General features: G+C 41.9%; 3 protein-coding genes and 1 long non-coding RNA gene across 11 annotated transcripts; 2 read left to right on the top strand and 2 right to left on the bottom strand.

Annotated features, from left to right (window-relative positions):
- Positions 1-13,620: 13,620 nt before the first annotated feature.
- Positions 13,621-83,116, bottom strand: LOC132391900 (E3 ubiquitin-protein ligase RMND5A). 4 transcript variants are annotated; one of them, XM_059965644.1, is made up of 11 exons: positions 82,728-83,116; positions 67,014-67,156; positions 49,973-50,068; positions 45,959-46,093; positions 36,420-36,520; positions 35,810-35,976; positions 33,662-33,827; positions 31,912-31,983; positions 25,599-25,701; positions 24,516-24,670; positions 13,624-14,765 (listed from the first exon to the last, which is right to left on the bottom strand). In XM_059965644.1, exons 1-11 carry the CDS (start codon positions 82,867-82,869, stop codon positions 14,702-14,704), a joined length of 1,344 nt encoding a protein of 447 aa, XP_059821627.1. In that variant the 5' UTR covers positions 82,870-83,116; the 3' UTR covers positions 13,624-14,701. The 4 variants fall into 4 exon arrangements, with proteins under 4 accessions (XP_059821629.1, XP_059821627.1, XP_059821631.1 ...); XM_059965646.1 differs by lacking the exon at positions 49,973-50,068 and having other exon boundaries at positions 13,621-14,765; XM_059965645.1 differs by lacking the exon at positions 31,912-31,983 and having other exon boundaries at positions 13,632-14,765; positions 82,728-83,113.
- An 18,811-nt stretch (positions 83,117-101,927) lies between these two features.
- rnf103 (ring finger protein 103) lies at positions 101,928-157,828 on the top strand. 4 transcript variants are annotated; one of them, XM_059965643.1, is made up of 7 exons: positions 101,939-102,435; positions 109,795-109,934; positions 136,436-136,496; positions 144,576-144,755; positions 155,087-155,208; positions 156,168-156,282; positions 156,750-157,828. In XM_059965643.1, the coding sequence occupies exons 1-7, from the start codon at positions 102,210-102,212 to the stop codon at positions 156,890-156,892; spliced, it is 987 nt and encodes a 328-aa protein (XP_059821626.1). In that variant the 5' UTR covers positions 101,939-102,209; the 3' UTR covers positions 156,893-157,828. The 4 variants fall into 4 exon arrangements, with proteins under 4 accessions (XP_059821623.1, XP_059821626.1, XP_059821624.1 ...); XM_059965641.1 differs by lacking the exons at positions 101,939-102,435; positions 109,795-109,934 and adding an exon at positions 125,682-125,800; XM_059965642.1 differs by lacking the exons at positions 101,939-102,435; positions 109,795-109,934 and adding an exon at positions 125,703-125,796.
- A 2,524-nt stretch (positions 157,829-160,352) lies between these two features.
- Positions 160,353-238,036, bottom strand: LOC132391897 (lysine-specific demethylase 3A-like). Of its 2 annotated transcripts, none has more exons than XM_059965639.1 (25): positions 237,809-238,036; positions 231,913-232,056; positions 230,100-230,213; positions 227,570-227,675; positions 223,383-223,507; positions 221,537-221,633; positions 219,404-219,942; positions 212,691-212,827; positions 209,895-210,610; positions 207,524-207,725; positions 200,680-200,894; positions 196,879-197,031; positions 195,161-195,256; positions 190,844-190,977; positions 187,873-188,065; positions 178,674-178,855; positions 175,960-176,226; positions 171,725-171,896; positions 168,878-168,968; positions 167,985-168,115; positions 167,277-167,396; positions 166,018-166,157; positions 165,106-165,282; positions 163,098-163,232; positions 160,353-161,769 (listed from the first exon to the last, which is right to left on the bottom strand). In XM_059965639.1, the coding sequence occupies exons 1-25, from the start codon at positions 237,953-237,955 to the stop codon at positions 161,683-161,685; spliced, it is 4,620 nt and encodes a 1,539-aa protein (XP_059821622.1). In that variant the 5' UTR covers positions 237,956-238,036; the 3' UTR covers positions 160,353-161,682. The 2 variants fall into 2 exon arrangements, with proteins under 2 accessions (XP_059821622.1, XP_059821620.1); XM_059965637.1 differs by having other exon boundaries at positions 187,873-188,068; positions 237,809-238,035.
- A 129-nt stretch (positions 238,037-238,165) lies between these two features.
- Positions 238,166-243,088, top strand: LOC132391899 (uncharacterized). The gene is made up of 2 exons (XR_009511372.1): positions 238,166-238,392; positions 240,188-243,088. It is a non-coding gene; the product is annotated as an uncharacterized LOC132391899 (long non-coding RNA).
- Positions 243,089-288,358: the final 45,270 nt, after the last annotated feature.

Genomic DNA, 288,358 nt, shown 5'->3' with positions numbered 1-288,358 from the left:
CTGTGGTGGAGAGTATATTGACTGGATGCATCACAGTCTGGTATGGAAACACCAATGCTCTTGAATGGAAAATCCTACAAAAATTGTGGATCTGGCCCCGTCCATCACAGGTAAATCCCTCCCCACCATTGAGCACATCTACATGAAACATTGTTGTAAGAAAGCTGCATCTATTATCAGTGACCCCCATCATCCAGGTTATGCTCTCTTCTCGCTGTTGCCATCAGGAAGGTGGTGCAGGACTCACACCACCGGGTTTTGGAACAATTATCACCCCTCAACCATCAGGCTCTTGAACCAAAGGAGATAACTACATTCAACTTCACTTGCCCATCATTGAAATGTTCCCACAACCTATGGACTCACTTTCAAGGACAGTTCTCTTCATCTCAGTACTCGATATTTATTATTTATTTATTATTATTCTTCCTTTCTTTTTGTATTTACACAGCTTGTTCTCATTTGCTCACTGGTTGAATGCCCAAGTTGGTGCAGTCTTTCATTGATTATAGACCATAAGGCCGTGAGGCATAGGAGCAGAATTAGGTCATTCAGCCCATCGAGTCTGCTCTGCCATTCCATCATGGCTGATCCCGGATCCCACTCAACCCCATATACCTGCCTTCCCGCAATATCCTTTGATGTCCTATTCAATCAGGAAACTATCAACTTCTATTTTAAATATACCCATGGACTTGGCCTCCACCACAGTCTGTGGAATTTACAGAGAATGGTGCAAGAAGAAAACATCCTGTGAGTGGCTGTTCTGTGAACGAAATCACCTTGTTAATGAGAAAGGTCAGAGGAAAATGGCTACTGATTTGAACTACTAATATTTTCAAAATCTGCCTTTTTTATATGTTATGGTTTATTTATTGTTTAACTTAGCCTGTCTAAGTTATTTATTTTGCTCTGAATTCTACTGTCTCAAAGCTAAAACCTAATCTTACCAATGCATTTTCTTGACACATTGCCTTCCTAAGAACTGGGTGTAGCAGTCATAAACACAAGAAATTCTGCAGATGCTGGAAATCCAGAGCAACCCACACATAATTCTGGAGGAGCTCAGCTGGTCAATAAGCATCTATTGAAATGAATAAACATATGAATATGAACACATGAATAAACGTTTTAGGCCGAGACCCTTCTTCAGGAATGTTTACTTCATTGTACTTGCCTACTGCCCGTTATGCCTCTGGCTTTTAGGGCAGCAATGAAGGTTCTCCATCTTTGATGGTGTTCAGGGTTTCCTTCATCGTGCCAGTAACTTCCTCTCAGTTTTCACTACTGTCAGCAATGTAAGTCCCGGGTGGAGACTCAGGAACACCATCGCACTCAGATGTAGAAGGATTCTTCATTGCTATTATCATAACAATTTTGATTTACCAATCAGAGTTGATCCCCCCCAACCTGGAGGACCGGTGGACCACTCTTTGTCTGGCCTCTACTCTTTAACCTGTTTGGCATGGGCAACCCTACCAAGGCATAAAGCCCTTACTCCAACAAACATTGTTCTCTGGCTCTTTGAGGCCTGTAAGCCTGCAAACCAGGACAAGGTTATGATCCTCTAGTGGGTTGTTTCAATGTACTGGGAGCACAATAACTTATAATAAGAAATAGGAGCAGGAGTAGGCCATCAGGCCTGCTGTGCTATTTAATAAGATCATGGCTGATCTGGCCATGGACTCATCTCCACCTACCTGCCATTTCTTCCCCATAACCCTTAATTCCCCTTCTATGCAAAAATCTACCCAACCTTGTCTAAAATATATTTACTGAGGTAGCCTCCACTACTTCATCAGGCAGAGAATTCCACAATTACACCCTGTTTCTCTGGGAAAGGTAGTTCCTCCTCATCTCTGTCCTAAATCTATTCCCCCAAATCTTCAGGCAATGTCCCTAGTTCTAGTTATTATTGGGGAGAGAGCTTAGCCAGTGATGGTTTAGAAGCAAAGTCACTGATAGCATTTGAGTGAGATGTGAAGAAGAGCACTTGAATCATTAAAGGCTAAGGGCCCTCTGCTGAAAGGTGGATTGGTGTAGATATAGTGGATGGACCGTGGCCAAGTGGATAAGACGTTCGTCTAGTGATCTGAAGGTCGCTAGTTCGAGCCTTGGCTGAGGCTGCGTGTGTGTCCTTGAGCAAGCACTTAACCACACATTGCTCTGTGATGTCACCAGTGCCAAGCTGTATGGGTCCTAATGCCCTTCCCTTGAACAACATCGGTGATGTGGAGTGGGGAGACTTGCAGCTTGGGCAACTGTTGGTCCTCCATTAAAAAAAACCTTGCCCAGACTTGCGCCCTGGAAACTTTCCAAGGCACAAATTCATGGTCTATCGAGACTAACAGAGGCCTACACTACAGTGGAACTAATGGCCTGTTTCCATATTGTGTGGCTTGATGACTGAGAAGTAATCTGCTTTGTTCAGTTTCTCCAAGTAACTGGAGGTGTGTAACTAAATTGATGATTATAATAAAAGTTTCATTCTGCTTCAGCTTTGGTGAAATGTTTTTTGTTTGCTTACATTTAAACATTTATTGCTGAACATGCACAGCAGGCCAGGCAAGATCTATAACAGAGAAAGATATTTAAAAACTTGCAGACGTTAGAGATTGAAAAGCAAATAATTGTGGGTTACAGGGTATGAAGAGACACTCAACAGGCCAGGCAGCACCTGTGGAAAAAGAGTCAAATTCTTGTCAAATAATGTTTCAAATCAAGGACCATTTTTCAGAACTGGAAATGAGAAAAAATAAGTTTAGTTTTAATTTGCCGAGATGTGGAAGGAATGAAAAGGGAAGGGAAGGGTCAATGAGGGCCCATATCATACGGGTCCTCATTACCATCAAGAAGATACAGGAGTCCAAGCATCACACTCAGTGTTTTAGGACCACCACCTCCCCCCACCAGCAGTTTTCTAAATAGTCCACGAACTCAAACTCTATCATCCTATTTCGCTTTTGCACTATTTGTTTTTTTTGTAACTTACTGTATTTTTTATTCATGCCCTGTATCGCTGCGACTAAACAACAAACTTCATGACCTACGTCTGTGATGATAAGTCGTGATGAGTCGGCCTGAAATGTCGCCCGTTTTCTCCCCGCTTGCCTGACCAGCTGAGATCCTCCAGCATTTTGTGTGTGTTGTTCTGATGATCTGGCATCGGCAGAGCTGCCTGTGATAATAAATTTGATTCTGGTTCTGACAAAAGGAATATCAGTGATAGGGTGAGACTCAGGTTACCATGGGGATAGAGGTCATCAACCCATGGACTAATGTGGACAGTTGGAGGGAAAATTGGAATAAAAACTATGAGATGAGGGTAGTTAGAGAGTGAACTATATAGACAAAAGAACATGAAGTGTAAGGTTATCAACATACCCAGCAGGTCTGACTGTGGAAGTGAAAGGAGATAAAAGGAGCCAACATTATAGATAACTGACTTACAGCAGGACTGAGCAACTTTGGTACACACACAGAAAGTGTGTTACCTGAAGTAGGAGAATTTGATATTGAGTCTGGAAGGCTGCAATGTGTCCATATGAGGAGCTGTCCCTCAAGATTACACAGGGCATATTATTAAAGTACAGGATGTATTAGCAGTTAATAGTCAGAAGGTAGACTGGGACTTTCCATCTTGGCCTGTTTTGTCGGCTCCCTGCAGCTGCAAGTGAATGTTGTCTGTGAAAGCTATTTGATTCCTTCTATTAAAAAAAATCTTTGAGAAGCCAATGACGGGAGCATAAATATTTCTTGCTGCTGGATTTTCTTTGCAGCCCTTCACCCCTAGGTTATGTTACAGATCGGCTTTATCAAGGCTCAGATCTGACCGCAGAAGCTGGTGTCTGGCCTTTTTTAGATGCAACATCTTTCAAGCTTGATCTCTCTGACGTGTTGGAAACCCACATACTGGCGTCCCCAACTTAGTTCATAAACAGGTTGCATTGTCCCTTATCACTCAATGTGCTGCATTGAAACAAAGAAATTGGTTCAAACGTGGTTATATAGTTCCTGTGCTCTGTGATCACACAAACAAAAGAATGTCAGCAGGAGTAGGTCACTAAATGAACAGCAAGAACATGGCAGAAGTAGTGTGAAAATGCAAAATTAATTATTTCTAAATGGTGAGAGATTAAGTCATGTTGAAGTTTAAAGGGTCCGTGGGTTTCTTGCAGACAAGGTCAGTGAAAGCTGAAAAACTACATCATGAAGACAAACAAGCACTCCAAGCAACTCTGCAGAAAGGTTATTGAAAAGCACAAATTCAAAATTGGATACAAGAAAGTTTCCAAGTCACTGAATATCCCTTGGAGTACAGCTGTCAATCATCAAGAAATAGAAAGAATATGGCACATCTGTAAATCAGCCTAGAGCAGCCAGTCCTCAAGTACTGAATGATTGCGCAAGAAGGGGATGTGTGAGGGAGGCCATCAAGAGACAGATGACAACTCTGAAGGAGTTACAAGCTTCAGTGACTGAGATGGGAAAACTGAGCATACAACAATTGTTGCCCGGGTGCTTCACCAGTTGCAGCTTTATGGGAGAGTGGCAAAGAGAAAGCCATTGTTGAAAAAAAAACTCACATGAAATCTGGGCTAGAGTTTGCCAGAAGGCATATGGGAGTCTTTGAAGTCAGCTGGAAGGTGGTTCTTGAGCTATTTGGCCATCAGTCTAAATGCTATGTTTGGCATAAACCAAACACTGCACATCATCAAAAACACACCATCACTACTGTGAAGCATGGTGTTATGGGGGTGCTTCATTCCAGTAGGCCCTGAAATGTGAAGGTAGAGGGTAAAATGAATGCAGCAAAACACAGGGAAATCCTGAAGGAAAATGATGCAGCCCTCAAGAGAACTGCAATTTGGGAGATTTATTTTCCAGCAAGACAATGACCCCAAGCATGAAGCCAAAGCTACACAGGAATGGCTTAACTACAACAAAGTTAATGTCCTGGAGTGATCAAGTCAGAGTCCAGACCTCAATCCAATTGAGAATTTGTGGCTGGACTTGAAAAGGGCTGTTTGCTCATGATCCCCATGCATTCAGACAGAGCTTGAGCAGTTTTGTAAAGAAGAATGGGGGGAAAATTGCGGTATTCAGATGTGCAAAGCTGATAGAGACCTATCCACACAGACACAAGGCTATAATTGCTGCCAAAGGTGCATCCACTTGGAAGGAGTGAGTAATTATGCAATCAATTATTGTGTGTAATAATTGTAATAAATTTAGAACAATTTGTAGAAAATTTTCACTGTGACACAATAGAGTCAGTCTATTGATTAGTGTCAAAAAGCAAATTAAATCCACTGTCAGGAAATGTTGTAAAACAATAAAACATGAAAACTTCCAAGGGGGTGAACACTCCTTTTTAAAAACAGGAATTGTACCTATTCCTGAACCTGGGGGTATAGGACCAAAGGCTTCAATATCTCTTTCCCAATGACAGCCATGCAAAGAGAACAAGGTGTGGATGGTGGGAGTCCTTGATAATGGATGCTGCTTTCCTTTAAGAGTGCTCCTTGTAGGTGGGAAGAGCTTTCCCCATGATATCTCAGGCTGTATCTACTATTTTTTGTAGCCTTTTCCATTTTTATGCATTGTTGTTTCCATACCAAAGCAATTAGTTAGGATACTCTTCATTGTGCATTTATATATGTTTCTCTAACTTTTAAATTGCTTGCTGAACCTGCATGAACTTCTAAGAAAGTAGAGGCATTGCTATGCCTTCTTTATAATGGCACTTACATGCTGGTCCCAGGAGAGATTCTCTGGAATCATAACACCAAAGAATTTAAAATAACTGACCCTCTCCACCTCAGATCCCCTGATGATCATTGATTCTGCACCTCATGTAGACTCATGGCATCAGAACTAACATGAGTAAATTCAGAACTAAATCTACTATTGGGGAATGAGACTCAGCTGGTAACAAAAAGGAACACTTTGAATCTAGTGATCATAATGCCATTAATTTCAATAAAATTATGGAGAGTAATAGGTCTGGTCCTCAGGTTGAGATTCGAGTTGAAGAAAGAGCAATTCTGATGGATCTGGCAAGTGTGAATTGGGACAGATTGGTTTCAGGAAAAGGTGTACTTGGTAAGTGAGACGTCTTCAAAATTGAAATTTTGAGAGTACAGGGTTTGTACTTTCCTAACAGAACAGAAGGCAAGGATAACAGGTTTAGGGAATTTTGGCTTTTAAGAGATTGAGGCACAGGTTACGAAGGAGGTACATATCAGGTGTAGACAGGAAGGAACAAATAGGGTATTTGTGGAGTACAAGAAATACAAGAGAACACTCAATAAGGAAATTAGGAGGGCTAAAAGAAGACATGAAGTTGCTCTAGCAGACAAAGTGAAAGAATCTTAAGGACTTCTACAGATATATTAAGAGGAAAGGACAAAATTGGTTCTCATGAAGATTAGAGTGGTCATCTATGCATGGAGTTCAAGGAGATGGGAGAGATTTTAATGGACTTCTTGCATCTGTTTTACTTGGGAGATAGACACAGAGTCCATAGAAGTGAAGCAATACAGTAGAGAGGTTATGGATCATGTAGATTACAGAGGAGGTGTTTGCTGTCTTGAAGGCAAATTAGGGTGAATAAATCTTCAGAGCCTGACAAAGTGTTCCCTTGGCCCTTGTGGGAAGCTAGTGCCGAAATTGCATGGGCCCTAGCAAGGATATTTAAAATGCCCTTAGCAATAGGTGAAGTGAAGGAAGATTGGAGGATACAGTAGCTAATGTTGATATGTTTTTTTTTAAGAAAGGCTCCAAAGATAAGCCAGAAAATTATAGATCAGTGAGCCTGACATCAGATATGGGCAAGTTATTGGAAGGTATTTTAAGGAACTGGATATGCAAGTATTTGGATAGACAGGGTCTCATTAGGAATAGTTAATATGTCCTTGTGCGTGATAGGTCATTTCTAACCAATATAGAATTTTTCAAGGAGGATACCAGGAAAGTTGATGAAAGAAGGCAATAGATGTTGACTATATGGACTTTGTCAAGGTCCCGCATGGAGCAAGGGGTAGGTTGGTCAAGAAGGTTCAATTGCTTAGTATCAGGTTGAGGTAGTAAATTGGATTAGGCATTGGCTTCACTGGAGAAGTCAAGAGAGTGGGAGTAGATAGTTATTTCTCTGACTGAAGCATTGGGCACAATGGTCTTCATAAATCAAAGGGATGTTATGTTGAAGTTCTATAAGACATTGGTGGGGCCTGATTTGGAGTAGTGTGAGCAGTTCTGGTCACCTACCTACAGGAAAGATATCAATGAGATTGTAAAAGTACAGAGAAAATTTACAAGGATAATACCTGGACTTGAGGATGAGTTATAGGGAAAAGTGAATAGATTAGGACTTTATTCCCTGAAGTATAGGAGAATGAGGGGAGATTTGATAGAAGTATACAAAATTAAGGTGAGTGTAGATAGGGTAATTACAAGCTGGCTACTACTAGAGGTCATGGGTTAATCATGAAAGATGAAAGTTTAAGGAGAACATGAGATGGAACTTCTTCACTCAGGGTGGTAAGAAGGTGGAACAAGCTGCCAGTGGAAATGGTGAATTTGGGTTTGATTTTCTTAATTTGATCTGCAAATGATATTTTATGGCCCCGCTTTAACCTCTTAATTTGCCTTCCCTCTACTACAAATGTTCCCATAGCAAGAGTAATAGTTTAAAGGTGATCCAAAGGTATTTTTCACCCACAGGGCAGATGGAATCTGGAGCACATTGCCTGAAGGGGTAATGTAGCAGGTATTCTCACAGAATTGAAGAAATATATGGACAAGTACCTTAATTGCCTTGGTATAGACTATGGACCAATGCAAGAAAAAGGGATTAACATTAGGTACTTGATAGTAAATATAGATATGGTGGTCTGATAAGACTGTTTTCATGTAATATGACAGAATAGTAAGTGAATTTAAGTACTGCATCTGTCCTGATGAAATTTGAACTCTAATATCTGAACTGTTAATTGAAGTCCTCTGCATTTGATTCTGCTAATTTAACCACATCAATCTGAAAGCAACTAGAATACTAGAATCTTTAAGAAAAATATGCAAATCTACGACATGGAAGACTTGGCTAAGAAAAAGGGAAGTATATGGGAGGCACAGAGTATTATGTTCTTCTGGCATCATGTATACCTTTATCACGGTTGCTCATTGTCCTCCACTTCAAGGAAAACAAATCCAGCCTATCAAGTCTCTCCTTATAAATTGTTTGTTCCTGGAAACACCATGGTGAATTTGCTCTGCACCCTCTCCAGTGCTATAACACCCTTACATGTGTCAATCGGAACTATACACACTACTTCAGATGTGACCTGGATCAATAATTTGTATACTTGTACCATAATCTCCTTGCTCTATGCTCCAGCTATAAAACAATGATTAACCAACTTATCTGTGCTGCCACCTTCAGGAATAATTATATTTATACACCTAAGTATCTCCTTTCCACTGTATTCCATCAAGCTGCAACATTCATTGTGTATGCCCTCCCTTTAACCTAGTCCACTCAAAGTGCATTTTATCAGGAGTAAATTACATATTGCATTGATCTACCTTCACATATTTACAATAATTTCCTTTAGTTTAAGACTAAACTATCAACACCAATTTTTATGTCATCTGCAAACTTATTCATCATGCCTTCTATATTCACATCAAAATTGTTAGCTTAAGCAAAACAAACAGCAAAGGTCCCTACCACGAATTTCCAACTCCTGGGAACCTCTGGTCTCTGAAGGCTTAGAGTGGAAATGGTTTTGGGAATCAAGGCCACCATAAAAGTCCCATGTAACAGAGGAAGGAGCACCCCATTTTGAAAACTGTTCATCACCCGACCCTTCAGTTACTTCCTGTCCCATCTGTGAGAAGAGCCTGCTATTCCAATTTGGCTTTGTTAGCTACCTCAGAAGACACAAAACCAGAATAGGAAAAAGTCATCGTCAATGGCAAAGAACTAAGTTTGTCACTATCTAGTTGAGCTCTAAGTGGAATGGTCACTCACACCTTACTAAATATAATTCTACATCTTTAATGTTAATTACCAATTCTGCACCAAGGTGATTAGTATACCACTGCTTGGATGAATGTCACATTTTCCTGTGGAGCTATCAATTTGCATATAGCTAATATAGATTGTGATCAATCTACAACTTAAAGTAGCATTAACTGTCCTTAATATTTTATAAGATCTGGCATCCCTTTGTGAATTCTTTTAGAAAAGCTGTTTGAATACAATTGGAACGTTTCCGGCCGAGACCCTTAGTCAGGACTCCTGTCGCCAATCCTGACGAAGGGTCTTGGCCCAAAACATCCACAGTGCTTCTCCCTATAGATGCTGCCTGGCCTGCTGCGTTCCACCAGCATTTTGTGTGTGTTGCTTGAATTTCCAGCATCTGCAGATTTCCTTGTGTTTGCTGAATACAACTGAAGCACTGCAGTATGCAAAAGCAAAAATTAACAAGTTACAGTTATCCTGGTGACATCATTTATTGGAGTGACAAAATGAAAGATCTGCTTCATCTATGTACATACAAGCTCTGACATTGATACCGTGCCTGTTATTCAATTCATTCAAAATGTGTAATCACATGGATAATAAATTTCCTGTTGATAAGAGAATGACACGTTTTTGACCCTGCTGTTATTGCAAATGCAACCAGTTTTGAATTTGGAAAAGAGAATGGCATATGACCAAAAAAATACTCAACTACTATAATGAACTATGACAAAAGCGTTTCCGCAAATATTGCAGCAATACTGTGAATTCAAATTTGTCATTTCTGAGAAAGTTAGGACTGGTTCAATTAAGACATTCACTGATATACTTAACTACATGCTCAGAAATTAAGAAATTGAAAAAACTGTCAATTCTGGTCGACAGGGTTGGAATGTTTCTAGTGCTGACTGTGGATGTGGATTCAGTCTTATGAATTTAATATATAAATCCAAAATAGACTAGAAGTGGAACATTTGGATGATCTAACAAGGATTAAGATCTTTCATCTGGATGCAAAATGAATATGGACACTGTTAAGACAATGGATTTGTAATAAAGACAGACGAGAAAAAGTTTACAAAAGTGAAATATTTTCTTTGTACTGTATTTCATCACACCTTTCAATTAATATAATCAGAAGTGTGATTTTTCCAGTTTTCATTCTAAATATTCATAGTATGTGCATAACAAAAAAAAACATTTGAAGTGCTACGCAGTTTTCAGGTACTGTAAGTATTTCCTGCTCAGAGAAATGGTTGGTCTGCGCAGCTGTGAAAAAAAATTAGAGAATGTTGCACACAAACCTCCTCAGCTTTATAGAAGCCAACAGAAAATGTGATCTTTTTAAGATACCTTTCTTGATAAATTGAAAAGCAAACCCTTCTGATATTTATAAGCAGGTGAGATTTGGTACTCACTCACTGGATATTATTTCAACAGAAATGCTCACTTCTGCTAAGTGAGCATTGTAAATATGGTAAATGGTAGGGCATTGAGGAATGCAGTAGAACAGGGTGATCTAGGAATAATGGTGCAATCTCATGTGGATAGGGTGGTGAAGAAAGCTTTTGGTATGCTGGCCTTTGTAAATCAGAGCATTGAATATAGGAGTTGGGATGTAATGTTAAAATTGTACAAGGCATTGGTGAGGCCAAATTTGGAGAATTGTATACAATTCTGGTCACCGAATTATAGGAAAGATGTCAACAAAATAGAGAGTACAGAGAAGATTTACTAGAATGTTACCTGGGTTTCAGCACCTAAGTTACAGAGAAAGGTTGAACAAGTTAGGCCTATTCTTTGGAGCGTAGAAGGTTGAGGGGGGACTTGATAGAGGTATTTAAAATTATGAGGGGGATAGATAGAGTTGACGTAGATAGGCTTTTTCCATTGAGAGTAGGGGAAATTCAAACTAGAGGACACGAGTTGAGAGTTAGGTGGCAAATGTTTAGGGGTAACATGAGGGGGAACTTTTTCACTCAGAGAGTGGTAGCTGTGTGGAATGAGCTTCCATTAGAAGTGGTAGAGGCAGGTTCAATTTTGTCATTTAAAAAAAAATTTGGATAGGTATATGGATAGGAAAAGAATGGAGGGTTATGGGCTGAGTGCAGGTCGGTGGGACTAGGTGAAAGTAAGCGTTCGGCACAGGCTAGAAGGACTGAGATGGCCTGTTTCCGTGCTGTAATTGTTATATGGTTACATTGCTTCTTTGCATATCTTTGTTAAATTTCCACTTTTGTTTTGCCTGGTACAGAAACTGTCTGCGAATACTCTATCAACAAGTAACATTATTTAAGCATTTCAAAGAAGTCAATGATGAACTTCAGAATACAAAACAAACTCAATAGTTTCTTCTGAGAATTTTGTCAGAGGTTTTAGTTCGGCATAGGACAGTGCTTAAACAATAAGACACTGGGAAAATTAGGTCCACCAAAATTGAAAACTTACTAGTTTCAGCTGGCTGCATTATTAACACTGCATTTACACTGTAATTGTGGAGCTGTTATGAAAACAATTTGTATTGAGGAATTGATGAACATAAGCGGAACAGTTACTCCAAGTATTCAATAGATGACAGTTGATACATAACATCAACATGTAATTGCCTTTTCCTCCAGGTCCTTTAATAGCTTTGATCAATAAAAATCTGTAATTTCACACAGAATCTGAAATAAGTGTAAATGCATTGTAAAATCAGGTAAAATTGGAGACAATACCCCCTTAGCCCATTCAATCACCTGGGCATTTAGTAAGCCTAATGAACACCAACTTACTGCCCTCAACTGTGCCTATTGTCTTGTTTTGTGCACTTTATGCAGGCCTGGGTAGGTCTGTAGTCTAGTGTAGTTTCTTTTTTTCTGTGTTGTTTTCATGTAGTTCAGTGTAGTTTTTGTACTGTTTCATGTAGCACCATGGTCCTGAAAAACATTGTCTCGTTTTTACTGTGTACTGTACCAGCAGTTATGGTCGAAATGACAATAAAAAGTGACTTGACTAAGTGTAAATGTGGTAAAGTGTCTTTTCCCCTCTTGAACCTTTAAATTATTGATCTTTTGGGGAGTGTATTACATAAATGTTTTTTTCAGCTTTGTGCAGCTATCCAAAAACAGTAAATGGAAACAGGAGCAAAGAACCACAAATTAGAACCTTTGTTACAGTCAAACAAATGGTGATCTTAACCTCTTAGTGCATCATAGTATTTACAGTATTCCATCCACAAAATAAACTGCAGTTATTCACCAAGGCTACTTCCAAATGTAAAACTACCACCAGATGCATGAAACCATCACCAGCATCTCATCACCCTTCAGATACACCATCCTGACTTGGAAACATATCATCATTCTTTCATCATGGCTGTGTCTAATACCCATAGTAGTTCAAAGGTTCATTTATCATCAAAGTATACAACTCTGAAATTCTTCTCCAGATAGCCATTAAACCACGAAAGAACAGTAACACGATCATCAGCCCCTTAATCCCTTTTCCCTTCACAAAAACCAAAAATGTAACAGGCACATATACTCCCAAATTCCCCCACCCCCACACACAAAAAAAGCTGAGAAATATCAGGCGAAAAATGCAGAATATAAAAAAAACATATAGAAAAGACTGGAAAAAAAGTCCATAGTTCAAGTCTATATCTGAAACGCAGAAAAGCTGGGTAACATTTTCCAGGCACAGCAGCAGGTCTTTCCCTCTCCACAGTGAACGATCCCACCAGCAATCAAAAAGCAGTCTCCCCCTCTCTGGCAGCAGAGCAATCACACCAGTGATCAAAAAACAGTCTCCCCCTCTCTGGCAGCAGAGTGATTTCCCTCCGTGATTAAAAAGGCAGGCACCCAGTGCTGACCTTCCACATTCGCCTCAATGTTTCAATCTCCCTTGTCGCTTTAATCGACAAAATGGAGTTGAACGTCGGTTTGCATCCCACCCTGCAGCCTTCTCGCTATAAGACTGCTGCACGCTGCCGCTGCTGCTGCCTCCTGGAATCCTCTCAGAGACTGTAGAGCGCTAAAACACCTGAACAATCTCCAAACTGCAATTCACAGGCTCCAACAGTTCTATGATCACATTCAAAATGAAAATCAAAATAAAATAAGTGAAATACATGTTTTCATGACCTATTCAAAAAATATCAACTAAAGGAGCATTATACACAGGTGCCATCTTGACCGAAAGTCACCAGTAGTTCAAGCTAGATCACCATCATCTTAAGGTCATCAAGAGAAAGGCTTGCTTTAATGAACCCATTTCCACCAAACTAAGTGCATTTTTAGCCCTTCAAAATTTATCTGGGAAGGATACAATAATCATTTCTTTTAAATCAAAGATTAGATTTGAGAATCTTGTACTGGTTATTTATCCTGAATGCTGGCAAGCTGATATTCTGGAAGCTCAAGGAACAGAAATGAAACAAAATTCTTGGAGTTAGATGAACTTTGCTCATAAGCTAATTCCTAGTTAACATGAAATTTATCCAGGAAGACTGGACAAAAGTAGTTTTAATTAAAATTACACCAGTATTATTAAGTTGTGTTCCCTTACTAATATTAAAATTATGTAAATTCTATTATTGAGAAAATTGGTGATCTAAACTCAAAATGCTATTTTTGCATCTGAGATATTTGGCATTTAATGCATAATGACAATATACAACTTGAATAACAGCAGTGATCTGCAACAAGGATGATGGATCAGGAAAAAATGTTAAATTTCACAAGTATCAGAATTATACAAGCATTTCAGAACTCCTTTCCAAAGTGCATTCTTTAGTATTACTTTATATAATGAAGCAGAATCAATATACTTAACAGGACCTGTAGTAATTAAAATTAAATTTCACTCTTCATATAATACAACACAAATTAGACAACTCTTCAACTCAGTGACAAAATAAATAAACATTTGGTATACAATTTGTGTTTAATAAGATTTTTCAATTTTATAATTATGTATTGGACATGGTACCATACATGTAACTAAATTATCTACATGAAGCAAAAATCATACACGCCTATCCTTCATGCACAGATTCTTCCCCCATGCCAATACTTTACTAATCCACATTCTATGCAAATGCTGTTTAAATTTACAAAAAAACCTTAAATAAACCCTGGGAGCTTAATATATGCTCAGTCAACATTTGAGCTGAGCTTTACGTCAAATTTTGACCAAAAAAAGTGAAAATATATCAAAGCTACCTAGTCAAACCAACATAGAAAGGTATGCAAACGTTACCAGTAGTTATTGTCTACTCATAGTCAGTTTTTCTATATTTTTAAAGAATAAAGATCACATTGATAACTTTAAAAAAAATCAAATTTAACTCATAATGACAATAATATTATGAAGAGTCATATCAAATGCATTGCTCATTTGTGATTATATTCCTTTAAGTTAAAAAAATGCTCTGCTAGTATTCTCAATATAAAATAACTGCATGAAATGGTGACTGCTGGTGTATCCACTTGATCAAATATCAAGACCAAGTTCAAAAGCCCTATTGCAACTAATATATATCCAGTAGTTTTCCTTTTTTCTCCTTCTCAAAAACACACCGGCATGTAAACACCGCTCTACAATTTAGTAAGCATTAGTCCAACAGAACAATAAACTGCTGCAGTTTGCACTGCCCGAAATTCTGAAGCCACTTCTCAAATCACAGTATCTTTAAAAGAAAATCTGCTTAGCATCTGCTGGTGCTTGCTCCATCGGACAGTACGGGCATTTTAACCTACGAAGTAAACACATTGACAGTTCATTAGTAAAATCAGTTGAAGAAAATGTCAATCAAATTAACATGCAATAACCCAAAAAGCAAAAATTTGATCTCACAACCTCATTCATATTGTAACAAATTCACTCTGAAATGAAATATTGTTTATAGAGTAATATTTCATTTTCACACTAAACATTGAAAAATTTGGGGAACTGTGCACCATGGTTTATCATACGCATTGCCTTCCATCATATCTATGGCCGAAATTCAGTCAGGATCAAGGAATAGCAGTAAGCAATGCTCTCATCTATTGACTTAGTCAATGCTCTACAAAATTTTGATCTTGCTGCAAAAGACTGATTGCTTCAATGTTATTCCATATCCAGAATAATGCTGAAAAATAGGATGCAATTTTAGCACTTAGTCTCTAGTTTAATCCAATTACATGCTTAACAAAGCATAATACTCGATCATCAGAGCACAAAGCTGTCACTTAACATGAAATGAAACAAAGATTAAAGCAATCAAAGATCCTTTTCATTATTCATTTTGAGATCTGGAATCACTAGCAAAAGAAGTGTTATTGTCCATCCCTAATTGTTGTTAAATCAGAATCAAGTTTATTATCATCGGCACGTGACGATTTGTTAACTTAGCAGCAGCAGTTCAACGCAATTCATAATATAGAAGAGGGAAAAATAATAATAAATAAGTAAATCAATTACAGTATACGTATATTGAATAGATTAAAAAAACATGCAAAAAACAGAAATACTGTATATTAAAAAAGTGAGGTAGTGTCCAAGGGTTCAATGTCCATTTAGGAATCGTATGGCAGAGGGGTAGAAGTCGAGGACCCAATTGCAGGGGGAGGTACAGAGGCCCAGGTTCTCCAACTTCTCAATCAGGATTGTGGGAATGATGGTATTAAATGCTGAGCTAAAGTCAATTAACAGCAACCTGACATAGATGTTTGTGTTGTCCAGGTGGTCTAAAGCTGTGGGAAGAGGCATTGAGATTGCGTCTGCCATTGACCTATTATGGTGATAGCCAAACTGCAGTGGGTCCAGGTCCTTGCTGAACATTTCACAACTACAGATGTGAGTGCTACCGGGCGATAATCATTAAGGCAGCTCATATTATTCGTAAGCACTGGTATAATTGTTGCCTTTTTGAAGTGGGAACTTCTGCCTGTAGCAGCGAGAGGCTGAAATTGTCCTTGAATTATCCTGCTCGTTGGTTGGCACAGGTTTTCAGAGCGTTAACAGCTACTCCCATCAGGACATTCCATCTTGCGAGGGTTCATTCTCTTTAAAGACAGCATAACATCGGCCTCTGAGAGAAACCACAGGGCAGTGAGATGCATTCTTGAACCATTGTAGCTCTTCTGAAGGTCATCTCTCAGTGCTTCTGGGTAGAGTTACAGGATTTAGACCCAATGGCATTTTCATTCCAATGTCCACATAATGGTGGAGGAACTTGCAGGTCAGACAGCCTCTAGCATTTTGTGTGTTCCCCAAAATTTTCAGCATTTGCAAAATATTATGTCTTCCTTTTGATGTCCCTTGATTTTACAAGAACACAAGAAAACAAGACAAGTAGACCAGTCCACCATTCAGAATGATCATGGTTGATTTATAAGTTGAAGTCCTGACATGCTATTCATACTGATCATTTTATTATATCAGTGCATTGGGGTAGTACAAGGGAAAACAATAACGATGCAAAATAGAGTGTTATAGTTACAGAGAAAGTACATTGCAGGAAGATAATAAGGTGCAAGGCCATGATGAGATAGATTGTGAGGTCAAGAGTCCATGTTATCGTACTAGGGACCATTTAATAGCCTTATAACTGCGGGACAGAAGCTTCCTTGGAGCCTGTCAGTATGTGTTTTTAGTTTTTGTATCTTCTGCCTGAAGGGAGGGAGGAAGAGGGAGAATGTATGGGTTGGGTTATTAGATCTTTTTTTCTGTTGGCTGCTTTACCAAGACAGCAAGAAACTCACGGAGGGGAGGACAGTTTCCATGATGCGCTGAGCTGCGTCTGCCTTTGTGGAGTCTTCTTTTGTTCATTTTCTATCTCTCTCACTAACAACTCCCATGAAACAACAGATTGTTACAATACATCATGGTGGCCTGTCCTAAGCTCAGGCACAGACTTTTTGTCTCGTCTATTCCTTCCACATGCATACTTCAATTAGTTTTGTCACTTTCTCAGATCTGATGAAGGGTCTACGATCTAAAATATTACCTCATTTTCTTTTTGCATATATCTGCAGCTTGGTTTATCCTGGTTTATTTTAAGAGTTTTTAAAGAGTTTAAAGAGTTATTTTAAGAGTTAACTCAAATTTTTATGAAAAATAATTTATCAACATGTACGGTCTACAATTTTTCCTTAATTTCTTGCTTTTCCTTCTTGACCACGCAGTCTAACACAGTTGCCTATTACATCCCCTGCAACTTCTCTGCACCATCATTCTTCTTAGATGCCTGCTGGTTCCATTTTTGTCTATACAGTCACAGCCAGAGTAATACCTACAATGACTTTTCCTCCTATTACATGCTGCCACCTATCTGACATCAATTGAAAACACAATATATATTTTCACAAAACAACATGCCATCAGACCTCAATCCCTAGACTGTGTGGTTAGGCAACAGATACAAACTCCTTTAAGAGAGTACTGGGACAAACTCCATCCCAATACCTTGATCCCTTGTATAAAAGTGAACAGTCTCTATATGACCTTGGTACCATATATCTGAATATGAGCCAAATGGTTGACCATGCAATCACTAAACTAGCCCATTTCTATCTCTGTACCATCTAAGCCCTCATTCGTGCTTTTGTTACCTCTAGCCTTTAATCATCTGAGCAAAAGAATTTACATAGAAACATAGAAAGCCTACTGCACAATACAGGCCCTTCAGCCCACAAAGTTGTGTCGAACATGTCCCTACCTTAGAAATTACTAGGCTTACCTAGTAATAGAGGGCCACTAACCTTGGCCCTCTATTTTACAAAGCTCCATGTACCTATCTAAAAGTCTCTTAAAAGACTCTGCGGTATCTTCTACACACTCACCACTCTCTGAGTAAAAAACTTACCCCTGACACCTCTTCTGTACCTAATTCCCAGCACCTTAAACCTGTGTCCTCGTGGCAATCATTTCAGCCCTGGGAAAAAGTCTGGGAAAATGTTGTGTGGGACTATCCACACGATCAATGCCTCTCAACATATTATACACCTCTATCAGATCACCTCTCATCCTCCTTCGTTTCAAGGAGAAAAGGCCAAGTTCACTCAATCTATTCTCATAAGGCATGCTCCCCAATCCAGGCAACATCCTTGTAAATCTCCTCTGCACCCTTTCTATGGCTCCCACATCCTTACTGTAGTGAGGCGACCAGAACTGAGCACAGTACTCCAAGTGGGGTCTGACCAGGGTCCTATATAACTGCAACATTACCTCTCGGCTCCTAAATTCAATTCCATGATTTATGAAGATAAAGACCTAAACCGAACACAAAGTTCATTTCTTCTAGGCAGGAGTACCTTCTATGCATTTCTAAAACGATCTACAGCAGCAAAAAATTGGAGAGTTTCCACTAACCTTGGCTCATCAAAATTCTCCAACTCCACTCCAAGGCCAACATCTGCAGCAATGAAGCCCTAATTTCACTCAGTTGGCTCCAGAGCACATACAATACAAGCTGCATTGCTTGTATCCCCATCATCAGACTTTAGAAAATACACTATTTCAAGCTCCACAATATTACAAGATAGACCTGGAAACTATTCAAGGATACACATAGAACCTCTTAGAGGCAGAAAAGTTGTTTCCACCAGTAAATGAAACTAGAACCAGGGGACATAGTATCAAGCTTCAGAGGAGTAGATATTGGCTGAAGATGAGGAGGAACATCTATTTTCAGAATGTAATGAATATATGGAATTCTTTGCCCAGGGAAGCAATAGAGTCTACCTCATTAAGTATATTTAAAGTATATGTGTAGATTTTTGCATAATAGGGATATTAAGGGTTACGGGAAAAAGGAAGGTAAAGTTGATTAGTCCCAATCTAATTGAATGGTAAAGCAGGCTTGATGGATCAGATGGCCAAATCCTGCTCCTATTTCTTATAAGGTAAACCTCTCCAAATACTGCAACTTCAGATGCAGGGTCATCACCAGAAATATAGACTGCCAGTTCGCCTTCATGGATGCTGCTCAACTAGCTGAGTTCCTCCAGCAATTTGCTTTTTGCACAACATTCTAGCATCTGCAGTCTCTTGTCACCAGTATAATAACTATGATAACATATGGAAATCCTCAGACCATAAGCATACGAAACACAGCAGTAGAATTAGAGCATTTAGCCATCAAGTCTAATCTGCCACTCGATCATACCTAATTTATTATCCATCTCAACTCCATACTCCTGCTTTCTCTCACACCCTGACTAATCATGAACTAATCAACCACCGCTCTAAATATACCCAATGTCTTGGTCTCCACAGGCGTCTGAGGCAATGAAATCCATAGATCATTACCTTCTGGCTAAAGAAATTCCTTCTCATCTCTGGTCTAAATGGACATCCCTCTATTCTGAGGCTGTGCCCTCTCGTCCAAGACTCCCTCAGAATAGGAAACACCCCCTCCACATCCACTCTAAGCCTTTCAATATTCAATAGGTTTCAATGAGATCTGCCCCATCCCGCTCAGTCTTCTAAACTCAATAATCAATATATACACAACCTCGAGATTTGTCTTTTTGCAGGCAGCCAAAACAAACAATAGAACCCATTTTTTAAAAAACTCACAACAAAGACAGTCAAACACCAAATGTGCGAAAAAAGAACAAATTGCTCAAACAATAAAGGTAAACAAATAACATTAGTCACAAGAGTCCACAAAAATTAGCTCACATCCATGGAGCCTGATAGTGGTGAGACGAGTGAAGCCAGTCCAGAAGCCCAAAGGCTGCAGGCCACATCTGCAGAGTTAGTTCAGCAATAAAGCAAGTAAACCTCATGGAGTAGTGAGCTAAACACCAGTTCATCCCTCCCTCTCGGCCTTGATGCTTTTATCAAATCGGAAAATTATTACAAATAGTACACAAAATATGAACTGCAGGGTCCCTGAAAGTGAGTCCAGAACTGTAGAGCTCTTTCAGCACTAAGGTGAGTGAAGCCTGTCCGGGAGCCCAATGGCTGCAGGGCAACAACTGTTCCCAAATCTAGTATTGTGGGATCCCAGACTCCTGTGTCTCCCATTGACGGTAGTAGTCAGCAGAGAGGGAGACCGATCAAACATAGGCAGACAGCACTGAACACCTGTTCTTTTTCCACTTTCATCCTCGATGATTTTAATCATACCTGATGCTTTAATCGACACGAAGTACTACAGCTGACCACTGGTTGTCTTCTACCAACAGGCCTCGACACAGCGTGTACCCCCAGTGTCCGTACCTACATCCTCGAAAGTCTAGTTTACCAAATTCCCCAGTTTCAATTAGATTCCCCCCACCCATTCTTCTAAATTCCAGCAAAGGCTGGCTAGGAACCATCAAGAGCAACTCACACATTAACCCTTTCATTTCCAGAATTATTCTTGTAAACCTCCATTGGATCCCCTTTAATGCCAGCACATCTCTTCTTAGATAAGAGGCCCAAAACAGCTCACAATACTCCAAGGGCAGAATGACCAATCCCTTAAAAAGCATCAGTATTACATCTTTGTGTTTAACATTCTACTCCTCTCTTGCATTTGCTTTCTTTACCACCAATTCAACCTGCAATTTACCCTTTTAGAAATCCTGCGAGAGAACTCCCAAGTCCCTTTGCACTTCTGGGTTTTTTGAATTTTTTCCCCCATTTAGAAAATAGTCTATGCCTTTATTCCTCTACCAAAGTGCATGATCATACACTCTCCTATATTCCCATCTGCTACTTCTCTGCACATTCTCCCAATCTGTACAAGTCATTCTGTTTCCTTAACACTATCTGCCCCTCCACCTATCTTCGCATCATCTGCAAACTTGGCCACAAAGCCATAAATTCCGTCACCAAAATCATTGACATACAACTTGAAAAGAAATGGTCCCAATACCGAACCCTGCGGAAAAGCGTCTTGTATTTCTACACTCTGCCTCCTGCTCGTCAGCCAATCTTCTGTCCATGCTAATATTTTTCCTGAATACAAGAAAATCTGTGGATGCTGGAAATGCAAAGCAACACACATACAAAATGCTGGAAGAACTCAGCAGGTCAGGCAGCATCCATGGAAAAGAGTAAACAGTCAATATTTCAGGCTAAGACCCTTCTTCAGAACTCCTGAAAAAGGCCTGAAGTGTCAACTGTTTACTCTTCCATCAAAGCTGCCTGATCTGCTGAGTTGTTCTAACATTTTTTCTGTGTTGCTAGTATTTTTCCTGCAATATTGTGGGCTCTTATCTTGTTAAATAGCCTCATGTGTGGCACTTCGTTAAAGGCCTTCTGCAAATGCACATAAACAATATCCACTGACTTTCCTTCGTCTATCTGCCCGCTATTTCAAAGCATTCCAACAGATCTGTCATTCAAGATTTCCCCTTAAGGAAACCATGCTGACTTTGGCCTATTTTATTATGTGTCTTCAAGGACCCTGAAATCTCATACTTGAAGTGACTTTTGCATTTTTTCACTCTTCTGGACCCATTCAAGAATCAAGTGATTCTTGAAGATCATTAGAAATGCCTCCGCGATCTCTTGAACTACTTCTTTCAAAACCCTAGGGTGTAGTCCATCTGGTCCAGGGTGACATCTACGTTTGTATCTTCAGACCTTTCAGCTTCCCAAGCACCTTCTCCTTAATAATAGCAACTACACTCACTACTGCACCCTGACACTCTTGAATTTCTGGCATACTGCTAATGTCTTCCACAGCTATGCAAAATATTAAAGTTCTTCTACCATTTCTCTGTCCCACATTACTAACACTCCTGCCATTTTCCAGCAGTCCGAAGCAACACATATAATGCACTACTTTCTAAAGGACCCGCCCTCTCAATAGCTGAGTCTGAGATCCCATATTAGTGATAAAACTCACTAAGATGAGTTCTTAGAACTCACATCATTAATCCTGTAGACATGGGTAAGAAACAGAAAACCTACAGTACAATACAGGCCCTTCAGCCCACAAAGCTGTGCCGAACATGTCCTTACCTTAGAAATTACATAGGATTACCCATAGCCCTCTGTTTTGCTGAGCTCCATATATCTGTCCTGGAGTCTCTTAAAAGGCTCTATCTTATCCGCCTCCACCACCGATGCCAGCAGCCCATTCCACACACTCACCACTCTGCGTTAAAAAAAACTTACCCCTGACATCTCCTTTGTACCTACTTCCAAACACCTTAAAACTGTGCCCTCTCATGCAGACCATTTCAGCCCTGGGAAAAAGCCTCTGACTATCCACACGATCAATGCCTCTCATCTTATACACCTCTGTCAGGTCACCTCTCATCTTCCTTCGCTCCAAGGAGAAAAGGCCAAGTTCACTCAACCTATTCTCATAAGGCATGCTCCCCAATCCAGGCAACATCCTTGTAAATCTCCTCTGCACCCATTCTATGGTTTCCACATCCTTCCTATAGTGAGGTGACCAGAACTGAGCACAGTACTCCAGTGGGGTCTGACCAGGGTCCTATATAGCTGCAACATTACCTCTCGGCTCCTCAATCCCATGGTCGATAAAGGCCAATGCACCGTATGCTCTCTTAACCACAATATTAACATTCTTCTGGCACTCTTACACGTTTTTATATATTTAGCAATTCAGTGCAAAGTAGGCCCTTCAAGCCATGCCACCCCAGCAACCACTGACAAACCAATTAATCCTAACCTAAACAGTGACAATTTACAATGACCAGTTAACCTACCCAGTACATTTTTGGACTGTGGGAGGAAACCTGATGATCCGGAGAAAGCCCACCCATTTCATGTGGAGGCTACACAGAGACTCCTTATAGAACTGTGCCTGAAATGAACTCTGGAGCGCTGAGCTAAAATAGTGTGGCACTAACTAATAAGCTACTATGGTGTACATCTAACCTCAATAAAATTCTATCTAAAATGCTTCTTCCAGTATTGATAACTGCATTTAAGTTACAGTCATTCATGAAATCTGAGCTCAATGGTCTTCCTAAGGTCCTGGTTAAATTTCAAGTTTTTAAAAACTTACAAACTTTTCTTTCAAATCATTCTATGGCCTTATCGTCTCCAGCTCTACAACCTCCAAAATTTCTGCACTCCAACTCAAGACTCAAGATCATTCCCAAATTTAGTTACTCCATTGTTGGTGGAAGAACCTTTCGATGTTAAACTTTCCTTCCAAAATGTGTTGCTATCCATGTCCTTCTTTAAGAATACCCTTAAAATCAAGTTTGCAATCAATGCACTAATATCTTCAAGTGAGGTTCAGTATTTAAAAAAACATCTTTGAAAAGCTTTACCATTTTAAATGTTGTTACAGTAAAGCAAGTTATTGCTAGAACACAATATAAGTTTCCTCACAGAATTGCTATTCTTTCTGCTGTTCTTGAGATGACTATAAACAATTACCTGTTCAACGTCAGAACCAAAAAATAGTCAACTGATAAGATGGAGGAAGCCGCAACTAACATGCAAATATTCCAAAGTGGAGAAATATAAATTGCACATAAATGTTTAAAAAAATTAATAGGTATCAATAGCATGAATACAAATATTTCTCCAGTGTGGGATTCACATCTGATCTTAACTTTGCAGCTAGGCCATTTAGTAAAATCAGGATTTTCTATTTTCCAGAAAAATCAAACTTTCAACCAAATGTCTGAGAAGGCTTGATTACAGATTTTTTAAAAACTTGTGTTTAATATAGTTTTGTTCAATAAAATTATTAAACATTATAAATTAACCAAGATAAAGAGAGACAATCAAAATAAGGGGCTTTAAATGCTTCACTCCTTTACAGCAGAGATGCCTTGATACCAATTTGTTTTGGGTGTCCAGCGAATTGTCAGGATGGAGGTCCCAGGACTGGACTCCATTCCAGCAGACACAGGAGGAAAGCAATCAGCATAACCAGAGACACCACACACCCGGCCACTCCCTGTTTGACCCGCTGCCATCCAGCAAAAGGTTCAAGACATTAAAAGCCAGAACAAATAGACTAAGGAACAGCTCCTACCCCAGAGCTGTGGCTTCCATCACACCACTCCCACAGAACAATGACTGAAACTGTGAGCATACATATGCACACAGAAGGACTTAAATACTTGCACTAACGGACTTTGTGTATTACTGTGATATTCTGGTGCTACTGCAACTTATTTTCTGCTACTTATCTATTTAGTACTGTTTTTCTATTACTGTGCAAACACGAGGAAATCTGCAGATGCTGGAAATTCAAACAACACACACAAAATGCTGGTGAAACACAGCAGGACAGGCAGCATCTATAGTCATTTGTCCAGGTCAGGACGAAGGGTCTTGGCCCAAAACGTCGACAGTGCTTCTCCTATAGATGCTGCCTGGCCTGCTGTGTTCCACCAGCATTTTGTGTGTGTTGTTTCTATTACTGTCTTGTTTTTACCCACCGCTTTATTTAATTGTCTAAGAGGAAGCCAAACAGAGTTTCATTGTATCTGTGTATAATGACAATAAAGATCATTTATTCATTCATTCATTTTACTTTAAAGGTTAAACAAAACAGTTTAATGGGATTTCTACCAGCACTCACTTGCTTCCATTGATCATTTTGTTTAGAGCATCTCGGGAGATTATGTGGCCACATACAAGTTTCATTGGTGGATTGGATTCTGTAGTCTGTTGTCGAAGAATTGGGCAGGCAAATATTGAGTGATACCAACATTTTTTACCAAGGTCGACTTCAATCTATAATCAGAAACAGAAAAATCATTAACTAATATGACACTGCACAAAAGAAAAAATGTCAGAATAATTTAGAGTGTTTGGTAGGATAAAATGTAAAGCCACACATTGGGTAAACGTTCGAAGCAACCTTCATGCTAAGCTGAGTGAAGGGCACCTGAACTCTACTGGGGCACCGTTGTAGTGGCAACCTGTGGGGAAGGAAAACTTAACTGTGCAAGGGGTAAGGTATCACTTCCTCCCACAAGAACTCACTTGTCTCCTGAACTCAAGCTGAACCCTGCTGGGGCATGATTGCAGTGGCAACCTGAGAGTAAGAACCGCCCCGAGAAGTATAACTGGGGGCAAACTCAACCACTCCACAACTTAAGAGGGGCTTCACTACCAGATCATGTTGTAAGCAGCATTAGGGACAGGAAGAGAAACTAAGGAGCTCTGTAGTAGATACAAGGCACGTGAGCGCCAGGTTAGATAAAGTATTGAATTACTTAGATTCCCTCGAGTACCGAATAAAATGACAAGTGCACCCTCTTATTTCTCTTATCGATATTTCTGAAATAGCCCAGCAAGCAACTCCATTCTAGGGAAAAAAGGGAATGGAAAATAGATCCAGACTTCCAGTGACATACGCATCCCATGAATGGATAAATATAAGAAACAATAAAAGTAAACAAGAGAAGATCACCGGAGTAATTGGGAGCATGGAGGGGCGGAGGGGATGTGAGGAGTGTGCATGATCAAAGAAAATGTTAAGATAATATTTGAAAACAGGATTAAAAGGGGTCACATTATCAGGAAACTCTCGTTTCTGGATATCATTTTGGCATTTGACACTAAAGTTAAAGACTTATGATGAAATGATTATTTGTTAAAAGCCTGTGTATACCATGGGTTTACACACAAAGTAAAAACAAATATTAGGTGTACTTACTGGCAACTCATCTTTCTGGTTCCATACTCCAGTACACTGTCTCTGCTCAATGACTGCCTTAATGTTTATGAGAGCTGGCAAAGCAATACACCCTGCTGAAAAACTAAATAAATGATTTTTAAAAGATAAGGATACAATTTAATATAAACATTTAAAATGTACAGTTTACCTTGTTCATTACCGCTGAAAAAAGCGCATATCATTGATAAATTCAATAGTGAATTCAGAAGCAACTTCTTTATATGAGAGTAGATAAAATATAATAATACTTCTCAGGACAAATTAGTTGTGAGAGAATCTGAATTAATGACACAACCCTCAAGAAAAAAAGAAGTATTTGGGGTCCAGGTTCTGAAAGTAGGTAGAAAAAGTTTGCATTTCAAACATTACAAGCTTTACTAATCATAAGACATGGAACAACAAATATTGAAAATACATTTAAAACAAGTTTTATATGGATGTTACTGAAAATTTCACACTATGAACTAATTCATTTTTTGAGTATTAACATCAATCTGCATTTAGTGGATAATCCAGTCAGACTCAATCTAGGAGTCAAAAAGCCAAAAACTGCAGGTGCTGGAAATCTGAAATGAAAACAGAAAATGGTGGAAATACTCGATAGATCAGGTAGCATACATGGAGAAACAAACAGTATTTTTCAGCGGGCTGCAATAGGCGGTGCAAGGTTTAAAAAGAGCTGGGTTGCTTTTTATCTCTTTCTTGGCAGGCTGCAAACAATACAAGGCCAATTTAAAAACAAGGAAGTGTAAGCAAAGCAGCCATTGTTGGTGTGGGGCAGTATTAGAGTATACGGCTTTGGCTCAAAAGTCTTAGGCAAGAACAGTCTTGGAAAAGCACACGTGGAGGTTCTATGTATGTTCCCACTAAGTTTTTTTTTCTGTTATTAGATACCAAGTTAGTGGAGAATGGGTTGGTGATAATGGTATGCTCTTTGTGTGGTGTGTCGGAACTCCAGGAGACAACCAATCTCCCTGAAATCCACATGGGCACAAAGTGCATCGAACTACACTTCAATGACCTTCACCTCATAAGGGAAAATAGGGAGGTGATAGATACATAGAGGTAGTCACCCCTATGTTGCAGGAGGCAGGTACCTGGATGTCTGTCAGAAAAGGGAAAGGAAATTGGCAGCCAGTGCAGAGTACCCCTGTGGCCATTCCCCTCAATAGCAAGTATAACACTTCAGATATCAAACCATAACACACAGCAGCAGGATTAGGCCATTCAACCTATTAAGTCTGTTCCGCCATTCCATCATGGCTAACCTGGATCCCACTCAATCCCATATACCTGGCTTCTCGCCAAATCGTTTGATGCCCTGTCTGATCAGGAAACGATCAACTTCCACCTTAAATATACCCACAGACTTGGCTTCCACTGCAGTCTGTGGCAGAGCATTCCATAGATTCACTACTCTGGGTAAAAAAAATTCCTGTTACTTCTGTTCTCAAACGTCACCCCTCAATTTTGAGGCTGTGCCTTCAGGTTCCATAGGAAACATCCTCTCCACATCCACCATGTCTAGTCCTATCAATATTCGGGGTAGGTTTCAATAAGATCCCCTTGCATTCTTCTAAATTCCAGTGAGTAAAGCCCCCAAAGCATTATCTCCTTGCTTTTATAATCCCCTTGAATTCAATGCCAACATTGCATTTATCTACTTTACTGCATTCTCAACCTGTAAATTAATCTTCTGGGAGTCTTACACGAGGACTCACAAGTCTCTCTGCACCTCTGTTTGTATCTTCTCCCCATTTAGAGATAATAGTCCACACTATTGTTCCTTTTACCAAAATGCATTATCATACATTTCCCAACACTCTATTCCATCTGCCACTTTTTCGCCCTTTCTTCCAATTTGTCTAAAACCTGCTGCAATTGGATTGCTTCATCAGCATCACCTATCTTTGTATCATCCACAAACTTAGCCACAAAGCCATCAATTCCATTATACAAATCATTGACAAACAACGTGAAAATTAGTAATCCCAATACTGACCTCTAGTCACTTGCAGTCAAACAGAAAGGCCCCTTTTATTCCCACTCACTGCCTCCTGCCCGTCAGCCATTCCTCTAACCATGCCAGTATTTTTCCTGTAATGCCATAGGATTTTATCTTATTAAGCAGCCTCATGTGTGGCATCTCATCAAATGCCTTCTGAAAATCCAAGTAAATGACATCCACTGCCTTTCCTTTGTCTACCCTGCTTGTTACTTCCTTGAAGAACTCTTAACAGACTTGACAGGCAAGATTTCCCTTTACAGAAACCATGCTGACTTTGCCTTAATTTTTCATTAGTCTCCAAGTACCTCAAAACCTCATCCTTAATAATAGACTCCAACACTTTCCCAACCACTGAGGTTAGGCTAGCTGCCTTATAATTTCCTTTCTTTTGCCTTCCTCCCTACTTAAAGAGTGAAGTGACATTTGCAATCTTCCAGTCTTCCAAGACCATACCAGAATCAAGACATTCTTGAAAGATCATGATCAATGCATCCATTATCTATTCTGCAATGTCTCTCAGATCTCTGGAATGTTGTTCATCTGGTTCAGGAGACTTATCCGCTTAAGACCATAAAGTTTGCCTAGCATTTTTTTCTCTGTAATAGCAATGGCACTGACTCCTGCTCCCTGACACACACGGACCTCTCTCACACTGCTAGTGTCTTCCACAGTGAAGACTGATGCAAAGTACCCATTAAGTTCATCTGCCATTTCTTTGTCCCCATTACTGCCTCACCAGCATCAGCTTCCAGGGGTCCAACATCAACCCGCACTCCCCTTTTACTCTTCATATAACTGAAAAACTTTTAGTATTCTGCTTTATGCGATTGGCTAGTTTGTCCTCATATTTCATCTTTTCCCTTCTTATAGCCTTTTGTTGGATTTTAAAAGTTTCCCAGCTTCCAACTTACTTTTGCTACCTTATGCGCCTTTTACTTGGCTTTTATGCAGTCTTTAATTTCCATTGTCAACCATGACTGCCTACTGTTGATATTGTTGGTTTCAGGTGGGGGGTGGGGAGAAGACACCTACCAGAAGGAATCTGCAGCAACTGGGCATCCAGCACTGCATCTGGCTCTGTGGTTCACAGGGGAAGGAGTGCAGTAATGATAGGGGATTCCATAATTAAAGGAAGAACCATCTCTGCTGGGCTTTCCTAGTGATGAGCATAATGTGCTTGTTCACTTCAATGGTAGTCTCCAGAAATTAGAATGACTCAACCAGACAGCCCGAACATTAATTTCCAGGGAGGAGGGGGACAGGTAAGGGGTTGGCGGCAGCAGTCAATCCTCATTTCCACTGTCTTGATAACATTAATTACACATATACATGTAATGCCCCGGATCATATTTTTTACTGTTATGCTATATGTATTTTATTTTGTGCTGTTCTATGCAAACTGCTAGTTTTCAGCTTATGTTTGGGTTATTGTTGAAGATAAGAGATGAGGAGACACGTCTGCCATCCAATTAGGATGGTCAAAGTGAAGGGGAGATTTCTCTGCTAAGAGACACCAAAGTTGGGCTTGGGTGTTTTTTTTTTGGTTCGGGAGAGATGAAGGGAGAAGATGCTGAAGAGAAGAGGTTGTAGGATTCAACCCAGAGCGGGACCGTGATTCGAAGAATCCCAGGGTGAGATCAATAAAGGATCAGTGATTTGGGGAAACCGTGAGCTCCAACTTGTGCACATTAGGTTGTTTCATTAAACTGGGCCCTTTTCTTTTTTTCATTCTTTTCTTTCCTAACCCTTTAGTCAAATTAAAAATTATAAAGTTAAATCTTTTAATTGTATGCAGTGTACTGTCTGATAGTTCATGGCACTCATTTGTAACAGGGTAATGAATTGCACAGCATCCACACAAACAGGGTTTTGGGGTGGGTTTGCCCTGCAACCACTGTTTGGTGGGGCCAAAGATTGTCTTCCCTAGACTTATGCAACCAAGGAAACCTAAGTGTTTCATATACATTAATATATACACACATACATACATATACACATATAGACACACGTGCACGCACACACACAAACACACACTTCTGAGACTGACACTAGGAACCATCTAGGTCTCTGGGGTTCAGTTCCCGGTGGTGGTGGCCTGGTAGGGGTCTTGGGCCGGACCCCTCGTGCTTACACTACATCTGCCCACAGAAACCTTCAGATGAGAATGACAAGAACAAGAAAAGTTAAGCTGGCTCAGAGGTTGCTCAAATTAACTAGGTCTGTGCCGATGGCTGGGGAATTAGAAGTATCTGCTGAGAAACTGACTACCACAACAAACCATAAGGGTATGAGACAGGACAACATGGAATTAACGGAATGCTACTTTAACAGCAACCCAAGTGAAAGAGGATACATCAAGCACATGTAGGGACACTGGCAACAATGAAGACCATCATCCACATGCACAGAAAAATAACTGGTTACCCAACAATCAAACGTTGTCAAGTCAAGTTGCTTTTTATTGTCATTACGACCATAAACTGCTGGTACAATACACAGTAAAAATGAAACAACATTCCTCCAGGATCATGGTGCTACATGAAACAACACAAAACTACACAAGACTACGTGCGACAATTCAAAGCTACACTAGACTACGTAAAACAATACAAAACTACACTAGACTACAGACCTACACAGGACTACATAAAGTGCAGAAACCAGTGCACAATAGTTGATAAACAAGACATAGGCACAACTGAGGGCAAATTTCAATATAATAATCAATGATGTAGCTGTCAGTCTGGACTCTGGATATCGAGGAATCTGAAGGCTTGGGGGAAGAAATTGTTGCATAGTTTGGTCGTGAGAGCCTGAATGCTTCGGTACCTTTTGCCAGATGGTAGGAGGGAGAAGAATTTGTATGAGGGGTACGTGGGTTCCTTCACAATGCTGTTAGCTTTGCGGGTGCAGCGTGTGGTGTAAATGTCTGTAATGGCAGGAACAGAGACCCCAATCATCTTCTCAGCTGACTTCACTATCCGCTGCAGGGTCTTGCGATCTGAGACGGTGCAATTCCCGAACCAGGCAGTGATGCAGCTGCTCAGGATGCTCTCGATACATCCTCTGTAGAATGTGGTGAGGATGGGGGGTGGGAGATGGACTTTTCTCAGCCTTCACAGAAAGCAGAGATGCTGCTGGGCTTTCTTGGCTATGGAGTTGGTGTTGAGGGACCAGGTGAGATTCTCCACCAGGTGAACACCAAGCAATTTGGTGCTCTTAACGATCTCCGCGGAGGAGCCGTTGATGTTCAGCGGAGAGTGGTCCCTCCATGCTCTCCTGAAGTCAACAATCGTCTCTCTTGTTCACATTCAGAGACAAGTTGTTGGCTCTGCACCAGTCCGTTAGCCACTGCACCTCCTCTCTGTATGCTGACTCATCGTTCTTACTGATGAGACCCACTACGGTCGTGTCATCGGCAAACTTGATGTGATTCGAGCTGTGTATTGCTGCACAGTCATGGGTCAGCAAAGTGAACAGCAGTGGACTGAGCACACAGCCTTGGGGGGGGGGGGGGGGCCCAGTGTGATGGTGTTAGAGATGCTGTTCCCAATCTGGACTGACTGAGGTCTCCCAGTCAGGAAGTCTAGGATCCAGTTGCAGAGGGAGGTGTTCAGGCCCAGCAGTTTCAGCTTTCCAATCAGGCGCCGAGGAATGACTGTGTTGAATGATGAAATGAAGTCTATGAACAGCATTTGAACGTATGTGTCTTTATTGTCCTGGTGGGTGAGGGCCAGGTGGAGGGTGGTGGCGATGGCGTCGTCTGTTGAGTGGTTGGGATGATACATGAACTGCAGGGGGTCCAGTGAAGGGGGTAGCGGGGTCTTGATGTGCCTCATGATGAGCCTCTTGAAACACTTCATGACAATGGATGTGAATGCAACGGGACAGTAGTCTTGAGGCAGGACACTGAAGACTTCTTCGGCACAGGGACGATGGTGGCGGCCTTGAAGCATGTAAGAGGATTGCTATCATATCTTGAATTGGAAGACATACAATTATAATGCACCACATCAACATCACTGTAGAACCGAGCCGATCAGAAAAAATGATTTCAAACCCACCTCCACAACTCACATATGGTGCAAAGATAATAGCACCATCTAGCACATGGGAAATGCAAGTTCAAACCTCATATCAGGACATATCGATGCTGCCTGCTGCAATCAGAGAGACAATCATAGCTAAACTGGTGACCTTCAATCAAAGAACCAGGCTCCCCAGACATAGTGATAAAATTGCATCAAACAGCATGCTCGAAGCAGCCAATGAAGCACTACTCACAATTGTAATCTCCAACATAACTGTGACCGATGATCTGATATATGCGTCAGCAGCAGTCCTAGAAATGCTGGGCTACAAAATTAAAAACAGTGGAGAGTATTATTATAACCTCTGGAGATTGGAAGCTAAGATGAAAACCTCAAGGACAGAGGTCAGCAGACTAACTGAGCTGCAGAAAAATGGGAAGACCAAAGACTCATCTCAGCTACTGAGGAAGTACAGAGCCGGAGCCTTGGAAACTGCCAAGCAATGGCTAACACCTCTAGCTACAAAACAACAGAGGTACACTAAGGACACAGAGGCCAGGCGAATAAATGTACTCTTCTCCAAAGAACCAAGAAAAGTACTCACATAGTTCCAGAGTAACAACATGTCAGTACCTGAACCAGCCAAAACAGCAAATGAGGAGTACTGGAAGAGAATTATGGGGGAAAAAAAAGCATCACATAACACCATTGTCCAATGGCTGAAAGAGCTATCAGCCTCTGCAATCACCCGGAGGAAAAACCAGTCACGATCATAGCAGTAGACGTCCAGCATTGGGTAGCAAGTATAAAGAATAGACATGATCCAAGCCTATTGGCTGAAGAAACTAACAGCATTACATAGACGGCTGGCAGTTCAAATGAGCCAGCTACTTGAAGCAGGCTCACACCCTGAATGGCTAACACAAATAAGGACAATATTCATAATGAAGGATCCTCACAAAGGAGCAACACCATCAAACTACTGGCCTGTAACCTGCCTGTCAATAACATGGAAGCTCCTATCAGGCATCATAGTCACCAAACTGAAACAGCATGTGTATAAATTCCTGAGCCCTGCTCAGAGGGGGATTGGTAATGGAACCAGAGGCTCCAAGCACCAACTACTGGAGTCCATGTGAAACTCCAAGACCAGACAAACCAACCTGAGCACAGACTGGATCAACAATCAGAAAGCACAAGACTTCATGCCCCACACATGTATGCCTGTCTCGGTACAAGGTCTGCAAGAAGCCAAGGACCTTCATCAAGAATTCAATGGGCCATTTGGAGGACAATGTTCAAAGTTAACTCAAAGCCAATAGCACGAGTGACCATCAGATGCGGAATATACCAGGGTGATGCTCTATCCCCACTGCTGTTCTGCATAGGCTTGAATTTCAAAGAGTGGATATGGGTATAGGTTCAAGAGTAGAGTGACCATCAGCCACCTCCTGCACATGGATGACATCAAGATGTATGCCAGAAATGAGAGAGACATTGACTCACTAATCCACCTGACAAGGGTGTTCAGCAGAGACATTGGGATGTCATTTGCATGGGAAAAGTGCAACCGGATGGTAGTGAAAAGAGGCAAACTCATCAAAACTGAAGGAGTCAAGTTACCTGAAGGCCACATAGGACAGCTACAAATACCTGGGGATCCTGCAGGTGCATGGAAGCCACAATGAGGACACAAGGAAGGTTGCAACATCCAAGTACCTTCAAAGATTGAGACAGGTCCTAAAAAGCCAACTGAATGTGAGGAACAACATCAGAGCAATCAACATATTCGCCCTAGCAGTCACAAGATACCCAGCCGCAAGTGTATTGGTCAAGGAATGAACTGGATGCTGCTGACATCAAGACCTGGAAACTACTAATACATGGAGGATTCCATCTAAAGTTCAACATATATAAACATATACATGTATAAATGGATAAAGGAGATTCTAAATTAGGTTGTCTTTTTAGGAATAATCAGTTTTTACAATGTTCATTCATACCTGACACTCAGAGGCGATTCTACTGAAAGACCAAGTAGAGAACAGGCATCCCTGGTGAAGATATCACAGATATCAGCCCACTGGTTAGAATCTAAGAGGTGCACATAGGGAGAGTTTGCTATTCCCTGCCTCAAGTAGACAAGGCTTCCCATTAACACTTGGATATCTGTTAAAAAAAAAGAAAAATATCAAAATATATTTCTTAAATAAAAGGGCATAGATCAAAATCAAGAATACTTTTTCAACGTTGATTCTAATTAAACTTGAAATTAAATCATCTGATTGCAATTTTGTGAAGACTCTTTCCTCATTTCTTCTCACTACTCAAATCATTTTGATTGAGGTATACACCATGACTTGAATGTACATTGGCAATTAACTATATCCTCAGATTTCTAACATTAACAAAAAAAAAATCAGGTGTCAGCTTTACTTTTGATTTTTTTAAAGATGCATTATACTCAATTGCAGTTCAATTCTAAATTCTTGCTAAATTAATAGATTTTGTCAAGAACAGTGAAACACCATTGTTTCCCTTGTTTTAAGATGGGGAAGAGAAAATTAACTAAATTTCCTACTGCTTAGAAAAAATTGCATTATGTGAAATAAAAACAGAAAATGCTGTAAGCATTGAGTAAGGGGGAGAGGGAGTGAAAGAGATGCTGTATGAAGACAAATACAAAATTGGAACTGAAAAGGTGAGAAAACACATTGATTAAGTGGAATTATGAGGGAGGGGATGGAGAAAAAGTCACGGCAGCCACTGCACAGCACTTGAGAGGATACAACAGCAAACAACTTGTGATAGAAAGTCAGAGCAATGACAGTGAACAAAGAGGGTAAAGCTTGGTAAGATTATCTGAAATTGGTGAATTGAATATTAAGTCTATTGAAATATGCACCAGCAGAATATGAAGTTCTGCTCCTTGACTTTCTATCGAGCATTGTAGTATATTGAATGTAAGAGGCATTGGAGTGGGAGTAGGATGAAGGTTTAAAATAACAGATCAAGTTCAGGATCACCCTTGTAGACTGAACATAAAGTGACTGGCACAACAATCAATAATCTGTGTTTGGCTTCACCAATGTAGATGAGTCTGAATTGAGTCCTGAATGCGACACACAAATCTGAAAGAGATCCTGCCTGCTCTGCCTGGTAAGACTGCTTGGATTGCTGGATTACCACCGGATCAGTGTATATATCTCTCTTTTTCTCTCTCTTTCTAGATATGCTTTATTCTTTCAATATGTCTTTGTCTCTAAACGTCCACTTTTATAAAGCAATTGTTCATTTGTTAACTTTGGTGTGCATCCTGTCACAAATATCCCGTTTCCTCAAAACCTCCTCTTCTACAACTTAAAACACATCAATTTTGCAGTTTTGAAGGACTCTTGAGACCCAAAATGTCAAGACTGCTTCTCCTCTGCTGATAATAGTTAACTTGCTGGCTGCTTCCAGCATTTTGCTTTTCTTTCAGGTTTCCACATCAGCAGTTTTTTTTTTTACACATTTAAACGTTTCTATCTCAACTATAATAATTCAATAGTTCCGACGTTCTTTTGTCAATCTTAAATCTTCTAGACTTCAAGCTTCAAATTAATTAAGACTATGTTACTTTTATTTTAAGAGACACTAAGCCTATCTCCAAATCCTGATTTATTTACCTTGGCTCCGGTTCAGGCAATTGGTTGGTTTTTTAAATTATTCCCATTTTGTTCAAACACCTCCATTTTCTAGCTCCTCCCCATTTCCAATCTTCCAGCCCACAAGTACCAACTTTTAATGCCTTGTTTCTTTGGCATCTGTGTTCTAATTCTGGCAATCACACCTTCTATGCCATGGTTCACTAGAATTCCCACCATACACTTTGACTCACTACCTCCCACCACCCCCCTTAAAACCATTTCTAAGTGTCTGGTATCTCTGCAAATGTACACTTAAATCATTCCTCAATGTAAATGATTATCTGTGAATACCTCAATAAAGTAATTTGGTTATAACATGTTTTAAATAAATGCAAGCTATTGTTTCCAAATATTGTTACTTCGGGCAATTCGAGGCATGAAGAAAGAGTAAAAAACTGTATTCTCAATGCCAAACAGTAAAACAGGATTCCCGCAATAATATTTTCAGTCTAACTTGCTTACCTTTCTGGTGATTTAAAGCAAATGGCTGAAAGTTCTTTGCATATTGAAGTGCTTCTCTCTGATTTTCTGTACCGCCCATTAACAGACTTATAAAAAATAGTCTGTGCAGTTTGAACTCTAGAGAACTATTCTGTGCCATCAACATCTCACGGTTTGAAACTGCCCATCTTTAAAGCAAAATAAATTTATTATGTTCATTAAAAATCCTGTAGATAACCATAAAATTTTAGTATTGTGATAAATAAATGATAAGCTAACAAGTTGTTTTTAATTCAATAGTTTAAGAAAGATGTCCATTCTAATTCTAAAAAGAATCACATAAAACAAAATCAGAAGAGCTTTCCAGAAAAAAAACACTAAAAAGATCTCAAATATCCTCCAATTTGATTAAATTTGTATTTCCATTTTGAAGAACACATTCAGCTTTTATAATCTCTCAATTTGCTGTGTTTGACTCAGTTACCAAAGACACTTGACAATTTGAAATCATGGTCACAATCAAAACCTTACTGCATTCTAGGAATGCAGCCCTCCACTAAAAGGAGACAGCCAATTCTAAAGACTTGCTTGTGTTCACCATTTAATAATTATGAAATAAAATGAAGCTTACTCTAGTGCAGGCCTTAGATCTCTTATTCTGAGTGCCTCCAGAATTCGATTTAATTCCACAAAAGGTTCCTTTTGGTTTCCTTCTATACACAAGCCAGCTTCCTAATGGGCAAATAAACAATGTTACTTAGGAGGTAGAATGACTACCCTGCCACCACTGAGGTCTTGTCACTAAGACAGAAAGCTGTTTACTGTACTGCTTACCTATGTTGCACACATCATACATTTTGAATATTTCATTCATCTACTTATGGTAATACTTCATTCTATGTGCTGTGTGTGATATATGCTTTGTGGGCATACTGTGGTCCAGAGAAATAATGTTTCATTTGATGCTATACATGCACAGTCAGATGACAATAAAGTTGAACTTGAACTTGCCAAAAAGTTCTGCACAAATTGCTTGATCAATAGTATTGAAAGCAATGAAATTGATGCTAAGTGAACAAAATCAACAAATAAAATCAAGCAATGAATTTGTTATAAAAAGATTTAAGAACACTAGAAATTCAACAAATGCTGGAAATCCAGAGTGGCACACACAGAATCAAGGAGGAACTCAGCAAGTCAGACAGTGCTAATAGAGAGGAATAAAGAGTCAACATATCAGGCGGAGAACCTCCATCCCGATCTTAAAAAAAAGATCAATTTATCCTACATTTACCAACTACTTAGTAAGAAGATACAAGTAGAAACATAAAAACATAGAAACCCTACAGCACAATACAGGCCCTTCGACCCACAAGGTTCTGCCGCACATGTCCCTACCCTAGAAATTACTAGGCTTACCTATAGTCCTCTATTTTTCTAAGCTCCATGTACCTATCCAAAAGTCTCTTAAAAGACCCTATCATATCCACCTCCACCACCTTTGCCAGCAGCCCATTCCACACACTCACCACTCTCTGAGTAAAAAATCTTATCCCTGACATTTCCTCTGTATCTACTCCCCAGCACCTTAAACCAATGTCCTCTTGTGGCAACCATTTCAGCCTGGGGAAAAGCCTCTGACTATCCACATGATCAACGCCTCTCGACATCTCATACAACTCTATCAGGTCACCTCTCATCCTCTGTCGCTCCAAGGAGAAAAGGCTGAGTTCACTCAACCTATTCTCATTAAGCATGCTCCCCAATCCAGGCAACATCCTTGTAAATCTCCTCTGCACTCTTTCTGTGGCTTCCACATCCTTCCTGTAGTGAGGCATATAAAACTGAGCACAGTACTCCAAGTGGAGTCTGACCAGGGTCCTATATAGTTGCAACATTACCTCTTGGCTCTTGAATTCAATTCCGCAATTAATGAAGGCCAATACACTGTACGCCTTCTTAACCACTGAGTCAACCTGTGCAGCTGCTTTGAGCATCCTATGGACTCAGACCCCAAGATCCTTCTGATCCTCCACACTGCCAAGAGTCTTACCATTAATACTATATTCTGCCATTATATTTGACCTAACAAGATTAACCACTTCAGACTTAACTAGGTTGAACTCCATCTGCCACTTCTCAGCCCAGCTTTGCAGCCTATCAATGTCCCGCTGTAACCTCTGACAGCCCTCCACACTATCCACAACACCTCCAATCTTAGTGTCATCAGCAAACTTACGAACCCATCTCTGAACTTCCTCATCCAGGTCATTTATAAAAATCACAAAGACCAAGGGTCCCAGAACAGATCCCTGAGGCACACCACTGGTGACTGACCTCCATCAGAGTATGACCCATCTACAACCACTCTTTGCCTTCTGTGAACAAGCCAGTTCTGGATCCACAAAACGATGTCCCCTTGAATCCCATGCCTCCTTACTTTCTCAATAAGCTTTGCATGGGGTACCTTATCAAATGCCTTGCTGAAATCTATATACGCTACATCTACTGCTCTTCCTTCATCAATATGTTTAGTCACATCCTCAAAAAATTCAATCAGGCTCGCAAGGCATGACCTGCCCTTGACAAAGTCATGCTGACTATTCCTAATCATATTATACCTCTCCAAATGTTCATAAATCCTGCTTCTCAGGATCTTCTCCATCAACTTTCTAACCACTGAAGTAAGACTCACTGGTCTATAATTTCCTGGTCTATCTCTACTCCCTTTCTTGAATAAAGGAACAACATTTGCAACCTTCCAATCCTCTGGAACCTCTCCTGTCCCTATTGATGATACAAAGCTCACCAGAGACTCAGCGATCTGTTCCCTCACCTCCCACTGTAGCCTGGGGTACATCTCATCTGGACCCAGCGACTTATCCAACTTAAAAGTAAAAGTGTTAACGATAAGTGAAAGCAACAAAATCTATTGATGCTCATTATTTTAGCATCCTAAAGTATCCTTCACAGCATCTAATTTTATTTGAACAGCTTAGCAACCTTTGTACCTTGAACTCCACACTATTATAAAAATGAATGTGCAAAAAATAAATATATAAACAATTATTAGTTAGTTTTCAGATTCTACTGCCCTATTGTACTCTGGAACAATATCTTGAAAGACAGGACTTGCATTGCTATTTTCTTAAAGACCACAAAGGTTGAGCTTTCATAATTACTTTTCATTACCACATGCTAATTCCAATACCTTCAATAGTACTGTACTTTCAAAACTGTGATTTTTTTATTCTGGCTTGATAATCAATACTGAACATAGTACTCTATTCTGAGCAGTGCACAAGATATGAACTGCATTATGAACCCAATCTTCAACATCCCATGCCAGGAACGAAAATATAGATGAAGACCATTTGGGCTATTTTAGATTTTAAAGCCAAGGTTGTCTTTCATCTCTTAGATGTATTCAAGAAAACCTGTTGGAATTTTAAGCAGCAGAATAAATATTCCCAGTTTCCTGGTTTTCATCTCACTACTGCTTCAAGGACAGAAGTGTTCAAACTGCAAGGGAATTCAAGACAGTACATTTGTAAAGCATTTAATTGGCTGCAGAGACTGATGGGATGTCCCAAAGGGGCACCACAGAAGCATAGTGGTTAGTGCGACACTATTATAGCTCAGGGTGTTCCTGAGCTCAATTCTGATGCTGTGCTGCAAGGAGTCTCTGTACATTCTCCCCGTGGAATGTGTGGGTTTTCCCCTCGGGTGCTCCAGTTTTGTCCCACATACTGAGTAGGTTAACGGGCCATTGTAAATAGTCTCCCGATTAAGACAGAGTTAATCAGGCAGGTTTGTGGGATTGCCAGGGCTGAATGGCTTGAATGGCCAGAAGGACCTACTTTGTGTTGTATCACTAAATAAAAGTTTAGGTTATTTATACTTTATTTGATCTGAGAAGGTGTTGCTTAAAACAAATGTTCTTGAGAAAGATAAGCAAATAAATTTGTTTTGCTGATATTTTTATTCCCTGAGAAAGAAATAATAAGAGAGCAATTAGTTTATTACACTGTGCTGAGTGAACAAATTGAAATTTCCATAATGACTACACAAAGTCTGTAAAACAATTTGAAACACAAGACCATAAAGCATAGGGGCAAAATTACGCCATTCAACCCAGAAACTGCCCTGCCATTCAATCGACAAATTTGCTGATGATACAACCATCGTTGGTAGAATCTCAGGTGGTGACGAGAGGGCATACAGGAGTGAGATATGCCAACTAGTGGAATGGTGCCACATGAACAACCTGGCACTCAACGTCAGTAAGATGAAAGAGCTGATTGTGGACTTCAGGAAGGGCAAGACGAAGGAACACATACCAATCCTCATAGAGGGATCAGAAGTGGAGAGGGTGAGCAGCTTTAAGTTCCTGGGTGTCAAGATTTCTGAGGATCTAACCTGGTCCCAACATATTGATGTAGTCATAAAGACGGCAAGACAGCGGCTATACTTTATTATGAGTTTGAAGCGATTTGGCATGTCAACAAATATGCTCAAAAACTTCCATAGTGATACCATGGAGAGCATTCTGATAGGGTGCATCACTGTCTGGTTTAGAGGGGCTACTGTACAGGTTCGAAAGAAGCTGCAGAAGATTGTAAATTTAATCAGCACCATCTTGGGCACTAGCCTACAGAGTACCCAGGACATCTTTAGGAAGTGGTATCTCGGAAAGACAGCATCCATTATTAAAGACCTCCAGTACCCAGGGCATGCACGTTTCTCACTGTTACTATCAGGTAGGAGATACAGAAGCCCAAAGGCGCACACTCAGCGATTCAGGAACAGCTTCTTCCTCTCTGCCATCCGATTTCCTAAATGGACTTTGAAGCTTTGAACACTACCTCACGTTTTTAATATACAGTATTTCTGTTTTTGCACATTTTTTAATAATCTATTCAATATATGTAAATGATTTACTTGTTTATTTATTATGTTTTATTTTATTTATTATTTTTTACTCTCTGCTAGATTGTATTGCACTGAACTGTTGATGCTGCTAAATTAACAAATTTCACGTCACATGCTGGTGATAATAAACTTGATATTGATTCTTCTGATGGCCGATTTATTATCCTTCTTAACCACATTCTCCTGCCTTTAATACCCTTACTAATCAAGAACCTATCAATCTACACTTTAAATATAGAATAGAGTTAAATGTGATTCCTCCTTGGTATATGCCATAATAAAATGGAAGCCTGTTAGACAAAATGGTGTTAGCTTGGAGTGGGGCTGTTTTGAGAAGATACAACTGAACCAGTCCACAGCAATGTTTTGAGAAATTTAAGGGAATATAAGCCTACAGCCATAATAGTGGAAAATGGTTAAAAAAAACATGTTTGTTTGGGGAAGGTGAGATCATTGTGCAAGTAACAAATGTATGGGAATGCATTAGTGAAAGGGGTTTGAAGGGTATAAAAAGGGACAATTCCTTTGTGTGAGAAGTGAGAGATAGTATACTGATTTGGATACTAATGAGAGTAGTTACAACCTACTGGGGGAAATGTAGCAACCAGGTCTCTGGTTCTGTGACTGAGTAGGAAAGAGAAGGAAGATGAGTACATTAATGATAGGTGATTCCACAGTTAGAGGAGCAAACAGGAGATTCTGTGGATGTGAAAGAGACAATTGGATGGTATGCTGCCTCCCCAGGGACCAGAGTCATGGATGTCTCAAATAAGTTCCACAGCATTTTAAAGTGGTGCCAGAAATCATGGTTCACGTCAGTATCAATGACATGGGTAGAAAAAGGGAGAAGGTCCTAAAGAAAGAATATAGGGAGTTGGATAGAAAGCTGAAAAGCAGGACCTCCAAGATAGTAATCGCTGGATTGCTGCCTGTGCTACGCATCAGTGAGGGTGAGAATATGATGATTTGACAGAAGAATGTGTGGCTGAGGAACTAGTGCAGATGGCAACATTTCAGATTACTGGATCATAGGAATCTATTCTGGAAAAGGTATGACCTGTACAAAAAGGACAAGTTACACAGGTTTGCTATACCTATTGGAAAGGGCTTAAACAAATTTGGCTGGGGGCATGGGGACAAGTTGACGCATTGTGTAGAGAGACTGTATGGAAGGGCAAGCAGATGATTGGGCAAAACTTCAGTCAGTGGAGTAAGTTGAAATGAGGCAAAAATCAAAAAGGGTAATGAATACAGGACTGAAGGTGTTATATATGAATGCACACAGTATACAGAATAAAGTAAGTGATCTTGCAGCGCAGGTATGACATTGTGGCATCAGTTGAGTCATGGCTGAAAGAAGATCAGTTGGAAGCTTAACATCCAAGGATATATTTTGTATTGAAAGCACAGTTAGGCATGAAAGTTAAGACACTGCAAGGGTAAAAAGTCCCTAATGGGAGTTATATACAGGCCTCCAAACAGCAGCCAGGGTGTGAGAAACAAATTACAATGGAAAAGGCATGCAAAAAAGGTAATGTTATGATAGTCATAGGGGATTTCAACATGCAGATAAATTTGGAAAAATCAATTTCATGCTGGATCCCTAGAGAGAGTATTTATAGAATGCCTATAAAATAGCTTTTTAGAGCAGCTTGTGGTTGAGCCCACTAGAGTATCAGTTATTCTGGATTGGCTGTTGTGTAATGAATCAGATTTGAATAGGGAGCTTAAGGTAAAGGAACCCTTAAGAGACAGTGATCATAATATGTTAGAATTCACCCTGCAGTTTGAGAGGGAAAAGTTAAAAGTCAGATGTATCAATATTACTATGGAGTAAAATGAATGACAGAAGCATAAGAGAGGACTTGGCCAAAGTTGATTAGAAGGGGTTACTAGCAAGGATGATGGCAAAACAGCAATGGCTGGAGATTCTGGGAACAATTCAGAGGCCGCAGTACAGATAAATCACAAAGATGAAGAAGTATTTTAAATGGAGGATGATGTAACCATGGCTGACAAGGGAAGTCAAAGACAGCATAAAAGCAAAAGAGAGGGTATATAAAGAGCAAAAATTAGTGGGAAGGTAGAGGATTGGGAAGCTTTTAAAACAGAAGACAACTAATAAAACCATAAGAAGAGAAAAGATGAAACATGAGGGCAAGTTAGCCACTAATATGAGGACACCAAAAATTTCAGATATATAAGGAGTAAAAGAGTAAATGGATATTGGACTGCTGGAAAATGATACTGGAGAAGCAGTAATGCGGGAACAAAGAAATGGTAGATGTACTTAATGAGTATTTTATGTCAGGATTTACAGTGGAAGACACCAGCAGTGTGTCAGAATTGAGTGTCAAGGGGCAGGAGTGAGTGTAATTGCTATTACTAAGGAGAAGGGCCTGGGAAGCTGAAAAGCCTGAAGGTAGACAAGTTACCTGGGCCAGATGACTACACCTCAAGGTTCTGAAAGAGGTAGCTGAAGAGATTGCACAGGCATTAGTAATGATCTTGTAAGAATTACTAGATTCTGGAATTGTTCTGGTAGACTGAAAAATTGCGAATGTCACTCGACTCTTAAAAAGGGAGGGCAGTAGAAGAAGGGAAATTAAAGGTCAGTTAGCCAGACTTCAACGGTTGGGAAGATGTTGAAGTCCATTATTTAGGATGAGATTTTGGGGTACTTGGAGGCACATGATAAAATAAGCCAAAGTCAGCATGGCTTCCTTTAAGGGGAAATCTAGCCTGACAAAGCTTTTGGAATTCTTTGAGGAAATAACAAGCAGGACAGACAAAGGACAATTGGCGGATGTTGTGTACTTAGATTTTCAAAAGGTCTTTAACAAGTCCTGCACATGAGGCCGCTTAACAAGAGCCCATGATATTACAGGGAAGATACTAGCATGGATAGAAGATTGGCAGTCAACCAAAAAAGGCCCTCTTTATTCCCACTTTGCCACCTGCCAGAGTGCAGTGGTGTTTTATACGGTTAATGTTGGAACTACTTCTTTTTACTTAATCCATCCATGATTTGGATGATGGAATTAATTGTTTTGTGGCCTAATACACAGATGATACAAAGATAGGTGAAGGAGTAGGTAGCGTTGAGGTAGCAGGGAATCTGCAGAAGGACCAAGACAGGTTGGGAGAATAGGAAAAGAAGTCGCAGGTGGGAGACAGTGTAGGAAACTACAGTTGACCTTCACTAATCCAACTACCTGTAATCCGGTTCCTTGTAATCCAATTCCCAGTGGTGCCGGATTAGTGAAGGTCGACCTGTATATGGTAATGCACTTTGCTAGAAGAAATGAACTCTTTCAAGAAGACTAGAATATAAAAACAAGGATGTAATGCTGAGGCCTTAAGCATTGGTCAAACTGCACTTGCAGTATTGTGAGTAGTTTTAGGCTCTTTATAACAAGAAGAGATTTTCTGACAATGGAGAGGGCCCAGAGGAGGTTCACAAGAATGATTCTGCAAAAGAACATTGAAAAATCTGGATAGAATGAATGTGCAGAGGATATTTCAAATAGTGGATGAGTCTAGGACCAAAGGGGGCACACCCTCAAATGAGAATGACAGAGATATGGAAGAACTTCTTTAGCCAGAGGGTAGCGAATCTGTGGAATTTATTGTCACAGATGGCTGTGGAGATCAAACCACCTGGTATATTTAAACGAGAAGTTGATAGGTTCCTGATTAGTAAGGGCAAACGCGAGGAAATCTGCAGATGCTGGAAATTCAAACAACAACACACACAAAATGCTGGTGGAACACAGCAGGCCAGGCAGCATCTATAGGGATAAGCGTTGTTGACGTTTCAGGCCGAGACCCTGACGAGGTCTCGGCCTGAAACGTCGACAGCGCTTCTCCCTATAGATGCTGCCTGGCCTGCTGTGTTCCACCTGCATTTTGTGTGTGTTGTTGTTAGTAAGGGCAAAGTTACAGGAAGAAGGCAAGGGAATGCAGGCAAGAAGGAAAATAAATCAGCCAGGATGAAATGATGGAGCAGACTCAACAGACTGAATGGCCTAATTCTGCACATACATCTTATGTTCTTATGAAAATAACCATTTAAGTTTTACCTTTTCTTTTTATGAAGAGAGAAAAAGATAGAAGATTGGATGGGCAGGATTTTAAGTAGTAATGTTTTAGGTGGGAGCTGTGCTTTGCAAAGAAGACTTCTACTAATTTTAATTCAAATTATTCTGGAGGGAACGTGGACATCACTGAATTACTGTGCACCTGATCTGTGCGCTCTACTCCACTAACACTTATTATTTATTTGGGCATCTCAGCCACCTTGCCCATCATTTAAAATCCATATATTCCACCTCCCATTTAAACACAATGAGAATTCTCACCAAAATACCCTCAATGCTTTCCACCCTCTAGACCTGGCAACTCCAGGTCTTTGAATCTGATTTCCATTCTCAAAGCATTAATCTACCCACAACCCTGAACCCCTCTTTAAGCAAAGTCCAACCATCTTGCTGTTACCACCTCACTCTTAGACCTTTCTCAATGATCCCTACCTTTATTTTGCAGTTCACAAAAATTTACTTCCACCAATCTGCTGTGTCCTACAGTATATTTCTTTCACTCAGTGATTTGGGGCTTGTGTCCAATAGAATATTATCGCCAGGAGGTCACAGAAAAAACTGGCATAACACCCCACATCTTTACACAGTGCATTTTTTATATGAGGCAGCTGAGGATCTAGAAGTGTGAACAGACTGAATTGATTGATGCAAATGTTTCTAGATTCAACATTGTATAATATCATTTCCGGCACACAAGTATAAAGGAGAAGAAATAATTGTTAATCTGGATCTGATGCAGCACATAAAAAACATATAAGAGGCATGGAACACAATATAAATATGTAATATAGCTTATATACATAAGCTATGTACATAATTCTATGTCCAGAAAGCACAGGAGCATCAGTACATAAGGTGACTGACAGGAAATGATAAAGTAGCGGTGGACAGTGGGTGGAGCAGCTGGTTAGCCTTACTGCTTGGGGGAAGCAGAGCACGATAGTATATTTAGCACGCAATGTGAAGTAACAAAGTGCATAGTTGTGCATTAGCTGATTTTCAGATGATCATGGAGAAAAAAAAATTGGCAAGCATAAAGTTCAATCCATTTTGAAATAATTGAATTCAAAACAGCCAACTTAGGAACAGACCCTAAATTACACACAAATGCAAATTACAACAGTACCAATTACCTTACCTGACAGAGTTCCTCTGCCACATCAAGCATCCCTTGTCTGAAGAAATGTTCCACCATCACTTCACTGAGAAGTCGCTGGCTATCAGTTTGCCAGCATCCATCTATTGCCACTCCACTGATATCAGCATCAAAATTCTGTTTAAAAAAGTGCAAGTGGGAAAATCAGTTTTCAAAGAGAAATTGTTACTTTACTTTAGTAATTCTGTAATTGCCAGTAAACATAAGTTCCAAAGGGCAAGTGGGCCGAAAGGCTAGTTTCTATGCTGTGTGGCTCAATGGTAGCTGAAATTACAGTAAATAAATGTAGTTGTTTCACTTTTAAGACAAAACTCCAGTATTCATTTCTACAGGACAGTGTAAGAAAGAACATTTTATGAACGTCTCCAAATCAAATTACAGTATTATTATATTACAGGCAACAGCTATTCAACTATTGTGTATCCTTGTTTCTTTTTATATAAATATATACATAGACAACCCAACTCAGTCTCTTCACTTATACAATTTCCCTTTGAAATCCTTTCAGATGGTACTCAGTGCAAAATACATTTTTCTTCACAAAAACCCTTGATCTTTTGCCAATTTTATGTCTGTGTCCTCAGGTCTTTTATTACTCCATTAATAGGAACAATTCTCTATCTATTTATCATATCTAAACCAATCAAGATTTTGCTGCTCCATTACATCTTCAATCATTTTTCTCTGCTCAAAAACAGAATTTCTAGCATATGCTTGTAAATGAAATCATGACTAGAAATATTCTAATACATGTTCTCTACACACTTTAGGATAGTCACAACACGCTGGAGGAACTCAGCGGGTCGGGCAGCATCCGTGGAAACGAGCAGTCAACATTTCCACAGATGATGCCCAACCTGCTGAGTTCCTCCAGCATGTTGTATGTGTTGCTTTGACCACAGCATCTGTAGTGTACTTTGTGTTTGGGATAGCCACATCTCCCTACAGCAGTGCAATCAAATATGAACACAATTCTCCAGTTATGGGCTAATAAAGACCTTTTGTTCTTCAATGCAATGTATTAGAGACTACTTTCTCATCATGCCTTCCACCTTTAAAGGATGATTTAATTGTGAGATATAGTGTGTTAGTCAATGAACAAACAGCTAACATGTTTGTACATGCTTCAAGCATATTACGTGTTATTTTGATTAGTGCCAAAAGCATTAAGTAATAAAGCTAAAATAAACAGCCTTGCTTTTTTTCGCAACGTCCAGCAGTCAACACTGAAGATGTCCAAAATGTAGGCTCCCCCAAAGCGATAATAAATACTACAGAGAGTAGCAGAATATCTTGAAAGTCAAAATATTCTCAAAATCGCTACAACCAGACAATGTCGGAAAATCCAGCTTTCAAAATTGAATAAAACTAGCTCAATATATTTCTCTCCTAGTTGCCATTGTTCTGGAGAGAAATATTTTGGTTAATACTACTGTTAAATTTGAGAAAGATGGAACAAAAATCCTGACTAAATAAAAACAATTCCTACAAAACAATGCAGTCATATGTTGACAATTCAAAGATTAGTGTGAAAACAAGATATGAAGAGGAAACAAAATCTGCAAAAGAATATTTAATGAATTGGGTAAATAAAGTATAATGTAGGAAGCATGAAGCAATCCACTTTCATTAAAAGTAGAGAGACTTAATAAATTATTAAACAGCAGCGTTCCGAGGCACCAATGTACCCTCACCCACGGAAAAATGAAACAAGCCATTGAGTCGTTTACAGTCAGAAAGTAGAGAAATAGTTCCTTTGACCCATCATGTCCATGCCAACTAAGGTGTCTACCTGAGCTATTCCATTTACTGGACACCATTTAGCCCATATCCTTCAAAATCTTTCCTATACACAAACATATTTAATGTCTTTTAAATGCACCTGCTTCATCATGAGCTCATTCCACATACCCACCATCTACTAAAAAACTTGCCCCCCAGGTTGTCTCTAAATTTTTGTCCTCCTACCTCCAGTTTTCACTACCCTGAGATGAAGATTATAACCATCCACCTTATGCACACCACTCATGATTTTCTATACTTATAAAGGTCACTCACTGCTCACCGTACTTTGCACAAAGGAAAATAGCCCCAGCCAATCTTGTTGCTTCCTACAACTCAATGCCTTCAGTCTTGGCAACATTCCTTTGAACCTCCTCTGCACCTTCTCCAGCCCAATCACATTGGTAATTAAAATTAATGAGGTATGTTTGAGGAGAAGCTATAATTGTATTTATTATAGACATAACCGCAAACTACTTCCCATACTTCCCAATATATAAAGTATTCTACAAGAGAAAGTAGAACTGTCTTCAAAATTCAAAGTAAATTATCAAAGTATATATATATATATATATATATATATATATATATATATATATATATATATATATATATATATATATATATATATCACCATATACAATACTAAGATAAGTTTTCTTACAGGCATACTCAATATATCCAATAACCGTAATAGAATCAATGAGAGACCGCACGCAATAGGGCAGACAACCAGTGTGCAAGACAACCAACTGTGCAAATACAAAAGAATAAAAGAGATTAATAAATAATCAATAAAGATCAAGAACATAAGGTGAAGAGTCCCTGAAAGTGAGTCTGTTGGTTGTGGGAACAATTAGTTGTGGGGCAAGTGAGTCATCCCCACTGGTTCAAAACCCCGATGGTTGAGGGGTAATAACTGTCCTTGAACCTGGCTGTGAGAGTCCTGTGGCTCCTGTACCTTCTTCCTACAGGGCCCAGTGAGAAGAGAGCATCACTTGTGGTGGTGGAGATGCCTGATGATGGATGCTGCTTTCCTCTAACAAAGCTCCATGCAGATGTGCTCAATGGTGGGGAGGGCTTTACGCACGATGGACTCAGCTGTATCTGCGACTTTTTGTTGACTTTTCCATTTGAGGGCATTGGTGTTTCCATACCAGGCTGTGATGTAGCCAGTCAATAAACTCTCTACCACACACCTCCAGTTTATCAAAGTTTTAGGTATTGTGCCAAATCTTCACAAACTTCTAAGGAAGTAGAGGCGCTGCGGTGTTTCCTTTGTAATTGCACTTGTATGCTGGGCACAGGAGAAGTCCTCTGAGCTTATAACATCGAGAAATTTAAAGTTGCCGACCTTCACCTCTGATGAGGACTGGCTCATAGCCCTCCAGTTTCCTCCAAAATAAGTCAATAATCAGCTCCGTGGTCAATAGGTCAACAACATACTTCAAACAAACACAGTGACTAAATAAATTGGAATGCTGGAGGTCAACACAAAAAAAGCCACTTAGCAAAACAAAGATCATTAAGGGCAGATTTTTCCTAGTCATTCCTAAATGCTAGGAGGAAAATCTCTTTCAAAACCAGCTTTGCTACTCCAGCATTTTTACATTTTACATGTTAATATTTATCACTTAAAAACTTGCCTGAATTGCCTTCACTTTAGCAGACAGCAATACCAGAAAGGATAAAGTTTAATTGATCAGACTATATCCAGAATATACAGTTTTGTTTGTCAATGCAACATTGACAGCTTTGGCACCAGTCAAAATTACTTGTATTTTAATTGCTGCAAAACACAAACACTGTCAAAAGTGCTATTTTTTTCCAAATGAGATGAGTTAGCTTGCGTTGCACTGGATGCAGTAAGAAATATATTTAGATCTCACACTTGTTCCGAGCATCTAACCCCCCAGAAACTTCACAGGAACATGTAAAGCAGTTCAGTACTGTAAAAAAAAAACCAACAAGATTCTGGACTGAAAAATATGTCAGCAATAAAGGATACATTATGTCTGCATCACCTACTAACCTAGTGTATTACAATCTATTAATATATAGTAATTGTACAGTTAAGCAGTTTGAACTGAAAGATAGTTAAATGAATTCATTGGGCTTTATCAAAATGCCAAACAAACCAATGACAAAATAAGATTTTACAAACACTCCTACAGAAATAAAACATTTTGGATGGGCTGTGGATAACCAATTTACCTGATTAGTAGCAAAATTCTGTCCCATTCGTGGATAAAAGGAGCAGTATTTGGCATCAACTGTAAGTATAAAGAATGGAGAAACATGCCGAAAGACCTGGAATTAGACAAAAGTAAAAGAGACCAATAAAATGATTTAAGTAGGGTTCTTTGAGTGGGCAGAGTGTGGTAGTAGCAAAAAAAAATCAAAATAAACATTCATTTTGCATTTAGTTTTTCAAATTATGTACAAATTAAATTCTTCCTTGAAGATTGTATTAGCAGAACTCTCTATAGCCTTGCACTATATAAACAACTATCCATTCTTTTTACCAAAATCCAGTTCCTCCGAGATGTTGGTAAAGAGCAAGCCTAAATGGATAACCTACACAAAATACTGTGCTAAACTGGCTGATACTAGTTGCACAAGTAACAAATATCAGACAGATATAAACGTAGATGGGATGTGGACATTACTGACAAAGCTGATGTGAACTGCCAGTCCCTAAAATTAAGACTGAATTAAGATCAAGGCCTATCAATATTTTAATATTGACTTTCCTACTGGCAAGAAAGTAAGGGGACTGTATAAAAGGACAGTCAGCCCACCTTACTAACACAATAGCTACGGGGCAAATAAAATTCCAGTTATTTAAATAATCTGGGATTTAAACAAAAAGAGTCAAAGAGACATACAACACAAAAACAGGCCTTTTGGCCCACTGAACCAATGCTGAGCGTTAAATACCAAATAACACTAATGCCAGTTATTTTATTTTCTATAACAGTGACAGACTAACAATAGATCGTAGTTAAAAGATTCATTTCAAATACAGAAAATGCTGTAAACATGCAGCAGCTCAGAGAACATTTGTGGAATGAGAAACAGATATGACTCTTCATCAGAAATGAGAAAAAGAAAGTAAGCTGTTTTATGTTGCAGAGAGGGAAATGGACATTCCCGTTAGAGCAAGGCCAGGTTGCCAAGGTGTAAGCTTTGATTACTGAACACTAGACGGAAACAGAATCCATTGAGGATGAACAAGACAAAAAAAGCAAGTCTGAAATCCCTTCAGAGGAAGGAGCAGAACTTCTTCAAAATTGGTATTCCTGACATTGAAATCAAATTCGCAGGTGCAGAAAATCTGAAATGGAAAATGATGAAAACACTTATCAGCTCAAACAGCATCTGTGGAAAGAGTAACAGAGTTAATACTTCCTGTCAAAGATTCGCCATCAGAATTGAAAGTGAGAAAATGAGTTTCAAAACCTGATGAGAAAGCTGCCAAATTTACTTGGGCATAAAATGGCAGACCCACAATAATCCAGTTGACTTTCACTTCACTTCAGCAACATGCACAATCACATGAAAATCATGGACACACCAACTGCTACTGACCTATTCACTAGATACAGCCGTAGTAAAGTTACCATCAGAGCAATCAATCAAACAACTTTCTCATTAACATCTGGACGTTTGGGTCAAGATTAGTAAAACTATCCCATGGATAGTCAAAGAAACAGCCAGTCACAAAATCATAACTTACAGTCAAAATACAGAATCAGGTACATCCTGACCCACTTGCAGGAGATCATTCAGAGGTCATAACACAAAGATAGATACAAGCAAATTACACTTATGACTCCTGAACACTGGCTCTCTAAACTCCATGTAGTAAATGGCATAAATTCAGAGCTACAAGACATGGAAATAGGCTCTTGGGCTAAGGTGCTCTTGTCGCTAATCCCATTTGCCTACATCCATCTAAACCATTCCTATCCATGTACCTGCCCAAGTGTCTTTTAAACGTTGTATATGTACCTATCTCTATCACCTCTATAGCAGCTTATTCTTTATAACGTCTCCATTTATATGGAAAACTCACCCCTCAGATCCTCTAATCTTTTCCCTATCACCTTACATTTATGCCTCATATTATTTCTAATACGGTCTCTATACTATACCTCATTTACACTCACACTAAACCTCATTTGCTCCTGAGAAAATAGTCTCAGTCTATCCAATCTCAAGCCCTCCAAGTAAGGAAAAAATACTGTGAACTTTTTTCTGCATAATAAGCCCCAGTAGTCTGCATACATCAACAATGCTGAGGTAGAGAACTTCAAGTTCCTAAAGTGAACATTAACTGCCTGCCCTAGTGCAATCCACGTAGATGTCATTGCCAGGAAAGCTCATCAGTGCCTCTACTTTCCTCGGGAAACTAAAGAAATGTACATATCTCTGTTGATCCTTACCAATTTGTATAAATGCATCATAGAAAGCATCTCATCCAGATGCTTAATGGGTTGATATGGCAAATACTCTACACAAGACCGCAAAAAAACTGCAGAGAGTTGTGCTGAGTTGTAACATGACAAAAACCAGCCTCCCCTCGATGGACTCTGTCCATACTTCTCATTGCTTCAAATTAGCCAGCATAATCAAAGACACTTCCCATCCCAGACATTCGCTCTTCTCCCATCCCCCATCAGACAGAAGATACAGAAGTCTGATACCTGGGGATAGTTTCTATCCCACTGTTATATAGTTCCCTAGTGTGACAAGTTAGATTCTCAACCTCATAATCTACACTGCTATGATCTTTTATCTTATCATTTTCCTGCACTGCATTCTCTGTTGCTGTTATACTTTATTCTGCATCGCTACTGTTTTACCTTGTTTTACGTCGAAGCACTATGCAAAGATGTATGAACAGTATGCAAAACAAGCTTTGCGCTGTAATTTGTACATGTGACAATAATAAACAGATTTCATAAGAACATAAGAAATAGCAGGAGAAGGCCATCCAGCCCATCGAGCCTGCCCCGTCATTCAATAAGATCATGGCTGATCTGTCCGTAAACTCAGCTCCATCTACCTGCCTTTTCGCCACAACTCTTAATTCCCTTACTATGTAAAAACGTATCTAACTGTTGCTTAAATATATTTAGTGAGGAAGCCTCAACTGCTTCCCTGGGGAGAGAATTCCAATGATTCACCACTCTCTGGGAAAAACAATTTCTCCTCATCTCCAACCTAAATCTTCTCCCCTGAATCTTGAGGCAATATCTCCTATTCTAGTCTCACCTACCAATGGAAACAACTTTTCTACTTTTATCTTATCTATCCCTTTCAAAATGTTGTATGTTTCTATAAGATCCCTCCTCATTCTTCTGAACTCCAGAGAGTATAGTCCCAGGCGACTCAATTTCTCCTCACAGGTTAACCCCTTCATTTCTGGAATCAACCTGGTGAACCTCCTCTGCACTGCCTCCAAAGCCAGTATGCACTTCCTCTAGTATGGAGACCAGAACTGCACACAGTACTCCAGAGGCGGCCTCACCAGTACCCTTTATAGTTGCAGCATGACTTCCCTGCTCTTGTATTCAATCCCTCTAGCAATGAAGGCCAACATTCTGTAGCCTTCCTTTTAACCTGTTGTACCTGCAAACCAATTTTCTGCTATTCATAAACAAGCAGTCCCAAGTCCCTCTGCACAACGGCATGCTGCAATCTGTCACCATTTAAATAATAATCTGCTCTTCTATTATTCCTTCCAAAGCGGATGATCTCCCATTTACCAACGTTGTATTCCATCTGCCAGATCTTAGCCCACTCACTTAACCTATCTATATCCCTCTTCAGACTCTCCACATCCTTTGTACAATTTGCTTTTCCACTCATTTTAGTGTCATCAGCAAATTTTGCTATGCTACACTCAGTCCCCTCTTCCAAATCATCAGTGTAAATGGTAAACAGCTGCGGGCTCAGCACCAACCTCTGCTGAACCCCACACCATTGACTGCCAACCAGAGGAACACCCATTTATACCAACTCCCTGCCTTCTATCAGTTAAGCAATCCACTATCCATGCCAATACACTTCCTCTGACTCCATGCATCCGTATCTTATTTATAAGACTCTCGTGTAGCACCTTATCGAACGCCTTCTGGAAATCCACATATACGACATCCACCTGTTCCCCTCCATCCACTGCACTCATTATGTTCTCAAAGAACTCCAGTAAGTTTGTCAAACAAGACCTGCCTTTTCTGAATCCATGCTGTGTCTATCTAATGGAACCACTCCTTTCTAAATTTTTTGCTATTTCTTCCTCAATGACAGCTTCAAGCATTTTCCTGACTACAAATATTAGCCTACAGTTGCCCGTCTTTTGCCTACATCCTTTTTGAAAAAGTGGCATGACATTTGCTGTCTTCCAATCCGCCGGGATCTGTCCAGAGTCTAGAGTTTAGATAAATGATTACCAAAGTGTCTACAAGAACCTCTGCCAATTCCTTCAGCACCCTTGGATGCATCCCATCAGGACCAAGGGACTTACCTACCTTTGGGCCTTCCAGTTTGCTCATCACTATCTCTTTAGTGACAGTGATTTTATCAAGGTCCTCACCTCCCATTTCGTCCATAACATCCTCCTTTGGCATATTAGACATGTCCTCCACCGTGAAGACCGACACAAAATAGTTGTTCAATGCCTCAGCCATTTCCTTATCACCCAATATCAATTTCCCCTTCTTGTCTTCCAAGGGACCTACATTGACTTTAGCCACCCTCTTCTGCTTTATATATTTATAAAATCTTTTGTTATCTGTCATTCTATTTTATGCTAATTTACTTTCATACTCTATTTTCCCTTTCCTTTATTTCTTGTTTAGTTGTTCTCTGTTGCTTTTTAAAGTTCTCCCAATCCTCCAGTCTCCCACTACTCTTTGCGACTTTGTACACATGTGCTTTTAATTTAATACTATCTTTTATTCCCTTAGTTATCCAAGGCTGGCTCTCCCCACACTTACTGTCCTTACTTTTGACTGGGACATACTTTTGTTGAGCACTGTGAAAAATCTTTTCAAAAGTATTCCACTGTTCCTCAACTGTCCTACCAAATAGCTTGTGCTCCCAATCCACATTAGCCAACTCCTCCCTCATCTTGTTGTAGTCACCCTTGTTCAAGCATAATACACTAGTTTTAGATCTATTTCATCCTCCATCAGAATGCAAAATTCAATCATACTATGATCACTCTTTCCAAGAGGATCCCTGACTACAAGATCGTTAATCTTACCTGTCTCATTGCACAGGACTAGATCTAAGATAGTATTTTCCCTTGTAGGTTCACTAACATGCTGCTCAAGAAAGCAATCACAGATGCATCCTATGAAGTCCTCCTCAAGACTTCCTTGACCAACCCAATTCACCCAATCTATGTTTAAGTTAAAATCCCCCATGACAACTGCTGTTCCGTTCTTACAAGCCTCAGTTATTTCTTGGTTAATCACCTCTGCCACTGCAACATTTTTATTAGGTGGCTTATAGACAACACCCACCAGTGATTTTTTTCCCTTTACTATTCTTAATCTCTACCAAGATAGACTCAACATCCTGCTCTGTAGATCTTATATTTTCTCTCACAATCGCCCTGATCTCATCCCTAATCAAGAGTGTCTCCCCACCTCCTCTGCCTTCCCGCCTATCTTTCCGTATTACCTGATACCCTTGGATATTTAATTCCCAGTCATCTCCACCTTGTAACCAGGTTTCTGTAATGGCCACTAAATCATATGCCTTGGTACTGATCTGTGCCATAAGTTCACTAACCTTGCTTCTAATACTATGGGCATTTAGATAAAGTGCCCTTATACTCACTGTCCTTATAGAATCTAATGACCTATGTGATTTTTGCTTTTTACTTTTATGCACTCTACTCTTTTTTCTTCACTAACTCTAACTTTGGTCTCTGCACCACTTCCCTCTCCTTTTCTGTGTGGGCTCCCATCCCCCTGCCATATTAGTTTAAAGCCTCCCAACAGCACTAGCAAACAATCTTCCTAGGACATTGATCCCGGCCCTGTCCAGATGTAGACCATCCGTACGGTACTGGTCCCACCTCCCTCAGAAGCGGTTCCAATGCTCCAAGAATCTGAGACCCTCCCTCCTGCACCACCGCTCAAGCTGTGTATTGATTCTAGCTATCCTATTACAACCCTGGCTTTCACGTGGCGCCAGTAATAACCCTGAGATGACTACCTTTGAGGTCCGACTCTTTAAGTTATCTCCTAGCTCCCTAAATTCAGCTTGTAGGACCTCATCCCGCTTTCTTCCTATATCGTTAATAACTACATGCACCATGACAGCCAGCTACTCACCCTCCTCCTTCAGATTGCCCTGCAGCCTCTCCAAGACATCTCTGACCCAGGAGGCAACACACCATACAGGAGTCCCATTTGCAGCCACAGAAACTCCTCTCTATTCCCCTTACCATGGAACCCCCTACCACAACAGCTCCGTCACTCTTTTTCTTGCCCTCATGTGCAGCACAGCCACCCATTGTGCCATGATCCTGGCTACTTCTGCCTTCACCTGATGAGCCATCTCCCCCCCAACAGACTCCAAAATGGTCTATCTGTTTTGGAGGGAGATCACAGCAGGAGACTCCTGTACTACCCTCCTGCTACTACTCTTCCTGTTGGTCACCTATTTCCTATCTTTCCTTAGATCCTTAAACTGCAGTATAACCAACTCACTAAATGAGCTATCCACAATATTCTCAGCATCTTGGATGTTCCAAAGTGAGTCCACGCGCAGCTCCAGTGCTGCCATGCGGTCTATCATGCAGTATTCCATTTCCAACTACCTCCTGACTATCATTAGCAAACTGCAGAACGCACACCCTGATGGATTGTTTATTGTTGCCGGAGATTTTAACCACGCGAACCTTAGGTCAGTGTTCACCAGATTCCATCAAAACATGGACTTTGCAACAAGAGGGAAGAATACGTTGGACCTTGTTTACACAAACATCCCCAACACGTACCAGCTGAAGCCCTGCCCCCACATTGGTTACTCAGACCACATCTCTGTTATGCCAATCTGAGCATACAGACCACTAGTCAGTCGCTCCAGACCAGTTCAGAAGCAGGTGAAAACCTGGCCAGCAGGAGCCATCTCTGCTCTTCAAGACTGCTTTGAGCACACTGACTGGTACATGTTCAGGGAGGCTGCAACTGATGGCAACTCTACCAACTTAGGCATCAGTGACTAGCTACATCAGCAAATGCATCAATGACATCACTGTGTCCAAGACCAACACTACACACGCTAACCAGAAGCCATGGATGACAGCGGAGGTGCATGCGCTGCTGAGGACCCACGACTCCACCTTCAGAGCAGGCGACAAGGCAGCCCTAACAACATCAAGACCCTGCTGCCCCCCTCACTGGACCCCCTGCAGTTCGCGTACTGTCCCAAATGTTCAACAGATGAAGCTATTAACATCACCCTCCACCTGGACAAAAAAGACACAGACGTTCGGATGCTGTTCATAGACTTCAATTCAGCATTCAACAAAATCATTCTTCAGAAACTGATTGGAAAGCTGAGCCTACTGGGCCTGAGCACCTCCCTCTGCAACTGGATACTAGACTTCCTGACTGGGAGACCTCAGTCGGTCTGGATCAGAGGCACCATCACACTGAGCACAGGAGCCCCCCAGAGCTGTGTGCTCAGTCCACTGCTGTTCACTCTGCCGACCCACGACTGTGCTGCAACTCAGCTCAAACCATTTCAAGTTCACCGATGACACGACCTTGGTGAGTCTCATCAGCAAGAACGACGAGTCAGCATACAGAGAGGAGGTGCAGCGGCTAATGGACTGGTGCAGAGCCAACAACCTGCCTCTGAATATGAGCAAAGAGATGGTTGTTGACTTCAGGAGGGCACAGAGCGACCACTCTCTGCAAAACATCGACGGCTCCCTGGTAGAGATTGTTAAGTGCACCAAATTGCTTGGTGTTCACCTGGCGGAAAATCTCACCTAGTCCCTCAACACCAGCTCCATAGCAAAGAAAGCCCAGCAGTGTCTCTACTTTCTGCAAAGGCGGTGGAAAGTCCATCTCCCACTACCCATCCTCATCACATTCTACAGGGGTTATATTGAGAGCATCCTGAGCAGCTGCATCACTGCCTGGTTCGGAAATTGCACCATCTTGTTCGCAAGACCCTGCAGCAGATAGTGAGGTCAGCTGAGAAGATCATCGGGGTCTCTCTTCCCACCATTACAGACAGTTACACTACACGCTACATCCGCAAAGCAAACAGAATTATGAAGGACCCCATGCACCCCTCATACAAACTCTTCTCCCTCCTGCCATCTGGGAAAAGGCACCGAGGCATTTGGGCTCTCACGACCAGACTATGTAACAGTTTCTTCCCCCAAGCCAACAGACTACTCAATACCCAGAATCTGGACTGACACCAACTTACTGCCCTCTACTGTGCCTATTGTCTTGTTTATTTATTGTACTGCCTGCACTGTTTTGTGCACTTTATGCAGTCCTGGGTAGGTCTGTAGTCTAGTGTTGTTTTTACGTAGTTCAGTATAGTTTTTTTTTATTGTTTCATGTAGCACCATGGTCCTGAAGAAGTGTCTCATTTTTACTGTGTACTGTACCAGCAGTTATGGTCAAAATGACAATAAAAAGTGACTTGACTTACAGATATAAAATTGTGTCAGAATATTCTCAACCCATCAGTTTGTTGCAACTACCATAATCCAATTAACAGCCCACATAATCCAGGATAAAACTGATGAACTCAGTGGCATTTCACCCAGTACCTGGAATATCGACTCCCTATACACGAGCACACAAGCTGCAGTGTGTACAATTTATAGCCACTCACCAAGACCACTTTCAAACCTGTGGATGGGAAACAATGCATGGGAATATCACTACCTGATTGTTCTAATCCAAGTTACACACAATAATGACTTGGAAGTATATTGCCATTCTTTTAACTTTTCAGTCCAATTCTCAGATCTCCCATTGACTACACTGAGAGTTCTTTCACCTGAATGCTTCCTTTACTAGTTCGGAACAGTGGCACATCCCACCTTTCTGGCAGGCATTTATAGATGGGAAATTCTTGTTGGATTTGTCAGCCACTCACACACTTCTTAAAATATTTTAAAATAAAATGAATCCAAAAAGAGAATGAAAGCTTGATGCTCATAAGACTTCAAAGCTTCCTTTTAGGGAAAGCGCCAGAAAATAATTCAGTGCCTCTGGAATTGTACCTTAATAAAGAATGCCATCAGAAAGCAACAAAAAGGTCATTCGGTGTGGCCAATTATACATTAATATGGCATTCCTTTGCTTACGTAAAACAAGAAAAGTTAGAAGCAGTTTAAAAATTGCTACAGCAGTGGGCAAAGGAATTTTGTGTTTATACATTAAAACTGTTAACATTCCTTAGATGTTCAATTTTGGAACATTTCCAAAACATATTTTGGAAAACATTTCTGACAAAAATTATACCACAATCAGCAAGTTCTTTAAAATGAGTGTAAGGTCAGTGGTGAAGAGCTGCTTGTACAAGGAAAATGAAAGTAATCCAACAATTTATTAACATTTGGAACTCATGATACATTTCTTCCAATATTAACCTAATAGTCCATTTTTACTTTAATATCAAGTCAGGTCCTGAAGGCTATTATTTATCCAGAAAGATCCTTCCTAATATTTAAAACTAATAGCCCCAGTTTAGAACCATAGAATATTACAGCACAGAAACAGGCCTTTTGGCCCTTCTTGACTGTGCTGAATCATTTTTCTGCCTAGTCCCACTGACCTGAACCTGGACCATATCCCTCCATACACCTCTCATCCATGTGCCTGTCCAACTGTTTCTTATATGTTAAAAGTGAGCACACATTTACCACTTCATCTGGCAGCTCATTCCATACTCCCACCACTCTCTGTGTGAAGAAGCCCCCCTAATGTTCCCTTTAAACTTTTCCCCCTTCACCCATTTTCTCTGTTTTTTTTCTTCCCCTAGCCTCAGTGGAAAAAGCCTGCTTGCATTCACTCTATCCATACCCATCACAATTTTATATACCTCTATCAAATCTCCCCTCATTCTCCTACGCTCCAGAGAATAAAGTCCTAACCTATTCAACCTTTCTCTGTAACTCAGTTTCTCAAGTCCCAGCAACATCCTTGTAAACCTTCTCTGCACTCTTTCAACCTTATTAATATTCTTCCTGTAATTGGGTAACCAAAACTGCACACAATACTCCAAGTTCGGCCTCACCAATACCTTATACAACCTCACCATAACACTCCAATTCTTATACTCAATACTTTGATTTATAAAGGCCTGTAGCGATGTGCTACACACAGAACTAGAAATAACGCCACACAGTCTATAAGTTGCACTCCAGACTAGTTTATTCAAACTTCGCGGCACTGGCTTTTTACGCAATTCCATTCCCACCCTCTCCGGGCGGAAATGACATCACAGGTGCATTACAAAAGTCTCTTTCAGCGCACGGGGTTTCTCCCTTTGATGGTGAAGAAGGCCCAATGCCATTTTGGGGTTGGCCTCTCTGCTGACGTGCGCGCCATTTTATGAGCCAGTTCGCCTGCGTAGAAAGTGGGTCGCCACATAACTTCCCCCCCCCCCCCCCCAGAACCTGCGATACACCCCCCCCAATGTCCACAGTCTGGATCGGTCTCTGTTTGGGGAGTCTGCCTCTGTGCCACGGTGCCTGAACCTCGACCGGCTGCACCAAGTGCACATGGGCCGGTTTGAGTCGGTCCACCGTGAAAACCTCCTCTTACCCCCCAATGTCCAGAACGTACGTGGACTCATTGTTCCTGATCACTTTGAACGGTCGCTGTAGCGGTGCCCAGTGTGCGCCCCTTTATACAAATACAAACTTACAGTTCTGCAGGTCTTTGGGTACGCAGGTTGTGATCTGTCCGTGCTGTGAAGTCGGTACGGGGGCCAGGCTGCCAATCCTTTCGCGTAGTCTGTCCAGGACTGCTGTGGGTTCTTCTTCTTGCCCCCTTGGGGCTGGCATGAACTCTCCTGGGATGATCAGGGGCCCGCCGTACACCAGCTCGGCTGACGAGGTGTGCCGATCCTTTTTTAGCACTGTGTGGATTCCAAGTAGGACTCAGGGAAGCTTGTCCACACAGTTAGGCCCTGCTGCGGCGGGGCTTTGGTGTGCCGCTGCACCTTGGTTGTTTGGCACTGCGTGCATGTTTTGGCCTATTCGCTGACCTGTTTGCAAAGTCTGTGCCACATGAACTTGCTGGAGACCATTCAGACGTTTGTCCTGATAGATGGGTGCGCCAAGCCGTGTATGGAGTTGAAAGCTCACTGCCGCCAGGCTGCCGGGACGATGGGGCGAGGTTGGCCGGTAGCCACATCACACAGGAGAGTCCTCTCACCTGGGCCTACGAGGAAGTCTTGCAGCTGCAAACCCAAGACTGTGGTCCTGTAGCTTGGCATCTCGTCGTCTGCCTGCTGCACTTCTGCCAGTGCTGAATAGTCCACCCCCAGAGACAGGACCTGGATAGCTGGACTGGAGAGTGTGTCCGCCATGACGTTGTCCTTTCCCGAGTCATGCTGGATGTCCGTCATGTAGATGGATGACAGATACTGCTGCTGCCGGGCCGACCAGGGATCAGACACCTTCGTGAATGTGAAGGTCAACAGTTTGTGGTCCGTGAACTCAGTGAACAGCCTGCCTTCTAAGAAGTACCTGAAATGCAGGTTTGCCAGATATAGTGCCAACAACTCCCGGTCAAAGTCACTGTACTTGGGTTCGGGTGGCTGTAGGTGCCTGCTGAAGAATGCCAGGGGTCGTCAGCGCCCCTCGATGAGTTGCTCCAACACCTCACCGACTGCTGTGTTGGATGCTTCCACTGTGAGGGTGGTTGGAACATTCTTTCTGGGGTGCACCAGCATCGCAGTGCCTGCCAAGGCTTCCTTGGCTTTAACGAAAGCAGCTGCGGCCTCTTCGTCACGAGTAATGTCCTTGCCTTTACCCAAAATCAGGGTGAACAAAGGGCGCACAAAACGGGCTGCTGAGAGGAGGAAACGGTGGTAGAAGTTCACTATACCAACAAACTCCTGCAGGCGTTTGACTGTGTTGGGCCGGGCAAAGTGGCAGATCATGTCTACCTTGGCGGGCAGAGGTGTTGCCCTGTCTTTGGTAATCCTGTGGCCCAGGAAGTCAATGGTGTCGAGGCTGAACTGGCATTTGGCCAGATTGATTGTGAGGCCGAAATCACTCAGGCAGGAGTAGAGCTAGCGGAGGTGGGACAGATACTCCTGATGACTACTGCTGGCTATAAGGATGTCATCCAAATAGATGAACGCAAAATCCAGGTCGCGTCTCACCGCATGCATTAGCAGAACGTCTGTGCAGCATTCTTCAAGCAGATCGACATTCGGAGGAATTTGAACAGGCCGAAAGGGGTGATAAGTGCTGTTTTGGGGATGTCTTCAAGGTGTACCGGGAGTTGATGGTATCCCTGCACAAGGTCTACCTTGGAAAAGATGCTTGCCCTGTGCAGGTTTGCTGCAAAGTCCTGTCTGTGTGGCACGGGGTAACAGTCTGGAGTTGTAGCCTTGTTCAGTTTGCGGTAGTCGCTGCATGTTCTCCAGCCCCCGGCTGCTTTGGGCACCATTTGCAGGGGGGAGGCCCATGGGCTGTCGGACTGCCGTACGATCCCCAATTCCTCCATCCTCTTGAGCTCCTCCTTCGCCAGGCGGAGCTTGTCTGGGGGAAGCCTTTGTGCATGGGCGTGGAGGGGGGGGGGGGGTTTCTGGGTCAGAATGTGGTGCTGTACTCCTTGTCTGGGCATGGCTGTCGTGAACTGCGGTGCCAGAACCGATGGGAAGTCCGCCAGGATTCTGGTGAATTCGTTGTCAGACAGCGTGATGGAGTCCATGTGTGAGGTCGGGAACTTGGCTTCACCCAGGGAGAACGCCTGGAAAGTCTTGGCATGGACCAGTCTTTTCCCTTGCAAGTCGACCAGCAGGCTGTGAGCTCGCAAGAAGTCCGCCCCCAGGAGTGGTTGGGCCACAGCGGCCAGTGTGAAGTCCCACGTGAACCGGCTGACGCCGAACTGCAGCTGCACTGTGCGGGTGCCGTAGGTCCATATTGTGCTGTCATTTGCGGCCCTCAGGGTAGGTCCTGGCTTCCTGTTGCGAGTGTCCTACCTCATCAGGGGTAAGACACTGATTTCCGCTCCGGTGTCAACCAAGAAGCAGCGTCCTGACTGTTTGTCCCAGACGTACAAGAGGCTGTCCTGGTGGCCAGCCGCCATAGTCATTAGCGACGGCTGGCCCTGGCGTTTCCTGGGAACTTGCAGGGCGGGCGACAACGGCAGGCTTCTGTGCCCCATCGCTGGTGGTAAAAACATCACTGTTCATTGGCCTCCTCACTCCTGCCTCTGGGTTGTGTGCGCTCCATTGCCGGGCCTGGTCTGGCCTGGCCTGCTGTTGGGCGCATGGCTTGGTAATCTGTCCGATGAACACTCCGCTCTCCCTCTTGGCTTTCCACAGCACATCTGCCCGGGCCACCAACTTCTGGGGTCACTGAATTCTGCATCGGCCAGTAGCAGATGTATGTTCTCGGGTAGTTGCTCTTGGAGCGCCTGCTCATACATGAGGCAGGGCTTGTGCCCTTCAGCCAGGGTCAGCATCTCGTTCATTAATGCTGACGGCGGCCTATCTCCCAAACCGTCCAGGTGCAGCAAGCGGGCACCTCACTCACGCCGTGAGAGGCCAAAAGTCCCTATGAGCAGCGCTTTGAATGCTGCATATTTGCCTTCTTCTGCGAGTGACTGTATGAAATCCTCAACCTGGGTGGCTGTCTCCTGGGCAAGGGAGCTCACCACGTAATACTAACGCATGGAAGATATTTGCCAAATCTGGAACTGGGCTTCTGCTTGGTCAAACCACACATGTGGTCGCAGCATCCAGAAAGTTGGCAGTTTTAGTGAAATTGCGTAAACAGATGAAGAGTCGATCATCTTTGGGCCAAATCCCGTTTGGACCGTCAGGGTCACCAATGTAGCGATGTACTACACAGAGAGCTAGAAATAATGACACATAGTCTGTAAATTGCACTCCAGACTAATTTATTCAAACTTTGTGGCACTGGCTTTTACGCAGTTCCGTTCCCGCCCTCTCCGGGCAGAAATGACGTCAGAGGTGCATTACAAAAGTCTCTTCCCACACGCGGGCTTTCTCCCCTTGCTGGTGAAGGCGCCATTTTGGGGCTGGCCTCTCCGCCGACGCACGCACCATTTTGTGAGCCAGTTCGCCTGCGTAGAAAGTGGGTCGCCACAGGCCAATTTACCACAAGCTCTCTTTATGACCCTATCTATCTGTGACACCACTTTTAGGGAATTTTGTATCTGTATTTCCAGATCCTTCTGTTCTACTGCACCTCTCAGTGCCCTACCATTAACCTTGTATGTTCTACTTTGGTTTTTCCTTTCAAAGTGCAATACCTCACTCACACTTGTCTATATTAAGCTCCAAGCAGGAATGCAGACAAATTTTAAAAATAATGAACAGTTCAAACTGAAGTGACCAAAGTCACCAAAGACACTCACAAATTTCCAAAGATGTGGAGAGTATTCTGATAGGCTGCATCACCATCTGGTACAGGGGTGGTGGAGGGGAAAACCACTGCACAGGATCGAAATAAGCTGCAGAAAATTGTAAACTCATTCACATCATCGTGGGCACTAGCCTCCCCAGTGTTCAGGAAATTGTAAAGGAATGATGTCTCAAAAAGGACCCCCATCACTGTTCTCATTGCTACCATCAGCAAGGAGGTACAACAGCCTGAAGGCAAACACTGAACAATTCAGAAATAGCTTCCTCCCTTCTGCGTTCAAATGACCGAATGGATATTGAAACCATGAATACTACCTCAACTTTTTTTCTTTTTGCAGTACATGTGTAACTATTTTAAATATTTATTTCTTACTGTAATTTATAGTTTTTATGTATTGCAATGCACTGCTGCCACATAATGATAGCATAGCAATTAGCATGCTTTACAATATAGGTGAGCCAGGTTCAATTCCTGCTGCTGTCTGTAAGGAGATTGCACATTCTCCCATTAACCGTGTGGGTTTTCTCTGGGTGCTATGGTTTCCTCCCACATTCCAAAGATGTATTAGTTGGTTAGTTAATTGGTCACTGTAAATTCTCCTGGGATTAGGCCAAGATTAAATTGGAGGATTGCTGGGAGGCATGCCTCAAAGGGCTAGAAGGCATAAATCAGATGTATCAGTATCGCAATGGAATTATAGAGGCATGAGAGAGGAGCTTGCCTAGGTGGATTGGAGAAGGATACTGGCAGGGATGATGGCACAACAGAGATGGCTGAAGTTTCTGGAAATAATTCACAAAGCGCATGATAGATATGCCCCACAGAGGAAAAAGTTCTCAAATGGCAGGGGTAGGCAACTGTGGTTGACAAAGGCAGTTAAGGACTGTATAATAGCCAAGGAAAGGGCATTTAAGGTAGCAAAAGTGAGTGGGATTCTGGCATGGTCCCAGAGGACCGGAAGATTGTAAATTTCACTCCACACTGTGTGGACCAGTGCACTCTGGCCCAATTAAGTGGCTGTCTCACTTAGGCAAAGTTTCATGGAAATGGTTAAAATGGTACAAAAACACAAACTACCATTTAACTGAATAAGAAATTAAATATTTAAATGAAATGCAGAACAAATTAGAACACTAGCAATACTATAAAGCTGTGTATTAATTACTAATACAGTGGTAGTTCCAACACCATATTCTTCAGTAAGATGACACACAGACACACCACAATCAAACTTCTGCAATAACTCCACTTTCTGTGTTACTGATAATGATAGATGCTTCCTTCTCTTTTTCTCATTGTTACCCATCTGCAGCTCTTTTTGACATTTTCACAGTGAAATTAAACACAATGTCAACAGTGAACACAAAATATCAGCGAACAGCAAATGCACATGTAACCAGTACAAGTGCTGAGCCACAACTGACATCTGGCGGCCTCTGCTAGTGCTGCTACGTCACACAAGAGTGATGTCAGCTGTTGGTGAAAAAAAAATGGAGCTTTTTGGATTTCAGAATTTCAGATAAGGGATTGTGGACCTGTAGGAATTCATCCAGTGTATGCTAGCTCATTCTTTTGATTTATTGTAAATGAACAAAATCATTGCATAGACCTAGTGTAAATAATGGACTGCCTTCATACAGAGTTTTGATGATTCCATCCTTCAAATCTTCATTTTTACTGCAACATTTAAGATAATTGTTGATACTTTCAAATTCTTCGTAGTTCCCAAATGAAGTAGTGAAAGTTTCATTTTCACGTGAAGCATCTCCAAGCCTGAATGCTTGAAGCCGCAGTGAACAAAGCAGTTCTGAATTGTCTTACTGCATACTTCTCACCAACTGTCAATGACAAAAAGTAATTGCTTTTTGAACAGAAGCACATGCAACTGAAGCTACTTAAAAACTTTGTTCTATATACAGTGTAGTGTTTAATGGCAACACAAGTACACATGATTGATGTTAGTTAGAAACTGTTTGGCAACAATCTCCTGTCTCAATTAAACAGCATTGTATTCCAACAAAGAAAATCCCAGCTATTTTCTCAATTAGTTTTTTGTTCTATAAGAGTTGTCCCAAATAAGCGGCTGCCCCAATTAACCAACGACGCAATTAAACAGAATCCACTATATTATGCTCAAAAATAGGGAATAGCAACCTATAATGGGGCCATGATGAGCAGCACCATGCTGGGAATCTTGAAATGCACAACAAGCAATCATTATTTGCAGTCACACACATTCCCAAGAAAGGCCCTGCTCACCCCCAGTTCCAGATGTAGAAGCTAGATGGTGATGAAAACAAATTCAGCACATTCATGTTTTATGAATACAATTTCTTCTAACTTTTTATTAAAATTATCTGCATGTAATAAAGAATTCTACATAAATATGACATCTGCTCAATAAAGCAATATAAGAGACTGAGCCAAGAAAGAAGTCTTATAGGAAAGAACATTGCCAGGAAGTAAACATTAGAATAATGATGATAATGTAAAAATCAGAACACCAACTCAGCTGTTCTTATAAACTATTCATACAGACAATTTCTGGTAGGTAAACTAAATTTTAACAGAAATTTCTATGACAAAACAGTGGACAATCTTCACAAACCATGAACTTACCCGGTCAATGGCTTTCCCAACACGTGAAACACTGCAGTGAATGTCCTTGTGGTCAGAGGCCAGTTTTTGAACTGTGTCCTTTATTCTTTTGCAACACTGTGACAAAACAAGCGACAAGGTCCCCGACAACTCAACATCTTGACCTATACCATAAGGAAAATAAAAAAGAAACAGGCATTTCATTTTTATAAACTGGTAAACTCATCCATTATTCCTATATCATTTGTAATTTAGCACTCATATACTTGCTCTACATAGAAAATAGGTGCAGGAGTAGGCCATTCGGCCCTTCAAGCCTGCACTGCCATTCAGTATGATCATGGCTGATCATCCAACTCAGAACCCTGTACCTGCTTTCTCTCCATACCCCCTGATCCCTTCAGCCGCAAGGGCCATATGCAACTTCCTCTTAAATATAGCCAATGAACTGGCCTCAACTGTTTCCTGTGGCAGAAAATTCCACAGATTCACCACTCTCTGTGTGAAGAAGTTTTTCCTCATCTGTCCTAAAAGGCTTCCCCTTTATCCTTAAAACTGTGACCCCTCATTCCGGACTTCCCCAACATCAAAAACAATCTTCCTGCATCTAGCCTGTCCAATCCCTTTAGAATTTTATACGCTTCAATAAGATCCCCCCTCAATCTTCTAAATTCCAGTCAGTATAAGCCTAGTTGATCCAGTCTTTCTTCATATGAAAGTCCTGCCATCCCAGGAATCAATCTGGTGAACCTTCCCTGTACTCCCTCTATGGCAAGAATGTCTTTCCTCAGATTAGGGGACCAAAACTGCACACGATATTCTAGGTGCAGTCTCACCAAGGCCTTGAACAACTGCAGTAGAACTTCCCTGCTCCTGTACTCAAATCCTTTTTGCTATGAATGCCAACATACCATTTGCCTTTTTCACCTGCTGTACCTGCATGCCCACCTTCAATGACTGGTGTACAATGACACCCAGGTCTCGTTGCACCTCCCCTTTTCCTAATCGACCACCGTTCAGATAATAATGTTTTTCTGTTCTTGCAACCAAAGTGAATAACCTCTCATTATCCACATTAAATTGCATCTGCCATGAATTTGCCCACTCACCTAACCTATCCAAGTCACCCTGCATCCTCTTAGCATCCTCCTCACAGCTAACACCGCCGCCCAGCTTCATGTCATCCGCAAATTTGGAGATGCTGCATTTAATTCCCTCGTCTAAATCATTAATATATATTGTAAACAACTGGGGTCCCAGCATTGAGCCTTGCGGTACCCCACTAGTCACTGCCTGCCATTCAGAAAAGGTCCCGTTTACTCCCACTCTTTGCTTCCTGTCTGCCAACCAATTCTCTATCCACAGCAATACCATACCCCCAATACTGTGTGCTTTAAGTTTGCACACTAATCTCCTGTGTGGGACCTTGTCAAAAGCCTTTTGAAAATCTAAATATACATCCACTGGCTCTCCTCATCCACTCTACTAGCTACATCTTCAAAAAATTCTATAAGATTCGTCAGACTTGATTTTCCTTTCACAAATCCATGCTGACTTTGTCCAATGATTTCACCTCTTTCCAAATGTGCTGTTATCACATCTTTGATAACCGACTCTAGCATTTTCCCCACCACCGATGTCAGACTAACCGGTCTATAATTCCCCGGTTTCTCTCTCCCTCCTTTTTTAAAAAGTGGGGTTACATTAGCCACCCTCCAATCCTCAGGAACTAATCCAGAATCTAAGGAGTTTTGAAAAATTATTACTAATGCATCCACTATTTCTTGGGCTACTTCCTTAAGCACTCTGGGATGCAGACCATCTGGCCCTGGGGATTTATCTGCCTTTAATCCCTTCAATTTACCTAACACCACTTCCCTACTAACATGAATTTCCATCAGTTCCTCCATCTGACTAGACCCTCGGTCCCTTACTATTTCCGGAAGATTATTTATGTCCTCCTTAGTGAAGACAGAACCAAAGTAGTTATTCAATTGGTCTGTCATGTCTTTGTTCCCTATGATCAATTCACCTGTTTCTAACTGTAAAGGACCTACATTTGTCTTGACCAATCTTTTTCTTTTCATGTATCGATAAAAGCTTTTACAGTAAGTTTTTATTTCCCTGCCAGCTTTCTCTCATAATCTTTTTTCCCTTTCCTAATTAAGCCTTTTGTCCTCTGCTGGTCTCTGAATTTCTCCCAGTCCTCAGGTGTGCCACTTTTTTTTTGCTAATTTATATGTTTCTTCTTTGGACTTGATACGATCCCTAATTTCCCTTGTCAGCCACAGGTGCACTACCTTCCCTGGTTTATTCTTTTGCCAAACTGGGATGAACAATTGTTGTAGTTCATCCATGCGATCTTTAAATGCTTGCCATTGCATATCCACCATCAACCCTTTAAGTATCATTTGCCAGTCTATCTTAGCTAATTCACGTCTCCTACCTTCAAAGTTACCCTTCTTTAAGTTCAGAACCTTTGTTTCTGAATTAACTATGTCACTCTCCATCTTAACGAAGAATTCCACCATATTATGGTCACTCTTACCCAATGGGCCTCATACAATAAAGATAAACATATGTTCATCTTCTGAACAACTTCTGGAAGTTAGTGATTAATTATTATATCTAGTGCAAATTATGGTTTAACAATTATGTCCAAATTAACTAACTCAATGTGCACCACATCAGTTAATTCTCAAAATGTGAATGTTGGCAACAAAGCTATTACTTACTTGTCAATTATAAACCTCTGCCTCAAAGAACCATTGAACATAAGTTTAAAGTAATAAAGTACTGATAGCAAAGACAATACAAGGATTTATTTTTAAAACATAGTTAAATAGTTATCTGGAAAACAATGTTGGAAGGGCAGATTTAAATTAAACCCTTCAAAAAGGTAACTGGAGTGAAGGCTAACTGGATGCCTCTTATACATAGCCACAACAAGCCTAATGAGTTGACTATTTCCTCCTTTGCTGTTATAACTCTATGATCCCAGTTGCTCAATGTGGCATTAAGCACAGTAGCTTTCCTGAACCACAGCAGTCTGTGAAAATGTTGAAGTAAACGTTGTTAGGTAGAGCTTATCATCAAGGCAACAGTAATTATGCAACACACACAAAATGCTGGAGGAACTGAGCAGGTCAGGCAGCATCTATGGAAAAGAAGAAACAGTCAATGTTTCTGGCCGAGACTCTTCTTCAGGACTCATGTCCAACTTGTTCAATTACTGTGCAACTTGCAGAGTGATAGTGTTCCTGTGACCAACTCTCCATATCCTCTAGTAATATAGCTGTAGCCACTGTATTGTGGCTGTACAGTACAATACATGAATACCAAACTTTGATAAACTAGATTATGATATGTTGGATGACTGGCTTGCATTTCCTTGAGCATAGATGATAGGGAAGTGATATGACTGAGGTGCTGGAAATATTTATAAAACTTAGATATTAGGGACCTGATTCCTAATTTTGTTACCAGTGTCAAGGAGAGAATGGTTAAACTCCCTCTTGCTAGAAGGCGGTTTTGCTTGATAACCTTAAATGAATATTATTTGCCACTTACCTGCTCCAAGCCTGAATGTTGTTTGTCAGTGATAATAGTAAACCTGATTCCAACCTTCTAAGCACAAGACAAACCAGAAACACATTCTGGCTCCTCTCACAACCCCTGTTCTTCTCTCTAGCCCATCACCTCCCTCTGGTGCCCCTCTCCTTCCATGATCCACTGTCCTCTCCCATCAGATTCCTTCTTTTTCAGCTCTTTTCCTCTTCCATCTTTCACTCCTAGTTTCTCACTTCATCCCCTCCCCTTCCTCCACCCATCCACCCTCCCCCCACAAGGCTTCACTTATCACTTGCCAGCTTATACTCCTTCCCCTCCCTCCACTTTCTTATTCTGGATTCTTCTCCAGTCCTGATTTAAGGGTCTTAGCCCAAAATGTCAACAGTTTATTCCCTTCCACAGATGCTGCATGATTTGCTGAGTTCCTTCAACACTTTATGTACACATGTATACTTTGAGTATTTCAAAACTTATTCCTTTATAGAACTATTTGTCTGTGCCTAAAAATACAGAGATAGCAATTAAAATGCATCCCAAGAAGGATTATTATAAAATCAATCTCTGTCTTTTCTTCTGTAGACTGGAAATGCACAGAAAAACTACCATAGTTTGTGAACAGGTATTCTTTCAAATTCTCAAGAGTTCTTTCTTCAAGGCACTGGTGAAGCTTCCTTCTAGCTGACTGCACAACTGTGATTAAGGACTTATTCTGATAAATACACTGTACCAACATACCTAACATAGATGCTGCCTGATCTGCTGAGTTCTTCCAGCATATTGTATATGCTACACTGAGTTATGGTGTTGTCGCCATTTGAAATAATGTCATTACATTCATAACCTTCCAACCTGGGGGAACTGTTTTAGAATCTAAAAAACTTTTGGTTGGTAATAGCCACTGTCTACATTGCCATCATCTTAAAAGCCCTATTATGCAAAGTTAGCAGCTCCTGGAGGTTAATCATTTTTTAGTTCCATGATTTTCTCCAATATTCTTAAATTAATATTAAATAGCACTAATTTCTAATGCTAATTTCTTATCTTTGCATTCCCTTCAGACCAGATATTCTTCACTATTTACAGCAGGTTTTCACCTGTGAAGACTAATGATTGTTTAATTTCTCTCTAACTTGTTATAATTTATCCCAGGTCAGCCAATAAGCAGCTAACATTAACTTAAAAAAACATATTAAAAAGGAAAATTTATGTAATGTTAAGGTGCCCGTGTTGAGGATATATCATGGCGGAAGTGTTGCTGCTTATCTGTATTGATCTCTTGGCCAGGAAGTCAAGGGAGATGCTGTCCAAGTCTAATTTTATGTTCTCATTGGATTACACTTGGATTCTACTTCCTCCTTCAGCTGTATTTTTTTTAAACTGAATTATAGCTTACATTGGACTTCAAAAGTTACACTTGCCTGGAGAAGATCTGCTATTCGGTCGGGAGGCAGTCTGCAAGATTTAACACCAAATGGCAACCTTTAAGTTTTGGCAAAAATATGGATGCTGAAAAAAATATTTGAATGCGTAAGGTGCTCTATCTTTATATGTACACTAGGTATCTATTTTTGACTGGTCTGGCTGGTTCTGTTTGTTCTTGGTTATTGAGGGGTGGGCGGGTTCTTTTTGTAACTGGTATAAAATGGTTGGTTGTATTGTAACATATGTTCTGTTATTTTTCTTTATAAAATACTTTGATAAAAAATGTTATACTTGCCCAATGTTATCAGACTTAAGTTCCAAAAGACATATAAAGGAAAACAATGAAGAACATCTTACTTTTAGAGCTGTCACCATATATAACAAATGAGCAGCATTTCCCAACCATTAAACATATAGTGGGAAAGAGAGATTACCCTCCATGATAAGAGTAGAAAAATAGAGTAGAAACAGATTCAGAAAAAAATAAGAAAATAGTTTTTAAAAATGGCATTACAAGGATTAAATACAGGGATGCTCCAAAAATAATAAATTTATTTATTCCTTGCTAATCAAGCCAGCTATCATTCTGTAGGATCTTACAGTAGTTAAGTCAGCAAATACAGAACCACAATATCTTGCAAGCTTAATTAAGGGTTGCACAATGGTTCATGCTCACTCTTATTGAACCCACACGAGAACAATGGCTGTGTGTAATAATTGGTTCATTATTGTCATCTGTACTGAGACAATGGAAAAACTTGATGTTGCACACCATCCATACAGGTCATTCCAAAACACAAGTACATCAAAGTAATGCAGAAGAAAATATAATGTTACCATTACAGGGAAAGTGCAGCAAGGATGAACAAATAGTGACAAGGTTGACTGACAAATGAGAGTTCATTAGGTACAAAAGGCGCCACGGTTAGCACAATACTATTACAGCTCCGGACTCTGGAGTTTGGAGTTCAATCCATGCATGCTCTGTAAGGAGTCTCTGTACATTCTCCCAGTGGAATGCGTGGGTTTCTCCTGATCCTCCGGTTTCTTCCCACGGTCCAAAGAAACACAGGTAGGTTAATTAATCAATGTAAATTGTCCCATGATTAGGTTAGGGTTAAATCGGGATTGTCGGGGGTTGCTAGAAGGGCCAGAAAGGCTTATTCTGCACTGTATTTCTAAATAAATGAATAAGCAGAATCTGCTCAAGAGTCATAACAGTGCCATTGGGGGGAGGGGGGGGTGCGAGAGAGAGAATGGTTGAGATGAGAGTGATCTTTGATTATGATGGCTGTTTTCCCTGAAGCAGTGGGGAGTGTAGATAGTCAATGGAGGGGAGACTAATTTTTGTGGTGGATTAACTAATCTGGGTCCACAACTTTCTGCACTTTCTTGTTATCTTGGGCAGAGCAGTTGCCTATCTGGATAGGATGCTTTTAATGGTACATGTATAAAACTTACTGAGGGCCAACAGATACATGCCAATTCCTTAGTCCTTCATCTTCTGAGGAAAAAGAGAGACTGGTGTGCTTTCTTGGCCATAGCATCAATGTGGTTGGACCAAGACATGCTATTGGTGATATCTACTCTAGGAACTTGAAGCTTTTGATTATCTCCACCTCAGGAGCATTGACTGAGACTGGACCTGTGCTCCAGCCTACTTCGTGCAGCCAAAAAACAGCATTTTTTTTGCTTACAGTGAGGAAAGGTTTGCTTTCTTGACACTATACCACTAGGCTATCTCCTTAGTGTACTCTATTTTGTGTCTCAGATCCAGCCCACTGATCTGGTGTAATCTACAAACTTATAGATGGAATTAAAACAGAATCTCATCGCACAGTAATGAACATATAGGGAGTTAACAAAGGGGGTGAGGGCATAGCCATGCAGGGTAACAGTGTTGAGGACAATCATGGCGAAGATATTGCTATTCTTACTAACTGTTGTCGGGAAGAGAGGGGGGAAGAGAGGGGGGAAGAGAGGGGGGAAGAGAGGGGGGAAGAGAGGGGGGAAGAGAGGGGGGAAGAGAGGGGGGAAGAGAGGGGGGAAGAGAGGGGGGAAGAGAGGGGGGAAGAGAGGGGGGAAGAGAGGGGGGAAGAGAGGGGGGAAGAGAGGGGGGAAGAGAGGGGGGAAGAGAGGGGGGAAGAGAGGGGGGAAGAGAGGGGGGAAGAGAGGGGGGAAGAGAGGGGGGAAGAGAGGGGGGAAGAGAGGGGGGAAGAGAAAGGGGGAAGAGAAAGGGGGAAGAGAAAGGGGGAGAAGAGAAAGGGGGAGAAGAGAAAGGGGGAGAAGAGAAAGGGGGAGAAGAGAAAGGGGAGAAGAGAAAGGGGAGAAGAGAAAGGGGGAGAAGAGAAAGGGGGAGAAGAGAAAGGGGGAGAAGAGAAAGGGGGAGAAGAGAAAGGGGGAGAAGAGAAAGGGGGAGAAGAGAAAGGGGGAGAAGAGAAAGGGGAGAAGAGAAAGGGGGAGAAGAGAAAGGGGGAGAAGAGAAAGGGGGAGAAGAGAAAGGGGGAGAAGAGAAAGGGGGAGAAGAGAAAGGGGGAGAAGAGAAAGGGGAGAAGAGAAAGGGGGAGAAGAGAAAGGGGGAGAAGAGAAAGGGGGAGAAGAGAAAGGGGGAGAAGAGAAAGGGGGAGAAGAGAAAGGGGGAGAAGAGAAAGGGGGAGAAGAGAAAGGGGGAGAAGAGAAAGGGGGAGAAGAGAAAGGGGGAGAAGAGAAAGGGGGAGAAGAGAAAGGGGGAGAAGAGAAAGGGGGAGAAGAGAAAGGGGGAGAAGAGAAAGGGGGAGAAGAGAAAGGGGGAGAAGAGAAAGGGGGAGAAGAGAAAGGGGGAGAAGAGAAAGGGGGAGAAGAGAAAGGGGGAGAAGAGAAAGGGGGAGAAGAGAAAGGGGGAGAAGAGAAAGGGGGAGAAGAGAAAGGGGGAGAAGAGAAAGGGGGAGAAGAGAAAGGGGGAGAAGAGAAAGGGGGAGAAGAGAAAGGGGGAGAAGAGAAAGGGGGAGAAGAGAAAGGGGGGAGAAGAGAAAGGGGGGAGAAGAGAAAGGGGGGAGAAGAGAAAGGGGGGAGAAGAGAAAGGGGGAGGTGGGTATATGGAATAGATTTTTCAAAACGTGCAAAAACAGAATTACTTTATATTTAAAAAGTGAGGTAGTGTCCAAAGATTCAATGTCCATTTAGGAATCGGATGGCAGAGGAGAAGAAACTATTCCTGAATCGCTGAGTGTGTGCCTTCAGGCTTCTGTACCTCCTTCCTGATGACAACAATGAGGAAAGGCCATGCCCTGGGTGCTGGAGGTCCTTAATAATGGACGCTGCCTTTCTGAGACACCGCTCCCTAAAGATGTCCTGGGTATTTTGTAGGCTAGTACTCAAGATGGAGCTGCCTAGATTTACAACCTTCTGCAGCTCCTTACAGTCCTGTGCAGTAGCCCCTCCATATCAGACAGTGATACAGCCTGTCAGACTGCTCTCCACGGTACAACTATGGAAGTTTTTGAGTGTATTTGCTGACATGCCAAATCTCTTCAAACTCCTAATAAATATAGCTGCTGTCTTGCCTTCTTTATAGTTACATTGATATGTTGGGACCAGGTTAGATCCTTAGAGATCTTGACACCCAGGAACTTGAAGCTGCTCACTCTCTCCACTTCTGATCCCTCTATAAGGATTGGTATGTGTTCCTTCATCTTACCCTTCCTGAAGCATAATCAGCTCTTCCATCTTACTGAGGTTGAGTGCTAGGTTGTTGCTGTGGCACCAATCCACTAGTTGGCATATCTCACTCCTGTACGCCCTCTCGTCACCACCTGATATTCTATCAACAAAGGTAGTATCATCAGCAAATTTATAGATGGTATTTGAGCTATACCTATCCACACTGTCATGCGCATACAGATAGTAGAACAGCCAGCTAAGCACACACCTCTGAGGTGCGCCAGTGTTGATCGTTAGCAAGGATACATTATCACCAATCTGCACAGATTGTGGTCTTCTGGTTAGGAAGTTGCAGAGGGAGGTAGAGGACCAGGTTCTGCAACTTCTCAATCAGGATTGTGGAAATGATGGTATTAAATGTTGAGCTACAGTTGATGCACAGCATCCTGATGTAGGTGTTTGTGTTGTCCAGGTAGTCTAAAGCCGTGTGGAGAGCCAATGAGATTGCGTCTGCCGTAGACCTATTGTGGCAATAGGCAAATTGCAATGGGTCCAGGATCCTGCTGAGGCAGATGTTCAGTCTAGTCATCACCAACCTCTCAAAGCATTTCATCACTGTTGATGTTAATGCTACAGGGCGATAGTCATTAAGACAGCCCACATTATTCTTCTTAGGCACTGGTATAATTGTTGCCTTTTTGAAGCAAGTGGGAACTTCCACCCGTAGCAGTGAGAGGTTGAAAATGTCCTTGAATACTCCCGCTAGTTAGTTGGTACAGGTTTTCAGACCCTTACCTGGTACTCCACCAGGACTTTCCACCTTGTGTTCTCCCTTTCAAAGTGTGGACAGAAGGCATTGAGTTCATCTGGTAGTGAAGCATCACTGTCAGTCATGCTATTGGGTTTCACTTTGTAGGAAGTAATGTCTTGCAGACCTTGCCAGAGTTGTTCTGCATCCAATGTTGCCTCCAATCTCATTCAAAATTGTCGCTTTGCCCTTGAAATAGCCCTCTGCAAATCATACCTGGTTTTCTGGTACAGGCCTGGGTTGCCAGACTTGGATGCACAAAAAGTTACAATGCTGATCGATCCTATTAAAAGGAGACATTTAAGTGGCTGCTTTTTAGTATTATATATCAATGTTACATCAGTTATTAAGCCCATCTAATCTCACAGATGAATACAAAGGATCACAATGAAATATTTTGTTAACCTGGAAAGTTCTGCTCCTCAGAAAAATGATTCTCCCTGAAACATTACTAAAAATGGATATTATCACAATCATATTGTGGTAAATGCAAAAATTGCCACCTGGGTTTTCCACTTTATCACAGTGACAACACTTATAAAGTGCTTCATCAGCCGTGAGAAATTCTGAAATTTCCAAAGCTAATGTGTTAAAAGACCAAGTGTTTACAGGTTTCTTTACACTTATAACATTTTCAATCAAATATACCTCAAATTTTTATGTGCTACAATGCAACTATAGTCACGTTTGGAAGGTCAAACTAGAAGGCTGAGTACAAAGTCAGAGGGAAGTGAATCTGTGGAATTTGCTGCCATAGGCAGCTGTGGAGGCCAGGTCATTTGGGTGTACTTAAGGTGGAGGTTGATAGGTTCTTTATTAGTCTGGGCATGAAAGGTTATGGGGACAAGGTAGGAGAAAGGAATTGATAGAGAAAAGGATCAACCATAATGAAGTGGCAGAGCAAACTTGAAAGACAAATTGGCCTAATTCTGCTCCTATGTCTTATGGTCCAAGGTTAACAGAATGATTCTTAACAGTGCAGAAGAACAAAAGGATCTTGAGATGCAAAATCATAGATTCTCCCAAAGTTGCCACACAAGTTCATTTGGGCGATCAAGACAGCAAATGGGGTATTGGTCTTCATTAGTCAGGAGAGTGAATACAAGAGACATGAAATAATGTCAGAATCAGATTTACCAACACTGATGTGCTTTGAAATTTGTTTTACAGCAGTAGAATGCAAAACATTAAAATATTTATTATTAAACTTGTAATAAATTATCAAAAATAAATAGTGCAAAAAAAAGATAGCAAAATTGTGGGGTAGTATTCATAGATCATTCAGAAATGTGATGAAGTTCCTAATATTTTGTGTGCATCTTCAGGCTCCTTCCTGTACCCCCTCACTGAAAGTAATAATGAGAAGCCAGGTCCTAGATGGTGAGTGTCCATAAAGATGGATGTTGCCTTTCTGAGGCATCACCTTTTGAAGATGTCCTCGATAATGAGGCGGCTACTGCCCAAGAAGGAGCTGGCAGAGTCTGTAATTCTCTGCAGATTTATAAAACTCTGGATGAACCAGATTTGGAGTATTGTGTTTAGTTCTGTTTGCCTCATTATTGGAAGGATGTGAAAGCCTTAGAGAGGGTGCAGAGGAGATTTACAAGGATAGGTTGAGTGAGCTGGGGTTTTCTCTTTGGAGCAAAGGACAATGAGAGGCATCTTAAGAGAGGATAATGAGTTAAGAGACAGAGCAGACAGCCATCATCTTTCTCCCAGAGCAAAGAATGGCTAATGTGAGCAACCATACTTTTAAGGTAATTAGAAGAAAGCATGGGGGGGGGGGGGGTGAAAGAATATCAGAGGTATTTATATTATATATGAACACAGAGAATGGAAAGGGCATGACATGCACTGCCGGGCTGGTGGTAGCAGCAGCAGATGGATTAGGGACACGGACAAAAGAAAGATAGAGGGAAGGATCTTGCAGTAGGTTAAAAGGTCAGCACAAAATTGTGGGCCAAAGGGCTTGTATTGTTTTATGTTCTATGTTGTCAGACACTTATCCATCACAATTCTACACCCATTACATTATGTGCAACTCTGCCATGGATGGTCCCAGACCCAGCTGTGAAAGGAGGAGAGTTGGGCATGAGGCTAGCAACCCCATCCCATAAAAACCTAGAGCTACAGGAACACCAACAGAAGCTCCAAAGACATGGGAGACCAAGGACAGCAAGATGATGTGATGTACCTGCGGATGACTTGAAAGACTGGCCCAGCATAGAGGACTCCTGCGAGCTGCTATCAGTGACCTATGCCCCAGAAGGGGTAGTGAGCTTAAGCACGTACACTGTGTGTACAATACAAGGGGTATGGCTATTGTAAACAATGTGACCATGTTAGTAAATAAATTAATTCTACTTCTTACTGGTAATTATGTTCTACCAAAGTGTCAAACCTACAGCTCATGAGACCCAACTAAGCCACAGAAATCTGACCGTCAAGGGCCAAGTCAGTCTCATTTAATCCATATGACCTATAATGGAACATGAAAAACATGAATTACTTTTCAAATTCTAGAAGCCATCTCTCAGGAGTGTTTTATATATTTTCAAAGATGCTGAACTACCTAATAACTTTCCTTATTTAATATTTCACACATTTTCTCCTGAAAAAAATTTATTAGCCCCCAATTTTTTTATTATTAATAAAGTCAGTTGAAAATAGAATTGTACAGCATAGACTCTTTGTCCCACTGCACTTATTCTGACCCCCATGATTGTCCATATTAATTTGACTTTTCTGCATTAATTCATAAAGAAACTTGTCAACATCCTACATCTCCACATTTAAAATTTGCGTTCAGGTCCCCAAGAGCCACTCTTGCCTTCACAATTTCCCCTCCCCACTCTATCTTTATTTACATAAAACGATCTTTGGGTTTTGAACTATTACCCAATACATTTTTCATACTCCTTTAAATTTCCAAATACCATTTAATTTTACTCATATACCTTATATATATTTTGAGATTTATCTTTTCTTTCATTTTTTTTGCCTTAGCAAAACTATCTGCAGTTGACCATCAGGTTTTGTCTGACATAGTTATGCCACTTTTCTATTACTGTGAGGACAAGACCACGCTGCATTGCTTTAAGACTCAATGACGTTAAGTCATGTTTTCAACATTATTTTCAGCTTCCCATTTCAAAACCTTTATAAGAACATAAGAAACAGGAGGAGGAGTCGGCCACCTGGCCTGTCGAACCTGCTCCGCCATTCAGTAAGATCATGGCTGATCTGGACATGGACTCATCTCCACCTACCCGCCTTTCCCCCATAAGTTAATTCTTCTACTATGCAAAAATTTATCCAACCTGGTTGTAAATATTTTTACTAAGGTAGCCTCCACTGCTTCATTGGGCAGAATATTCCACAGATTCACCACATTCTGGAGGAAGTAGTTCCTCCTCATCTTCGTCCTAATTCTACTCCCTGTATTTTGAGGCTACGTTCCCCTAGTTCTAGTCTCACCTACCAGTGGAAACAACTGCCCTGCCTATCATATCTATCCCCTTCATAATTTTATATGTTTCGACAAGATCTCCTCTCTTCTAAATTCCAGCAAGTATAGCCCCAGGTGGCTCAATCTCTCCTCAGTCTAACTCCCTCATCTCTGGAATCAACCTGGTGAACCTCCTCCACATCGCCTCCAAAGCCAGTATATCCTTCCTTAACTGATTCTATAAAGTTATATGCATTGAATTATAATCACTACCACAAAAATGCTCATTCAGTGATGCTCCTTCCATCTGCTTTATTCACGAAAATTAATACCAGAATTACCACCCCCCCCCCACCCCAGCCTCATTCCTTGGTACATATTGGCTAAAACAATTCTTCTGATTGCAACTAAGTCTTTCACACAGATTGTATGCCAATTAATAAAGAATATTTGGAATCTTCCACTTCAAGTGTCCCAGTGCTTTGGCATCTGTCATATACACTCAGTAGCCACCTTATTGGATGTAGCAGAGGAAGCCAGTATGATCGTCTGTTGCTATAACCAATCCACTTCGAGGTTTGATGTGTTGCGTGTTCAGAGACGCTCTTTTGCATACCACTGTATAATGAGTTACTGTTGCCTTCCTGTCAGTTTGAGCCAGCCTGGCCATTTTTCTCTGACCTCTCTCATTAACAAGATGTTTTCTCCCACTGGAATTTTTTTTTAAATCTTGCACCATTCTCTGTAAACTCTAGAGACAGGTGTGCATGAAAATGCCAGGAGATCAGCAGTTTCTGAAGTACTCAAATCACCCCATCTGGCATTCATTCCACAGTCAAAATCACTTGGATCATATTCTTCTACATTCTGATGCTTGGTCTGAACAACCACTATGTCTACATGCTTTATTCATTGAGATGTTGCCACATGACTGGCTGATTGAATACTTGCATTAACAAGGAGTACAGGTATACCCAATAAAGTGGCCACTGAGTGTAAATCTATCTTACAAAAAGCATTTTAGGATCAGCAAAGAATTAAATAAAGGGAAAACAGAACGCAAAGTTAAAATAACAAGGTCCACTTAAGATGCAGTAAGTCTTATTAATGCATTCTTTATCGATTATATATTTTGCTGACACTCCAGAAGTATTTTCTTTCTTGATATAAAGTACTCATTGAGAATCTCAGTCGCCATGAATAAGCTTCCCTTTCATCCTTTGATCAGTTCCATTTCTCTTCAGTATGACTTTCTTCCCGTTTATAATATTGCCCATGTAGCAGGCTTCCCATGCAGCAAATCCAAAGGAGTTTAAGAGACCAATACAGTTTGGTATCAGCAGCGTCACAGGAGTTGCCAGTCAACATTGAACTCAATGTAGGACTGCCGTAGGGACTCCAGCTCCAGATTTTTCCTCAGGTTTTACTCCCAAGGCCTTCACCACGAGAGGGTATAGCCACAAGGCAGCAGAGGCTTTCCTTCTCCTAGATGAGGTGAAAACCACAGCTGACGAGATCCATCTGCTCAAAGGTGCCAGTAACCTGCCTTTCCCCTTCTGTCAGTAGAAATGGTTCCATTAGGCTTAGTAGCTAACGCACATGTAAAGACCAAGAACTGAACGTGGTTGTCAGAGGCTACTTGAGACACATACCATTTGCAACATTTAATAGGCAGTGGGAGCTTTCTTATAAGAGTTTTGAAAACATAGTACAATATTATTGCAAAACCTTAACTCAAATCACTAGACTTTGTATCAAGAAGGTGGCAATAATTATTAAAGAACGTCATCATCTGGGGCATATCCTCTTCTCATTGCTACCATTACCAAGAAGATACAGGAGTCTGAAGGCTCAAACTTTTAGGAACAGCTTCTTTCCCTCCGCCATCAGATTTTGAAGTGGTCTATTCACACTATTTCATTATTTGATTTTTGAACTAATTTATTCTTGTAATTTACAGTAATTGTATACTTGGCACAGTACGGCTGCTGCAAATCATCAAATTTTGCAAAATATGACAGTGATAATAACCCTGATTCTGGTGTCTAAAATCAAAATGTCTAAAAAAAAATTAATATAAAGTTAACCACATACTATTAAAAAATTCACACTCAGTCTGCTATTTCAAAGTGAAAACATTTTAGCTGGTATGAAAAATTCTAATCTGTTATACTTCCTATGAAGATCTTAATGCTGTTATTGCAGAGATTAAAGTTACAACTCAAGTTTTTACAACCTGTAGACTAGTCTGCACACTGAAACAGATGACTTGCCAAGCCTATAAAAGCCATCTTGTAATAAACACACCTTTTCCAATAGGTGCGCCAACGTATAATCAGTGTGCACACATGGGACCACACACACCCTCGCACGAGTGAAATTTTAGATCAGATAATGTGCATGGTAATATCTCCAAAACTACAGTATCACCAATGGAATATGATGTAAAGCAGCTGTATAACACTCTGTGCTATTTGATCTGCGGATAGTGCCCAGTAAAAAAAAACACCGGCGCGTAAAGGTCTGATGTTTGTTTTTTATAACATCACGCAGTTATCTCTAACTGTAGTCGTTAGTCCAGCCATTAAATTTCGTACTGTATTGTACTGTACTGTACTGTATTATACATATCACGTAAAGTTCACACAGAATGAAGCTCTGATGAGAACCCAGGGCTGCCAGCGGTAACGCACTGGGGTCAAGTATACATCGTGGAGTCGAGGTGACAAACAGATCGGTCCCAGCACTATGTTCCTCAGAGTAATAGCAAAGTAAACAGACTGTATATACATGTTACATGTACAGGCCCGTGCTCAGTGAGGTTATCGCCGTGGCGACGTTGACTCACCACCGGTCTGGCTCAGTTCTTGCCTCAGACCGCTCGTGTATTCGATCAGCTCCTCCAGAGTCCGGTCGCAATGCTGCCCGTACGAGGTGAATTTCTGCAGAACTTTATCGAGCTCCCTCTCCACGTTGAGACATTGCTCCATTATAAGGCGAGCGAAAGGGAAGGGAGGAAGGAGGGAGGGAGGAGTAAGGGAGAGGAAACGAGAGGCAACCGGAGCTCGACGGCTGGCCGGTCACTGGGTCCCGGCCCTGACGACACCCCCTCCCCCGGCCCGGACCAGCCTGGCTGCGCCTGCGCCGTTACCGCGATCCGGTCCGAGCGGCGCCGCGCGCCCGACGCTCGCGACTGTTTTTGTTTTTCTCGAAGCGGCAGCGGCGACCTCGCGCAACAGGTGGAACCCAGCAACGGCACCAAACCGGAGGGGTGGGCATACATGCAAGGAGCGAAACAAACCCCTAAACTCCACTGAATATCGGACAGGTTAACAACAACCCTTGTTTTCAGTATATTTCTATGTGTGGATAACATATGAAGGAACTATGTAGACCTAATGACACGTTTTAATTTATAACCGCCCACCGAACCTCCCCCTAGTTTTCCCCTCCACTAGTGGATAGGACCGGAAATTGCGCACGACATTGGTCAGTGATTAGGTTTATTGAAGGGAAGATAAAACATTAAATTAACGGCGAACCGAGGGTCGATGAGATCGTTTTAGTCTGTTATAGATTTTGGAATATTCGTTTAAAGCAGCAGTTCCGCTTGTTTAGATGGCAGGACTCCTTTAACCTTTGACCTGGTTTCGCTGATTTATCTCTGTAGGGGCGTTACAGCTTTGGTCAGTGCTTTTGGAGTCTGGTGCTAAATTAAGTTCTGTCTCAAATGTTTTTAGTTATTCCTTCACGTTCGGATTGGCAATGCTAGGAGTGTCCCTGAACTAAAGAGTTCAGTTAGTGAACCACATTGGGAGGTCAGACAAAAATACAGATCACTGGAAGAGGTCAGCGTGTTAGTCGGCATTCGTGGAGGCAAAAGGGCTGAAAGGGTAAACGAAAGTTTGCCAGGATATAGCTGTGTGGGGGGGGGGGGGTATGTGGAATAGAGGCTGGTAGTGAATATACGAGTGATAAGCCTCTCGTTAACTAGATAAGCGTGGCAGGTGTCCCTCCGTATCATTAGTGAACTAGTAAAAGTTTTGCATCAGTGCTGGTTTCGTAGTTGCTGTTAAAAAGCGGTACTTTTAAAATCCCCAGTATATTTGCATTTTAGTTCCTCAGCTGCTACACTGGGTTTCAAGCTCGTTTGTCAAAATCAGTAGTCCAAAACTACAGGTGCTAGTTTATGTGCTTCTTTACAGCTTGTGAGAAAGAAAAATGTAAATAACAAGCATTAGAAGCAAGTCTGTCAAAGTCCTTATTTAATAAAATTTGACTAATTATTAATCGTTAACAGCTCTGTTTTCATTATGAAATGTCACTTAATTTATGATTAATTTTGCAGTGTGGTAGAAGATAGATGCAGTTTATCAATTATTGTTTTGCAATCTGTAATTCAGTTTCTTTCATAGAAAGATGTCAGCATTTTAGATATTACCAATCCTGGTCCACCAACTAGGCAACACACACACAAAATGCTGGTGGAATGCAGCAGGCCAGGCCCGAAATGTCAACGGCACTTCTCCCTGTAGATGCTACCTGGCCTGCTGCGTTCCACCAGCATTTTGTGTGTGTTGCTTGAATTTCCAGCATCTGCAGATTTCCTCGTGTTTACCTTTTAAATCCACCAACTAGGCAGATGATTTTGTGTTAGTCCTGGCATGGTCAGTGATTATCCAATTCTCCTGTTATGTCCATGTGGTTTTCTTATACACAGCTTTATTTAATGTATGGTCCTGCATTTTGGCAGAAGAAATGAAAGGGTTGACTTTGTACTAAATAGAGAGAAAATGCAAAAATCTGAACCACAAAGGGACCTGGGAATCCTTGTGCAGGATTCCCTAAAGATTAATTTACAGGTTGTGTCTGTGTTGAGGAAGGCAAATGCGATGTTAGCATTCATTTCAAAAGGACTAAAATATAAAAGCAGTGATGTAATATTGAGCCATAATAAAGCACTGGTGAAGCCTCACTTGGATTCTTGTGAGCAGTTTTGGGCCCCTAGAAAGGATGTGCTGAAACTGGAGGCTGAAGTGATGATAGATAGGACATATAGAGAGGTACTTAGACCTAAGGAGCAGGACACAGGAAAACAGGTGACAAAAGGAGCCAGTGCAGATTACCCCTGTGGCATCCCCCTCGACAACAGGTATATCACTTTGAATAAAGTCACAGTGGTCAGGTCTCTGGCATTGAGTCTCCCTCTGTGACTCAGAAGGGAAGCGGGAGAAGAGGCACGCTATGATGATAAGGGATTCATTGGTTGGGGGAAAGGACGGGGTTCTGTGGGCAAGAACGAGATTCCCGGATGGTATGTTGCCTTCTGGGTGCAAGGGTCCAGGATATCTCGGAATGAATCCTCGACATTCTTGCGTGGTAGTGTGAACAGCCAGAAGTGGACAAGACAAGGTTCTACGTAGGGAGTTAGGTGCTAAGTTAAAAGGCAGAACCTCCAGGGTTATGATCTCAGGATTGCTACCCTTGCCACATGCTAGTGAGGCCAGAACTGCAGATTGTGCAGTTTAATACGTGATTAAGGAGTTGGTGTAAGAGAGAGGGCATAAAATTTTTTGATCAGTGGGCTTTCTTCCAGGGAAGGTGGACTGGTTTACACCTGAACTGGAGGGGGACTAATATCCTAGTGGGAAGGTTTGTTAATGCTGCACAGTGGGATTTAAACTAGAGTTACAGGGGATGGAAACTGGAGTGTCAGAACAGTGAGTCGAGAGATTGTGGAGGCAGATGTTGGTAAGACTTCAGACAAAGTTAGGAATCAAAAGATTGATCGTGGTGTGACTTGTGTCCTGAGCTGCCTATGTTTAAATGCGAGAAGTATTGTAGAAAAGGTGGATAATAGTGCTGAAGATGAGGTAGCTGGTTTACAAATAGAGACAGTGTGTAATGTGGAGAGGCTGTTGATAAGGCAAAATTAAAGACAACAGGATGAGTTCCAACGTAAAAGGTGGACAAAATTAAAAAGAGTGAATACAGGATGTATCTGAATGCACACAGTATACTGAATAAGGTAGACGAACTTACAGCACAGTTGCAGATTGACAGGTATGATGTAAGCATCCCATAATCATGGCTGAAATTTTATAGCTGGGAGCTTAATGTCCAAGGATACACATTCTATCAAAAGGATAGGCAGGAAGGCAGAGGGGATGGCATTGCTCTGTTAGTAAAAAGAAATGAAATCAAATCATTAGAAAGGGGTGACATGAGGTTAGAAGTTGTGGAATCATTGTGGATAGAGATAAGCAACTGCAAGGGTAAAAAGGCCCTGATGGGAGTTGCATACAGACCCTCAAACATCCTTTGTAGGATGTGGCCTACAAATTACAATAGGAGATAGAAAATGCATGCTAAATAAGGGCAATGTTACAATAGCTATGGGGGACTTCAATATGCAGGTAGATTGGGAAAATAAGGTGCTGGATTCCAAGAGGAGAAATTTCAAGAGTGCCTCAGAGATAGATTTTTGGAGGAGCTAATGTTGAGCCCACTAGAGGATCAACTATTCTGGATTGGGTGTTTTGCAATGAACCAGCATGGATTAGAGAGCTGAAGGTAAAAGAACCCTTAGGGCCAAGTGATCATAATATGATTGGAATTCACTCTGCAATTTGAGAAGGAGAACCTAAAGTCAGGTGGCTCTAGCCCTACATTGACTGGAAGTCAGAAGAATGAGGGGTGACTTCTTGAAACCTATCGAATGGTGAAAAGCCTTGGTAGAGTGGATGTAGAGATGATGTTTCCTATTCTGGGAGAGTCTAAGACGGGGGTCGGCAACCTGCGGCTCCCGAGCCATTTGTGGCTCTTTCACCTCTGTGCTGCGGCTCCCTGTGGCTTTGGGAAATAATTGGTCAGTATTTAATTAAAATGTATTTTATGTTAGTTTGTTAGCTTTTGAAATGTAATTATGGTGATCTTGTACAACCTAAGTGTAGCGACACATTTCCTGCCACATCCGAAACGGCTCATAATTAGCCAGCATTCCGGCTAAGGGAGATAGCCTACGGGGGTTTGTGAGTACGCGTCTTTTGCAGCATCTGCGTCCATGGGGGCTGGGTTGAGGGAGGCTTAAAAGCAAGGCTGTTTAGTTCGAATAAAGCTATCTTTGACTGCAGTTTACTGACACCGCTACAACGTGTTTTTATCGCTGGCTGTCCAGACGGAAGGTGCTGAAACGCTTTGTCGCGTGTCTGGAAGAAGTGAAAACTTTCCTGGGCAGCAAAGGGCTCAACTTTCCTGAGCTGGAATAGCCAGAGTGGCTGGAAAAGCTACACTTCATGGTAGACATGACAGCGCACCTGAACACGCTGAACACAGCTCTTCAGGGGAAAGGACGTACAGCCCTGCACATGTTGGAGGATGTTTTGGCATTCGAGCGCAAGTTGACAGTGCTTGCCAGAGATTTACAGAAAGGCACTTTGTCTCACTTCCCCAATTTGAGAGAGTTCAAACAAGGTCACAACATGATAATTTCGGAGTATTTACATTCTGCAATCATCGCAATGCAAACATCGTTTGGGAAACGCTTCTGTGAGTTCAGAGAGGAAAAAAACACATTATCCTTCCCGGTCACTCCCTTAAGCATCGATCCTTCCCTACTGAATACGACTGCATTGGCAGGTGTGAGTCAACCTGATCTTGAGATGGAACTGGCCGACATAGCCGACAAAGACATATGGGTGTCCAAGTTTAGACGCTTGACAGCAGACCTTGAAGATGTTGCCCGTCAGAAGGCCGTTCTTGCTCAGAAACACAAATGGAGTGATATTGAAAACCTCACAGATGACAGCTTGCGATCCTGTGTAAAGATGAAGGTGACATCATACAGCCCTGATGTGCAGACGCTGTGCGCTGAGGTCCAGGAGCAGAAATCCCATTAACCAAGTATGATAAATATTTTAATTGCCTATTATTTTACTTATATTCATATTTTTTCATTGTTCAGTGAAATAGTCCTTTCATTTTTCAGGATGACAGCTGGCTGACGTTATTTTTGGTTTGCTGCTGGCGGAAAATTTAAGTTCGGCGTTTTTCATAAATACAAGAAGGACTCAAATAGACATTGAATATTTTACTTAAAAGTAACTTTCAACCCAACGTCTTTTTTTCGGAGTTCAAAATGTTTTTGTTGCATGCAGAAATGTAATTTCGTTTTCTCTGCAGGAGTTCATCAATTTCATAAATGCAACACATTATAGTTTGTTTATACATAGCATAAAGGCAAAAAAAACATTGTATGCAGTGTTATTTCATTTTAAATGTCAAACGGGTTTTGCGGCTCCCAGTGTTTTCTTTTCTGTGGGAAACGGGTCCAAGTGGCTCTTTCAGTGGTAAAGGTTGCTGACCCCTGGTCTAAGACCAGAGAACAGAGCCTCAGAATTGAGGGGCATCCTTTGAGAATGGAGAGCAGGAGAAATTTCTTTAGCCAGATAATGATGAATCTGGAATTCTGTGCCACAGGTAGCAGTGGGGGCCAAGTCTTTATCTATGTTTAAGGCAGAGGTCAGGGAAAGAAGCAGGACATGGGGGCTAACAGGAAAATTGGTTTAGCCATAATGAAATAGTGGTGCAAGCTCAATGAGCCAAATGCCTAATTCTGCTCCTATTATCTAACGGTCTAAATGCCAGTTTTTATATATGCCGTTTTAAAGCTGAACCCCCAAGCCTGCCCCCACCATTCAGTATAACCAGCCCCAGCCCTAAACTTAATGTGCTACTTCCTCATTAGCCCTCAATTCCCTAATCTTACAAAAGATTACCTCTTTATCTAGCCTCCAATACCACCCAGGGTAGAGAATAGTAGAGTTTCTCTGTGTGCTAGGTAAAGAAATTCCCACATATATCAACTATAAATGACTGTTTCCTTCTTTTGTAACTATGTTCTCTTATTCAAGACTCTGCCACTAGTGAGATTTGCCTGTCATACCCCCTTAAAGTCTCGTATATTTCATTAAGATCACACGCATTGTTTTAATCTCCAAACAGTAGAAATACAATTTAGCTGTTAGTAACAAGACCACCCCTCTCATTGTAAGGAAAATGGCCTGGTGAATCTCTTCTAGATTTCCTGCAATGCTGCTAATAGTTTCTCAAATAAAACTGTATCCAGTACTCCAGGTAGGTATAGCTTCAGCAACAGGCTGTCCAATTGTAACAATATTTCTCTATATTTAAACTTGTTTCCCCTTGCAATCCAAACTACTTACTCACCCACTTGCTATCGTTTTGTGATACTGTCACAAGACCGCCTAGATCCCTCTGTACTCCATTATTTAACAATCAATCTACATTTAAATAATAATAGCTTTTCCACTGACTGAAATGCATGAGCTTGAAAATTTCCCTTGTGCCAGGTTTTCACCCACCTGATCAACTTCGATCTATTCCGTGGAATCTAACTATTCTCACTGCCTTTTGGCCTATTTTACTATTGCTGGCACTCTTGGATACAGTTGGTCAGTTGTATGAACAAATAACAGACTCAAGAGCTAATGCAGATGCTGAAAATCCAGAACAGTACATAGAACGTGCTGGAGGGGTTCAGTAGGTCAGGCAGCAGTTTTGCATAGGAGTAAGCATTTGTCGTTTCGGGCTGAGACCCTTTATCAGGACTGGAAAGGGGCGGGGGTGTAGAAGTGAGAATAATAGGCTGTGGGAGGGAGGAAGAAGTGCAAAGTGGCAGGTGATAGGTGAAACTGGGGGAGGGGTGAAGTAAAGAGCTGAGAAATCGATTGGTGGAAGAGCTAATGGGCTTGAGGAGGGGTAATCTGATAGTAGAGGACAGAAGACCATGGAAGAAAGGAAAGGGGAGAAGCACCAGAGGAAGGTGATGGGCAGGTATGGCATGTCAGAATGGGAATGGGAAGTAGAACTGAAGTGGGGTGGCCACCTGGAAGTCCTGTTTCTGTGGCAGACTGAGCGAAGGTGCTTAATACTGCAGCAGTCTCCCAATTTATGTCGGGTCTCACTAATGTACAGGAGGCCACACTAGGAACACTAAATACGTAGATGACCCCAACATGCTCACTGGTGAGATGTTGCCTCACCTGGAAGGACTGTTTGGGGCACTAAATGGTAGTGAGGGAAAGGGTGTAGAGGTAGGTGTGGCACTTGTTCCACTTGCAACTCCAGGAAGAAGATCACTGGGGAAGGATAAGTGGACAAGGGAGTCATGTAGGGAGTGATCCCTGCGGAAAGCAAAAAGTTGGGGGGAAGGGAAGATGTGCTTGGTGGTGGGATCCCTTTGGAGATGGCGGAAGTGGTGGAGAATTATTTCATGTCACATGCCAGTGATAATAAACCTGATTCTCATTCTGGATGCTGTGGGGTGGTAGTTGAGGACAAGAGGAACCCTATGCCTGGTGTGGTGGGAAGATGGGATGAGGGCATATATGTGCAAAATGGAAGAGATGCGGGTGAGGGCAGTGTTGATGGTGGAGGAAGGGAAGCCCCTTTCTTTGAAGAAGGAGGACATCTCAGTTATTCTGGAATAAAAAAGACAGATGCAGTGGATGATGGCTCGGAGCTGTGGTAGAGAATGAGACAGTGTTTGCAGGTATCTTCGCATTGCAGCAAGGGTGATATGTAAATCTGGAGGGTGCAGTGACAGGAGAAAGTCAATCAAATGCAGGTACCTTGGATTCTCATTGGGTTCAAACTGGGAGGCTTGGAAACAGAGCTAGAAGCCACATGATATAAGATGGTGGTGGAGATAAGACCCCTGAAAGGGTATGTGGCTGTGATAGCAAGTCTGAGTGAGCAAACGGTTGAGGAGTCCGAGAGCAGCAGAGATCACTGTGAGGTAGCAATGAGAAAGTGTCTTACTGAACTCCCATTAAAGAGAAGATTTAAACTTCTTTAAGGGTAGATATACCTCGAAGAGACCACAGTGGAACAATGAATCGTAAACACAAGGTACTGTGGTTGCTGGAAATCTAGAGCAATACACACAATGTGCTGGAGGAGCTCAGCAGGTCAGGCAGCATCTATGAATGGGAATAAGCAGTTGACATTTTGGGCTGAGACCCTTCATCAGGACTGGAAAGGAAAGAGGAAGAAGTCAATAAGAAGGTGGGGGGGGAGCAGAGGAATAAGAACATGGTGGTAGGAGATTGGTGAAATGGGGAGGGGTGAACTACAGAGCTGGAAAGTTGATTGGTGGAAGAGATGAAGGACTGGAGATAGGGAAATCTGATAAGAGAGGACGGAAGACCATGGAAGAAAGGGAAGGGGTGGAGCAACAGAGGGAGGTGATGGGCAGGTAAAAAGAGAAGGTGTGAGAAGGAAGCAAAAATGGGGAATGATAGAGAGGAGGGGGGCAATTACCAGAAGTTTGAGAAATGAATGTTCATGCCATCAGATTGGAGGCTTCCCAGATAGAATATAAGATGTTCCTCCAGCCTGAGTATGGCCTCATCATGGCTGAAAAGGAGGCCATGGACTGACATATGGGAATGGAAAGTAGAATTAAAATGGGTGGCCTCCGGGAAATCCTGTTTTTTGTGGTGGACGGAGTGAAGGTGCTCAACTAAGTGATCTCCCAATCTACATGGAATCTCACTAATATACAGGAGGCTACACTGGATGCACCGGATACAGTAGATGATCCCAACAGACTCTCAGATGAAGTGTCGCCTCACCAAGAAAGACTGTTTGGGGCCCTATTATATTATTTGGACAACCCATTCATTACATTCTTTCAGCCTGAAAAAGACCCCTGTATTCAGACTATACCTTTATGGAAAGCAGTCCATAGAACATACAACAGTATAGCCAAACTAATCCCATCTTCCTTCACATGAACCTTATTCTATCATTTCTTGCATTTTCATGCCTAGCTAAATGCCTCTTAAATTCCACTATTGTGTCTGCTTCCATCACCACTGCTGGCAGTGTTTTTGAGGAGCCTAGGTCCCTCTGTATTAAAAACAACCTGATCTGCGGATCCTTGAACTTTCCTGATCTCACCCTTAATTTTGAACATTTTGATCTCAGCTTATGACACTTCAGAGGAAATATTTTATCTCCAGTCTCTCCTTACAGTTGAATTCGTGCATAAGGCGCAGCATCCTGGTGAACCTCTGTACCTTCTGCATCGCCTCTACATTCTTCCTGTAAATGGGTGACCAAAACTAAACACAGCACTCCAACTGCAGCCTAACTAAAGTTGCAACATAACTTCTTGACTGTTATTACCCTGACCTTTGAGACAAGCGTGTCATTTTCCTTCTTTACCTATCTACTTCTGTTTCCATACAACCACACATCCAGCCCCTTACAGTGAGCTGTTGCATACTAGCTATTTTGCTGCAGCTTGTCAAATGCCTTTTAAAAGTTTAAATGCATTTCATCTACATGTTCCCTATATCAAAGCTATGTGTTAAAACCTTGAAGAATTCCAGCCATGTTGACAGTTCAATTACATAAAGTTTCTATGAATGACTAGCTATTTCTTCCTTGATTATATGCACTTGATTCTTGCCATTAACTGACATTAGCTGGGTGCCTGCAATTTCCCACTTATTGTCTATCTTTCTCTTGAACAAGGAGTCATGATTTGCAATTTTCCAGTCTGAAGATACCCTCCGAGAGATTGATGAATTCAGAAAAACTTCAATTAATGGCTTTACTATCTTTGATCCATACTGCTTTGGGGGCTAGCCTCTGCAGGCTGGCTCTCCCATTGGTTCTGCTTTCTAGTGTTCACTCCCTGGAAGATAAACTGGATTGCCTTCATCTGTGGCTGCAGGCCAAGAGCAACTGCTACGTGCTTGTTCTTGCAGAAATGTGGCTCCAGGATGACATCCCATGCACCATTAATCTTCAGGCCATGCCACTCAGGGTCTTGTACTAATGTTATTTCTGATTATCTGTGTTATGTGTGACTGTATGTACTGTGTTTTGCAGCTTGGCCCTGGAGGAACACTTACATTTAGCTGTATACATGTGAATGGTCAAATGACAATTCAACTTGAACTTTTAACTAAGGGATTCATGTCTAGTAAAACCCTTGGGTACCAGCTGTTGGGTGGCAACTTAACTGCATTTAGTCCCACTCTTATATTTTCCAAAGCTTTGTCCCTCATATTACAAGTTCTCAGTGCTAATTAAAACAAGCCCACCTATCAGCGTCTGGATATTTTCAGTGCTCTTTCTCCATCAATCACTTTATAATTTCAAGTTAATTAAGGTTTCTGAAGTCTTCCCTACTATGAGGTATGAAATTAGCTTGGCTCTATATTTTTGTTCTTTCGTGTTGTCTTTGCATACTGATTATTTGCCCTGTTGGTGCATTCTTTCATTGATTATTAGGCTTATTGGATTTATTGATGGTACCCGCAAGAAGGTGAATCTCGGTTATAAATGGTGTGGCTTATATGTACTTTGATAGTAAATTTACTTTGAACTGTCCTACATTTTACTCCATAGCCATCCTCACTTAAACCTTAAAAAGGATTAATATATAAAACTTCGTGATTTTCTTGCATTTATTCTGTAATCATCTGATGTGCTTCATTTCATTGCATTTTTCCCTTCTATAGTAACTTCTCAAACATTACATTTACGACATAACCAACATAAATTATGGCACTTCTTAGAAATCTTAACATGTCAACTCTTAGTTGCACCTTGCAATCTTTATTCACCCTTTATCTTTTCCCTCATTTTGTTATTCTTCCAGTCCTGTATTCATCACCCTTTCAATTTTGGCCCACTGTTACACTTTAACTCATCCTACTAACTCCATTTGGCACATTGAGTCTGCTCTGCCATTTCATCATTGCCGAATCCCTTTCCCCTTTCAGCCCCAATCCCCTGCCTTCTCGCCCATATCCCTTCCTGTCCTGACTAATCAAGAATCTATCAACCTCTGCCTTAAATGCACCAAATGACTTGGCCTCCACAGCTGCCTGTAGCAATGAATTCCACAGATTCACCACTCTCTGGCTAATGAAATTCCTCCTCATCACCATTATAAATGGACATCCCTATATTTTGAGGCTGTATCCTCTGGTCCTAGACTCCCTCATCAAGGGAAACATCCTGTCTAAATCCACTCTATCGAGGCCTTTCAATATTCGATTGGGCAAAATGAGGGGGATTTCACTGAAACCTATCTGCCTGTCCTTCCTCAGAGTCTCACGACATACTGCATCTTGTTGTATTCCAACTCCTCATCTTTAGCTCTATCACTCTGGTTCCCATCCCCTGTCAAATTAGTTTAAACCCTCCCCAAAAGCTCTAGGAAACATATCCAAAAGGATATTGGGCCCCTTATGTTCTCAGGTGTAACCCATAATTTTTGTTTAGTTTATACCTTCCCTAGAAGAGATCCTAATGATCCAGAAATCTGAAATTTTGCCCTCTGCAACAATTCCCATCAGGCCCTGGCTTGTGACCCAGCAGCACTGCTCCACGGGTCACACCTCTTGATCCATAGCTTGCTCAGCAGCCTCTGTGACAATCCTGATAGCTCTTTTCTTTGCAGGCCCCATAATGTCCAGGAGAGAGTAGGTTCTGCACTATGAGCAGCCAGCAACAATATTGGCACATTCAAAATAAATTAATGTTATTACACAGGAGAAAGATAATTCTATACAATAATAATATAAGAACAGAAAATATTGGAAACATTCAGCAAGTTCCAACCCATTAATCTTCACCACGAATATACAATCCCACTGCCTGACCTGACGTGTTTCTAACATTTCCGGTATCTGCAGGTTTTCTGATTTTCATTTACTCCATATATTGTCTTCTCCCCCTTTAAATGTAGAAAACATTTTGATAATTTGCACACATTTAAGCACTACCAGAGAATAACAATATAATCTATTTTTTAATGATGTTAATGTGAATAAACAATGAACAGACAAGATGTCATTCTTTCAAATGGGTGTAAAAGATCTCATTATACTCTTGGAAGAAATGCATGGAAGTTTCTCTTATATCCTGAATAATATATATCTCAGAGCAAACACCACAGAATCATATTAGTTAACCATTAGCTCAGTGCTGTGGGATCTTACTAAGTTTATGTAAAGGTAGGTGAAATTCTGATAATTCTGATGTCCAAATGCTCAGAAATCGTGAAGGTTTGGCATTTGACTCACCCAATGCTGATGCCTGAATACCTGGTTCCTGCACTCTTTAAACTTATAAGTTATCATCTTTTTTTTTCCAGTCCTGATGAAGGGTCTTTGACTGAAACATCAACTGTTTTCTCTTTTCCATAGATGCTGCCTGGCCTGCTGAACTGTTAGCATTTTGTGTGTGGTGCTTGGATTTCCAGCATCTGCAGATTTTCTCCTCTAAGTTGAAACCTGCCTGATTCTATTTCTCTGTCTCCCTTTAAATTTACCAGATTTGATTTATTTTGTAAAACTTATATAACACCTTAAAATATGTTGGAGTACTAATTGGAGTAGTCCTAAGGTAGCAGGATAATTTTTACTATATCTGTCCCCCAATTTTAAAAAGCACTTCGAAAGCTGGTTTTAAATGCTATGGTGCATCCGGAAGCAGTGAAAGACACTATGTAAATGCATAAAATATTTATTACCAGCCCCTAGTTTCTCACAGTTATATGAACTATTTTTCGTTCCTCCCTGCTTCCTGTAAAGGACTACCACTTGCTAAGAGTCCTCTGTTTTGATGTTGACATTTCTCAGAACAGTACTTCTGAGATGACTTTCACTTTCTTTTACAGGTTTCTCTCTTCTATAGTTGACAGGGTTCTGAACTATCTCTGTTTCACACACCTGCTCTTGCCCATCTTCTCTCCATTCAGAGCAAATATAGGGTTCCCCTTGCCCTCAACTTCTATCCCAGTGGCCTTCACAATCCTTGTAAATTTCTGCACCCTTCAATATGATGTCACCATATTTTACCCTCCTCTCCCATTTCAGCATTCCAAAGCACCTATCTCTTCCAAGACTCCTTGACTCTTTCTCAACTATCACCCACTCCCCATTGCACAGACCTCTTCCCTTCCCACCAAACATTCAGCAGTAATTCATTTTAGTGTACTCCATTCAGTACTGCTATTGTGGCTTCTGCATTGGAGAAACCAATGCAAGTTAGGTGACTGCCTTACAGAACACTGTCATTCTGTCTGCAGAGTTATCCTGAGCATAATTCTCTGTCATTTTCATTCTGTATCCTACTCCACTCTAACCAATTTGTCTTTGGTCTTTTACATCATTTCAGCAAAGTCCAACATAAGCTCAATAAGCAGCATTTGATTTTTTTGGGCAGGCATATTAACAGCCCTCTAGGCTCAGGACAGAATTCAACAACATCTGATAGCCGTTTTGTGCCAGATGGTGCTGTGTAGCAGCAAAGCCAGACCAAAACCAAGCCAAAATATTTGCCACTGCTGGCGGATTTGTTATACGTGCAGGACACAGCCTCACTCCTGTAACGACTGCTCCAAAAGTCAAGGATATGTATTCTGATCCTTTATTAGGAATTAGCAAACGTACAATCTTGAGGTGATGAAAATTAAGCATACTCAAGTGTAAGCTAAGCATAATTGAGCATTACTGAGTGGTCAGCAAAAGATATAATATCCGCCGGTCCCCAGCTACTACAAACTGCCATGAACAAAGCATGAAGACGTAACATATTTCCTTTACTTTTACCACGTCCCCACTCATGACTAATTAATATAATAAACGTGCAACACGGAATTTAATGTAGATAGGGAACAAGTGCCTAATTATTATACTAGAATTATTACAATTACATGCTTACAGGACACAGGAGACATGAAATCTCAACAACTACACAAATGTCTTCTTTTGGTAAGTGGTCTATCCTAGATTGTGATCCTCTCCTGACAAATCACATGGTTCCTCTTCACTGCATTCATGAATGCACTGCCTTGAATTGCTGCAGCCAAAGCTCATCCAAGCACAAAACTGAAGTCCCATTAACTGTCAGCTCTGGCTGAGCATTGTCTCTTCCACCATCATGGTCTCCTATCAATGGTCCAATGACAGTCCAACCCAGCACTGTTCTGATCGCTTAGGGTCTATCATTAACACTGCAAAGCACTTGCAATGGCCCCAAGGCCTTAGACACATTCACCCCGTTCAGCAGCTCAATTTCTGGCAAATGAAGATGCTTCAGGTGAGACCATTCCTAAAAATCTCAGACAAGGAATGTTCCTTTTGTAGACAGGTTTACTCTCCTGCATATAGATGTTTGGCAGTTCACAATAGTTTTCACTATCTAAGCTAGCCACTTACAATCCTGAAGCAACATAGCTACTCACAACCTTGTCATGAACCATCATGCATGAGAGAATGTATGTTCCTTATCCTGCATGTTGAGCTTGTTCATGAGACTCACAATGCAGAACACTGCTATAAAGCCTTGATCTATGAAAGCATAAGTAACCACTGTCTTGTTACTCTTTTTAAACTTCACCTGAACTGGAATTACCAGAAGTTTACAATCATGATCACTGGTGGGCCCCATAAGGCTATTATTTACCAAAGAAGTACTCATTTGCTTCACTCATGGTGGGTTTCGAATCTGCACTCTTTTCATCAGTTCTGGTCTCAGTTTTAGCTTCTCTTTCCAGAGTAGCCACAGCAGTGGCAAAGCTGCTTCCTTTAGCTTGAAGACAAATTTGTGATCCAGTAGTGTTCATACCTTTACTTACTGTTGGTGTTGTAGCACTGTATTTTTCTTTCCAAACACTGGGTATGTAGCAATCTTTACTTGCCTTTCAATAAAATCAATGATAGTGAAAGTAACCTTACGCTTGTGCCTTTTTTTGCAGTTTATAGAACACTGATCTCCATTTTCCCGAAGTTTATCAGGCAATTTATTTACGACAATCCTCATATTAGCTGGCACACATCCTGTATGTTTTCCATGTCTTCAACAGCCTCTAAGAAAAAGACTGTAATCTCAAAGATTTAATGTGTGGCAAAGAAAAAGCCTTCACCATTTAGGCTGCAACAGTATTGTGCTCATCACCAAAATGTTCCTGTAGCAAAGCTTGGGCCTTTGCATAACCTTGCTCTTGGCTGGCCCACAGGCAACTTTTGACAAGCTCTTTAGGGTAACCTCCAGTGAACTGTTCAAGAAAATAGAGACAGTCACCATAATTATATGTCTGAGTACAGAGAGGAAATTAAGAACCTGGTGGTATGGTGCGAAGACAATAACCTATCCCTCAACGTCAGCAAGACGAAGGAATTGGTTGTTGACTTCAGAAGGAGTAGCGGTCCGCACAACCCCATCTACATTGGTGGTGCACAGGTGGAACAGGTCAAAAGCTTTAAGTTCCTCAGGGTGAATATCACAAATGACCTGACTTTGTCTAACCAAGCAGAGTCCACTGCCAAGAAGGCCCACCAGCACCTTTACTTCCTGAGAAAGCTGAAGAAGTTTGGCCTGTCTCCTAAAACTCTCACTAATTTTTATAGATGCACCGTAGAAAGCATTCTTCTAGGGTGCATCACAACCTGGTATGGAAGTTGTTCTGTCCAAGACTGGAAGAAGCTGCAGAAGATTGTGAACATTGCCCAGCACATCACACAAACCAATCTTCCATCCTTGGACTCACTTTACACTGCATGCTGTTGGAGCAGTGTTGCCAGATTAATCAAGGACACGACCCACCCAGCCAACACACTTTTTGTCCCTCTTCCTTCCGGGAGAAGGTTCAGGAGTTTGAAGATTCGTATGGCCAGATTTGGGAACAGCTTCTTTCCAACTGTGATAAGACTGCTGAACAGATCCTGACCTGGATCTGGGCCGTACCTTCCAAATATCCGGACCTGACTCGCACTACTTTACTTTCCCTTTTCTATTTTCTAATTATGATTTATAATTAAAATTTTTATTATATTTACTTTGATTTGTATTTCAGGGAGCGTGAAGCGCAGAATCAAATATCGCTGTGATGATTGTACGCTCTAGTATCAATTGTTTGGTGACAACAAAGTAAAGTAAAGCAAATTATTAGTCTGCCTTCAATGCTATTCTTGAAAGCATTCATAAATGAATGATACTGCAATGGATCGCCATTGAATATTTGAAAATCTCTTTTTGGCAGGGATGTTGGTGTTGTATCACTATGCTGGTTACTTCCTTTCATGTCCTTATGTGCCTCCAATGCTGTATTTAGATCTTATCTGAAACACAAGTGTCATCATATATACTTAGAAGCACCTTGTGCTATTGGATGAGGCATAAGTTCAGAGTACCTCCATGGTGCAGGCTGAGTGTGAACATGCTGAACTACCCCTTGGGGTTCAGACTCATAGCTCATAGACATTTGTTCCTCAAATGTATCCACGTTGACAATGAGTGCACTGTACTTTTTATGTTCCATCTCAACATAGGAACTCTCATCAAAGAACCGTTCAGCTGGAGCAAGTTTAGCAACCACTGCACTTTAACTTTGGTCATCTTGGCTGCAATTTCTTCCTCCATCTTTCTCCAAAGTTGCTCTTCCTGTTCTTCCAATGCGTGTTTCTCCCTCAATGTTTGTTGTCTTGCATATAATTCAGCTGAATCAGCCTTCATTCTAATGTATGGGTCACTCTGTAAGCAATAGAACATGCTCCACGCATGCTAAACAAGCCTGTTCTGTGGCTTAATAAATATTTTAATTTCCTCCAGCAATTTGAACAATATTGCATGATAATGAGCAGAATTAGGCCATTGGGCCCATCAAGTCTGTTCCACCATACCATCATAGCTGATCCTTTTTTCCCCCCTCCTCAGCCCCACTCCCCAGCCTTCTCCCTGTAACCTTTGATGCCATATCCAATCAAGAACCTGTCAATTTCTGCCATAAATACACCCAATGACCTGGCCTCTACAGCTGTCTATTGTAATAAATTCCACAAGTTCATCACACTCAGGCTAAAGAAATTTCTCTTCATCTTTAAATGGACGCCCCTCTATCCTGAGGCTGTGCCCTCTTGTCCTAGACTCACCCACCATGGGAAACATCATTTCCATATCTACCTGTCCAGGCCTTTCAATATTCAAAAGGTTTCAATGCGATCCCTGATGCACCATCAATAACTCTTGGAGATGTGAGTCAAGGTAGGCTTTTATTGGCTGGAAGAAAGCACTGTCAGCAGCAAGAGACCACCACACAACATCCTGGAGACTGAGGGAGGAGCAGTGCCTCCAATCACCTTTATACAGGGGTCTGTGGGAGGAGCCACAGGAGTAGTCAGTGGGGGGGGGGGGGGGGGTGGCGTGTCCAGACAGGTATATGTAGTTCACCACAATCCCCCCCTCATCCTTCTAAATTCCAGCGAGTACAGACCCAGCGCTATCAAAAGTTCCTCATAAAATAACCCTTTCATTCCCAGAATCATCCTTGTGGACCTCCTCTAAACCCTAACCAATGTCAGCAAAAACTTGAAAAAGCTTTGCTATCTACTTTGATGTTGTTTGCTAGATTATGTATTGCATTGAACTGCTACTGCTAAGTTAACAAATTTCATGTCACATACTGGTGATAATAAACCTGATTCTGATTTTGATTCAGCTTTCATATTTCATCTTTTCCCTTCTAATGATTACTTTAGTTGCTCTCTGTAAGTTTTTTTTAAAGCTTCCCAATCCTCTGTCTTCCTGCTAAATTTTGCTTTGTTGTATGCCCTCTCTTGATTTTACAATAGCTTAGACTTCCCTTGTCAGCCACGATTGTACTATTTTGCTATCTGAGTATTTCTTTGTTTTTGGACTGCAGCTATTCCGCACCTTCCACAGTTTTTCAATTCAGCATTTCAACAGAACCAAGGGTTGAATTACTTAGGCAAACACAAATACAGCTTTCAGTACCCAGTTGGACAGGCAGTGCTGGCCATTTAAAACTGAGTTTCTAACCCAAACACAGCATGAACAACAAAAAGTTGTTACTTGTCACAGCTGCTCTAGGCTACAGTACTTTTAGTTTCACAGACACTCCATTTGCTGATGTTCTTTTGGTATAACTGTTGAAAAGGTTTGCTGACGGAATTTAGTGATAAAACCATGCCAAAACAATTGCCCTACCGGCAACCCTATGGATTTGTTATACGTGCATGACGCACCCTCACTCCTGTAATGATTGCTCCAAAAGTCGTGGATGTGTATTCCGATCCTTTATTAGCAATTAGCAAATATACAATCTTGAAGCGATAACATTTAAGCATATTGAAGTGTAAGCTAAGTGGAATTGAGTGGTCAGCAAAAGATACGACCTCCGTCAGCCCCCAACTACTACAAATTGCAATGAACAAAGCATGAAGACGTAACTTATTCCTTTTGCTTTTACCATACCCCAACTTATGTGACTATTTGCCATAATAAAAGTGCAATCCAGAATACAATGCAGATAGAGAACAGATGCGTGGCTCCTACAATGTTGTTTAATTGTTTTTTTTCTCATCCCATTGAAATTGACCTTACTAAAATTAATTTTACTTTGAATTTCTCCTTTTCTATGGCTAAGATGATCACATGATGTAATTACCACTATATCCTCAGTGACCAGAAAATCTGCAGATTCTGGAAATCCAAAGCAACAGACACAGAAATTACTCTTCTGTTAATGGCATTAAAGGCCAACAGGATGACAAATTTATGAAATGTGGTTCTAGGGCACAAGGTGGGTCAAGTGCACAATGTTTCGTGTGGGGATCATTGAGGAACAACATGCTGGCGGAACTCTGCAGGCCAGGCAGCATCTATGGAAAAGAGCAAACAGTCTATGTTTCGGGCCGGGACCCTTCACCGGGTCTGGAATAAAGTCATGATGAAGGTTCTTGACCCGAAATGTCGGCTAGTTCCTCTTTTCCAAAGATACTGCCTGGCCTGCTGAGTTCATCCAGCACTTTATGTGTGTTGCAACACTTTTTATTTATTTTATTCAGATGAATATACTGCTGTGCAGTTGTTCCAGTAAATCAGCGTTGGAGCGGTTGCCCACATCTCCGGCTCTGTCAGGATTATAATTAACATTCATGCAAATGAGCTGGTCACGCTTTGTCCGATTTGAAGAGTTGTGCGCAGGCGCCAATGGTTAGAGTGCCGGCGCCGTGTCGATCGCGGCCGCGGAAAATGGTGCTGCGCCGTGGCGAAGGGCGGGCCTGAGCCCTGAGGTGATAAACATCGGCCTGACAACAATAACAAAAGCGACCGGCGCTCTCCCTTATTGATAAATTGGAGAGAGAGATACATATTAATTCGGATTTTGACGACGGAAATATTTCCGATACGGCTGCAGTCGGACTGAGATGCCGGAGTGCCCCGTTTAACAGCGCAGTCCGCTTCTCCCCGCCCCAAGATGTGGCTCAAGCTGTTCTTCTTGCTCCTCTACTTCCTGGTCCTCTTTGTGCTGGCCCGGTTTTTCGAAGCCATCGTCTGGTACGAGACCGGAGTCTTCGCCACGAAGTTGGTAGACCCAGTGGCGTTGAGCTTCAAGAAGCTGCGGACGATCCTAGAGTGTAGAGGCATCTGCTACGCTGGCCTGCCCGAGAAGAAAGATGTCAGGGAGCTGGTGCAGAAATCAGGTATGAAATATACTCGCCTCCGAAGAGTGTTGATGCAATACCACCCACACGAAAACCTGAGATGTTTTCTTCACAGATACTGACTGACCTGTTTTCAATTATTTTGTTTGTATATCAGGTGATGGGGTGGGGACAAGTACATTCTGTCTCCAAGGTATTCAACCACTAGGAATTGATATTTCAAAAACACTTATCTTTGGGTGACTTCTATATTATGTCACCTTATTCTGAATTTTTTGCTTTATTTTTTAGATTAATGTTGCGACTTGAGGAGTTGCAGGATTTCCAAATACCTTATGCAGTAGGTTATTTGCAAATTGTTAACGAGACGTTATGTTGAAAGTATTTTGCAAATTTGCCTGTTTTATAGGAGGCGTTTTGACATTTCATCCATAATGATATTGTTGGTTTTAATATATCAATATTTCCCGTATTTTTATTAAACGTCTGCTCAGTAGCCTCTTTATTAGATACACCTGTATACCTAATTAATGCAATATCTAATCAGCAAATCATGTGGCAGCAGCTCAGTGTATAAAAGCTTATAGACATGGTCAAGAGTGTCTCTTGTTCAGGCCAAACGTCAGAATTGGGAAGAAATGTTACCTAAGTGAAGTTGCGGAATGATTGTTGATGCCAGATGGGGTGGCTTGGTATCTCTGAGAACAATAGTCTTTAGAGTTTACAGAGAATGGTGCAGAAAACAAAAATCATCCAGTGAGCAGTACTTCTGTGGGCAAAAATGTCTTGTTAACGAGAGTGGTCAGAGGAGAATGGCCAGACTGGTTCAAGCTGACAGGAAGGTGACAATAACTCAAATATTCACCTGCTGCTGCAGTGGTGTGCAGAGGAGCATCTCTGAACTACCAACATGTCGAACCTTGAAGCCAATGGGCTGCAGCAGCAGAAGACCATGACCATACATTCAGTGGTCACTTTATTAGGTACAGGATTTACTGAATGAAGTGATCACTGAGTGTATATATCAATTATTAATTTGTTCAACAACTTTAGGAGAGTCAAACTTAATGTGTGAACTTGAATGTTGATTCACAGAGTAATGTAGAAAGGATATAGAAAGGCCTTTTGGTCAAACTTGTCCATACTGACCATGTTGCCCCACCAAGCCAGGACCACTTGCCTGCATTTGGCCCATATCCCTCTCAACCTTTCCTATGCATGTACTTAAGCAGTTGATGCTATTGTACCTGCCTTGACTCCTGGCAGCTCACTCCATACACACACTGTCCTCTGCATGAACAAATTATCCCTCAGGTCCCTTTCATATATTTAATCTTTTATGTTGAACATGACATGATTGCCTTGAAAAATGCACCAATGTAGTGCAATTAAGAGAAAGTGAACTTCCAATCTGTTTGTCACATTAAATCAGAAACAGTATTATGTATAATCTATTCAAGTACTAGAATGTTTGCATCTGTTACTTATTTAAAGTGCCTTTTTCAGTTTTTCTAAATTTTAAGACATTTAACAGCTAATTTGTGAGGATTCAAACTTGGTTTTCTCTTTATTAGTTCCAGGCCTCCAGATTACCTCCACACTAATGGCTGCACAATCACTATTCCCTAAAGAAAACCATATTGTCTATTTAAATAATAACCTGACAAAGCAGCTTTTATAAAAACAAATGGACAATCAGAAAGATTATGTTAAAAAATAAAAATGACAGTATCAGGATAAATATGTTCATATGATTCCAGTGTTGGAGTAGACACGTCTGCTGGATCTCTATTCTTTGGGAGAACTTTTACTATTTCTAAACAATTAAATTTATTTGAAACATGTAAAAAAAAGGCAATATCAGGTAAGTGTGAATGCGAAGGTTCTGGTCAAAATACATTTGAATTTGATAAATGGGAAAGAGTGTTGGCTGAAATCCGGTCTTCTATTGTTGTGCATATTTGGTAATAAAGCATATGGCTAACTCAGTGGGAGCGAATTTAGTTTGATTTCAGCAGGAATGTACAAGCTTTGCAGTGTTTATTTTGAGGAGAAAAAAGTACTTGCATTCACTTTGAAGTTGCTCTAGTAACAGAAGAGACTCTGCAACTAAATGTACAGAACAAAATCCATTATTAATAATATCATAATGATCGAATCTATTTGTTGATGATGAATAAATAGTAGCACACTAGAGATGAAGCTCATTGTAATGTGAACAGGTGGAAAATTGTAGCAAAATAGTTAGGACATTGATGTATTTGCTGATACTGGGATATGTCACTCTTCTAAAGGGACTTACTTCCAACTATGCAGAACTCCCGTAGAATGCAGAATGCCGAACCCTTAGACTTCAGTCGTATCTCAGAAGTTGGCCTTTAACCCATAACATTCAGAGAAAAGTGTTACACCTAATTTACTGTTGGCAACTACAAAGTAGCTGTAATGTTTCCACTATTTTTCCTGCAATCCTCTAATACCTTCTCCCTAGCACCTGTTCAAAGTCATATTCCAAATAATTGATATGTATTTTACTTTTAAGGTAATGTTTCGTCAGAAAGAAATAGTTGGGCTACCTAAACTTTTCCCTGGGGAAAATATAGTCTTGTGTCTAAAAGAAAATTTAAGACCATAAGACATGGGAACAAATTGGGCTATTCGACCCATCAAGTCTGCTCCACCATTCCATCCATTATGGATGATTTATCATCCCTGTCAGCCCCATTTTATTCATAACTTTTGATGTCTTTGCTAATCAAAAACCTATAAGCCTCTGCTTTAAATATGCTCAGGCAATTGTAACTAAAAATAATGACGAGTTTAGGTTCAGATTAGTTTATTGTTGTATACATGAGGGTACAATTAAATGACTTGCTCCATGAAGATCACAGTAAACAGTATACATGGTGATGATAAGCACAATGACCAGGGCACAGAGAATGGAATGGTGCAAAATATTGTATTGCAGACTGAGGTGGTGCAAAAAGAAATACTGTTTTCTTTTCCTTGCTTTTTGAGAACCCTGAAAATGTTTTAAAATTTCAACAATGCTTCCTCAAAATGCAATATTATTGAAACATCCCTTAATGATACTATTCTAAAATTCATTTTATTGTCATAATGACCATATTGGTGGGATTTTAGTCCCCGTGTATACTTGTTTTTTTTTCTATTTGGTATATTATTGCATTACATTCCATACAACATTAATTTAAATAATTTGCCTGCTCAAGCTCTACATACTGGAGAGTGGAAAAACTATAAACAGGTTTTCCCATGGCACTCAAGATTCCCAGATTTTGGAGGAAATGAAGCAATGAAGGAAGGCAGGAACATTTTGATTTCCATCTCCAAATCAGAATGTAGGAACTGGAAAGAGGTAAATATTAATCTTGGAAAATGCTGGAATACGCACAAAATGAGGCTATCAAGGGAAACAGTCTCTGTGCTCTTGTCTCTGACATGACTTGACCTGAAAAACTTTCAGTATATTCTCTTCAGATTTGCAGAACCTGCATTTTGAAAAATTAATGTTTGTTGAAGGTATAATCCGAGGATCGTCATCTTTTCATGGTGGAGAGGCTTGTGAGTTCCGGAGATCCTGAGAGCGATGCCTTTTGAAGTTTATCCATTTGGTGCTTAGCTCTTGGTAGGGTCAAGGGAGAGGTTCAAAACAAAGATTGTTCCAACCAAGACGTCAGCAGTGGAGCTGGTAGAAAATGATGATCCTTCACAATGGCAGAGAAGGTAAAGAAAGCCTGCATTATCGTTGTGCATTCCATGCCACTGGACTCTGCCCCTGATTTGTTAAGGACCACATGGCGGCTGCGCATGAATTAGCCTCCCGACGTTAAACAAGGTCACTTACAGGTGTTCTCCGTTAAGGGAATACACTCTAACATCCCAGTTATGTAGATCCGGATCAGCATCTATAGCCACCTGAGGATCCATTAATAGGCAAACCCTCTGAAGAGAATCATACCCAACTAAAGTGATTGTATTACCAGTGTGGTAGGGTTTAAAGGTATGGATAGGTAATTCTCTTCATAACGTAGCTTGAGGAGCAGGAGTACTTATCCCTCCCCTGTTTGTTAAACTTTGCAGCACCATCACCTTATGGTCTCCAAGTCAAAACATCATAGAACTGGAATCAGGAAATCCAAGTCAGAATATTTTACTTCCTGCCAAATCATGTTCAAGAAAGTGAAAGAAGAATTTAGACAGGGTAGAAGAGAAAAGGATTATTTACAATATCCTGAAGGGTTAAATGGTCTAAACTTGCTAAAATAATTAGGAGAGATTTGGAATTAAGATTTAAAATACTGTTCACTTGCACAGCGATATAAGCTCTAAATGGACACAAAATGAACTAATTCTCTCTAGCATGTTTAGTGTGTATCTGTAACACCAGCACTACACCTTTTGCCTTTATATTTACATGTGTTAACGTTCTTGCCAGGATACTACAGAGGTGACTTGTGAATAGACAGAACAATTCCAAGGATAACAAGTATTTAATTGGACATGTACATTCACAGATGTTACTGTTGAAATTACTATTTTAATAATTACAAAACTTGTTGGGCACTTGTCTGTGTGTATTTTTTCAGTATTTTCCTTTTCAATATTCACATTTATATTTAGAATATTACAAGAAATTTCTATACTATCAATGGTTATGTAGATACTGCAAACTACCAGTGACGAGAGGTTAATTACAGGAAAATGATTCCATATAATACATACTTAAAAATATAGAATGTGTATCCTTGTTCTTGTCTGTTGAAGTTAGGCCGAGATTCATTTTGACATAACAAGGCATCATGATTTCCAGTATTCTTTCAGTAATGGTTAAAACATCGACCATCGCTTTGCCTCCACAAATGATCTGTGACCAGTTGAGTTCTTTCAGCAGTGTTTTTCTTCCCACTCCAGATTCTAGCATTTGCAGTCTCTTGTGTCTCCAGTGGTCCTATAATCTCGTGTAAAGCAAAAATATTAATTTAAATAAAAATCCTAAGCAACCTGTGAACTAATATTGAATGAATACTACAGTTTTCCTTTTCTAAAGGTCTTTTGCATATGATGCAAAAAAAAATCAGGGATCGCGTGCTTAAATAATGGAAGTTAAATATGAATGTTTTAAATTCAAAAGTTGGAGGTCACAAGGTTTCGACTATACCGGGGGTCGGCAACCCGCGGCTCCGGAGCCACATGTGGCTCTTTTACGTCTGTGCTGCGGCTCCCTGTTGCTTTGGGAAATAATTGGTTGTGGCGACCCTTTTCCTGGCACATCCGAACCGACTCACAATTAGATAGCCTACGGTGGTTTGCGAGCACAGCTTTGGAGCCTCTGCGCCACGGGGGGCCGGTTGAGGGAGGCTTAAAAGTGAGGCTGAAGATTTCGAATGAAGTTTTTTCCTTCGACTGCAGTTACCGACTCCGTGTCGTAATTTTAGCGCTGCGTGTAGCACACCGCTACATAGTCAGTATTTAATTAAAATGTATTTTATGTTGGTTTGTTAGTTTTTGAAATGTAAATCTAAATTTGAAGATTATGGTGATCTTGTACAATCTAAATAAGAGGTTGTAGCGACCCATTTCCTGACACATCCGAACCGGCTCACAATTAGCCAGCGCTCAGGCTAAGGGAGATAGCCTACGGGGGTTTGTGAGTACGTGTCTTTTGCAGCATCTGCGCCCATGGGGGGCGGGTTGAGGGAGGCTTAAAAGCAAGGCTGTTTAGTTCGAATAAAGCTATCTTTGACTGCAGTTTACTGACTGCATGTAGCACACCGCTACAACATGTTTTTATCGCTGGCTGTCCAGAGGGGAGGTGCTGAAACGCTTTGTCGCGTGTCTGGAAGAAGTGAAAACTTTCCTGGGCAGCAAAGGGCTCACCTTTCCTGAGCTGGAACAGCCAGAGTGGCTGGAAAAGCTACACTTCATGGTAGACATGACAGCGCACCTGAACACGCTGAACACAGCTCTTCAACGGGGTAAGGACGTACAGCCCTGCACATGTTGGAGGATGTTTTGGCGTTCGAGCGCAAGTTGACGTTGCTTGCCAGAGATTTACAGAAAGGCACATTGTCTCACTTCCCCAATTTGAGAGAGTTCAAACAAGGTCACGACATGATAAATTCGGAGTATTTACATTCTGCAATCATCGCAATGCAAACATCGTTTGGGAAACGCTTCTGTGAGTTCAGAGAGGAAAAAAACACATTATCCTTCCCGGTCACTCCCCTAAGCATCGATCCATCCCTACTGAATACGACTGCATTGTCAGGTGAGAGTCAACCTGACCAAGTATGATAAATATTTTAATTGCCTATTATTTTACGTTTTCATTGTTCAGTGAAATAGTCCTTTTATTTTTCAGGTTGACAGCTGGCTGACGTTATTTTTGGTTTGCTGCTGGCGGCAAATTTAAGTTTGGCGTTTTTCATAAATACAAGAAGGACTCAAGTAGACGTTGAGTATTTTACTTAAAAGTAACCTTCAACCCAACGTCTTTTTTTCGGAGTTCAAAATGTTTTTGTTGCATGCAGAAATGTAATTTCGTTTTCTCTGCAGGAGTTCATCAATTTCATAAATGCAACACATTATAGTTTGTTTATACATAGCATAAAGGCAAAACAAAACGTTGTATGCAGTGTTATTTCATTTTAAATGTCAAACGGGTTTTGCGGCTCCCAGTGTTTTCTTTTCTGTGGGAAACTGGTCCAAGTGGCTCTTTCAGTGGTAAACGTTGCTGACCCCTGGACTATACAGTTCCTTAAAAGTAGCAGTTCATTAAACAAGAGTTTGAGGTGTTTAGTTTTCTAAAGGAAAGAGAAATTCTAAACGATTTGGCCTAATCAAATTATTTTCTAATTCTGGGTACTCTTCTTTAGGAAGACATTTTAAGCCACCAGAATAATGAAGAAATTTACCACAATAATGCCTCATTGGTAGGAGTAAAGAAGTAATCCTGCAGGTAGATAAGATGTTAATCAGAGTATTGTCTGCGGTTTTGGTTGCCCCATTTTAGGATGGATGTGGAGAGTATGCAGAGAGGTTTACCAGGATGCTGCCAGTATTAGAAGGTATAAGCTATAAAGAAAGGTTGGACAAACTGGATTGTTCTCCCGAGAGTGCCAGAGGCTGTGGGGAGACCTGATTTTTTTTTTAAGAAGTTGAGAAGTGTAGAAACCATAACCAGTCAGACTCTTTTCCTTAGGGTAGAAGACATCAGAAGACATTTTGTTCAGGTTAGAGGGAGAAGTTTAAAGATGTAACTGGAAATGATTATGACTGACCTTTCACCTTGATATCACTTTACCATGTTCTGTTATTTTCTTAAAATTTTAAATATTGGTGCTTCAGTACTATTTTCAGTGTATTTTTATTCAGGTGATTTGATGGAGGGCGAGCTTTATTCTGCACTTCGTGAAGAGGAAGCATCAGAATCTACTGCCAGCACTAACTTCAATGGCGAGATGCATTTCTATGAGCAGGTGGAAGACACTAAAGATGGAATATGGCTGGTCCAAGTAATTACTTTTGCATTTTTTTCAAAATGCTGTGTTAAGACTTCAATAATATTTTAAACTAGTTATTCTTTTAAAATGTCTAATGAAATTTGTAGGAGGGAGATATTTTAACAGCAGTAATGATTGCTATTTTAAAAATACTAGTCAGAGAACCTGTATGTTGTTCTGTTTTAGTCATAAATGACAGTCATGTTTCCTGCTGAGTTGTCATTGTTAATTGTTCAATAGCATTAAACTCACTATATTTGTTGATCTACTTACTTTTTGGAGTTCGTTGTAGTAAGTAGTAAATGCTAACAGCACTTAAGATATTTTTAGTCTATAGTCTAAAACACAAATCTAACATTGAGAAGTAGTGGTAATTGCATCCTAAGTTTAATTTGTTGCTTATCCCATTAGAATTCTATTTGGGCTTGAAAAGTGAATATTGATTTCCGTGCTGAAAAGGGGGCATGGGAGTCCAAACCCCAAGCTGTTGATAGATGCTGTAGGATGATTCCTCCTTAGCATTGAGGACATCTTCAAAAGATGATACCTCAAAAAAGCTTCATCCATCATTAAGAATCCCCTTCACCCAGGCCATGCTCTCTCTTACTACTACCATTTGAGAGGAGGTACAGGATCCTGAAGAGGCACACTCAATGTTTTAGGCACAGCTTCTTCCCCTCCACTATCAGATTTCTGAGTGGACAATGAACCAACTCACAAACACTCCCTCACTATTTTCGTTGCACCACTTTATTGATTTTAAAATATATTATTGTAATTTATATCATTTTTCATGTATTGCATTGTACTGCTGCCACAAAACAACAACATTCAAGGCATAATGTGCCCTGAAAATGTATTCAGCCCCCATTCCTTGTTCACATAAATAAGTATTACAATCTGTGATTTTATTCAGTTTAACTGAGAATTTGTATTTGTGAATCACATGCTCCTTTTTTTTTCTCCCCCACAGTACAGCCCCAAGAAACAGGGAAAAATTGTAAAGAATGAAAAACTAAATGCAAAAACTGACATGTCAGAAGTACTCACCCTCTCCACCGCCCCCCCCCCCCCCACTTTTGCTCAGTATTCTGCAGCTATTATAGCCAGTAGTCTTTTGGAGAAGTCTCCATCAGCTTTGCACAATGTGATTTGTCTATTCCTCCTTGCAAAATTGCTCAAGCTCTGCCGGGTTAGTTAGAGAGTGGCAATCTTGAGGTCTTGCTAGAGATGTTTGACCTAGTTAAGGTCAGGACTGGGCCATCAATTTTTTCATTTGAAGCCACTCCATGGTTGTTCTAGCAGTGTGCTTTAGGTTATTATCCTGCTGAAAGATGATCTTCCTCCCCAGTTTAAGCTTTCTGGCAGATATTAGCAGGTTTTTATTCAAGATCTTTGTATTTAGCAGCATTCATCTTCCTATCAATCCTAACCAGATTTCCAGTCTCTGCTGCTGAAAAGCATCCCCACAGCATGATGCAACCTCCACTATACTTTGGGAAGGGTGTTACCTGGCTGATATACACCACACGTTCCACTTAGTGTTGAGGCCAAAATGTTCCACTTTAGTCTCTTTCGACTACAAGACCTCCTTCCACATCTTTACTGTATCTTTTAAGTGACTTTGCAAAGTCTTAACAGGCAAGGATATGGTTTTTTTTTTCTTGGTGTGGCATAAATCTTAATACTGTGCATCAGCCAGGTAGCACCATCCTTGTTGTAAAATATGGTGGAAGTAGCATCATGCTATAGGATGCTTTTCAGCAACAGGGACTTGAAATCTGGTCAGGATTAATAGGAAAATGAACGCTACTAAATACAGAGAGGCCCTGGAAAAATGCAGAATTGCAGATTATACTGGAAAGTTCGGGTTAAATTGAGAAGTTTCTTTTCAGTTTACAGAAGCACATTGGGCATGCTGTTTATAAACTTAATTTAGGTCACAAATCATTTAGCTTGGTGCTTAAGATCGAGGCATGATCAGGATTAAAAATACAATACCGGAAATACTTAGCAGGTCAGGCAGCTTTTGTTGGGAGAGAAATAACCTAAAACATTTCAGGTTGATTAACTTTTGTCAAGGCTGAGAATAGTTATTATTCTGAATAATAACTTATTTGTTTTCAAGTAACCACTACCATTATTTCACAGGTTGTGGCTAAAGATAAGGATCCTTTATTAGGTAAGGATCAATGGCACAAGATGGTGAAGAAAGTGTCCCAGTTTGGTATACGTACAGGAGCTTTCAATTGTTCCAGTGACCCCAAGTAAGCTTTTTGGAGTACTTGTATTCTAAAACACTTCACAGTATGTGTAGTTAAACTGCAGAAATTGTTAATTGTTGTAAATGGCCTGACCAAACATTTTTTGCAGAATTAGACAGAAACAAATGCTTTTAGTGTATATGCATTATGATATTTACACAATGATTAAGACCTTTAATAATGAAGAAGGAAAAGTCTCGTATAGAGAGTAAATATTTAAAAGCACCTCTTTGGCTATACACTGTCAGAGGGACCATCTGTCTTGTGATTTTTTTTAATATATATATAATGCTGGACATGTCACAATACTAGCAATGCCTTTGTTTCTACCCCACAGAAAGAGTTGTAGCAGCAACTAAATCATCTTTCACTTCAATGCACACCTTGGTGTGCAAATAATAGGAACTAACGAATAAAAATTTAATTTTCAGTGCAGTTTAGATGTGTAAATTTTATATACAAGGCAGATTCAGCATTTTTTTATTATAGCTACAGTTTTACTTGTAGATCAAGAGCAAAAGAAATATTAATCAATATAAGCATTAAATCTAACTCATTTGAAAGCTAGAATATGGCTACTGGCCAGATAAAGCATTTTGCTTGGTTGTCAAAAGTAAGCAACTAACTTAATAACAAATGGACACACATCAACATAAATTGCATTCTTCAAGATTGTGACTTTGCCTTCTAGTACTCCCAAGTGTATGAAATAATCAACCAGCTTTTACTAGTCTAGATCTTTGGGTTTATCCCAAGGGGCACTGTTCCTACATAGTTGAATAAGGGCACCTCATCACCAGCAGTAGTTTCCCTTTCATGCCTTTAAAGCATTAACCTCACAGAGTCAGCTCATCTACATGCTAACTTGACAACATCATCCATAGGCACAGCTTGAAGTTTTGTCTCTCAGTTATAAACACTGTCATTGTTCTTTCAGTTTTTGGGTTCATGGTTTGAAATTTGATAAATTTAACAGTAATGTGGGAATAGCTTCACCACTAGGGCTGCAGTAATCATGTAACCATATAACAATTACAGTACAGAAACAGGCCATCTCGGCCCTTCTAGTCCGTGCCGAACGCTTACTCTCACCTAATCCCACTGACCCACACTCAGCCCATAACCCTCCATTCCTTTCCTGTGCATATACATATCCAATTTTGCTTTAAATGACAATACAGAACCTGCCTCTACCACTTCTACTGGAAGCTCATTCCACACAGCTACCACTCTCTGAGTAAAGAAGTTCCCCCTCATGTTACCCTTAAACTTTTGCCCCCTAAGTTGCAACTCATGTCCTCTACTCTACTCATGAATCTCCCCTACTCTCAATGGAAAAAGCCTATCCACGTCAACTCTATCTATCCCCCTCATAATTTTAAATACCTCTATCAAGTCCCCCCTCAACCCTCTATGCTCCAAAGAATAAAGACCTAACTTGTTCAATCTTTCCCTGTAACTTAGGTGCTGAAACCCAGGTAACATTCAAGAAAATCTTCTCTGTGCTCCCTCTATTTTGTTGACATCTTTCCTATAATTCGGTGACCAGAACTGTACACAATACTCCAAATTCGGCCTTAACAATGCCTTGTACAATTTTAACATTACATCCCAACTCCTATACTCAATGCTCTGATTTATAAAAGCCAACATACCAAAAGCTTTCTTCACCACCCTGTCCACATGGGATTCCACCTTCAGGTAACTATGCACCACTATTCCTGATCACTCTGTTCTACTGCATTCTTCAGTGCCCTACCATTTACCATGTATGTCCTATGTAGCACCTCACACTTATCAGCATTAAACTCCATCTGCCATCGCTCAGCCCACTCTTCTAACTGGCCTAAATCTCTTTGCAAACTTTGAAAACCTGCTTCATTATCCACAACGCCACCTACCTTAGTATCATCTGCATACTTACTAATCCAATTTACCACCCCATCATCCAGATCATTAATGTACATGACAAACAACATTGGACCCAGTACAGATTCCTGAAGCACACCACTAGTCACTGGCCTCCAACCTAACAAACAATTATCCACCACTACTCTCTGGCATCTCCCATCCAGCCACTGTTGAATCCATTTTACTACTTCAATATTAATACCTAATAATTGAACCTTCCTAACTAACCTTCCGTGCGGAACCTTATCAAAGGCCTTACTGAAGTCCATATAGACAACATCCACTGCTTTACCCTTGTCAACTTTTCTCGTAACCTCTTCAAAAAATTCAGTAAGATTTGTCAAACATGACCTTGCACCCACAAATCCACGTTGACTGTTCCTAATCAGACCATGTCTATCTAAGTAATTATATATACCATCTCTAAGAATACTTCCCATTAATTTACCCACCACTGACGTCAAACTGATTGGCCTTTAATTGCTAGACTTACTCTTAGAACCCTTTTTAAACAATGGAACCACATGAACAATACGCCAATCCTCCGGCACCATCCCTGTTTCTAATGACATTTGAAATATTTCTGAGAGAGCCCATGCTTTTTCTACACTAACCTCCCTCAAGGTCCTAGCGAATATCCTGTCAGAACCTGGAGATTTATCCACTTTTATATTCCTTAAAAGTTCTAGTACTTCCTCCTCTTTAATTGTCATAGTTTCCATAACTTCCCTACTTGTTTCCCTTACCTTACACAATCTAATATCCTTCTCAGTGAATACCGAAGAAAATAAATTGTTCAAAATCTCCCCCATCTCTTTCGGCTCCACACATAGCTGTCCACTCTGATTCTCTAAGGGACTAATTTTATCCCTCACTATCCTTTTTCAATTAATATAACTGTAGAAACCCTTCAGATTTATTTTCACCTTACTTGCCAAGGCAACCTCGTATCTTTTAGCTTTTCTAATTTCTTTCTTAAGATTCTTCTTACATTCTTTATATTCCTTGAGCACCTCATTTACTCCATGCTGCCTATATTTATTGTAGGTATCTCTCTTTTTCCTGACCAAGTTTCCAATATCCTTTGAAAACCATGGCTCTCTCAAACTTGTAACCTTTCCTTTCAACCTAACAGGAACATAAAGATTCTGTATCCTCAAAGTTTCACCTTTGAATGACCGCCATTTCTCTATTACGTCCTTCCCATAAAACAAATTGTCCCAATCCACTCCATCTAAATCCTTTCACATCGCCTCAAAGTTAGCCTTTCTCTAATCAAAAATCTCAACCCTGGGTCCAGTCCTTTCCTTGTCCATAATTATATTGAAACTAATGGCATTGTGATCACTGGACCAGAAGTGCTCCCCAACACATACCTCCGTCACCTGACCTATCTCATTCCCTAACAGAAGATCCAACACTGCCCCTTCTCAGGAAGTTCTCAGTAGTTCAGGAAAATGCCCAAATCACCCTGTGCAGTAGGGGTTAGATTATAAGCTTCACCTAGCCAGTGGCTTCCACCTCTTGAGCAAACACCACTGCCTGGAAGTTGCCCTGTGGGCCACACCAACCTGACTTCACTGAGTCAAGATCCTGGAACTCTGTCCCTGGAACTCTGGGTATGCCCACGTCTTAAAGACCATAGCAGTAAATGAAGGCAGCTCATCATCACCTTCTCAAGGCCATACACAATGCTGGAGGAACTCATCATCTATGGATAGGAATGTGTTTTGGGCTGAAATAATCAGGAATCCAAGCACCTGGCCCTTGAGTAAATAATAAAAGACGGTATTTTACAAAAAGTCTTGTGAATGTGATTGAATGTGAGGTCAAGAGTTAAATGTTAAAAAGAAATTTAAAGATGCATTCAGAGGGGAGACTTGGAGCGAAATCTGCTGAGGGATCACAATTGCTAAAGGTAGTGAGATTTAAAATTGGGACTGCACAAGAGGCCAGAATTGGGTGAGTGCCAAGATCTGTGAGGGTGAAAAGGAATTTGAGGTAGTGGTACTGCAGTACTTTGAATCATGTGGAGGACTCTGTCCAAGTTCAAGACCTTTGGAAGGTCTTAAATCTGAAGGAAAATATTTGAATTTGTTATCCAAGAGGGAGGCTGTTTTTAGGTTGGAATCACAAGCGTAAAGGATGCGCAAATCCTGGAATTAAATAAGTTACTAAACTAAAGTTTTAATGAGCATGAGTTTCTGCAGGTTTGTCAGTAGAGTGCCAGAATAGTCCTGTTTGATACTGATGAGAGAAATCTGGCTTTTGTCAGCGTACTAGTGGAACCTGTTGTTTCTTTAAATAATGTCATAGAAAAGTCAGCTATTTCCTCTCCGGCTGACACATCAGCATGAATTAGTTATTTTGTATTGGCTCTCCATCAGAATGTCTCTCTTTTACTTCCCAAAAGCTTCATCAGATTCTGCTTTTAGTCCAATTTATATGATAATTTCACTGCTGAAGCAACCTTCTACACTCAGTGGCCACTTTATTGGGTACCCCCTGTACCTAGTAATGTAGCTACTGAGCATATCTTCATGGTCTTCTGTTATAGCCTTTCTGCTTCAAGGTTTGACATGCTGTGCATTCACAGGTGCTGTTCTGTACACCACTGTTATAACACATGGCTATTTGAGTTACTGTTGCTTTCTTGTCAGCCTGACCCAGTCTGGCCATTTGCCTCTGATCTTTTTCATTTGCATACAAAACTGCCACTCACTTTTTAAAATTGTTCTTTGTACCATTCTCTCAAAGCTCAAGAGACTGTTAATGTGGGGAAAATCCTGGGAGAAAAGCAGTTTCTGAGATACTCGCACCAATAATTATTCCACTTAGATCACATTTCTTCCCATTCTGATGTTTGGTCTGAATAACAAATGAACCTTGAGTCTGTCTGCATGCTTTTATGCATTAAATTGTTGCCACCTGATTGAACATTTGCATTAATGAGCACATGTACAGGAGGACCTAATAAAGTGGCCACTGAGTGTAAATGTGCAGTGTGGTTCCTGGAAGGGAGTGGTATTTATAGATAACTTGATGTTTCTCTGTGTAAAGTGTACAGATAATTACAAAATGTATTTATATTTAATCTGCATTTTTTTTCCTATAGATACTGTAGCAAGCGAGATTGGTTGAAATCTACACTCATAATGTCCATTCCACAAACTAACACTTCAAAGGGGAAAGTAATGCTTAAAGAGTATCGTGGGCGAAGGATTGAAGTTGAGCACATTTTTAAATGGATAAACACCCATGTGGCATCTCGGATTAAAACAATCAGAAGTCCTGATCAGTTGATGGAAGAATGGAATAAAAGTGATCGATACCATGTAAAGATCTATTTGTTTGCAAGCCTTGACCAGCCACCTGCTTTCTACTCTGTTCTCAGTGTAAAATTTACAGGACGTGTGGAGTTCATTTTCGTTGATGTTCAGAAGTGGAACAGTGACAGACACATGAAGGAGATTGGTGTTGATCAATTCCCAGCATATATCGTGAAAACTCCTGAAGGTATCTATAAATATGGAAACACTACAGGGGAGTTTATATCACATCATGCAATGGATGTATTTCTCCGATCATTACAGCCTGAAGTAAATGATCTCTTTGTCTTGAGTCTAGTTCTTGTTAATTTAATGGCATGGATGGACTTATTTATAACACAAGGTGCCACAATAAAGCGATTTGTGGTTCTTATAAGCACACTAGGTACTTATAACTCCTTATTAATAATGTCCTGGCTACCCATAATAGGATTTTTGCAGTTACCATATTTGGAAAGCTTTTATGAATATAGTTTAAAGTTTCTGCGGTACGCCAACACAACCACTTTAGCTTCTTGGGTTCGAGCTGATTGGACTTTCTATTCATCTCATCCTGCTCTTTTTCTCAGCACGTACCTGGGCCACGGTTTGTTAATAGATTACTTTGAGAAAAAGCGAAGACGTAACAATAATGAAGATGAGGTAAATGTGAATAACCTTGAATGGCTGTCAAGCCTGTGGGACTGGTATACCAGCTACTTGTTCCACCCAATTGCTTCATTTCAGCACTATCCTCATAATTTAGATTGGGAGGAAGATCCCAATTTGTTGTTGGAGAGACTTGCATTCCCGGATCTGTGGCTGCATCCATTAATACCAACAGATTACATAAAGAACCTACCAACATGGCGATTTAAAACTATTGCAGGGCATTCTGAAGATGAAGTAAGTGAAAGCTGGCATGAGACTGACAGTGATTCTGAAAGTGAAAACCATGATGTGTGCAATAAATCAAAGGTAAATGATAGTGAAGAGGCAAGTGGGCTCCAGACACTTGCAGAAGGAAAGGTGCAAACTAGTGAAGAAACCAATACCTGTGAAGTAAATTCTGGCAATGCATGTCAGTGCACACCAAAATCACACAGAAACACAAACATCACTGAAGCTGATGAACCAGATTGGTCTACCTGGCCCAGTAACATGCTCCGTTGCTCAGAATGTGTGGTGTGCCTGGAGAATTTTCAGAATGGTTGCTTAATAATGGGACTACCCTGTGGTCATGTGTTCCATCAGCAATGTATTGTGGTCTGGTTAGCAGGAGGACGACATTGTTGCCCTGTATGCAGATGGGCTTCATACAAAAAGAAGCATTGTTTCATCAGATAAGAACAATGGTTCAGCAATGTTTTCAACCAATATTTCAGGCTCTTAAATATCTAATACTTAATATGCATTGTGATGTTTGTTGTTCATGTTTGTGCTTTTATGTGATTTAAATTTAGTTTTTATGTAGAATTTTTTTGGAGCTGATCCTCAATATAACTACACTACATTTATTAATGAGTCTACTACCAGTCTTGTTAATTTCTGGATGCTTTACAACAATAGCACAATAAATCTTGTTAATTCTGTTTGGTATGTTCAACCATTAAACTACCAGTATCACCAAACGGAGAATGTAAAAGACCTCCTGATTTGAGATTTTATTAGAAGAATATTAAATTTAAAATATTTGTCTTGTTCTAAATAATTTCTTTATCTGGTTGCAGAACATTGGGCGTAATTTCATTACCTAGATCTGGGAACAGCTCATGGCTATTTTGAAGTGCAAATCTTATTCTAAAAGGGAGTCAATAAAAAGATGTATAATCATTCATATTGAAGCATTTTTTGCAGACATTTTGAAGAGCATTCAAGACATAACTTGAAAATGGAAGAAAAACATGGTTCAATAAAAGTATTTCATGCACTCAACCATTACCAAGATGCTTAGCACTTTATTCCCAACTTTATTGGATACTTCATAAACTGAATGTACCTTAAATAGATGTAGCTTGCTGAATCATCTGTATTCTTTGCTAGGGAATCATTTTTTAATTCAGATTTTTAGAAATGAAGGCCAAAGTCTCATAATACATATAGCACTGAGGTTAAAACAATGAAGTTCATGTAGCAATTGTGTTAGCCATTGAAAAAGCCAAGATTGTCAAAGTTTATAGGTCATAAGTGAAATGAAGAAGTAAATATATTATAGTGTGTATGTATATACAGATATATAAAAGTAAAATAAGGACTCGGGGGGGGGGGGGGGGGAAATAATTGGCCCAATGTGCTGATTTGGATTTGGCAGGAACAATAATTTCCATAAATAGATCCTTTGGTCCTTGCAGTCTGGAAGTACTTCTACTGCATATTATATTAAACAATAGCAAAATCCCTGGTACTGGATTTGATGATGTTATGTGCAGTGATGTATACTTCTGTCTTTTAAATGGTGAAATCGCTGTAAGGTCAAAGGGTGAATTATAAGGCAACGAATTGGCTTTTGTATGGAATGCTAATAGCAAACCATTTTCACAATAAGCTGTATTTATTTTCTATTATTCCTTGTAACAACTGAACAATAAACATTTTCCTTTGATGAAGGTCTACCTTTTTTACAAGTTGGCAATGTTTTAAAAATATGAGACTAATAGATCTTTGTTTCAGGCTCAATCCCTTTGCAAAGAGACTAATTGACTTCCAATAGACATCATCATCATTATGTGTTGTATCATGGTCTGTGACCCCAATTATTATCAGCAAATCTTTCTACAGAAGTGGTTTACCATTGCCATCTGAGCGGTGTCTTTACAAGATGGATGATCACTTGTGACGTACTGGCTGCTCGTAGGACCATCCACAACCTGCTCCCATGGCTTCACCTGACCCTGATCAGTGGGCTAAGCAGGTGCTACACATTTAAGTAACTTAAGATCAGTGTGCACACTCCCAGAGGTGGAATAATTAAAACTGGGGATAATTGAGAGTCTAGAAATGGAGGAATACAGCTATTTCAGGATTGAAGCCATGGGTAAATTTCAATGATATCAAATAGCAAAGCCACGGAAAGAAAATTAAAATACAAAGTTTACAATTTAGACATTGTGACCACTATAGTTCTGCAATCACAAGGATAATTGAATAGGATTTAGTTCAAGTTGAAGCATGAGTTGCAAACTTAAGTTTGAGTAGGATGAGGTGGAAGTTGGACAGAAGAGTGTTGGAATGGTCACTTTGTGGTAACAGTAACAAGGATGAGGATTTCAATTGACAGGAAAAGTCTGCTATGAAAATAGAAGTAGGGTGTCTGGAGATTAGTGGTTGCAAGCTTATTCAGTTGCATATGATAGAAAAACAACAAACTGACCCTTGTTTAAATGTCTGAAAAATAGAGGGCTGTAGGTAAGCCTAATAATTTCTGAGGTAGGGACATGTTTGGCACAACTTTGTGGGCCGAAAGGCCTGTATTGTGCTGTAGGTTTTCTATGTTTCAAGGACAGGGATGTAGTTGATAATCAGAGAATAAAATTAACAATGGGGATTGAAAACAGTAGTCTTTGTTTAATGGAGCAAATTTCTGGTTAAAGGAATATTGATGACAGTAAAAATAATGGAAAAGAAATGGCAGTGAGATAGATGCAGTATGTTTACTGCATGGATGCTGATAGTATGTTTTCAGATAATGAATGTTATTGTAGATAATTATTGATGACAAATGAGGTATCAGAGGTTGGTCTGGTCAATGGTGAGAGGCTGAAGGAGTTTTTCAGTATTTGGGAAGTCAGTATAGCTTTGTCACTGTCATCTGTGATTTGGTAACAGCTGTTTTTTGTTAAATTTCAAAGTAAAAATTTGATAATCATGTAGCAGCTGAAAATAAAACTAAATGATTACCTCTGCTTTTGTGTATACTGTTTGACAGCTGAAGAATTCAGTGAGTCAAAATGCAATGGAATTTCAGGGTTGAGGTAGAATATAAAAGTGACTTTAAAGCACTGGTGAGGCCTCACGTGGAATATTGTGAGCAGTTTTGGGCTTCTTAGAAAGGATGTGCTGAAACTGGAGAGGGTTCAATGGAGGTTCACGAAAATGATTCCAGGATTGAATGGCTTGTCATATGAAGAATATTTGAAGGCACTGGGCCTGTATTTACTGGAATTCAGAAGAATAAGGGGTAATCTCATTGAAACCTATTGAATAGAGAAATGCCTTGATAGAGTAGGCGTGGAGAGGACATTTGCTGTGGTGGAAGAATCTAAGACCAGAGAACACAGTGTCACATACCCCATGACAGGTCAAAGAACCAACAGAAATGGAAAACACTTTGGAGTCTGGTACTGCTATTAACTAATAGTGTTTATTAGTAACTTTGCAATACAATAATATAAATGCAGATATATCAAACAGGTTAGCAATGATTTTATATATATATATATATATATATATATGGAAATAGAAAACCAAGCTTTTTCAAGTCTAGGGGTAAATGGATACAGTCTTGCGACGATGAAGAAAGTTCCGTTCAGTTTGTGGTATTTAGTTGAGTTGGAGAGAGAGATGTGTAGGTCTTCAGGTGAGCTGGTGTCATCGATCTTCCCATTGTCCTCCAAAATCCTTTAAAAGTCACCGACTGTGACCAGAATTAAGGTGACCATTCTTCTGTGGTCAAAGGTTGGACACACAAATAACTCCCCATCGGTCACATCTTTTTTGCACTGCGAGAGCCACTAATCGATCCTCCAAAAAATCCACCTTCCAGTGGGCACAGCAAAGCTCATCCAGTGTCCAAAACCGTGTGTGTCTGGCTCCAGCAGCTGACCTGGCATTCATCTCTGCATGCTAAACACCAGCTGTCCATCAAACTGCTCCACCCTCCTCTCTCTGTGAGAACTTAAGAGGCAGGCAGTGTCCTTGTAGAAATGTCAACAAACTGCTGAGAATCCATAACATCAATCTTCAGAGCATTCTTCTCCTCTCTTAATAATAAAGTCTCTGTGTTGGATCTCTCCCCTCTCCCCTCTTCCCCCCCCCCCCCCCCCACAGTTCATAGGGTCAACTCAGGACCTTTAGAATGGAGATAAGGAATTTCTTTAGCCAGAGAGCAGCGATTCTGTAGAGTTCTTTGCAATTGACAGTTGTAGAGGCCAAGTCTTTATGTATATTTAAGGCAGAGGTTGAGAGATTCTTGATCGGTCAGGCAGGAGATAGGGGCTGAGAAGAAATTTGGATCAGCCATGATGAATTGGCACTGAAGTCCTCAACCATTAACTTTTTGCCTCTGGTAAGACTGTTGCCATTGAGTTCTGGATGATAAGTAGCACAGCGCATGTTTTGGAGTTCTGGAATTTTGACCCAGTGAGGGTGAAGAAATAGCAATATATTTCCAAGTCAGAGTAGTTTGTGGCAACTTTCCAATTGTTGGTGTTCCCATGATTTTGCTGACATGCTCTTCCAGCCAGTAGAGATATTATGGGTTTGGAAAGTGCTGTCTAAGGAGTCTTGCTAGGTTGTTGCAATGCTTTCTGTAGGTGGTACACATAGCTGCTGCTGTGCATCAATTCTGGATAGGGTACCTATCAAGCAAGCTGCTATGTCCTGCATGTGTCAGACTTCTTGAGAGTTGAAGGTATACTCATCCAGTTTTGTCATGAAAAATGCAATATACAGTAAATGCAAGTTGTTTTTCTTACTGAAATAGGTGAAACTGGGTCCCTCAAGTAGAAGTTATTGTAAAGAACTTGAATATAAATAAACTAAAGAACAAATATCAAGTGAATTGTGAAGCTAGCAATAGGTTATGCAATGTTATGACTTAAGAAAGCCACTGGGCCCTTCTGGGGTATGGATCAAAGAATACTGAAGAATGTGAAAATGGGATGTTTACACAAAATCTCAATGCAACAATGGTAGTTTAATGGAATTATAATGATCAATATTATATAAATGAAGGTTCTATGAACTCTGCCTTTTTGAATCATATTAAATGTTAAGATGGATAAGGCTGCAACTCTGTTTTGGATGTCATTTATATGACCTCACCTTGACTTCCTATTTCTAACCAGATTCTGCGCCTGTCTTAATTATTCACTGCTGAAACTAATCCGTGCCTTTACATATATACCTTGATGATTCTAACACAGATCTGATAAGTTTATGTCTAATAAGCGTCTGAAATCTTGAGCTCATTCAAGACTTTGCTGCCTAGGTCTTGGTCTACGCAAACCCTGTTCACCTATTACCGTAACAGTTTATAATGGTGGCAGTGTTGATCTGCACTTTCTGCTAGACATCCATTTAGAATCATAGAACACTATAGCACAGAAATAGAACCTAGTTTGTGCCAAACTCTCAATCTGTCTCATCCCATCAACCTGCTCCATACCCCTCCCATCATGTACCTATGCAAATTTCTCTTAAATGTTGAAATTAAACCCAGATCTACCACTTCTGCTGGTAGGTAATTTATTTATATCCACTCTCTCATCGTCCTCTGATCGAAGAAGTTCTCTCTCAGGTTACCCTGATAAACATTTCATCTTTACTTAAACATTATACCTTTCTACCCCTCATAATTTTGTATACCTCTTTCAACTCTCCCCTCATTCTCCTATGCCCTAAGGAATTAAGTGCTAATTTATTCAACCTATCCCTATAACTCAGATCCTCAAGTCCTGGCAACATCCTTGTTAAACCTCTCTGCACTCTTTCTATCTTATTGTTATCTTTCCTGAACTGCACACAATACTCCAGCTTAGGTCTCACCAATGTCTTATGGTCAGTTTCTAAAGAGTTTGTACATTCTCCCCGAGACTGCATGGGTTTCTTCCCACAGTCCAGGTTGGTAAGTTGTAAATTGTCCCATGATTCGGCTATGGATAACTCAGTGATTGCTGGCTGGCACGGCTCTAAGGGCTGGAAGGGCCTACTCTGTTTTGTAATTTAAAAAAATAAATAAAGACTTCAATATAACATCCTAATCCAGTGACACCAGACTGTATGTAAATTGGATCTGTTGTGTACCCAGTAGTCAAGCCATCACGAAACAGACAGCACAGTGACACAACTTAAAGAGTTGCTGCTGCAAAAGCAACCGAAACCTGGCTTTGATTCTGACCTCTGATGCAGTCTGTGTAGAGTTTGCATACTTTCCTTAGATGGTCTTGTTTCCTCTCATATACCAAAGATGTATGAGGTGTAAATTGCCCCTGGTGTGTAGGTGACTTGTCAAATTGAGAACTTGATGAGATTGTGAAGAGAATGATGGGTTAACATAGACTTATAGATTTGTGTTTGAAGGTCAGCACAAACTTAGTGTGCTGAAGAGCCTATTTTCTTCTATATCTATGATTCAAAGACATAACTTGGAGACATGTTTGGAAACATGGGAGACTGCAGATGCTACAAACAGAAGCAACAGACAATTTTTAGAGGATCCCAGTGGTCGAGTAGCATCTGTGGGAGGAAAGGAACTCTTAGTGTTTTGGGGTCAAAATCCTGCATCAGGAATGGGTTGCAGATGCTGCCTGAGCTGCTGAGTTCCTCCAGCAAACAATTGTTGCTTTGGAGGTGAAGTTTGTGGGTAACCAATTTATAGAAGGATACTCCACAACCCTTTCATGCGGTCAAAACTGCCTTGGGCTGACATTGCTCCCCAAGCAGTAAGAACAATCAACACACCACCAATTCCACCACTACTCTATTATTTCCCATAGGTCAACTAATGGATATACAATCAACCTATGTATATAAGCTTTCTTACGTATTCATATTATGTGATTATTATTGTGTTTCCTATATTTTTATTTTTTGTACTCCATTGGATCTGGAGTAACAAGTATCTCGTTCTCTTTATGCATCTGCACAGGAGATGACATTAAACAATCTTGAATCTTGTATTTCTTTTGCATTGTCACATGGCCATTGTAACTTTCCACCCTGAGACTTGAGCAGAAGGAGCAACAATCTGCTTGAAGAACTCAGTGGGTGGAGCAGCATCTGTTTGGGGTGAAGGGGAGAAAAGGAACCATCAATGTTTGGGTCAAGCCTCTGCATTAGGTATTGCTGATGCTACTCGACCCGTTGAGTTCTTCCCAGCAGATGGTTTATTGTTCAGATTCCAACCGTTGAATTGCTGTCTGCAGCATCTTCACTGGGAGGAGAAGTTAAGAAGGGTCCAGGCAGAGAGCGTAATTAGAGCTGCAAACATGTTCCTCTCCAAATTGACCCGTAGCGCCTCCTGCGGCAGCGGAGCGCAGTGCCAAAGGCGCGGCGGGATGACGTCACTGCGAGCGAAGCGGCGGCACGGGGTGGGGCGACAGCGAGCACCTCGGTGACGGCAGCGTCGGCAATGGGGCTGTTCGGTAGATCCCAGGAGCGGCCGCCCAAGGAGTTGGTAACCGCGTATTTTCTTTTTGTTGTCCTTTTTAAATATCCGACTGCTGCGCGAGTAATGTACAGCCACCAGTTATAAGCAGTCTCGGTTATGCGCTGCACAGCCGCCTTCATCAGACCGGCGCCCGCCTTCCGCTGTCGCCTATTGATCCTTTGGAGCAAGGACTCCTTAGTAATTGGATCACTTGCCTGCCACACCGAGCAGGGAGGGGAGACCTGCGTGCCAGTCCTTTAATAAAGTCGGGCCTTCTTTGGGACTCGTTGTGTTGTTCCAGGGCCTTAAGAAATTGGAATTGGGTATACTGACAAAACGTCTTTATCCTGATCATTTGGTTCTACTGTACATTGAAGTAGAACAAGGTAAAATAATAGCAGAAGGTAGAATAAAGGATACCAACTACGAAGAAAGACAATAAGGTGTAAGATAGATTGTGAAGTGAAGGGTCCATTTTATCAGAAAATAAATCACTAGCTTTATAATAGCGAGGTAGAAACTGTACTTGAGTCTGTGATACGTGCTTTCAGGCTGCTGCCCGTTAAAGGGGGTCGAGGAGAAGAGAATATCTGGGTTAGTGGGTTCTTTGAATATGCTGGCTACTTTATTGAGGCAGCAAGAATTATAGACAGAGTCCATAAAGGAGAGGCAACTCTCTGTGATATGTTGAGCGGCGTCCATAGCTCTGCAGTGTCTTGTGATCACATTCAAGATTGCTTAATGTCAGTAAAATGAGAAACAATATAATAAAATAATAAAAAAAATTAAAAACCCTAGTGTGCAAAAGTCTTGGCTACATATATATAGCTAGGATGCCTAAACTTTTGCACAGGACTGTCTTTCCAGTTACCAAATAACATTTAATACTGCTCAGCAAGTACAAAGCTAAGTATTGATCAGAATCTGTTTAAATATCACCAGCATATGTCATGGAATTTGTTAACTTTACATCAGCAGTAAAATGAAATACATAATATAGAGGAAAAAACTGAGTTAAATAGTTAAGTTAAAATAAGTAGTGCAAAAAAAAAACAAAATAGTGAGGTTCAATGTCCACTTGTGTGTGTATGTGTGATGTTCCTTGCTGGTGATGAGGACCACTGACATCCTTTGGATGTTGTGACTTGCATGTGAGTTTGATTGAAGTGAGGGAAAGTTCCATAGGTCGTCAATCTCACTCTCTCATCTTAGTCTGTCTGGATCCAGTGGCAAGATGAGAGTCAAGACACTAGAGATGTCCATTTAGGAGTCGAATGGCAGAGGGGAGGTAGCTGTTCCTGAATCACTGAGTGTGTGCCTTCAGGCTTCTGTAACTTCCTGAAGTTAACAGTGTGACGACGGCATGTCCTGGGTGGTGAGGATCCTTAATGATGGGTGCTGCCTTCCCAAAGCACTGCTCCTTGAAGATGTCTTGGATACTACGGGAACTACCCATGATTAAGCTGTCCAAATTTACGACTTTCTACTTTGATCTTGTGCTGTAGAACCCCCCCACCCATAACAGATGGTGATGAGGCCTGTCCAAGTGCTTTCCATGGTACATCTGTAGAAGTTTTTTAGTGTTTTAGTTGACAAACCAAATCTCCTCAAACTTCTAATGAGATATAGCTGCTGTCTTGCCTTCTTTATACAGTAGTTGTACTGATATATGAGTCCAGGTTAGGTCCTCAGAGATATTGACACCGAGGAACTTGAAATTGCCCGCTCTCTCCACTTCTGATCCTTCTATGATGAAGGATCTCTGCCCAAAACTTTTTTCCCTAGATGCTGCCTGACCTGCTGAGTTCCTCCAGCATTTTGTGTGTGTTACTTTGCATTTCCAGCATCTGCAGATTTTCTTGTGTTAAGTACTCTTATTTCTATTTCCCAACCACCTTCCTATTTTAACCAATATATAGTACAATTCTTAGCCACCACTATATATGTGCCTAAGACTTTGAACAGCTCTGTATAAACATGTAAATTAATGTACATATATTGTCTGTTAAGTAGTGTGAGGCACAGGAGTCTCTGTACATAAGGTGACTTACAGGAAATATTTAAAGTGGTGGTGGGCAGTGGGGAGAGGTGTTGGTCAGCCTTTACTGCTTGGAGAAAGTTGCTGTTTTTGAGTCTGATGGTCTTGATGTGGATGACATGTAGCTTTTGCCCTGATAGAAATGGGACAAACAGTCCATGAGCAGGGTGGGGGGATCCTTTATGATGTTACTGGACCTTTTCTGGCACCTTTCTGTATATATGTCCTTGATGGCGGGTAGGCTGGTGCCAGTGATGCATTGGATAGTTTTGACTACCCGTTGTAGTGCCTTACTGTCCTCCACGGTGCAGTTTCCCTACCATGCAGTGATGCAGCTTGTTAGGATGCTCTCTATTGTGCCTCTGTAGAATGATGTGAGTATAGATGCGCATTGTCCAGAGCAGTTGTCACACCAAGCCATGATGCTTTCAGATAGAATGTTTTCTGTAGTGCAGCAATAAAAGTTATTAAGGTCTTTTAGAGACGTGCCAAATATTTTTAACCTTTTGAGGAAGTAGAGGCTTTGATGAACTTCCTTGGCTGTTTCATCAATGTTTTTGGATCAGGCCAGGCTGTTGGTGATATTCACTTATAGGAATGTGAAGCTCTTGACCTTGGCATTGTTGATATCGACAGAACACTGGGGCTTATTGTAAAGTGAAAACAAAACACTAGATCAAGCAGCATCTGTAGAGGGTAAAACAGAATGTTCAGTAAGTGTTTAATATACTGTATTTTCCAAGTTTGTCATGCATTGGTGCTTAACCTATTGTTGCAGATGTTTGGCATTTTAATGTATTAATTAGTTAATTCTTTTTGGTTGGGAATCAGTTGCAGGGCTTGTGTTTAACCATCAGTTTAGTAATAAATCAGACTGCTTTAGTTTCCATTTTGTTTGTTTCCAAGGGTAAGGGTGGAACAATGACACTTGGGTCCTGTATGTTGTTTGACCTCTTACAGGATTAGTACAAGTGATGGAAGACTGAGGACAGATTATCTAAAGTTGAATGCTGAGGTTTAATAGTTGATGACATCTGAGGAGAATGAATTGATTGCTTCAGGCATTCCCATCACTATAACAACCAGGAGAATTGACATGGCAGCATAGGTTCATGACGGATCAAATCAAGCTAACCTTTTTATTAGCAGATGATTCAAAGACTAAGGGATAAAATCATAAACTTTACAGCATGGAAATGAGTAATTTGGCTCAACTCATCCATACCAATCAACATCCTTCCATTTGGTCTGCCTAATTGATTCGTCTAAACCAACAACCAAGCATCAACCTTTCTCTTAGGAACTTACCGCTGTCTGGGTGAAGAAGGTGCACCATGCCTTACCTCTGAATCTCCTTCCCCCACCCCTCCACCTTGCATTAACCCATGTTCTCTCATTTTATTTACCTCTGATATAGGCAGAAATTTAGTACAGTCTACTCCAACTCCCACATCCTGAAGACCCTGGAGAGACTTGTTCTAGAGCAGCTCTGGCCTATGGTTAGGCCACACTTAGACCCCCTCCAGTTCGCCTACCAGCCCCGACTAAGAGTTGAGGATGCCATCGTCTACCTGCTGTATCATGTTTACGCCCACCTGGACAAGCTGGCGAGCACTGTGAGGGTCATGTTTTTTGACTTCTCCAGTGAATTCAACACCATCAGCCCTGCTCTACTGGGTGAGAAGCTGACAGTGATGCAGGTGGATGCTTCCCTGGTGTCATGTATTATTGATTACCTGATTGGCTGACCACAGTACGTGCGCTTGCAACACTCAGCCAGAGACTCATTCCACTGAGATGTAACACTGAGCATCATAGGAAGTCATTCCTGCCGGTGGCCATCAAACTTTACAACTCCTCCCTCGGAGTGTCAGACACCCTGAGCCAATAGGCTGGTCCTGGACTTATTTCCACTTGGAATAATTTACCTATTATTATTTAATATTTATGGTTTTATATTGCTATATTTCTACACTATTCCTGGTTGGTGGGACTGTAATGAAACCCAATTTCCCTCGGGATCAATAAAGTATGTCTGTCTGTCTATTACCCTCATAATTTTATATACCTCAGTTGTGTTCCTTCTTACTCTCCTCCACTCAGGGAGAAAAGACCGTCTTCTCCAATTTTTCCTCATAACTGAACAGCTTCATCCCAGATAATATCCTGGTGAATCACCACTCCACTGCCATCATATTCCTCCAATACCTGCTACTCCAGCTGAGGTTTTATGAAGTTGAAGCGTAGCCTTCTTCCTTGTGCATTTAATGCCCTAATTAACAGAAGCCAATATCCTGTGTGCCTTTCTAACCACTTTGTTCACCAGCATTGCTGTGTTCAAGCATTTATGGATTTGTACAGCGAGGTCCCTCTGTTTCTCGATCCATCCTACCTACCATTTATGGTATTATGTTTTAGTCTCATTAATGCTCCCAAGATACACTACTTCACATTTGTCTGTATTAACCTCCATCTATCATTTTCAGCCCATTTCCCCAAAACATTGATATCTCTCTTCAGCGTGTGCCTTCTACAATATAAACAAGTCTTTATCATTTGTGTCCTCTAACTTGCTTCCCACATCCACATTTGAGTATTACAAGCAACAAATCCCAGCATCTATTCCTGTGAGCCACTACTAGTCACAGGCATGCCATCACATAATCAGTCCCATATCATCAACGATTACCTCCTCTTGCCAAACCCATTTTGGATTCAGTATGGCAGTTTGCCCTGGATCCCATGAACCCTAACCTTTTGAAGCAGTCTGCTATGTGGACCGTGTGTGGGTAAAAGCGGTGTAAATCTCATCCACTGTTCTGCCTTTATAAAATGCATTGATACCTCTTCAGACAATTCAGTCAAATGGTCAGACAGGATTTGCCTGTGGCAAAAACCTATTGGCTATCTCTGATTTGTCCATGCCTTCACAGATCTGAATCAGGTGCATTATCACTATCTTAGATAATTTAAATTTGTTGTTGTAGCAGCAGTCAGGTGCTCATTACAGTCATCGTTAGGTATCCCCCAGAACTTTTTTCCACTGATGTTAGAGTTATAGGCGTTTTTTGGGTGCCTTTGTTGAAAAGAAGTGTGATCCTCCTGGGATCCACTTGGGTCCAGTGAAGATTTTTTAAAACTCAGCCAAATCTCCTGCAAGCTCTTCTCTACCCTCCTGCAGCACTCTGGGCAAATCTCTTCTGGCTCTTGGTTTCTCTCTCCACAGAGGCTGCTCAACTGACTGGCTGAGATTTTCCAGCATTTCTGTTTTTGTATCCAGGGCCCTGGCTGCTTTTGGGAGTTAATATAAATTACAGCTCCCCACCCCCAGCACTTCTTGAAGAAGAATGGAAGTGTTCTATTTTAGTGGTCGCCAATCCATCGATTGCGATCGACTAGTCGATCTTTGAGACTTTCCCAGTAGATCCCGAAAAGAACGAAAAATAAATACACAAATACTGTTGAGAGATTGTTTCCGGGTTGCGGGGTTTTAGTTCCATTCTTTCTGCCCAGTGAGCATATGTGTAGCTTCCCCCCCCGCACTACACAGTGTATTTCAGTAGTTCCTAACCACTGGGGACCACAAGGAAACGATAGGAGTCAGCTGCACCTTTCCTCATTCCCTGTCACGCCCACTGTTGAACTTGAACCCACGTGAGGCCATCAGCCGCCTAAACGCGGTGATGCCCTCGCGCCGGGGATCACTGGTTGGTCTCGGGTGGCTGGCAGGAAGTGCTGTCGCTACTGGCCTGGAGCGCTGCCACTAAACCTGCTCAACACACCAAATGTTTGTGGGTAACCCGGTGCTAAAATATTTGCAGACGACCTAATTCGGGTTCAGGGTTTTGTAAGTATTAGAGCAGCTACCGCGCTGCGATCTACTGAAACAAACTTTTGTTGGCCGATAGATCCTACAAGTGGGGTAGGTGTCCTGTCCCACTCTTCACTCGGTCAGTCGCTCGCTCTCTCCGGACTGCGACCGCCATGGCCCCGGCACGGGGACCTCCGGCCCTGACCTTGTCCTCTCACCCCACCCACGACCAGCCACACTTGGCCAAGGCGGTGGGTGGGCAGGAGGCTGGAGTTTGAGCCCAGAGGCTGTCTAATGAGGCAATGAAGCCCTCAAAATTGCTTTGGTTCCCTGAGTCCAAGCACCCAGCACTTAAAGACAAACCCACTGAGTTTTTTCAGCGGAAAAAATGTGAGCAGCGCGGGACAGAAGCTAAGTGCCGAGAGCCGCGAAGCCGTGGAATAGACTGGACATAAGGAACCTGCTTCGAGTATCGCTGTACTCCGGTCGTGTTTAACACCCCCCCCCCCCCCCCCACCGTCAGCCGGTCTGCAAGAATATTATCAATATTAGACCTAACAAAGGGCGGGTACCACCGGTGTTTATACTTTATTTCCGGGTTGCGGGGTTTTTTCTGCCCCCGGTACACATGCGTGTAACTAATTGATCTGGGGTTGATCTTGCCTTTTACTAGGGCTGAGGTAGGGGATCTTGGGCTTAAAAATGTTGGTGACCACTATTTTATTTCCTGGCCAATATTTATTGTCCAATTGACATCAAATTTTAAAAAAAACTGACATAATTATTTGTATGACTTTGCCATGTTTCACCTGAAAACTGGACCTATTGTTCAAAAAAACACTTTGGCTTGTAAGTGTTGAGAATTCTGAGGTTGGTAGCTGTGTGCTAGAAATGCAAATCCATACTACATGTCTTTCTTGTTGTAAGTTCACTAAATAACTTCAAGTAAAGACAAAGTGGAGTTTAAAAATAATGTGTTATTTGATGTTATTCCTTGTGATAGAAGGGCTCAACTGGGCTTCAGCTGTTCTGACCTCTGACAGTAGTGGGGCAGGATTCCTACTACCATCTGTCTAGAATCTGGGTCAGCAATTGTTTCCATTTTGATAGAGTAGCTCATTCTCTCTAGAGTTCTACTGAAAGAAATCAAGTTCTCGGATTTAAACTGCTGTGTTTGGTAACAGAGCATCTCAACGCACATGGTGTGAATTCCTTTCTGGGGCAAAGTACTGTGCAGCCTTTTTGCAGTAACACTGTTCCATAAAGGAGGCCTGAAACAGGGAAACAAAATACACTAGTTGATACGGCATCTGGCGATGGAAGGGACTGCAGAGTTAGACAGAACTCAGGCCTGACTCCTCAGTAAGGATGGCAGATTGTAGTTTATCAACCAGAGAAAGTTTGTTACCTTGATTTGAAATGAGCAGATTTATTTAAGACAAGTTTCAGTGGGTTGGGTTGGGGAATGAGAGGTGTGAAGGCAAGATGCAAGAATGCAGACAGATAGCAGAATTTTCGATGAGGTGAATGGGTAAAATATTGACTAATGCAGTATAACAGGAAAATTTAATGTTTATTTTGGAGGGAAAATATTTAAATGTAGAACCAAAGGGATTTGGAAGACCTTGTTCATTAAATGCAGGAAACTGAAACACAAGTGCAGTGTGATGGAGAAGACGAATGGGATGTCAGCTCTTGGAAAGTACAGTTAGTCCCTGAGTTACAAACGTCTGACTTACGGACAACTTGTACTTATGAACCGAGGAAGGGGAATTCCGTCCGCCATTTTAAATCAGATCACGACGCCGTCCACCATTTTAAGTCAGATCACGACGCCGTCCACCATTTTAAGTCATTGCCGTTGACACTGTGTTGAGTGTTTAACTTTGTATTTGGCTTAAAATTTTCTTAGTAAGATTCACCCTGACCCCCCCCCCCCCCCCCACGGTTCCAGTCGGCTGGTAGCGCAGTGAGATCAGTGTCGGGCTGGAGAACGGAGGTTTCCGAGTTTGGTCCAGTGACAGATCGCTCCTGTGCCAGGTTGATGTTGATCCAGTGACTCCCGTACCATCCGTGCTGGGTTGATACAAGCTTGCAACTTGACCTCGTTAAAAAAAACAATGCCACCTCCAGTTTAAATTCCCACGTGGACTATTTTGGATGATCAAGTATCCAAACCCAGCACAGCCCCCACTTGTCCCATTCAGCCTGTCTCAGTGCGGTGGTCATTAGGACCTGGTGAAGCTCAGGACCCGCTGCCCACTGTGTTTCTGTTCCGTTGACGGGAAGCGATCGCGATTGAAAATAAAGTGGAAATAATAAAGCGTTTGGAAAGAGGTGAAACACCATCGGTCATAAGAAAAGCGTTAGGCTACAGTCAGTCAACGATCGGAACAATTTTAAAGGATAGCAGATAAAATGAGAATAATGGAGCATGTGAAAAGCCCTGCCCCAATGAAAGCTACAATTATTACTAAGCAATGCAGTGGTTTAATTATTGGAATACATGCATTTCTAAAGTGTTTTATATACATAGAAAGGTAAAATATATACTATATACTAAGACAAACGTTTGACTAACTGACGCTAAATAATACCGGATGTACTTGTTCCGACTTACCTACAAATCCGACTTAAATTTGGATGCGGGAACGGAACTCCTATGTAACCCGGGGACTGCCTGTATTGAAATCTTACTCCAGTTATATAAGGTGTTAGGCCACCTAGAGCTCTGCCATTTTCATCACTCTTTTTAAGGAAAATTGTATTTCATTGGAGTTGGTTCAGAGAAGATTTACAGGTGTGGAGGGACAGTCCCTTAACATTCAGGTCCAGAACCTAATCATTGGATTCTGGAAGAATGAAAGGGGATTTTATTGAAATGTATAATGTTCTTAGGAGGGTAGTTGGGTAAACGCTGAGCTTGGAAAAGTCCAGAACAGAAACCATTGTCTCAGAGTAAGGGCTGCCTATTTTAGACTTGATGTGAAGGACTTCTTCTCTCTGAGAGTGAAAATCTGTGTGTGTGTCTGTTGGGGGGGGGGGGGGTAATGAGGACGTAAATATTCAAGGTTGTGATTGATTCTTAATCAGAAAGGGAATGGAAATATATGGAGAACAGCTAAGAAATTGAACTTGTTAGGTGAGTTGTCATCCTTTTGAATCATGCATTAGTCTGATTTCTTGTGGCCTTTGCTCTCAGTTCATCCATTGCAGACGTGTTAAGAGCAGTGACTTGAAATATGAAGGTGGCATGGGAAAAGTCATAGAAATTATCAAGTATGTTTGCTTAAGCAGGAAGAACCACTGATAGTTCAAAATGTTAATGACTGGAATTTTGAAGACTAGCCTGGTTATGCCTAACTATTGTACTGAGGGTTGTTATTAGCTTGAATAGTTTAAAATAGGCTTGTAAAAAAGCCAAAGCCTTTCATTCCTTTTCTTACACAAAGCAGATGAAATTTGGCACAGGAAGTGTAACGTTGCAGTAACAAGGATGAGAAGTCTATTGTTTTTGGGAATTTTTCTGGGTCTTCTGTGAAGCCAAACTCAAAATAGTGTTTAATTTCATTGTCATGTCCTTATTTTGCAATATATTTTCTCTTTTTGATGACCTTCAGAGTGTATTTTCACACAGTTTTATCGCTGTGTTATTGTTGCAAAATATTTACGGATTGGCTTCATCCCCATTAAAACTGTTACGAATCCCGTAACTGGAGAACTTACCAGCAAAGATAGAGAGGTCCGTTGAAGTCTGATGTCACTATTTTCAAACGTTTTTATTGATAAAGGGACACAAAAGTAGGGTTAATACAAACATTCCGATAGTGCACATCGTCAACACTCAATCTAAAGCGCGGGTATAGTAATAATCATCATTAAGAAGTGAGCTCTGCTGGTGTCTAGGGGTTAATAGATTGTCCGTTGGAAATGTAAAAGTCACTCAAAGTCTGCAGGCCTCAGCCCTTTGAAAATCACTGGGTTTTCTGTGGGGCGACCGAGAGAGAGAGATTGGGGGAGAAGAGAAAGAACTTGCCGAGTCTCGATGAATCTTCCGTGAAATCGGGGGAGCGTTGGTTTCCTCTCCCTGATGTTAGTTAAAAGCGGTTTTCTGTGATTCCAGCCACAAATTCCAATCTCGGAATCTAACGCACGTGGCTTCCTGCTGCTGCGGGATCACTCTCGTGTCTTCTTGGTGCGTCTCAGGGGCTGTCCCCCGAGTCTCTCCTTTATACTTCCTCACGGGGTCGCAGGTGTCAATCAGGTTGGGATGATGCAATCTCTCTCTCAACCAGCCCACCTTGCCCAAGGGCTTTTCACGTGGTCTCCATGAGACAATAGTCGCTGTTGTCTTTATTCTGTATCCCTGGTGGGACCTGCAATTTGGCACGTCTCTCTCTCTCTCCGACTGGGTCTACTGACCCCCCCCCCCCCCCCCTTTCGACGGGTGCTCTTGCAATTCTCACAAAGGAGGGGGCTGGGATCATAACAAAACAAAAACTATTCTGGCTGCCAATATTGCCTAAAAATAGGCTTGTTGTTTGAAGTCTTTGGAATAGCAATAAAATAAATATGGAAAACATAAGCATGGGTCATGAAGCAAATGGGAAGACACTGGGGAAAGGTACTGAAAAGTTTACACTAGTTTTTATGAATGGGAGCTTGCATGCTATTCGTAATTTTCAACGATTCTGGTGCAGAGTTCTGAAATGTATCAGTTTATTTCCATTTATGTGTTAAAAATGGAATTCTCCATCCCATTAATGCAATATCTGAAACGTGTTAAAAATGTTCCAACTTTTTTTATTATTAGGTCTCAGAATGGTCAATAAAAATAAGAAAGGAAATGAGAGTGATTGACAGACAGATTCGGGGTGAGTAAAAGATTTTTCTGTTTATGCAAAAGTGAAAATATTTGATGATATACTACAGAAACCCAGAATAACATTGTGAAAATCCAGGTTTACTTGAGCTGTTTTTCACAGCGATAAGGGTTGGGTAATTAAGAAAGCAGGCAAAATATTATTGTTTATTGTAAACACAAGAGATTCTTCAGATGCTTGAAGTCCAGAGCAACACACACAACATGCTGGAGGAACTCAGCAGGTCAGGCAGCATCCATGGAAATGAATAAACAGTTGATGTTTCAGACTTAGACCCTTCTTCAGGACTGGAAAGGAAAGGAGGTGATAGTTGGAAAAGGTGAAGGGCTGGAGAAGTAGGAATCTGATATGAGAGGACAGTGGACCGTGGAGAAAGGAAAGAAGGAGGGGCACCAGGGCAGGTGAGGAGATAAGGTAAGAGGCCAGAGTGAGGAATAGAAGAGAGAAGGGAGAGGGGAAAAAGTTACCAGAAGTTGGAGAAATCAATGTTCATGCCATCAGGTTGGAGGCTACCTAGATGGAATACGAGTTGATGCTCCTCCATCTTGAGAGTGGCCTCATTGTGGTAAAAGAGTCTGTTAACCGACATGTCATAATGGGAATGGGGATAGTAATTAAAGTGGTTGGACACTGGGTAAGTATGCTTTTTGTGGATGGAGCAGAGGTGCTTGTCACAGCAATCTCCTATTTTATGTTGGATGTCACCAATATAGCGGAGGCCACATCGGGAGCACCGGATAAATAGACAACCCCGGCAGGTTCACAGGTAAAGTGTTGTCTCACCTGAAGGCATGTTTGGGGCCTTAAATGGAGGTAAGGGAGGAGATAAATAGGCAAATGATGAATAGCTGTCACTTGCAGGGATATGTGCTGGGAGGAAGGTTGGGTGAGGAGGAACAAAGAGACAAGGGAATCCCAGAGGGAGCAAACCCTGCTGTTAGAGAGAGTTGGGGAAGAGGTAAAGATGTGTTCAGTGGTAGGGTCCCATTGAAGATAGCAGAAGTTGCAGAAAATGATGTGTTGGATGTGAAGACTAATGGGTTGGTAAGTGAGAACAAGAGAAACTCTATCCCTATTAAGGCAGTGGGAAGATTGGGTGAGTGTGAATGTCTGGGAAATGGAGCAGATGCTGGTGAGCGTAGCATCAATGGTAAATCAATGCTTTTGTCTTTTTTGCTTGTAGAAGTTAATACAAAATTAGTGAAGTTATGCTTCAGTTGTATAGGGCATTGGTGAGAGCATAGCTGGAGTGCTGTCTGTAGTACTGATCTTATTTATTGAAAGTAGTTCAGAGAAAGGTTTATTAAGTTGGTAGGTTCTCTTTTGAGAAAGAATTGGACAGGACATGTTTGTATCCAGGAGTTCAGAAAAGTGAGGGGAATGATTGACAGGATGGATGTGGAAGAGATGTCTGCTGTTGTGAGAGAACCTGGGAGATCAGTGTTTAAAAATAAGTGATCAGTCATTTAAGAGTAAAATGAGTTGGGGTTTTTGGAATTCTTTCACCATGGTGTATTCTTACGGCAGATTGCACTTTGATAAACACATGGATGATAGAAAAATGGAGGGCTATGTGGGGAGGAAGGGATAGATTGATCATAGAGTAGGTTAAAAGCTTTTGAAGGGAGAAGATTATGTTGATTGTGGAAGATTCTGACTTGAAACCGCACTGAGACTCAGGATATACCCTTTCGGCTATTTTCTGCAATCTGTTCAAGACCATGCGAGCAAAGACCTTCCCAATGATGCTCAGCAAGGAGATTCCCCTGTAGTTGTTACAGTCGCTTCTGTCCCCTTTGTTCTTATATAAGGTGACAATGTTGCAGTCTCTCCTGTCTTGCAGCACTGCTCCCTCTATCCACCAATGGCACAGTAGTTTGTGCAGATGGTTTAGCAGGACACCCTTTGCGCACTTGATGGCCTCTGGTGGAATGCCATCCAATCCTGTTGCCTTCCCAGTGGGCAGGCTGTTGATGGCTTTACTTAGCTCTTCGGCATTCGGCAAAGCATCCAGTTCCTCCATGACAGGCAGGCATTCCACGGCATCTAGCATGCTGTCCAAGATGCAGTCTTCTCTGGAGAAGAGTTCAAGGTAATGCTCCACCCATCTCTCGCATCTGCTTGCCTTTGTTTTTGATGGTCTTGCCTGTTGTGGTTTTCAGTGGAGCTGTCTTGCTCTGGGTTGGACCGATGGCTTTCTTGATCCCCTCGTACACTCCACGGATGTTGCCTGTATCAAGTGATGACTGAATGCTTTCGCATAGTTGTAGCCAGTAGTCATTTGCACAGCATCTGGCTGTTTCCTGGGCCTTGCTTCTTGCTGTCCTTAGCACTTGAAGTGTTGCCTTGGTGGGGTGGCATTTGTGCTCTAGTAGTGCAATATGCTTTACCTCAAAGACAGCAGTGAGCTTACTCGAGTTTGCTTTAAACCAGTCCTGTGTCTTGCCCCATTTCTTCCCGAAGGCCTTGAGTGCAGTGATGTGGATAGTGTCCTGGAGAGTCCCAGCTCTGCTGGTCTACTTCAGACAAAAGCAATGTCTCAACATCTTCCACCTTCGCAGCCTGAGATGCATCCTGGACATCAAGTGGACTGACCGAGTCACCAACAATGAGGTCCTGACCCACGCCCAGATACCCAGCCTCTTCATCCTGCTCCAACAACGCCGTCTCCACTGGCTGGGCCATGTGCACCGCATGTCAGACGGGAGGATCCCGAAGGACCTGCTGTATGGGAAACTGGCCTCTGGCAAGAGAGCACAAGGGTGGCCCCATCTTCATTTCAAAGATGTCTGTAAGAGAGACATGAAGTCACTGAACATGAACGTTGAAAGGTGGGAGGACATTGCAAGCGATTGCTCTCACTGGAGGCTGGAACTACGCAGAGGTCTGAAAAGAGGAGAAGAGAAGCTGAGGCTTGCTGCTGAAGAAAAGCGCACTCGCCGAGAAAACAGCACCAAGACAGCACCAGAGGACAGTGCTTTCAACTGCATTCGTTGCAGCTGAGACTGTCTCTCCCGTGTGGGCCTCTACAGCCACAACAGATGCTGCTCTACCAACACAGACTGAAGCAAGACTTTCCAGGTCCATGGTCTCGCAAGACTAACGGATGCCATCAGTCATCAGGTTAAAAGGTTGGCACAATGTTGTGGGCTGAAGGGCCCATACTATGCTGTAATCTACAAACCCCATTTCCAGAAAAGTTGGGATATTTTCCAAAATGCAATAAAAACAAAAATCTGTGATATGTTAACTCACGTGAAACTTTATTTAACTGACAAAAGTACAAAGAAAAGATTTTCAATAGTTTTACTGACCAGCTTAATTGTATTTTGTAAATATACACAAATTTAGAATTTGATGGCTGCAACACACTCAACAAAAGTTGGGACAGAGTTAAAATAAGATTGAAAATTGCACAGAATATTCAAGTAACACTGGTTTGGAAGACCACATTAAGCATGCTAATTGGTAGTGGGTGAGGTATCATGACTAGGTATATAAGTAGCATCCATCAAAGGTTCAGTCTTTGCAAGCAAGGATGGGTCATGGCTCACCCCTTTGTGCCAAAATTCAAGAGAGAATTCTTAGTTCAAAAGGAACATTTCCCAACGCAAGATTGCGGAGAATTTAGGTCTTTCAACATCTACAGTACATAATGTGAAAAGATTCAGAGAATTCAGAGACATCTCAGTGCGTAAAGGGCAAGGTCGGAAACCACTGTTGAATGCGCGTGATCTTTGAGCCCTCAGGCGGCACTGCCTAAGAAACCGTCATGCTACTGTGACAATTATAGCCACCTGGGCTCAGGAGTACTTCGGAAAACCATTGTCACTAACACAGTCCGTCGCTGCATCCAGAAATGCAACTTGAAACTGTATTACATGAGGAAGCCATACATCAACTCTATGCAGAAACACCGGCAAGTTCTCTGGGCCCGAGCTCATCTCAGATGGAACCATGTGCTGTGGTCAGATGAGTCCACATTTCAGCTCGTTTTCGGAAAAAACAGGTATCGAGTTCTCCATGCCAAAGATGAAAATGACCATCCTGATTGTTATTAGCAAAAGGTGCAAAAGCCAGCATCTGTGATGGTATAGGGGTGCATCAGTGCCCACGGCATGGGTGAGTTGCATGTATGTGAAGGTACCATTGACTCTGAGGCGTATATTAGGATTTTAGAGAGACATATGTTGCCATCAAGGCGACGTCTCTTCCCGGGATGTCCATGCTTATTTCAGCAGGACAATGCCAGACCACATTCTGCATGGGCTACAACAGCGTGGCTTTGTAGACACAGAGTGCGTGTGCTTGACTGGCCTGCTGCCAGTCCAGATCTATCTACTATTGAAAATGTATGGCGCATCATGAAGGGGAGAATCAGACAACGGAGACCACAGACTGTTGAGCAGCTGAAGTCTTATATCAAGCAAGGATGGACAAAATTTCCAATTGCAAATCTCCTACAATTAGTATCCTCAGTTCCAAAACGATTAAAAAGTGTTATTAAAAGGAAAGGTGATGTAACACAATGATAAACATGCCTCTGTCCCAACTTTTGTTGAGTGTGTTGCAGCCATCAAATTCTAAATTTGTGTATATTTACAAAGTACAATTAAGTTGGTCAGTAAAACTATTGAAAATCTTTTCTTTGTACTTTTGTCAGTTAAATAAAGGTTCACGTGAATTAACATATCACAGATTTTTGTTTTTATTGCATTTTGGAAAATATCCCAACTTTTCTGGAAATGGGGTTTGTATATTCAGAAGTACATAGATACTGAATAAGCCAGGGTGAAAGGTTACCAAGGGTACAAAGAAATGCTGATTGAGATTATCTTATTAAATGATGGAGGAGAGTTGAGAGGCTGATGAGCCTGCATTTGTCCCTAATTCATGATTATATATGTTAAGTAGAAGCTTGTGCTGTAAAGGGAATTAGCAGTTTCCTTTTCTTCAAAGTGATGCTTTGAAGAAGCCAGAAATCAGAATGTAACACAAGAACTATGAGAGACAACACGAGGAAACCTGCAGATGTTGGAAATTCAAATTCAGGACTGACGAAGGGTCTCGGCCCGAAATGTCGACAGTGGTTCTCCTATAGATGCTGCCTGGCCTGCTGTGTTCCACCAGCATTTTGTGTGAACTATGAGAGACAGTAGGTGAAACAAACACAAATTTCACTTTGCCTTGAGCATTTTTCTAATTAATCCTCGTGCTGTCTTTACGACAGTTATTTAGTTTATAATATTTTCGCTTAGTAATTCATTCAATAGTATTTTCTAGTTAGAATTAGAAGTGTTTAAAGTATATTCATTGCATGTAAAATATATCGGCATGCGATGACGTCACATCCGGTTTCGCCGCGTCTTGTGGGAAAGTACCGGTTTGAAATTAGCGTGAGGGTGGGGGCTTACCACGAGGCACACCTGAGCAGAAGTTGTTTTGCAGGCATGAGAAATCACAGTGAGAGCAACGCTGTAAGTTAATAGATAATCGATATATTGAACTAAGATGTTAATGCCGATCCTGTTAGAAGTAACGACGGTAGATAATGTTTATGCTTTCGTTAGTTAAAGAGTCGCGGATAGTTTGCATGGAAGTGTATTTAAAGTAGTCAATGGAGCAGGTAAACTCTCCCTGTATACTGCACCTTAGTGTAATGTAGTTATAGTCACCTTTGCAAGTATTTACACTTGAAATGTGATATTAAGGAAGGAACAAATACTGTATTAATCTTGTATTGTTTTATCAACAGTTTTCACCATATGTTAATGTGAAGAGTGAACAGTAAATGGTTAATCTTGCTGCGATCTGGTTCTTATTAACTGTGGTTTATCTCGACGTTAAATTCGGCGTTCGTTACACACGAAGGAGAACGTTACACCTCATATTACCTCAGTGCCAGCAATACCAGTTCTGAGTATTCTCAGCACCTGAGCATTCACAAGTTCAAGGTCAAGTTTAATTGTCATTCAAACATACATATGAAACAGGCAAACAAAACAGCATTGCTCCAGAGCCAAGGTGCAAAATACAGTACCAACAGGCACATACAGCATATAGCACATATAGTTATGATAGCAGAAAAAAACATAGCCCAGAATATACCCCAAGTTCCTGAGCGGCATGGCCTGTAGATTGATGGTGCCTGGGATATTGTCCTGGAGCTAAGTTTCTGTAAGAACAAGTAAGTACACAGCGGTTCCTCATCACGCAGTAGTGCAGCCACAGACAAACGTAATCCACAGAGTGAGCATTAGATGGCAACACCAACAGGAGAGGCCAGCCCCCAGCCTGGCACCAACTCCAGCATGCCTGCCGTGCCTCTGCTCTCTGCCACACCACCTCAGGGGTCTCTTCCCCTGGGCGGCTGCAACAGATGATACCACAGCACAAGGGTCTGGTCTGTGCAGTAACTGGGGCCACATAGCTCCCCTGATGTCAGTATCGCCAGAGAACTGGACTTGCAGAATTCTGCATTACCAATGTCCGACAGGGTCTTGTAAACACAAGAAAAATGTCCAAGGCAATAATTTGCCACCATTTGTTGCACCACACACTGCCTCAGCTGTAGCAAGCACAAGTCAGTGGTAGACATTTCTGAAGACTTGTAATTATGTCAGTCCATAAACTTTCCCTCATAAGTCCTAAATGCTTGATCCCCAGAGAGCTTAGTGCTGAGTGTAAAGGAAACACTCAACCAGGCAGCTGTTGGTTTTTACCTAGCTCAGGATAGCACACACAGCCTTCAGTTAGAAAGTGTAGCTCTTGGCAAAATAACCTAAACAAGCAACATCATGGTTGTCGTCCTATCAAGCTTCAGCCATACTTAAGTTGATATTAAGTATAACACAAAGAACAAGAACTTAAGAAGCCAGATCATTGACAGCATTTAGACAAACATTTGGTTTAGGGGCGGCACAATAGCTTAGCGGTTAGCACGATGCTTTACAGTGCCAGTGACCAGAAAATCTTGGGGTTCAATTCCTGCCACTGTCTGTAAGGAGTTCATACTTCATACGTTGTCCATAACAGTGTGCGTTTCCTCCAGGCGCTCCAGTTTCCAAAGACGTATGGTTGGGGTTAGTAAGTTGTAGCATGCTCTGTCGGTACCAGAAGTGTGGCAACACTTGTGGGCTGCACTCAGCAGGTCCTCAGACTGAGTTGGTTCTTGATGCAAATGACGCATTTCACTGTACATTTCGATCTCCGTGTGACAAGTAAAGCACATCTTTATCTTTGGTTTGCCTTGGCACAGAAGGCTATGGGCCAAGTGCTGGAGGTGGGATGAACAATGGATGGGTCCCCACTGGTCACTATAAGGTGGCGGGGCTGAGTGATCTGTTATCACACTTAAATTCTGGACAACACAACACCCTCATTAAAACTAGATGATTATCTCTATTGTTCAAGGGATCTTGTGTGTAAAAATCTAATTTTGCTTCAGTTATGTCCACAAAAGTTGCATTTCCTTCTGGTATGGGAGCAGCCGAGTATTGAACCAGAAGTCCCTACAAAGGACTGAGAACAGCTAAGAGGATCAAAGGGGCCTCCCTACCATCCTTTAGCGACATTTTCCAGGAGCACTGTCTATGCAGGGCCCTTAATTATTAAGGACCCTACCCATCCATTTAGCATCCTCTTTGACTTTAATATGAATTATTGACCCCACCCATCCATCCACTCACCCACTTATCACCACCAGGCAGGAAGTTCTGATGCATATAAGCAATAAAGTCAGGATGAGAAACAGTTTCTTCCCTCAGGCCATTAGGCTTCTGGATTTCCTGCTGCATTGCATTCAAAGTGTCACTGGTTAATCTGTTCTGTACCTGACAAAATTTATGTGCTTTACTTTGTTTATTTATGCATCATTCATCTGCAGGTTTTATCCTTGCTTCCTAAGTTATTGTGTGTTATATATTACTACTGTGCTTTACACCCTGTGTCTTGTTTGACTGTATAGGTGTAAATATTTCAATGACAATAAACTTGACTTCAGTGTGAATGAAGCCTACAGAGATATTAGGAAAGACAACAGTTGTTAATAACACTTTCTATTTCCAACAGATATTGTTAGAGAAGAGGAGAAAGTAAAGAGGTCTGTGAAAGATGCCGCAAAGAAGGGTCAGAAGGATGTTTGCATCATATTAGCAAAAGAAATCGTACGGTCAAAGAAGGCTGTAAGCAAATTGTATGCATCAAAAGCACAAATGAACTCTGTCCTAATGAGTATGAAGAACCAACTAGGTAAGGTGTTTATGCTGTCCATGAATTACAGTAATATCCCATGACTACTCCGTAAAATAGTGTTTTCTGATGCTATTCTTTGACTAGGAACCATAGCTAAAGTGAGGTGACGTTACACAATCAATGATTCCATTGCCCCTGCCACTTGGGTGGTGATCTGGATTCTGAGCATTAGGGAGTACTTTACTCTCTTTGCTCCCAACCTGCACCCTCCCTTTACTTGGAGGGTAGAAAGGGGTAATGGGATACATTCAGACACGGACTTGCGGGAATGGCAGACGAACGACCTCTGAAGTAGGCGGGTGATTAATTCATTTTCAACCGTATAGCGTAGTACAGGATTTTCGGCCCATAACGTTAGAACATAGAAAACCTACAGGCCCTTCAGCCCACAAAGCTGTGCTGAACATGTCCTTACCTTAGAACTACCTAGCCTTACCCATAGCCCTATGTTTTTCTAAGCTCCATGCCCCTAACTAAAAGCCTCTTAAAAGACTCTATTGTTTCCACCTCCACCACCACCACCACCAGCAGCAGCCCATTCCACACACCCGCCACTGCGTAAAAAAAAAACTTATCTGTGACATCTCCTCTGTATCTACTTCCAAGCAGCTTAAAACTGTGCCCCCTCATGCTAGCCATTTCAGCCCTGGGGAAAAGCCTCTGAGTATCCACATGATCAATGCCTCTCATCATCTTATATACCTGTGTCAGGTGACCTCTCATCCTCCGTTGCTCCAAGGAGAGAAAGTCGAGTTCACTCAACCTATTCTCATAAGGCATGCTCCCCAATCCAGGTAACATCCTTGTAAATCTCCTCTGCACTCTTTCTGTGGTTTCCACATCCTTCCTGTAGTGAGGTGACCAGAACTGAGCACAGTTCTCCAAGTGGGGTCTGACCAGGGTCCTATATAGCTACAACATTACCTCTCAGCTCCTAAGTTCAATTCCACGTTGATGAAGGCAAATGTACCGTATGCCATCTTAATCACAGAGTCAACCTACGCAGCAGCTTTGAGCGTCCTATAGACTTGGATCCCAAGATCCCTCTGATCCTCCACACTGCCAGCAGTCTTACCATTAATGATATATTCTGAATCATATTTGACCTACCAAAATGAACCACTTCAGACTTATCTGGGTTGAACTCCATCTGCCACTTCTCAGCCAGTTTTACATCCCATCGATGTCCCACTGTAACCTCTGATGGCCCTCCACCCTATCCACAACACCCCCAACCTCTGTGTCATCAGCAAACTTGCTAAACCATCCCTCCAATTCCTCCAGTTCATTTATAAAAATCACAAAGAGTAAGGGGCCCAGAACAGATCCCTGAGGCACCCCACTTGTCACCGACCTCCATGCAGAATATGACCTGTCTACAACCACCCTTTGCCTTCTGTGGGCAAGCCAGTTCTGGATCCACAAAGCAATGACCCCTTGGATCCCATGCCTCTTTACTTTCTCTTTTTTTTAATAAACTTTTTTTTATTGAGTTTTCAAATAATTACAGAAATAAAAGAAAATATATGAAAAAAATATATATACCCTTCCCCCCTCCCCTTAACCCCTCCCCCCCAACATCCCTATATAAGAAAAAAGAAAGAAAGGAAAAAGTGCCTGGATATCGGAAGATCCCCACATGCTCCATGGAGTTCGTAATAACTTTAGTATATATATTTCTTTCTTTCCCCAAAAAACCAATTATTTCATCTTCGGAGCACCTATATATTTAATCCTGTCTTTTGTAAATAAGGGCGCCAAATTTTCAAAAATGTTTCATATTTATCTCTTAAATTATAAGTAATTTTTTCAAGTGGAATACAGCCAAAAATTTCCTTCTTCCAATGATCTATACTTAAGTATGTATCTGATTTCCAAGTAACTGCAATAGCCTTTTTGGCTACTGCCAATGCAATTTTTATAAATTCTTTCTGATATTTAATCAATTTGGGTTTCGGTTTTATCCCTTCAATATTGCCTAGTAAAAATAATATTGGATTATGTGGAAGTTGTGTTCCATAATTTGTTCCAATAAAACTCTTAAATTTGTTCAAAAAGGTTGAATTTTAGAACAAGACCAAGTAGAATGTAAAAAGTACCGATTTCTTGGTTACATCGGAAACACTGATTGGATAAATTTGGGTTTAATTTATTTATTTTTTGTGGTGTAATATATAATTGATGTAAAAAATTATATTGCACTAATCTTAACAGGACATTTATTGTATTTGTCATACTATCAAGACATAGTCTTGACCAATTTGTTTCTTCAATTTTAATATTCAAATCACTTTCCCATTTTTGTCTTGACTTATGGACTCCTTGTTTAATTGCCTGTTTTTGAATCAAGTTATACATACAAGAGATAAATTTTTAAATCTTTCCTTTTTGAATTAAAGTTTCTATTTCATTAGCTTTCGGCAATAACATTGTTTGACCTAATTTTTCTCTTAAATAAGCTCTTAGTTGGAAGTAACAAAAAAAGAGTGTTGTTTGATACTTTATATTTATTCTTAAATTGATCAAATGACATTAATATACCCCCTTCAAAACAATCTCCTATATATCTAATCCCTTTTTGAAACCAATTATATAAAAGTTGATTATCCATTGTAAAAGGAATGTATATTTTGAATTAAAGATCTCTTTGCTAATAAAGATTTCTTTGTCTCATCATCAACATTTATCTTATTCCATAAGTCAATCAAATGTTTTAATATAGGAGATTCTTTCTTTTCCCATATCCATTTAGATTCCCATTTATATATAAAATCTTCTGGTGTATTTTCTCCTATTTTATCTAGTTCTATTCTAATCCATGCCGGTTTATCTTTCTCAAAAAAAGATGCAATAAATCTAAGTTGATTTGCTTTATAATAATTCTTAAAATTTGGAAGTTGTAACCCTCCTAGATCAAATTTCCATGTCAGTTTTTCCAACGATATTCTTGACATCTTACCTTTCCAAAGAAACTTCCTCACATATTTGTTTAACTCTTGAAAAAACTTCTGAGGTAGTTGTATTGGTAGTGATTGAAATAAGTATTGTAGTCTAGGGAATATATTCATTTTTATGGTATTTACTCTACCTACTAATGTTATTGGTAATGCCATCCATTTATCAAGATCTTCTTGAATTTTTTTCAGTAATGGTAAGTAATTTAATTTATTTAAGTTCTTTATATTATTATGAACTCTTATACCTAAATATGTTATACCATTTGTCGGCCATCTAAATTGAGTTATTAATCGACATTGACTATAATCTCCTTTAGTAAGAGGTAAAATTTCACTTTTATCCCAATTTATTTTATAACCTGATATTTTCCCATATTCTTCTAATCTATAGGATAATTTACGCAACGAGTGCAATGGGTTTGTTAAATAAAGCAGAACATCATCAGCAAATAAGTTAATCTTGTATTCTTCCTGATTAACTCTAAAACCCTTAACATCTGGGTCCATTCTAATTAATTCAGCTAATGGTTCTGTCGCCAACACGAATAAAGCAGTTGATAATGGACAGCCTTGCCTAGTTAACCTTGTTAGCTGAAATGGTGTTGAAATTTGACCATTTGTCACTACTTTAGCTTTGGGATTAGTATTTAAGGTTTTAATCCATTTTATAAAAGATACTCCTAATCCATATTTTTCCAATACTTTAAATAAAAAATTCCATTTCAATCTATCAAATGCTTTTTCTGCATCTAAAGCAACTGCCACACTCATTTCCTCCCTCTTTTGTGCCAAATGAATTATACTAAATAACCGAGTTACATTATCTGCCGATTGTCTGTTTTTAATAAATCCTGTTTGATCCATATGTACTAATTTTGTTAAGTATTTAGATAATCTGTTAGATAAGATTTTTGCTATTATTTTATAATCAGTGTTTAATAAAGAAATAGGTCTATACGATGGTGGCTTTAAAAGATCTCTGTCTTTTTTTGGCAATACTATTAAAATAGCTGTCGAAAAAGATTCTGGAAGTTTATGCGTTCTTTCCGCTTGATGTATTAACTCCATAAAAGGAGGAATTAATAAATCTTTAAACTTTTTATAAAATTCAGGTGGAAAACCATCTTCTCCTGGAGATTTATTACTTTGAAGTGATCCTAGGGCTTCTTCGACCTCTTTCAATGTGAAAGGCATATCTAATCCCTTCTGTTCTTCCATATTTAATTTTGGAAGAGTTATTTGTGATAAAAGCCTTTCTATCTTGACATTATCATTTTGTGATTCTGATTTATACAACTCAGAGTAAAAATTCTTAAAAGTTTCATTAATTTCTAAAGGTTTATAAGTAATTTTATTTACTTTTGTTTGAATTGCATTTATTGTTTTAGAAGTCTGGTCTGTTTTTAACTGCCATGCAAGGACCTTATGTGATCTTTCACCTAGTTCATAATATCTCTGTTTAGTTCTCATAATTGCTTTTTCTGTTCGATATGTCTGGAGTGTATTATATTGTAACTTCTTATTAATAAGTTGCCTTTGTTTTTCTTCTGTCATATTTCTTTGAGATTCTTTTTCTAATTTTGTAATCTCTTTTTCCAATTGATCTATTTCTATCATATTCCTTAATTTTAGAAGTATAACTTATTATCTGACCTCTCAAATATGCCTTCATTGCTTCCCACAATATGAATTTATCATCAATTGAATGTGAATTTGTATCTAAAAAGAACTGAATCTGTTTTTTCATAAAATCACAAAAATCTTGACGTTTTAGTAACATTGAATTAAATCTCCATCTATAAATTGATTCCTCTTTATGTCATTATCAAAGGAGAATGATCTGACAATATTCTGGCTTTATATTCCACATTTTTCACCCTATCTTGAATATTTGTTGATAATAGGAAAAAATCTATCCTTGAATATGTTTTATGTCTATTTGAATAAAATGAATAATCTCTTCCTTTTGGATTAATTCTTCTCCATATATCAATCAAGTTTAAGTCTTTCATCAGTGATAGAGTTAATTTTACTACTTTTGATTTTGTGACAACCTTTGTTGATCTATCTAAAACTGGATCTAGACAAAAGTTAAAATCTCCGCCTATTAATATTTTGTCATGTGCGTTCGCCAAATTCAAAAAGACCTCTTGTATAAATTTGACATCATTTTCATTTGGTGCATAAATATTCATAAGAGTCCATAGTTCTGAGAAAATTTGACAATGTATAATTACATATTTCCCCGCCGAATCAATTAATACATTTTGTATTTTAATTGGTAAATTTTTATTAACCAAAATTGCAACTCCTCTCACCTTTGAATTAAATGAAGTTGCAATAACATTTCCTACCCAGTCTCTTTTTAATTTCTGATGTTCTTTGTCTGTTAAATGTGTATCTTGTAAAAAAATATATCTGTTTTCATTTTTTTAATGCATGTTAAAATTCTTTTTCTTTTTACTGGTCCATTAAGCCCATTAACATTAAAACTTTAAAAATTCAGTAAATTAGTCACTATTTTTAATTATGTTACTCCAATCCATAATAATACCTAATCTTTCAACTTTCATGGTATCTTGGGAAATCTTTTTAAAATTCTCCATATTGCTATGTGTGTCCCCACCGATCATCCAGGCAGAAAGATAGAAGAAAAATAGAGTATAAAGAAAAAAACAAAATACCCCCTTACTAATGTTGTGAAAAAAAAAGAACACAACATTACCCCCCTCTGTTGTACGGGTCATGGCGATCGCCATGATTACACATGTAAATCCCGCAGTAACCGATCCAAAGCTCCCCAGCCCCCCCGCAACATAAAATAGTATATATAAAAGAAGAAAAAAAATACTATTCTCAATTAGTATTTCTGAAATTTTGCTTTTCTCCCCTGTATCATCTTTAAATGTCCATCACTTCCGTTCACTGTCTCTATCTTCATCCTTAATCCATTACGCTTGGAAGTCTCTATGTGTAATTAACGAATAAATGGAAGTTTTTGTGCGAACTCCTCCACTTCTCAATAATCGGTAAAAAATCTTCTTTTTCCCTCCTCCAAAAAAATTATCAGTGTTGCTGGGTGACGCATTATAAATTTATAACCCTTTTCCCATAAGGCTTTTTTCGCTGGGTTAAATTCCTTCTTTCTCTTCAAAAGGTTATAATTTATATCAGGATAAAAAAGAACTGCCTTCCCTGCTATCATCAATGGCCCGTTTCTCTTTTTGGCACATTGGGCAGCCGCCTTCAGGATCTTTTCTTTATCTTGGTATCTTAAGCATTTTATCAAAATTGATCGTGGATTTTGATCAGCTTGAGGTCTTGACAAGGCTGTATGAGCCCTTTCAATCTCAATTAGAGTTTCTCCTTCCATTTCCAATTTTTCAGGGATCCATTTTTGAAAAAAATTTATTGGATCTTCTTCTATATTTTCTTTAAGTTCAACAATTTTAATATTGTTTCATCTACTAAAATTTTCAAGCTTATCAATTTTTTCCATAAATTGTTTTCTTTCTGATGTCCAGGCAGTAGTATCATTTTCCATTTTATTCATTCTTTCAACTATGTCTTCCGTTGTAGTTTCCAAATCTATAATTCTCTTTTCCATTTTTTCCTGTCTTTTTGTCATTTTATCAAACATCATCTCCATATTTGTCATTTTTCTTTTGATTACTTTTAATGCGCCTAATTTACGCATTATTTGCATCAAAGTCTTTTCTATATTTCCAGAAAGACTTTTACCTCCATCTTCGTCTGATTTTTCCAGAGAATCTGACTCTCCCTCAGATTCACTTTCACTTTCGGTTTCAGTCATAGCTGGGATTTGTAGTTCTGGTTGCTCCCGTTTGCGCATGCTCCTTCCTTCACGTTTGCGCAGTTCTCGTTGGTCTTTTTCTTTAGAAATGGTCGATGTTGCCACAGTTTCTTGTTCTGTATTGCTGGTGGTATAATGTACCTGAGCCCGCGGTTCTTTGGCAGAAGTGGGCCTTGATTCTGTTCCAACTTGCATTGTCTTCACGGTAGTAATTTTCTTCATCTTCTGTTTGTGAGGCATAACTTGAAACAATCCGGAGTAGTTTATAAGTAACTTTTAGAAAGTATTGACTAACTTTGCTTCACTTAAACATTAATTTATTGATTTTTTACGGGAGAGCTGGGTTCCAGCGTCTCAATCCTATGTCATCAGGTGACGTCCCCGCCTCCTTACTTTCTCAATAAGCCTTGCATTAATCTTGTTGAGCTGACCCTTTAGCCCACTCCAAGATCAACGCTTCCCTCCTACCCACATATCCCTCCATTTCTTTTATCCATGTGCGTATCTAAGATCTCTTAAAATATCCCTGATATTCTCTACCACCACCCCTGGCAGCACGCTCCATACACCAGCACTGTGTAAATAAAACTACCTGACATCCCTCCAATCACCTTAAAATGATGCCCTCCCTGGGACACAGACACTGGTTGTATATTCAATCAATGCCTTTTATCATCTTGTAAACCTATCCAGTTGAATTGAATTGACTTTATTTCTTACATTCTTCACATACATGAGGAGTAAAATTCCTTACATTACGTCTCTAAATGTGCAACGTGCAATCATAGTAATTTATAATAAATTGAACAGTCAATGTAATATAAAGTACACTCAAATTAGCGTGAGTTAACCCGTCTGATGGCCTGGTGGAAGAAGCAGTCCCGGAGCCTGTTGATCCTGGCTTTCTTGCTGTGGTACCGTTCTCCACATGGTAGCAGCTGGAATAGATTGGGGTGACTCGGGTCCCCAATGATCCTCTGGGCCCTTTTCTCACACCTATCCGTGTAAGTGTCCTGAATCATGGGAATCCGCAACAACAGATGCACTGGCCTATCCGCACCACTCTCTGTAGAATCCTGTGATTAAGGGAGGTACAGTTCCCATACCAGGCAGTGATGCAGCCGGTGAGGATGCTCTCAATTGTGCCCCAGTAGAAAGTACTTAGGATTTGGGGGTCCATACCAAACTTCCTCAACTGTCTGAGGTGAAAGAGGCACTGTTGTGCCTTTTTCACCACACAGCTGGTGTGTACAGACGACGTGAGGTCCTTGGCGTTGTGGATGCCAGGGAACTTAAAAGCTGTTTCCCCTCTCAACCCCAGATCCATTGATGTCAGTAGGGGTAGCCCATCTCCATTCCTCCTGTAATCCACAACCAGCTCCTTTGTTTTTGCAACATTGAGGGAGAGGTTGTTTTCTTGATACCACTCTGTCAGAAAGATGACTTCTTCTCTGCAAGCCACCTCATTATTGTTTGTGATAAAGCCAATGAATGTAGCATCATCGGCAAATTTAATTAGCAGATTAGAACTACGGGTGGCAACAGTCATGAGGGTACACAGTGAGTAAAGGAAGGACTCAATACACAGCCCTTAGGGGCTCCTGTATTGAGAGTCTGAGGGGTGGAGGTGAGGGAGCCCACTCTTACCACTTGCTGGTGGTCTGACAGGAAGTCCAGGATCCAGCCACATAAGACAGGGTGAAGGCCAAGGTCTCTGATCTTCTTAACGAGCCAGGATGGAATTATGGTGTTGAATGCTGAACTGTAGTCCAAGAACAGCATTCTCACATGAGCATACTTCTTCTCCAAGTGGGTAAGGATGGTATGTAGAGCTGTGGTTATTGCATTGTCTGTTGAATGGCTGTGTCGGTAGGCGAATTGTTGAGGGTCCAGCTTGGGTAGTAGCAAGCTGCAGGTGTAATCCTTGACCAGCCTCTTAAAACACTTGCTTATTATTGAGGTGAGTGTGATCACCTCTTATCCCCCTTTGCTCCAAAGAGAAAAGCCCTCACTCACTCAACCTTTCCTCATATGACATGTTCTCCAATCCAGACAGCATCCTGGTATATCTAGTCTGCACCCTTTCTAAAGCTTCCATATCCTTCCTATAAAGCAACCAGAACGGAACACGGTAATCACAAGTGTGATCCAACTGGAGTTTTATAGAGCTGTACCATTACCTCAGCTTTTGAACTCAATCTCCCAACCAATGAAGGCCAAATATTGCAACATTTTATTCAATATTTATTTTATTGGAACAAAATAAAAGTATTTAACCAGAATAAATGGCAATGTAGAAATGAAATCATACTTTCCAGAGTAGCATATTACAGATACTCTCCAGAAATACAACTGCCATTGGATGAGGTTGTGATTTTGGTGAACAGTTTGTAAGATTGTGCACCATTTCAGATATGCTGCAGAAAGCACAGACTGTAAGATCTGCTGTGTAATTTGTGGCCTGTTTCTTAAGCAAAACAGCAATGTTATGATGGACTATTTGGAAATGCAGTAGTGTAATGGCTTGATTTTACTGGATAGAAAGGATTTTCTGTTCCCCTTTGACAAAACTCTATACAAAATTTCTAACTGAACCAACTGCATACACATACATACAGGAACAGGACAAAGACAGTATCTTTCCAATGTCTGCAAGACAGGGTCAGGTGTGTGACAGAATACTCCCCATGTGCTTGAATGTGTCCATCTTGAACAACATTCTGAAATGTTGGCACCACCTACTCCAAAGTGGCTCATTTAATTGTTTAATCTGGGAGCTGAGGTGCCATTTTCTCCCTTCACTAGTACACCTTGCTGTTGTGCACACATCTACAAATTGCACTTTGACTCCCTAAAGTGATTTTTGACACCACCACCATCTTTGCTCAAGGGCAAAAATGAGCTAATGGATACAACGAAACATAAGTTTCACCTTCTAAATCATTCACCATCTAATGTTGTTGGATCAAACTCCCACAGCTCTCTTGACTGTAGTGTGGAGTTTCTCATCACACAAGTGCGCAGGTCAAAGTAGTGATTCAAAATCATTTTCGAAGGGTATTCAGGATGAATGATAACTTAAAACTTGCCAACATCCACATTCACCAATATAAACAATTGTGCACAAAGGACAGTTTACATAATATTATCAGTATTGAAGTAAACAGTGTACAACTTCCTCACTTCAAGGTTTTTCTGGACTTTTTAAAGCCCTCTTGACCCAGGAGCAGGAACCACCACATTACTTCCCTTCAGTACCATAATCCAGGATTATTACCTGTATGTTTACTTCGGCCAAGTTCTCCAAACACTTTTGGAATTGTACTACATGCTCCTTTAAAGAGTAGTCCAGTCAGGTCCATTTCCTGGCTCTTTCAGATCTAGCTGATGAAATTACATTGAGCTGCCACAGATTTGTTGCTCATACTTTTAACAAAACCAATGAAGCTTTATCTACAGCTTAAGTTTTGTGCTGCAGCCTTTGCAGTGCTGTGTAAGTCAAAATGAAATGGTCATGTTTTCTGCTTTTAATTTACTATTTTTCCTTCCCTTCACAGCTGTAGCGAAAGTCACAGGTGCCTTAGAGAAGAGCACTGAAGTGATGAAAGCCATGCAGAGTTTAGTAAAAATTCCTGAAATTCAAGCCACCATGAGAGAACTGTCTAAAGAAATGATGAAGGTGTGATATTACTGTTCTTGTGGCTGGAGCCTACTTTTAAGTTGTAGGTGTCTGCTTTTATCTGTCATAAGAACAAATCTCTAACTTGTCAAATTTAACGAACTAGAGAAACCAATGTTTAGGAAAGGGCTGCTATTAGCCATGTTAGCTTGTTAAATAACGAACATCACCCACAGGATGATGTTCATCTCTCATGAATCATCTCTCCCTTAATGTTCAATGATATTGCTATTAAGTTCCTGCCACAAGTATCATCAGGATCACCACAAAACATACATGTCAGAGGCTGGAATACTGCATTGAGTGATTCACCTCTTGAACCTGCTGTTCCACTAACTAGAAGTCAAAATTGCTGAGCTATATAACCCTACAGCCTGAACATGGCAAATAGGATTAACATCGTTGGGCGTAGACATGGTGGAATGATGGGCCTATTTGTGTGTTCTTCAGCTCTGGCAGGAGTGTAATGGAGCTTTCTCAATTGCCTGGATGAGTTTGTGTCAACTCTCAAGCTTCTTGTCATTCGGACGGAGCAGGCTGCCTGACTGGCACTACATCTACCTCCCAAAGCAGACGTTCTCTCCACCACTGGCAGCATCTACAAAATACATTGCAATTACTTACCCAGGCAGCTTTATCATTAAGATCAAGGGCAGTAGGTGGATGAGAATACTACCACCTCCAAGTTCCCTTTCATCTTGAATTGGAAACATGGCCAGTCCTTAATCTGAATCCTGGAATTTCCTGCGCAACAGAATGTGCTAACTCAAGGAGGCAGTTTACCATACACCTTTCCAAGAGATTTAGGGATGGGCTATAAATGGCAGCCTTGTGAGCAAGTTAGAAATTTCATTGACCATTTCATTGAAACTGCCAGAAATTAGGGCAGACTTGGGTCTAGTAGTTACATAGTGTTGATGATTTTTAATGATTTTTTAACATGTACTTTCTGTATGCAGGCAGGGATTATCGATGAGATGCTGGAGGATACTTTTGAAAGTATGGAAGATGAAGAAGAAATGGAAGAGGCCGCAGAGCTGGAAATTGACAAAATACTATTTGAGGTTACTGCAGGTAAATTAAATTGTGTTTTTAATTATCTTTTATAGATTTTTGTAATGTCTGAAATTTTTAATAGCACAATCTCCTTTTTGAAATGAAAACCAGAAATTCATTTCATTTTGAAAGTTAATGTTCTGGGGAAATAATTTCAAATAAAGTTCTGTGCTCACATAGTCAGTATATTAGAGATTGTGATTGAGATAGCCCATAGCGCTGGCTTGCTGTGGCTAAACGCCTTTGTGATTAATAATTGCTTTATTGTTGACAAATTCATGGAAACTAATGGTAATTCTTGTAACTTGCATTCTGCATGTGCTTCTGGGAAAGGTTGCCGATAGCCTTGGACAGTTGCATTCTTAGATCTCTGCAGAAACACAATCAGATCAGTATTGGAAAAGACAAGTTTATATTTGTGCCTTCTGCTTTAGCACCAAATATTGACAAGTCACAAAAGCTATTTGGCTATTTTTATTTTTCAGGTGCTCTTGGGAAAGCTCCCAGCAAAGTCACGGATGCTCTCCCAGAGCCAGAACTTGCAGGGGCCACAGCCGCATCAGATGAAGGTGAGGCAGAGGAAGATATTGAAGAAATGCAGTCACGGCTAGCTGCACTCAGGAGTTAATCTGTGTAAATAAATTGGATATATAGTTCCCACTTGAGTTTATAAAATTATCTTGCTGTTGAGTTCCCATACCCCTTTACCCCCCTATACAAATACCAAAGTAAATACTTTCTGTGTAAGAAATGGGTACTGCTAAATTGTACAAAGTAAACTTCCCAAAACATAAGATTACACTTACAAGTTATTTGTCCCATTGTATTGAACTATTTGTCACATCTTTTAGTTTAATATAATTTTAGCACTGCTGTCATACTTACAGTAAAGTGTAATTCCTGGATCTAACAGGGATTCCAGTTCTTGTAGTTACAATTGAAATTTCTTTTATATATAACATAAAGCTATTGGAGAATGTAAAATAACTTTTTTTAAAGTGGCCTTATTATAGTGAAAGGATCTTCCAGAAAGTTTGGTAAGATCTTATGATAAACAGCCAATTCTAAGAAAATATTCAAACTATCCTTTATATTACATAACAAATGTATATTTGAGTTATAAATGAATGTTTTGGTCAGTGCAAAAAAAATTGTCTATTTAAGTGGTGAGTGCCTCTAGTTTTTAATATGGCTATTTTTGGCTTTAATGGAACTTGTATGGATGGGTAGCTATTGGTTTTGTGATTATCAGAGACCTGCTATCTCAGATAAGTTTACTTGCTCTGTTCTGTAATAACTGCAGTCCATTCAGTCTTCAGACTAAAATAATTTTGGTGTTGTCTTTGGGTTGGATTTGAAATTGGGAGATGCATCACATACTGTAGTATTACTGTCTTCATTTACAACCATCTTATTAAACATTTTTCAAATGTTTGTTCACTAGCACTTCTAAGGAGTTTTTTTTTTGTACATATGGATAACTGAGCACCTTACCATCATTCAAGTATAGCTGTGATTTTGCTTACCTTCAGTAATAAAAATGAATAAAATGTGATTTTCATGACGTGTATTGTCCTAGGATGCTTTCTAACCAGGTAAACACTATTTTGCAGCCATTTCATTGCAGAAAACAAGTCTTATGTCTCCACTAGTTTGTTAGAAAGTAGCATCTTGATACTTTTTTTAAAATGGACTGTGGCTTAGACTACATCCACACTAGACCAGATAATTTTGAAAATGCTGGTTTCGCGTAAAAACAATAGGTGTCCATACCAAGCGTGTTTGAAAATACCTCTGTCCACATTAAAATGGGTATTTGAGCGAATCTCCTCCTACTGGGCATGTGCAGGGCACATCTACAGAAAACAAGCGACATGTTAGGTGTCAAATCTCGCTGTGAAAGTGCGTGTTTGAGCAGCTACAGACCAGAAAAACTTGAAAGGAAATTGCCAAATGATGGACGGCTGTTGGCTGTCATGCAGGAGGACTTAAAACTAAAAACAAATACTGGAGCACATGGAGGCAACCAACAGGGAGCTCACTGACAGTATGACCCAGCTGACGACAAACATTGAAAAACTCTTGCATTAATAAAGCACCTTGTTAAATGTATAAAATGTCTGCATCAGTGTTATCTTGTATTTCCATACAAGAAATATTACACATCTATTGTCAGAGAAGTACTTGCATAAATAGGTAAACCACCTTCATACAAGCAAGGATAGAAAACAGGGCAAAGTGAGTATACTTATTTATTCAGTAAGTTATAGCTCAAAGTATTTGGTGAGTACAGTTCTAACTCTTATGGCTTCAATCTTGTTGCTGGTTGTTTTGAAATTGTTAGGTTGTGTGGTGGGGGGGGATTGCATTCAACAATGAAATGCTCTGCTGCCACCACCATCTGTTCCAGTACGTCATGACAGCGTTTCTAGAAATCTCGGGTTACCCCGTCCACACTACTCTGCCCAATCGGCATTTTCAAATTTACACTCTGGGGGGTGCATTTTAGAAAAGCTCTGTTTTCGGGGGAGGAAAACGCTGTTTCAGTGTGGACGGAGGGACAAAATGAAGAGAAAAAGCTTCGGTTACAGATTTATCCGGTCTAGTGTGGACGTAGCCTTAGTTGACTGCTACCTGTCAGTTCTGGATCATTTTAATTATTAGTTACCAGTGGAATAGATTTTATCAGAAGGATTCTCAGCAGAACAAACCTATAATCTATCAATTTTTTCTTAACGTAAAATTGGAATAGGATTAGTGGAGAGATTTTGACAGCTATTTAAGTGCCAGTGAGGAACATAGAAAGCCTACAGCACGATACAGGCTCTTCGGCCCAAAGTTGAGCCCACCATGTCCCTACCTCAGAAATTACTAGAGATGTCGGGGTAAGTTGTGTTTTTTTAAAAACGCAGAAAGTGGTGAATGCTTTGAATGGGCTGCCGGCGACAGTGGTGGAGGTAGATACAATAGGGTCTTAAGAGATTCTTGGATAGGTACATGGAGCTTAGAGAAATAGAGGGCTATGGGTAACCCTAGGTAATTTCTAAGGTAAGGACATGTTCTGCACAGTTTTGTGGGTCGAAGGGCCTGTAGTGTGCTGTAGGTTTTCTATGTTTCTATTAATATTTAAATAGGGATGAAAAGAAAACAAATATATCCCAATTTGATTTCTCTACCCAAATGGCTTTGCTGGATCTGTACAATCTGTTTCATGTACCTTCAGATGTACTTGTTACACTGAAACTGAAATGTTGCAATGTTTAATGAGTTGCCTAGCTTTCACTTTTATTCAACAGCTTACTGCTTCAAGAACAAGTAGGAGTGTAAATATGATCACTATATTCTGAAAGGATTAAATTGGGATCCAAAATGGATTTACAAGGATATGATTAAAGAAATTAAGGGAAAGTGCTGTGAGTGAGCTTACTTACCAAAGCTTTACCTGTAACTCTCTTGCTCAAGAACAATGCTATTACTTTCTGAACCTATGAACAGACTTTGAGAATTAAAAGATTCTGGGTATCTACAAGAACAAATCAAAGGATCAACCAACTCATTACTAAATTATTATTTAATACCTAAGCGGATGACCTCATCTTCCACACGTCACTTGCCATAGTTGTTATTCAACTTCGAAATCAATGGAAATCAAGTGCCAAAATAATGAGCACAGACAATTGATCAAATGGTCTCCTTGTATTATGGCTTGGAATAGATCAGCCAAATCATGCACTTGTTTATTGCATCTGCTTCACTTGCGATTTCAGAGGAACTTTCTAACCGGCCACTTGGAAGCACTCATCAAAACGGCATCCAGAACCAGGGACCTCGGCTGGAATGAAATGCATTTAAAGGCACAACCATTTTTTTTTTAAAACAGCATGTTGATATATTGTGTAAAAATCACATTGTTGTACAAATATTGCCCAACCATCTGAACAATTCTATTAACTTGAAATTTTCAGACTTCAACTTTGATGCTCTGCATTTAAACCACAGAACTAGTAAAATGTACAAAACAAAACCCACACAAACATTCAACATAGCAGTTATGTCCTGAGTAATCAAAGTTACTGAAATACCAACGATTGGGATTTCATCTACTTTGAAAGTTTTATAGCAGTTTTACAAAATAGATCAACTAGAATAGTCTCCAAATTTTACAGCCAAAGAAACAAGGCCATTCTCCACTGGTACACCAACCAAAAAACTTGCACTCAATTTCAGCAATGTTTTAAAACAAAAAGTGGATGAAAATTAGTCAAGCTGAACCAAACAACACAGAATGGGGATGAGTCTGAACTTGCAATCAACTGTGTAATAACATAGCAAAAAGTTTATTTCTCTAATAATGCAATTTGTTTGCATAGTGTATTGCCTACATTGTTAAGGAAACCCACACATCAGTAGAAGCTGCAGTACAGCACAGTGAATGTCAATTAGAATTCTCATCCATGCACTTGTGTATTTCCCAACAAACATTTCTTGCAGCATAAAGACAAAAAAATCAATTAGGAAGTACTTTGCTCAAAGGAGTCCCGGGTTTGTAAATGTGCCAGACAAGTTAATATCTCCACAAGACTGGCAAAATAATTTTTACCAGCTCAAGCGGAAAATATTACAGCAGAACTATGTGAAATGTGCCTCAGTCTGTAAATAATTGGTTCTGTGAATCTGATTCCTGGTGGGGTTTCGACTTATCTGTGTTTCAGATTATTAACTCCCGCTAAACATGAAACATTTCTCCAAATGTTAAGTACAAAATTAACACAATTCACATTAACAGAAAGATCAAATATCATGAACTTTTGGATGTCTTCCATTTAGAACTCTGTAGATATCCAGGTACAGACAAACATGTAAACTATATTAATGGTGAACTGCTGTAAAAGAGCTAGATCCACTATGACAATGAAGATTAAAACCTCTCATCTCAGGCCTGAGTTTACTTGTTTTAGCACTAATAATATCTGGATATTTTGTTTTCCAACTAGACATGAGACATCTAAAAAGGATGTTGCTAACTATGCCACGCTACAGCTAATGATCTTCAATAGGGAAGACTAGACTTTCTTCTATTGCTTCCCTGGTCTTCTGTGGAAAACCACAAAAGTATTCCTCACACAATTCCAAGATGACCACAGAGCCATGAGAATAAATATAGGGTGGGTAGAGCAAAACTAGTTTGGAATTGTTTAGTTGGGAGCCTAAAAAGATGTTTGCTTGTTAGCATTATTAGATATAATTTGAAACAACATCCTTGCTGCGCAGTTTTACAAATTATACCAGATAAAGTACAGGTTCACATCTCCTAATTTAGCCAGTGGAACAAAGATGCTGTATTGCCTCCTCGAATAAATCAGTTTCTGGAAGTTGGTGTCAGCAATAGAGTCCAGATTTGATGTCCAGCCCTGGACATCACCCTTGGGTCTTCAGCAGGCTGGACTCATGAGCTCTTAACATCGCAACAGCATCTTTCACTGCGTGGTAGATAATATTCTTCACCTGTGTATGAAAAAATAAATCACAGTATTGTGATTAGAAACAAGTTACACTACTCCTCAAAGCAAAAAACATTGCAAGTAATAAATGATTTGGCATCAACCCTTGCCCATCACACACCAAGCTCTCCCCACCAATGAGCATATCTACAAAGAACGCTGCCATTAGAAAGCAGCAGCCATCATCAAGGACCTTCCACCACCCAGACCATGCTCCCATCTTGCTTGTGCCATCGGGAAGAGGTACAGGAGCCTCAGGACCTGCACCACCAGGGTTCAGGAACAATTATTACCCCTCAACATCAGGTTTTTGAACCAGAGGGGATTATGTCACTCATGAGATGTACCTCTGAGATGGTTCCGCAACCTATGGACTCACTTTCACTACAACTCATGTTCTTGATATTTATTGCTTATTTTTTGTTTCTATTTGCATAGTTTGTTGTCTTTTACATATGGTTGTTTGCCTGTCTTTGTTGTGTGCATTTTTACATAGACTCTTCTGGGTTTCTGTGAGATTCATTTTCTTGTGGGTATTTACAGTAACTACTTAGTATATAGTGACGTACATGTACTCTGATCTTTGAACTAAGATTTTCATTGATTCTATTGACTTTATTCTACTTTAAATGCCTGCAATAAAATGAATCACAGAGCAGTAAATGGTGACCTATGTACTTTGATAATAAATTTACTTTGAAGTATCATTTGTTCAAATTGCTTGAAAGATGGAATCTTAAGACATTACTGACCAAAATTTTTAAGTTGAAAGGGTGTAACCACATTCATTTAAGTACGTCTTTACATTACAAAGTGTTTTTCTTAATGATTTTTGAATTTTAATTTCTTCACAACATTACTCACCAGTAATGCAATGGCTGAGGTTCATAAAATATTGTTTAATTGCCATTACTACTGACTAATATCCCCTGTAATTTCCAGTCTAGGGGAATTGTGACAATGGGTGAGAGGATAACAGAGTGAGGAGTTCCCATTGTGATGGTGAAGTATTTGGATTATCCATATTCATAACTAACACAGTTTCCTCATCTGAAGATTACATGCATGCTATTCACTTTGTCTTCCCACCCCAAATATTTTCCTTATTCATTTTATTTCTGCAAAAGACTGAACTTTATCAACAATGCCATGATGCAAGTTCACATGGCTCTCCTCTTCCCCATCTACAACAACTTGTAAGGATATTATTCAATTGCACAATTAGCTATGAATGAGCTGTATTTCATTGTAGTGCAGAAATTAACAGTGGTTTCCAGAAAGGCATTGACTTGAACAGTAAGATCACAATGTGGATAGAGTGAATTCAGATACCTGGAGTTTATCCTCATGGTTGGTGTGCGTGTTAGACAGGTGTCGAAATTCCTGCGTGAGCCGGAAACAGTGTTTGACATGCTCAGTGGAAACAAAATCCTCTGCAACTTTGATACAACTGTACAAGTTGTGAACCTGTAGCAAGCATCAGAATACTTAGTTAGCCTATTAAGAACAGAACAGTATGGGCCCTTTGGCTCATGATGTCGTGCCCACCTTTTAAAATGCTCCATGATCAAGCTAACCCTTCCCTCCCAAGCAGAGTGGATCACACTTGGAGATCTCACTATTCCTCCTCACTAACAATCACTTCACACTTGATTGAACTCTGCCACTTCTCAGCCCAGCTTTGCATCCCATCAATGTCCTGTTGACAACCTTTTCTATTATCTGCAGTACCCCAATCTTTGTGTCATCCTTAAACCTACTACTCCACCCTTGTACTTCCTCATCTAACTCAATTGTAGAAATCACAAAGAGCAGTGGTCCCAGAACAGATCCCTGCAGAAAGCCACTGGTCACAGACCTCTAGGTAGAATACACTCCACCTACTACCACCGTCTTTCTTCTGTGCACAAGCCAGTTCTGAATCCATGCAGCCAAGTTTCCCTGGATCCCATGCCTCCTGACTTTTTGAATGAGGCTACCACTGGGAACCTTATCAAACACCCTAAAAAAAATACATCTCATCCACTGCTCTACCTTTAAATTATTTTGTCACTTCCTTGAAAAAGCTAAGCAGACCTGCTGCTCACAGCACCATGCTGATTATCCCTAATCAGACTCTACTTCTCCAAATCCTGTCTCTAAGAAACCTCTCCAATAGTTTGCCCATCACTGATGTGCCCACCATGGGGAAACTTGTCGAACGCCTTACTAAAGCCCATATTACACCACATACACTGCTCGACATTCAGTGTACTTTGTCATTTCCTCAAAGAATTCAATCAGGCTTGTGAGGCTTGACCTGCCCCACACAAAGCCATGCTGACAATCCCCATTAATAGACACCGAAAAATACAAACCTCCACCTGGAAAGTCTACAGGGACAGCATGACAGATATCAAATCTTTCTTTCTCCACTCCACTGTGCTCCTCCCACCCTACTCATCCTGAAGGCAGCAATCCCAGAGGACCCATTTACAACAGAGAAGACAACTACTTTCCACATCGACAACCTCTACCACCTAGAAGAGCTCAGAGGGTCTATTTCAGCTAAAATTAGCACAACACTTTACATACAGGTGAGCCGGGTTCAATTACTGCGTTGTATGTTCTCCCCCGACCACTTCCTCCAGGTGCTCTGATTTCCTCCCACAGTCCACAGACATACTGGTTGGTAGGTTAATTGGCAATTGTAAATTGTCCCATGATTCAGCTAGGATTAAATCGGGGGGGGGGGGGAAGATTGCTGAGCAACGTGGCTCGAAAGGCCAGAAGGGAACATTCCACGCTGTATCTCAATAAATAAACTAATTCCTGCTTTTCCCCCAATGCCCACATCTTAAGATTGGACCACTCTACATGGAAAGGGCAGTAAAACAGGATTCTAAATTTTTGGCACTGCTGAGACATTCCTTCCAAATCTCAGGTACAGGGTGACGTATACAAAGGGAACCAATGCCCATGTTGTTTTATTTTCTTGCCAGGTTGGGTTTGGGGTTCTACTTTAGGGGGGACTATTGCAGCCAAACAAGGCATGCTACTTCACCTCAGGAGATAAATGATCACCCAGCAGACCGAGGTTCCTGATCACTCATTCCCAAGTTACAGCAACCTCCCAAACACACTGGAGCATCACATACGTTACAGGATCTGCCATGAGAGGCCTGAAAACAGTAACCATTTTATCTGCCAATCCCATTCACACACAAGTATGCCTCACAGATCAGGCCTCATTTCAGTTAAGAGTGTTGAGAGAAATAGAAAAGACAGCATACCAATCCAAGTAGTGACGGAGTGACGCATAAATACATTTAGCCACAGATCGGACGCACTGAACACCAACCTGGTGAGGAGCACCGGCGGGTATGAAGACCACATCGCCGAGGTACTGCACAATAGCCCAACCCTGAACTCCATATTCCTGATAGAGCCTCTTGCGCAGGGTCCTATCTAGGTACCAGCTTTGGTCATGAATGGGATCATGGTCCGGAGGATTTTCCTGACCTTGCTCTTCTCCAACCTGAAAATGTTGTGCACAGTATAAGTAACATTCAGAGCTTGGATTATTCACAACTAGGTTTATCTGCTACAAAGAGTGTGTGTAAATAATTTTATTTCCAAACATCAGATACAACTAAATCGAGTATAGTAATTTTATCTATTCAATTTTTTAAAATCTAGTTCAATACAGGGAATTCTACTAGCGAGCCAAGTCTGAAGTAATAACCATAAGTTCAAGAATGATTTTAAGCATCCTCAAGCTGTAGGGAAGGTGGGATTGGGGGAGGGAGAGAGAACTGTGAAAGACTGTTGGATCTGTGATTCCTCTGGTATTGTGCAGATCAGCACATTGAGTGGAATAGTATTATTTTGTTTTCTGTTTTTATTTCTGCATTGTAAACTTTACATAATTCTAATAAAATGATTTCTTGTGGCCTTTAACACATGTATAATGCTTCCTTTGCAAAAACCTTGTCCTGCTGAATCAGAAAAGAACACAATGAATTTTAAGATGTTTTTGGTTCAAGGAGGCTGGATAAAATGAACAGCTTTGAAACATCCTGAGGTCAGGGTTTAAATGCAATGCCTGCTAAACTGTCTAAAATGGTAAACTGTAAATGCAAAGAAACAGGTGATCAGTGTTTGGCAGGAGACTGAACAGCAAGTGAGGAGAAAGAAGAAAACAAAGCAACATCAAACCACACAGAACAGCAGGTACCGTGATTCCAGCAGTAGGTGCATGTGCTCCAGTTACCTTCTTCAGCAGATCTCGGATCTTCTCCGCATCCTTGGCAGAGTAAATGTGCCACAGAGCACCGGGTCTTTCACTGGATTCTGTGAAGCGTTTTATTGTTAACTCATCCACATCCCCCTCTTCCATGGTCTTCAGAATTTCTGTGAAGAGATAAATAATAAAAGTGGGGCAAAAGAATGACCAGAGGTAATTCACAACATTTCTATTTTAGTTTTATTCAGTTATGAAATGAAAATAGCGCTCAAACTCATCAACCAATTACACATCCTTATATATCTCACAACCATGCAAGTCTGATATGATGGGTTTGCCCTAAGAACAGGACTGCTGAAGGGTTTTGGCCCAAACCATCGACTGTACTCTTTTCCTAGATGCTGCCTGGCCTGCTGAGTTCCTCCAGCATTTTATGTGTGTTGCTCAAATTTACAGCATCTGCAGATTTTCTCGTTTGAGCTTGAACTAATATCAAATTCACTGGTTCTTCCCGAATTTTAAACTAAAGCAAAAAAAAATTGCAGAGCTCCATTTGAAAGCAAATTATTATGACAACCTGCATTTTTTTTTAAGGTGGCACCGGGCTGCAATGCTCATTAGGTTTATGGCTCAGGCTTAGCTTCTTAAGGTTTGTAAGGATGGTTTTTGGGGACAATGTGGGAAGTTAGGGGTAGGAATAGGGATGAGGGGAGTGCTAGGTCAGGGGCAGTAAATGAAGAGTACAGGAAGGAGGTTAGAGCGCTCCGAGGTCTGTGGGGTCACAAGAATGAGGGTTGGCAATCCTCAAGGTCAATGGGAACGGGGGTCCAAGGTAGGCTAGTCTTGGGATTGGAGGCCCATAATAGGCAAGACTTGGGGTTGAAGCCCAGAGATCAGCGAGTCCAGATGTCAAAGACTGGAAGTCCAAGCCCCAAGGTCGGGGAGTCCCAGGTCACAAACTGGAAGATGGAGGCGGCCTGCCCTAGGTCAGGGACCCAGTTGTGTGTGTGGGTGGGTGCTTGTTAGGCTGTTGCTGTTTGTTACATGTTGGCTGCATGTTACTTCTGCTGAACATCGTGGGCACACTATGTTGGTGCCGGAATGTGTGATGACACTTGCCTAGCTCTTCCCCAGAACACGTTGGTTGTTAATGCACTTTACTGTGTTTATTTTGGGAGTGGGGATGCTACAAGTGAGATGAATGTCAAAAACCATGCAATCTCAGATTAATACAGTACTGAACTTTAAAGCACTAGCTTAGGAGTACTGAATCACCAGGTACTCACCCTCTTCATGATTTGGCTGGCCGCTGGGGATCCCAACGTAGACCATAACGTTAGCAGCATCGGAGACATCCAGGTGCAGGTTTGTCGTCCCAACCTTCCTGTCCTCTGCTGATAACAGACCTAAACAACACACAACAGAACTACTTGCAGCAGGAACTTCCACGTCTGAAAATTCTTCTGCACTTCAGACACAAAATTTTGAGACAAAAGGTTTAGGGTAGCACAGCAGTGTGTGCCTCTGTGTCAGGGGATGTGTGTATACACATATGTATAAATACACATACATACAGATACAAGTGTATATATCTTTATAGACTTTTCCATAGTATTGTATTTGTCAACACGGAGCAGCGAGCAAGCTTTGAAAAATCAGGCAGAAGCATAGGATGTTGGGAATGGCGAGCGAGTTACGGGAAGGGTATGGGACAGGTGGCAGAGAAGGAGCGCCAGGGTTGGGCGTTGCATGGGTGCAGACACACCATACTCTTGAGACCCCAGGCAAGATCATTTGATTCCAAAACAATTGATTCATTGATCATTCTAGAATGTCTCTCTGGTGTTTACCATTCCCTCCCCTCTTCTCCAACCATGATTCACCTTTCCCTGCACCCTTCCCACTTGCACTCCACAATACAGAGCCATATCAGAATCAGGTTTATTATCACTCACACACAGAATGTCTGAATAAATAAAACACAGTCCACTTACCATAAGCATTGTACATTTTTGGTCCCAAATCAGGTCTCACAAAGAAGTCTGGCAGCCTGGAAGCCAGGTTCAACTTGCCGTCTCGCTTGGTGTATTCAGGCAGAGGTAGGTTATTCATCAGGTCCTCAAACCTGAAGGAGCAGTGCAGAGCAGAAGAGACCATTGATTGATCTTGGACCCATGCTCAAAGCTATATCAGATCTTGGAGTTCTTAGTGTGACAATTCACTGCGTCCAATATCATATTTCAACAGTAACATACCTGCAGTACAGTATAACCAATTCTTTGGCAAGCAACCCACACAAAATGCTGGAGGAACTCAGCAGTTCAGGGAGCATCTATAGATGGAAATTCATGAGCACTGGCCCAAAATATTAGGCCATGCTCTCCTCTCTCAACTACTATCAGGAAGGAGGTACAGGAGCCTTGGCTCCCACACCACCAGTTTCAGGAACAGTTATTACCCTACAACCATCAGGTTCCTGAACCAGTGTGGATAACTTCACTCACCTCAACGTTGGACTGATTTCAAAATGTACAGACGCACTTCAAAGGATGCAACTACTCATTCTCAGTAATACTTAAACTTTATTTGCACTGTCTTCTTGTGTTCATTGGATGTTTGTCAGACTTCGTTATGTATAGTTTTCATAAATCCTATTGCATTTATTTTCTTTAAATGCCTGCAATAAAATGAATCTCAAGGTAGTATATGGTGACATATACTTTGATAATAAACTTACTGTGAACTTTGGACTATTTATTCCCCTTCATAGATGCAGCCAGATGTGTGTGCTGAGTTCCTCCAGCATTTTGTGTGTGTTGCTGAAGATTTCCAGCATCTGCAGAATCTGTCTTTGGCAAGCACACCTTTAGCTGATGGAAGTGCATACCTCGAAAGCATCATATCTCTGAAGTCCTCTCCTGGAGGCCAGTCCTTCAGTTTCAAAGCCATCGGTTCCTTCTCTTTTGTCGCAAGCCGACCTTAAGAGGAGAAAAAAATGTTACGGTTAAACATCTTGAAATAAAGATCTTAAATGTGAAAGATGCAGCCAGCCTTACATTACATACACCAGCGGCCACTTTATTAGGCACACCTGCTCACTTAATGCAAATATTTAATCAATCAATCATGTGGCAGCAACTCAGTGCATAAAACACACAGACATGGTTCAGAGGTTCAGTTGTTGTTCAGACCAAACATCAGAATGGGGAAGAAAAGTGATCTAAATGATTATGACTGTAGAATGACTATTGGTGCCAGACAGGATAGTGTGAGTATCTCAGACTCCACTGATTTCCTGGCAATTATTATCATTATTAATTTATACACAGCAGTCTCTAGAATTTACAGAGAATGGTGTGAAACACAAAAATGAAACATCCAGTGAGCAGCAGTCCTGTGGATGAAAACACCTTGTTAATGAGAGAGGTCAATGGCCAGACTGATTGTAGTAGACAGGAAAGCGACAGTAACTCAAATAACCACACGTTACAACTGTGGATGCAGAAGTGCATCTCTGAATCCATAAGTCAAATCTTGAAATGGGTGGGCTACTGCAGAAGACCACCAACATGTACTCAGTGGCCACTTTATTAGATACACAAGGTACCTAGTCAAGTGTCCACTGAGTGTAGAATGCCATAATCTTCATTCCATTGTGACTAGCCACTGGGTTAGTCATTGATGACTCTCTCAAAGCTAAAAAGCATCCCAAGACAACCAGCTAACAGGTACAAGGTGATGGGAAAGTATACCAGCAGTGAGTATCCTGAACCAGCAACAGGACATTCCAGGCATCCACTTGCCTATGAAAAGCAAGGTACCGCCGATCAAGAAAACTTGAAGCAAATCAGAAAATGCTGGAAGGAAAAGTTAACATTATTTTGTTTTTCTGACCACTCTCTGCAGTAATTTTTATTCCTGTTCACTTACTTCACTCACGCAAATTACAGCATCTACACGGAAAATTATCTGATGGAACACGGGTGGGGAGCAAGGAGTCTCCAGGACCCAGCTCTCATTACCACCTCCTCATCCAGCATCTTCCACTACTTTTCTAGCCAACTACCTGGGGTTTTTAAGAGAAACAGCACAGTAACTGGTGCTTCTGGCCCTACAAACCTGCGCTGACTAACTAACCTATTAACTCGTATGTCTTTGGAATGTGGGAAGAGACTGAAGGAAACCCATGCAGTTATGGGGAGAATGTACAAACTCCTTGCAGATAGCCGCGGGATGTGGGACAGGTAGCAGAGATGTGCCAGGGCGGCAGGGTGACACAGGTGCAGACAAACCCAGCCCCAAGTCACCCAGCAAGATCATTTGATTCCAAGTAATTAGTTTTTGATCATTACATAAAGTCTCCCTGATGTTTCCTGCACCCTCCACTCTCCCTGCACCCCTCCCACGCTTAGTCTACAACAGAGACTCATATCAGAATCAGATTTATCATCACTCAAATGTGTCATGAAATTTGTTTTCTTTTTGTGGCAGCAGTAGAGCGTACATAAAATTACTACAGCACTGTGTGTGGAATGAGCTGCCAGAGGACGTGGCTCAGACAGGTACAACAGTATGATTTAAGCTGCACTGGATAGGCACGTGCAGGGGTTTTGAGGGACACAGTCTGAATGAAGAAGATTGGGACTAGTTTGGTGGCCAACACGGTCAGCGTAGACTAGTTGGGTCAAAGGGCACTGTGGCAGAGGCAGTAAATACAGGAGAATATAAAATATTCAGGGTAATTACCACTGTATCAGTGCAGGTGTAACCACATTACTGCATGAGTATGTATATACATTACCAACATGACTGGACCGCACTTTCCTCAGGCATCCAAAGACAGGTGAGAAGGATAACTTGAAAATCCAAGAAAGATGCTGGGCATGCGAGAGAGAACCGATCACAGGGAATTTATGCCAGTGACCCAGCTACACTTCCTGCTGCTGTCTGTAAGGAGTTTGGACGTTCTCCCCTTGCTATGTGGGTTTCCTCTGGGTGCTCTGCTTTCCCGAGACAAACAGGTCAATTGGTCACATGGGCGTAACTGGGCAGCACAGGCTCGTTCGGCTGGGAGTGCTGTATCTATCAATGAAAATAAATGAATGGGACGCTTTGGTTTGCATGGCGTTAGGTCAAAGGCTCTGCTTTCCCTGTTGTATAATTCCACGTGCAAAATAGATGGGATACTCGGAGAGCTATCGCAGAGCTTGAAAGGCTGAGTGGACCCCTTTTACATCATATTAAAACATTCCCAGATGATAATCCTCCCACTGCACAACCCATCATCACAGGTCGTGAACAGTTAATACACATTCTTGGAGAATCCACCTGACCTGCTGGATACCTCCAAGGTTCAATTTAATGTCAACGAATGTGTACAGTATACAACTTGAAATCCTTACTCTTCATCTTGGGTTTCCAAGTGTTTGCTCCATGACATGGTGCCGGGCCAGAATCTGCCAGCAACTCTTGGCCAAGCTCTCTTCTACATCATCATAAACAGAGCTTTCAGCTGGAGCTAAACAGACTGGCCGTCCAGATGAAGTTTGACCCAACACAACTGACTGCCCCATTTTCCTCTGCAGGATCTCTTCTGTCGAAGTCAAAGAACTGTTTACCTGTCTGTCATTTCATTGTTGTCTTTATATCGTCAGCCTGTTACAATCCAGAGACTGTATCTCAAATGCACTTGGTCAGCTGGAAAGGGCTTTTCAGAAAATACGAGAAAACTTACGCGAGAGGTCTTCAAATCCATCCCAGAAGTCTCGGATTTTTGCACCAGCGATAATAGTGTTGGTTCTACAGTCGACCAGGTCTGCATCTTGCTCTCCGAACTCTTCCCCAAAGGCCTCAGGTTTCCACAGCTCCTCTCGGAGCTTTGTGTGGACACCGGATACAATTACTGGCTAAACAAGGGCAAGAAATAAAGACAGAGGAATAAGAAGCTGTTCAAAGGAATAAAGTCGGTGGAGCAGTGAACAGAGCAAATAATTCATAGCACAGTTGGTACTCACACTGCCTACAACAAGCTTATATAACTCTTTTAACAAACTTCTAATATTGCTTCACAGGAGAATTATAAGACAGGGAGCTTTAGGGCAAGTGATGAAATGCCTGGTTAAAGAGGAGTTAATCAAGACAAAGATTAAAAGGCCCAAGCAGCTGGGTAAAACCGTGGCAACTAGATTTCAGCAGGGGTTCGCCACACAACAGGACAGATTCAAGAATTTTACCGATGACCAACTCAGATGTATAACTGGATCACTAAAATGAAGAAATAAAACAATCAAACAGGCTGACAACATTAAGAGTTTGACAGTGAGGATGGTAAAGGAATGAGCACTGAGTCAGGAAGTCATGAAGCAGCTGTACAAAATTGGAGTACATGCACAGCTCTGGTCACACCATTACAGGAGGGATTTGGAGGTGCGGAAGAGTTCGCCAGGATTGTGCCTGGAATAGAGTGTTTAGCAAGAAGCTGGACAACCTTTGGTTGCTTTCTACTTGATAAAACCACAGCAATTGGCAAGAGGTTTTACATGGCTACACATACCATTCAGATCATTTCACAGTACAGGAAATGGAGGCAGTACAATTACTGGAGTGCAGTACTGGGGGTGGGGAGGGGTAGTACAATGACTGAATACAGAATGAGGCAGAGACAGGGGTTCCCAACCTTTTTCAGGTTGGGAACCCCTGGTCAGAGCGTGAGAATCATCTCAGTGTAGAAATGTCAAATGCTAGAGGACAAGCAATTCAGGTGAGAGGGGCAAAGCTTAAAGGAGATGTACTGGGGAGGTATTTTAAAAATATAGCTACTTGGAACATGCTGGCAGGGGCTGTGGTGGAAGCGGAAACAGTGGTGGCATTTCAGTGGCATTCAGACGTCAATGTGGGGAATGGAGGGATGTGGATCACGTGTAAGCAGATGCAGGAGGTTTAGTCTATTTGGCATGACAGTCTGCACACTAGAAGACAAAGGAGAGTAAGGTTTCCAAAGTGCTGGTGAATTGGCTAGAACCCCAAGAAACACAACACATTTGCCTATAAAAGAGCACAACGCAGAATTTAGCAGAAACGCATCAGAGCGCCGATGACAGCTGTGTGTAGAGAGACTATATCAAGATAATGCTTGCTCCTAGAAATAGACTGTGCAGTTGAAAAATTTAAAGAAACCTAAGAGGTACATATTCCTCAGGTGGGTGAATCAAGAAAAACAAAAATATGAGGGAAGTGTTACTGTCTCCTTCCTGTCAGTTTGAACCAGTCTAGCCATTCCCTCTGACCTCTCATTAACAAGGCATTTACACCTACCAAACTGCTGCTGACTCGATGTTTTATCACGTCTCTGCAGCAAGATAATCAGCTCACTAAAAGCAGAGGATTGTCTAATTAAGAAAGGCTGATGGATTCCTACCAGAAAATACTGTGCTAAGGCAGGTGGGTGCTTCTGGTGATGCACAGCAAGTTAGAGTTGCATATTTAAAAACCATTTCACCTTTCTGCAAGAACTATTGGGGGTGGGGGGAAGAGGTGCTCAAATCGTGTAATGAGAGGCCTACGGGCAAAGCTAGGCAGCCTGAATGATCATTAAATGGTTCCATAGGTGACTCATAAAATTGATACAAGTGCAACTCTGCACCAGGTTCACCAAAACAGCAAACTGGAGTTGAAACCAACACACTCCCTGGCCACTGCGTGAGGGACAGCTGCTCATTAATGCAAATATCTAATCAGCCAATCATCTGGCAGCAAATCAATGCATAAAAGATTGCAGACGTGGTCAAGAGGTTCAGTTGTTGTTCAGACCAAATATCAAAACAAGGAAGAAATGTGATCTAAGTGACTTTGACTGTTGAATGATTGTTCCTGCCTCAGAAAATGCTGATCTCCTGGGATTTTCACGCACAACCACTTACAGCTTACAAAGAATTGGGCGGAAAACAAAGAAAAACATCCAATGAGCACAGGTGAAAACACCTTGTTGATGAGGGAAGTTAGAGGAGAGTGGCCAGACTGATTCTAGCTGACAGGAAGGCAGCAGTAACTCAAATAACCATGTTACAACAGTGGTGTGCAGAAGAGCAGCTCTGAATGTACATCACATCAAATCCTAAAATGGATGGGCTACAGGAGTAGAAGACCACAAACAGATACTTCGTGGCTACTTTATTAGGTACAGAAGGTACACAATAAAGTGGCCACTGAGTTGAATATTCAAGAGGTAAAGCTTATGATAGTGGCTGAAGGAAGACGATCAGGAGGAGCTTGGTTGAGGTTCTAGAGGGGCTGATTAAACACTGCCAGCCCCTCTGTACAGATTGATAAGCTAGATACACACATGCATATTCTTAACAATACAGCACAGTCAGCCCTTCTGGCCCTGTGAGCCATGCTGCCCCAGCAACCCGCAACAATCCTGATTAACCCTAACCTAATCCTGGGACAATTTACAATGACCAATTAACCTACCTAGTATGTCTCTGGACCAGGAAAAACCCAGGCATCTCACAGGAAGGATGTACAGAGACTCCTTATAGAGAATGCCAGGAATAAACTGACACCCTGAGCTGGATTAGCATGGTGCTAACTGCTATGCTACCGTGGCAACATCAGCTCATTATTCCTTTGCAAGATTGAATCACAGGAGGCCATTCGGCCCAGCTAATCAATGCTGGCTTCACACAGAAGTCCCACTCCTCTGCAAAATATTTTCCTTTGAGTGTCTGCCCAATTCTCCTTCGAAGGTCCTTGTTGACTCTATTTCCACAACCCATATAAGCAGCGAAATCCTCATCAACACGTTTCCCTTGTAGTCCTGCTCTGCCCCACTCTCCATGAACCACCTGTTAATGGGACCAGCCTCCCTCCATTACTCCATAAATCTCTCCATCTCACACAGCCCTATTATCATATCTTGCAACCTTTTACACACTGTAGCTAAATATCCTCTTCCCAGGGACCAATCTAGAACATAAAGCATTGAGCACAGTACAGTCCCTTCTGCCCACAATGTGCCGAGCTTTTAACCTAATCACCTAATCTATAATCAATCTACCCCTTCCCTCAACATCGGCACACAGACAATGGTAAAGTGCTGGGCTATCTCTGAATTTCTCAAACGTATCTGCCCTCCACCACACCCCTGGCTGGACGTTCAACGCAATCACCACTCTGTGTAAAAAAAAATTTAACTCTGATATCCCCCTACACCTTCCTCCACTCACCTTAAAATTATGCCCCTTCGTATTAACCATTTCCACTCTAGGAAAAAAGCCTTTGGCTATCTTCTTGATCTATGACTCTTTTATCTTGTAAACCTCTACCAAGTCATCCCTTGTACTTCTCTGCTCCAAGGAGAAAAGTCTGTTTGCTCAACCTGTCCTCATACAACATGCTCCCCAATCCAGACAGCATCCCAGTAATTACCTCTGCATCTCCTCTAAAGCATCAACATCCTTCCAACAATGAGGCAACCAGAATGGAACACAATTCTCAAATTGTGAGTCTAATAATTCATAGTAAATTTGAGTACATCCAATCATTCATTGCTCAGAACTCTACAGAAGCTCCAGTCAAATTCTAAGTCAATCAAAAACCAAAGTCACAGTCAACACGGCTTCCACCTCCAGGGCTTACACTGTCCTACGATTAGATTTATTTATTCATTTATCACATGAACATCAAAATGTGTCTTCTGCGTTAACAACCAACACAATCTGAGGAAGTGCTGGGGGCAGCCCGCAAGTGTTGCCACCCATTCTGCTATGCCCACATAGCATGTCCATGATTTTCAGCAGAACACACAACCAACATGCAACAAGCAACAAAAGTGAAGCAAACCCCTTTTCCACATCACACCCACACACAGAGACCAGCAACCAACTCCAGGGCAGGCCCCCTCCAGGTCTCCAACCTCCAGGCCGTAGCCATGGAACTTCCCTGTGAGGTGTTCTCCTCCACACTTACATGTCCTTGCTTCCAGCATTCTCGGAAAATATTCCAGTTGTTCTTGTTTCCAGGATCTTGCAAGCACAGAACGCGGCCACCACAGTACCAGGTGTGAGGAGTGTCCGAGCCCAAAATGGTCCCCTTCCCCGGCGAGGCCTTCAACAGCTCCCTTGAATCGCTCACCGTCCCTGGTGGCTTTGATCCATCGCTGGGCAGTTTGCTCTGCACCAGGGAGGCAAAGATGTCGTCCAGCAGGTTGGAAGTGCTTTTTGATCCCGTTTCAGACTGGGGGAGGAAATGGGGACATTTTAAAACTCAGGTCTTCCAAGTTATCTCAGAGGATCCTATATAGGCATCCATTAGTCTCATGAGACCATGGATCTGCGCCATGGAAGGTTTCCAGGGTACAGGCCTAGACAGGGTTGTATGGGAGACCGGCAGATGCCCAAGCTGCAAGCCTTCCCCTCTCCATGCCACCAATGTTGTCCAAGGGAAGGGCACTAGGACCCAAGTAGCTTGGCACCGGTGTCATCACAGAGTAATGTGTTGTTAAATGCCTTGCTCAAGGACACAATGTGCTGCCTCAGCTGAGGCTCGAACCAGTGACCTTCAGATCACTAGACCGATGCCTTATCCACTAGGCCACGTGCCATCAGAGGATCCAACACTGTCATTAAAAACATCCATAATGTAACACAGTTAGAACCATAGAGGATTTAAGCATGGCACACGGGATAAACTCAACAACGTAACAGAATTTCACTGGCACATAAACTCATCTCAGGCTTCCATCCTGGTACAGGTACTGATTATAACCGATATTTTCATTGCCTTACTGGTTTATTCTGGCGATCAGAGTATTGACTGCCCAACCCCCTCCCAGGCTTTTGCAAGTATTGGTGATAGCTTGGTTTACCAGATCCCTGTCCCCCAATGGAAATTCAAGCCTTCAAGGTAGGATTAGTTAAATGTGCAGTGAGACAGCAACAAGCTGGGGTGGCTTCCTGAATAATTTGCAAACTATGGTCAATGCCCAATTTCAGCTGACGTACAGGGAGCACTCTAACTGTTAGGAGGCTCCGATACACATACTGCAATAGGCTGTGGCCAGCCTCCCATCAGCTGATGATGCCTCAAGGCAGCGGCATCCATCATTAAGGACATGCCTTCTTCTCATTACTACCATCAGGGAGGAGGTACTGGAGCCTGAAGACCCACACTCAACATTTCAGGCACGATTTTTACCCCTTCGCCATCACATAACTGAACGATCTATGGACACTACCTAACTGCTCCTCTTTCACACTATTCACTTATTCATTGCAACTTACTGTAATTTTTATGTCTTGCATTGAACCTCTGCCACAAAGTAACAGATCTGACAACTAAGTGAACTCTGCCTTTTCTCCTTGGAGCGATGGAGGATGAGAGGTGACCAGATAGAGGTGTATAAGATGATGAGAGGCACTGATCATGTGGATAGTCAGAGGCTTTTTCCCCAGGGCAGAAATGGCTAACACAAGAGGGCACAGTTTAAAGATGCTTGGAAGTAGGTACAGAGGAGATGTCGGGTAAGTTTGTTTGTTTGTATTTTTTTTTAAAACATAGAGAGTGGTGAGTGCATGGAATGGGCTGCTGGCAACGGTGGTGGAGGGAGATACTATAGAGTCTTTTAAGAGACTCTTGGATAGGTACATGGAGCTTTGAAAAGTAGAGGGCTATGGGTAACCCTAGGTAATTTCTAAAGTAAGTACATGTTCGGCACAGCATCGTGTACGGTGCTGCAGGTTTTCTACGTTTGTACAACATACGTCAGTGATAACAAACCTGATTCTGGGAATGTGTATTGCAATATTACTCGTTAGCCGAATATTGTTGAGCTGTAGTGTGCGGATTGCGACACCGTCACTTCAGTCTGCACCATGGAAGGTGCGGCGGTTGGTGCAGGAAGAAGCGGCGGTTGGGCCTCTGAGGACACCGTCCTGAATTACTCCTACAGTGACACCGTGTGGCTGGGATGACTGACCACACTGCCAATTACACTGTGCCTGGGCATGGGTAAGGTAAGGTTGGTGAACAAACAGCGTGGTTTGGCACTGTTCTTGCCAAGTTCACCGGTTTGCTGCTTGGGAGCAGTCTGACTGGACACTAATTTGCCAGATTGGATTTATTCTGCTTTATTGCATCCTACTTGTATCAGGCACCAGGTGGAGGCTTGTGCAACCAATTACAGCCACACTTGGACAGTGAGACATTTCTTAGACATTTTAATACATGTACATGCAAACAAGACAGTCAGAATCAGGTTTAACATCAATGTCTATTGTGAAATTTTTTGTTTGCAGTAGAGTGCAATACATAAAAAACTATAAATTACAATTTGCAAAAAATATAATATAAACAATTAATTAAGTAGTGCAATAAAAAAGCCAAAAAATGGTGAGGCAGTGCTTGTGGGTCGATTCAGAAATCTGATTGTAGAGGAGAAGCTGTTCCTAAAATATTAGGTGTGTATCTTCAGGCTCCTGTACCTCCTCCCTGATGAGAAGATGAACAATGAGAAGGGGTCATGTCCTGGATCGAGAGAGCTTTTAATGATAGATGCATCGCTTTGAAACATTACCCTTTGAAGATGACCTCGACAGTGGGGAGGCTGTCCGAGTTTACAACCCTCTACAGCTTTTCCTGACCCAACCCAAGACGGACTGTACAGTGAATGAGGCAAGGCTCACCTTCCCTGAGCTGGAGGTCAGCAGGTTTCTCAGCGAGCTGGGGGCACTGGAACTGCTTGGCGTCAGAGTTAACAAACTGTTGAAGGTTTGCAGGGATGATGAAGTCTTCGACAACGTGCTCAGGGAATTAAACAACCCAGCTGGTTTAGTCTCTTTATTCAAGGCAGGCATCTGTGAGCTTCCTAGTAGAAACATTTAGTAGGGAAATAAAATATTAAGGCAGCCATTGAGCAAAAAGAAAATTCAGAATTTATTGTAGCACCAAACAATTTTGAATCTATTCTGTGAAGAGAGATTTTGATATTTAAGTACCAAACTAACAACTGCAGTCTTTGGAAAGCAGAAACAAAAACAATAAAAAAAATTCTCCCTACATTTTCACAAACTTCCCCAATTCTACCACTCCGCTACAAACCATCGGCCATTCAGCATTGTCCTTTCTCCCCACTTTCCTTTCCATCAAGCAGAAGATACAAAAACTCAAGAACATGTAACACCAGGCTCAAGAACAGAGTCTATCCCACTGCTATAGGACTTTTGAAAAGAACTCTTACGCAAGAAAGATGAACTCTCACTCCCTCAATCTATCCCATCATGGCCTCTGCACCTTAATTACCAACCCACACTTTCTCTGCAACTCTTAAGACAATGTTGCTACGGGTTTTTCCTTTTGGTACTACCTCAATGTGCTCATACTTGGAACATATAAATCTGAGTGGTGCCAACAACAACCTCTCAGGTCAATGTCAGCAAAGGCAAACAGCGGACTACTGACTTCAGGAAGGGGAAACTGGAGGTTCATCAGCCAGTGCTCATCAGGGGATCAGAGGTGGAGAGGGTCAGCAACTTTAAGTTCCTCACTGTTATCATTTTAGAGTAGTGGTTCCCAACCTGGGGTCCAGGGACCCCTTGCTTAATGGCTTTGGCTCACAGCCTAAAAAAGGTTTAGAACCCCCGATTTAGATAATCTGTCCTAGGTCCATCATACCTTCTTAGAAGTTTGTGAAGATTCAGCATGTCATGTAAAATGTTAACAAAATTCTATAGATGTGTGGTGGAGAGTGTATTGACTGGTTGCATCACAGCCCGATATGGAAACACCAATGCCCTTGTAGTGAAAAGCCCAGTCCATCACAGGTCAAGGCCTCCCATTGCTGAGCACATCTATACTGAGTGCTGTCTTGGGAAAGTAGCGCCCATCAAGGACTTCCACCATCCAGTCCATGGTTTCTTCTAGCTGCTGCCATTGGGAAGTTGGTACAGGAACCTCAGAAGCCAAACCACCAGGCTCAGGACCAGTTATTACCCCTTTAAGCCAGAGGGAATAGCTTCACTCACTTCATCACTGAAGCTATTCCACAACCAATGGACTCACTTTCAAGAACTGATGCATTATTACATTATTTTCCCTCTTTCTTTTTGTACCCTATTTGTCGATCGTAAACAGCAGGACCGGGCTTTTATTGATTCTGTTCTGTTTCCTGTATTTGCTGTGATTGCCACAAGAAAAGGGATCTCAGGGACATATATGTACTTTGAAAATAAAATTACTTTGAACTTTCCACAAATGTAATAGTGCGTGACCATAATAAACCAATTACCAAGTCACACCACCCAATCAACCTAGCAATCTATACATCTTTGGGGAATGGGAGACAATCCACAAGGTCACAGGGAGACCCTGCAAACTTCAGAGAGACAGCATGCCAGGATTGAACATGGGTCTCTGGTTCTGAGACAATGGCCCCTAATAGCTCAACTACTCCCGTCACCACAATGCATAGGAGCAGAATTCAATCATTTGGCCCACAGTCTGCTCTGTCGTTCGATAATGACTGATTTATTATCCCCCTCAACCCATTCTCCCGCCTTCTCCCCACAACCTTTGTCATTCTTACTAATTAAGAACCTACCAACCTCACTTTAAATATACCCAATGATTTGGCCTCCACAGCTGCCCACGGCAATGAATTCCTCAGATTCAACACCCTCTGGCTAAAGAAATTCCTTTTCAAGTTGCTCAAATTATGAGGAGCAATTCTTTTTACTTCTCGGTTTTTTTCATGCCCTATGATGGCATTTTGAGTTACTCCCACTTCCCCAGTTACATGTTCTCCCCATATTCTTAAACCTGCCTCCATATTCTACCACTCACCTACACATCCAGATATCCCACACATCCTGTTTGGGATGAGGTATGAAACTGGAGCACCCAGAGGAAATCCATGCGGTCACAGGGAGAACATGCAAACTCCACACGGACAGCATGTGAGGTCAGGATTGAGGACACTGTCACTGTGCTCTAGTTGACTTTATGGATAACCCCGCACACTCTGTACACAGCTGCTCCAGGTCCAATCTGATACAGTGCTCGAACTCTAGGCCAATCCTGAAGTACTTTAATTGTGTCACTGTTGTTCAAATGTCTTAAAGTGACTCCTCTCTAGGTCTTGGTTATCTCAGATCTGTAGCTGGGCTTACTCAAGTTAGATTGTCATTTAACTACATACATGTATACAGTCAAAAGAGACAATATTTCTCTGAACCAGTGTATAAAGCACAGTAGTTCTACAAAGCACTGTCCTGTGAGGGCATGCCTTATTCTGAATGTCAAAAGTTGCTTCTGTTGTGATTGGTTAGTTACCAAACTGCAGCTGCTTTTCCCATTGGATAGCTGCCTGGCGTCCAGTTTCAAATGTCCCAGGTATAGAAAGTAGCACGTGGAAAAGGATTGCTCTCTTCTTCCTTTGTTTTAGGCAAGACGATTAGGAAGGGATGTTCTATGTGCACCTTTAACTAAGTATGTTTGTTGAATATTCAGCTTTGTATTATCTGTAACTTGGGGAACATGAATGTTTGATCGAATATTTAGTCTGTAAATAAATGATTAATATACCTAATCAAAGTCAGTGCATTTCCTGTCTCACTTGCCAGACAGCAAACCTGATTTAACATTACAAACACTCTTTAGTCAATAACTTCGGAAAGCAAGGATAAAATCTACAGATGAATTACATAATTAAAGTAAAATGCATAAATTAAATATTGTAAGCTACAGAACAGATTAGCTGGTAACACTTCAAATGTGAAGCAGCAGGGAATCAAGAAGCCAAAAGGCCTGAAGGAAGAGACTGCTTCCCATCCTGACCATTCTTATTTGGTGTATTGGAGTCTCCTGCCTGATGGCATTCATGGGGAGTGGCTCCAACTAAATTTCACAGCAATACTATGGACAGACCCAGCATCTTTTAAACAAGATCCTGTTTAGATTTAGCATACAGTTGAAATTCAAAGGAACACCCAACCTTCCCGAAAGCTTTGATGTCAGACAGTATTGCTGCTGCATTGTACCTCCAGTGCCACAGGTTCCATCACGAACTTCAGTACTACCTGTGAGGAGATTGCACATTATCCCTGTGATGCTATTGTTTTCCTCCAGTTCCTCCTGTTTCCTCCCATATTCCAAAGGCTAGTTGATTAACTAACCACAGCAAACTGCTCCGAGAATGACAGAATCATGAGGAATTGATTGAAATATGAAGTTAATGGATTGGGACAGGTGTAAATGTTTGACAGGGGTCCTACTGAACCATGCAGCTTCAGAAAAAAGTTGGACTGTAGCATTGGGAAATTGGTAAAGATATAAGAACTCTGGTGGAAAATATTAACATCGAAAGAACACTGCCACACTGGAGTTAGATTAAAGAAGAATGAAAGCATTGAGGTGCAAACAGTTCCTAACCCTAAACCCTGGCAAAGTCTTCCCCACCGAGTACATTTACAAGGAGCGCTGCCACAAGAAAGCAGTGCCCGTCATCAAGGTCCCCCACCATCCAGGCCCTGCTCTCTTCTCACTGCTACCATCGGGCAGGAGGTACAGTAACCTCAAGTCACACGCCACCAGGTTCAGGAGGAGTTATCACTCTTCAACCACCAGGTTTCTGAATCAGAGTGGATAGCTTCACTCACCACAACACTGAATTGACTCCACAGCCCATAGACTCACCTTCAGAAACTATAACGCAGTACGTTTATTTTTTTTTAATTACTTGCACAATTTGTCTTCTACATTTTGTTTGTCAGTCTTTATTATTTATGGTTTTTCATAAATTCAGTTGTATCTCTTTATTGTCCTGTAAATGCCTGCAAGTTAACGAATTTCAAGGTACGATACAGTGACATACATGTACTGTTGTCAACACATTTACCTAGAATTTGGACAGAAGTTTGATTTCCTAATGAACACATACCACATCCTCACCACCAGAGGCCCCCAGTAAGCAGTGAAATCTCCCACTAAGAATTTAACCTTCCATAAGGTGCACTGTCAACAATTCTTCTACGATTGAGAGCTGAAACAATTAGGAAAAGTGCAGGCACATCACTTCTAACCCCATTACTGTTGTAGAATTTAGAATGCATCGTAAAAGTTATGGAGTGAGTTAAGAGAAATCAGCAGTGACTCCAAGTGCCAGCATTGCCGAGAGATCTAATGCAGGGCAAAGTTTATACTGAATTAATAGCTGATGGCTATTACTGCAACCTTATCAAAAAAGTAAATTCCCCATTCTTAAAAGGAATACTTAGCAATTCCATTCCATTTAGTTTTTGAAAATTCCCTTTAGTACCCTAATCAACCTCAGGTTGTGCAGCACTACATGGTGAATGAAGATGGTCAGATGCTGAAATAATCTGAAATTGTAATGCATTGCTGAAACAAATGCATCAGCGCATTAAACCAGACAATGCAGCCAGTACTGGGCTTCCAGTGGGGATTCTTTTTTACCTTCGTAACCGTTCTGTAAACACTAAACAACTTTTTATAATACTGTTTACATTGTAAATGCATGCTGGTATTTACAGTGCCTGTAAAAAGTAATCACCATTTGAAGTTTTCATGTTTTATTGCTATTACTGAATCATAGTGGACAATTTGGCTGTTTTTTTTTAAAACACTGATCAACAGAAAAAGATTCTTTTCATATTGACACAAAACAGATTTCTACAAAGTGATCTAAATTAATTACAAATATAAAACACAAAATAATTGATTGCCTAAGTATTCACTCCCTTCAATATGACACATCAAATCATCACCGGTGCAGCCAATTGGTTTCGGAAGTCACATCATTAGTTCAATGGAGATCACCTGTGTGCAGTCAAGGTGTTTCGATTGATTGTAGTAAAAATACACCCGTATCTGGAAGGTCCAACTGCTGGTGAGTCAGTATCTTGGAAAAAAACTACACCATGAAGACAGAATACTCCAAACAACTTCGCAAAAAGGTTATTGAAAAGCACAAGCCAGGAGATGGATACAAGAAAATTTCCAAGTCACTGAATATCCCTTGGAGTACAGTTAAGTCAATCATCAAGAAATGGAAAGAAGATGGCACAGCTGTAAATCTCCCCAGAACAGGTATCATCAAAAACATTGATCATGGAAGAAGGGGACTAGTGAGGAAGGCCACCAAGAGACCTATGACAACACTGGAGAAGTTACAAGCTTCAGTGGCTGAGATGCGGGATGCTGCGCATACAACTGTTGCCCGGGTGCTTCACCAGTCACAGTTTTATGGGAGAGTGGCAAAGGGAAAGCCTCTGTTGGGAAAAATACCTCGTGGGAGACTCTGAAGTCAGCTGGTAGGTTAATGGTCTGATTGAAACCAAAATTGAGCTTTTTGGCCATCAGACTAACACTGTTTGGCGCAAGTCAAACACCGCATATCATCAAAATCACACCATCCTGGTGCTGTGGTGGTGGCTGCATCAGGTTGTAGGGATGCTTCACTGCAGCAGGCACTGGAAGGCTTGTGAAGGTAGAGGGTAAAATGAATGCAACAAAATACAAGAAAATCCTGGAAGAAAACCTGATGCAGTTTGCAAAAGAACTGTGTTTTGGGAGAAGATTTGTTTTCCAGCAAAACAATGACCCCAAGCATAAAGCTAAAGCTGCACAGGAATGGCTTAAAAACAAAGTTAATGTCCTGGAGTGGCCAAGTCAGAGCCCAGACCTCAATTCAATTGAGAATTTGTAGCTAGAGTTGAAAAAGGCTGTTCACTCACGATCCTCATACAATCTAACAGAGTTTGAACAGTTTTGTAAAGAAGAATGGAGAAAAAATGCAGTCCAGATGTGCAAAGCTTATAAGAGACCTATCCACACAGACTCAAGGCTGTAATTGTTGTCAAAGGTACATCTACCAAATACTAACTTGAAGGGGACGAGTAATTATGCAATTATTTTATGCTTAATAACTGTAATAAATTTAGACCATTTGTAGAAGCTTGCTTACGCTTTGACAGAAGAGTTTGTTGATCACTGTCAAAAACAGCCCAATTAAATCCATTGTGAACAAATGTTAAACAATAAAACAGGTAAACTTCTGGGGGGAATAATTTACATAGGCACTGTATATAATTATATGTTTTATTTCATATCTGTACTTCTGATGTTTTTATGAAATCCTTTATATTTCTTGAAAGGTGTAAGTTCTTGTTGCAAGTCACGCCAACACACCACAGCAAATTCCTAATACATGTCAATGTGTTTGGCAAATAAAATTGAGCTCAAGGCTGCAGTCCTAGTGGTGGGCTCCTGTGTAAAACATCCGTCTGCGAGCACAGCTCAAAGAAGCCAGTGGTGATATAGAAGACAGTCTATTACACAGAGCTTGAATACTGGGGTCATAACCAGAGTTGTACTCTATAGAATACAGCCACTCAGAGCACCTTATCAAAGCTGTCCTATACTAAACTGGACTGCCTGTGTTAATTCCATAGCCCTCTACGCCTTGCATATTCAGTTACCTGTCCAGATGCCAATTAAATGTTCTTTCTGTTCCTGCCTACACAACCTCCTTTGGCAGCTCACTCCAGATACCAGCTGTACATTGTGTTAAATATTTAACCTCAGATCCTCTTTAAACTGCCACACTCTCACCTTGTACCTCTGCCCCGACTTTAGATACCTCCCATGGGAAACAGATTGGTTGTAACAATCCCCATCAATCTTACATACCCCCATCACATCACCCTTCAAGGAGAGATGGGATAGGTGGGGTCAGTTTTCCCTATGACTCCAATATAGGCGACACCCTTGTAAATCTTTTCTGCACCCTCTCCAGTTTAACGACATCGTTCCTGCAGTCAGCAGAATGGCACTCAATAACTCTGAAGCGCAGCCTACCCAGTGTCGAATACATCGGTAACAGTGTGTTCTGACCTTTTGGTCGATGAAAATAAACACGCTATACAGCTCCCTCACCACCATGCCAAAGTGTCATCACTTCCAGCCACAGCAAAGAAAGCTCACCTAACCTTGTTTCCCCAGGCGGCTAAAGAAATCCTGTGCACCCCCGTCGACTCTTACCAATTTTTAAATTAATGCACCACAGAAAGCATCCTATCTGGATCCAAAACTGCTCTGCACGTGGCTGCAAGGAACTGCGGAGAATTGTGGAGCTCGCCTCCCTTTGATGGACTGTCTACACTTCACGCTGCCTCAGCGAGGCAGCCAGCACCAAAGACCCCAACCAACCCAAACGTTCTGTCAGCTCCCATCGTCCATCGGGCAGAACGTACAAAAGCTTGAAAGCACGCACCACCAGACTCAAGGACAGCCTCTACCCTGCTATTACAGTCTAGTATGATCAGATACTCTAGACCTCATAATTTACCTCATTATGACCTCGCACTTTGTTACAATAACAATATTTGTTGCTATTTATTGCAACAAATAAATAAAATCGGCACTGTACTTTCTCTAACTGTTACACTTTATTGTGCATATATCACTGATATATTTTGTGCAATTTGTTGTTGCATGGCAGTACAGGACAATATTTAAAATATTACTACGTGTTACAATAAAAAATGAACAATAAGGGTAAAAGGAGAGCAAAATAGTTAAGTAGTGTTCACGGACCATTCAGAAATCGATGGCTAAGGGGAAGAAGCTGTTCCTAAAAGGTTGAATGTGTTGTCTTCAGAGCATTGTAAACTCAGTCAGCTCCATCATTGGGCACCAGCAACCCCCACCATCAAGAACATACTCAAAGGGCAGTGCCTCAAGGTAGTTGTATCCATCAAGGACCCGCACTATCTGGGACACACCCTCCTCTCATTACTACCACTAGGTACAGGAGTCTGAGCATGCACACACCATTTTAGGAACACTTTCTTCCCCTCTGTCATCAGATTTCTGAACGGTCCATGAACACCTTTTGCATTATTTATTGTAACATAGTGTTTCTTTCTAAACTGTCCTACACTGTACTGTTGTCACAAAACAACAAATTTCACGACATGTCAGTGATAATAAACCTGATTCTGCATGGAGACGAAGGCAAAGAAAGTACAGGCAGAACACCAGCGAGAAGTGGAACATGACAGCATCACAAAAAGAGGGGATTTGAAATAATGCAAACCCCAAACTCATCTGTATTTACTGTTATCAATTTCAATTTACCAGCACAGAGACTGAAAGTTAATATATTTCCTTTGTGAATTTTATGAAAATACTTTCCCCAAAGGAAAACACTAAAATTTGGCTTAAAAGCCTCAACAGGTTATAAAGTCACACAACACTACAGAACACAACCAGGCCCTTCAGCCCATTTAGTCTGTGCTGAACTTATTCTGCCTAGTTCCACCGAACTGCATCTATACTTTGGCCCTCCATACCCCTCCCATCCCTGTACTTATCCAAGCCTCTCTTGAAATCAAACCCAAATCCACCACTTCTGCTGGCAGCTCATTCCACACTCTTACCATTGTGAGTTAAGAAGTTCCTCAAGTTCCCTTTAAATATTTCACCATCCAGCCTTAACCTCTAGTTCTGGTGGAAAAAGCCCAGTTGCATTAACCCTACCCATATACCTCCTGAATCTGTGTACCTCTATGATCTCCCCTCATTTTCACTGGCTCCTGGAAGTAACTCTATTCAAACATCCCCTATAACTCAGGTCTTCAAGTCCCAACAACATCCTTGTAAATTTCTGATATGGACAGTCAACATTTTGGGTCAAGACCTTTCTACTTCCCTCCACAGATGCTGCCTGACCCACTGAGTTTCTCAAGCACTTTTCTTTCTCCCCCTAGATTCCAGCACCTGCAGTCTCCAGTCTCAACAATTGGGCTTGAAACATTTGAACTACTGTTATACATACAAGCACATCTCAGGGCAAGCAGAGGTTACCTGGACTTCCTCTTTTGTCTTTGGTCAGGTCCATCATCCAGCCAAAGGGAGAATCCTCTTTCTTCCAGGCTGGTGGAGCAGGGATGGGAGATGCGTCCGTCTTGGTGGTGGGCACATTCACGGTTGAACTGCCATCAGACTCTGCTGGTCTGTTACAGCTCTGTGCCTGGCTGGAAGATGGACTGTTACTTTGCTGCTGCAACACAAATTTACAGTCACTTAGAACACTGAGATTAGCAATATTGTTCCAAAACAACACTGCAAGGGAGATGAGACTTCAGCATCGGAGGCGCTGGATTTGAAATATGGAAGAGGTCGAACTCAAATGGGTCGAGGACAGTGGGATGGAGATGCCCATTTTGTAAGACTGTCCTTGCAGTTCCCCACAACATCCTGTAGACTCAGAACTGTTTCTTCCTCTGGGACAATCTAATCAGAGCAAATGAATGTGGTCACAAGGAGCTTCAAGTAATGACCTGAGACCATTCTCAGACAGGTGGCTGTTTATTATGTAAAGTTGCAGACTTACCAGAGAAGTGATCTGTAATCTCGTTATACTCAGCGCCTGGGTCACCTAGTTTTAACTGGTTTTAACCATCATCGAGCTAGTCAGCACAGAAGCAGGCCATTCAGCCCAACTCATCCATGCTGATCAAGTTGCCTTCCTGAGCTTCTCCCAGTGGATCCACATCCCAGTGGTTTTCAACCTGGGGTCCACTGACCACTTGCTTAATGATACTGGTCTACAGCATTAAAAAAAAACTTGGGAGCACCTGTTCTAGGCCTTTCCTACCTACATATTTGTTTAAATATCTTTTAAATACAATTGTACCTGCCTCTACCACTTCCTCATCAGTTCATTCTACACATTCACCAGCTCCTGTGTGGAAAAACTTGCCCCTTGTGTCCTCTTCCAAATCTTTCCCTCCTCACTTAAAACCTAGGCAATCTGCTTTTAGGTTCCCCTCCCCCCCAGACAGAAAGGGACTGTCACCTTATTTCTGCCCCATTCATCACGTCTGTGCATGAAAATTCACATTTCAGGAATTTCACCGAGTCTTGAGCTGGCCAGGAGGACTGACAAGGGGAGGGCAGTTGATGTTATGTACACGGATTGCCTTTGACAACGCCTTGCGTGGTAAACTGGTACGGTAAACAACGAGGAATAAAGGAAGTGTTGCGGGAGTTGTTCAATAAAAATTAGCTCGAGCTTCTCAGTCAGAGTGTTGTACGTCTGCTGGTGCCTTGAGGTGGAGCAGGATGAAGCAAGGGAATTTTGTCCACCCCACCCCCCCCCCCCCCAGTAAAGTAGGAAGGCAGCATCCATCATTGGAGACCCTCACCATCCAGGGCATGCCCCTGTCTCATTACTGCAATCAGGGAGAAGGCACAGGAGCATCAAGACGCACACTCGACGTTTTAAGAACTGCACCTTCCCCTCTGCCATCAGATTTCAATGGTCCATGAACACTACCTCAACAGTTTGCTTTCTTTTTGCACTATTCTCTATTTCTTATTGAAACTTAAATTGCTTATGTATTGCACTGTACTTTTGCCAACAAAACATTTCACCGCATACAGTATATGTCAGTGATAATAAACCTGATTCTGATTAAATTCCATCTTTTAAATGACATACTACCGCTCACCTGAAGAACAAGTGGTTTAAAACCTGAACTGAAATGTGTTGCCTCTGATGCCATGGGGGGTGGTGGTGGGTGGGGGGGGGGGGGGGGCTGGTGTCCTTCAGCCAGTTGAAGTTTAACTTTGGTGGGATCCCACAGTGCCAGCTGTGCTTCTGCATTACCAATCATGCTTTGGGATCAGAACGCTTGAGACACCAACCATGGACCCAAGTACAAGCCAAGGCTGCCCTCCAGCACAAGACTGAGGTCACGGTCACTCACAGAGGCTTCCCTTTTCAGCAGGAGAGCATTCCGTACACTCGCTGCTGTGATATGAGAAACCAAGGAGCCAATTTACCCACAGCAAGATCCCATTGGCAGCTTGCAACTGGCAAACTGGCTTGGTGCTGTTACTTGAGGGATAAAAACTATTAAGACACTGAATAGTTCTATTCCAAAGCACAGCCACAGAATATAATACACAGCTTTGACCTGTCGTTGTACCCAACAAGGAGCAACTATTTGCCACTGGAGTGGTCACGTGATAAACAGCCTGGTCCCGACTGGGTATTGAACCCTCAACCTCCAGGCCTATGATGGAGTCTACACTACCGAAATATCACAGCAACACCAGAACAAAAAAAAAAAGATATTATAGAAGAAACATTTCTTCAGCATGAGGGTGGTGAATCTGTTGCCACAGAGGCCCGTGGAGGCCAGGTCACGGGGTGTAGATAAGGCAGAGAATGACAGGTTCTTGATTGGTAAAGCAGCTTAAGGGGATAAGATGGGACAATGGAGTGAAAAAAGTTACCCTCATTTTTCCTCAGATGAAAGGGCTAATATGAAGGAGCATAATTTTAAGGTGATTGGAAGAAAGTATAGGGGCGACATCAGAGGTTAACTTTTTTTTAAAATACAGATGCATTGAATACATTGCCAAGAATTATGGTAGAGGCAGATACATCAGGGGTTGTAAGAAACTCCTTGAGAGACACATAGATGATGCTTTTACAGCTTGGGCCGGAGTTCAAAGTTCAATTCCAACAACGTCTGTAAGGAGTCTGCACATTCTCCTCATGGGAGTATGTGGATTTTCTCTGGGTTCTCCTGTTTCCTCCCACAGTCCAAAGACCTAACAATTATTAAGTTAATTGGCCATTGTAAATGCTTTGTGATTAGACTAGGGCTAAAACAGGGGGTGCTGGGCAGCGCAGTTCAAAGGACGAGAAGGGTCTATTCTGCACAGTATCTGAACAAACAAATTAATAAAAGTTACTCGTCAACAAAGACAATTCAAATTTTTAAAAATATTTGAAACTTTGACGAACTGGCATGTTACATACCTGAGCTGCCTCACTGGCAATGGGTACCTGCCGATGGGCCAAGGGCTTGTTTTTCCTCGTTGTACAAGGACAGTTGGCTTTGATTCCCCATTTTCCCCTCGCAGAATGCACGATACTTCCAATTTGATACAGAGCTGGACCGAAAGGAAAGAATGAGCAATAGCTTAAATGAATTGGTACAATGTCATAGCTGGATTCATTTCTCTTCCCACCCCCCCCACCAGTGCCCCCAAGTGAACATGGGCAGCAGATTGTAGTGACAGGTACAGGTAGTGGACAAGAGAGCACTGCAGTCCTACTAGACATTTCCTACCAATAAATGTTTTAGAAATGTTAGCCTGTTAGAAATACAGACTGCGAGGAGGTGGCAAATCCTGGGCTCATCTAGCAGTCCATAGACTCAGCAAACCTAAAACTCATAGACGGTAGGCTGAAGGGCCTGTTCCTTTGCTTTACTAGTCTATGTTTCTGTGAAATGCTGGAGCAGAACACATGAAAACACAATCCACACATACCATTACTAGGAAAGCCTATTACCCCAGTATCAGAGGCAAGGCAAGTTTATTATTGAAGTATGTTTATGTCACTACTTAATACCTTGAGATTCATTTTCTTGCAAACATTCATAGACAAATAAATACAACACAGCACTTATGAAAGTCTATACAAGAACAAGGTGACACAGAGGCACCTCCACTTCCTAAGGAGATTGAGACAAGATTCCCTCCCCGCCCATAACAGAATTTTACGGGAGCATGACTGAGAGTGTCCTGAAAAACTGCATCTCTCTCTGGTATGGGAGCAGCCAAGCAATTGGATCCACGGACTGCGAGAATGGCTGAAGATCACAGTGGTCTCCTGACCATCTATCAAGGACATTTATCAGGAGCACTATGTGCGCAGGCCCCTTGGTATTAGCAAGGATCCCACCCATCCATCCAGCGTCCTCTTTGACCTTCCACCATCAGGCAGGAGACTACGATACACAAAAACAAGGACGGTCAGGATGAAAAACTGTTTCTTCCCTCAGGCTTCTGAACCCCCTGCCACATCACATTCGAAGTGTCAACAGTTAATGTGTTCTGTACCTAACAATATTTAATTTATGAGCTTTACTTTGCACATTTACACATAATTCATCTGTAAGTTTTATCCTTACTTTTTAAATTTTTATATATATATATTTATTTATATATTATATACACACATGTGGCACACTTATCGTCGTTTTCTAGGGTTGTTAAAGTAAGGAAGTCCTGCTGCAGCTGTATAAAGCTTCAGTCAGAAGAGGTTTACTGGAATACTGCCTGAATTAGAGGGTATAGTTATACAATTGAACAAACTTGGGTCGTCTTCTCCGGTGTGGCACAGGCTGAGGGGAGACACAAAAGTTTTTCTTTTAAATGAATCTGGTGGGCAGTCAGAATCAATTCCCAAGGACAGACATAGCAAACACAAGAGAACATGCTTTTAAGGCTGGAACAGGAGGGGGGAGTTGGGAAGATAAACTTAAAGGTGACATGAAGTGCAAATATAGTGAGTGTTATGTGCCTGGAATGGGATACAGGAGGTAGTCGAGGAATAGGAGCAGGCAGTTTGTTGGAGTTTAAGAGGCTTTTAGATAGACACATGAATGGAACAGCAGAGATTATTCACTAAATGGGGAGCAAATGCAGAAATCAGAGGGGCAAAGGGAGTACTGTGCAGGATTCCCTAAAATTTGAGTTAGTAAAGGAGGCAAATGCAACATTACCACTCGTTTTGAGAGGACTGGAATACAGATGCCCCCCGTTTTTGGAACATTCACTTTACAACAACTCGCTGTTACAAAAGACCTACATTAGTACTTGTTTTCGTTAACTAAAGAGGATTTTTGCTTTTAAGGAAAAAAGACACCAGTTTTGTATGTGCTTACCCCAAGAAAGACTACAATGACCGTGAAGCCTTGTGCAGGCAGTTGTTTGTGCATGCGTGTACGTGCGTGTGCTTGTATGTGCCGATTTTTTTTCTCCAAATCGATTTTGGCTCGCTGTCTTCCCAATTTTGGTAAGTGAAACTACACCTTATCTACAATATTTCTACTTTATATAGGTTGAATATTTATCATATCATTCCTTCTTTTACTACATGTTAGTGTTATTTTAGGTTTTATGTGTTATTTGGTTTGATTTGGTAGGTTATTTTTTGGGTCTGGGAACGCTCAAAAGTTTTTCTCATATAAATTAATGGTAATTGCTTCTTCGCTTTACGATATTTCGGCTTACAAACGGCTTCATAGGATCGCTCTACCTTTGGATTGCGGAGGGAACCTGTATTAAAGAAAGAATGTAATGCTGAAGCTTTATAAGGTACTAGTCAGACTGCATTTGGAGCTCTGAGAGCAGTTTTGGGCCACATATCTAAGAAAGGATATGCTGGCATTGGAGAGTGTCCAGAGTAGGCTTATGAGAATTATCCTGGGAATGAAAAGGTTAACATATGAGGAGCGTTTGATGGCTCTGAGCCCGTACTCACTTGAGTTTAGAAGAATGGGGGGTGGGGGGGTCTCATTGAAACCTACAGAATATTGAAAGGTCTAGATAGAGTGCAAGTGGAGAGGATGCTTTCATTAATGGTAGAGTCCAAGACCAGAGGGTACAGCCTCAGGAAATAAGAACATCCCTTTAGAAAAAAGATGAGGAGGAATTTCTTTAGCCAAAATGATGAATCCATGGAATTCACTGTCACAGATGACTGCAGTGGTCAAATCATTGGGTATGTTTAATTCTTGATTAGTTAGGGAGAAAGCAGGAGAATGGAGTTAAGAGGGAAAATAAATCTCAAATGATCAATTTGAAAATAGGAAAATAAATGATCAAATGGCACAGCAGCTCAGATGGGCCGAATGGCCTAATTCCACTCCAGTGCCTTATGGTCTTGTAGGAGAGGAATGGTGGGATACTAATGATCCACAGGAGCAGATCATTAGTATGAATGGCATCAAGATAGGCACAAGGTTACTGGCAGTTTAATTCAATTATGGTCAGATCCTTCAACCGTGAGTTGGGATATAGGCATGAACTAGCACTTTGATACAGGGGATGAGCAATCAGCTATTGGGTGAGGAATGAGCCAATTTTCCACTGCAACTCGGACACTGAAATCTTTGATAATCTCCACTGTATCAGAGACTGAGGAACAGAATAAGCTGTGGGATCTTGCTGCAAAAATGTGGGATCTTAGGAGGGATGATGGTGCCTAACGGTGACTCCTTGGTTTGCATCTTTGGAAACAGCTCTATTTCTACCTTTAATATCTTTATTCTTCCCTTTCAGGGTTCTTTTGAAAACCCTGACCTGGAGTTACATGCAGGCTTTGGTTCTTTGTGGGAATGAGACCTGTTCTCTGGGTTCCACGACTGATTGCTATTCAACACGCCAAGGGTTTGGCCTGAGAATCTCAATCGTATTTGGAGGCCTAAGATCTTGGGGCTCTGGAGTCGGCAGAACAAGGGTCAGTGTCGTCAGGGAGGCCGGAAAATCTTTCGCTGTGAGCCTGAAGACCCGAGGTCCTATGCAAATAGTATAGTGTTCCAAATATTGTTTCTTATTCTCTTGTGTTAAAGAAGCCTCACTAGACTGATTAGTGAGGAGAGTCTCTGCAGAAGATTCTATCCCTGGATCTTAGAATGAGATGGGATCTCAGAAAAAAAACTTAATGCAGAGATCTACTCAGGTTTATAACTGACACACAGTCTTAACCTGACCTGCGTTTATAAGTGTTTGAGACTTGGCTTGAGCCCAACATCAAGTCAGGGGCCTATTGAGCTCAGATCAAATGATCAAAAGCTATCACCCTCCAGCAGTGAGGCTTGAGGAGATAAGGAATTAGAATTGGTTTATGATTGTCACATGTACCAAGATACAGTGAAATGTCTGTTCATACAAATTAGATCATTACACAATGGGTTGAGTAGAAAAAGGTACAACAATAAATGCTGAATGAAGTGCAACAGCCACAGGAAATTTTGTTAACTCTAACAATAAGGTGAGAGATCAAGCAAGGTAGATTGTGAGGTCAAGAGCCCAATTTCAGGATCCTAGAGATGGACCACATTCCGCCTGAGAGCAGAAGAAACCCGATTCCACAGTTGGGATCTCTCCAGAGATCTGCATAACCTGGTCCTTAAAAAATATGCAAGACTCCAAACGTACAAATTACTCAAAGGAACAGTAAACTTACTCACATCAATCATAGAGTATTTCAACTTCATGAATTTTCTATCAGACTGAATCACACATGCAGTTACGCAAGGTTCATGAGCAATCATATGCTTACCTGAACCAGGAATAATCTGGGTTGGCATCAGCTTGTCCAGCTCATGGGTCAGCCCATTAGCACACTTAAACCAAGAAAAGATCTCCTCTTTGCCATCTGTGCAACAGTGAGAAGGGAAACAGAATTAGTTGTTTGGCATAAAATAGGCCATTCAGCCCAGTGTGCCCATGCTACCCTTCCTGCCCATCGACACCAATCCCACTTGCCTGCACTAGATCCATGTCTTTCAATGCCCCAACTATCCAGGAGCCCAAGTATTTCTTAATATCTGAGTCCAACACCTCCTATGCAAAAAGTTCCAGATATCAACCACTCTGTGCAGAAAAACTTTCCCCTGAGATCTCCTTCCCCTCACCTTAAACCTCTGTTCTATTCATTTTTGGGTATCAAGCACTGGAAAAAGGATCCTTACTACCTACGATATCAAATAACACTTATATTTGTAAATAACACTTATATTTGTAGCATCTCTGTCAGGTCACCCTCAGCCTCCTCTGCTTGTGAAGGACCAGCCTGGCCTATCCAACCTTTCCCAATAAACAAAGCCCTCCAATCCAGACAACATCCTGGTGAACCTCCTCTGTACTCTGCAGTGCAACATAGTCTTCCTCATGAACAGCTGCATACATTATAATAAAACATTTTTGTAATAACACACCAAAGGCACTAGTTCTCCAATGCTGCTACCATCCATAAGCCATTGAGCCCAGTAAGTGTGCCCTGCTATTCAATCATGGCTGATTTTTGGTGGGTGTGGGTGTGTGGGTGTGGGTGTGTGGGTGTGTGGGTGTGTGGGTGTGTGGGTGTGTGGGTGTGTGGGTGTGTGGGTGTGTGGGTGTGTGTGGGTGTGGGGGTGTGTGTGTGTGTGTGTGTGTGTGTGTGTGTGTGTGTGTGTGTGTGTGTGTGTGTGTGTGTGTGTGTGTGTGTGTGTGTTGTGTGTGTGTGGTGAATAACTAACTTGACTACGTATGACTGAATGTTTTTCTGGTGCTTCCTGCTCCTTTCCCTCTCCCTTCTCATTTTTCCAACCATGATTCCCCTCTCCCCCCTCCCTTCCCACTCTCAGTCCACAATAGTGACTCATATCAGAAGCAGGTTTACCATCACACACAAGTCATGAAATTTGTTTTTTTTTGTGGCAGCAGTATAGTGTAATACATAAAATTACTACATTACTGTGCAAAACTCTTATGCATCCTCTCCCTATATATGTATGTGCCTAGGACATTGCACAGCACTGTACACACACACACACTGCAGAAAACACAAAAACTACAGCCTGCCCTGATCATAAGGGAGCTACAACTCCCACTCCAATAGATTTGTGCCTGTCTGGGATTTGCCTGCTCTGCTAGGTTTGAGCCCATTGTACTCTCTTGATCCAGAGAAGGAGTTCCCAACCCTTTTTTATACCATGGAGACTGACTGAGGGGTCAATGGACCCCAGGTCGGGAACCCCTGCTGTCATTGAGAGTATTTGATTATGATTGGGAGTGATCACAGCAGCCAGATAACAAAACAATTAGAGTAGGCGTTCAGCAGTTTTACCCTGGGACCAAGGCTGCCTGATCCAACATGATGTGAACATTGCAAGCTGCAACCTTTGGCCAAGTCCTTGACCACTGAGGACCATGGTAAGAATCTGGCAGCTGCAAGAAAAAGAGAAGAAAATGTTGTCTATTGAAACGCTACGATGCAATTTGGATTGACTGCCTTACCTTGGTGAGGGTTATTTTTTTTCATCTTGTAGCAATCGAGACACACCCCAAACCCGCACTTGGGGCACACCCAGTGGAAGTTGAAGAGGGTCGTCTCACAGGCGTCACACATTTCCCGGATGCCTCGAACTGCCCGCTTCCAGGCTATTTTTTCTGTGGAGGATAAACGGCAGGTTGGAGTGTTACAGGATGGAAACAGGCCATTTGGCCCATCACATGCACATCAACAAGTGAGCACCCATCTGTACGAATCCCACCTTCTGAAACTAGCATATCCTTAAGCACCTCAGATGTATCTGTCTCTACCACTACCTCTGGCAGGTCGTTCCACACACTCACTGCTCTCTATGAAAAAAATACCTCTGACATCTTCCGTATATATTCTTCCAATCACCTTAAAATTACTTACTTATTGAGATACAACATAGAGTAGGTCCTTTGAGCCACACCACACAGCAATCCCCCAATTAATCCAAGCCTAATCACGGGAAAAATTACAATGACTAATTAACCTACCAACCAGTACCTCTCTGGACTGAGAGGGGAAAGCAGAGCATCTGGAGGAAATTCATACAGTTATGGGAGTACATACAAGCTCCTGACAGTGGTGGGAATTGATCCCAGGCCACTGGTACTGTAAAACATTATGCTAACTGTGCCACCCAGGTATTGTCTGTTATGCCCCTGGTATTATCCATTTCCGACTTGGGAAAATGTCTCTGGCTGTCTACTCTATCTATGCCTCTATCAAGTCACCTATCATCCTCCTTCACTCCAAAGGAGAAAAATCCTTCTTGCTCAGTCTATTTTGTCAAACAGCAAGTGGGAGATGGTGTCTGGACTGTGGAGGTGCAGGATTAGATAAATGGGTGGCTTACAACAGAATAAAGGATGCTAAAACAGAGAGAGTAATAGTTTGCTGGGGGAGCTCAGTAGGTCAAGCAGCATCTGGGGTGGGGGCAGGAAATGTTAATGTTTCTGGTTGAAACCCTGCAGCACGTTAAACTCAGAGAGCACAGATGGCCATTAATAAAGTGGAGAGGGCGGAATGGGAAGACAAGGGCCAGTGGGTGATAGGTACGCAAGGGAGAGGTGATGGATAATAAGCGGAGGCAGGCAAAAGAAAGAGGATGAGGAAGGTGGATGGAGCCAGCTGGGAAAGTGGATTCCAGCACCTGAAGACTACCACGGCCAGAATCAGGCTTAATATCAGCCATAAAGTGGCATCCAAAATTTTGGGCACTCCTGGTCAAAATTTCTGTTACTGTGAATAGTTAAGTGAGTAGAAGATGAACTGATCTCCAAAAGTCAAAGTTAAAGATGAAATATTCTTTTCAACATTTTAAGCAAGATTAGTGTATTACTTTTGTTTTGTACAATGATGCCCACAAAGCAGGAGCAGGCTCTAAGAAGATAGCAAAGCATTTTCAGGTAGGTAGCCATTTCCTCAGTTCGTAACATAATTAAGAAATGGCAGTTAATAGGAACGGTGGAAGTCAAGTTGAGGTCTGGAAGACCAAAAAAAACTTTGAGAGAACTGCTCGTAGGATTGCTAAAAAGGCAAATCAAAACCCCCGTTTGACTGCAAAAGACTTTCAGGAAGATTTAGCAGACTCTGGAGTGGTGGTGCACTGTTCTACTGTGCAGCGACACCTGCACAAATATGACCTTCATGGAAGAGACATCAGAAGAAAACCTTTCCTGCATCCTCACCACAAAATTCAGCGTCATAAGTTTACAAAACAGGCTAAACAAGTCTGATGCATTTTGGAAACAAGTCCTGTGGACTGATGGAAGTTAAAATAGAACTCATTGGCTACAATGAGCAAAGGTATGTTTGGATAAAAAAAGGGTGCAGAATTTCATGAAAGGAACACCTCTCCAACTGTTAAGCATGGGGGTGGATCGATCATACTTTGGGCTTGTGTTGCAGCCGGTGGCACGGGGGGAAATTTCACTGGTAGTGGGAAAAATGAATTCAATTAAATACCAGCAAATTCTGGAAGGAAACTTCATACCGTCTGTAAAAAAAGCTGAAAATGGAAAGAGGATGGCTTCTACAACAGGATAATGATCCTAAACACACCTCAAACTCCACAATGGACTACTTCAAGAGGCACAAGCTGAAGGTTTTGCCATGGCCCTCACAGTCCCCCAATCTAAACATCATCAAAAATCTGTGGATAGACCTCAAAAGAGCAGTGCATGCAAGACGGCCCAAGAATCTCACAGAACTAGAAGCCTTTTGCAAGGAAGAATCGGCAAAACTCCCCCAAACAAGAATTAAAAGACTCTTAGCTGGCTACAGGAAGCGTTTACAAGCTGTGATACTTGCCAAAGGGGGTGTTACTAAGTACTGACCATGCAGGGTGCCCAAACTTTTGCTTCGGGCCATTTTCTTTTTTTGTTATTTTAAAACTGTAAAAGATGGAAATAAAGAAGTAATCTTGCTTAAAATATTAAAGAAATGTGTCATCTTTAACTTTATGCCTTTTGGAAATCAGGTAATCTTTTACTCACTTAGCTATTCACAGTAACAGAAATTTTGACCGGGGTGCCAAAATCTTTGCATGCTACTGTATATAACAGAATTTGTCTTTGTGCAGCAGTACAATGCAATGCATAATAGAAAAAACAAATTACAATAAATATATATATACTAAGTAGTGCAAAGTAGAAATATAAAAGTAAAGGTAGCGAGTGGAGGAAGGAAGTTATGAGGTAGAGTTCACAGGTACAGTGTCCATTCAGAAATCAGATGGCAGAGGGGAAGAAGCTGTTTCTGAACAGCTATTCTTGTACATTACCCCTCCCCCACCCACCCGTGTGTGAGATGGCAGTGGAGGAGAAACATGGGGAACTTGAAATGGAATCAAAATACTTTTAGGGCAATGCAGAAATGGAGGCTCAAAGGACTTGCTCCAATTCTATATGACTATAAAACTCCAATAATTACAAGTGTATTTAAAAACTTGAGAAATCACGGGTTGCATGAGCTGCTAACAATTTGAAAAAGGAGCAGGGAAAAGTCTTCTGAGTGAGTCGCGGCTGCTGAGAAAGCCAGCAATCAGTTAAATTGAATCGGTGGATATAGGAAGCAGGGTGGAGAAGAGGAGACTTGATAGAGGTGATAGAGAAATGACATCGATCGGGTGGAGAGCCAGAGACTTCTTCCCAGGGTGGAAATGGCTAATATGAGAGAGTATAACTTTAAGGTGCTTGGAGGAAAGTATGGAGGGGTGGGAGAAATGTCAAAGGTTTTTATTCCTTCACAGAGTGTGGTAGGTGTGTGGAACACGCTGCCAGGGACAGTGGTAGAGGCAGATACATTAGAGAGATTTAAGAAACTCTTAGGCACATGGATGACAGAAAATCAGAGGGCTATGCGGGAGGGAAAGGTTATATTATCTTACAGTAGGTTAAAAGATTGACACAACATCGTGGGCTGAAGGACCCGTGCTGTGCTGTATTGTTCAATGTTTTATTCACTAAATGGAAGTTTATTCTTCATAATAAAACATCAACATGCCCTTTCAAACCCAAGCAACCGACACGATGACTGATGCAAATACAGACATGTTGATTTACAAACCTTACAGGCAGTAATGGAATCCAAATCAGGTTTATTATGATGGACATGTTGTGCGATCTGTTACTATTGTAGCAGCAGTACAGTGCAATACATAAAAATCACAAAATTACAACAAAAATAGTGCAAAAGAGGATTTCGAAAGGTCTTGGGTTTAATAGAAATCTAGCTTCAAATGAGCAATGCAATAGTCAAAGGACTGAAATACTTACTGCAAGGGTCCACTAACTTCAGTGCTTCTTTCTCAGACGTGACTAGCTGGCAAAACTGATCACCAACATTAGCCAAGATGTACTTGGAGGTATCAAGGTCCAAGCCTTCCACATCGGTGTCAGAAGGCAGCCACAGCCGCATGGCCTCGGGGTCACACTGGTTTGGTGAGAGGAACCCTTCTGCCCGCAGGACTCCATGTTTGTTGAAGTACAGTCTAGAATGACAAACCGTGCAGTGTTAGTCAGCTGCATGACTGCAGCAAGTAGCAATGTTTGCAATGCAAGTCTTCTGCCAAGCTATTTAGTCATAGAGCACGACAGCACAGAAACAGGCCCTTTGGTCCATCTAACCCGTGCTGGCCTGGTCTAACTAGTCCCCTTTACAAGCATGCAGACATTTCCTTCCAAACCCTTCCCATCCATGTACAATTGACCCTACATCCAGCGCTCCCATGAGCAGCTCGTTACACACTGAGAAGCTTTCCCTCAGATTCCCCTTAAACATTTCACCTTTTACCCTTAGCCTAACATCTCTAGTTCCAGGCTCACCCAACCACTCTTGGTAAGTACTACTTGGAAGAAAATGCACAATTATTTACCCAGAAACTGTGGGGATCACAAACACTGCGCCTGTGGGGACCTTTGAAAAAGTGACTCATTAGTCTGACTTATCAGCTACTTTGTACTTATCTTATTTAGTTATTTAGAGATAGAGGGCAGAAGAGGCCATTCTGGCCCAATGAGCCACACCACCCAACAACCCACCTATTAAACAAAAGCCTAATCACAGGGCAATTTACAATGGCCAATTAACCCGCTAACCACAACGTCTTTGGACCATGGAAGGAAACTGGAACATCCAGTGGAAACCCACATATTCACAGGGAGAAAGTACAAACTCCTTTCAGATGACACCACTGTGCTAACCACTACCCTGCTGTGGTGCACATTCTCATTCAAAGGTTAATCGTGCATTACCCCAGTCATCTTTTTAGATCACAACTCACTAACTTGGGTTTCAGCCCGAAACGTCGTCACTACCTCCTCCCATAGATGCTGTCTGGCCTGCTGAGTTCTGCCAGCATTTTGTGTTTTTATTTATTTCCAGCATCTGCAGATTCACTCGTGTTGCCTTTGAATTCCCAATTGGGAATTGGGAAGAGAAGAGAGCGATAGTTTTAGGGGACTCTATAGTTAGGGGGGCAGATAGGAGATTTTGTGGGGCAGATCGGGAGTCTCGGATGGTATGTTGCCTCCCTGGTGCCAGGGTCCAGGACATCTCAGATCGGGTGCAGGCTATTCTTGAGAGTGAGGGCATGAACCCAGATGTAGTGAGTGAGGGGGTCCTGCTTAGAGAGTTCAGGGAGTTAGGAGTGAAGCTGAAAGGCAGGACCTCCAGGGTGACAATCTCGGGATTGCTACCTGTGCCACGTGCGAGTGAGGCAAAGAATAGAATGATTATGCACATTAATACGAGGCTGAGAGCATGGTACAGGAAGGAAGGGTTCAGGTTTTTGGATAATTGGTCTTTGTTCCAGGGACATTGGGATCTGTTTCGAAGGGATGGTCTACATCTGAACCGGAGGAGTACTAACATTCTTGCAGGAGTATTTGCCAGTGCTGCTCGGGGGGGTTTAAACTAGATGTGCAGGGGGCAGGGATCCAGATCCAGAGGGTTGGTCAGAAGGTGCATGGGGTTAAATGTGTACAAGGTTTGGGTGATCTTGAGAAGGTCATCAAAATTCAGGGTGCAATTAGCCCGATGGAAGTTCAAGGAGCTGGGTTAGGTACAGTAGACAGTGCTTTAAGCAAAGAGAGGAGGAATGGGCTAAGAATTCTATACTTGAATGCGCGTAGTGTCAGAAATAAGACAGATGAGCTTGAAGCTCAGATGACAATGGGGAACTACGATATTGTTGGGATAACGGAGACATGGCTACAAGGGGATCAGGCCTGGGAATTGAGTGTACCAGGGTATACGTGCTATCGTAGAGACAGAAATATGGGAAGAGGGGGTGGGGTGGCCCTGTTGGTGAGGAATGAGATTCAGTCCTTAGCAAGAGGTGACTTGGGAACAGGGGAAGTAGAGTCTGTGTGGATTGAGCTGAGGAACAGTAAGGGTAAAAAGACCCTAATGGGTGTTGTGTACAGGCCCCCAAACAGTAGCGTGGATATTGGGTACAAGTTGATTAGGGAGTTAACATTGGCATGTGCTAAAGGTAATGCAGTCGTTATGGGAGATTTCAACATGCAGGTGGACTGGGAGAATCAGGTAGGTGCTGGACCCCAGGATAGGGAGTTTGTGGAGTGTCTAAGGGATGTATTTTTGGAACAGCTTGTGCTTGAGCCAACCAGGAACGAGGCTATTTTGGACTTGGTGATGTGTAATGAACAGGAATTGATAAATGATCTTGAAGTAAAGGAGCCATTAGGAAGTAGTGATCATAACATGATAAGTTTTTATCTACAATTTGAAAGGGATAGGGGCAGATCAGAGGTGTCAGTGTTGCAATTAAATAAAGGAGACTACGGAGCCATGAGGGAAGAGCTGGCCAAAGTTAAATGGGCGGATGCCCTGGCAGGAAAGACAGTGGATCAGCAGTGGCAGATATTCTTGGGCATAATACAAAAGATGCAAATGTAGTTCATTCCAATGAGAAGGAAGGATTCAAAGAGGGGGAAGGGGCCACAGTGGTTGACAAAGGAAGTCAGAGATTGTATAGCATTAAAGAAAAAGAAGTATGACAGGGCTAAGATTTGTGGGAATACAGATGATTGGGAAAGTTTTAAGGAACAGCAGATCTTAACTAAAAAAGCAATACGCAGAGAAAAAATCAGGTATGAGCTCAGTCTAGCCAGGAATATAAAAGGGGATAGCAAAAGCTTTTTTTAGCTATGTGAAGAGAAAGAAGATAGTTAAGAACAATGTTGGCCCCTTGAAGAATGAATTGGGAGAAATTGTTATGGGAAACAGGGAAATGGCAACAGAATTTAATGCATACTTTAGATCTGTCTTCACCAGGGAGGACACAAGCAATCTCCCAGATGTATGGATGGGCCAGGGTCATAAGATATCAGAGGAATTGAGACAGATTGACATTAGGAAAGAAACTGTGATGAGTAGACTGGTAGGACTGAAGGCTAATAAATCCCCGGGTCCAGATGGTCTGCATCCGAGGGTTCTAAAAGAGGTGGCTCAGGAAATTGCGGATGCATTGGTAATCATTTTCCAATGTTCCTTAGATTCAGGATCAGTTCCTGAAGATTGGAGAGTGGCTAATGTTGTCCCACTTTTCAAGAAGGGAGGGAAGGAGAAAACGGAGAACTATCGCCCTGTTAGCCTAACGTCAGTCGTGGGGAAAATGCTTGAGTCCATTATTAAGGACGAAATAGTGGCACATCTAGATGGCAGAAATAGGATTAGGCCGAGTCAGCATGGATTTACCAAGGGCAAATCATGCTTGACTAATCTGTTGGAGTTTTTTGAGGGTGTAACAAGGATGTTAGACGAGGGTAAGCCAGTGGATGTTGTGTACCTAGATTTTCAGAAGGCATTCGATAAGGTGCCACATAGGAGATTGGTGAGTAAAATCAGAGCTCATGGCATTGGGGGCGGGGTTTCAACATGGATAGAAAACTGGTTGGCAGATAGAAAGCAAAGGGTAGCAGTGAATGGGTGTTTCTCAGACTGGCTGGAGGTGACTAGTGGGGTACCACAGGGTTCTGTATTGGGACCACAGCTCTTTATGATTTATGTCAATGATTTAGATGAGGGCATTGAAAACTATATCAGCAAGTTTGCTGACAATACTAAACTGGGTGGCAGTGTGACATGCGAAGAGGACGTTAGGAGAATACAGGGAGACTTGGATAGGCTGAGTGAATGGGCAGATACTTGGCAGATGTCATTCAATGTGAATAAATGTGAAGTTATCCACTTTGGAAGCTGGAACAAGAGGGCAGAGTATTGTCTGAACGGTGTCGAGTTAGGTAAGGGAGAAATACAAAGAGACCTAGGAGTCCTAGTTCACCAGTCAATGAAGGTGAATGAGCAAGTGCAACAGGCAGTGAAGAGGGCAAATGGAATGTTGGCCTTTGTTACAAGGGGAATTGAATACAAGAGCAAGGATGTTCTTTTGCATTTGTACAGGGCCCTGGTGAGACCACACCTGGAATATTGTGTACAGTTTTGGTCTCCAGGTTTAAGGAAGGACATTCTGGCAATTGAGGAAGTGCAGCGTAGATTCACTAGGTTGATTCCTGGGATGGCAGGGCTGTCTTACGCAGAGAGATTGGAGAGATTGGGCTTGTACACGCTGGAATTGAGGAGATTGAGAGGGGATCTGATTGAAACGTTTAAGATAATTAAAGGATTTGATAGGATTGAGGCAGGAAATATGTTCCAGATGTTGGGAGAGTCCAGTACCAGAGGGCATGGATTGAGAATAAGAGGTCAGTTATTTAAAACAGAGTTGAGGAAGAGCTTCTTCTCCCAGAGAGTTGTGGAGGTGTGGAATGCACTGCCTCGGAAGACGGTGGAGGCCAATTCTCTGGATGCTTTCAAGAAGGAGCTGGATAGATATCTGATGGATAGGGGAATCAAGGGATATGGGGACAAGGCAGGGACTGGGTATTGATAGTGAATGATCAGCCATGATCTCAGAATGACGGTGCAGACTCGAGGGGCCGAATGATCTACTTCTGCACCTATTGTCTATTGTCTAATTCACTAACTTGATTCATTTCTCCTCACCCATCTAATTCCCAATATTTTCCAAAAGGTTGAGATGAAATTTATTTGTAAATGTGGACCAAAAAATGTATATAATTTTACACCTGAAAGATCTAATTACTGTTTCAGAAGAGCCTGAAGTCTTAATTGAAGTCTTTCCTCAAAAAAAGGAAAGATCCAATGCAGTAGTACCTGCCTCATCTAATGATATTGTAAAATGAACTTTGTTTCTCACATGTAGTTTGAAACAGTGAAATGAGATGCTTGCATCAACAACAGTCTGAAGACATGCTAGGGGCAGCCCACAAGCACCAACACACCTCTGCTGTCAACATACAGTGCCCACAACTCACTACCTTAATCTGCACGTCTTTGCAATGTGGGAGGAAACCAGAGCACCCAGAGAAAATTCACGTGGTTACAGGGAGAACATACACAGACAGTGGTGGGAATCGGACCTCCCCTGGTGATCGCTGGTGCATTGCACGAACCACTATGCTACAGTGCTGCCTGTATTGTTAGGATCAAATAAAAGTCTGGCCAACATCATTAATTCCAGCGCCCACTGTAGCTCTTCCTCTAAATGTGGTCATACAATGTTAAGAAATGCTTATCACCAATGCCCTTGAACAGAAAATCCCAGAAAAGTAATGGATACATCCCAGTGCATTACGGGCAAAGCTCCCCCCACCACTGGAGCACATCTACGTGAATCACTGTCACAGGACAGAAGCAGGGACCCCCCACCACCCAGGACATGCTCTTTTCTCACCGCTGCCATCAAGGTGATACAGGAGCCTCAGGATTCACACCATCTGGGACAGTTATTACCCCTCAACTATCAAGCCTGAGCCAAAAGGCATGAAACTTCACTTGCCCCATCACTGAAATGCTCCCACAACCTATGGACTCACTTTCAAGAACTTTTCATCTCTTGTTCTTGATATTTATTATTATTATTATTTTCTATTGTATTTGCAGTTTGTTGTCTTTTGCACACTGGTTGAAAGCACAAGTTTGTGAGGCGTTTCATTGATTCCTTTATAATTATTATTCTATTATGAACTTATTAAGTATGCTCACAAGAAAATGAACCGTAGGATTGTATACGGTGACATACAATACTGAGATAATAAATTTACTTGAACTTTGAACCTACAGAGTATCTGGGTGAAGACATAGCTCAGAAAGCATCTTCATGCCAATGAACGACTATAATCAATATGCAGTGGGTGGGTGCTATGGCTCCCTCTGGAACTAGTCATTCAGGACAGGGATGAGAAGAGGTTACTTCACCCAAAGCAAATGTTTGGGAATTCCCTGTCCAATAAGGGCAGCAGAGGCTCAACCACAGAGTATATTTGGGAGGCTCTGCAGTAACGCTTTACACTACTAGCGATTAGGGTTCAATTGATATCTGTAAGGAGTTTGCACGATCTCCCTGTGAGTACACAGGTTTCCTCCCACATTCCAAAGAATCGTGGGTCAGGGTTAGTGAGTTGCAGATACTGTGCCGGTGTGCGGCGATGTTCGCTGGCAGTCCCCAGCACAATCCTCAAACGGTCTTGGTTGTTGATGCTAAATAACACATTTCACCATTGGTATCGTTGTACATGTGACACAGAAAGCTAATCTAATCTGCAGAAGAATTTGACAGATCGAATCAATAATAGGTTAATGCAGGAAAGTGTAACTGAACGAAAGAATTTGCTGTTAAGACTTCTGAATGCTGGAGCCGGCACTAGGATTGACCAACACAATGGCTCCTTGCCCATTCTCAGGGAAGACCAGGCGTGATCATTGGATCTTGCTGCCTGTATTCCCCACCATTGTATATAATTCCCTCCTTTAACATGCCTGCTGGCCAGGTTTTCGGTCCTTTGGGCAGACATGTCTCTTTGTAACTTGGAAATGAACTGCTCCATAACACTCCCTTGAAGTTTTATGACGTTTTATAACTTTAGAGGCACTGCTGCTGTACAGTTCATTGTGATATGTGACAGCAAGTTTCAGGGGTGGGCTGGCAGAGAGGAGAATAACCTGGAGCAGGTTAATAACTGACACACCACGGCAATAAAATGGAAGGTTAACACACGTGAAGGCACAGCTCACTTTCTGAAGTGGAAGAATCTGCAGAAGACAGTCGTGTCATTTTCATCCCTGTAGCGGTGGTAGCTGGCCAAGCGGCACTCCCTGCACTTGCGCAGGTGGGGAGCAACACTTAAACAGGAGCCGTCCTGCAGGAAGGACTCGCCACTCTGCTGCAACGCACGGACTTTGTGGATGTCACTCAGCACCGACTGGGAGCCACTGGCTACAAAACACAACGACATTCACAAACACAGTGACCCTCGCCATACAGAGGCACAAAGAACAATCCAGAATCAGAATAGGGTTATTATTACAAACATACAAGACCACAGGACATAGGAGGAGAATTCGGTCATTTGGCCCATTGCTCTGTCATTCCATTATGGTTGATTTATTATTCCTCTCAACCCCATTTTCCTTTCTTCTCCCTGTAATCTTTGACACCCTCACTAATCAAAAACCTATCAAACTCCACTTTAAATATACTCAATGTCTTGGCCTCCACAACTGTCTGTAGAAATAAATTCCACAGATTTACCCTTTGACTAAAGAAATTCCTCCTCACCTCTTCCCTAAAGGGGCATCCTTGTGTTCTGAATCTGTGCCCTCTGGTCCTAGAGGAAATAGCCTCTCCTCATCCACTATGTAGACCTTCCAACATTTGATAGGTTACAGTGAGATCCCCCCCACAACCCCGCCCTTCTAAACTCCATCAAATATAAGACTACAACCAAAGACTCCTCATACATTAACCCTTTTACTCCTGGGTTCATTCCCTGGACTCTCTCCAAAGCCAGCACACCCTTTCTTAGATAAGAGGCCAAAAGTGGTCATCATATGTCATGAAATGTACTGTTTTGCGGCAGTAGTTCAGTGCAAGACATTAAAAATACCTATAGGTAACAATAAGAGTTATGAAAATAAGTAATTGTGCAAATGAAAGCTAAATAGAAAAGTAGCATTCATGAAACCATTCAGAATCCTGATGGCGAAGGGAAGAAGCTGTTCCTGAATCATTGAGTCTGCGTTTTCAGGTTCCTGACTGTAGGAAGGAGAAGAGGGCATGTCCCAGATGGTGAGAGTTCTTAATTGTGGGACACCATTTGAAGGTGTCCTTGATGGATCCAGTGACAACAATCAGGCTTGACTGTAAGATTTTTTATTGTGGCCAAGATCAGTGTGTCCCAACACATCAATAGGGTGGGCATAGCCTTGAGGCACTGGGAGCATGCCTTGAAGAGGGGAATGGAGACTTACAAGGCAGGTTGTATTATATTCCATTTACAGAATGAGGGGGAGAGGATCTCACTGAAACCCACTGAGTATTGAAAGGCTTAGACAGAGTGAATGTGGATAGAATGTTTCTAATGGTGAGAGTTTAGGGCCACCTAAACTCAAAATTCAAGGATATCCCTTTTAAAACAGAGATGAGGAAGAACTTACTTAGCCAGAAGGTGGAAGGGTGGCGAACCTATGGAATTTATTGCCACCTACAGCCCTGGTGGAAGTCATTGAGCATATTTAAAGATTCTTGATTAGTAAGGGTGTCAAAGGTCACAGGGAGAAGGCAAAGGAATGGTGTTGAGGGGGGTGGCATGGTAGCACAGTGGTTAGCACAAGGCTTCACAGTACCAGGGACCCAGGTTCAATTCCTGCTGCTATCTGTAAGGAGTTTGTATGTTCTCCCAGTGACTACGTGTGTGGGTTTCCTCCAGGTGCTCTGGTTTCCTCCCACAAGCTAAAGGTTGATAGGTTAATTGGTTACTGTAAATTGTCCCATGGTTAGGTTAGGACTAAATTGGAGGATTGCTGGACAGCTTGGCCCAAAGGGCCCATTTCATGCCGTAGCTCCATTAATAAATCTACCAGGATGAAATGGTAGAACAGACTCAAAGGGCTGAATGGCCAAGTTCTCCTCTAGTCGTTAACACTTCAAGTTGAAAACCTGCATCAGTCCTGCTGTTTATTGCTTCAGACAATGCCAGATCTCTCTCCAAGCTCAGAGTGTATATTGGCTGCCTCTCCCCCACAGGACAGCCATTATTCTAAGAGGCATTTCCTTATGGTGCTCCCACATTAGTATAAAGCAGTGCACCAGTCAGTAGATAGCTAAAAGCACTCGGCTGTTTGCTTGGCCCGGCTTAAACCTGGAGCTGTACGTGTCAGGAAAGAGTGCCCAAGTAACCTGAACTTGGGGGAAATAAGAAAAAAAGCACAAAACTGTTTTCACTTGCACAGGGCTTTGCTCACATGCAAAGAAGCATTGTAATATTAATTAGAACAAGTTACACCAGCTGTCTCTCATGCTGAGCTGCTAAAACAAAACTCCTGGCATTTTCAATTCCCAGGACTGCTAATTAATAACCTTCCCCAGACTAAACAGCACACTCACCTCTGCCTCTTCCTGCTTTCAACAGCGCATTCCTCAGCCGATCGCCTCCTTCCCTTTTAAGGCTTGGACTGGAGGCCCACATCTTTGAGATATCAGAGCCCAGTTCAGAACTCAATCCGGAAGAACAGCTCAAGTCGCTGGTGGTACTTTCCGCATCACTATCATTCTCGTCAGCCTGCTGATCAGGAGCAGTCAGTAGAGCCCGGTTGTTATCCCCTTCTGCAGGTCTGGGGAAGTCTAAAGGCATGGCAGGATGCCGACCCTTGGCATCAACGCTGAGGTCACTGGATGGGCTGAACGCCCGAAGTAAAGGCGACGGGGCAGCACTTGTCACAGCAGCCTTGCAGCTCAGAGTGGGAAGCGACGTGCCGCAGGCTGACGGACTGGTCAATGGAATAATCCCCACACTCTCTTGAAAGGATTTCTTTTCCTCGGCCTTTTCCAACAGTCCACTTCTGGAGGTCTGCAACAACACTGCCGATTGGGAAGACATCTCAGAATGAGAGGCACAGCTAGTGGAAAATACAGACCACGTCTCCTGTGTGTTATAACCACCTGCACCCGAGAAGTTGCCCTCCGAGGGTGCTTTACATGAAACTTCCACAGGTAACTTCGAACTGCTGAAACTCGGCCAAACAGTGTTAGCATTACCCTTGCTTGCTGGAATATCACGACATTCACCCAGTGACTCTACCATTCTCGTCTGCTCCACAGTCCTAAACATTAAAACAAACATTTTAAAAGTAAACTTTATTTTACGCAGTGAAAAAATGGCCAGAAAAATGCAAGTCACAATCTCAACTCTCTTCTAAAAGGAGGAAATGGATGATAGAAAAATGGAGAGCCATTTGGGGGTGGGGGGGGGGGGGGAGGCGGAGAGATTAGATTGACCTTAAAGAGTGGGTCCCATCTGTCCAAACATATCTTTGACCTCCTAATGTCAGACAGAAGATATTGCAGTTTAAGAACAAGAACTGATAGATCAGGCAGCAGCTTTTTCCAGGCTGAGAAGCTGCTGACCTCTCTGCTACCACCCTGCACACATAACTTATGACAGCGCCAGTAGCATTGTACTACTAAGGACAGCACAGTAGCTAGTGGTTAACGTAATGCTTTACAGTACAGGTGACCCGGGCTCCTGCCACTGTCAGTAAGGAGTTTATAGATTCTCCAGGTGATCGTGTGGGTTTCCTTCCATTGTCCAAAGACCACCGGTTGGTAGATTAATTGGTCATTGTAAATTGTCCCATGATTAGGCTAGGGTTAAATTGAGGTAACTGGGCGGCACGGCTCAAAAGGCCTAAATATAAATACGTCAACACGTACATCCACAGAATATTTTTTAATCTTAATTTGTTTTTAAATTGATTTAAAAAAAATTTTTAATGTTGGCAAACAGAACTGGAAGCTTAGAAGCAAGATAATTTTATCTTAGATACTGTGTCCTTGATACACCTTGATCCCAGAGGAACATTGCTTCATTTAGCTGTATACAAGTATACAATTGATTGACAATAAACTTGTGTTTAAAAGGTCAGCACAACATTGTGGGCCAAATGGCCTATACATAACTATGTTCTGGAACAAAGAGGAGTGATGCGGCAGTGACAATTGGAGATACACAGATGTACTGCAGACAGAGCCCCAAACTCACACCTCTGCCACCTAGGGTCAACCCTGGCCGTATGGAATTTGTGGTACTTTCTCATTCCGACTGATATGGGTTTCCCCAGGTACTCCTTCCCACATCCCAAAGGACTGCAGCTATCAGAAGAATCAGACTCAGGCTGCAGTACCGTAGTAATTTTATGTATTGCACTGTACAGCGGTCACAAAAAAAAAACAAATTTCATGCCATATGGGAGTGATAATAAACCCGATTCTGATATGGGTCTCTATTGTAGACTTGAGAGTGAGAAGAGGGCAAGGAGAGGGGAACGACGGTTGGGAAATGGGGAAGGAAGCCAGAAGCACCGTAGAGACATCCTGTAATGATCAATAAACCAGCTGTTTGGAATCAAATGGGTTGGATGTGTCTGCACCTGTGCCACCCCCCCCCCCTTCTCTGCTACCTGTCCCACACTCCTCCCATGGCACTCCACCCTTATCATTCCCAACATCCTTGCTCCCACCAGATTTACAAATTTGCTCTCCACTTCATGTTGACAAATACAGTACTGTGCGGTAGCGTTAGGCACCAAAGTTATATATCCGTGCCCAGGACTTTTGCACAATACTGTATGTCGTAAAATTTATTGTTTTGTGGCAGAGTTGGTGAGGGACAGATAGAGAGAGACAGAGTCTGAGTTTCTCCACCATTTTGTGCATTACCTCAGATTTACAGCCCGTCTCATATCTTGCTTCTAAGCTTACAGTTCTGTTTGCCAACATTCAAAATTTTAAAAAATCAATTTAAAAACAAATCTTCAACTTTATCATCTTATAGAAAGTTTCTTCTGAAATAATTATGATCAACACACACAAAATGTTGGGAGGAACTCAGCAGGACGTAATTGTCCAGTCCACAGAGCATCACCCTGATTTATTGTCACCACCTTTAACAGACGAAGGGTCTCAGCCCAAAACACTGACAGCTCACTTCCTTCCTTAGATACTGTCTGATGTGCTGAGCTCCTCCAGCACTGTGTGTTGCTCAAGATTTGCAGCATTTGCAGAATCTCCTGTCTCTCAGAAGTAACTATGATGAAATTTGAGAAGGATCACTCTTAAATACTCATCTTCATTGCAAAATAAATTTAACTTCAGAAGCTAATGAAGCGCCGCAAGACCACTTACCCTGAGGGTGCCACAGCGGTGATGGCTGGAGGGGAGTTTGCAGGCGGAGGAGTGGTGCGTCTCAGATCTTTGCTCCCAGGGGTTGTGGCAGTACTACCAAGCAACATGTTTCCCAGAGCTGAGTGAACAAACTGAGCCTGCAACAGGAACATAGCAATTGATCAGCGTTGGCCTGGGGGAAGACAACGAAGATGTATCCTCACTGTCAGCGTGGTAAACCTTTGCATTTGGAAGGGTTTCTGATAATCTGTGGAGCACTGCACAAAGACAGCATGCATCCCCATCTCCTACACCCACGAGAAACAATTCACATTCTTGGTAGTCTCCCACCTGACAGCATGAACATCAATTTCTCAGACTTCTGGTGATTCCTCCCTCCCTTGCCTTCTCTCTTATTACCTTGCTCCATTGTCTACCTGCTTGCCCTTCTCTTCTCCTCATCTCTATCAAGTCACCTTTCATCATCGCTTGCTTCAAAGAGAAAATCCATAGCTTGCTCAACCTTTCCTTACACAACTTGCTCTCTAATCCACGCAGCAGCTGAGTAAATCTCTGCACCCTCTCAAGCTTCTACATTCTTTCTATAAAGAATGAGGCAGCCAGAAGTGGACACAACAACACTAACACTCTACTGAAATCTGTAAGCATGCAATTATAAACACAGGGGATTCTGCAGATGCTGGAAATCTAGAGCAACATACACAAAATACTGGAAGAATAAAGAGTCAATGTTTTGAAGCTGTATAATTAAACAACAACCTTAATACTTTACTTCACAACTTTAATGATACTCTTAGTACCACTTTGATCACAAACCAGGCCATCAAATTTTTTCCCATGTTAATTAGTTTCCAAGAGAAAATCCACTATTAAAATACTGGACAGTGGATGTCACTAATCAGTGTTCACACTTGTGTCCATGGGTCAAAGCCTGACAGCTGATTTTGTGAAGCAGTTTAAGTGCAGCTGCTTTCAAGCACTTGTTCCTTTTACCACCGTGGAACTTTTGCCAGGCAGCAGGCTGACAGCAACAGACCGAATCCCATAAACCTGCACAACTGTGTCTGTAACCGTGAGATGCCCACATAAACACATTTCATAGTTATCATCGTCTGCCAATGTACAACACAGAAACAGGCTTTTTCCATCTTTGCCTCTTCCCATTTCACTTGCAATGCTTTCCAACTTCTGAAAAATTTTATCCTTTTAGCAGAACTTGTTCCTTTATCTCGTAATGCCACCAATGCTCTTCACTTCATCCTCCCTCCACACCCACCTTCCCCCTCATCTAGCATCACCTACCACCTGCCTGCTTGTACTCCTTCCCCATCCCACTTTATTACTCTGGCTACTTCCCCCTTCCTTTTCAGCCCACGATGAAGGCTCTCGGCCTGGAATTTTGATTGCTTATTCCCCTCCATAGATGCTGCTGACCTGCTAAGTTACTTAGCAATTCAGTGCAAAGCAGGCCCTTCCAGGCAATCGAGCCACGTGGCACCAGCAACCCACAAGTCCAATCAACTCTATCCTAACCATGGAACAATTTACAATCAATCACCAGTGAACCTACCCAGACTTTGGAGTGTGGGATGAAATAGGAGCCCCCAGAGAAAGCCCACACATTCCACGGGGAGGATGTACAGAGACTCCTTACAGAATGGCACCAGAATTGAACTCCGAACTCTGAAAAGCCCCAAGCTGTAACAGTGTCACATTTTGTATGTTGTTCTGGATTTCCGGCATCTGCAAATTCTCTTTTTCACCAGTGCTATTCCGTTGAATTCTACGCTTGTGAAAGCAAGTTCTAAACTCTTACCACTCTTCGATTAGCAAGCTTGCAGAATTCACAAAAATAATTATGGAATTGTAGACAGTGAGGAAGGTTGCCAAAGTAAAGAGCTAGACACTGTGGGGCGGGCCGAAGGGCCTGTTTCCGTGTTGCCATGTTCTGTGACTCTGTAGATGAGTTGTAGGTATGGGTGGAGAAAGAGCAGATGGAATTTAATTCGGGCAAGTGTGAGATGTTGCACTTTGAGAGGGTCAAATGTAAGGGGGAAGATCCACGTAATGGTAGGACTCTTCAGGACACCTGACATAGAATTGCAGGTCTAAGTCTGTGGCTTCCTGAAAGTGGCAACACAAATAAATAGGATAGTTAGGTGGTGTGTGGCATGATCAGGACCTCGAGTGCAAGAGTCACATACTGGTGGCGTTACGAGATAAAGGAACAGGTTCTGCTAAAAGGAGAGCAAGTACACATGTGCGTGTGGACGTTCATGTACCTTTGCACAAACTTGGGATTATTTTGTCTGGAATATTGGAGGCTGAGGGGCAACTTGACTTGATACAAGTGTATAAAATTGTACAAGGCACAGATGAGGTAAATAGAGTCCTTTTCTCCAGACTAAAAACGTCAAATACCGAATGCCATAACTAAGTTGAGAACACGAAAATTTAAAAATATGCAGGACAAGTTTATTTAAAGGTGTTATGTGCCAGGAGTGCCAGTGGAAGCAGACAAGATGGTGGCATTTCAGAGCAATTTAGACAGGCACAATGAGCACGCAGAGAATGAAGAGATAGGGATCAGATCCTGCAGATACAATTCTGATACCATGGCTGGCAATGACGCCATGGGCCGAAGGGCCTGTTCCTGTGCTGTATTCTCCTGTATTTACAAATAAATATCTTACATTAAAGGCTCTCAGGGTTGGCCTTGATCAGAGATGGAAACAGTTTTTTGAACTCATCATTGTTTTAAAGATTCCCTCAGTCTTAGTTCTCAAGGCAAAAAGCCACAGGGCTGTTTTAAGCCCTGATGTGTTAGTCTCTTTTTTCCTCTCTACTGCACCATCTCCAATGCCACATCCGTAAGATCTGGAGACTAGAAGTTTTTGAAGTATTTTAGATTTCCCAATTATTGCAATATCATGCAGTTCAGCTGTGTGAAGGCTGTGACTAATTAGAGCTAACAGAATCATAATTCGTAGCCAGGAGAACGAAATATAGAAGCAGGGAAATTACACTCTGTGGCTACTTTATGAGGTACACCTGCTCATTAATGCCAGTATCTAATCAGCCAATCATGTGGCAGCAACTCAATACATAAAAGCATGCACTCAAGGTCAAGAGGTTCAATTAATGTTCAGAGCAAACATCAGAATGGGCAAGATATGTGACCTTACTGACTGACTGTGGAAAGATTGTTTATGCCAGATGAGGTGGTCTGAGAAGGTCAGAGGAGAATGGCCAGACTGGTTCAAGTTGACAGGAAGGTGACAATGACTCAAAAAACTACGCATTACAACAATGGTGTGCAGAAGAGCATCTCTGAACACATGTTGAACCTTGAAGTGGATGGGCTACAGCAATAGACAACACTGGGTTCCACTTCTGTACCTTATAAAGTGGCCACTCAAGGTACAGGAGGTACTTAGCTACTCGTGAGACCGTATCTGGAATACTATGTACAGTATTGGCCCTCCAGGCTTGACAAGGAACTCAGAGACCTCGGCCTTCACCCTGCCTTGTGCAGCTGGATCTTGGACTACCTGTCAGATTGCCGGCAGGTGATAAGAGTGGGCTCCCTCACCTCTGCCCCTCTGACCATCAACACAAGTGCCCCTCAGGACTGTGTACTAAGCCCTCTCCTTTACTCTCCATATACCCACGACTGTGTCGCCACCCACAACTCCAGTCTGTTAATTAAATTTGCAGACAACACTACATTGATTGGCCTCATCTCAAACAATAACGAGGTGGCCCTCAGAGAAGAAGTCATCACCCTGACACAGTGTCAAGAAAACAAGCTCTCCCTCCATGTCACAAAAACAAAGGAGCAGGTTGTGGACTAGAGGAATAGAGTCAGGCTAACCCCTATTAATATCAATGGATCTGGGGTTGAGAGGGTAAACAGCTTTAAGTTCCTTGGCATACACATCACTGAGGATCTGACATGGTCTGTACATACCAGCTGTGTGGTGAAAAAATACAACAGTGCCTATCACCTCAGATGGTTGAAGAAGTTTTGAATGGGCCCCCAAATCTTACGAACTTTCTATAGGGCACAATTGAGAGCATCTTGACTGGCTGCATCACTGCCTGATGTGGGAACTGTACTTCCCTCAATTGTAGGATTCTGCAGAGTGGTGTGGTCAGCCCAGCGCATCTGTAAATGTGAACTTCCCACTATTCAAGACATTTAGAAAGAGTTGCGTAAAAAGGGCCGATGGATCATTGGGGCCCCCCCGAGTCTCCCCCACCTCAAACGGTTCCAGCTGCTACCATCCGGGAAACAGTACCGCAGCATAAAAGGACCAACAGGCTCCAGGACAGCTTCCACCGGGCCATCAGGCTGATTAATTAACACTGATACAATTGTATTTCTATGTTACACTGACTGTTGTTGCACATACTATATTACCAATTACTATAATTGCACATTGTCATGTGAATGAAAGATTTTTACTCCTCATGTATATGAAGGGTGCAAGTAATAAAGTAAATTCAATTCCTCATTCAAGGGAAGATGTTAATGTGTTGGAAACAGCTCATAAAGTGGTTAACTACAGTAATATCAGAAATCAGCAGGTGCTATTATGAGGCATGATCATTGAGTTTTGGTTGGTATCTGCTGGAGTTTAATAAGAGTGAAGGAAAACTGAATGAGTCAGCAGTTACTGAGGTGACTTACAGAATAAGTGTGCGATTCCTCCTGTGGGAGAATTGTTAGAACTGTTTAAAGAAGTTGTTCAAAGAAGACAAGAGACAAGACAGAAGTTTTCTTCTCAGGGAGTCATGAGTCTTCAAAACTCTTTACTCAAAGTCAATACTTGGAATATTTCTAAGATGGGAACTGGAAAAGTGAGGTGATGAAAGGTTACTACAGACAGACAGAACAATGGAGCTGAGATTCCGATCAGATCAGCTGCCCGTAACCGAATACGTTTCCTCCGGGTGCTCCGGTTTCCTCCCACATTCCAAAGACGTACAGGTTAATTGGTTAATTGGCCACATGGGTGTAACTGGGTGGCATCGGGTTGTTGGGCCAAAGGACCTGTTACCGTACTGTATCTAAATGTTTATTTGAAAAACCACGATTTTGTTAGTTGTCAAAGACTTGCTCCAAAATCATAAAAATGTTCATAGATTTTTTTCCATTAATTTGCACAGTTGTAGGATGTGGACATTGCTGTAATCATCTATTGTCTGTGGAAAGTCGACCACACCGATGGCTCCTCACAGCTCCACACCACCAGGGTCAATCTGCACCTTGGGCACTTGAGTACGGAGTTTGCATTTTTCCCGTGACCACATCGGCTCTCTCCAGTTTCTGTCTGCAGCTCAAAGATGGAAATTACCCTTTGTATAGGTGGACAGCAGAGGAAACTGGGAGGAAATGTGAAAGAGAATAGACAACAGGGAAGTAGAGGGAGTTGGGTAATGGAGCAGGTGGAAATATTTCCAAGATGGTGGCACGACGCAGCTTGCAGCTGCCACTCCGGAGCTGATTATCTGTTATTTGTGAAGTGGGGTGCCGTGCGCAATCATAATCAATTGAAAACGGATGTGGGAGCATGGAGGAACATCGGGAAATCTCCAGGAAGACCTTCTTCGTTGCTGCTGCAGCTGCTGTGAGGTCCGGGACTCTGCTGGGAAGAACAGGCCCGCAGTCCTCGGGGTCGCGTTGCTGATGGCGGGGGCGTCTTAATACGCTCGGCAGAGGATGGTGCTTGGAGAAGCTGTGCCGGAGGGGATGATCGTTGGCTTGGAGGTTCGACGGACTCGGACTCCACTGTGCTGTGGTCAGGTCGCTTTCGGTGTATGCTGCGTTTGGGAGGCTGAGTCGGGCGGTGCCGTGGAAGTCCATAGCGGGGGTATTCCCTTCTGCCGCCAGCGTGGGATGGTGAGTCTGTCGGGACCCTGGGGACTTATGGAAACTGTGTGGTGATTTCTTTTGAACTTATAGTCCTTTAACATCTTTGGACTATTTTTATCGTGCCCATGGTCTTTTTTTTAACCAATTATGCTATTGTTTGCTCTGTTTTAACTATATGTTGTAACTATGTGGTTTTGTGCAGGACTTGTAGCTTTAGTTTTTGGTCTTGTTTGTCTGGTGGATTTGGAGCTCCTTTCTGGACCAGCCTCTCCAGACTCCGGATTAGAGATTGCCAAACGTTATGTGGATTTTCTGGTGTAGTCTGTTTTGTCATATGCTTTTGTGATATCATTCTGGAGGAACATCGTCTCATTTTTTAACTGCATGGCATTTGTGGTTTCTAAATGACAATAAACTGAATCTGAATCTGAAATATTCTGAGAATTAGTATACACATAATGGTCAAAATGGCCTCTTTCTAGTCATAAGAATATGATGGTACCACAGATTTCCTTCCTTGGATATCCATGCCCCACAACCAAGCTCAACAGAAATTGTGCTAAGTACTATACAGCTCCTACACGATCACCAATCTCATTGACTGGAGATCTCCCATCCACTGCCACCAACCCAGTTCCCATACCCTGCACTGTGTGCTTCCACCTCCTCCCTCCAATAATGCTGTCCGACCTGCTGAGTTTCTCCAACATTTTGTGTCTGTGTGTTCCTCAAAATTCCCAGCATCTGCAGAGTCTCTTGTGCTCAACATAAATTAACATTGTGCACAATAACTGTTAGGAAGTAAAGAACAGATCTGAAATAAAATATGCCTTACTTCAAAAGGAGAGCAAATCGTTGTTTCTTTACTTGAGAGCGTGAAGACAGACCGAGGTTTCTGATGGCTTGAGGCCCCAGAAGCCGCACTCACTGATGGTACCGCATCTCGAAGGGCTGTGCGAAGGCTACTCCTGGGCTGGACTTTATCCTCCACCACTACCGTTCGCCCGTTATCCAGAGTCGAGAAAGCCAGATTAAAGCTACTCCAACTATTGTTAAACCCAGATGAAGACCTTGGCTTCTGAGGAGCTGGAACATTTGTATCGTCAGGGCCTTCCTTTGCAAGAAGGCCAGTTTTAGGGCAGGCCCCAGATTCCAGACATTGTTGCACCTTTTCACTCTGCTGCCCCATTAGTGCTGTCAGGTCAGAGAGGGCCAACTGGCCACTGCTGTGCTGAGCAGCATTCGCTGCAGGGACGTGGTCCTTCCTGCAGTACTCGGTCTTGGCCTCAGGCACACTCTTCACCCTTTTGGTTAGATTGTCCTCCTGGACCTCAGTAGACTTTCTTTTTGTACACTGTGCTTTTGTGGCTGTATCTGCATTTAATACACATGAAATTAGTGCACAGAGCCAAACACTAAAGAATCCAACTCTGAAAACATGCTTCTTTGCAGTATAACAGCACAGACTCGGAAACAATTGATGGCTTTAGGTCTGTACTCAGTAGAGTTCAAAAGGATGGAGGGAGGGTTGGTAATTTCCTTAAAGCCTGCTGAATACTGAAAGGCCCAGGGTAAAATGGATGTGAAGGGATACCCTTTTAGAACTGAGGTGAGGAAGACATTTTTCAGCCAGATGCTGGTGAATTTGTGGAACTTGCTGCCACAGAAGACAGTGGAGGCCAAGTCACTAGGTGTACTCAAGGCAGGGATTGAGGGATTTTTGACTGGTGGGGGAGGTGGCAGGAGAATAAGGTTGAATGAGAGGAAAATAAATTACCCAGGAATGATTGGCAGTGCAGAATCAAAAGGCCAAATGACCTGATTTTGCTCCTGTTATCTTATGGACATGAATTAAGGTCACTGGTTAACCCCACAAACTAGGAGCTACGTCTGCCTCAAGGCAAATATTAAGATTTAATCAAATTATCAGCCTTCATCTGCGTTTTAGTGCTTTTTCTTTGGAAGTCTAGAAAACATATTCAGCACAGAAATCAGAGACTTGCCTTCAACCCACCAAGTTATTACGGGTTGTAGAACTCTGCATCCGTTGGCTCACAGAATATACTGCTTGATGCCTGATGGATTCCTTTTCTTAATGGTGGCCTTTTCAATAGGAGGGGGTTGAGGGGTTGGAGGAGGAGGGGGGAGCACCTTTCAACCCACTATGTCAGCCACTGGCCTCCCAATCTCCGCACCAGGCTCAGTTTGTTACTTAAACACAAGACTTTTCACATGAAAGACAATTACACATTACATACCCCTTTATGAGAGTTAGATCACTAGATTGAATAGATCTTTATTTCATGGAATGTAGAAGACTGAGAGGAGATTTGATACAGCTATACAAAATTATGAGGGATATGGATAGGGTTTTTCAACTGAGGATGAATGGGACTACCAGAGGTCACGGGTGGAAGGCAAAAAGTTTAAGGGAATATGAGGGGAAATTTCTTCACTTGGAGGGCTGTGAGAGTCTGTTGCACACAAGCTCAATTTCAACATTTAAGAGAAGTCTGGATAGGTACATGGATGACAAGGGTATGGAGGGCTGTGGGCCTGGTGCAAATCAATGGGAGTAGGCAATTCAATTGGCTCACCATGGAGTAGATGGGCAGAAGGGCCATTTCTGTGATATACTTTTCTATGTCTCTAGTAAGATCTTAACAGCCTGAATAACTTTAAGTGACCTTGAACCTGCAATGTCAACTTTCAAGGGAAACACTACAAGAGGTAAGACTGTAGGGTAACACTGTCAATTAAAATTGAACAAACACTTCCAGAAACATGAAAATGCTGGAAACACTGCACAGACCCTGCCATCATGTTTCTGCTCCGAGACCCTCCATTAGATTATGCCCTGCACCCTTACCATTAACCAAGAGGTCCAATTCTCTGCCCTAAAACAATCCAGCTCCCTAGAGATTGGCTACAAGCAAAACAGGTAAGTGAGAAGATGACTGAAACTCACCAGATTCTATTTCTACCTTGGTCAGTGCCTCAACGTCCTCTTCATTAAGGAACGCCATGTGAATCAGAGCTGGGTCAACAACTTGCGTCTCCTGCAGCTGCAACAGTCAAACAAAAACAAAAAAATGTTCTGCGACTTCAGTATTGTCTGCACTTCTGGCTGCCTCAATAAAGCAGCAGGTACAATGAAAGGTCCCACCCACCCTACATATTCTCTCTTCATCCTGCTCCCATCGGGCAGACACTACAAAAGCCTGAGAGGTTCTACTGTTTGGAATCAGAATCTGCTACTACTGAACTGTTCACAATGTTTTCAACTAGCCAAGCAGGTCACAACATCTAATCGGTATCCATCCGGACCCTGGAGGAGTACATGATCCAGCATTCTGACAACACCCTCAACAGTGCACTAATGATGGCTCTTGACTGGAGCCAAAACTTCTGCAAACATTTTGCCAAGCTCGGCAACCAACCAAACAGCAAACTCAAGCTACCAATGTTGCAAAAAGTTCTACTCTGCTGTTATAAGACAATTGAATAGTTCCCTAGTACGAATGGACATTGATCTCACAATCTACCTCACTGTGACCTTGCACCTTGCTATCTATCTGCACTGTACCACTTTATTACACGCTCTCATGGTTTTACCCTGTACCGCCTGAATGCGCTGTTCTAATAACTGTTCTGTTTGGCCACAAGACAAGATTTTCATTGCACCCTAGTGCATGTGACAATAATAAAACAATCAACCAGTTTACTCCAGGGCAAAGCTCAAGGAAGATTTGCACAAAGCAGGTTGCCATTGAAGAAAAAAAAGTTAAAAAAACTTCAATTTAAGCATCTGTCAAACGGTCAGTCCTGCAGAGCACAGAGAATGAATTAACAAGAAGGTTCAAGAACAACTATACAGTTTCATTAGTACACAGCTTAGTTTAAAGACAGTGGAGTACAACTAGAATTAAGCCAGGAATGACCAATATTTTACTTTTCCTATTAGACACCTTCTACTTCAACCCGTTACCTTTTCTACCTATTACCCCTTAGCTTCTCACTTCCCTCCCCTCCCCCCACTATCTCCTTATACTGAATTCTTTCCTCTTCCTTTTCAGCCCTGTTGAGGGATGCTGACCAGACACGTCAGCTCTTTATTCCTCTCCAAAGATGCAGCCTGTCCTGTCGAGCACCTCCAGCATTTTGGGGGTGTTAAGTCAAATAAAAGCATTTCTGCACACAATTACCAACCTGGATAACTTTCAATTCCAGGGAGCTCAACTTTTCTTGGGACTAAACATGCAATTAATAGAATCATGCTTCCTTGACTGTTCTGGAAGTGCACTTCAGGAAAGGAATACAGCATGCAATCTTACTGGCATACATACCTAGTACTAACTACCTAGCCATCAACATTCTCCCAAAAAAATTAACATAGCACCATACCTTTGTTATATTTCTTCACAGGAGGCCATTCAACTCTCACTATGCTAGCTCAGAGCATTCTAATCGATTCCATTCACTCAATATCTCTTAAGTGCCCACCTCTTCCTCCAGGTCTCTGGCCACCCACCAACACTGAAGTCAATTTTTACAACAGCCAATTAACCAGACTGCAGGGAGTAGGGAGTAGGAGGAAACGGGAACGCCAGGGGAAATCCACCCGCTCACAAGGAGATCATGCAAACTGCATTCAAATAGTCAAAATATGGTTTGGGTTGGTGGTGATGATGTTCTTCAATAGCCTTCAATGCATGCCAATCTGTTTCAGGAGCCTAAATTTTAAATTCAACCATCTTTAGAGGACAAATAAAACTGTTGCTCAAATTTTAGAAAGCAGCAAAGATCTTTATTACCTGCTCATTTCTGATCTGCACCAAGCCCGTTGTTAAATTGTGATGAGTCACGGTAGCTGGACACCAATGGGTAGAAGATTTCAAGTCATAGACCTTAACTTTATAGCCAGTCAGGTTGCTTGTACCTGGTGAACAGAGGAACACAGGTCAAGCGTAAGCACTGTAAAATGGCAACCAATGAGGTTGAGTTCCACTTAGCAGATCCACACACTGAAATGTAATTCGCTCGTCCTATTTCAGTTTAAAGTTAATTTATTATCAAAGTACATTTATGACACCATATACAGCAGATATGTTTTCTTGCAGGAGTTCACTGTAGAACAGAGAAAGCCAATAAAATTAATGAAAAACTACAAACAACAAACAGCCAATATGCAAAAAACTGTGCAAAATAAATAAAAACTGAGAATGTGAGTTGACAAAACTTTGAAAGTGAACTCATAGGTTGAGCAATCAGTTTGGTGTTGAAGTGAGTGAGTGAGTGCTGGTTCAGGAGCCTGATTGTTGAAGGGCAATAGCAGTTCCTGAACCTGGTGGCTTGGGGTCTAAGGCCCCCCCCCCCCCCCCAATACGAGCAATGAGAAAAGAGCATGACCTGGATGGTGGGGTCCTTGGTGATGCATGCTGCTTCCTTATGGCAATGTACATGTTAATGGGCTCAATGATTAGGAGGGCTTTTCCTGTGATGGACTGGGCTGTATCCACCACTGAAATTAGGTTGTGATGCAACCAGTTAGGGTACTCCTCACCGTGCATATAGACTGTCTTAAGCTTCTGTGATTTCGAGGACGTTGCAGCAAAGCAAAAGGTTAAGATAATGTGGAGGCAAAAATATTTTACAGATAGCATGCACTCAAAGTTTTAGATGATGTGGCAAATCTGTGCAAAATTTCTAAGATAGTAGAGTGTGGTGGTGCCTTCTTTGTAATGGCACTTACGTGCTGGTCTCAAGGCTGATCCCGATATGATAACATCAAAGAATTTCATGTTATCGACCCTCTCCACTTCCCATCCCTAATGCTCATCGACCTTCAGTTTCTTCCCCTCTCTCTCCTATGTAGTGATTCTTCACCACCTTTGACTCAGCTAAGAGACTACATGTTCAAGGTTACTTTCACACCTTCATCAGCATTGTGTATGTAAGAACCACAGGCCAGGATAGGTCAAGGTACCTGCCTTATCTACCTTATCCAGCTCAGATCAGAAACCCTCTTAAACTTGTGTCAAGGCAGAGAAATAAATATTCCAAATGCTGGAGATACATGTCCAGGTCTATTGTCAATCCATTCCTGGACTTAACAGCAATTTGTTTTATCAAATTAAATGAGTAGCAGGTCAGGGAACTCATTCGCAATGATTGATATCTTCAAGTACAATTGCATAAACCATAATAACAGCACTGTCTTATCAAAGGAACATAAGAGTTCCCATTTCACAACTGTTGCTTCAATCTCAAGTATGTTTGAAGTAAACACTCGAAAAAATTGGATGAGACTGTAGATTTATTAAAGTCAAAGTACATTTATTATCAAAGTATGTAAACATTATAAACCCTTGAGATTTGTCTTACCAGCAGTCACAAAAAATAACCCATAAAAAACGACCAACATCCAATGTGCAGTGAGTAAAAAAACAAACTGTGCAAATATTAAAAGCAAATAGCATTTAGAATGAAAGTGAGTCCTCAGACATAAAACCTGGAGCAAGCCACAGCCTCAGTTCAGCACATGGCAGAGTAAATGTTGCAGAACCCACACACATGACACTACATAGATAATAAGATGTATTTCAAGCTGGAAGTATGAAGTGGGTCACAGTAGAAAGAGAAGCAGCACTTTCACCACAAGCCTGTTTCATTAATCAGCAAAGATCACAGGTAATCTTCCAGCCAGCATCATTTTCCTGTATCATCTCTATATTCTTCAGTTCCCTTAATATCCAAAAATCAAACATGGAACCCCAGGTCAGAGAGTAGAGAATCCCAATTATTCACCAGCCTTCATGTGAAGGAACATCTCCACCACTCAGTAATAAACATACTATCCCGTACATTTATGATACATGTACTGTGTTTTGCATCTTGGTTCCAGAACACTGTTTTATTTAGTTATATATGTGTGTACAGTTGAACGACAATAAACCTGAACTTACTGTGAGCTTTTGTTCCAAACTTCTCTGATAAGATTAGCATCCTCCCTGTTGCAAGTTTCAATGTCTAGGGAATTATGGACCTAGTCTACAACACCTCTGCCCATAAGGAAAATCCATCATCCCTAGAAACAGTCCAGTGAAGCCTCACTGCACTCCTCCCTGTGGCAAATATATTCTTTCTTAGCTAAGTTAATTTTATCAGAGTACTACATACAACCCTGAGATTCACTTTACTCAGTAAATCTACAGAATAGTAATCATAACAGGATCAAATAAAACATCAATTAAGTGCAGAAGACAACTGTGCAAATATAAATAAACAGCAATAAATAACAAGAACATGAAATAACAAGATAAGAGTTCTTAAAGTGAGACCATTGGTTGTGGGAACATCTCAATGGATGGGCAAATGAATGTAGTTAACCTCTTCTGTTCAAGAGCCTGAAGGTTGAGGGGTAGTAACTGTTGTTGAACCTGGTGGTGCAAGTCTGAGGTACCTGTACCTTCTACCTGACTGCAGCAGCAAGAGCATGGCCTGGGTGATGAGGATCTCTGATGATTTTCTACGATGTTTCAAGTAGATGTAGAAGTAGTTTCATGAAGGCATGCAAAATTGTACACAATACTCCTAGTGTGGGACATCAAGAGCCTATGGAATTACAGTAAGGCATTTTCACTCCAGGCATGATAACCCAAGGACAACAGACTAACTGCCTTCCTAATCCCTTGCTGTGTCTCAATGTTGTTTCAGTGACCTGTGTACATCAAGAAAAAATTGCTCGGGTCCTTTTAACATTATGCACTCTTTCATCAATTAACAAACACTATTTACACAAGAGATTCAACAGAAGCTGGAAACTCAGAGCAACAAACACAGAATGCTGGAGGAACTCAGCAGGTTAGGCAGCATCTATGGAGAAGAAAGATCAGTCAACGTTTTGGGCCAAGCCCCTTCATCAGGATTGGAAAGGAAGGGAGGAGAACCCAGAATAAGGTGGTAGGAGGCGGGGCAGGGGAAGGATTATAAGATGGCAGGTGATAGGTGAAACCACATGAGGAGGAGGGAGATGAAGTGAGAAGTTAGAGGTGATAGGTTGAAGAGGTAAAAGGCTATAGTGGTAGTAATCTGATTTCAGGAGAGTGGACAATGGGAGAAAGAAAGTGGGGCATCAGAGGGAGGTGAGGAGAAAAAGTTGGAGGAGAACCAGAATAGGGAATGAGGAGGCAGGGAGTAGAAATGACCAAAAATTAGCATCTTAAACAGATGCACCTGCTCGTTACTGCTAATATCAATTCAGACCAAATTTCAAAATGAGGAAAAAATGTCATCTAAGTGACTTTGACTGTGGATTGATTGCTTGTGGGGGCACACTGGATGGTTTGTGTCTCCAACAGCCTCTGGAGTTTACAGAGAATGGTGTGAAAAACAAAGGCAGCCAGTGAATAAACTTTGTTAATGAGACACTGGCTCAAGCTGACAGGAAGGCGACAATAACTCAAATACCACTCATTACCCCAGTGGTGCACATAAGAGCATCTGAATCTACAACATGTTCAACTTTGAAATGGCTGGGCTACAGCAGAAGGCCAAACCAGGTTCTACTTCTGTATGTAAGAGAAATGGCCACTAATATTTGAGATCAAGTCCCTCTCCCAGACCCACACAACCCATAATCCTGTAAAGTAATAGTCAGAATTACACAGAAAACCAGAACCATCAATTTGCAGAACCTCCCTGCAGAGCTCAGCAGGGTTTAGTAGACTGGCTCTAACCTTTCTGTTTCTGATGCTGCATGAGCAATTGTTCTTTTTTTTAAATTGATTTCAGATTTCTAGCGTTAATATTCCCTTTCTGCGATTTCCCTTGCAACCCAGTCTGTCTGACAACAGTAACGGTCACTTCCATTCCAAAGAAAACCTTAAATACAAACAAACTGAAAATCAACCACAATACAAATCAGGTAACTGAGTTGTCAAATTTTAATACTTAAATTATGGAGGAAAATAAATTCCTACTAATGATAAGTAAGACTTACCATAGAGGAAGAGCTCTTGAGATGATTGCTTGATGAACCAGCTCTTAATCATTGCACTGACTTCTTTGTTATCCCGAAGAGATTGGTCCCAACAGTCCGTGTTCTTCTATTCATAGTTACCGTGGACATTTTATTAAAAAACCAAACTTAGTGATTTCATTTTCAATGCATGAATATTATACACAAGTTTCTATTATTAGTCAAATTACATGGTAGCAGTCAAACACGTTTTGTAGGAAGGAGTTAACTTTTTTGATAGCAAATACAAAAATCATGTTTGAGAGAGGGAGAAGAATGCAACAGGCTCTTGCAGTGTCTCGTTAGGCCACTTCCAATTAGACTTGTTTGTCACAGGTACACTGAAACATAGTGAAGTTTGCATCAATAGCCAATACAGTCCAAAGATCGTGCTAGAGAGAGGCAGCCTGCAAAGTGCTGCCGCACTTCTGGCACCAACACAGCAAAGTCCACTATTTACAAACCCTAGTTTGTAGGTCTTTGGAACGTGGGAGGAAACTGGAGCACTCAGAAGCCCACGCAGTTATGCAGATAACTTATGAACTCCTGACAGTGGCAGAAATGAACCAATCTTAACAGTTGTGCTGTAAAGCAATTATGCTACTGTGCCACTCAAACAAAGGAAGGTCAAGACAGAACTGGTACCATGCAGAGTTCAACTGGAATTAATTTGCATTTGTCATTTGTTCAGGATGTTGCTGGCATTGCCCGTGAATCGAGGAGGACATGCAAGAGTCAGTGACCATGTTGAAGGATCTGGAGTCACACATCAATCCAAGGCTGGCAAATTTCATTCCCTGAGACATATGGGTGAAGTAATTGGGATTTTACTAGTTTTAACAATCCACTAGTCACCATTACAGAAACAATCGGTTATCACAAGATTAATTTTAATCACCTAAATTTAAAGTTGCCAGCTACCACGATGAGAACAAGACTCACATCGTTAAATTGTCTAGGCCCCTGAAGAGTAACCCACCAGTTTACAGACACTGCACCGCACGTTGCATTTGAAAGTCATCACTCACAGAGAACGAATAATAACTTCAAATCTTAACACAAAAATCACCATACAAAGGCAAGTTTCAGCGGCAACCCAATAGGATGTGATAGGTGGTGGGTAAAGGCCTGGACTGGCATTCAAGAGGAGTGGACTATGATCAAGAGAAACAAGTGCAAATCTCAGTGTGGTAATTAAGAAATGTAGTTGAATTACACCAATAACAAAAACAAATTAAACTCTTGCAGAAATTACTCAGCATCCCCTGCCTACACTGCCCTCTTCTCTACATGTATGGATGGCCCATGACCCCACTGCTCCAGGTGTCCCAATCGTACCAGGCAGATCCACTCCTGTCACATCGTTGCTAGTCTGAACTAAAATGACATCTTTGCCTACCGTTTGGTAAAAACACCATTCCCAAGTAAAATTTTCCCCAATACGGTAACCAGACTTAACTCTAACCATCAAGTCATCTGGGCTGCAGACACCCACCCTGCCCAGAACACCACATTGAATCACACATTCCAGTTGGCTCAAATCCTGCAGCCAGTTCTCTCAATTTTCTTCTCCTGATAAGACCTCGACCCACTCCAGTGTCCGTCACAAAAACCCCTCCACCCAGCTTTCTCTAGACCTCTCCCCAATTCCACCATCCTATCTGACTGATCTGACATTGCTAAGCTGAACATTACAACCTCTCACCTTTAATGGGGAACCCAAACACTACCAGCAGAACACACTGCTTCTACAGAAAGCCATTAAATGAACTACCCGACATTAGCAGTAAAATCTTAACCAGGCTGTTATCACATGTACATCAAAAGATACAGTGAAATGCATCATCTGTGCCAACAAACAACACTCACAAGGGTGTACTGCCCATACACGTCACCACGCAATTTTGGTGCCAACACAGCATGCCCACAATGCTCGGCAGAACAACACAGAATACAAGGAACAGGAGAACAAGACCCATTCGCCCTCCCCACACAAATGCAAAGTCCTTGAACCACCCCCCCCCCCCCCCCCCCAGACTGGGATATGGATGCAGGCATGCTGACACTGGGCTTTCAATATCCCCACAGAGTTGCAAAGATTGGTGGGCCCAGGGCGCCAGCCAACAGGGACGAGCAAAGTCAGAAATAACCTTCTCCCCAAGAGAACATTAAAACACAATCAATCCCAATTCTGCCAATGAGTGAAAGAGAAACTCAACAGGCCTAGCAAGAGAGGTGCTGGCGTTGGTCTGGAAAATGTTGCTGGGCAGGAAACGTTTCCAATGACAGCCTGAAGTACGTCACTTTGAAGTATCTTCACCATAGGGATCAAATTTTTTTTAACCTCGAAACCAAAACTAAAGAAAACAATGCAGGAGCCATCAGGTGCCTCAACGTGATAGGTATTGTTCTTTGAACAATCACCGAGTTCCGCTAGGGGTTTGTGAAGGAGGTCATGTTAGAGTATAGTCTGTGAACGGGGCCAAATAGACTCCTACTTCCTATCAGTTACCTTCAAGGGCTGAAGCAGGACATCTTTTTGAAGAAACATTCGGCGCTTGTCGGCAAGAAATTCCACAGGAGTTAGCGATCCAATCCCAACCTTGTCGGTCAAGCACTTAAACGTCTTGAATAAACACAGAAGAAAACTAGTTTCATATGAGTGCTTAGAAAGCTTGAAGTGTATTCCTCTACATACAAACACAGGTATAGAGCAATATAGCATGGATACAGGCCCTTCAGCCCACTGAGTCCATGGTGTCCCAATTTCCTGCATTTGGTCCATACCCAACTACCTCTCCAAGTGCTTAGAACATAGAACAGGACTTTCAGCCTACAATGTTGTTCCAAACTAATTAAATTAGTAATCGCCTGGCCAGCTAAAATAATCCCTTCTGCCTACACAATGTTCATATCCTTTCATTTTCCTCACATTCATGTGCTTATCTAAATGTCTCTTAAAATTCTAATAAAATCTCTACAACGGTCCCAGGCAGCACATTCAGGTGTAAAAAAACTTGTCCCACACATCCCCTTTGAAATCATCCTCTCTCATCCTAAATGCATGCTCTCAGATATTAGACATTTTAACCGTGGGAAAAAAAAAGATACTGACGACGCCTCTTAATCTTATAAACCTCTATCAGATGGCTGTTCGACCTCCCACTGCAGAGGAAAACAACACAAGCTTGTCCAATCTTCATTTCAGCACATGGCCTCTAATCCAGGCAGCATCCTGGTAAAGCTGTTACACTTTATTCTGCAGTGTTATTGTTTTACCTTGCTCTACCTTTACGTTCTGTGTAATGATCTGGTCTGAACAAACAGTATGCAAGAAAACATTTTCCCTGTGTATCAGTACACGATAATAAAAAATCACTGATAAAAGGTTTCGGCCAGAAACGCCCACTCCGCTCCATAGATGCTGCCTGACCTGCTGAGTACCTCCAGCATTTTGTCTGTCTTCCAAGAATGAACCATTTCCAATTAATCTGAAAGGAGCCACTTTGAAATCCTTTGATCTCACCTTCAAGCCACAAACTTATCCAAACCTGTATCAAATATCCAGCCCCATCCATCCTTCCTTCCTCCTTCCCCACCAGATGGGGATTCTGCTGCTTATGAGAATTAAACAAAAACTGCAGGAAAAGACCCCTCTCTTTGGCTTAATTTCAGGCCTCCTCGGAAGTTTCTTTCTCCAATTTCCGCTAGCTCACCCAGCGGGCTGGAAGGTCATTTGTGAAGTATCTCTATGTGTAGGTCAATAAATCAGTAACGTATCCCAGCTCTGTATCAGCAGAACGTTAAGGGAAAAGCAAGCAGTGTGGTTGATGCAAAGAGCTTGCAGGTTAAATATACACGCAAAATAAATGCAGGAAAATAAGATTTTGCACTTCCATTAAAATAGGGAAATATTTATTTATTTAGAGATATCGTGCAGAACAAGCCCTTCCAGCCCAACAAACTTTTTCATTTATGCATCAACTTTGTTATTTTAATACTGCAAATCTCAAGAAGATTCCTAGCAGACATTCAAGATGGAGGCTGACGATTTTGAACATCATTGAAGAGTGAGGGTGCAAAGCTAAAGAATAGTGATAATCTTAATGTAGAGAATGCCAGAGCCACTGTATGGGCTATTTCTGTCCTGACGAAGCGTCTTGGCCCAAGACACTGACACTTTATTCCTCTCCATCGCTTCTGCCTGACCTGTGGAGTTCCTCTAGCATCGTGTTTCTGGATTCCCAGCATCTGCAGAATCCCTTGTGCTTCTGTTTCTACAGTGTCTTACCAGATAACAAACACAAAAGAAGAGCCCTTCGTACCAGTACAGGCCACTGCAAAGCATCCGCGAGTTCTTCGGGCTTCCTCTCGGCCAGGGCTAAGTGGTCTTCGACCAGGAAGACTCTCAGCTCCTCACTGCTCAGCTTTATCCACTGACACCAGCCATCGTCAAACTCCAAAAAGATCTGCAGTAGGGCAAGAACAGATAGAACTTACTAATCCATCTCTACACCAAGCTTTGTACATTGTGAACTTTACATGCAAGCTGCTGTTTCCATTCAAAAAGTGAAAAGAAACCGGAAGGGGGTAAGAAAGGAATGTTCAACATGTACTTCTGCAATATTAGTAACACTTTGGATTGACTGAGAATTGTACATACTGCATAATCATAGAACACCTCAGCCCAGAAACAGGCCCTTCAGCTCATCGAGTCCATGCCAAGACCCATCGACTTGCACCAGCACCCTCAGTGGGAAAAAAATCTCCCTCAGGTTCCCCTTAAACATTTCACCTTTAACCCATGGCTTGAGTTCTAGTCTCACCCAATCTCAGTGGATACATCCTATTTATACCTCTCAGTTTTGCATACATACTCCTGTCAAAGTTGCAGAAAACGGACAAACTTTTTTTTTAAACCGATTTCTACTTTTTCTATAAAATATTTGCAGCAGATTCCAGCAACAGAAGCACTTAATGTTTTTAAATCTTTGGAATAAAATGCAAACTCCATCCATTGACTTGTCTCCAAACAGCTTATTTCTCGACTAGTAGAAACAAATCATTTACATGTAACCAAACAAATCCCGAGATGGTTTGCACATTAACGTTAGTTGAAGTTTATGGTCTGTAGACCTTAGCCCAGAGTCTTGCCCTATACACATTGGCTTTTTATCAAAAATATTCCTGGAGCTGATTTGGTTAGCTTGGTGGCACAGTGTTGTAGTAGTTAGCGTTTTCAAATAAGCATCACAATTGGGTGACGCATTGTGAAATTTGCTTTTCAATGCCAAATTGGGGTTCAATTCCTGCTGCTGCTGGTAAGGAGTGTGCGAGTTCGCCCTGTGAACCTGTGGGTCTCCTCCGGGTGCTCCAGTTCCCTCCCACGCAAGGGCGAGTCAAGCTGTGGGCTCCCAGCTACGTTGGTGCTGGGAGTGTGATGGCACTTGCGGGCTGCCCCCAGCACAATCCTCGGACTGCGCTGGCTGTTGATGCAAACGACGCGTTTATTGTACTTTAAATGCACGTGTGACAAATAAAAGCTCATCTTTAAACAGGCAAACTTCATGAAGTAGTCCAACACACTCAGTGGCCGCTTTATGGGATTAATGGAAACACCTAATCAGCCAATCACCTGAAGGCAGCTCAATATATAAAAGTATGGAAACATGCTCAAGATACAGTTGTCTAGACCAAGTATCAGAACGGAGAAGAAATGTGATCTAAGTGACTCTGAATGTGGAATGATTGCTGGTGACTTAAGCACCTCAGAAACTTGATCTCGTGGGATTTTTATGTACAACAGCCTCCAGTGTTTACAAAGAATGTTGCAAAACACAAAGGAGGAAAGCTAGTGAGCTGCAGTTCCGTGGGTGAAAATGCCTTGTTAATGAGAGTCCAGAGGAGAATGGCCAGACTGGTTTGAGCTGACATTCTTCCACCACTTTGTATGCATTGCTCTACAATCTATGATCAGGATGTGGGTATTTTGTTACACTGTCCTCCACAGGAGGAAACCACGCTTGTCTGCGCTGATTGAATGAGTATAAAGTGGAGCCTATATAAAGCAGATGTTTTCTTCCCCCAAACACCAGTTAGAATGCAAATCGTGCTTGGCAGACTTCAACAGAGGCTAAAAATAGATGGTGAGCATCCTTCTCACCTGCAGGAACGGTCCTCAGGAATAAGTGATCTGTGAAAGAGCCATTAGAGAAATTAATAACTTGTGTTCAAGAATGCTGTGAATGGAAGTGGAAATTTAACGATTACTTAACTCTTTGCTCAGTGCACAGCAGTGTGCTTGATCAGCAAGAGAATCTCAGAGGCAAAACAAAAGCTTTCTGCAGAAATGGTTAGACAGCCCGTGGACAGTGTGGAAGTGTTTCATGAAATACTTTTTATTTAGAGAAATAGCACAGAACAGTCCTTGCCAGCCCACAGCCGCGTCACCCAGCAATGCACCAACCCTAGCCTAATGACAAGACAATTTACAATGACCAGTTAACCTACTAACCCGTAGGTCTTTGGACTGGAGCACCTGGAGGAGGCCACACAATCACAGGGAGAAGGTACAAACTCCTCACAGATGGCACTGGAATCGAACTCTGAAGCCCCAAGCTGTTAACAGTGCTGCACTGACCGTGCCACTCTTCGAGATCGCAATGAGCTGAATGAAATGACACAATTTCAGCAGGAAAAGTGCGATGTGATGAAACTTGGTACGCTTAAGCAAGGCAAGACTTGCACAGTTAACAGTAATGCCCGAAGGAGTGTTGTAGAGACTTGGGGATACAAGTACACAATTTTCAGTAAGTGAAGGAGCAAGTCGTGCTTGCTTCAGCGGATGGGGCATTGAGTACAAGATCTGGGACATCATATTACAGTCTTACAAGACTTTAGTAAAGCTACACCTGGAACATTGTGAGCCATTCGGGCCGCCACCCTATGTGAAGTACGTGATTCAGCTAGACTGCGCAGAAACGATCCACTGGAACCCTGCTGGGACTGGAGGGCGGAATAGACTGGGATTGTTTACCCTGGAGCAGAGGAGGAAGAGGGGTGACCTTACTGAGGTTTATAATGCCAAGAGGATCAGAGGTAAGATGGATAGTCACAGTCAATCTTCTCAGAGCAAGGGATTGTAGCTTTAGACACAAGTTTACCATGAGAGGGGAGCGATTTAAAGTGGAACCCAGGTGATGGTGGGTATATGTAAGGAGCTGCCTAGAAATGGTAGCGCCTGATACTATTTATACATTTAAAATGCATTTAGACAAGTATCAGAATAGGAAGGTTTAGAGAGATATGGGTGAAATGCAACTAGCCCATGGAGGAGTCAGGTTAAAGAGCCCATTTCCATACTATACAACTGTAATGGAATAAAATGCCTCCTTAGTAATATCCGTGGTGAGGTGGTTTCCAATGTACCATGTGTTTTTCAAGGTTTCAATGTGGATCTTCAATGTTCATAAGCATTGCTGTGTAGACAGAGGGCAGTCCATAAAAGACCTTGGTTTTGCAGGTGTGATGTCCATAGTTTTAGTGAATGAACCAATCAGGACTTTGTCTTGGAACCTGCCCTCTGAACAGGCATCGCTGGTATGGTGTGTCTTGGTGACTGAGATTACGGTAATCATGATACTATACTGGAAATGATGCAGATTGTATCGTTTCCCCACCGGTCCGATGGCAAGCTCCTCCCCAGCAGGGGAGCACGTTGGAGGTGTATTCCAGCAATACAGAGAAAAAGTTACAGAGAAAAAGTTCGAGGAAAGTGTAGGAGCAGTGCTACAATTTTGCCTGACACCAGTCTGTAGCAAATTGGACTCATCAGCTATGGAGACTGTACGCAGGGCACCCCGAGTGGCAGAGCAGTTAGCGGGACACTGTTACAGCTCGGGGCACGGCAGAGCTCTATTTCACCGGCGCCTGTAAGGAAATTGAGCATTCTTCCCGTGAACTGCATTTGTTTCTTCCCACAGTCCAAAGACACACCGGTTAGAAGGTTCATTGGTTATTGTAAGTTGTCCTGTGATTAGGCTAGTGTTAAAGGGGTGGGTTGTAGGGCTCATCGAGCCTGTTCCATGCTGTATCTGTTAAAAAAAGATAAAGCAGACCTCCTAATGATTTACTTCAGCATTTGGGAAGGATGCTCCAAGATCCTCCCTGAATAAATCTCCAGGCAAGTCAACAATTCAGACCGAATTGTATTGAATGTGCCTCTAGTTGCCAGAGGAATAGAACACGCAGATCACGACCATTCACACTGTGATGATCCCCATGTTGAAACCTGGATGATCTGAGCAGGCATTTCTGGAGAGATACCACCAACACTGTCTCAGCACAACCCTCCAAATCTACCTGCCGGATAATCAATAGTCTTTGTCTCCCATGTCGACCTCCTTAGCTTGAAGAGAATATGGGCAGGAGATAAATAAGAACCCTAAAATGCATCACAAATCACGTCGCAAATGTGTTCTATTGACAAGGTAATAAAATTGAAAGATAGGGCCAATCGGAACCTGGTGGAAATGTGACAGCGAAGCAGAAGCTGCCCCGAAAACGACGAGTGGGGGGTCTTTAGGCTTCTGTACCCCTCCCTGGCGGTGATGATGAGAATTCTGATATGGCCGAGTTCGTCACTTGGAATGCAGAGGAAGCCATTGCAACAGCATGCTACAGAAGGGCACTGGATTTCCATCTCATACAGGCAGGTTGTAGAGAAGCAGGGCTGCCTCCGAGAGCCAGTAGAACCCCTTCTATTCAGTGGTACCAAGCTCTGTAAACCAGACACACAGTGCGAAGGGTCTTGCCCGAAGCATCGACTGGTTTACTCATCTTCACAGATGCTGAGCTCCCCCAGCATTCCGTGCACAGAGTTAGTTTCTAACTAATCACTTAGGAAGCAAGTTCTCGCAGCTTGTGGGAACATGCACTAGAAAGCAAAACCAATCTGCTGAAAGTTTGTTATCTGGGTCCACCGCAATACTAATGTAAGTCAAGGCCAATGCATTCTCAGCCAGAATCAAGGAGATAAAACTCTGTAAAACAGAAAATATCTCCAACCTCACTCGAGTGATTAGCAATTAAAACTGTTTTAAAAAATGAACTAGATAACAAAAAAAGGAAATCACTCGAGTAAAGATTTCTGTTCTCGTCACTCCTCAAGTTCCAGTGCCTGTAGCAACCTTTAAATAACCCAGCACTCAGTTGACCTTTCACTCACCTCTCTGAGCAACCCGAAGCCTGCTAATCTTTGCAAAAAAACATCCTCTCAATTAAAAGGAGCCACATACCTGCGCGCTCCTGGATGTCTGGTTAATTATTCATCGCTAAACATTTCTGTAGCAGAACAATTGACAATCTTGTGTAAATTACGTTAGATTACGCAATTTCTGGGGGAAACTTTAATTCATTAGGAATTGCACACTTTGAAAGGGTACAAAAGTGATAGCAGTACCCTCTGATTGCATTATTTCCTCTGTTTTACTCTAAGATATCTCCACAAGTAGATAGTGGGTTTTTTTTGGTATTGGCACCGATTTAATTCCCGACATTTTCTTATTCTCAAAGCAGCACCAAGTAGATCCTGAGAGGGGTTGACACTAACGTCTCCACAACACTGCGGGTCAAGTTATTGAAAACCAGCTGCACGCAAACCGAATCACTGTCGGGTTTGTTTTCTTCTGCGAAGTTCACCTCGGTGAAACGATTAGAAATTTATCTATCGAAAAACGAGCTGATTTTGCAAACTTGCTGCTTTCTGCCACCGGCAGATCACAAAATATAAATTGCAAATCAGATTCGAGGTCTCGAAAGAAAACAGCAGCAGCATAACAACACTGACATCAGTGGGAAGAATGGGGGGGGGGGGGGAGAGAGAGAGAGAAGAGGGCGTACAGGAGAGGAAGTTGTATCAATTCTTGCCAAAATGTATTTTTACTCCAATGACTTTGTCATAACCCAAACACCTGCTTTTCTTGAAACTAGCGGCCTGTTGCTTAGAAACTATGCATTACGTGCACCACATCACGAAATTATATTCCATGCACACAATAATTCCCGGGATTTTTCTATTGTCGGTCGGATCAGTATTTGGCCCGTTGTCACGGTGCACATTTAGATTACCCTTTCCTACCCTCCCAAAAAAAAAAGCTGTTCACATTCGATTTCAAACGCGTTTCATCCGACTACAGCAAATTCGCGACTGGCTTCACTCACGACCAAATCCGGGCTGGCGGGATCTTTGTGGGAAACGGCCCTGACGGTGCCTGCTCTCCAGTCCCACTGCGAGAGCGGGCCGGGCGCGGGTGTGCACAGGACGCAGAGGAAGCGCCGGCCCGCCAGCCACCGTCCCGGCGCCGACATGCTCCGAGCGCTCGCCCGCCCGCCCGCGCCACAATTCGCATCTCGTGCCGCCCGCACACACACACTCGAGCGACAGCCCCGCTCCCTCCGCGCCCCGCGCCCATTGGCTGCCCCGCGCCTCGTCACCCGATTGCTCGGCCCTCATGTCAATCACCGTCTCCCCCCCCCACCCCCCGCGAGGAGGTGGCGTCCCGCCGCCCTCCCTCCGCGCACCGGGGTGTGTGTGTGTGGGGGGGGGGGGGCGCGCCGCGCCTCCGGCTTCGCTCCCACTCAGGAAATAGCTCCGCCGGCCGGGCGCCTCTAACCGCACCGGCTCGGCCGGTGTAAGCGGGCGCTGCGCGCAGCTGCGGCCCGCACGCTATTGGTCGTTTACTGCGGTCGAACTCATTGCGGTGGAAGCCTCCGAAGTTGTCCCGACCCGCGCGTGTAGACGGCAGGTGACAATGTTTTGGTGGGGAGTGAGCCGGCTCATGTACGTGCCGGTTTGTGCGTAGACACCGAGTGCTGGAACAGGTGGTGGTGGGCCCTCTGCTGGCCGCTGTGAGCACTGCAGCCTCCCCTCCAGGTGCAGAGCCCTGTTTCCCAACGGAGCCGAATCCTTCCTCCCTCATGTGCGGCCTCGGGACTTTGCATTGCAGTTGCATGGGCTCTGACGAGGCCAATACAGAGCGGGTAGGAGGTACTTAGTGGGGCAGTTTGATGTGTAGTTACTTGAAATGCACCAAATCCCCCATCATCCGAGAGATAACTACCGTTAGGGAGGAGGGACAGGAGTCTGAATGACCCACACTCACTTCTTGCCCTCTGACATCAGATTTCTGAATTGTCCATGAACATTACCTCATTATTTTGTAATTTATAATAATTGTATGTCTTGCAATGTATTTCTGTCTCAAAGCAACAAAGAAACGAGATTCTGCAGACGCTGAAAATTAAGAGTAACACTCAAAATGCTGGAGGAACTCAGCAGGTCAGGTTGCATAAATGAAAAGGAATAAACAGTTGACATTTCTAGATGAGAATCTTCACTTAATATAAATATAAATGTAATTAATTTCACTTAATATAAGACAGTGATAATAATTCTGATTCTGATCTCTGCCCTCCTACATGTTTTCCAACCCTGAAAACGGTACGTATTTCAAGGTACTGGAAAAATACCTCCAATCAAGAGCAATGTGAAGAGTTGCAGATATACTGTAGGAGGGAAGGGATTCAATAAAAGGGACCTCCTCTACTTTAGTGATATGCAACGTAGATTGGGGGGAACACATTGTTGAACACCTTCGTTCCATCCGCAAAAAACAGGACTTACAGAGGCCAAACATTTTAATTCCAATTCCCGTTCCCATTCCAACATGCAGTCCATGGCCTCACTTTCTGCCACAATGGGGCCACTCTCAAGTGAGCAACATTTCATATTCTGTCTACATATCAAACTGATGTCATGAACACTGATATCTCCAACATTTAGTAATCTGTCCCCCTGCCTTTTCCTTCTTCAATTCTCCATTCTGTCCCCCCCTTAACTCTTCTCCTCACCTGCCTATCACCTCCCTTTGGTGTCCTTTCTCCCATGGTCCAATCACCTGTCCTATCAGATTCTCTCTTCGCCAGTCATGTACCTTTTCCACCTATTACCTCCCTGCTTCTTATTTCATCCTCCCTCCCCCACATACCTGGTTTCACCTATCGCCTTTGAGCTTGTATTCCTTCCCCCCCCCCACCCGCCCACCACCACCTTCTTATTCTTTCTTCTTCCACCTTCTTTTCCTGTCCTGATGAAGGGTCTTGACTGAAAATGTTGACTATTTATTAATTTTCATGGCTGCTGCCCGATCTGCTCGTTTCCTTGAAAATATCTCTAGTTTCAATTTAGCAGTGGAAGAGGCTCTGTTGGTTCAGGAATGGAAGATGGAATTAAAATGGCTGTCACTGAAAGCAATGTAGAGGAGGCCACACTGAGAGTGCCCGATGCAATCAATGACAGCAATGGACTCATGGGAAGGACTATCTTACCTGGAAGGACTGTTTAGGCTCTGAATAGTGTGAAGCTCAAGGTGTAGAGGCAGGTGTAACACTTGGCACAGTTACAGGAATAAATGATGGGAGGGGCTCTTGCTCCACCCCTTCCCCCCCCCCCCCCCCGCTTACTAGCTACCTCCCCTCTTTCTTTCCAATCCTCATGATGAAGCTCATATCAAAAGGTTAATTGTCCATTTCCCTCCATAGATGGCATTCAGATTATCAAGGTATCAGGAGCTCACCAAAGTCCAAAGTACACTCCTGCCTGACACCTGGAGCAGGAATCTCTGGTTCCGACTTTGGCCTCATCAGCTAGCTGCCGTCAGAGGAAAGTGCAGGAGTCTTGGGATCATGTTGCAAGGATTGATCGGCAAGGCTGTGGACTCATTTTGGAGGTTCATGTTGCATGTGTTCCTGGATTCTGTTTTTTTTAATGCTTTTGAGCAGTTTGATCAGGACTGAAGGGAAGAGTGGTTCTGCAGCTTGCAGTGGGCCAGTGGCTCAGCACTGAAGTGAACTAAACTTAGTACTACTGGAAGTACTAACTCACAGACCTCTGTTGATACCCCTGCCCCCCCCCTTACCCCCATCCCTATCTATTATTTCAGTCTGGTTCTCTTTCTCTCTCTTTCCCCCCCCCCCCTCACTATAATCTCCTCCCAGCCCTACCTTTCTTTCTCTCTTATTTCCCATAATTCTCCACCTTCCCCCAGCCCATTCCCCTCCAGTCTATCACTTCCCAGCTCTCTACTTTATCCCTCCCCCCACTTCTTATCCCCCCTCGACCATCCCATGTTACTTCACTCCTGATTAAGGGTTTCGGCCCGAAACGTCGTCACTACCTCCTCCCATAGATGCTGTCTGGCCTGCTGAGTTCTGCCAGCATTTTGTGTTTTTATTTAGTACTACTGGACTTGTGGTTTGAGTTTTGATATTCTAGGTGTTGTTCGCTTGCTCTTTGCCCATTGTGCAACTTGTTCTTTGCTTCGTGTGTTGGGTGTTTGATGTTTTCTTGATCGGGTTCCGAGGTGTTCCTATGTTTTGTGGCTGCCTGCAGGGGAATGAATCTCAGAGTTGCATTCTGTGTACGTGGAGGGTTAAACAACATCGCAGAATCATTACTGTATCTTTCTGGTGATGTTGTGTCGTGATGGAGCTCAGAGTAGAGAGTTCAGTGTTGAGCTTTGTGAGATGATTCAAAGGAATTTTATACAAAAGGTCAAGGATTAAAAAGGTTAAGACATCCTTCTCAAAGACAAGTTACCTGAATGGATCAATGGGAGTCCTTAACCCCTATGAGCCAAGGAAACATGAGCCAATAGAATTCAAAGGTCAGCTGAAGAGGTAGCCAATCAAGACCGAGGCAAGTGAACAGGGGCCTTTATAAACACAAGCACTACCAAAGAGAAACACCAATGACTGAACACCACTGAGGATGTCATCTTGGCTGGTGATGAAACATCTGTAAGTTAATTGCCAAGTTCGTCGAACACCGCAGCATCAAAGAATTTTAAGAGGAACGTGAGGGGCAACTTTTTCATACTGATTGTGGTAAATATATGGAACAAGCTACCAGAGGAAGTGGTTGAGACAGGTACAAAACAACAGTTAACAAAGATTTGGGCAGGTACATTGTTAGGAAGAGAGGGATAGGGACCAAATGTAGGTAAATAGGACCAGCTTAAGAGGCCATCTTGGTTGCCTTGCAACAGTTAGGCTGAAGGGCCTATTCCTATGCCATATGATTCCACTTCCTTGACAATATGCCAAGATTTTGCATTCTGGGAGAAGTAAAAGTCACTTGTTGAATGAAATCTTTGACAAGTTCAGAATCTCAGTACAACCACAGGGAAAAACTACGCCTGGATTAATTTCAGACATATATTCCAAAATCTTTTTTTAAGTGTATTTTCACAATATAGACACTGCTTTTAAAATTGGCATTATTTACTCAGAAGGTGTTCTCAACAGGCGTGAGAAGATGTTATCTAAAACTTCGACAAACTTCTATAGTTTTACATTGGAGAGTGTCCTGACTGGTTGCATTACAGCCTGGTATGGAAACAGCAATGCCCAAGAAAGGAAAACCCTACAAAAAGTGGTGGATTCAGCCCAGTCCATCACAGTAAAAGGTCTCCCCACTGTTGAGCACATCTACAGGGAACACTGCCATAAGACAGCAGCATCCACCATCAGGGACCCCTACCATCCAGGCCATGCCCTCTTCTCATTGTTGATGTCAGAAAGGAGGTACAGGAGCCTTAGGTCCCACACCACCACATTCATGAACAGTTATTATCCTTCAGCCATTAGGCTCCTGAAACAATGTGGATAACTTCACTCTCCTCAACATTGAACACAATGTATAGACTCACTTTTGAGGGTTCTACAATTCATGTTCTCAGTATTATTAATTTATTTATTGATTGATTGATTATTAATATTATCATTTGTTTATATTTCCACAGATTGTCTTCTTTTACACCTTGGTTGCTTATCAGTCTTTGTGTGCAGTTTTTTCATTGATTCTATTGAGTTTCTTTGTTCTTCACTGAATGCCTACGTTGGAGAGGGTTAAAAGGAGGTCAACGAAAATGATTTCTGGATGGAAAGGCTTGTCATATGAGGAATGTTTGAGGGCTCTGGGCTTCTACTCACTGGAATTCAGAAGAATGACGGGTGACTTCACTGAAACCTAGTGAATGTTGAAAGGCCTTGATAGGGTTGATGTGGAGAGGATGTTTCCTGTGGTGGGGGAGTCGGACACCAGAGGACATACACTCAGAATAGAGGGACATTTTTCTAGGGGTATCCCCGCTCATATGGTTCCCTTGTTCCTGGTAGCAGAAGTCACACGATTGGGAGGTGCTATTGAAAACTAATGAGTACAAGCTACTCTTTTTGCCAATTTTCACAATACAATGCCAAATAGCTATTGTACGAATGATTGAGAGTGTACTGTACGGTAAGTACAGTACCTATGTACACTATTAAAACTTTAGACTTCGAACAGATCCACATTGAATAGAAGTCAAGGAAGTGTGAATGAGCCTACTTTGAAACAATTGTTTTCATCCGCTGAAGGTTAATAAAAATATTAAAATACTAGTTTTATTTGTCACATTTTCATTGAAGAAGAAGATGACTAACCCTTAACTCGGCAGTGGAGTTATCGGGGCACAGTCATGACAGTGTTGCCGTAGCAAGCTATTCTTGTTTTTACAAGGCCGAGTTGCTAGCCCAACGCTCAACACAACTTGGATTCGAACTCGTGAACCTTCGCTCAGGAGTCTGGCGCTGATATTATTGTGCCACCAAGCGGGACATTTGCATTGAAACATCAAAAATATACTGTGAAATGCAGCAACGACCAACACAATCTAGAGATGCGCTCGAGGCAGCCCACGCTTCTGGCACCAACATAGCATGCCCATGACCTACCTAAACTAACCCATATGTGGGAGGAAACTGGAGCTCCTAAAGGAAGCGTATGCAGTCACGGGGAGAGTGTACAAACTCCTTGTAGACGGTGGCAGGAATTGAACCCTGATCTGACAGCTGGCACTGTAAAGCCACCCTATTGTGCAGAAACAAAAGTGCGTAATCAAGTCCTTGACACAACAAGGACAAAGAGGACAAAGGAAAGCCCGGAGCCAAATACAGTGAGTGAAAAGGAAACTGGTAGCAAAAATACTGGCACCAATACAAGAGTTACAAACAAGAATAGGAATCTAAAAAAGACTGTCGTAACGAGTCAATCTCAGATAGAGGCACAGCTGATTGGTGCCTGCAGGAGATCATTCCAAACTGGGCAGAGAGTAGGATGCAAATAAATTGCTGCAACTTGCAAAGCATGGGCCCTGCAGGCAGCAATTGCCCTGGCACTGAAAACACAAACTGGGACTGAAACAGCCTCTCCACAGATGCTGTTTGGCCAGAATGTTTCAGCTTTGGGAGCGGCATGGTGGTAAAGTGGTTAGCACAACGCTTTACAGTGCCAGCGACCAGGGTTCAATTCCCGTCTCTGCCTGATCGCTCTCCCTGTGGCCGTGTGGTTTTCTCCCACAGTCCAAAGATGTACTGGTTGGTAGGTTAATTGGTCATTGTAAATTGCCCCGTGACTAGGCTAGGTTTAAATCGGGTTACTGGGTGGCATGGCTCAAAGAACAAAGAATCTCAATAATTCAATAAATAATTTTACCTTCTAAGTTAACCTTATAGTATTTTCTCTACTGGAATCTGATTGCAGTAAAATTTTTTCTTGTTCATGTTTCTAAATATATATTTTTTGTTTGTATCGAAGTCCCCATAAATTCTCAGACCCAATAGAGGTTTATAATATTATGAGAACCAGAGAGAGGGTGGAAAGTCCGAACCTTTATCCAGTGTAGGAATGCCAAATATTAGAGGGTATGCTTGAAAGATGAGAGAGGAAAAGTTAAAGGAGATTTATGGTTTGTTTTACACGGGGAGTGGTAGGTGCCTGGAGTGCTGGTGAAAGTCATGGTGTTTAAAAGACTGTTAGTTCAGCATACATATTTGCAGGGAATGGAGGGATGTGGATCATTTACAGGCAGAATAGATTTAATTTAATTTGGCATCATGTACAGCACCAATGTTATGGGCCAAAGGGCCTATCCCTATGCTGTACTGCTCTATATTCCATGTTCTATAGTTGAAAAAAAAAACAGATTTTATCAGCAGGAATTTCATATCGTACGTTTAGCATCGTTGAGGTTCAACTGTACACCTGTCACCACACATGATATCCCCAGAAGTGTATGCACTCCACTGAGGGACTGGAGTGACTTATTTTTGTTTACTCTTAAGCTAAATGGTATTATTTTATAGATTCAGCTGCAATAGGAGAGGAAAGTCTTGAAGGTTTTTGATAATGGGGCAGCACAGTAGCATAGTGGCTAGCACAATCATTTTACAATGCCAACAATCACTGATTGCGTTTGTTCCCTGCCACCAACTGTAAGTTTGTACATTCTCCCCATGACTGTTATGTTTTCTCCAGGTGCTCCGGTTTCCTCTTAAAGACCAAAGAGAGTTGTGGGCATGCACTGTTGGCACCAGAAATTTGGTGAAACTTGCAGCACAGCACAAAAGAAAAACAATAATGCAAGTGACTCATTTCTCTGTATGTTTTGATGTACACATGACAAATTAAGCTAATCTTTAATCTTTTACACAAGAGATTCCGGCCGTTGGTGTAGTGGCATCCACACTGGACTTTGAGGCAAGTGGTCCTGGAGTCGAATCCGGCCGGCTCCTTGCACGCTTTCCATCCGTGAACTCAGGTTTTGTAGAAAATAGACAAGTGGTAAAGAAGTAGCAAGGTTGCCATTAGGAGAGGAACTAACACACAAGAGATTCTGCAGATGCTGGAAATCCAGATCAACACACACAAAATGCTGGATGAACTCAGTAGGTCAGGCATCACCTATGGAAATGAATAAAAAGGAAACATTTTGGGCCAAGGCCTTTCATCAGGACGGAAAAGGAAGGGGGAAGAAGCCAGAATCTTTTAATCTCTCTACATTAGAACACTGGGATGCATCAAGCAGCAAAGTTGCTTTCAGCTTGTTTTAAGATTCAAGATTCAAAAACTTTATTGTCATTATAACCGCGCATCAGCTCTGCAGGGCAGAATGAGACAGCATTTCCCAGGAGCAGTGCAATCATAACATAACAAATGCAACACTAAATAATAAACATAACAATAAATCATAAAACACAACAGCCACATGTCAGTTAAAAACAGCTTATAAGTGTCCAGTGCAAGTTAAAAGTGTCCAAAGCAGAGTCAGATAGAGCAGCTATTTAGCAGTCTGACTGCCTGTGGGAGGAAGCTGTTTAGTCGTCTTGTGGTTTTAGTTTTGATGCTCCTGTAACATTTACCTGATGGCAGAAGAACAAACAGTTCATGGAGAGAGTGTGAGGGGTCTTTAATGATGTACCGTGTCTTCTGGAGGCATCGACTCTGAAAGAGGTCTTGGACAGAAGGTAGGGAGACCCCAATAACCTTCTCTGCTCCCCTAACCACCCTCTGCAAGGCTTTTTTGTCGGCAGCACTGCAGCTGGAGTACCAGGTTGTGATGCAAAAGGTCAGCACACTCTCAACCACTCCTCTGTAGAATGTAGTTAAGATGTTAGTGGGGAGTGATGCTTGTTTAAGCTTCCTCAAAAAGTGTAATCTCTGCTGGGCTCGTTTCACAATCCCAGTGGTGTTCCTGGACCAGGTGAGATTGTCCGAGATCTGCACCCCAAGGAACTTGATGTTTTCCACTCTCTCCACTGTGGAGCCGCTGATGCTGAGGGGTGTGTGCTCAGGCTGAGACCGTCTGAAATCGACAATCATTTCCTTGGTTTTGGTGACAATAAGCATCAAGTTGTTGTCACTGCACTAGCTCTCTATGTGTTTAACCTCCTCCCTGTACATTGTTTCATCATTTTTACTGATGAGCCCCACCACTGTGGTATCATCAGCAAATTTAATGATCAGGTTCTCATTGAATCTGGCTGCACAGTCATGTGTTAGCAGTGTAAACAGCAATGGACTAAGCACACAGCCTTGTGGGGAAATTCTAGATTAAGAAGCATTACTGTAGATTTGTGTCTGGGCCCATTTACAACCCAGAATCAGCAGTATGTACTTGCACATATCCAACTCAAGATGCCTGAACATCAAAGGAACCTTAACTTCAAGCAGCGCACTTAGTGCAAACTTGTCATTGCTGTTGGATCTGGTCAGCAGATCCAAGTAACCAATATCCACCAGTTCCCCAGAAGAAATTTCCCTGTGATGGTTATTGGAGAAGTTATGGGTGGGAGAGCCACTGGCAGAGTCCTGACCCTTCTCTCTCCATGCGAAAAGCCTTGTTGCCAGCTGGTCTTTCAGGGACCGTGGAAAGAAATGTATGCCTCAAATCCTGCTCTACTTAACTTCCACTAATTTCTCAGTGTGGTCCTTCTACAGATACTGGCTCTCAGTTCATCAATCTCTCAAATTCAACACCAGTTCCATCACCTGAAGAGGTTGGATGTAAGATATCTCATTCTGTATATATTCAAATATTTCTTCAAGAAGCAGAGGGGAAGAAGCTGTTCCTCAAATGTTGAGTATGTGCCTTCAGGCTCCTGTACCTCCTCTCTGATGGTAGGAATGTGAAGAGGGCATGTCGTGAGTGATAGGAGTCCATAATAATGGATGTCATCTGTTTGAGGCATCGCTTTTTGAAGGTGACCTGGAGGCTGAGGAGGCTGGTGCCCACATTGGAGCTGGTTGAGTTTAAAAATTTCTGCAGCTTTTCACAATCCTGTACAGTGACACCCCCATACCAGATGGTGATGCAATCAGTTTGGATTCCCTCCATGGTACATCTGTAGAAATTTGCCAGTATCTTTAATGGTATACCAATTCTCCTCAAACACTGAACGAAATATATCCACTGTCATGCCTTCTTTGTAATTGCATCATATGTTGGGCCCAGGATAGATCCTCAGAGATACTGACACCCGGAACTTGAAACTGCTCTCCCTTTCCACTGCTGATCCCTCAATGAGGACCGGTTGTGTTCCCTTGACTTCCCCTTCCTGAAGTCCACAATCAGTTCCTTGGTCTGACTGCAAGGTTGTTACTGTGACATCACCCAACCAGCTAACCTGCCTCACTCCTGTATGCCTCCTTATCTCCAACTGAAATTCTGACAACAATAGTTGTGTCATTAACAAATTTATAGAAGCTGTTTGAACTGTGCCTAGCCACACATTCATAGGTGCAGAGAGAGTAAAGCAGTGGTCTCAGCACATATCCTTGAGATGTGCCACTGTTGATTGTCAGTAAGGAGATGTTATTTCCAATCTGCACAGATTGTGGTCTTCCAGTGAGGGAGCCAAGGATTCACTTGTAGAGGGAGGTTACTGAGGTCCAGATTTTGGAGCTTGTTGATTAGAACTGAGGGTATGACTCTATTGAACTGAGTTGTAATCAATAAACAGCAGCCTGACATAGGTATTGCTCTTCTCCAGGTGATCCAAGGCAGAGAGCCAGTAAGACTGCATCCACTGAAGACCTATTATGGCAATAGACAAATTGTAGCGGGCAAGAGAAAATCTGCAGATGCAGGAAATCAAAGCCACACACACAAAATACTGGAGGAACTCAGCAGCACCAGGTAATGGGTCCAAATTCTTGCTTAGGCAGGGGCTGCATCTAGCCATGACCAATTTCATCAGAGTAAGTTTGAGTGCCACTGGGCAATAGCCATTGAGATCGCTCATCCTGATATGATTGTCACCCTTTTGAAGCAGGTGTGAACCTCTGAATGCAGCAGTGAGAGACTAAAGATGTCCAGTTAGTTGGGTCAGGTTTTTGGATCCCTACCGGGGACTCCATCAGATTGAGTTAAACTGCTGCAGGATCCTGTAACGTGTTGCATTGTTTCTGGTTTCTCTGGGCATTTTCTGCATTTATCATCTTGAATTTGTTGGTCTTTTATTATGAAATTTTGATGATTTTTTTTTGTATGTTAACCACCTGGTCCTGTATTGTTACAAAGATCCCTTCTGTTTCTGGGAAGAGGTCTCCCACCCTGAGCCAGGTGTTCAACAACTCCTTGTCGACATCTAGTCTGCTCAGATCGTGGGGATGTCTTCCATGGAGGGTCTTGCAATTCCATTGGTTAACTTTTTCTTCAGTATTGATAATTCTTTCATTTTTCTGGGTTGTGCTCTCACTTAAGTTTAGTGGTGTATATTTCTTATCAGAATTGCATATGCTTGCATGGAGTGCCTAACCCTGTTTTCATAGATAAAAGTATATCCTTAGAAGTTTTATCTGACTGTTGTATAGATTTTTATATGTCTGTTATTCCTCTTCCTCCTTCTGTCCTACGTAGTTTAACCTTATGTTCAAGTTTACATACTGTTTTCTAAAATTTGTAATTTCAGTTCTTATATTTCTTTGTAAATTTTCCTCATCGGTTTCAGACCAAGATATTAAGCCAAATGAACATATTAATATGGGTATAGTGAAAGTGTTTATCGACTTTGTTATATTTTTACTATTGGGCAGATTTTTAAGCCTTGAGGTAAATTCTGTCAAAAATTTAATAACTATTATTATTATTATACCTTTTTGCACATTTTGTCTTCTTTTGCACTTTGGTTATTTGTCAGTCTTTGTGTGTAGTTTTTCGTTGATCCTATTATATTTCTTTATTTTACTCTGAATACCTGCAAGAAAATGAATCTCAAGGTGATCTATGATAATAAGTTTACTTTGAAATGGGACCTTCGGCCCAATAAGTTCATACCTGTCGGCAAACACACAGCTATGTTAGTCCCATGCTAATCCTATTTTACTTTATTGCCAACCTCCATGTAAATGAAAATTATTCTAAATTTCATTACGTGTTCTTTCCTGGCTCAATTCAAGGTGTTCGTATATGTGTTTGCAAACAAAAGGAGACGACACACGTGCTCAAGGCTGGAAGAAAACACTTCATTAAAACTATGACAAATGCAATACAAAAGTAAAATCAAATCTCTGCTGCCAGTAAGTGGTAGCAGTACAGCAATCAAATTACTACCTGTCCTCTAAATGAGCTAATCTGGGGAATACTTCCACACAGCCTCTCTGCTCTCTCTAAGTTGAAGTCTAACTCCAACTCAACATACTCTGACTCTCTTCGACCTTCCGTTCTCTATCTTAGCACTAGTCATCAGCTGTGACCTAGCCTGGGATAAAGCTCTTTCCTCTTGCACCAAGAAGGTGCTTCTTTTATACCCTTCACTGGTATCCATGCATTTGGTACCTGCACCTGCACAATGAACTTGCCTTCTCTCAGATTAAAAGTCTGATGCTCTACCGAATGAGCTATCTGGGCTCTACTTGCCTTCTCATGAAAAACATTTTTCACCATGTTCCGCTGTTATGGCTGTAGACTTGTACTCCCATTAACTTTCACAAAACACTGCTGTGAACTGGTTCTTTTGTACTTTCTCAGAACAATCCCTCCCCAAGCTAACAGCACTTTGTCTTACAGATTTGCATTTTATTTTAGCATTTATCAAGGAGGAATCACATTTACCTTTTTCCTTACACTCCATCAATGACTTTCTAGCTGTAATGTTTTTGTGGGAGGGAAGTGGAGTTCCATAGGGAAGGTATGTGGTCGTAGGAAGAACATGCAATTCCATGCAGTCAGGATTGAACTCAGGTCCTCGGCACTGTGAGGCAGCAGCTTTACTAGCTGTGCTGCCTGGTTCATAGTGGACTGGACCTCAAGCAAAGACAGGACAGAGTGCAGGAAGGAGACGGAGATCATAATGCCTAGACAACCTTTCCCTCAATGTCAGATGAATGAGGGAGTTTGTCATTCACTTCAGGGAGCAGTGTGAAGTCCAGGTCCCTGTCTGCACCATTGGTGATAGATGGCTGAGATGGCTGAAGCTCCTGGGTGTATATATCACCAACAATTTGTCCTGGTCCAGCCAAGAAAGCACACTATCTCTTCTACTTTCTCAGAAAGCTAAGGAAATTCAGCACGTCCCTGATGCACCATGGTAAATATCCTAACCAGATACATCATAGCTTGGTATGGCAACTGCACTGCACAAGACTGCAAGAAAGAGCAGAGAGTTGTGAATGCAGCCCAGTCCACTACACAAACCAGCCTCCCCTTCCATTGATCCCAGCTGCCCCAGGAAAGCAGGGGCAATAACCCTCCCCACCCCAATTATTCTCTCTTCTTCCCTCTTCCATTGGGCAGAAGATTAAAAAAAAGCCTAAAATCACACCTACCAAACTCATGGATAGCTTCCAGTCCCCTGTTATCAGATTCTTGACCAGACCTGTCACATACTGAAGATGAGTTCTTGATCTCCCAATCAAAGTCAAAGGCAATTTTTTCAGAATCAAAATCAGGTCTGTTATCACCAGCATGTGATGTGAAATTAGTTAACTCAGCCGCAGCAGTTCAATGCAATACATAATGTAGAAGAGAAAAAAATAATAAATAAATAAGTATATCAATTACAGTATACACATATTGAATAGATTAAAAGACATGCAAAAATCAGAAATACTGTATTTTTTTAAAAAAGTGAGGTAGTGTCTAGGGATTCAATGCCCATTTAGGAATTGGATGGCAGAGGGGAAGAAACTGTTCCTGAATTGCTGAATGTGTGCCTTCAGGCTTCTGTACCTCCTCCCTGATGGCATTTAAAGGAAAATAAAGAAATACAGTAGAATTTGTGAAAAACTAATGTACAAAAGGAGATAAATTGTGCAAATAAAAATAACACTAAGAGCATAAGTTGTGGAGTTCTTAAGAGTGAGTCTGCAGATTGTGGAATCAGTTGAGAGTTGTGTTGGGTGAAGTTATCCACACCATTTCATTGTAGGGTAATGACTGTTCCTGAACCTGGTAGTGCAGGACCTAAGGCTCCTGTGCTTCCTACCCACTGGTAGTAGAGAGAAAAGAGCATGGCCTGGATGGTGGGACCAAGGTGATGGATGTTGCTTTCTTGTGACAGTGCTCCATGTAAATGTGCTCAATAAGGGGAGGGTTTTGCCTGCGAAGGACTGGGCTGAATCCATCATTTTCTCTGGATTTTCTTATCCACGAGATTTGGTGCTTCCATACCAGGACATGATGTATCCTGTCAGGATACTCTCCACTGTGCCTCTATAGAAGTTTGTCAAAGTTATAGATGGTGTGTGGAATCTTCGCAAACTTCTAAGAAAGTCAAGCTGCTATTTTCCCTTCTTTGTAAGGGCACTAATGTGCTGTTCCCAGGACAGGTCCTCTGATATGATAACACCAAGGAATTTAAAGTTAATGACCCTGTCTACTTCTAATTCCCTTATGAGGACTGGCTCATGGACCTCCGGCTTCTTCCCAATACTGTATAGTCAATGATCAGTTCTTTGGTTTTACTTTAAATGTGAGGTTCTTGTTGTGGCACCACTCAGCCAGATTTTCAGTCTCCCTCCTATATGCCAATTCACCACCTTTGATTTTGTCAACAACAATGGAGTTGTCAGCAAACTTAAATACAACATTGGAGCTGTACTTAGCCTTGTAATCATAGGTACAAAGTGAGGAGTACAAGAGGGTAAGTTCATAGCCTTGTGGTGCACCTGTGCTGATGGTGGATGTGGAGAAGAAGTTGGTACTAATCCATGATGAGTTTCAAGGGGACGATGGTGTTGAATGCTGAGCTATATTCAATAAAGTGCATCCTTACGTATGCATCTTTAATGTCTGGGTGTTTCAGAGCTGAGTGAAGAACCAATAAAAAGGTGTCTGCTGTTGACCTGTTGTGATGGTCAGCCCTTGACCTTCACTGTTTACCTGCACTGCAGTTCCCCGTAGCCATAACATTATATTGTGTGTTCTGACTTCTTTTCTACTACGTCAACATAATTATGTATGATGTGGACTATCTGAATGGTGTGCAAACAAAGTTTTTCACTGCATCTCAGTACTTACTTATTGCCTGCTACACTGCTAGTGTTGAGGCAGCAGTGAAGGCCTCCATCTCTATCTCTGTCTGTCCATACCATTACACACAGATAAAGTTTCTTCATTGCTGTTTCCATAACAATTTTTTGACCAGTCAGGGTTGTTAGCTTGAACCCCTGAACCCATAGGACCAGTAGACCACGCTTAGTCTGGTCTTCTCCCTTTGACCTGTTTGGCATAGGTGACTGTACCAAGAACCAAAGCACAGGGCCCTAACTCTAACCAGCAGAGATCTCCAAGTCACTGAGGCACACAAGCCTCCAAACCCTACACCAAGGTTGTGATCCTCTTGGAGAACATGTGACAGTAGTAATGAACTAAACATTGACAACAGCTTAGCCTATAGACTCGACAATGAGGTATTTCTTCAGTGTGAGATATACACCACCAATGATGGTTTATTGTTAAATTTACTCACTATACTATATAATGTGATTTCTCATTTGCAATTTTTTATCAACAGAGCTGTGCAGTGAGCAAATGGAAAGCTTTGCATGATCCATGCATTTTAACAGTGGCAGCAAATAATCTCCTAATTTATGATAATTAGCTAGCAGCCCGCTGTGAGATGTAGGGGAATCTGAGGCTATAAATAGAAAGCTTCTAGCTGGAGTGATCCATCAGCAAAACAATTGGAGCCTGCAGCCTTCAGAAGGTAAGGCAATAAATTTAAGATTACAAAAAAGAGAAACAGTAACAGCCTTGGCAACAGTGAGCTCTCCTGTGGGATATAAATCTCCTGTCAGCGGGAGGTAATGAAAACCGTGTGATGCAACGTATGCTACAATCACCTCCAAAGGCAAACTTATTTTGCGTGCGGACTTTGCCTTATGCATGAAAGTTCTGCCCAAGCAGAGATAGAGTCCACGAGCCGGGAGAAAAAGAGAAAGAAAAGGAAGCTGAGGAAAATGACCACGGAAACTGACTGAACTCCCACTCCATGCAGGACCTTTCCTGCGTTTTGGAGTCAATCCACTAAGGGTCACACGATACTCAGCACAGACAGTATAATCTGAGACAGAATTAGTGAGGGGAGAGGGCATTACAACAAATAAAAAAAATTACAGCAACATGAACAGCCAAGGCTGTGCACAATGGTGTTGTCAAACAAAGGATGACACCCAGCAACATACAGAGATAGTAAGACTAAAGCTATAGAATCATACATTATTCCCATGAAACTCTAATAATCTGCTATCTGACTACTTAAAATAGGTGGTGAATCTGTGGAATGCATTTCAACAGATAGCTGTTGAGGCCAAGCCATTAGATATATTTAAAGCGGAGGTTGATAAGTTTTTGATTAGTCAGGATGTCAAAAGTTCTTCCAATCCCCTAACGTAAATTGGCACACTTTCACCCTCTTTTCCCCTCCCTAAGTCAACAATCAGAACTTTAGATTTACTGACTTTGACCCAAGAGGTTGTTGTGCCACCACTCGACCAGGTGACCTATCTTGCCTCCGTATGCTAACCCATCATCACCTGTGTCCAACAACAGTGGTGTTGTCAGCAAATTTGTATATGGCATTGGAGCTATGCTTAGTCACACCATCATGCAAGTAGGAAGAGTAGAGTGGGGCTAAACATGCAGACTTGAGGACTGTTATGTTGATGGTCAGCAAGGAGGAGGTGTTGTAACTAATCTTCACTGACTGAGGTCTGCTGTTGAGGAATTCAAGTATCCAGTTGCAGAAGGAGGTACAGAGACTTGATGATGAGCTTAGATGGGATGATTGTATTGAATTCCAAGCTGTAGTTAATAAACAGCATCCAGACGTACGAATTCCTGTTGTCCAGAAGGTCCAGAGTAGAGTGAAGAACCAGGGAAATCACATCTGTTGTCGACCTGTTGTGGTGGGAGGTAAATTGAAGTGCATATTTTTTCTTGGCATGTCACACCAGGCAGTCAGCTATTCTTGTCTGGCACGTGGTGTCAGGATTGGTCTCCTTTCAGATTAACCAGGTCATGATATGAACGTTCCTGACTCAACCCTTGTATTTTTTTACAAGGCCAAGTGGCTAGCTTGATGCTCGACCCGGCACAGATGGAAAGCATGCTCAGGGGTGGCCTGACTTGGATTTGAACTCGGGAGCCTTCGCTCCGGAGTCAAGCACTGATGTGGATCTAGGTCATCATTGACGCAAGAGGTGACTCGCACCATAACCAACTTCGCAAAGCACTTCATTACAGTTGATGTGAGCACTACTAGACAATAGGCATAGAGGCAGGCTATTCTTGGGCACCAGTACAATAGATATTTTTTGAAGCAAGTGTGAACCTCAAACCTCAGTAGCGAAATGTTGACTCTGTCTACAAGTAGTCAGTTGGCCTGCACTGAGCTTTAGTACTCAGCCAAGCACACTGACTGAACCAGACAGCTTTTGTAGATGTGGTTGTGTCATAGTTCTCCTGATCAAAGTATATACAAAAGGCATTGAGTTCATCCAGGAGCAATGGGTTATTGCCATTTATACTAACCAACCTCATCTTGTTGAAAGTAATATTGTGCAAGATCTGCTACAACTGGCGAGAATCCATGTGTGACTCCAGTTTGGTACAACATTACCTCCTAATGGTCTCGAAGGTCTTCTGGAAGGCCTACCCAGATTTATATAACTTTGGATCACCAGCACAGATCAAGTCCTCAGGGAGATGGAGTGGTTTTGTGAGTACACACCTATGCACACATGTCCATATGAGACTAGTGGTGACTGTGGCAAATTCATTCAAGGCTGATGGTACCATGTAAAGAATATTTAAATTCTATCTTCCAATCTTTTATTTTTTTCCTTTTCCGTACTTAGCACTGTTACTCCACGGGATGACTGACCAGGCCAGCACTTAGACCTATGTCATTCAGGAAGCAATAAAGAATCCAAACATTGCTGAAGGTTGCAGCAACAGTGAAGACAGATCAGGTTTCCCTCCCTCAAAAACATTAGTGAACCAGATGGGTTTTTAGAACAATCTGATTGCCTAATGGCCATAATTACTGATGATAATCATTTAATTACATTAATTAAAATTGCCCAGCTATTGTGGTGAGATTTGAACTCACTGGTCCAGGTCTGCTGAAGACAATCTAATACTCTAGCCACCGTGATACTGGAGGAGCTTTTTACAGCCAAGAAACATTTAAGAAAAATTAATTTTCCACTGAAAAGATCCAAATATCAATGAACAAAGCTGTTAAGGTTCAACAGGTCATATTAACCAAATTTTGAATATGATATGGCCAAGATTAAAGACCAATTGTAACACTTTTTCTCCCTTTCTTCATGGAAGCTTTCTGACCTTCTGGACTGGATTGTGTTAAAGTTCATTAAACAAGATTAACACCCACAACATACTGGGGGAACTCAACATATCAGACAGCATCTATGAAGGGGATTAAATAGTCAACATTTCAGGCCGAGACCCTTCATCAGGACTGGAAAGGAGGGGGAAGAAGCCAAATATGAAGGTGGGGAAAGGGGAAGGAGTACATGTTGACAGGTGATATGTGAAATCAGGTGAGGTGGAAGCTGGACGGGTGGGGAATGAGGTGAGAAGTTGGGATTGATAGGTAAAAGAGCTAGAGGCTGAATAAGAAGGAATCTGATAGGAGAGGGGAGTTGACCATGGGAGAAAGGAAGGAAGTAGAGAACCATATGAAGGTGATGGACAGGTGAGAAGGGGTGAATTTCTCCAGCATTGTATGTGTCTTGCTCTGGATTTCCAGCATCTTCAGAATCCCTTGTGATTGTCATTAACCAAGCTTGTACTGTTGAATGAAGGGTCATGACCTGAAACAGCAACTGCCCATTTCCTCTGCACATGTTGCTTGAACTGCCAAGTTCCCCAGCAGTTTTTTTTTACCCCTCCGGATTCCAGCATCTGTAGTCTTCTTATGTCACCAAGACATGAGATGGAGTGGCTGGAGAAGTCTGGCAGAAGGTGTCCAGTCAGGATGGGACAGAGTGTGAACATGAGTCAGAAATAGAACCCTAACTGTTGAATACCACTATAAATGGATTATGCTGGGTCACTTACATTTTGTTTCAACAGCAAATTCATGTCTACCATAAATTAAGAATCTGTAAAGATCTTTCTCTGGCCACTAAAGTTGAAACCACATTGGACACAGCTCACATGCAGATTGGGGAATTTTTCTTCCCTTGTTGAAAGGGACCAATTCTAAATCATTATAATGCATTGAACAAAAGATGATCACAAAACCAAGAACATTACCTTACTATGTTGCTCTCTCTTTTTTTGTACTACATATTTATTTTTATACTTTTCTTATTGGAATGTACAGTATAGTGATTTTTATGTATTGTACTGTACTACTGTTACGAAACAACAAATTTCACAATATATGCCAGTGATAATAGATGATTCTGACTCTGAAGACTGATAGAACATCCGGCGTTATAAGATGGTCAGAATAAAATGAAGAGGATTTTTTTCTCTTCTGAAGAACCTTGGTCTGACCTCTTCTGAAAGGTCTGAGAAGTGGGGGCTGTGCACATCCATCAGAATAATACTGGGGTTTAGGTCATATTATGAGGATATGCTGCATCAACATAGCTTGGGTTCCTCTTGAGAGTAATCTGCTTAAGATGGGGAGGAATTTCTTCAGCCCTAGGATCGTGAATCTGTGGTATCCGTTGCCACAGAGGGCTGTGGTTGCCCAATCACTGGATGTATTTAAAGAAGAGATTTTTAGATTCTTGATTGGTAATGGAGATTAAGAGATATGGGAGCAGATGGGAGAATGGTGCTGAAAAATAATCAGCCATGATTTGACTCGATGGGCTGAATAGCCTGATTCTTCTCTTGTACTTCATAGTCTAAGATGTTTACAATGTGAAAAGGGTTCAGTAGGGTGGATAAAGGGAAAGGATAATGTTAACATTGGTATTTGAATACTTGGGAGAAAATTTGTAGATTTCTTTATATACAAAAAAGCTAACAGAAGATGGGTTGTGTGGTTACGTCCCCCCCCCACCCGTTGACAGTGCATGCTGGGACAATTAGGGTATGTAAGCTTGAGAATAGTAGATTTCAGGATGTAAGGATATTATGTAATTGGGAGCCAGAGTGAAAGGAAAATAATGAAGGTGGGAGGAAACAGCATTAAAATAACACTCAGCTTTGATCTAAGTGAATACGGATCAGGCTTGGGAGTCTCAATGGCCACCTGCTGCTTCTTTGCCATCTCAGACGTTATCTCTCCTCTCTGCCCTCCCATTGAGCAAAAGATGCAGAAGGCTGTAAGTACTTGAACCATCAGGTTAAAGGACAGCTTCTATCCCATTGTTGTAAGACCACTGTATGATACCCTCGTATGATAAGATGGACTCTTGACCTCGTGGTTTCCTTCATTATGTCTTTGTAATTTACTGTCTTCCTCTGTGACACTTTATTCTGCATTTTTATTGTTTTCCCTTCTACTATCTCAATGTACTGTTGTAATGAATGATCCGAATGGATGGCATGCAAAACAAAGCTTTTCTCTGTATCTTTGAACATGTGAAAATAATAAACCAATTTAGCAATTTTCCAATTTAATTCTAATGATATTATCACATAATTTGTGTAAATTTAATCTTACTTTTGTTCTGATGTTCTGCAAAATAGGCATAATAATGACTTGATGGTATATTTGGAGGTAGAATAAATCCATTAGTCTGAGTGTGAGCTAACTTGCAGTGGGAACAGAATAATGCAAGAAAATGGAGAAATTTCTAAAGCAACAAATGGAGCTGTACTGCAAGTCGCAACAAATCACAGCACGGCAACATATTTATGGAGAATTCCTGAGGGAAATTACACCATCACAGCAAATTGATTTGAGTGCTGCAGCCAATACAGAGATTGGTATGGAACCTCAGTGTGAAACTAAAATAGTGTTTCAGGGTAAAATGAAGACAGAAAACAGTAGCTGTGTATCAACCCAGGCAATGATCAAGAATATTGCAAGAAACTTCTCCTGAGAGTTGGGAGCATCATAATGATCTCTGATCGCAACATCTATAAAACATGACAATATTGCATTAAAGCATTGGGAAAATTGGCATAAGATAAACATTTGAAATATGGTACAGTGCTGAAAACCCCTTGAGAATTGACATAAGACCATAAAACACGAGAGCAGAATTAAACCATTCAGCCCCTCCAGTCCATTCCACTATTCGATCATGGCTGACTTACTATCCCTCTCAATCCCTTTGACCTGCCTTCTCCTTGTAACCTTTGACTCCCTTACTCTCAGCCTCTGCATTAAAAATATCCAGTGACCTGGCCTACACAACCGTCTGTGGCAATGAATCCATAGATTCATCACCCTCTAGCTAACAAAATTCCTCTTTATCTCTTATCGAAATGGACATTCTTGTATACTGAGGCTGTGCGCTCTGGTCCTAGATTCGCCCACTATATGTAACATCCACCTTAATAAAAAGCTGTCATTGCAACTGATAAACTCAATGAAATGTGAGCATCGCTGAGAACTAATTGACAAGCAGTGGGGATCTAAATTTTACAAGGGAGAAATAGTGTGGGTAAAAGGTCTATAAAATAAATGAAAAAAAGCTGGAAATATTCAGTAAGTTGAGCAGCATTTGTGGGGAACCACTGTTGATAGGTTGTTGCATTGTTCTGCTATCTCTTCAATATTTTCTGTTTTTTAATTTACTGAACTGATCTCAGGAAATGAAGGATGAAGGAATGTTTTGGAAAATCTCAATTCAATGATTCTTCAAGTCAAATGGAAACCCCACCAAAAGATGCAGCATAGGCTCTGGAATATGAGCTCCAGATTCCCTAAGAATTACAAACATTATCTCAGCTTTAAATTCATGGGCCTCCTGTCCTCCTTAAAATGTAACCCAGATTTATCAAAATATGACCTCATAGAGACAGGTTATGAAAAAAATACTTGGTGTGATCCGGAGTTGATCAGAAAGCCTGTAGGTCATGTCTAAGGTGACTTGGGGGGCCTGCCTCTGTCTTGCCCAAGGGTTGCCCTCTTGGTGACTATCTGTCACCCAATGGCATGTAGTACCTGATGCCTGAGATCACCACCTGAAAACTTCCATTCTAGGGAAGAAGGATTCCAAGGTCTGAGTCCAACCCTGGACCAAGGTAGAGGTTGGCTCTTCTATCCTCCTATTGTAATTACTGCCATTTGCATGAAACGGCAGCCTGGTGCCATGTGAACTCAGTCTCTTGACATATTGGCTCTGAATCTTTAGAAGGACGATTGTCAACATTCTCACCTTGGTCGTGGAGGGAAGGGGTGTTCACAGAGGTGCCAAGTCAGTAGGATCTCTCCAGATGGCAGCATGGCCAATCTTCTCCCTGCCATTCCATCATTGCTATTATTCTTGAGGTCACTTGGATGGCCATCTGCTGAAGCTTGTGCTGAGGTGCCGATGCCAGAACTGTTTATAACCGTTGAGGGCAACCAGGAGAGCATCTGAATTACCCAGGTCATCAGCAGCCATTCAGCTCAGCTGTTGCTGCCATTGGGCTTGGACTGCCTGGTTAATGTGAGCACAAGGGAAATAGTTCAATATTAATAAGTTCCTTGTTGTGTTCTGATTCATTGCTTTTGATGAACACAAATGGTGACTGAGGTAAGTATGGAGAGCTTGAAATAAAAGTTCTATCTTCTTATTGCGCTCTTCTTTGAGAAGAGGTTGAAAGGATTGGGTGCAGAAAATGGACAGCCTGATGGATTCCAAGACACAGACACATCATGTTACAGGGTTGCTCTAGTGTCTGATGGTGTGATCACTGATTAACTGGACTCTGAAAACTTGCACTCATTCCTCAACTACACTTCCTCTCCCTGTGCACAAGTATTGCAGCATGGCCCCTGTCACTAAGCACTTCTAAAGTTTGAACAAATAAATGGCACTTTTATATAGAAATTGACTAGACAGATAAAAATATTGATCAATTGGTGACTTTGAGATGTAACACTGAGCGTCATAGGAAGTCATTCCTGCCTGTGGCCATCAAACTTTACAACTCCTCCCTCGGACTGTCAGACACCCTGAGCCAATAGGCTGGTCATGGACTTATTGCCACTTGGCATGTTTAACTTGTTATTATTTAATTATTTATGATTTTATATTGTTATATTTCTTCGCTATTCTTGGTTGTGCGGTTGTAACAAAACCCAATTTCCCTCGTGACCAATAAAGTATGTCTGTCTGTCTGTCAAATTTAAAGATTCCAAAGTCTGCTTCATTTCCTTAGATTCTTGAATGATAAGGTCTAAATGACTCTCGAATTTGTCCATTCTACTGGTTAAAGTCCAGACTGCATTGGCCAACTCATGAATCGCGGCCGCGAGGTCACTGCCCGAGCCATCACTGCGTTGTGCTTCCACAGGCTCAGAGGAACCGTCTGACAAGCAGGCCTCATCATCGCTCCCACATCTCTCAACTGCAGACACCCCCAGGAGTACAGAGCCAACAGCACTAGCGCCAGTAGGATTTCCACGATTTGTCCTTTTAACCGTTGCTTTTGCTAAAGTTATATGAGAGCCTTATAAACAGGTTGTAAAGAACTTCTTGTATTCAGGGAAGTGCCCGATCAATGACACAACATCATGAGACCCTCTTGGTTTGCCAACCGGCTCTGGCCCCATGTTGTGCAAAGAGAAGCTAAACTCTTCAAAGACTTCTCTTGCCTTGGTTGACTGCACACTATCTGTAAGCAATCCTTGCCTGCACATTATCTTAATCCTTGCCTTGCTGCAACATCCACAATGCCAACAAAAACTTTAACAAACTACTGTATGTACAGTGGAGAGTATCCTAACTGGCTGCATCAAGGCCTGGTACAGAAACACCACTCATGAAGAATGGAAAATTCAACAAAGAGTGGTGGATTCAGCCCAGTTCATCACAGGCAAAGTCCTCCCCGCCACTGAGCACATTTACGTGGAGTGCTGTCACAAGAAAGCAGCAGCCATCTCCAAGGATCCCACTACTCAGGCTATGTCCTCTTCTCACTACGACCATCGGGCAGGAGGTACAAAAGCCTTAGACCCTACACCATCAGGTTCAGGAACAGTTATTACCCTACAATCATCAGGCTTCTGAACTGGCGTGGATAACTTTACTCACTTCAACTCTGAAATGACTCTACAATCTACAGACTCACATTCAAGGATTCCTTACAATTCATGTTTTCAGTATCTTTCTTTTATTAGTTTCACAATTTGTCTCTTGCACATTGGTTATTTGTTAGTCTTTGTTTATGTATCATTTTCCGTAAGTTCTATTGTATTTCTTTATTTTATTGTAAATACCTGCAAGAAAATGAATCTCAAGGTGGAATATGATAACATACACATACTTAGATAATAAATTTTACATTGACTTTGACTTTGACAATGGCGAATCATTGCTGCTCAGTCAGATGGAAATGAAAGAGGTGGAAATATATTACCCTGCTCCTTCTACTCTTTACCTCCTCGTCCTCTTTGAATACCTCGTCATCTTATCTTGTTACAAGAACTGTGAATTCCCACTAGGAAGGCCAGGTACTGCAGGGCATTTCATGATTGGTCAAGGTCATTGAAACTCCAGTCCAAAATCCTAAGGATCTGTTTCTAATAGCAATCAGGCTCTCTGGGGAGTTCAGCTGGTGACTGGGGTTTGGGACACGGACAGAAATGTCAAGATCCTCGAGAAGGTGGCAGTGAGCTGATATCTTGGATGGGAAGAATCAGAAGAGGACCATGTGAAATTGAGAGCATCACAGCAAAAGCAATGACATTGTTGTGTTATGCATGAGCACACGTAGCAGAAACAATGCAGCTGGTGATGCACCAGAAAATAAATGGAGGGCATGGGCCTGAGTCGCATCTGTACTTATTTGCAAATGTTTAGCATTGAGTTTCAGAAGACTCTTAGTTCAAGTTTATTTAATTTACACATTAATATTTCCCCCACTTTTAACCCTGGAGTTACTGAGTTTACAATAAATACTTCTGATGGGCCTCTGAAATAATGAGTTAATCTGATTTAATACATGTGAAGGAATGGTCAAAGGGATGTCCAGATCTCACGTTGTTTTCTAATCTTTTGGTAAAATGGTCAAATAGAAAGATTTTGAACCAATTTCAGTATTATGAATTGTTTCCTCAGAATGGAACCAGGTAGAAAGTGGCAACCATAGAAGTTTAGGTTGCAGAAGTAAATTAGCTCTTAAATTTAAAAAGAAAATGAAAACTGCAAACTAAGAAGGATTGCTGGTTAAAAGGTTTCATCTTGTAATGAACCATTTCAGATGTATAATCACCTGTTATGAGAGGCTTCAACAGTGTGATTTTAAAATCTCTAAGCAAAATGGTTACTAAAGAGAGCTTCTTGTAGTTCTACCAAGCCAGAGATTAATTTCCCCAGCTTTGATATACAATTGAAAGTTCAGTTTAATCTCCAGCGGATAACTTCAATAGATACACAACAAAAAGTCTGGTGTTTGCAGATAACAACATCGGATGTGAAATTACCCAGTCTTCAGCAGCATCTCCTTGAAAACATTTTGCAATTTATGTCTGATTGGGAATGACAAAAACAATTAACTAAATTGTTTTCATATGAATGTCCTGATTATATTATGTGAAATCAGGAACTTATTTGTTTGTTTTTTCCTCAGACTGAGCTTTTATTTGTCACAGTGTCAGGGAATTGCAAACTGAGGTCAGGTTACCATAACTATTAATCCAAAGATTATGAAGATTAATGCTTTTAACTTGCATGCAGATAGTTTGAAGTCGAGAACCAACTTTCAAACTGCTTCTCCCCTCCCCCTTTCCTTTTCCATTCCCTATTCTGGTCCCCCTCTTATCCCTTCTTTTCTCCTCATCTGCCCATCACCTTCTCCCTTCACTTTCTCCCTTCATTCACTCTCCTCTCTTATCAGATTCCTTTCTCAGCCCTTTGCTCCTTCCATCCATCAGCTCCCAGCTTCTTACTTCATCCCCTCTTCCCTCACCACCTACCGTCCCACTCACCTGACTTCATCCTCCAGCACGTACTCTTTCCCCTTCCCCCACTGTCTTATTCTGGTGTTATGAATGTACCACAGCTCTGAAGGGCCGAAGGGTGCGGGGTAGCCCCCTCCTTTGTGAGAATCGCAAGATCACTATTGAGTCCGTTCAGGAGATCCAGGAAATGAGAGAAAGACATGCAGAATTCACAAAGATTGGAATGTGACCTGGCCTCCGAGAAGGTGGACTTGTGTATTGCATCCTGTACGATGCATCGAAGCCCCAGGCAATGAACCGAGGGGGAGGTTGGTGGAGAGATTGCATCATCTCAACCTGATTGACATCTGAGACCCTGTGAGTCAGGATAAAAGAGGGTCTGTGGGAACAGCCCCTCAGACGCACCAGAAGAAACGCTAGCGATCCCGTAATAGTGGAAGCCGGTGGGGAGGCCATGTGCGTTCGGTTCCATTTGCCCTGGAACTGGTGTCCTTTACCATGGAAGAACGGCTTTTAGCTAACAACGGGGAAATCAACTCCCACCAACTCTCGAAGGATTGACATCATAAAAGGACTGGGCAAGTTTTAACCTGTCTTTCTCTCAAACCAAAATGCTGCAGCTTGAACGAACTAACAGTGACTTTTATATTTCCATCGGACAATACATTATCCCCTAGACAACAATAGAGCTATTTCTTATTGATTATTATTATACCCGCGCTTTTAGATTTAGTATTGACGACGTATATTATCTGTATGTTTGCATTGATATTATTTTGTGTATTTTTATCAATAAATACTGTTAAAAATAGTACCATCGGACTTCAACTGACCTCTCTATCTCTGCTGGTAAGTGACCCAGTTACGGGGTACGTAACACTGGTTTCTTCCCCCTTCCTCATGATGGGTATTGGCCCAAAACATTGACTCTTTATTCCTCTCCATAGATGCTACCTGACCTGCTGAGTTGCTCCAGAATTTTGTTTGTGTTACTAATTATTTTCACATGTAACTTACAGGCACTAATTGGTTTTGAAAAGACAAGAACGGCTTCACAAGCAAGCATCAGTGTCTATGTAGGGAGCATGATACGGACACACAGCAGGAGGCCTTTTAAAAGATCTGCTATGGAAATTGACAATGCTTTTGACAGGAGGACTGCCTATGAGCAAAAAGGGAAACTGCTGGAGGAACTCAGTGGGCTCAGCAGTATCTGTGGTGGGAAAGGGATGGTCGGCATTTTGAGTCTGAGAGTTATAAAGCCAGTATAAAGAGGTGAGAGAGGGGTAAAATGGAAGCTGGTAGATGATAAGCTGTCCAGGTATGATGGAAGTAATGGGCAGATGGGAGGGGAGCGTTTGAGACAGAGGCTGGCAGGTGATAATGGAAGACGGTTAAGCCAAAAAAAATCGGGCAGATGGACACAGATGTGAGAAGGAGAGAATAAGAAGAGCGAGATTTGGTGCAGTGGTGCCAATCTGGACAGAACCTAATGAGAGGGCAAATAGGAAAGGTAGATCAAGGGCAAAAAAAAAGGTGAGTGATGAGCAGATGGAACCATTGGGCAGAGGATAACAAATCTAGTTAATAAGGGATGGTGAAGTGAACAAACAGAGAGAGAGAGCCTGGGGTGGGACAGTAAGAGAGAGAAAGGTTACCTTCAGTTGGATAATTCAGTGTTTATTCCATTGGGTAATAGGATACCCAAGAGCAACGTGAGATGTTGTTCCTTTAGTCTGATTTGTGCTCAGCCTGGCAATGGAGGAAGTCAAGGACAGATAGGTGGGGGAATGGGAAAGGGAGTTGAAATGGTTAGAAACCAGGACTTTAGCATGTCTTGAATCCTGATGCTTTTGGCTCTTCAGAAGTCAAGAATGAGACATAAAACTTGCTAATTATGACCATTTTATTAAATGTTACAAGAGCAAAGAATGAAAAAGAGAGAACTGAGAGAACAAGTGACTAAAGAAAAAGCTGTTGTGGTTGTGTTGTACTTAGACTAGATAAAACAGATTTTAAATGATGACAATTAACCCATAAAATAGCCAGATTCAAGTGATGTGACACCTGCTACGGAAAAATAAGTTTCTAGAAAAAAAACAGAAGCAACTGTACTTGAATGACTGGAAAATTCACTGAACCATTACATGTATGTACGGGATTATATAAAAATATAAGCAAATTTAGGAAAGTTAAGTCAAAGTCAAATTTATTATCACAGTACGTACATATGTGTTACCATATACTATCTTGAGATTCATTTTCTTGCAGGCATATACAGTAGGATTTATGAAAACCTATACAGAAACAAAGACTAACAAAAAAATCAATGGTAAATGACAAGAAAAATATCAATTCTACATTCAAATCAACAGATGGCTTTTGCAGATAGAGTGCAGGCATCCACAAAATGGTCAACTAGTCTGTAATTGATGTAAAAAAGAAGGGCACATTGAGAGCATTAAGTGTGAAAGGCTGGGTTGGAGGAGGTGCATGGGAGTCTATGCCTCTCCTGAAAAGGCTGATTAGGTCCCTGGGTAGTGATGAGGGAGCAGGTGTAGGGACAAACTTTGCCCTCCCGCAGTCACAGGGGAAAGTGCCTCGGAAGGGAAAGGGATGGGTGTGGAGGGATGAGCAGAATAGGGTATCACAGAGAGTGTTACCTGCAGGAACCAGAAAGGGGTGGAAAGGGAAAGATGCAGTTGATGGTGGAATCCCATTGCAGCAGGTGGAAATGGTGGACGTGGAAGGCTGGTGGAGTGAAAAATCAGGACGAGGGGAATTCTATCTCTGTTCTGCCTGAGGAATGGTGGGGGGGGGGGGGATGAGAATAATCATCCAGGAAATGGGGGAAATGTGACTGAGGACTCAATGAATTATGCTCGTGGGGACATCATGACAATACTTAACTCCCAACAGATGTGCTCCCATTGCTGGTGTATCCTTCTGTGGAAATGTGTTCAAATCTAAAGTATTGAGGTAAAGTCACCCATTGAAGCTATTGAAATTACACTTAATCATCTGTTATTTTATTCGTTATTAAAATGTTTAAAAATATGTAGTATTTTAAGATTTAGAGATTTATCCATCAGGTCTGCCCTGTTCTTGCCTTTTTGTAAAGGTTATGCGTCAAACCAGTACCTTGTAAAGAATTTATTGACAATCAATAGGCCTTCGTCATTAATTTCTCACAAGGTATCATATTTCACCCTGCCTCTGTGCTTACTCCTGACCACACATAAAAACTTCCCATTAAAGTTCATCAGCTGGCAAACATGAGTTTTCAGAAAATGTTGGAGGAACTCAGCAGGTCAGGCAACATCCATGGAAATGAACAGTCTACATTTCAGGCTGAGACCCTTCCCATCTTTGTTGCTGTGGATGCTGCCTGACCTGCTAGGTTCCTCCTGTATTTTGTGTTCTTGCTTTGGATTTCCAGCAACAGCACAATTTCTCATGTTTATGTGTGTTCACAGTTCAAGAATACAGAGGCAAATTCTGTGGCCTGTTTATCTGCTTCACAGCTTAGACAGGTTAACAGTTTGTGGAACAGGGGATTAGATCTAGAATTTATTTAAATCTTACATCCATCCCACAATGGGAGGGAATGTAAAAATCTTTGTGTTATGATTCCGTTGCAATGCACAGACGTGTGAATTTAATGGCTTGTAGAAAGAAGCTGTCCCGTAGCCTGTTAGTCCTGGCATTAATGCTACGGTTGTGTTTGCCAGACAGAAGAAGCTGAAACAGTTTATGGCTGGGAAGACCGATGACCCTGATGATCTTCCAGCCTTCTTTCTGTTGCTATAAATGTCCTCAATGGAAGGAAGTTCACATCCACAGATGTATTGGGCTGTCTGTACCACTCTGTGCAGTGCCTAGCAATCAAGGTTGAGGCAGTTCCCGTACCAGTGGTGATACAGCCAGTCAGTATGTTCTCAGTGGTGGCCCTGTAGAAGGTCTTGAGGATTTGGGGGCTCATGCTGAACTTCTTCAGTCATCTGAGGAGGAAGAGATGCTGTTGTGCTTTTTTTGCCACAAAGCCAGTGTGTACAATCCAGGTGAGATCATTGGTGATGTGTATACCAAAGAACTTGAAGCTAGTCACCCTCCCAACTGCAGACCCATTGATGTTGATCAGGCCGAGCCTGTCTCTGTTCCTCCCATAATCCACAATCAGCTCTTTTGTTTTTTGAACATTGAGGGATTACTCCCAGTCTGTGCATCCAAACCCCATCTTACACAATTTAAAAAACAAAATTTTTGTTCTGCAGAGGACCCCAGCAAGACGATTTATAAATACATAAATTGTAAATGCATTGATTTTAGAGTCAGAGAGATACAGCATGGCTGACATCTACTAAATTCATGCTGACATTTACCCTTCCATTTAGACTAATCCAACATTATTCTCATTTTTTATTCTCCCTAAATTTTCATCAACTAGAAGCGAATATGATAATATAAAAGCAAGGATGAAATTCTGAAGCTTTATTAGGCATTGGTCAGACTACATTTGGAGTATTGTGAGCGGTTTTGGGTCCCTTATCTGGAAAAGCATGTGCTGGCATTGGAGAGAGTCCTGAGGAACTTCACAAGAATGATCTTGGGAAGAAAGGGTTAATGCATTGAGAGTGTTTGATGGCTCTAGGCCATTCTTGCTGAATGGAGGGTGATCTTATTAAAAGTTATCGAATATAGAAAGGATTAGATAGAGTGGACATGGGAAGGATATTTTCAATATGGGAGAGTCTAGGACCTAGAAGTACAGCTTCAGAATACAAGGTTGTCCCTTTAGAACAGAGATGAGGAGGATTTTTTTTATATAGCCAGAAGGTGGTGAATGTGTGGATTTTGTTGCCCCAGACAGCTGCAGAGGCTATGTCATTGTGTATATTTAATGAAAAGGTTGATACAGCAGGTTCTTAATTTGTTAGAGCAGCTAAACACAGAATTTCCCAAATTGTACTGTCATTGAGCTTGTGGAAATAGTGTGTCCTTTCCAATATTCTTTGGCAAGGAATTCCAGGAATGGTGGTATAAGGATGTATATATAAGAAGATGTATCACTAGCCAGGTCTGTACTGAAGCAAGTCATCTCTGCTGGCATAAATCCAGGTAAAATTTACAAACTAACTGGATGCTTTAAAAGTTACAGGCACATTGGATACACTATTTTTTTTTAAAGATGGCATGTGAAATTTCTCAAGATGCTAAGGAAATTTGATTTGTCCCCATTGACCCTCATCATTTGTTTTTAATGCACCATAGAAAGCATCCTACCTGGATGCATAGTGGCTGGGTATGGCAATCTCTCTGCATTTGACTGCAGGAAACTGCAGAGAATTGCCAGTCTAGCTTAGCACATCACACCAGCCTCCCTTCCATGGACACTATCTGTATTTCTCACTGCCTCAGTAAAGTAGCCAGTCTAATCAAAGACCCCACCTACCCTGAACATTCTCTCTTCCCCACTCTTCCATCAGGCAGAAGATGCAAAAGCCCAAAAACACCAGGCTCAAAGGGAGCTTCTACCCTTTTTGTCTAACTTATCACTCTAAGGAACTATTTAATAGTCTTTTATAAATATTTCCCTAGTATGATAGGTTGGACTCTTGACCTCACAATCTACCTTACTATGAGTTTGCATCTCTCTATTTACCTGCTCTGCACTTCCACTTTATTCTGCACCTGTTATTGTTTTACCTTGTACTGCCTTGATGTACCATGTAATGATCTGATCTGTGTGAATGATAAACTTTTTACTGTACCTGGGTACCTGTGACAATAGTAGACCAGAATAACACATACACACAATGCTGGAGGAACTCAACAGGTCAGGCAGCATCTATGGAGAGGAATAAGAGTTGGTGTTTTGGGGCAAGACCCTTCATCCCTTGAGTAGGAGATAGAAATGAGAAGTAAGGGTTAAGGGGACAATGAGGTTAGTAGCAGTGAATGGGGGATCTCCAGAGTTGATGAGGTTGACATTGACTTGATGCTCCTGAAGCCCAAAATATCAACTCTTTATTCCACTCCATAGATGCTGCCTGACCTGCTGAGTTCCTCCAGTATTGTGTGTGTATGTGTTACTCTGGAATTCCAGCATATGCAGAATCTCATGTATCAATAATAAACCAGTTCCAATTCCGATTCCATTAATGGTCACTTATAAACATGTGATTTCAAGGCAAGAAAGTCTTCTTCAGTATTCACCAGGGAAAAAAGACCTTGGCAATAGTGGGGATGACTTACAGCGGACTGAAATGCTTGAGCATTTAGACATTAAGAAAGAGGATGTGTTGTAACTTTTGAAAAGCATTAAGTTAGATAAGTCACTGGGACCGGATGAGATATACACCAGGCTACTGTTGGAAGTGAGGGAGGAGATTGCTAAGCCTCTTGTGATGATCTTTGTATCATCAATAGGGATGGGAGAAGTACTGGAGGATTGGAGGGTTGCAAATATTGTTTCCTTGTTCAAGAAAGAGAGTAGAGATAAACCAGGGAATTATAGACCAGTGAGACTGACTTCAGTGGTGGGCAAGTTTTTGGAGAAGATCCTGAGAAGCAGGATTTATGAGCATTTGGAGAGAAACAATCTGATTAGAGATAGTTAGCATGGCTTTGTCAAGGGCAGGTCATGCCTTACAAGCCTGATTCAATCCTTTGAGGGTATAACAAAACACATTGATGAAGGTAGAGCTGTGGATGTAGTGTATATGGATTTCAGTAAGGCATTTGGTAAGGTTCCCCATGTAAGACTCCTTCAGAAAGTAAGTAGGCATGGGGTCTAAGGAGACCTTGCTTTGTGGATCCAGAATTGGCTTGCCCACAGAAGGCAAAGGGTGGTTGTAGATGATTTGTATTCTACAAGGAGATTGGTGAACAGTGATGTTCCTCAAGGATCTTGTCTGGGACCACTACTCTTCGTGATTTTATGAATGACCTGAATGTGGAGGATCAGGAAGATCTTGGGGTGCATGTCCTTAGGACACTCAAAGCTGCTGCGCAGGTTGACAGGGTTGTTAAGAAGGCATATGGTGTGTTGGCATTCATCAACTGTGGGATTGAGTTCAAGAGCTGTGAGGTGATGTTACAGCTATATAAGACCTTGGTCAGACCCCACTGTTCAGTTCTGGTCACCTCACTACAGGAAGGATGTGGATACTATAGAGTGAGTGCAGAGAAGATTTAAAAGGATGCTGCCTGGATTGGAGGGTGTAATTTAGGAGAATAGGTTGAGTGAATTTAGCCATTTCTCCTTGGAGCAACGGAGAATGAGAGGTGACCTGATAGAAGTGTATAAAATGATGAGGAGCATTGATCGTGTGGATAGTCAGAGGCTTTCTCCTAGGGCTGAAATGGCTAACACAAGGGGGCACAGTTTTAAGGTGTTTGGAAGTAGGTACAGAGGAGATGTCAGGGGTAAGTTTTTTATGCAGAGACCGGTGAGTGTGTGAAATGGGCTGCCGGTGGCGGTGGTGGAGGCAGATACAATAGAGTCTTTTAAGAGACTCTTGGATATGTAGATGGAGCTAGAAAAATAGAGGGCTTTGGGTAACCCTAGGTAATTTCTGAAGTAAATACATGTTCGGCACAGCATTGTGGGCTGAAGGGCCTGTATTATGCTGCAGGTTTTCTATGTTTTTGTGTTCCTATTAAATCTTGAGCAACACACCCAGAATGCTGGAGGAAAATAGAGGGCTATGTGCTATGGAAATTCTAGGCAATTTCTAGAGTTGGTTGCATGGTCAGCACAACATTGTGGGCCAAATGGCCCATAATGTTCTGTAGATTTCTATGTTCTAAGGGCATTATCCCACAATGGGAAACATCTTCTCCACATCCACCCTGTTGAAACCCCTGGGGATCATATATGCTTCAATAACGACCTTACAATTTAAAAACTCCACCTGATGCCATGTGCAAAGGTGATAGAAGTGCATTCTTGATGTGCAAACCATAAAGTCACAAAGAGAGGAGAAGCTGCTGCATTCTGGTTTTCACCAAAACGTGCCTCAACAACATGCCCAACTCAGTGCTTCAACTCGATGGGATGACTCTGTTCCACTCAGACAGAAATCCAAAAGAGGTGGAATCTGTGGGCACATTAACAAAGAATGGTGCACAAGCTCATCTGTAGTTAGCAGTCACAGTTCTGGGGAAGTTGAACATCTTATAAAAAAAATGCCTGCCATATTACCTGCTCAGGGAATTTACAGATGGTCTTTTCATAATTGCAGGAGACTTCAATTATGTTAACTTGCAGGACATTTTACCTAAATTCCACCAACACGTCACCATGGCCACTAGGGAGACAAACAGACTGGACCATGTTTACAGAAACGTATGTGGTACTTCCCACACACTCACCTTGATCTCTCTGACCACATCTCCATAATGTTAATCCCAGCAGATCAACCTCTGCTGAAAATGGAGAAATCAGTCAAGACAACCTTCACTGTGTGGCCTAATGAGGCAATCTCTGTGCTTCAGTACTGTTTTGGACAGACTAATTTCCAGGTGTTCGAGGAGGCCACCACAAACAGAGAAGGCACAGATCTCAAGGAATATGCTTCATCTGTCATCAGTACATCAGTAAGTGTGTAAACAATATTGCTACCTCAAGAATAGTCATCTTATGGCCCAACTAGAAGCCCTGACTGAAAGCTGAGCTGTGCTCCCTGCTGGAAGCCTGGGATGCTGCCTTCAAGTCTGCTAACAGACCAGCCCTCAGTGCAGCCAGGAGAAACCTCATCCTGGACATCAAGAGGGCTAAGACCACCTTTGTTCAGAAAACAGATTCAGGAGCACCTATCCAATAACAATTCCATTGTAGGTGGCTGGGAATCAAGGGCATTACTGATTATGCAAGGAAAAACAACATCAACCCTATCAACAACACACACAAAATGCTGGTGGAACACAGCAGGCCAGGCAGCATCTGTAGGGAGAAGCGCTATCGACGTTTCGGGCCGAGACCCATGTGTTGTTGTTTGAATTTCCAGCATCTGCAGATTTCCTCGTATCAACTCTATCAGTGATGATTCCTCCCTGATGCTCTAAACAAATTTTATACACGCTTTGAGGCTTGCAACATAATGCCTGTCATGAAAGCTATCCCTCTCCCAGGTGAATAGCCACCCGTCTGTAACAGCAGCAGATATAAGAAGGACTCTGCAGAGTCAACCCTCGTAACGCAGCCGGGCCTGACTACATCCCAGGCCAAGTACATCCTCAACACATCACTCATTCAGGCTGGTGCCCCCACATGCTTCAAATCAGCCAACATCATCCCTGTACCGAAGGATTCTACACCTTCAGAACTAAATACCTACTACCCATTGGCACTGACGCTAATCATCATGCAGTGCTTTGAATGGCTGGTAATGGCGCATATCAGAAATTCCATTCCTGCCACACTGGACACTCACCAATACGTTTACTGACAGAACCGTTCCATGACAGATGCCATAGCACCTGGCCCTGACACACCTAGAAAACAGGGAGACTTACGCAAGAATGCTGTTTCTGGATTTCAGTTTGGCATTCGACACTATTGTCCCACAGATTTTGGTGACTAAACTCCAAATCCTTGGTCTACACATACCACTCAGCCTCAAACCTCAGATGGTCACGATGCACAACTGCTCCTCTCTCCCTAGCATGATATGACAGTGGTGAGGGTCATCACTAACAACAATAAGGCAGCCTACAAAGAGGAGATGAAAAGCTCGAGGTGTGGTGCTAGGAAAATAACCTCCCCTTCCTCACTGCTGACAAGACAAAGGAGATGGTTATTGACTTTAGAAGAGCTCACCCCATTCACACCCCTTTCTGCATCGGCAGTACAGCAAGTGAATGTGTGAACAATTTCAGCATGCATCTTGCATAATCTATCATGATCCCAGAACACACCATACACAATTAGGAAAGCTCACCAACTTTCTGAGGAGGCTGAAGAGAGCTGAGCTACGTACATCTATACTCACGTCATCCTATCAAGCTGCATCACCACATGGGACGGAAACAGCACTGCGGTGGACAGGAAAACTCCACAACAGGTAGTCAAGTCAAGTCAAGTCACTTTTATTGTCATTTCGACCATAACTGCTGGTACGGTACATAGTAAAAACGAGACAACGTTTTTCAGGACCATGGTGTTACATGACACATTACAAAAAACTAGACTGAACTACAAAAAAAAAGAGAAAAAACACACAACTAAACTACAGACCTACCCAGGACCGCATAAAGTGCACAAAAGAGTGCAGGCATTACGATAAATAATAAACAGGACAATAGGGCAAGGTGTCAGGCCAGGCGCTGGGTATTGAGGAGTCTGATGGCTTGGGGGAAGAAACTGTTACATAGTCTGGTTGTGAGAGCCTAAATGTTTAGGTACATTTTCCCAGACAGCAGGAGGGAAAAGAGATTGTATGAGGGGTGCATGGGGTCCTTCATAATGCTGTTTGCTTTGTGGATACAGCATGTAGTGTAAATGTCTGTGATCCCAACACATCAAGCACCAGCCTACCTCCCATCAAGGGCATGCAGTACATACAAAAAGGCGTCCGAAAAGGGCCAGTTGAAGGATTGCACCCACCCTGCTAATGACCATTTATCCCAATTGCATCCATGCCAGACCACCAGACTCAAAATTAGTTCCTTTCCCCAAGTGGTAAGGCTGATCAACACCTGCACCCACTAATCCACCCCCACAACCCCACCACCACTGCTTTATCATTCCCTATTGGAGTCACCTTCTGTACTGACACTCTTTATGACTTCACAATCAATCTATGTATAAGCTATCTTACGTATTTATATTTAGTGTGTTTTTATAACTACTGTGTTCCTCATCTTTTTGGGTGTGTTCTTTTTGTGTTGCATTGGATCCAGAGGAACAATTATTTTAATCTTCTTTACACTTGTTTGCTGGAAATGGCATTAAACTATCTTGAATCTCTTGCCTCAGTGTCAGTAGAGGAGGGGAGTCGGTAAGTACTTTCTTGTACCTGTCTTGCTGCTTTACACGTGCTAATGAGCTCATCAAGCAACAGCTGTGTTCTCTATTTTGGAAAGATATCAGCTGCAGTGACATCACGAGACAAGACCATATTTGTAGGGAGCACTGGCAGAGCAGCCTGGCGTTGCCAGGGTATCCACACCGGGGACTAGTCTAAAGTCATTTTACTGTGATGTGATGGAGAAAGTTTGACTCCTGGGAGTTTAGATTGAATGAATGTGATGATTCTAGCCAGAAAGTAACAACTTAATGAAGTAAAAGGAAGAAATAGCAATGCTGAAGTTGGTGCTATTTACACTCAGTGGACATTGTATTCAGCACATCTAATAACCATCACCAACACTTTCTACGCTGTAGCCGCAAGGTTCACTTCAAGACTCAACATGTTAAGTGTGTTGCCTTTATGGCAGTTATTTAGTTTATAATATTTCGCTTAGTAATTCATTTGTTAGTATTTTCTAGTTAGAATTAGAATTGTTTAAAGTATATTCATTGCCTGTAAAATATATCGGCATGCGATGACGTCACATCAGGTTTCGCCGCGTCTTGTGGGAAAATACCAGTTTGGGATCAACACAAGGGCGGGGGCTCGCACGAGGCAGACCTGAGCAAGAAGTTGTTTGCAAGCATTAGAAATCACAGTGAGAGCAACACTGTAAGTTAATAGATAATCGATATGTTGAATTAAAATGTTAACGCCGATCCTGTTAAAAGTAACGACGGTCGATAATGTTTATGTTTTCGTTAGTTAAAGAGTTGTGGATAGTTTGCATTGAAGTGTATTTAAAGCAGTCAATGGCGTAGGTAAATTCTGGCTGTATGCTGCACTTTAATGTAATGTAGTTGTAGTTTACTTTTACAAGTATTTACAATGTAAATGTGATATCAAGAAGGGAACAAATACTGTATTAATCTTGTATTGTTTTATCAACAGTTTTCACCATACGTTAATGTGAAGAGTGAACAGTAAATGGTTAATCTTACTGCGACCTTGTTTCATTGACTATGGTTTATCTCGGCGTTTAATTTGGCATTTCATTACACCCGAGCGAGAACACTACATTAAGAATTCAGAGATGCTCTCCTGCACACCACTGTTGTGACACAGTTTTCCTGTCAGCTTGAACTAATCTGGCCATTCTCCTCTGAACTTTGTTGGCCAGAAACAAATTAATGTTTGCTAACAGAGCCAATAAAGGTACTTGTCAGTAAATAGAGATCTGCCCTGTACCTAAATGATCATTATTGTTGATGGTTAATACCCGTGGGTTATTCCTTATAACACCTCTCTCACTAAAAGGTGCTTTTGCCCACAGAACTGCCGCTCACTGGATGTTTTGTTTCACACCATTCTCTGTAAACTCAAGAGAATGTTGTTGTGAAAATCCCAGGAGATCAGCAGTTTCTGAGATACTCAAACCACCCCATCTGGCACCAACAATCATTATGTGGTCAAAGTCACTTAGAACACATTTCATTCCCATTCTGATGTTTGGTCTGAACAACAAATGAACCTCTTGGCCATGTCTCTGTGCTATTTTGCATTGCCTCATGATTGGCTGATTAGATATTTGCATAAAATGAGCAAGTATACAGATTACCTGATAAAGTGGCCATTGGTGTATATAAATTTATATGTATTTCGATCAATCATCAATGATCATATTTTGGAATTAATTCAGACAGCCTTTTCTAATTGTGTCAGTATAATAACTGACCCTCTCTTATGTTTTTAGAATATTTGGGTGCTGATTTCACTGGACAGTAATTTTTTTTCTCAAGTGTGGCTTCTTGGGGAAAGTAAAAATAAAAATAAAAATTATTTTGAACTCTACGGAGCATGTGGGGATCCTCCGATATCCAGGCAATCTTTCTCTTCTTTCTTTTTTTTTCTTTTTTTAGACAAGGGTTAAGGGGGGAGGGTTAATATTATTTTTTCTCTCTCTTACTATTTTATCATTACATTTATTCTTGTAATTTTCTAAAAATTTAATAAATAATTTTTTAAAAAGTGCGGCTTCCTCAAAATTTTTTTTTGTTTATGATAGACCACTTGAAGCTGAACACAAATATAATTTCAGACTACTTGTATCATGCAGGAGTTTGGAGAAAGAAGAAGTGAACTTTTATTGAATATAATGCATTTAATTGCAAAACAGTGCTGACGCTTTGCAAAAGTTCAACTAAGCAGAAAATGGTTTGTTGATGATTTTCATTTGTACTCAGTGTCCGAGGCTTCTTGCTTAAGTGTCCAACAATAATCAGCCAGCATAGATGGATTCCAGTTGCCCTGATACCATTTCTCTGTGGCTGCAATGTTCTGGTGAAACCTTTCACCATGCTCGTCACAGACTCCAAGATTTGCAGGGAAGAGGTCTAAATGGGAATGCAGAAAATAATTCTTTAGTGATATATTGGACTTTATGGATTTGTATGCTTGAAGCATGTTGTCAACCAGCTGCACATAGTTTGGTGCTCTGTAGTCACAAAGAAAGTTTTCAATAACAGCCTTGAATGGCTTCCATGCAATTTTGTCCGGTCAGTTTGTTGTGCAATAATTTGGAAGAGAACTTGCAGGACCCAAATAATACCTGAGTAAGGAGACAGAAACCATAAACAGTTACCAAATTCACTTCAATAACTGCAGATTTCAAACAATCATTCTGCCTTGTTTTTCCAAAGCATGATCTTCTTTATGGTAAATAATGCCTTTTGAATTCCAAGTTCAAAGCAAATGTATAATCCAAGTCCGTGTATGTCACAAATACTACCCTGAGATTTATTTTCATGCAGGCATTCATAGCAGGACAAAGAAATACAATAGAATCAATGAAAAGCTACACAGAAAGACTGACAATCAGTGAATGTGCAATGTTCAGTAATTAGAAACAACAGGTTTGGAGGATTCACACAACACATCAATGACAATCCTTATGAAACCCCCTGGCAGAAATATGAACACTTAGATGTGTTCTTAGATGCATTACACTTAGATGTGGAATTGACAAATTCATCAACATTCGAGTATGAGGAGGAAAATTGATGCACCATCAATAACTCACTCTGAGACGTAAAGGCGAGATATCGGCTTTTATTGACTGGAAGAAGGAACAAGCAGGGAGTGACCACCATACTACATCCTGGAGACTGAGAGGCCGGGCTCAGGCCTTGATCGCCTTTATACAGGGGTCTGTGGGAGGAGCCACAGGAGCAGTCAGCAGGGGGCGTGTCCAGACAGGTATATGTAGTTCACCACAAAAATAAACCAGAAAAGTCAACTTCCTCTTGAGACAATAGATCACTCCATCGTGGGGTCAATGTGTTAGTAAAAGAAATATAGCTGAAAGCCAGTCAGATTATATCTCTTCAGTCTAGAACAGATAATTATTTTGCTGGATTTCAAACCCCATTTCATTCTGTTATTTGTTGTATGGCAAACTTGTTTCAAATTACTAAATTTTATGCATTCTACTAGCATCTTTGCTTCATTTAAATATTTTGTCCTCTGGATGACCTCTGGACAATGGCTCCACTTGGTCAAATGATATTTTCAAGTCTCCAATTATATACTTATTGGCAGAACCCAGACAATGTTGATTGAGGAGATTCACGATAAGTCAGATCAAGTGTCACATGTTTGATTAAAGTGTAAGCAAGATGAGTAAGGAGCCAGGTAATTGGTGAGCTGATCAAGGCAAGCGAAAACAGACTTTAGCTTTCTCAGAGTCTAATTAATAATTTATTTATTTAAATTAACCGCAGGTTTATTACTAATGTACAAGGATGACAGGTGTGAGGGGAGCCTCCTGCAAGAAAATGAAATTCCAAATAAATAGGTAGATACTTTATTGACGCCAAAGGAAATTACAGTGTCACGGTAAGTTCACAGAGAAACAATATTAGAAGAGAAGTAAGATAGAATAAAAAAACAAGTTACTTCGAACAGTCTAACAGGAGGGCAATATCACTTTCCTGGCTATAGGTTGACTCATTAAAGAGCCTACTGGCCAAAGGTGAGGATGACCTCATATACCACTCTTTGGAGCAGTGCAGTTGTCTTAGTCTAATACTAAAAGTGCTCCTCTGTTCAGCCAAGGTGGCATGCAGAGGGTGAAAAACATTGTCCAGAATTGCCAGGATTTTCCATAGGGTCCTTTGTTCTACCACAGCTCCGAGTGTTCCCAGTTTAACTCTATAACAGAGCCACAGTTTCTAATCAGTTTATTGAGCCTGTTGGCATCACCCGTGTTGATGCCATTGACCCAGCACACCACCACATAGGAAATTGTACTAGTGACAACAGACTGGTAGAACATGTGGACAAGAGGCCTACATATTTCGAAGGACTTCAGTCTCCTCTGGAAGTAGAGGCAACCCAGGCCCTTCTTGTACACAGCCTCTGTGTTGGTGCTCCACTCAAGTCTGTCAGCCAAGTGCACCCCCAAGTACTTGTAGGTCCACACCTGATGCACCATCAATAACTCACACTGAGACGTAAGGCGAGATATCGGCTTTTATTGACTGGAAGAAGGAACCAGGAGTGAGTGTCCATCATACTATGTCCTGGAGACTGAGGCCGAGCGTCAGGCCTCAGATCGCCTTTATACAGGGGCCTGTGGGAGGAGCCACAGGAGCAGTCAGCAGGGGGCGTGTCCAGACAGGCACATAGTTCACCACATTCACCCCCCCTTTGTTTGAAAGAGTCCCCATGTGGCGAAGTTTCTTACAAGTCAAGTCTATCAGGTGGTCGAATCTGTCGCTACGATCTACGTAGCACCGGCTGTGATCGCATGGATGCCGGCGACATTGGTGATTGCACAGGGGTCAGAGGTTGCGCTTGTTCCTGCCCACTAGGCGCCGGTGATCCCTCACGCATGTGCGAGGCGCCTGGTATAAATGCGTACGAAACGCCCGGTATACAAGTGTCGTGAGGAGTCTGTGTAGGGCCTGGTGAGTACGGTGTCACCTCTGGTGCAGGGTTCATAGTTACCGGAGAGCCTTCAGGGTACTGGTCTGCTGCACCTGCGGGTGCCAGGTCGTGGATGGAGACCGTGTCCTCCCGCCCATCAGGTAAGACCATGTAAGCATACTGGGGGTTCGCATGTAGAAGGTGAACCCTCTCTACCAGCAGGGAGTATTTATTGCTCCTCACATGTTTCCGGAGCAGCACTGGCCCCGGGGACGTCAGCCAAACTGGTAGGGTGGTCCCAGTGACAGACTTCCTGGGAAAAGAGAATAGGCGTTCGTGAGGGGTGGCATTGGTGGACGTACATAACAGAGAGCGGACAGAGTGCAGTGCCTCAGTGAGGACCTCCTGCCATCGAGAGACCAGCAACCCTTTTGACTTAAGGGCTAAAAGTGTGGCCTTCCACACTGTGGCATTCTCCCGCTCCACCTGGCCATTACCCCGGGGATTATAACTCGTTGTCCGACTGGTAGCAATGCCCCTAGCTAGCAAGTACTGGCGCAGCTCCTCACTCATAAAGGAGGACCCTCTATCGCTGTGGATATAGCAGGGATACCCGAACAGAGTGAAGAGCTGGCGCAGGGCTTTTATGACAGACGTGGCAGTGGTGTCGGGGCAGGGGATGGCAAAGGGGAACGGTGAGTACTCGTCGATAACACTGAGAAAATAGACATTGCGGTCAGTGGAGGGAAGGGGGCCCTTAAAGTCAACACTCAGTCGTTCAAAAGGGCGGGTGGCCTTGACAAGTTGTGCCGTGTCAGGACGGTAGAAGTGCGGTTTGCACTCAGCGCAAATTTGGCAGTCCCTGGTCATCGTCCTGATGTCCTCCAGGGAGTATGGCAGGTTCCGAGCTTTCACAAAATGGTAAAATCGGGTGACCCCCGGATGGCAAAGTTGTGCATGAAGGGTGTACAGCTGGTCGAGCTGTGTGCTAGCACATGTTCCCCGGGATAGGGCATCAGGGGGCTCATTGAGTCTGCCAGGCCGGTACAGGATATCATAGGTGTAGGTGGAGAGTTCTATTCTCCACCGCAAAATCTTATCATTTTTGATTTTGCCCCGCTGTTGGTTGCTGAACAGGAACGCAACCGAGCGCTGGTCCGTCAGCAAGGTGAACCTTTTGCCAGCAAGATAGTGCCTCCAGTGCCTAACAGCCTCCACTATGGCCTGGGCTTCTTTCTCCACCGCGGAGTGCCGAATTTCGGAGCCTTGGAGGGTGCGAGAAAAGAATGCTACTGGTCTGCCTGCCTGATTGAGGGTAGCAGCCAGAGCAAAATCGGAGGCATCACACTCCACTTGGAAGGGAGCGGTCTCGTCCACGGCATGCATCGTAGCTTTGGCAATGTCCTCTTTAATGCAGCTGAAGGCCGCGCGGGCCTCAGCAGAGAGGGGAAACGAGGTAGACTTGACCAGGGGGCATGCCTTGTCTGCGTAATGGGGAACCCATTGGGCGTAATAGGAAAAAAAACCCAGGCACCGTCTGAGGGCCTTGAGAGTGGTGGGAAGAGGGAGTTCTAACAGGGGGCGCATACGTTCGGGATCAGGGCCAATAACCCCGTTTTCCACGACATACCCAAGTATAGCAAGGCGGGTGGTTCCAAACACACACTTGTCCCTGTTATAAGTAAGGTTCAGAGCTGCGGCCACTTGGAGAAATTGTTGGAGGTTGGCGTCATGATCTGGCCTGTCGTGACCACAGATGGTGATGTTATCCAGATAGGGAAATGTGGCCTGACGACGGGCCCCTCCCACCATTCACTGTCTGGAATCCTCAGTTTTGTGGGACTTCTTCACATACCCCGCTACTGACCACACACACACACACGGGCACACACATCCCATCCAGAACCAGGCCGACAGCTGCGCTACCGACACCACTTGCAGCCTCTCCACTCTCAAGGTCCCTCCCCCACCGCTGTTCGCCAACCTGACCCCTGACTGTAAGCCTGTGGCAACTAAAAGCAGGAGGTACAGCGCGGGGGACAGGGCCTTCTTCCAGTCAATAAAATTGATGCACCATCAATAACTCACACTGAGACGTAAGGCGAGATATCGGCTTTTATTGACTAGAAGAAGGAACCAGGAGTGAGTGTCCATCATACTACATCCTGGAGACTGAGGCCGAGCGTCAGGCCTCAATCGCCTTTATACAGGGGCCTGTGGGAGGAGCCAGAGGAGCAGTCAGCAGGGGGCGTGTCCAGACAGGCACATAGTTCACCACAACACCATCGATAACGGAGCAGTGCAGGCTTAGTTTTCCTGAAGTCCATCACCATCTCCTTTATCTTACTGAGATTGAGCTGCGGATGATTCAGCTTGCACCATTTGACAACATTCTCCAGCAGGGCCCTGTATTCATCCTCCCTTTATACACCCAACTAACGCTGAGTCATCAGAGAATTTCTACAAATGACGTGACTCAGTGTTGTATCTAAAGTCCGAGGAATACAGGGTGAACAGGAAGGGAGCCAATACAGTCCCCTGTGGGGCCCCAGTGCTGTTTATAGCCATGTCTGACACTCAGCTCTGAAGCTGCACAAACTGTGGTCTGCCAGTCAGGTAGTCCATTATTCAGGATACAATGGAAGTGCCAACCTGCATTGAAGAGAGCACTTACCCCAACAGTGAGGGCTGTATGGTATTGAAGGCACTTGAGAAATCAAAAAAACATGACCCTCTCTGTGCTGCCCTGCTTATCCAAATGGGAGTAGGCTCTGTTCAGCAGGTAGATAACAGCATCATTGACTCCAGTGTGCTCCTGGTAGACAACCTGCAGGGGATCAAGGGCTGATCTGACCCGGGGTCAAAAGTGAGCCAGGGCTAGCCTCTCTAGGGTCTTCGTGATGTGTGAGATCAGGGCCACTGGACGATAGACATTCAAGATTTTTGGTTGGCTCTTCTTGGGTACTGGGACCACACACAGTTGGGACCCTTTCCAGGCTGAGACCCAGATTGAAAATGCTCTGGAGACACCACACAGCTGCTCAGCTCACTCCTTCAGGACCTTGGGGTTCGCACCATCCGGTCCCGTTGATTTGCCGTGTCTGAGTTTCCCCAGAGCCCTTCTCACCTGCTCAGTAGTGAAGGTGAATCTATGATTAGTGGGGAGTTGGTGGAAGGTGGGGGCTGGGAGAGGTGAAGATTGGGACAATAGCCTTTGTTATGTAGAGGTGTGGATGCTAGATGCAGGGGAGGGAGGAGATGTAGACAATGGTAGCCTGCGTTCATCCAAGTGTTGAACAGGAGGAGGAGAGGCATTGTTGCACTGGGTGCCTTGACATCAGACTGGGATGCTGTGGGGACGTGAATAGGAGGACAGTTGACAAACCTATTGAAGAATTGTTTTAACTCATTAGCCCATCCACAGTTGTATTCTGAGGCTCTGCAGCTAGGCTGATTGAAGCCAGTGATGTTCTTCATGCCTCTCCACACCTCCTGTGTACTACTCCACCCTCTTACTGTTGTATTAGCCTTCATGTCCCACGTTGGAAATATAAGGATGGAGTTAAAGGGAAAGTAAAAATAACAAAAGTTAAAAAGGACAACAGAATCAATGGAGTAGAAAGCTCAAGAAGAGATCATACAGTATGGCCAAGTGAAATAGGAATTGATATGAAAGGAGAGGGGAGCACCGAATTAAAAGTATATATGAATGCACTTAGTATAAGGAATAAAGTAAATGAGCTTGCGGCTCAATTGGAAATTGGCAAGTACGATGTTGTGGGAATAACTGAGACATGGCTTCAAGCGGACAGGGCCTGGGAAATGAATATTCAAGGATATACATCTTATTGAAAGGACAGACTGACTGGCAGAGGGGGTGGGATGGCTCTGTTGGTGAGGAATGATATTCAGTCCCTTGCGAGGGGGAACATAGAATCTGGGGATGTAGAGTCAGTATGGATAGAACTGAGAAATTCTAAGGGTAGAAAGACCCTAATAGGAGTTATCTACAGGCCCCCAAACAGCAGTCTGGATGTAGGGTGTAAGTTGAATGAAGAGTTAAAATTGGCATGTCGCAAAGGTAATGATACAGTTGTCAAGGGGGATTTCAACATGCAGGTAGACTGGGAGAATCAGAATGGTATTGGACCCCAAGAAAGGGAGTTTGTGGAGTGCCTCCGAGATGGATTCTTAGAACAGCTTGTACTGGAGCCTACCAGGGAGAAGGCAATTCTAGATTTAGTGTTGTGCAATGAACCTGATTTGATCAGGGACCTCGAGGTAAAGGAACCATTAGGAGGTAGTGACCATAATATGATATGTTTTAACCTACAATTTGAGAAGGAGAAGGGAAAATCGGATGCGTCAGTATTACAGTTGAACAAAGGGAACTATGAAGCTATGAGGGAGGAGCTGGCCAAAGTTCAATGGAACAATACCCTAGCAGGGAAGACAGTGGAACAAAAATGGCAGGTATTTCTAGGAATAATGCAGAAGGTGCAGGATCGGTTCATTCCAAAGAGGAAGAAAGATCCTAATGGGAGTAAAGGGCGGCCATGGCTGATGAGGGAAGTAAAGGGCAGTATAAAAATAAAAGAGAAGAAGTATAGTATAGCAAAGATGAGCGGGAAACCGGAGGACTGGGAAGCTTTTAAAGAGCAACAGAAGATAACAAAAAAGGCAATACGCCAAGAAAAAATGAGGTACGAAGGTAAACTAGCCAAGAATATAAAGGAGAATAGTAAAAGCTTCTTTAGGTATGTGAATAGCAAAAAAATAGTTGACCAAAATTGGGCCATTGAAGACAGAAACGGGTGAATTTATTATGGAGAACAAAGAAATGGCAGATGAGTTGAACAGGTACTTTGAATCTGTCTTCACTAGGGAAGACACAAACAATCTCCCAGATGTAATAGTGGTCAAAGGAACTAGGGTAAAGGATAAACTGAAGGAAGTTTATATTAGGCAAGAAACGGTGTTGGATAGACTGTTGAGTCTGAAGGCTGATAAGACCCCGGGACCTGATGGTCTGCAACCCAGGGTACTTAAAGAGGTGGCTCTAGAAATCGTGGACGCATTGGTAATCATTTTTCAATGTTCTATAGATTCAGGAACAGTTCCTGCTGATTGGAGGGTGGCTAATGTTGTCCCACTTTTCAAGAAAGGAGGGAGAGAGAAAACAGGGAATTATAGATTGGTTAGCCTGACGTCAGTGGTGGGAAAGATACTGGAGTCAATTATAAAAGAGGAAATTTGGATAGCAGTAGAAGGCTCAGTCCGAGTCAGCATAGATTTATGAAGGGAAAATCATGCTTGACTAATCTTCTGGAGTTCTTTGAGGATGTAACTATGAAAATGGACAAGAGAGAGCCAGTGGATGTAGTGTACCTGGACTTCCAGAAAGCTTTTGATAAAGTCCCACATAGGAGATTAGTGGGCAAAATTAGGGCACGTGGTATTGGGGGCAGAGTACTGACATGGATTGAAAATTGGCTGGCTGACAGGAAACAAAGAGTAGTGATTAACGGGTCCCTTTCGGAATGGCAGGCTGTGACCAGTGGGGTACCGCAAGGTGCGGTGCTGGGACTGCAGCTGTTTACAATATATATTAATGATTTAGATGAAGGGATTAAAAGTAACATGAGCAAATTTGCTGATGACACAAAGCTGGGTGGCAGTGTGAAATGTCAGGAGGATGTTATGAGAATGCAGGGTGACTTGGACAGGTTTGGTGAGTGGACAAATGTATGGCAGATGCAGTTTAATGTGGATAAATGTGAGGTTATCCACTTTGGTGGCAAGAACAGGAAGGCAGATTACTATCTAAATGGAGTCAAGTTAGGAAAAGGGGAAGTACAACGAGATCTAGGTGTTCTTGTACATCAGTCAATGAAAGCAAGCATGCAGGTACAGCAGGCAGTGAAGAAAGCTAATGGCATGCTGGCTTTTATAACAAGAGGAATTGAGTGTAGGAGTAAAAAGGTCCTTCTGCAGCTGTACAGAGCCCTGGTGAGACCCCACCTGGAGTATTGTGTGCAGTTTTGGTCTCCAAATTTGAGGAAGGACATTCTTGTTATTGAGGGAGTGCACTGTAGGTTCACAAGGTTAATTCCCGGAATGGCGGGACTGTCATATGTTGAAAGATTGGAGCAACTGGGTTTTTATACACTGGAATTTAGAAAGATGAGAGGGGATCTGATTGAAATATATAAGATTATTAAGGGATTGGACACACTGGAGGCAGGAAGCATGTTCCCGCTGATGGGTGAGTCCAGAACTAGAGGCCACAGTTTAAGAATAAGGGGTAGGCCATTTAGAACAGAGATGCAGAAAAACTTTTTCACCCAGAGAGTGGTGGATATGTGGAATGCTCTGCCCCAGAAGGCAGTGGAGGCCAAGTCTCTGGATGAATTCAAGAGAGAGTTAGATAGAGCTCTTATAGATAGCGGGGTCAAGGGATATGGGGAGAGGGCAGGAACGGGGTACTGATTGTGTATGATCAGCCATGATCACAGTGAATGGCGGTGCTGGCTAAAAGGGCCAAATGGCCTACTCCTGCACCTATTGTCTATTGTCGATTGTCTATTGTTCACACTGCTTGTACCATCACGACTGGGTGCCCACTATTCCATAATCCATATTGTTCCCTCTCTGTCGCTCTCTCATCAGAGGAAGAAGTGTGGGAGTCCACATGATCCACCACCTCCAAGTCACACACTATGGTTAGAACATAGGATATTACAGCACAGTACAGACCTTTCAGCTAGTTAGGGTGTATTCTGGAGTTATGGAATATAGCAAATATTAATTTTAACAGCAATCAGTCTTCAGATTTGAATGGGGATTGCAGATTGAATTTAAAATGAAGCTCAGAACAATGGTCTTCTTGGAGCTGCAGGTTGGGGTGGATTACAAACCAGGAAGCACCTCATTGACCTGAAATGCCTGCAAATGCATGAACACAGCTAGGAGACAGTAGTGATTAACATTCTTTCTAAGGACTCTGGAGTGTTAGTGTGAAGATCTTGGTGTTTGAAAATTATATGCAACTTAAAGGAAGCATTGTCAACCCAAAGTATTGAAACTGCATTGAGTTACTATTGATCTTAAGGGTATAAAAATATGATGCACTTTGCGTTTAGGAGCCTCTTCTTCCAAGAGTATCTCCAGTATGATGCCTACTTGTTTTGCTGAATAAAGACATCTATATTGCCAGCTTCAGCGTCTTTCCAGTGACTTTGTTCACAGTCACAACACAGCCCATGATGTTGTGCCAACATTTTAAACAACTCTGACATCAATCTAACCCTTCCTTCCCACTTATCCCTCTGTTTTAGCATCATCCACTAAGAGTTACTTAAATGTACCTAATGTATCAGCCTCTACCACCTCCACCGATAAGGCATTCCATGCACCCACTACTCTCTGTGTAAAAAAAAATCTACCTCTGACATCCATCCTGTACTTTCCTCCAATCATCTTAAAAATGTGTCCCTTGTTTTAGCCATTTCCACCCTGGGAAAAAGTACTTGGCTCTCCAGTCAATCTATGCTTCCTATCATCTTATATACTTTTTTCAAATCATCTCTTATCCTCATTGTCTCCAAAGAGAAAAGCCTTAGGTTGTTCAACCTATCAACTTGATTTCTTAACCAGGTAAATCCTGGTAAATCTCCTCTGTATGCTCTCTAAAGCATACACATCCATCAGATTTCAAAGTTCAAAGTAAATTTAGTATTGAGGTACAGATATGTCACCATATACAACCCTGAGATTCATTTCCATGAGGGCATACTCAGTATTTCCAAGAACCATAATGGAAGCAATGTAAGACTGGACCCCAACAGGGCAGGCAAACAGTCAATGTGCAGATGTAAAATAAATAAGTCAATAAATACACAATAAATATTAATACAAAGATGAAGAGTCTTTAAAAAGTGAGTCCATAGGTTGTGGGAACAGTTCAGTAAAGGTGCAAGTGAAGTTGAATGAATTTATCCCCACTGATGCAAGAGCCTGATGATTGAGTGGTAATAACTGTTGCTGAACCTGGTATGTGAATCCTGAGACTCCTGTACCTTCTTCCTCATGGCAGCAGCAAGAAGAGAGCATGTCCTGGGTGGTGGAGATCCCTGATGATCGATGCTGCTTTCCTGCGACAACACTCTATGTAAATATGCTCAGTGAAGGAGAAGGCTTTACCCATGATGGGCTGGGCTGAATCCACTACTTTTTCTAGTATTTTCTGTTCAAGGGTATTGGTGTTTCTATACCAGTGATGCAACCAGCCGATAGACTATCCACTGCACATCTATAGAAATTGTCAAAGCATTAGATGTCATGCCGAATCTTCACCAACTTCTCAGCAAGTAGAGATACTGCAATGCTTTCTTTGTAATTGCACTTGCATGCCAGGCCCAGAACAGGCCCTCTGAAATGACAGCACTGAGGAGTTTCTGTTGGAATTCCTTGAAGAAATAACAAGCAGGATAGAGAAATGAGAACTGATTGATGTTGTGTACTTGGATTGTCAGAAGGCTTTTGACAAGGTGCTACACCTGAGGCTGCTTAACAAGCTTGAGCCCATGGTGTTATGGGAAAGATTCTGACATGAATAAAGTAGTGGCTGATTGGCAGGAGATGAAAAGTGGGAATAAAGGGAACCTTTCCTGATTGGCTGCCAGTGACTAGTGGTGTTCCACAGACGTCTGTGTGGGGACTGATTGTTCTTATGTTACATGTTATTGATTTGGATGTTGGAGTTGATGACTTTGTTGCAAAGTTTGCAGACAATATGAAGATAGATGGAGGGGCAGGTAGTTCTGATGAAGTAGAGCGGATACAGAAGGACTTAGATTAGGAGAATGGGCAAAGAAGTGGCAAATAGAATACAGTGTCA

Source organism: Hypanus sabinus, chromosome 3 (assembly GCF_030144855.1).
Source record: "Hypanus sabinus isolate sHypSab1 chromosome 3, sHypSab1.hap1, whole genome shotgun sequence".
Taxonomy (NCBI): domain Eukaryota; kingdom Metazoa; phylum Chordata; class Chondrichthyes; order Myliobatiformes; family Dasyatidae; genus Hypanus; species Hypanus sabinus.
Note: the sequence above shows the minus strand (reverse complement) of the source record. Positions and strands in the feature narration are given on the sequence as shown.

What these genes read in the sequence shown, in the direction of transcription:
- LOC132391900 (XM_059965644.1), bottom strand. Translation starts at nt 82,869, where the DNA reads ATGGAGCAATGTCTCAACGTGGAGAGGGAGCTCGATAAAGTTCTGCAG. An exon ending in TTGGGAAAGCCATTGACCGG is followed by an intron (nt 50,069 to 67,013) that starts GTAAGTTCATGG and finishes GTCTAATTCCAG; the next exon opens with GTCTTTCGGCATGTTTCTCC. An exon ending in AAAATGATCAATGGAAGCAA is followed by an intron (nt 14,766 to 24,515) that starts GTGAGTGCTGGT and finishes TTTACTTCGTAG; the next exon opens with GTTAAAATGCCCGTACTGTC.
- rnf103 (XM_059965640.1), top strand. Translation starts at nt 102,210, where the DNA reads ATGTGGCTCAAGCTGTTCTTCTTGCTCCTCTACTTCCTGGTCCTCTTT. An exon ending in ATGGAATATGGCTGGTCCAA is followed by an intron (nt 109,935 to 112,073) that starts GTAATTACTTTT and finishes ATTATTTCACAG; the next exon opens with GTTGTGGCTAAAGATAAGGA. An exon ending in AATTGTTCCAGTGACCCCAA is followed by an intron (nt 112,190 to 117,212) that starts GTAAGCTTTTTG and finishes TTTTTCCTATAG; the next exon opens with ATACTGTAGCAAGCGAGATT.
- LOC132391897 (XM_059965637.1), bottom strand. Translation starts at nt 237,955, where the DNA reads ATGTCGGCGCCGGGACGGTGGCTGGCGGGCCGGCGCTTCCTCTGCGTC. An exon ending in AGACAAAAGAGGAAGTCCAG is followed by an intron (nt 178,856 to 187,872) that starts GTAACCTCTGCT and finishes TGTTTCTACTAG; the next exon opens with GAAGCTCACAGATGCCTGCC. An exon ending in CCGCCGGTGCTCCTCACCAG is followed by an intron (nt 163,233 to 165,105) that starts GTTGGTGTTCAG and finishes TGCTTGCTACAG; the next exon opens with GTTCACAACTTGTACAGTTG.